Source organism: Chroicocephalus ridibundus, chromosome 2 (genome assembly GCF_963924245.1).
Source record: "Chroicocephalus ridibundus chromosome 2, bChrRid1.1, whole genome shotgun sequence".
Lineage (NCBI taxonomy): Eukaryota > Metazoa > Chordata > Aves > Charadriiformes > Laridae > Chroicocephalus > Chroicocephalus ridibundus.
Genome location: NC_086285.1, coordinates 4384979 through 4673336, shown reverse-complemented (window position 1 = coordinate 4673336; position 288358 = coordinate 4384979). Strand labels below are relative to the sequence as shown.

Sequence of the window (288358 nt, the reverse complement as noted above, 5' to 3'; positions counted from 1 at the left end):
AAGTGAGTGTCAGAAAGTTTGAGGGAGTGTTTGGGTTTACCTTTTTTTTTTTTTTTCCTAAATTGAAAAGGCAAAGGTGAAAGACTTTCAGGTAAAATTGCCTGTATTTGCTGTCATTAACTTGACCTTAGGAGAGCTATCAGTATTGTATAAGCACTGTATTGTGTAGGAACAGAAACAATAAGAAGCAGCTTGTGTTCAACATAAGCTATAAATTTAGTTCAAATGGAGCAAATCTCCCAATGCTTTGTCATATTTCTCTTGTCCTGTGATCTCTTCTGCCATTTGTTTTCTGCAATGACATGGGGACAAGAGGCAAAGTCTAACTAAATATGCAACACACCATCGCAGTGCTCTGTGTCTTTTTAGTCTTCCAGAAAAATGATGCTAAGAAGTCTCAGCCACTATAGCTGAGCTTCTGAATAAGGGAAGGCTTGTGTAGGCTGCGTCTCGTAGGAGAGGAAACATCCTTTGCTTTTCAAGATGCACACATCTTCTGTACCTTGGTACCTTCTTCTGAAACTGGGAGAAAGGCTGCCTCTGTGTGGCATAACTGAGTTAGCAAACCTCAGTATTGAGAGTAGGCCAGACTAGCTGGTGTTTGGATTTTAGGCTTTGTCATTCCCATGTAGGAAGACTTAATTCCAAATATATCTTGGACACAGAACGTTGGGCAGAAAGATTACCTTCTCTTTAACTTAAGTGGGACTTTTTCAGGGTCTGGAGAAAAGACCCATTACATTTCTGAACGGAGATGCAAACAAGGTACAAGGACCTTGGGTCACTTATCAGTTCTGAAACCAACATCCAACTTCTCTTGTTTGTATGAGGAGATATCCCAGAGTTAAAAACTGAGCTTCTGGACATTGGTGTGAACTTTCCAGTCATGGTGTAGGTGAAAGAGCTGGCCTACATCATGCTTTGAAGTACTCAGAGTGGCTGGGAAATGAACAGTCAGTGTGACAGACAGGGTGTCTGAAACAATAATTTCCAGTTCCTTATGGTAGGAACATCTTATCTACCTACTTACCTTGCTGAAATCATGAAAATGAATAGAGACAAGATAACATTATTAAACTAAAGACAATCTAAGAAAATGTTTTCTTTCTCCTTTGGAAAAAAAATGTGACACAGTGCAGTTTGTGTGTTACAATATCTGTCTTCCTAATCTCTCTTTTTCCCAAAAAGGTAATTGAAACTAAATTGACACGGATATGATAATGAACATGTACTGGAAAGACATTCTTAGTCCTTGGTGCGGGAGTTCTGTGTTTGCTCTTTTCCCTGAACATGACTTAGATTCATCCCTTAGCAACCTTTTAGGCATCTAACGGATGTGAGGGAAACAAAAGATAGGTCCTGAATTCATTGATGGGATCCCTTTACAGCAGTGCTGAGAAAATGTTCAGCTGATGGAACAAACACTGCACAAAACAGAGTTCTCCTTTTCAGAGCCTGTGACTTTATCATAGGAAACATTCTGTTCTTGACCCGCTTTTCTTCCAATTGGAGGGACAAGTGAGTGAATAGATACCCTTTTTGGTGTGAAGTTCTGAGGCAGCTCTGCGGCTGACTGGTAATTCTGGGGATTTTATTAAACAGAACAGTAAAAATTACTAGTGACTCCCATCATGACTGCCATGTCAATTAATGTATCTTAATATAAGTGACCGGTTTCTCTTCAGGCAGTCAGAGACCATGAGTGATGCTGCTTTCTTCTTCTCTGTATTAGCAAATCCAAACCTGTTGACTTCCATCTTTCTGTTATCCTTCTTTCCTTAAAGGGTGTATGCACTATATTGTTGAGAGTAATGCCTCAAGACACTACATCATCTCAGCTGCTCTAATACTTCCCTTGCTCACTCTGTTGTGCATAGTCACAATTAAACCACAGTTTTAACCCTGAGTTTACTTCACAATGTTTTCTACTCTGACATTTTTTGTACCTGAAGACTGTGTATGCACACAGGAAAGCAGTCGTTGTTCGGTTTCGACACTGCCTATCTCATTCAGGTTAGACTATTCTACTTTTTACAGTCGTAAACACACACTTCTGCATGTCTGTAGTTTCCTTTCCACATTCTTGCACAATGCTTCTCATCTGCTTCCAGAAATAGCTTCAAAATTTGGTTCAAGCTTGGTGTACAATATCTGCACATTCAATCCCTTAAATTCTATCTCTCTCTAGCCCATGATGGGGTGGAGGCAATTTTTTTTTTTTGTTTGTGTTAAGAAATAATCTATAAATGATGGTCTTGTATTTTCCCTACTATTCCATACTTTTTCCTACTGGTGAAAAAAATCCTTCCAATTTTGGAGATGTGGCATCTATACGGATAAATACCCCAAACAAAATGCAATATGACAACAGAGTGTCCATAGATTGAATCTTCTTCCAGAATAATTATAATTTCTGTCTAATTCTTAATCCCTGAAGAGGATCATAAAGCTTTTAGACTTTTTAAAAATATCTGGATACTTGTATTCTATTTTGTTAATATTACACTACTAATATTTCATTAAAAAATTAAAAATAATAAAAATCTGTCTAAATTGTGAAATACACAAAACCTGCACAAGGTAGGTGCTATTATGGCTTTCCAAAGGAAATGATATCCAGTGGGTTTTGTCAGCCTGTCTCTGGAAAATGAAACCTTACACCTCAGCCTCTGAACAGATCATACCAAAGGAAAGACCAGAGACAGGATGAACCGAATGTTTAATCAGAAAACTGAATCAGACAGCTATTTAGGAGAAATCTGGGGTCACAATAGGGTGAGAAGTTGGAAGAAAATATCTATCTGAAACATTGGTTTTGTAGATCTTGGAAATGCCACAGCCAGCCTTCACAAGCCTATTTATTTTGATCATCTCAGCTGAGAGTATTTCAACCTTTTTGCATAACCACTGTTTACGGAAAATGAAGTCATTACCTCCACTGCTTCTCCCATACAATACATGCCTTTTAACCCACTTAAACTGCATACGCATATAAACACTACTTAACCCTCTCAGGATTACTAACAGTTCTCAGTAATTATTTTTTTCTGGCCAATTTTATATCTGGAGATAGAACATTATCTACGTATGTAGAAAAATTGTTTTCAAGCACGGTATAGCACAAAAGCAGCAATGCCATCTGAATGAACACTTGCTTATGTTCATTTCCTGATTACTCTGTTTTCCTTTGTATCTGAGACTAATGAATACAGCCAGCGATTTCATGGTTGAGACAGTCATCAGTATCCACAGAGATCACTAGTGCTTGTTTTATATGCTCATCTGAGGAAATTCCATTGATGAGTATGGAAACTCAAGGATCTTTATGGAAAACAAATATTTACACCCTGAACTTAACAAAACCAATTTTGCTCCCAAAAAGGCATTGTCATGGATGGAATGATGCACGTCACTTGTAAGAGAGAAGCAACAATATATTTATTGATATAAACCAGCAACGACTGGATTATGGTCATATTTTCATATTGACCACAGTACCAGCATTGTGATTAGATGGGCACATTGCTCAAGTTAGCCCTTGGCTTTTGGATTGTTATTTGTCTCCCTGAAACCATGTGGAGCAGTATGCTGCCATCATGACTAGATGCGCCCATTATGACCACCATAGGTGGTTATCACTTAGGAAGGTTTATGGGAGATAAAGGTCAGGTTTGGGGCAGAGGGGGAGCACACCATCACAGGTATCCATAGAAATTGTCTTTCTTTTTAATAAGTAAATTTCTTTGTGTCCAAAACATGTAATAAATTAGGCCTAGAGCATATAATATATGGGAAAACATGTCTCTGTGTGTGTGTACACATTAATAAAATAGTGTGAATCTGTCCCTACCTTCCTTCCACATTATTTCTAATTTACAGGGAAAATAAAACTTATTGCTCTATGATTATATAACTTCTAGGTATCCTTCTAGTCAAACTGCCATTGCTTTTTCTAAAATCTTTAGTGTTAATTAACAGACTCATATGTAATACGTTATTTGGTGTCTGTCTTCCATGAGCAGTATTATTATTATCATCATCTTTTTCTTTCTAAAGGAAAGAACGCATTTACCTTCCATGATGAATCTGAATTGGATTCTGGATGATCTGATTCTGAATCTGAATCTGGATGAATACTTCCATTAGTAAATCTGAGGGTACAAAATTTTACACTGCTTTTAAGAGCTTCATAAAATCAGATCATAAACCTTTCCGGATTTTGTCATTAGATTTTTAAATATACTCTCTTTTACAAAGGAAAAATGGACACAAAGCAGCTGTATATACTCAGGTTCCTTCCTTGCACTAACTGTTTCTGAAGACTGTGTGCTATTTTGAATCTGAATATATGAACATTCTGGCCACAGGGAAAACGTTACTTTACTGGTTTAAATACTTATAATTTTCTTCAACACAGCAAATGTTAAACACTATCAGTTTTTTATTTTATTTCAGTCTTCAAGCTGAACTCTTGAGTATCTTCCTTCATGTTCACAATGTACCCTGGAGGGTACCCTGCAATCTCTGGATTCACTAGATGTTGCACACTTCCTGATTCAAAGTGCCATTTTGGAATTTTGCCTCAACTTTGGTAATTTCAGGCAAGTAGATTCTGAGATTACCCATCTTGTTGGGTACATGATTGCCTTTGCTCTTTGTCAGTGTGTAAGCTCTTTTTTTCCAACACTAAACAAGCTCATTAGTGATGAAAACCCTCACTCTTTTTTTCCTTCTTGATTAAGTCTCTTACTGCTTTTTTGGCTGCTATTATAATTTTCTCTTTTCTGTTCATTTTCTTTTTCCCTATCTGCTTTTTTTTGAAGGGCTTGGGAAGAAGAAGCTTTGCATCCTATGCCTCCCCAGGTAGAGCTTTTATCATCCATTCTGTTGAAAAATGATCTTTGAAGTCCAGAGGCTACTTCCTTTCATTTGCAATAAATACTCCTTATTAAAGTCCTTCTTTTTCTGTTGCTCACAGCAACATTGTCAACAAGGGTACAAATTGTACAGAACATGGAAAACAGGGAGGCTTTGCCTTTGTTCCATGCATGTATAGAGTTTGTTTCATAGGGACTTGCTGAAGCTGAGTGGAGGGCGGAAAACATTTCTTTGATGCTGTGGTACCCGTTAAAAGCAATTAACCTTACTGGCCATGGTTATATTGCTGTCTCTGAGGAATGAAAATAGATTTTTAATTTGAGAAAAATCTGAGGGAGGCAGAAGCTGAGCTTGGAGAGCCCATGGGTTTGTTTGAAGATAAAGAACCACATGAAAGGTCAAGTGAAAGCAAAAGGAAAGTAAGAGTCAAGGAGGTCTCTGAGTCCAACATCTGGACAAGCAGCATTATTTCAATTGCCTTTATAGGTGTTTTTGAATGAACACACACTGAAAAGACATCACACAATTTCAGTCATCACTAAAATATCAGTGACATCCTCGAGCACTAGGTTTTGCAGCAGAATGCTTCAGATAATTTACTCTGAGAGTGGTGAGACACTGGCAGAGGTTGCCCAGAGAAGCTGTGAATGTCTCACCCCTGGAACCTGAAAGTGTTCCAGACCAGGTTGGACAGGGCTTTGAGAAACCTGGTCTAGTGGGAGGTGTCCCTGCCCATAGCAGAGGGAACTAGATGATCTTTAAGGTCCCTTCCAACCCTAACCATGCTATGATTAGGAAAAATTTCTTCACTGAAATGGTTGTCGAGCATTGGAACAGGCAGCCCAGGGAAGTGGTTGAGTCACCATCCCTGGAGGTAATTAAAAGACCTTTAAAAGTATTTAAAAGGTGTTTAAAAGTGTAGATGTAACACTGGAGGACATGGGTTAGTGGTGGACTTGGCAGTGGTAGGTTAACAGTTGGACTTGATGCTTTTAAAGGTCTTTTCCAACCCAAACAATTCTATGAATCTATAATATGGGATATCCAAGGAGGACTCTTGGGCATGGGTTTTCTGTCCCGTTAAGAACTGATGCACCTTCACCTTTTTACCTGTGGAGACATCTTTCGCTAGTGCTGTCCAGACAATGCTCATTGCTTTGTATCATTCAGATTATGTAGCCCCTGTGCCTTTTCATTGCTTTGCCGTGGGGATCCCATGCTGTTAGAATGACCCCTTCTTTGCACTGTTCCTTTACCATAGACAACAGACATGTAGTAAGCACAGTAAGCTGACACATTCATGGAGGCAGGTCAGAGGTTCCTTCTCCCAACACATGGGAAGTAGTTTAGAGTGCATCTCATGGGTGGTTTCCCCAGAGCCTTTACAGACTACAGGCAAGAGTAAGGCAGATGTGCAGCCTCTAAGCAGCATTTAACTGAAGATAAAGCACCTGGAGTTGGCTCCTGCACAAATGTATAAACTTTTCTGCAAGTTTTGACCAGGAACTTTCAACCATGACCCCATCCACTGCTTATCTGATATAATTTATAGTGGGGATACAGCTCCCCGTGCTCTACCATCCATTTTATCACTTCCAAACTCAGTGTGCATTTTATCACTGTCAAATTCATTGTCAGACTTCTTCCCAAAGGGGGAGATCAAAAAATTCAGGTGTTTTCACATGTGATATGTTCATTGTTCTCTTTATGCACATACAGAAGAATATGCGTATGTGCTAGAGGTTATGGTATCCGATGCTGTACTCATTATTGCTGATTCTTCAGCTAAACTAATGAAATTACAGAACAGTTTTAGGTATTGGACTCATTCCTTTTGTTCCTGCAGTCAGGGTAGCCTGCTGCCTACAGAATTTTTAAGCGTTTTAAGAAATAATAGGCATAAGACTGAGTGATGATCCCATTTGTCAATTTTCGTTGTTTTTAAATTTTTATCATTCTTTCATTATACCTAAGGTTTATTAAAGTTATTGTTTATTTTCAAGGCATATTAAATGCACAGAATATGATCTTGATTTTTCTTTTAATTTCAGCTATGTGTTGTTTGCTTGGCCTAAAAAATATTGTTTCACTTATTTTTCCTTCCACGTACTCTAAATATTCATTCTGATCAGTTAGTGTAACAAAAGGATTCTCAAGCTGTCTTTAGCGTAACTAAATCCCTTAGACCTAAAAATTCCTAAAAGTGAATGCTTTTTACTGGTATTTCTTTTTGCATTACATCTTTCAAAACCTCTTCTTACATTCATCCTCCAGTTTCCAGTGTTGTGAAGTCAATGAAAAGAAAGTAGGACTAGTCCACGATCTAATGAGTAGTCGCCAATATATCAAAATGTCATTTTATTCAGCTGACCTTTTTACATCCTAAAAGGGCGACAACAGTAACAGTTACAGAATCTATCTGGTGTGAAATACGTCCATTTAAGTACAAATGACTGAAAGGCAGATGCTTTTTCAGTAAAACGATCGTGTACATGAAAATGCACTTGAATTCTTAACAACACTGAGAATAAAACCTAGCAGATTGAATCTTGATTATGTTTTGTGCAATACATAAATGCATCTTGTCAGCTTTTATTGATAACAGATGTCTGCATCTGGGTCTTGTTTTTTCTTAAGTTGTTGTAGTAACTGCATGGAACTGCTTTTAGCCTTCTCTTGGATAGTTCTCTATGTAGATCTTAATGCTCTTCCTGAACGCGAGGCAGCAGACATTCATGTGCACAGTTCCCTACTTTTCCTGTGATAATTGTTTTGTGGTGAGTCTTGTACTAAATCAGCCTAACACAGAGGTGGTTTATATTGCTCATGGAATAAGAGTTCATTCACAGTGATGACACAATCCCATCTTTCCTAAGGATGTCTTGTCATTTAAACAGCTGCAGGTAATACCAAAGCCATGATGTCATATCATGAATGGAGAAGCTATCTGATGGGAAAACAAGTAGCAACAAACCACCATGGAGAGAAGTTTCCTGATCTGTTAATTTATGTGATTGCCTGTGGAGCTTTACTGGTGAGAGAGGCTCAGCAGAGCAGGGAGGGAACAGACAGGACAGTGATTTGTCTGTTTCCACTGTGTGGTGGCTCTGAGCTGGAAACACCGTTGGATTTGATATCGCTTTGCTGCTCTGAATCAAGAGTAACAGCTACGGTTTATATTGACATTACTACCTGTCTCTAAAAGAGATGACTTACCTCATGCATGCAGTAGATTTATTTAGGCTAACAGTTGTTTCCCATGTACCTCAAAGGGGCTAATTTCCTTCATCCATGTGCATTTTGTTCTTAGGAGCCAATGTACTGCCACCAGAAATTCCCTGACAAAACAATTTTGGGGAGTTTCTCTCTCCAACATAGACTTTCCAGCAATAGAAATACTGCTCCAAGAGCAAAGAGTTGTCAGCAAAAAAGTCCTTCTCCATGTCTTTACGCCAGCAGTGCAGCAGTGTGGTGATAATTAATAAACCTCCTTCCAGCTTTGTGGGAGGCTGTGCTCCTGCTTCATGGGCTTAAGCTAGAAAAGATGTTATCAAAAATAATTTACAGAAAAACTTAGCTGACACCAACCGCACACTTTCCCCCAGTGTCTGACTTGCTATATTAACCAGCATGTTGGATAAAAGCATTTTCAAGGTTGGGTTGCCGTTGTTGCTAGGTTACCAGCCTGATGCAGAGGTTTGCATGCATAGTCACATTATTGCCTAATTGCTTTTCTCCCCCCAAAACATAAAGATCTTATAAAACATATAGTTCTGCATACAGTGCCAATGCACTTTCTTTTGATTGCAAAGGGAATTATGCCATGAAAATCAGATAGCATAATCTGCAAGGTGTCTGAGCTGTTTTCCTTCACTCTGGTAGCGACATAGGCTGCAATGGCTTGTGTCTGAAAAACATGCACACAACTGCCTTTTACAGTAGCCAGGCTGTTGGTGGAGAGTAGTCACAAAAGACAGCAGTTCTCCTATGTTTTTATCATTGGACAGGAAGACAACTCTGGGAAAGAAAACATTTTTCTCTTTGTTATTTGTCCTCCAGGGCTACATGCACATTATCAAAACTAAACAGTAGTGGGAAAGGAAAACAGGCAGTGTGGGCATTAATCCATACTATTAAATTTTTAGTATGATCCCCGGCATGGTTTTATCTATGCTGACTAGTGCTCCTCCTGACAATGACTAGGCACAATGTAAAGCCTGGTCTCAACAGACAGATTACACATATGATCCCCTAGTTCTCAGGGTAGGAAATGAGTTTAACACTGTGGGGCTGAGTTGTGTTGTTCCACTTGGCCAGAAAATATTACTTAAGGGAATATAGGCATAGTAAGAGATTCTCTGCATCACAACTGTTGACTAACTGCTATTTATGTAAGTCTCTGTCTGTTTTAAAATTTGTATTGCTTCACTCACACATATTTCCATATTCATAGAGCTTTAGTACTATAGAAAATTAACACATTCACAGTACAAAATAAATTCTTCATAATGATCCTTATACTCCAAAGATCTTCTCCTTATAATGGTGAGCCTTTGAGAACCAAGTCATGTTCAAGGTGGTTACCTCAACTTTCAGCAGAAGGAAGCTGAGGCATACTTTGGTGCAAGGCATGACGATTCGCACACCAGGTGATTATATTTCTGAAGCTTGAAGAGGCATTTGGCCTTATAATGGTTTTAGGGAACGTTATTCTGACTCAAAGAACTTTAAACTTCTCTGACTCTGAGAGACCTCTGGCTTTCCTTGGGAGTTTGCTATCAGATGTGCAAGTCAGAGACTTCAGTGACTCCTCTTTCCTTTCCACTCTAGGTACAGACTCACTCTTTATTCAGGACAGTGGCAATGAGTCAGAGAAATCAAGGAAGCCTCTCTGTAGTTATTGGACTGCTTGAAAAGATACCTCTTTTTTGCTGCCGTACATATTCATATAACATTCAGCACCTTTGAAAATAATTCATGTATGCTGCTGTTATATATGGACACTTTGTGCTACATATGTTGTGTATTACTTGGTTTATATTAGTTGCAAACCTGGTGTGAGTATTGATACCTGTATTTTTCACGCCAGCTAATATACGACCTATGGTTTAGCTACAGCTGTCACTTCAATTATAATTTACACTGAGATTTCCACTTTCTGCCCTGCAGGGAATGAAACTGTTGTCCACATACAAAATTTTTTCCATCCAAGCACACAATAAAACATGTTTTATGTCTTTGTCATGTCTGGGTATTGCTGTATATAACTGTCATGTCCTTTCTTTTAATGCTTTTAAGCAGTGTCAGCTTTTTCCCACATGCCAGACCCGCAGGACTGCATTTCCTGAGGTGAAGTAAACAGAAGATCACGGTAAAAACAAAACTTTCACATTGAAGACTAATTTGCTAATGAAATACTAAATATGGCCATTTAGACATCAAAGTCTGCAGGAGAAGTACAAAAATCATGTTGGCTAAATCAGATTTGTTCGTCCAATTTAAATGGGTCAAGTTCAGCTAAAGAGACATATTTTCAATAAATTCGATAAAGATTAAGTAATATTGGTACAGACTGAGATAGATTATTGCCTGCTGTACACTGCCATAACCACTAATCACTTGTTTTAATGCAGTTATTTATTTTTTTAAAAATGATACATTGTTCATGCATTTTGAATATTGAGTTCCGGTCTGAATTCATTAGGCCAAAGGCAAAACAGTAAAGTATGTAATGGCTGCTATATTTAAAATTAGGTATTCTCATTTTCAGCCTTCATCTCCTCTCCTGCTATTTGATGTCCTTAATAGAAACATGGTACCTGTTGTCCTTCAAGAATTTGTTGCACAGAATTAGGGAGATGCCTGGATTCTCTCAGCAGCATGCACCAATTAATAAGGCAAGATATTTTGTACAAATGTCTGACCCTGCTCTTCCAACACCGAGATGAAAATAAATAGAGAAGCAGTATCTGTAGGTATTAAGCAGCAGAGTGTTTTAAAAGTATTAATGTGCTGTCCTCTGTCGAGATTGAGTCTAGCTTTTTTTTGTCACTCAACATGATTTCTCCAGGTGCCATTGTTCAGCTATTTCACTTTCTACAGGAGAAAACTTTCAGAAACTGAAACGCTTAACAGCTAATCTCCGCAAGCAACGTTTCGTGTTCGCAGCTGCAAGCCTGCATTACAATTCGGTAATATTATCCACTTGGTGATCGAGGCCCTGGTCGATGTAAATTCAGTGAGAATCAAAAGAAGAAACTGGAAACGTTTGTTTATTTACTTATTTATTTGCATTTTAATTTTGCCCTGCCACAGCTTCTAAGTAAAATAATTTACAAAACAGGCACTTTCCATAGAAAGTGTACCTCTCGGTTAAGAAACTTGTTTCTTCAATATCACATTGTGATGAATAAAACATAAGACACAGAGTTAAATGTACATTAACTGACATTCATGGCAATGAGGAAGTCTAGAGATAGCTATTCAAGTGTGAACATTCTATTCTTCAAAAAAGTGCAAAAGAAAGAGTATTTTCCTCTTGAAAAGTATTATTTTTTAATGTGAAACTATGTTTGCTGTGTTTGTGGAAAAGGTAAAAGACTGAAGATGTGGTTTTCTCCTGCCATTTCAGACACTCTTCCTGCAGGTGCTTCCGCATTTATCTTCAGTCTTTCATTTCTTTCCTCTTACAAGCTGAGAGGGAAAACAAAGCAACGAATGGTTGCCCAGACCTTGTTGAAGTTAGTTAACCCTGCATCAGGTGACACCGGGAGAAAGCATTAGTGTTGCAGCTGGGAATGAGAGAAAGAAAGGAGTGAGTCTGCACGATGGCTGCAGGTGCTGGGATAGGGCTATGCTTCATGTTCCTCCTTCAGAGGGAACGTCTCCATCTGCTGCTCTGTAAGTCCTTCATTCTATCTATGTGGAAGCCCTGTCTTCACTGCAGTAGCTCCCACAGAAGACAAAGACGCTCCTTCCCTATGTCAGAACAGTCCAGGCTGAAAATAAATATATACAATAAAATGGAAAACATAAAAAAAACAAGGTTCTAAGCCTTCATGATTTTATGAGATCAGTCTCACTTTCAGAATTTTTTTGACAGATGACATGGGGAGAGTTTTCCACTGACAAGCCACCTTGCAGAAAAGGTGTAGAACACTAAGAAAACTCCAGCCCTTGTGATAATGACCCTTCTGGAGAGGGGGAACTGAGGAGCCCACCTGACTATCTCTGATAGTCTGAAGTATCTCTGTTTCCACTGCACTTGCATTTTTGAAGCAACTCCATATTTGCTTGATCCTTCCTCGTCTCAGAGGTTAGAGCACAGTGAAGTCACGTCAGTGCCTTTTGCTTATACCCTACTTTCTTTCTGACTGAGCCGCCTCTGTGCTCGGCTGGTCTGGGTCAGGATGTGACTCACAGAAACTAAGTCCACCCTGTGCAACTTCAACCCCTTCTCTGGTGAAAAAAAAGAAAGAATCAAAATAAAGCCATAACTTTTTGTCTGCTGTTTCACATAGTCTTGCTTCTTTGTGCCTTCTATGACTGCAGGCCTGTGCCCCTGCCCTAGCCTTTACCTTTGCCTTTACCTCCTCTCATCTCATCCTGGGGTGACCCAGGACTTGCCCTTCCAGCTGCTCAGGCACTTAGCGCCTGGCCAAAGTTTTCCCCTAATTCTCTCAGGATCTGAGGGAAGTATACTGGGGGATTTTGTGGTAGATTGTGCTGCCTTTGTAAGGTGGTTCCCCTTCCTGTTGCTGGAATAAGGTGGGGTCCCCGTAGGAGCTCATTTTATGTGAAAACCTCAGCTTCTGCAGCTCCGCTGTGGGGTGCACAAAGCCCTTCCCATTCCCCCGTGAGTCCTCAGCCAGTTTCTGTCCCACCACATTGCCTATCCCACACAGTGAACTACTCCTCAATGAACATTAAACTGCTTTTACTGGTAACAAAATCCTTCTCAGATGTAGCTTGTTATCCTGGCAGTGATCAGCTCGTATGTCTGTCGCAGAGGGACAAAAGTTGCATGGGCCAGATGCAGGGTGTTTGATAGAAGCTTTTCCCTCTGTTTCTCCAGTGTTTTTCAGGATGTAGGCATTGATGTGCTTTCTCAAGAGGGGACATAGCTGGAGAGACATGCGTTATCTTGGGGAGAAAGTTGTGTCATCTCTTGTCTTTGAAGTATTAGCAAGGAGCCTCTCACAAGGAAAACATAATAGACTTTCATTCTGCCTTACATGCAGCTTGCCACTGCCTCTGGTTACCAGTCTGATAGTAGAAAGCTTTTTCATTTCTTTGAGAAACCGTTTTGGTATTTTTTTGCTTGATCCTGCTGAGAGCAGTTTCATTATCAGCCCAAAGGTACTTCAAAGGCAGAAATGCAGCCGTAAGAGTCAAAACTGTCTCTGAACATGCACTTTACATTTGACATTAGCATTTTTAAGTTCCAGAGTGACTCAATTTGATTTATTTTTTTTATTATTATTTTATTTTAATTTATTATTGTCTTTCAGAAATCAGATTTTTAAAATAATCTTTTTCTTCTTCCCTTTTCTTCCTTTAGCTCATTGAAACAGTGGATCAATGTTATAGCCAGTACATTAGAAATGCCATTCTTCCAGATTAGCTTTGGTGGAGTATAGATTATTCCTGCAGCAACAGTGACAAGGTGTTTTGGGCAAGCCTGTAAATATGTGAGATACAACAAGAGAGAAAGAATGAGGCAGAACTTGGCGGGTAGAGAGCAAAGTGGGCAGTAATGTTAATTCTTTGGCAGTGGCCATTTCTGTTCCCCAAAGAATTTTCCAGTTTCTTCCCTCGTCTCTAAAGTGAGGATGGAAGACAAAGTTTCATTTCGCTGCCCTCCTCTTGAGCTGGCAGCCTCAGCCACCAAAAAGCAGCATATGCAGACGAAAATCTGGTGCCAGTGTCTGCAACACTTGCTCTTTTCAGGGGCTTCTCTCTATCAAGAATCATCTTAGATGTTTGTTATTGATCACTATCTGCAAAGTCCAAACTCCATTGCCACACAGTTCTCAGTATAAGAGTTCACATTTTTTGGCCAGGGTCTAAATTACCCTCTTTGCACTGTTTATTCCACTTCTCTTCCTCTCCGCAACTCACTTCTTTAAATCTTTCCTATTATCTTTTCATCTGACCTCATGGTCATTTTTGACTGTTCTCCTTCCAGACTACTCTTGTTCAGGTCTTGTCAGCTTCTCCTCTTCCTCACCAGTATATTTTTCTTCCAATTTCCAAATTGACAGTCTCTAACTCTCCCTGTTATAGGAGGATGACAGAGCCAGTGCTAAGCTTAACCAGTGAGCTTTTTGTTTTGTCAGTATGCAATGACAAGGTTAACCTTTTCCCAAAGGCAATTCAGTTTCTCAGAACACCAGTGGGCTGTTGAATCGATATATGCAGTTAGATATTTTCAGTTTTAAAGTGTGGCTCCCAACAGAGTTGTGCTAACAGGGTCAGTACACTTCAAGTGCCTTGAATTCACAAGGGGAAGGAAGGGTGCATAGTCTGAAAACTGAGCATGCATTAGAAATATGCTGGTTTTACTATTTATTTTTTTTTAGAAGCTTTGTACTACTGTCTAGGACTGTTATTAATTAGTAATTTAAAAAAAAAGCTGTAAGACACAACAGAAAGAACAAGTTAAATTTTAAAAATGCTGCAAGGTGTTATTATTGGATTCAGTGTGCTGTACAACTGGATTGAACAATGAACCATAAAAGCCATTACAGCACATTGGCAAGTTTCAAATGGAGCTGATGAAAAATAAAAGTACTGGAAGAAAATTTGCAGTGTAATTTTACAGGACATGAGTTCTGGCTGTTTGCAAGGTTGTCCTCAAGGCTTTCTAACAAGTTAAGAAGTGAATTCCATGAAGGAGACAAGCCTTTTATAGATCCGCATGTTTAAACAGTGCCTGGTGACCAGAGAACTTGAAATGCAGATTCATGGGAGAATCATCGTCCTGCTTCTAAGAACCTAGTTTCTTTGGCTCACTGTCTCCTATGTATACATTTATGCATATATAGTATCTTGGAAAAAAAATAGACTTTTCTTTGACTGGTTACTTTGCTAGGAAGAATAGATCCGGGCAGGTGTAGTAATGCTTGGGCCTGCTCTATTGCCATGTGGAAGCTGATATTCCTTATCCACCAAGAACACACACTGTTGAAGGCTGTGGACTAGTATACGAATCAAACTACTTCCCTAGCAAAGCCGAGAGAAGAACCACAGCTTATAACTGTGTTGGCTCCCAGCTTCTTGCCTGCCCCTTGAATTCTTGTTGGCAGGTCAGTATAAGATGAAAAGTCCTTGACTGCTTAACAACAACTAAAATATTAGTGTGTTATCAACATTATTCTCATCCTAAATCCAAAACACAGCACTATACCATATGACAGTAAGAAAATTAACTCTATCTGAGCTGAAACAAGCACAGTATCCACCCCTTATTCCATACCATTTATGTCATGCTCAGGTCCCCCACTATCCTCATCAATATATCCTCATTAACCACCACCCTCCTGCCCATCCTTTGATAAAACACACAGATGTCATTCTCCTATTCTATGGACCATCCCTGTAAAATGTCTGTAAAATGTCCACAAATGTCTACAAAAAGTCCACTGAGTTCATTCAGTCCATGAATTTGGGCTCCATCTGATATGGCGGTCACTCAGGACAGAAAAGGTGTGTGTTGCACGGAGTTACTGGGCACCAAAGCCAGCTCAGGTCTGCACTTGCACTGCTTCTTGTAAGGCTTCTCCTCTGTTGTTTCAGGTGGTTCCTGCTGTAGTAATTCCTATAACATGCAACTCAAATCATAGAGTCATGATTCTATGATTCTATGGTTGCTGCGGATAGATAAAGCCTTTGGTATTAGGAATTTGGTGACCATATGCTGTGGAAACACTGTGTATTACCCCACTATTCAAAGATGATCTTTCAGAAACTACCTGTGGGAGACTATTGATGGAGAAAATGTCTTTGAAAGAGCATGATTGCTTTAGCTTATACTTTCTGGTGCTGAATGAGGATGAGATCAGCACCACGTATCCACAAGTTGTATGAATAGCCTAGATACCATGAAGAACTCCTAGGCAGGGGTGCATATGAGGGAATGAAGCACACAACACTTCTCTTACTCTAAAAACAAAAAGGAGGCAACTTGCTATATGGACATGGTTATCCTAAGGATTTTTGCACAAGGTCAACAGCTGGAATAACAATAGCACATGCAGAGTGCAAAGAAAGCAAACTACAGCAGGAATCAGCAAGCCATATGTGTCCAGAGAGGCCTTTATTTCTTTATTCTTTAATTAATATTTAATTATTTCTTTATTCTTATAGTTCTTATTTACCAAAAACTGAATATAGTTCTTATTTACAAATAACTGAAGCATTTTGTTGTAAAAACGTTTGCAACGTCTGTTCATTTCCCTTCAAAATAGCAGATACCCTTGTTCTGCTGACTCTCGGTTCCATAAAGAGTAGACCTCCTGTACATTCAAGCTTCAATACATGAACCACCCCTCAAAAAGCCTAAGATTAAATCATTAGCCAACTTCTGAGGCAGAGATTCAAAGGTTACTCCTGGTATTCAAGGGTTTTAAGGCCTGAGGGGGGGCATTAACAGCTTCTAGTCTGTCCCCTTGTATAAAGTGGGTCACATCATTTTACCCAGCGCTAGCAAATTTTATAAGTCTTTGAAAAATGAAACTCAGATTTCAAAATTACAAGGCAAAAATGCTTGCAAAAGCATCTATGATATTTCTTCCCCTTACTTTAAGAAAATGAAAGTCTGCAAATGGACTGAATATAGCAGAGGGGTTCTTGAGGATGAGGAAACTGACAGGTTTGGAAATGGAGCCTTTAGCTTTGAAACACAAGAGAGAGAATTTGTTGTGTCACAGACTCCTGGTGTAATGACACACCAGCCAGTCTCAGATGCAGGTGGAAAGTACTTTTGCAAAGGGCACTGCTGTTACAGTAGTCACCATACTTTTCGATCTCTTTTCTTCTTTCTTTCTCAGTAATGCACAGGAAATGGATGAAGTAAGAGGTGCATTTTACATAAAATAAAATAGTTGGCGTCATTATCTGAGAGGATATGGATTCTCCTCTTGAAATGCATGCCTTGGTGTGAAGTGCAGGCAGAGGTGGCACCTTGAAAGTCACCAAATAATGGTAATGTTCTATTAACCCTTGGTTGGGTCAAGGTGGAAAAGTCAGAAGGATTAAGAAGGAAGAGGAGGGAGACAGGGAGGGAAGAAGGGAGGAAAAGATGTTTGTATTGCTAGTAACAACATAATTCAGCGGTGTGTTTATGGTCTAGGCACAAGCACACGGCTTTTGTAGGTAAAGAAGGTGACAGTGAGTTCATTAGGTAAAGCATCTTATTCCTGGACTGGTGGCACCTTTTATTGTAGCCCACTGCAGGAAGATGCAGGGCTGGGCTAGCTGAGGAGGAGCATTATGGAAATTGTGTTTGCCTGAGGTACCTGCTGTGCTGTGCTCATCAAGCTGTGCTCGTCAAGAAAAGGCAGGATTCATCGACACTCTCTGCTGTGCTCAGCAGTGAAGCTGTCACAAAGTCATTCTGGCTGCACGCTGACCTCCCCTTCTCCCTCACCCCTTCCAGCCCTGTTTCTCCATAAAGTACAAAAAGAGAAGACCACATAGGATGTGATAGATCTCCCATTATTACACAAGCGTGACTGTGAGGCAGATTCAAACATGAAATAAACCCCATTTTACAAGCAATAGAAATAAAATTGGCTGAATGGCATTTAGGAGAGGTTGGGCACAGAGAGCTGGTACTCAGCATGGCCTAGAAAGAGAGCCAGAAATATTTTGCAGTGGCTTAGTATGACCCGTGCACTTGCCCAAATCCCTGTAGTTGGTAGGAACTAGCTTGGACGTCACATAATATCAAGATTTTAAACTAATTCTATGCAAACTTACAGCTTTTTCTTAATTTATCTCTTCTCTCTCTTTTTATCCTTCTTTACACTGCTTGTCAGATCCTCATATCCCCAGTGGTTTCAGTTCTGCAGTGATAGTGTCTCAGTGGTTTGTTCATAGAATCACAGAATCATAGAATCATTTAGGTTGGAAAAGACCCTTGGGATCATCGAGTTCAACCATCAACGCTACTCTACAAAGTTCTCCCCTACACCATATCCCCTAACACATCTAAATGACTCTTAAACACATTCAGGGATGATGACTCCACCACCTTCCTGGGCAGCCTATTACCACATCTGACCACTCTTTCTGTGAAGAATTTTCCTAATGTCCAGTCTAAACCTACCCTGTTGCAGCTTGAAGCCATTCCCTCTCGTTCTATCGCTAATTACCTGTGAGAGGAGACCATCACCAACCTCTCTACAATATCCTTTCAAGTAGCTGTAGAGAGTTCATGTTCTGGTTGAACTCCTATTCTATAGAGCATTTTCCCCAGGTTCAGCTGGATCCTGCTGTGATCCAGAGGCTGGGTCCCCATTCTCTGAAAAGTCTGAGTTTGTAAAAGGCAGACAGGTATTTTTCTACAGTAAGACAAAATTGGATGATATGGAAGCTGTGATTTCCCAGTATTATCAGTACAATCTACAGAGCAGCACAGTGAAAGTTTGATATGTTTTTTTTCTTTTGTAAGTTAGAGGTGTTGAAGATGGGACGACAGGAATTGTGCAATCCCTGATTGAAAAATAAATGCCTTTGAAATAAATAAATGAAATAATCCTGTACTCACTGAACAGCGGTACTGCGTTTGGTCTAGTTTTGATGATCTTGTGTGCATGAGAGAAACATTAAGTGAATGTGTAGAATTCTTTCAGCTTTTGCCACATGTACACGCAGATTCACCTCTCTGGGATGCTGGACTTTCAGATCATTAGCACAGGCTCGCCAGCCTAGCAGAGCTTTAGTATGGTGTATTCAGGAGGACTAATAGGATGAAATGCAGTCTTCTTCCAGTTTTTGAATGGTCTTTGTATTATGGCAAGTCAGAGCTTATGTGTTAAAACACCATGACTGGAGAGATGGCTCCCAGGGGAACATAAACTGCCAAAAAGCTGCAGTCCTGAAAGTTTGCCTGGCCTACCATGTTACGTAGGGATGCACTGCCTTGTGGTAAGCAGTGTGAGATCAGGCCACAGCCTCATACATATATGACTGAACTACTGTACAATATATACTTTAAATGTTATTAGAAAGAGTGGGAAAGTTACTTTTCTAAACAAAGGGGTACTTTTTCCCATCTGTCTCGCAGGGGTTGGTGAAGTGGTTGAGGACATATATTTAGAGCACTGGGGACACGCAAGCTGAATAGGAAGTTGTTCATCGGCTAATACAACCACAAGTTTGCTTTTTGGAAAAAAATTTACTAGAATGAGGCAATGGGTGTTCATTATTGTTACAAGGTAAGGAAAGCTACAAAGTGGATTGGGTCATACAGACAGATAGAGCCACTTCTTTGACATGACTCACCTTCCCAAGAGCTCCTCACGCTGTTAGTGCTGTGAGCATGGGCTCCACTAAGAGGAGGAAAATCAGCCCTTGCTCATGGGCCACTCTATGGAAGTAGGGAAGAGGTGGGAGAAACCTACGGGGAGCATGCAAACCCAGTGGATATTTGGGAAGTAACCTTTGTGGCACAAACTCTCACTGAAAGTACAGCAAATGGAATGGAATATAGCAAAAATATGGGATCAGATGGTAAACTATCCAACTCCTTCCCCTTCTTCTCCCTAAGTTACTGGTGCCTGGGCAGAGTGAGAGAATCTTGTGGTGACCCTCAAGTGGATCATAACCCTACAAGTCAAATTCTTCCAGCTCTCACTCTACTCTGCAGGACTTCAGCTAAAGGAGCATTTGCCCATGGTTTTGGATGATACTCTTGGTATAAACTGCTACCTGCACATGTTTTCCAAATGGCTGGAGTTACTGGAATAGAGTCTCTGTTTTCTTTATAGTGTTATTAAAATTGAGTCATTTGAGAACACAGAATCACGGTCAGTAATATGCTGTGCATCCTCTAGTGTGCAGAGCTCAATTACTGGCAGAATTAATCACCTCTGATTTGGTAATGGCTTTACTATACTGTAGTTGAGTATTCTGTCGTCAACAAAATGATACTGTACATGAGGTTTTCTCTTTGTGATCCAAAAAGCATTGGTTGTTCAAGTTTTTAAGCAGGAGTCTTACAAAGACACAGCCCTTACTTGGTATTGGTTTGGCAACTAAAGGAGCTTCTGTTGCATCTTGATCCAAGACACTTGCTCTTCTGTGATAATGAACTGAGTAAACGGCAGTTCCCAGGTCGCCTGGACAGCCATATGTGTGCAGGTGTTTTCTAATAGCATCAAGGCTTTGGTTAGGCTGCTAAGTCTGGAGGTGTTTTTCTTGCAGTTCTGTCTGAATCTTCCTAGATACAGATTTATATTAACCTAATCTTGATGCATTGAAATCGCACAATATTTTTCTTAGTCTTTTGAGAAAGTCTGTTGACCTTTATTCTCCTGAGGATTTATATAGCAGCACTAGAAATGAGGTACCACAGCAGTTATCGCAGTATGATCTGTCACCTTTCTGTTCATGGAAGTCAATGATGTTTGCAACCTGGAGTGCCTGAGCAATGATCTTGTTATCCCACCTGATGGTAAACAACTGCACCACTTCTCTGTAAAACTAGACGTGTTCATATATGTTAGCAGGGTGCCAGTGGCTCCTGCTCCCGCACCCTCTGACGTTGATAGTTTAGCATTTCTGCTGCAGTTGTGGCTGTTGCCAGCTGCTTCTGGCTGGAAAACTGCAAAATTTCAATCAGTGCATCAGTAGAAAGGGCAGGAAGAGACACCAACCAGCTTCCAGAATGCTTGCAGAATAGATCCATTTAACAACTTCCCTCCATTTGTCTCTCTTCACTTCAAAGTAGGAAAGGCTTTAGGGCTGCTTTAGCAAGTTGGTTTTTTTTTAACTCAGTTTTTCCTGCTCACTTTCTTTTATGCTATACATGTGTTACCTGCTTTAGTGTCTGCCAAGCAGCTGTAATATTCCTGCCTTCATGGCTGATTAAGGCAGTGGAAAATGCCTTGTGTTAATGTTTACTGTAGCAGGGCAGAATCCTCACAGCCTTTGCACCGTACTCACCGTGGGTTTGTCTGCCATTTACTTGAGCAAGAATAGTGCACAAATTCTCATAATGCATCCACAAATTCTCATAATGCATCCAATATAATGTGGTTCCCTCGAGGAACAACAGCCCTGTTTCTCTGATCACCTGGCAGCTTGTATGAATGATGTTCTCTTTAAATTAGGAAACCAGAAAAGATGCTGAGAACTGACATGAAGCACAGAGATGGCTATTGAACATGAATGCACGTGTTTACAGCCATACTCCATATTAAAGTGGTTTACCATGAAAGACTATGCTATAGGTCTTGAGAATGAGCTGGAAAACTTCTAAAAATCAGAGAGGAGATGTTAGTGGGCAGCTAATAGGAAGTTTTTCAAGTGGGCTGTCATCCGCATGGCATATAACTGCATAATCAGTTTTGGGATTACTGTCTGACTTACAGTATGTGCTACACCTTTACCTTTTCTTAACATGAACTAGATTTTGTCCTGAACATCAGTAAAGTGCTTCAGCAGTGCAAGTCGAGGATGTTTAGACATGGTAAATACTGTATAAAACTGACAGGCTACACAGACCCCTGCATTTTGAAAAATCTATAAGTGAGGTATGTTGCATGTACCTGCCTTGTGTTTTGGGGTACCTTGCGCAGAAGGATGTAAGGGAATTATTCTCTGAATATTTCCCAGATTTATGAGGTTATATTTGCTTTTACACCCTGAGTGAAAGAAAACAGTATTTTATCTATGACTTCTATATATAATGCTCTCTTGCTTATGGAATTACCTTGTGAGCAGAGCAGTCCCCAAATACCCTTGAAAGGAATTTGCTCAAAACAGGGCTTTTGCATACAAATAGCTATATAAAAGAATCCTGAAATCTTTCAGTTGGTTTAAAATGAAGCTCACTGCCTGGGGTATTTCATAGCTGCTTCCCTACTGGTTTTATAGGTCCACCGGAGAGCTGAGGAGCAAGAAACCAGGTTCTCAGTGTCTCCAGAAGCAGCTTTGTTCCTTGTCACAGCCAGTTTCTCACCTAGTGCAAACAGAGCTTCTTACGCCGTGTGTGTAGGAGGCAACATTAACCACCAGAGCTGACACTACTGTTCAATAAATGCCAGTGGGATAACGAGGGGTGGGGGATTCTTTGGAGGAGGTATCGATGTTTCCTAGGCAATGCTGACAAAAGCATGCTGCTTCTAATTGGCTCCACTACAAATATTTACAGCTGTGAAAAGAAGTTTGCTGATCCCACGATGGTAGCCATGGTTGCCTATCTTTTTAGATGCTGTTGTGCTAGTGAGAACCATGAATAGGTTGCAAGAATCCCTCGTTGGCTTTGTAGCAGGAACATTCGCTGACCCAAATGTAGAAGCCAATTAAGCTCTAAAGCTTCTGTCTATTTTTCTGGTAAGCCTTGCCATTTGTCCTGTTCATTAGCCAAAAAAAAACCCAAAAAACCCCATCCAACCAACCCATGATGAGGGGCTACAACAAATTCAGGGCCCATTACCATTTATATTGGTTGTGTGTATATAAATAAAATATTATGTTTCGATATAATATCAATGTATTACTCTACGAATTTGAATTCCCATGCTGGCATTGTCTGTTTGCAGGCCTGTGTACTCAATCAACCCCTTGAAGTAGAAGTGTTGGTACAACATGTTTCAATATTTGCTCTGAAGTTACCTATTGGTTTGAATGTGTACTCATTCCTGATGGGAGAAAGGGAAGAAGATGGATCCAGACTCTTCTCAGTGGTGTCCAGTGACAAGACAAGACGCAATGGGCACAAACAGAAATACTGGAAATATAGGAAGAAATTCTTAACTGTGAGGGTGGTAAGACATGGGAACAGGCTGCCCAGAGACGCTGTGGATGCCTCATCCCTGGAGGTGTTCAAGGCCAGGTCAGGTGGGGCTTTGAGCAACTTGGTCTACTGGGAGGTGTCCCTCCATAAACATGCCATAAATTCTGCATCTTCTATTTAATCATTGTTGTGTGTTTTATACAATGAGTATTTCATTTTAAATCGCAGATCTAAAGTCCCAGAGACAGAACCTGCAGGCACAGAAGGTACATTGACTACTTGGTATTACACATCAACATTTTACACAGGTAACGGCCTCTATCATCCCCATTTTTGCATGCCCTTGCGCAACAGACTGCACACTCATTTTATGAGTTGAATGGGAGTCAGAATATGCCTGGCAGATTTTGGTTTTTGGGAAGCGACAAATCCATGAAAATTTTAATCTGAATGCTTCCTGTTTGTAGTTATGCACTCTAATGGAAGAAGGCATGACAATTACTTGATCTGTTTTCAAGACTCTGAAATAATGCCACATTTTTCAATAGGTGAATATCTCCAGAGGTTGCTATTCCTTCCATGCTTAAGATTTCAGCAAAACAACATTTTGGGGGGATGAAAATCCAGACTGCAGCATTGCTTGGCAAACTTAACAGCCTTGCTTGCTAGTCAAGGACCATTAGCCTGAATGTTTGCATGAGCTTGTCAGAGGCACTGTAAGAGGGAAGACTTCACATTGACATTTAGTGCTGAATGTATTTCTTTTCAATCAGATAAAATGTGGGCTGCTGTATTGTGCTGATATTTGTTCCCCATTTTTTAGCCAGTTCTTGAAAGTGGCTCACAAATGCACAGTGAATTATTAACATCTGTTTACTTTCAATTTAGCTCAAGAAATTTCTCATGAGGTTTGTGCCTTCTTGCTTAATGTAGTGCTTCAACAGACTTTACTTCTCATAGTTACTACTGTCAGTGTTGAGTCTTCAGCTGAAACTGATGCTCCCAACAACTTGATATGTGGCATAATGTGGCTGCTCATGTGAGAGCTTTCTGTAAATATGCAATGTAGTCTCAGACAGTAAATTAAAGAATAAGCTTATGTGTTGGTTTTGTATGTCAGCAATTTGTCAGGAAAGAACTCCATAGTCACTTTATATGCATGTACTTTTGGAAATTGTGAATTAGGCTTTAACTAGTGATTAATTATCCAAAAGGTGCATGTGCAAACAAATAAAATTTTGGTGGTGACTCAGAAAACAGACAAATCAGATCATAAAGACAGGCATCTCATCGACAATTGACAAATCTCATTGACAAAATTAACAAGTTTGTGCTCCATTTGTCTCTAAATTTCTATTCAGCTATTAGCATGTCTAATAGGATTGGAAGACTTGTAGATTTTCTTACAGAACTGTGATTTTCATAGAATCATAGAGTGATTCTATGAATTTTGCTTCAACTGTGAGCAGAAGGGCATTGCATCTAGGTGCAAGAGTTCAATGCTTCCCATTGTCTCTTGGGCTGTATATTTTGTGGGTACCAAACACGGAAATGCAGACTTCAGGAACATGTGAAAAACATTGGTTTCTTTCTTATTTAATTTCTTTCATTTTTCCTAACTCTGTGCTATGTTCTAGACTGTTCCTCCACCTTGAATTTCTTCCATAGCTTTCCAAATAAAGGATATTTTTGATATATTACATGATATTTTTGACTGGAGGATCTCCAAATGAATCTCTGCTGGAAGCACTAACCCTTCCTGTGTATTGCAAATGGAAACAGAAACCAGTTTGACTCAAGGGGGGATACAATGCCTTGATACAAACTTTGTTGGTCTTAAATTGGTTGTTGTACTTCCTGGTTCTGGGAGAATGAGACATTATCTTCCTCAGGTGTATTTGGTTGCACGTGCTCTGTCTGCAGAGAAGTGAGGACTGTCCCAACCTGCCTCCTACAGGAGATCCCCTTTCTATCCCATTTTCTTTGCTCTGGCTGTGGTATTTAAATGCTATTCGGTAATTCCCCAATTTTCTTGAAATATGTGCCAACATGTTCAACAGTTCCCTGACTTGATGGCTACAAGAAGATGCATATGGCTGTACAAGCAGAATATATGAGCAAACAGTCTTCCATCACTAACTTATTTTTACTTTTTTTCTGACATTGTGACAACTGCCCTACAGTACTGGGCTGGGCTCTACAATCTGCTACATTTTTATGTTAATGACAGTGTTACAGACATACATGAAAGTTTTAGCTTTAGTAGCATTCTCTTACTTAGACTGCCTTTCCACCAGACCAAGTCATTATTCATTCACCTATTCCTCGATGTACCCCTCTGTTATGTTTTAGGGTCATTAGCTCATGTCCCAAATACGTCGACAAGCTTTACCACCTCCAATTTCCTTTGTTCCTTTTTCTTCTAATTGGTTAGCTGCATCGCTTCCTCCATAATAATTTCTTAGATCTGTTTCAGTTTTGTACCAATTTCTTGTAAATACATCTGTCTGTGTTCTGTGCATTCAGTAGTGTTTTACTGATCTCACTCTTAATTTTTAATATATGTTGTTAATCAGCACTGCTTCTTTTTGTCAGTTACCACTCCATTACAGTGGGCAGTCACTTTCCAGTTTTGAATTTTGACTCCACTCTGCTGTTTGTTTTTTTTTTTTCTTTTCTAGTCTGTAGCTGCCTTAGTGTCATACCACAGAAACATGCTCTTTGAGGTTTTTCCCATCCACGGTTACCATGTTTCTATTTTTCCCACAATAAGGTCAGGTCACTACCTGACCTGGTAGTGTCTGGCAAACCCAGATAGACTCCAAGTGAAAAGTAATGCTGTGCATTTCTACAAATCTGCAAATCTGCAATTTTCACTGTACTGAATGAGCATGATACAAGCCTGATAGATTTCTCTAATGGATTTAGTCAGAAGGCAAGACCAATTTTAGATTTCCTTTTAACACACTGTAACAATCCACTAATAAATCCAACCTGATATGCTTCAACATCCATTTTCCTTTCTCTTAAGGCACTTTCTCTAGGAAGGTGAGACATGTCCTTTGGAAAGAGGCAGCTATGGGTTTACCAAGAAACAATATATATATTTATGAGAAATCTCCCTGGGGATGTGTAGGAGCTACATTTAAGGCCATACCCTTGTCCTATGTCCTTGCCTGAGATAAGTAAGCTCGAGCCTAGCCTTACACCCTGCTGATCCTGACCTTGCCTTGCTGACCTCTTCTTGGCTTGATCTTGGCTCTGCCACATCACTACAGATTTCCCTGGTCACCTAGGTTCTTGGATGATGATTGGTTCCTGTTATTGGACCTGCTTTGCTCTCCTTGCTCAGGCGCTGAGGGACTGTGCCCTTGCTGGTGAGGGCAATGCCTTGCCTGCCTTTCTGTCACCCTGAGCTCCAGGCTCAGTTTCCTTTGTAGGGCTTCCCACTACTGTTTCTCACTGACAATGGGCTGGTGGATGAACCACTTTTCCTTTCTGCTTGGAAATCAGTTATCATTGGAGGCAGATGCCATATTGCAGAATAATTCCACATGTGCTGCTGTCATTTTATCTGGTAGGAGACTCCTTACTGTGGAACTATGGAAACAGTTCACACAGCCATGTTGCAAAGCACTGTGAGATAAAGAGAATGTCAACGGCCTGTTTCATGATATGCATGTTTCCTATACAAGTGGATAAATGTTTTTTCCTATATATTATCCTGTATCAGTGTTGCTCCCAGACCTGTTTCTAGTTCAGAAACTTCTACCATAGAAATTTTGTTTTGGTTTGGATGCTAAATAACAAGTGTTAAGGAGTAGAGACCTCCGCCGCCTTTGCCTTTGGTGACTGATAAGGGGAATGACTTTTCGTATTCTGAGTAGCAGTGTCTAGGTCATTCTGAGAAGTATTTGAGGGTAGTGACAGCACAAAGGAGGGAAATCACAGTAAGTAACTGCATCCCTAGTTTTTGAGCATTCCACTATTTTGTATAGAGTCATTTCTAAGCAGTTCAATACCGTCTTAGTAAACTGATTTGTTTGATCGTTTGTTTTCTTTATCCTGCTTGATGTAAGATCTACTCTAGAAGTATGTAGGGAACGCCACATCCTGTTTATATAGAATCATAGAATGGCTTGGGTTGGAAGGGACCTCAAAGATCATCTAGTTCCAACCTCCCTGCCATGGGCAGGGACACTAGACCAGGTTGCTCAGAGCCCCATCCAGCCTGGTCTTGAACACCTCCAGGGACAAGGCATCTACCATCTCTGGACAACCTGTTCCAGTGCCTCACCACCCTCACAGTAAAGAATTTCGTCCTAATATCTAATCTAAATCTACCCTCACCATGTTACTCCTCATCTTAACACTACACTCCCTGATAAAAAGTCCCTCCCTATCTTTCCTGTAGGCCCCTTTTAGGCACTGGAAGGAGCTATAAGGTCACCCTGGAGCCTTTTCTTCTCTAAACTAAAGAATCTCAGTTTTCTCAGCCTGTCCTCATACAGGAGATATTTCAGCCCTCTGATCATCTTTGTGGCCCTCCTCTGGACCCACTTGAGATGTGAGAATATGATCCACAAAGACTGTTTCACATACCCTTTCAGTAGATCAGATCTACAATTTGGGGCATGTCCAAATGGGGAAAAAACAGAGATATTGAAAAACTGAACATTAGCCAGCAGTAATGATGCAGAGGTATTGTCTCAAATCAGCTTGAAGTATTTAGGATGGAGATGGTTTCATCTCACAATTACAGCTGTCACATAGTGTTAAGAGTGTTCTGAGTGCTTTCTTAGGAATGACATTATTCAGTGCCGGTTAATTAATGTCGGTCTGGCACACTATCTCTGACTTCTTTGGTGTCAAGCTATGAGATCTGTGTGTAGGATTTAATTTCAACTAAAATTCCTTGTCCTACAGAGTTAATTGTAAGAGTCAAGCCTTTCTTGGCATAGTAGCTTTCTGAAGATAAAGATGACTAAGTACCCAATCTTCTAAATATTGTCATACAGTTTCTGTATTTTAAGTGCCAATGCATGTATGTTGATTTGATCTCTAAAGCTGTCTATCTCTCTTCTTTGATTACAAAAGAAGTACAGAGAATTAGCTTAAACTGGACTTTTAAGTGGCTAAAATAATGGGAGATAAACCCTGCTTTTTATGTAGCCAAACGTCTACAATAACAATGGAAGACCCATAAACTTTGATTTAGAAATATAGTGAAGATGTCTTGACTGTGGAAGGTATGGCATCATCTGCCTCTGTCCTCCTGGCTCAGGCAGGTGAATGGCCCTTTTGTTCTCCTCCAGGTCTTATTTGCTACCTGCAATATTGTCTATTCTCATTGTCATTATTGTCATTGCCACTTTTCCTGTGGTATGTTATGGAGATTTATGTCAGCATCTGTCCAAAAGACTGATACACGTGGATACTCGGCCCTTCATAAATACACAGCTTGTTTGTAGTACCAGCAACAGATGGGAGAAAGAATGCAATATAGTAGTACATATTTTCACATGTTGTGACTTGCTATGTCTGCTGTGGCTGAACTGCGATTTTGTCTTGAATTTAGATGTGCTAGAAATCTCTAAAAACTCACTGAGATAAGACCACGTGGACTGGTAATGGAATTTAATAGTGCATAGAGGAATTTAATAACCTGTGATGACAATTCCGAATGATTCCTGAGTTTGATGAAGATGACCTCATCTCACAACACCAGAGCTTCTCTGTCTTTATTTATAAGCTAGCCAGATAAATACACTTTGGTGCACACTTAGCTCTTACTAGCTTTTCAAGCAAGGTGATCTTGATATTGTAAAACCTTTTTTTCTCCTTTTTTTCATTTTTTTTTTTCTGTAAGAGAATTTGAGAGTGTGCAATTGAAATTAAAACTTGTTACAGAACTTCAGAAAGGCTGCTGAAAAGTAATACCAAGTGGAGGCATTCTACAACACAAAGAGTCCTTTGCAAGAGGGCATTGCTTCCTGCAGTGAAGTAATCCTGGAAACCAGTGAAAAGGAGCATGTTTTACAAACCACAGGAGAGAAAATGATACAACAAGAGTCAGTGTGCAAAACCAACAACATTTTTTTTCTGACTCGGCTATATAAGCAAGTCCAACAATAATATTATTTGAAAGACAGGACGCTGTATGAACAGTGCAAGAAGAGATCGGATTTTCCACCTAATGAAACTAAATTGTGTTGTTGCTGCCTGCAGCTGTATTTCTACACTCACACATGAAAAAGATAGGCTGGTAGGAGAACGCAGAACTAAGTCCTGAGCTTTTTAGAAGACAACGGGCTTTGGATCAGATCCTCAGAAACAGTAACCATGGAATATGAATGACTTCTTTAGGGTAGTAGGAACAGTGCTGTAAAAGTAGTCTTGATCCTGTCTTCAGTTCTTCCCTTTCTGTGCCCAAAAAGCACAGTGACTAGTCTTACGAGTTTGGTTGCAGAGCTCTGCACAGATGCAGTGTAATTATTTCATTTGTGAATCATTTAGTCTCATCGTTCAGACTAATAATCTTTCCAGCTATTTATAGGTTGCAGCTGCCAACGGGAAAGCTAACAAACACAGGAACAGTAGAGAAAAAACAGAGTTTCTTAAGTGTCTGTAGACTGCAACAGAACGTTTTAACAGATCTTGAGATGAAGGTAATTATTCCACTGAAGCATAGTTTCCTTGACAAACAAGAGGTTATGGGAACACCACAATAATCCCAAAATACAGTTGACACGGAGGAGTTTTTAAGTTATTGCTCTTTTGCTATTATATATTTCCTTACATTTTTGTGTGAGTTGATGGGAAAAAACAAACACAAAGACGACTTTTCCTTCTGTCTGTTTCAAGATCACTCATTGTGTTCAGTAGGAAGGCAATGGGATTTTTACAGAAGTACCAGATGAAAATAGCTTGTATGCTACATGCTCCTAAAGAAATAGGAAGACAATGGTTTTGCTCTTAGCTGTGGGAATGCAATTTCAAGACCAGGGCCTGAAAATTACAGCTTTTACCTCTAATAAACCAGAATGTTGATTTTGAACGTTACCATTTTTGTTTTCTGAAGCATAATGGTGCTGCAGTGCTGGTCTTTGTGTCAGTCTTCCTTAGCGTATCTTAGAAGCTCTGCCCTATGCACTAAATGAGCACTAGACCTTCTGTTTTTAACATTTGCTGCCGCAGTTGGGAGGGATAATCATTGCCATTATTTCTATTGTTTGTGTTCGTGCTTGAACAACTAGTAAAAGAATCAGATTCAGTCCCTTTTGTTTGTTTGACTTTCCATTCCTTTCATTGCTGTGTGACAAGGTAAGAAACAGCCAAATCAACACATACTTGTGGTTAGTAGATCAGTCAAAAAGTGTTTTAAGATCTGCAAGAAACTTCTTTTTGTTAGTGGCACAAGTGACTGACATGAGGCTTTAGATCCTTATTTGTTTGCCAGGTGAGGTGGATAAGACCGACACTGATTCAGGGACAGGGATTTCTGTGGAAAATCCTTGTGAAGGTGGTCCCAGAGAGGAGATATACCTGCAAGAATTTCACTTCTTTTGAAGTGATGCTCTACTTAAAGCAGGTTTCAGGCATCTGATGAATGGAGAGCTGTCCTCTGCTTCTCCCAAAGGATTTCTCATGGCAGTAGGCAAGCTTTATTTATTACCAGTCAATGTGGGCAGCTTCAGGTCTCTGGTGACATCACCACAGCCTTTATTTTTACCTTGAGACACTACTGCTAGGATGATGAGTCAAACCAACAGAGAGGTGAAGCATACTCATCCAAAATCCCATGAAAGGCAAAGTCCTGAAATGAGCCCTATAACCTGTCCCTTCTCACTGTTGTTGTTTGCACTTCTGCCTCTACAAGGTGCCTGTTGATGTTGGGCTGAATCAGTCAATGGCTTTCTAGGCTCTGACTAATGACTTCCTACCTGACTGCCGGGTGGAGGAAAGCCAATTACTTTGTTAACTGAAAATTCAATGCTGTGTTACAACACCTACTATGCTCTTCTTTCACTTAGAAGCTGTCTGGAAGTTGTCACAACTCTTGAGCTCAGTGTTCTGATTATGGGACTTGTAGGGTAGAATCCATTTATCCTGAATTTGGGAACTTTAAAAGGTAAATGTCAATTTTTGAGCTCACTTTAGAGTCAGGGAAGCAAATACGGGTTTTTTTGAGAGGGCACTTTCTCTTATTCCAAGACATGTCTAGAGGTAACTTCCCCCCCCCAGTGACTGTAAAAGAAGTCTGTAGTGAACAATTTATTAAAAAATAATAAATCAGCTATGCTGCTATTTTTCCTTGCTGGTCATGTCTGAATCCTGCAGGAAAGGCAAATGGAAAAACATCAGCTTGTGGATGAACAGGCTTTTGGCTTAAACATTACTTGGTAAGCAATGGAGATATACATGCCTTTCGGTCCCCCCCCATGGCCCCCTATGGCAGACCAAAGGTGGCCATAGTTTTATCTACTCCTTCTTCAGACCAAAACCCTGTCTCACCATCTTTACAGGGAATAGCATAGTAGGGGAAGGTAGTAGGTTTGACCACTTTCTTTCCTCTCCGTACAAACATGGAATAAAGTCTACAAGCTCTAATGATGCTCTCAAACTTTCTCTTCCAGTAGTGACACTTGATAGCTTGTTGCTTCATTGCTTATTCTTGGCAAGAAGCTGTTCAAGATGAAAGATAAAAACACATCAACAAAACTATAAATTTTAATTATAAATTAAATAAAATTATAAAAATAAATCAACAAAAATAAATACAAAATAATTTTTTTAAAAAATCAAGAATAGCAAACTCTATATTTATGTATAAAGGTGCTGTGGATCAATAGCTTTCACATAGTCATGTTGCTGTGCCAACTTATTGTTGAAGGTGTTGATAGATATGCTTTAAATATTATTTTTGAGTTGCTATTAATAATTGTACTCATCAGAGATAACTAACACAGGCAAGTGTTGGCAAGTCATGCAATGAGACATGGGAATGAGCATGGCACACATATGTTCCCTAAGTTATTTAGAGAGAAAAAGCTTATCTCTTTTCATGTTACACAAAGATGATGGTCTCTAAATAAATGAAGCATCTGCCGGAAAGGATTGCCCATCCAACAGGCGACTAAACACTGCCATGCTCTTAAAGCTAACCCAAAGGATATGCAAGCAAGACCAGGGAAACATATGACATCAAACTTGAAAATACAGCTATCCATAACAATTTTTTTTGAGGCTGTAGAAGCTTGTTTTTATTTTGCCAATGGACTGAGAACACTGCTACTCTTCACATCTTCACAAGGCTGAGTAGTATCCATGGCATTCTGAACCACATACAAGGTTTCTACCACATGTGTGCTGAAAGTCTGTTCCAGCTGTCTGTACCAGTGTTTATTGCTGAAGATCCAGCTTATTCATTGCTTCTATTGGACCACATCCAGACTGAGATTCACCTGATTGAAAGTAGATGTATCTATCTCAGATATGTATTTAGTGGTTTCCTAACAGTCAGTAAAGGACTGATCAACATAAACAGATTTCTAAGGTATGGTTATTTTCATCTTAGTGTGGATGTAGAAAATTGATCAACAAAATCATTCTCTAAATGTCTCACTGTAAACTCACTAGCTGCCCAGTTAGCTGCTCAATGTGCTGTGAAAGAAGAGCTAGCAGCATGCATGTTTATTGCAGAGGAGCTGGGATAAAAGGACATGTACATGTGTCCCTCAGCTGGAAAGCAAGCCAAAGACTGATTATCATCCAGCCAAAGAGAGGTAAAATAGGTTAGGGATTAATTACACTTGGGGACAAAGGTTAATGTATGAAAAATTGCAAAAAATACAATTGGAAAAAATTAGCTCCTAATTTGAGTAATCAGTCCACCCGTTCTGTGGCTGATGTTGTTTGCTGCTGTGTTGGCTCTTTAACATAATGACTCTTACAAGTCAGCAGTCTTCCTGTTGGCTTTCCAAAATTTGACTTCTGTGTTTCTGTGGGATTTTCTTGCTCACATCTTGTTCCTTCAATTTGATCCCCTTTAGAAGCAAACTGTATCCCTGCATCCACAGGTCTTGAGAAACTACAAGGAAATAAAAAAAAAAAAATAAAAAAAAAAGGGTAGATTCTGGTCTGTGTGGGGCATGCAGGAAGGTTTACAAACAGAAAGCAGGGATGGAGAACCTCAGCAGAGCAGATGTTTCCAGCCCTTAGTTTTCCCAGTGCAACTGAATAGTCACTCAGAGATTTATGTGGAGAAATAACCTAGGGAAAAAGAGCATACTTGAATATCGGTACCCTCCACCTAGTCGTCTTCAACAAACTTCTTTAATTTGTTAGTTAACTGACCAGGAGATTAAGGCTTCAGAGATGGTCCTGACAAGGGGCATGAATCATACAATAGGGATAATGCAGAATGCAAAATTTTATCATGAAGAAGGCAGTAGGTAAAGGACTGAGGTATGCAGATGATATTTACTGGTTATTAGCTTTTGATAATGATCACTGGTAAAAGATTGCTTAGGAGAACTGATTAACTCGATAGAGACTTCAGATTTTCATCTCCTGAGTAATTAATTGAAAAATTAACAGGGTTTTTTAAGGTGACAGTGACATTTAGTGTACTGATAAAGGAGGTGAAGAATGAATATTTCAACACTGCGTGTTCACTTAGCATCGCCCAGAGATACTCAATGTACTTTCAGTAATGTTGAGGCCCATGTAAAAACATGCCCTGCTTTGAGGGAATGCTGAATACTTGAAATTCACCGCAGTTTATTTACGGTTCAGAAATATTTGCAGACATCTGAAGGACATCTGAGCTTATTTGCATAAGACTAATGCACTGCAATTCTCTTCATGTTCCACCTGAAGATCTTGGAGTACTTGATAAACTGTAATGAATTAAACATCCTTTTGTTTGACATTAATGTTCTGAGTTAGGCAGAAACTTTGGATCTGATTTTACTCAGATGGAGTAAAGTGTCTTTCTTCTGTCAAAGAGAAGGCATGCTGCTTTTTGCACATTGAGGATCTGATCTTGGCGGAAGACTTACTATGCGAGGGGGCTCAACTTTTTTTACAGAAAGGTATTCTGCAAACTCAAGAGCCCTGTTGAGCTGTATGACAGGATTTTGAAAGCAGAGACTAGGGTAGTAAGAAAGTCCAGACATAAATTATTTTCCCCACCACCACAGAGGAGGCAAGAGTATGCCCGGGATGCAATCCTGAGCTAATGAACTACCTGATCTAGTGAAAGATGTCCCTAACTATGGCAGGGGAGTTGGACTCAATGATCTTTAAGGGTCCTTCATGACCCATACAATTCTGAATCTATGATTCTGTGCCTGGGATAGGACTAAGGAAGGATTTTTTTTGCCTCATCTCAGCCACCTTAATGGTTGGCAGATTCTGGTTTCAGACAATCATTAGACTTATCCTGCACTCAGTGCAGAAAGTCCCAAGTGTGTCCTCAGTCTCATATGGAAGGTGGGTCTTATGAAATCAAGGAGAAGTTTCTGGCTCATATACATACCTCTGATCTCAACTGGTGACAGTCTAACCTGCTCTGTCTCAAGGTCTTCTCTCAGTCCTTGCACTGCTGCCATGTTGCTGATGTTGGTTACAGAGCTTGTCCAGGGATCTTTCCAGAGGAGATCCAAATGTGTGAACCTGAGCTTGGATTTCTTTCTGGTTTATATTTGTACCTGAATCCTTCATCAGTGTAATTCTTCCCTATTTCAGAGGGGAGTTATGATGGTAACAAGCTTCTCTGTGAGACCTTATGTGGGTTGTTAAGATGGGAATATTTTACTCGGCTTTAGACACTTGTATTTACATTTCTTCAGTAGCTATGCCCAGATTGTTTTGGTCCATACAGAGAAATAGACATCTGCAACTGTTTACTCATCTAAAATGATTTAGTTATTTAGCAAAGCATGAAGTGGCTTGCCTTCTGTAGGTACTTTGTCTTGATTTGTTTTGATTTTATCAACGAGTGCACAGAGAGTCTGGGTAACTAAGGTTAACATCTAGTCTTTATATTTTTATAAAATTCTTCTATAAAACTCATTAAACACCAGTTTAAGTCAAGCCACTGAAGTGTTATTTAGCCCAAACTTACAATTGTTAAACATAAGCACATAAGTTTATTTGAGGTAGTAACTGAGCTGTGCCTTTCAAAGGAAACAATGCATAAGGAAACTGAAGGCTTCAGTTTCTATTGTATTTAGAAAATAAATTAAAATTGATACATATTTGAATATAGTAATTCGTAATGCATGTATGTTCGTATGACCAGGTAAGGATAACTCACTTGTCAAGAAGCAGCTATTAGTGTTGCTGTTTATTATCATGTCAGTACGACTTTAAGAGCACATTAGGGTCATGTTCACTAATGAATTGTTGTCTCATAGGTTTTTGTGTGGTTATCGATAGCGCGAAATTGTTTCTTGCACTTTCATAGGTCTCACGTGACATGGCTTTTAATACACCATTTGAAGGGCTCACTTAAGCTGCTATACTCCAAAGGGTTATTATTAGAGATTTTCTTCTCCTTTAAAGAGCAAAAAAATGGTCATAGATGCAGCCCTAAGGCCTATTTCCTGCACTACTGAATTTAACTGAATTGCTCTAGAAATTGAATTTGTCTCATTTTAGATGTCCAAAAATTGCTCATCTGTTTCTTAACTGGTCTATCAACTGGTCCAACAGGCACTAGAGAGAAACAGGTACCCTCCAGATGGTCGGTCAGAGCATTTCAAAGCTGGAATCTAAGACAGATCGGATGAGCTGCTCTCCCAAAATGCTTGTTTTACTCTTCTGATTCCTAACAGCGTGAAGTTTGTACAATCTGTCACGGATACCTAAATATCTATTTCAGGAGAGTGGTATAGCTTTCTTAACTCTGTCATCCATGTATAATGGACAGCTCATGGACAGACATGTACATGTGGAAAAAAATAAATTTAAAAGTGTCCTAATCTGTATCTGAATCCCGCCGCTGAAAAGTCAGATGAATCCTACCGTAAAAATGCCATCTTCTTTCCCGTTTTTGTAACCTAGAATGCTGAATAAAAATATGTGCAAGTTACACAAGATGTAACCTTTTCAGTTTGTTCAGGATAGATTAAATAGGTGGGGTGCACCTACCTAAATACAAGTACCACAGGTCATTTGAGATACCTTGACATATACAAGACATTTACCTGCTGCCAGTATATATGATACAGGATTTAGGGAATAGCCATAAACTTCTGCAGTGGCAGCCAGACGTCAGGCAGGTACAGTGCACAGCACCTGACCTGGCACCTAAACTTGTGTGTCACTATCCCGTCCATTGATTATGACTCATAAAACCAAGAGCAAGCTCAAGACAGTGTTATCTTTTCTTGGGCAGTTAGAACAACTATCTTTTCCATGCAGTCATAGCAGATTATAGGGTACTCATGCCAGTGTTAGACCAAAATACATATAAATATTGCTAAATATTTTTAAATTGCTGTTGATTTCTTATTTATTCTTTGACCACAGATTTATTATTTTTTTTTTTAACCAGCTAAGATTAGAATGGTGATCAGTCTGCTGGCAAAAGATATTTGGAGTGAACATTACTGTTTCTGGAACAGTTTTGGTGTATACATTCATGTTTTTATAGGGATCTTAGGAATTTTTACTCCTTTTGAACTGAAAAAGGAGCTCTTAAGAAAGTCAGGAAATGTTATTCCCTTCACACTGTTTATGGCAGTTCTTTTTCATGTGCAACTGTGAAGTAGGGTTTAAATATTCACTGTAGATGGTGTCATAGGTAGAAGGATTATTATTAATATCTACCTACCTTAGTTTGGCTAGATGAGACAGTTTCAAACATGAAACCATTGTAATTATACTACAGTCTCAGACAGAATTAGTATCATTGCAAAACATCACTTTTCCTTGACCGTACAAGAATTGTGCAGTAAGTAGGGGTGATTTAAGTTATTCATCACATCCACCCAGTAACTATATAGAATGAACTAATCAAGATCAACAGAAATGGCTTCTGGACATCACATTTTCCCCCCAAAATAGTGAGCAGGAAGGTTCCTCAGCAAAGAAGACCACCTTGTCCTCCAGCAGTGATCAACTGGTTCTAGAGTTTCCTAGAGAAAACTGGGCCCTAGAGGAGAGAAGGCTTGGGGGGGACTTATTGCTGTCTACAGCTACCTGATTGGAGACTACAGAGAAGGTGGAATCAAACTCTTCTTGGAGGGAAGTGGCAAAAGGAAAAGAAGCAATGGTTAGATGTTGAAGTATGGGAAATTCCAACAGGATATTAGGATGTCAGGTGGAGGGGTTGGGTTTTCTTTTTTTTTTTTCTTTTCCCCCTATAAGAATGATCAAACATAGGTTCCATAGATAGACTGTGGAATCTACATCTTTGGAGGTGTTCAAGACTCAGCTTGGTATGTCCCTAAATAAAGTAGTCTGACTGGTCCTTCTCTGAGCAGGGAGTTGGACTAGTTGACCTCCAGGTGTCTTTTCTGACCTAAAATATTCTGTGATTCTAAGACAATGAAATAACTTTTTGCACGTATGTTCTACTATCACAGAATCACAGAATTGTAGAGTTGGAAGGGAGCTCTGGAGATCATCTAGTCCAACCCCCCTGCGAGAGCAGGGTCACCTAGAGCAGGTGAACTGCTCTACAAAGAACTATTCAGGCATTCTTCTATATAAAGGCAAGACTAGAGAAGAATAACATGGGGAGCATTACTTTGTCTATGCCTCTGTGCTCTGGGCAGTTAAGGCTGGGATAAGCATAAAGCAAGAGGAAAACTTGGGAGACCAGTGTTTAAATTTGCATAGACTTCCATGGAAACAGGACTTCATCTGAGCATGTAAAATTGATAGTAATTCTTGGTGCCATTTTCTGGTACGTTTTCCACTGAATTTAAGGCCTATTGAGTTTTTAAGTCCATTTACTGAAGCATACCATAGATATACTTGCTTTCTCTCCTTTTTCACTTCTGATTTAAAGTAATTTAAAAGTCATTTGAAAACTGAAGGTTCTGTGTCTGACGCCCACTTTCCAAAATGTCAAGGGACTGAAATTGTAGGTTTGTTTGCAATCAAAAATCTTACTATGATTAATACATCAAACCATTGCTGGGAAAGGCTTCAATACCTTTTAAGTACTCTTCAAAGCAAAGGCACGTAGACTGCAAGAGGCTTCTCTCTCTTTGTACATTTTTGGATATGTGTTTATCTAACTTCAGTGGAAAAGGCTTTTCTCATCCAAACATGCATTATAAGCTAAATAAAAATTCCTCTGGTGAAATGTCTTTTGATAATTGTGAAAGACAATTTCGTCTTGCAAAGATATTAGCATTGTAAAAATGGTTATAAGTGTTTGATATGTGATACTACTAAAGAAGTGTTGCAATCTAAACCAACATTATGACAGGATTCTTAACCTGTTTGCAGGCAATATGGGAAATGTGCAGAACAAGGGCTTCAAAAAGACCACCCAAGTTATCACTGAGAAGAACTACACGCGATTTGGGAATGACTTTTACAAACAAGGGTATGAAGAAATGCGTCACATCCAGCAGGAAACTAAATGTCAAAATTACTGGATAAGTCACCCATTTGCTGAAGTCTGTTCTGCGGAGGCCAGGAAGAGGTATCTCCATCAAACTGCAGGGATCTGAAAGGGAGGGAGATAAACAGGTCTCTCAGATCTGTCCTTTTAGAGGAGATTGATGGAGCTGACTGAGCCTGAGAGAAGACAGAAGCTGCTGAACTTTAGCCGCCTGTTCACCCTGCAGCCCACGTGGCCCAGTCTTACCATGAATTTCAGAACAAGTGAAGCTGTCAGACCTTGATCTCTGCCTCAGTGGCTTTTGGGTCTAATCACAAATCCTAAAATGTAATTTTTTGTTTCCAGACTTTCTCATTACCTTCATGAAAGCTGGACTTACTATGGGCAATGGAAGACAAGATTGATTGGCACCTGGTGACAAAACCTAACTTATCTTCAGGGCAGGCTAGCACATCAAGTGTGTCTTCCCTTGGTCTGTTCTGATTTTTCATACCTCAGCTAACTTTCTCTATAATGCCTCTGTAGCCGTAGTAGGAATTTCTTTTTGTATTATCACTGTTACAATAAAGCAAAAAAAGTAAGCAAACACATCATACCAAGACTAAGATACTATGCTGGAAAAGGAATTGAATCCCTTGTTCACTTTTGACACCACAAAGAATGGTTGTGGATCTGGAAACAGAACTAAAAGGCTTTATTTTGGAGAGTGAAACCGAAGTTGACAGAAAGAATCTGTTTACATATAATCGTGGCACGGACCATATTTCAAATATCGGTCTCAATGGCTCAGTGCTCTGATTACTTGTGTGCTAACACAGCACAGACATGCAAGAAGATTAAAGCTCTATTTACCCTGCAAACCTAAGTCAGCCTGCTCATGCTGTTCATACAAAAACCAGACTTACATTCACTTTGCTTTATGGATATCCTCTGCATGCTATTTCAACACCACAAATGCCTTATTAGTATTAAAGCAGGAGAAAGCAATCTGTCTCCATGCAGGAAACTAACAGAACAGGCAACGCAAGAAAATAGCAGCATGGGGAAGAGCAAAAAAGCCTGGGCACACTGACCCCAGCTTACTCACTCCGTGCCACTCCAGAGAGTATTTTCTTCTTCTTAATTCACCATAGAGACAAGCAGAAAAAAAAAAAAAAAAAAACAACACTGTCCCAGGAATATAGAAGTCAAGTTGTTCTCTTCTTCTGTTTCTTCCTTTGCACACCGCTTGGAAGAGAAAAGGAGCTGGAATGTTGCCAAATGTCACTGCACAGAGGAGTCCTTGGCTGGCACAGAGCCTGCATAATGTTTCCTACAACCCGCTTTTTCTGATGGGATTCATCTTCCCTAACCTTCACCATCTAATAATTAGGCAACTAATCTAAGTCATTCATTATGTTCTCTCTGGAATCGATGCAAAGAGAGAGGTTGGATGAATCGCCCTCTGGGGGTGCTTGTCTCTGTGTGTTGACAACAGAGTCAGCCTAAAAGACTGGCTTAGAATAGACAGCTAACTTTTTGGCAGCTAAAATTAAATTAGATTAATCCTAGCATCAGCTGCACTACTGTGACTGGCAGACTGACTCAGAATAAGTCACAGCTAGCTATGGTACTTTAAATGCTCAACAGGAACCAGTATATTTCTGGCCCTGGGATCACTGTGTACATCTTTAGCTCTGCAAAGTCTGGATTAATGTATTTTCTCTCTATGTAACTGCTGGGTCAGCTAAGCAGATCCACGAGCAAATCAGGAAACAATAATGCACGGAGTATGATCATATGAACATGTAAGATAAATGTGCAGTGAGTTGGATTGAAAACTGGCTGAATTGTTGATATCACAGGGTTGTGATCAGCAGCGTGAAGCTCAGCAGGAGGCAAGTCAATAATGCTGTACCACAGGAGTTAATACTGGGACCAATACCATGTAGTATTTTTCTTAGACATAGGTGATGGGACAGAGTGCACCCTCTGCGAGTTTGGAGATGGTAAAAATTTGGGAGGAGTGGTTGACCAGATGGTTGTTCTGCCATTCAGAGGGACCCTGTTATCCTGGGAAAATGAGCGGAGAGTGATATCATGAAGGTCAACAAAGGGAAATGCTAATCATGCGCCTGGGGAGAAATAACCCAATGCACCAGTACAGGCTGGGGACTGCTGGGCTGGAAAGCAGCCTTGCAGAGAAGACCCTAGGGGTCCTAGTGGACACCAGGTTGACCATGACACAGCAGTGTCGGAAGTAGAGGAAATCCCATGTGAACTTTTTTCCATAACACATTTACTCTCAGAGTGTTCAAGCACTGGAACAGGTTGTCCAGAGAGGTTGTATATTCTCCATCCTTGGAGATATTTGAAAGCCAACTGGACACAGTCCTGGGCAACCTGCTGTAGTTGCCCTTTCTCTGAGCAGATTGGTTAGACTGGATGTTCTCCAGAAGTCCCTGACAGGTTCAACCATTCTATGTTATTCTCTGTATATCCAGTGTCCTTGCTACATGAAGAATCAACTGAACAAGAAATATTTCACACTTTGTTAAAAAATCAATGGTTTTGATGCCAATTTTATAGAGTGTAGACAAAAAGATAGTCACATGCAGTTTCCTTTGAGATACTATCTGATCATTTCTAATAGTTCAAAACTAGTGCAGAACTGGAGCATGAAGTCCTGATGCATATGTCAATAAAATTCATGATGCACATCTAGAACATAATGCAAAAGACATCACAGATAATTGTTAGAAATAACCGATATTTTGTCAGTAAAAAAAAAAAAAAAAAAAAATCCAAGAACTCATGCTAGGAGGTCTTCAGGCATATTGGAATTTTTTTTTTCCTTTCAGATCTAGAATCTGTGATCTAGAAATTCCTTTCTGAAGTCAGTCATACTTCTAGAATACAAAGTAAAAAAAATATTAAGCCTCTCTGTAATTAAAATATTCATCTCAGATACTCAGATATTTGCAGAAAGCACTTTTAAATGTGGCTTCCTTAAATATTTGCAGTCAGTAGATGGTCATTTAGGCCTCCAGGTACTCCAGCCAATACTGGACATTGCAAAGAGCTGTTGACATTAATTGTTTACATTCTCCCCAGGCTCTTTTGTACTCTACAGTGTGGATTAGGTACCTGCTCTGATCATGGTTACACTGAATCACTTCAGAAGATAAATTTCACTTTCTATTTGGTGTAGAGTGTACCCCAAGGTAGTGGGGGTGCAGATGTCTACAGTTCACTTAATTCAGTGATTAATTTAAGGCTTTAAAATCTGGCCGGAGGGAGTTTTCCCCAACACATTTTAGGTCAAGACTCAGAAACACTTCCTTTTCTTGTTCAGTGTTTAAGCATTCACTTAAAGTCACTAAAGTCTGTAGAAATGAATATATAAACCAGGTTAATGGTGAATCATTTTTTTCTAAGGATAGCTGTGGCTCTCATGTTTGAATTCCTATTTTTATACTGTAAGAATAGTTTTAATTACATATTGCTGTATTTATAATTTTAAGATAATTATATAGAAAGTAGATTAAGCTCTTATTTCCTTATCATTCCTGAGGATCTCATTTAGCAATTACTTAATATTCACCTAATGTAAAACTGTCCTGTTAAATTTATGCTGAACAGCAAAGACCTTTTCTTTCTTTTTTTTTTTTTTCAAATGTTCACAACTTTGTAAGGGAAGAATAGAATTGTCAGGTAGGTATAAAGTGCCCAGTCTTTAGCTATTTTGATTTAGCTTGGGTTTTCTTAAGAAAATGCATATGACATGCATTTATTGATGCTGAGGCTGACTATAATGACCTCAGTATCTCTCCCTACCCAGTGTGTGTGGTGTATGGGCTTCCAGCCACAGGATGGATACGCATCCACCACCGTTCAGAGACAAGGAGGTGACCAACTCTTTGCCCTTTGATGCCTTCAAAAATTCCTCTCTGAATCAATTTTTCATTAATACAAGGAGTGCAGAGAGTAAGCAACAGTTTTCCTAGTAATCACCTGAATAGGACAAACCATCTCAAACAGAATTTATGTTTGCTGAGACAGACCCCAAATATAGGAGATAATGTAGGGAATTAATCAAAACTAAGGCTGACCACCGCTTCTCCTCTGATGATACACAGATCAATATCTGATGTCTTTGCACCTTCAAATCATCCTGCAAGCTGTGACTGAAAGATGCCTTCAAGTCTCCATAGGATTGGAGGGAAATGTAGTAAAGTAGCTAAGCAATATAAATGTCCAGTCATTTATACCTAGAAGATTAGTGCCTACTATGACTAGTAAAAGAGACCAAAGCCCCTGAGTATCTTTGGGGCATCAAATGCTTAAGTGATGACCAGAATTCATTATCTTCTGTTTTGGGGGCTTTATGCCAGATGATCTATAGGCAAATAAAAGTGCACTGTGATTAATAGAGTTCTCAGATCTCATATCTTGCCCTCCTGTCTCAGGTTTCCTGGCAGTTACCACCATGTTCTACTTTAACAAGTACTTTTGTTTGTACTTTGTAACCTAAAATAGTCTGTTCTCTAAATAAGGATTACATGCTTGCTCAGAGCTGCTCATTTGTGTCTGTTACATATGGGTAAAGCAATAGAATATCTCTTTATTCGGGGAACTACAGGCCGGTCAGCCTCACCTCCATCCCTGGAAAGATGATGGAACAGCTCGTTCTGGGTGTCATCTCAAGGCACGTGGAGGAAAGGAAAGCTATCAGAAGTACTCAGCATGGATTCACCAAGGGGAAATCATGTCTGACTAACCTGATAGCCTTCTACGATGGCATGACTAGATGGATAGATGAGGGGAGGGCGGTAGATGTGGTCTACCTTGACTTAAGCAAGGCGTTTGACACGGTCTCCCACAGCATCCTCATAGGGAAGCTTAGGAAGTGTGGGTTAGATGAATGGACAGTGGGGTGGATAGAAAACTGGTTGAAAGATAGAGCTCAGAGGGTTGTGATTAGGGGCACAGAGTCTAGTTGGAGACCAGTGACGAGTGGTGTTCCCCAGGGGTCAGTACTGGGTCCAGTCCTGTTCAACATATTCATCAATGACCTGGATGAGGGGATAGAGTGCACCCTCAGCAAGTTTGCTGATGACACCAAGCTGGGTGGGGTGGCTGACACACCGGAAGGCTGTGCCGCCATACAGAGAGACCTGGACAGGTTGGAGATCTGGGCAGAGAGAAACCTTATGAAGTTCAACAAGGGCAAGTGTAGGGTGCTGCACCTGGGGAGGAACAACCCCATGCACCAGTACAGGTTGGGTGCTGACCTGCTGGAGAGCAGCTCTGTGGAAAGAGACCTGGGAGTCCTGGTAGACAACAGGATGACCATGAGTCAGCAATGTGCCCTTGTGGCCAAGAAGGCCAATGGCATCCTGGGGTGCATCAAGAGGAGCGTGGCCAGCAGGTCAAGGGAGGTCATCCTCCCCCTCTACTCTGCCTTGGTGAGGCCGCACCTGGAGTACTGTGTCCAGTTCTGGGCTCCCCGGTTCAAGAGGGACGGGGAACTGCTGGAAAGGGTGCAGTGGAGGGCTACAAAGATGATTAGGGGACTGGAACACCTCTCTTATGAGGAAAGGCTGAGGGATTTGGGTCTCTTCAGTCTGGAAAAAAGACGTCTGAGGGGTGACCTTATCAACGCTTATAAATACTTAAAGGGTGGGTGTCAGGACGATGGGGCGAGGCTCTTTTCAGTGGTGCCCGGGGACAGGACAAGAGGCAATGGGCACAAACTGGAACATAGGAAGTTCCACCTAAACATGAGGAGGAACTTCTTTACCCTGAGGGTGGCAGAGCACTGGAACAGGCTGCCCAGAGAGGTGGTGGAGTCTCCAACTCTGGAGACATTCAAAACCCACCTGGACGTGTTCCTGTGTAACCTGCTCTAGGTGACCCTGCTCTGGCAGGGGGGTTGGACTAGATGATCTCCAGAGGTCCCTTCCAACCCTATGATTCTATAATTCTATGATTCTATGATTCTATGATTTATTACCAAAGAGCATGTATAATGTTTATACAGCTATATGTACGTGGGCAAGGTCTTTGATCTCAGTGTTTCAGAATTTCATTGATGTCTACTAAACACCCTAAGATTAATGTGAAACAAGTAGATGTATACTTTTTTAAAGTCAGCTAAATGTGTCAGAGAGTTCATGTAAACATGCTTTAAAAAAAAAAAAAGGCAAATATAATCATTAGCACCAATGGGATGCACACTTCGCACCTTAATTGTGTTTTGACTCTAGCCAATCCCAGACTTGATAAACTATCCTCCCTTATTTTTAGGGTTTATTTGCTTTTGCTACAAGTCAGGTAGCTGGATAAATCTTTTAACCAGGTGATATGTATGAGTAAGATCTATGAGCATCAGGACCTATTTTCTTATTAGACTGCAGTCTGTGGTTCTGATGTATGTGTTACATGTAACTAACCTACTAAGACATAATTCACTGACAGATGCTAAAGAGGAACAACTTAATCAACCAATTAATTCAAGGCTTATCCTTTCAGAGAGGTATTCAGATTCTGGTGATCTATGACCATACCTTTAAACCTTGAATAAATACCCATGAATCAGTACAAAACAGGGCTGTCCTGTTTCTCTCATGCAGCCACAGGACTTGTTGACTCAGTTGTTTGTGCAGGCTAAGCTTCCCAAATCATGTTTTCTAGAAACAAAGAGGGTAACCCAAGCATTCAGAGCAGGAAGCACAAGCTAATTTATAATAGGATTAACTTTGCTCCACCACCCTCCTTGTGGCTTTGCTGGGTTTTTTGTGGCAAGATCTCTACTACAGCTGCTCTGTTCGATTGCAATTCTGTCCATGTCGCCTCTCTGCTGCAAGGCAGGGACTGTTTTTGTGTTTGTTTGGGTTGTTTTTTTTACCCCAGTCACCATACATAGCCACCTCCACAATAGATGAATGTCTCAGCGTTGCTGTAGAAAACAGGCGATATTCACAGGCTTCCTTCGGAGGCACGAGTATTGCCTTTCTTATTTACCATGCATGTCTCTGAACTAATGAAGTGGCTCTATATAGAAAAAAAAATAGCCTTAGGAGATACAGTGTGTTATGTTTGGATCTGTTTGCTTGACTCTACTTCCAGGCGGAGTGGATTCAGCCGAAGATTAAAACAACTAAATTTAACTAAACATTCAGGTATTCACAGGTGAGGTGTGTGTTTTAGTTCTTTCTGTGCCCAGTATATATCTAGACCTCTTTTGGTTGCCCACACCTTTCTGTTTGTTTGCAATACTATAGGTTATCTTGCCTGAACTTCACCTGTGTTTTGAAAGGACCTGGATCTTCTGTAGTTGCATTGTCACATCTGCCAGTTCTGTGTGGATATCTCACCTATCATAGGTTGCTTCAAAAGGCCTAATTGTATGGGTAACGAAACCTACACTCGTATTATAAGAGTCTAGAGAATGATTCAGCTAACCAAATGCCGCTGCAGCTTTAGGACTGTTGGTCCTCTTTAGCATCTCTCATTCTTATGGTGGTGACTGAAGGAGATTCATGTTCTGAAAAATATCTAGGTGTCTGCAACCTGTCAAGTTCATGACAGGTGCTTTTTAACCTTTGAACACCTGGTGCTGAAAGCTTTTTGGTTTTTTTCTTCTTCTTCGTTTTTGTGCAATTTTGAAAAAAAATGCACAAGAAAAATTGGAATCCCACTGTACTCCATAGAGCATTTGCTGCCAGCAGAATCTTACTGCAGGTAAAAATAAAAAAATACATTGTTTGGATAAAAAACTGTAACATGTTTGGTAAAATTCTGAACGACTGGCAAAAAATAATACTGCCTTATTTCAGACCTTTATCCATTTTGCCTATTAGATCACAAAAAATTATGAAAAGAGATCTTTTTTTTTTTTTGTTATGAACCAGAGAGACTCATTTTTTGGTTCGCCAAACCTAAATCTCCATGAAAGGTTTATTGCTTATCCCTTGCATATACCCTTAACTATTAGTAATAATATTTCTCTGCAATGGCCTCAGAAGAGAGAACTAAAAAATCTGTATGAGAAGAAAATTTATAGATGAAGACATTATTGGAGGTTTTCACCACCATATTAGTAATCTCTCATCCTAACTCTATGACTGTTATAAAGTGACCAAAAGTTTTGATGGCCTATTATTACTAACACCTGTGTTTAGTTAGAGGCACTGTAAGAAAGTTTGCTTTCATCAGATGGAAGTTCTGCCTAACTCAGCATCATGTCTGACAAAGTTTAAAAGAAACCAGGCAAATATAAACTCGGCCTTGCCTTGATGTGTTCTTTTGGCTTCTGACAATCAGCCATTTAGGGAAGTTGGTATGTCTTTTTATACCAGGAAAGCAATTATATCTCATTTTTACTCTGCAGTTCAGAGGCTAAGTGACTCTCCCATGCCTACACTCTGAAAATGCATTTTCAAAGAAAAGAATATCAGTTCCCTTTGGCTGTGTCCTGAAACTATCAGGAAGCCAAAGAATCAAAGACATTTCTATAATGTCTATTTTCTGTCTATTTTTTAGACAGGTTTCTGTCTATTTTTTAATGGAAAATAAGTTGACAGCTAAGCCTGGCAGTAGTTGGTTATCATAGAATCATAGTTATTTTAATTATACATGTATTAGCTTTACTGCTGTGGTTCAACAGACACTTTGTTCTTTCAGAATTTCTAATTAAAGTGTAGTGTGAATGAATCTTTAGTAACCTTTCCATATTATTTTTTTCTTATACTGGTTCTAGAAACTATAATCAAAATCACTGCACTGAAAAACTTATAAAGAGGACACGGGCTCATCTCCTGAAGTTACATTCTCCCAGTTCTGAGTCATAATACTGGGGTAGGATTATTATAACCTTGTATAAAAGTTAAACATTTTGGTTAGTACGATAGACTCATCTTGCGGTTAAATAATCACCAACAGAGGATAATTCCGGTCATGCTAACCTAAGTATCCAAGATAGACACTACTACAGTTCTAGATATCTTACATATCTCTTTTTATCGATTAAAAGGGTGACAAGAATGATCAGCTCCAAATTAGATATCTGCCTTTTAGGAGTTCGTGTTACAATAGCTAGATCTCACCTTTGGTAACTTAGCAACACATAATTAAAAGGGCACTTTGACCACCTAAGGTGGCTAGTGACGGAGTCACCTGAGAGTATGACTGGAGATTATAAAGGGAAAAGTTTCTTGTCAGTCACTGTGCAGAGACCACTAAGCACAAAAGGACCTTAAAAGAGATTTTTTTTTTAAGGCAAGCAAAGTGAAAAATCAAATAAAATTGAATTTAAGCAGGGAAAAAGAGGAGGGGGAGCATAAGAGGAAGGCTGGTTCAGAGGAGAACTGAGTCTGAGAAGCAGACTGAAATTTTCTTGAAGAACTGCCCGTACTGGTGAGGAATCTAAGGCAGAAAAATGGCTGTTCCTGGAGTAAATTGATGTATCTATTATGCTATTTAAATGAAAGGTAAATAGGCATGAAATTAAATGTGAAGTCCTCTGAGTGTATATCCTTAGCATATCTCCCACTGAAATTTTGGGGATGGGAGAGAGGGCCTCTTGTTCTGTGGAGAAAGAGGAGGGTGGAATTTGCACCCAGGAAAGGTATGTCATCACTGTCCTACAGCCTGGTTAGACTGAAGGGACTCTGAAAAAAGAAAAAAAAAATTCTATTTGGTCATCAGGAACCGTGATAATAGTTGGTTGCTATCCCAATTGCCTGTATTTAGTATACTGTTACCTCTTCCTTTGCTGTAATTGTCTCTTTCTTGTACATTTGAACCCCAAAAGTTCTACTAGAGAAGAAGACTGAAGCAAAAGCCTGAAAAAAACAAATTCACCTCATAGTTGTGAACAACTCAAGACAGGGCTATAAAACCTGTAGGTCCTCCCACACCCTTATCCTCAGTCTCAGGGGGATCATCCTTCATTTCCTAGTCTTTACTTTCTTACTCAGAACGACGTAAGACTTTTAGTGTGTGTTTTCTGATGTGTAACATCCAACACTGTTCCCCAGTGACTGGCCTAAAGAAGATTGTATTAGAAACATGTTTATAGAAAGTCTCTTTTGGCCAAATATAACAGATTCTCTGGAGGAGTCAGATAACACATAATCAGCTCCTCTATCATTACAGGAGATCAAGGATTGTTCCCCCAGGACAAGACAATATTCTCTACTGATTCCGTGTCCCTCTCATGGTTTCCATTTGCCAGCATTGTGGAGTTACTAATCCTTAAGAAGTCAGTCATCTGTAACCCGTTACCTAATGTCTAATTGTGTGCTAGACCCAGAATACTTCTACTATGGAAACACAGCAGATGCTTCTAAGAGAACTGCCATGAAGACCAGCTTCCAAGACTTCTATGTAAGAGCTGGTTCGTTTCAGAGTAAGCTCAGAGACAGCAACATGCAAGCCATCAGTGTATTTACTGATACCACAGCCACTTGCACAAACCCATCTTCTGACCATCCATTTGGCTTTTCCTCTTTGAGAACCATGGTCTCAGTGATAGAATGGGCCTCCTCCAGTCTTCGGCAGAACTGCTGATATGTTTGAAAATCATATACTTAAATATTTCTAAGCTTCCCAACTTGGGATGAGTGGGAGACTCCTGAGATTTGTTGGTACAGTCACTACAACAAGTAGGACCACAACAGAGAGAGCTAATTTCTTTGCAGACCAGAGAGACTGTCTTTGTCAAACGTATCCTTTGCTGTGTTTCTAGGGCAACATATCTAATAGTGACGTGAGATGCGAAGCACACACCTCCTTCTGTTCCACAAAATGTTCCATTTAAAAAGGTTTTCTGTCTTGCACCCTAAGGGCAAACTCAGAGTTGTCTAAAATAAGTTATATGTAAAAAAAAGATTCTTTTTAGTTGTGTCTTATTCATTGGGTTTTGGCCATAAAACTTAGCAAACTATCCAGATTCAGCCTAACTACAGTGTCAGACCTGCAGTTAACAAACGCTGAAGATCAGACCCAACATATCCTAGTGCTCATTGGCTTGAAAATGTGTTAACGAATAGCAAAGCAAATGCAGTGCTCTGTCGTACAGCTATAATAGTGCTCTGGGTTAACCTAAATTACCTGTTATCTGAAATTATCATGTTCATCGGGCCACATTTTCCAGCATTGCTTCAAGATATTCTACTTAATGTCAGTCATTCATTACACAGTTTTGTACTCATATGAATAATCAAATTAATTTTAAATATCCTTTTTTGTCCTAGTGGCTGTTGTCATGAAGTTTGGAGCAACCTGTTCTCTTCTAGGATACAAGTTTGTTGTAAAATAATTAACATGTCAACTTAAAAACTGCTACAGAGAGCATAACTTCTCCTAATTAAGGAATGGTGCTTTAAAACACAGTTGCCTACCTATGCTTAGAGCACTGAACCGAGACTTGAAATATCTGCTTCTAGGTTTGTTCCTGGATTATTTTGAATACGTAATTTTTCTTTCCCATTTGTAAAATGGGGGTGATAATATGGGTACCTTCATGTGCAGATCTCAAGGCCTTTTTTTTTGCAAGTATGAAGAATTCTATTTTACTTCAGAGCTATCTGTAAGATTAATTAACATAACGGCTCAAGAGAATCTTTTGATCATTGAAGGTGATAAGAGAGACCGATTTCTTTTGATTTTGAAGGCAAGAAAGCATAATCAGCCCTCCACAGACTCAGACCCTTCAAATTAAGTAACTCCCTAAGACTGGTACACCGAAGCTCATTCGCTTCACTTGGATTCTCATGAGTTTTATTGTTTGAAAAGTACTTAAACAGAATCCTGTGATGAGAGAACTTACAAACAAGTAACATTTTTGTTTTTCTATTTCTCTTTTCTTTTCTTTTGGCTAGCCAAATGAACATTTGAACTCATTTGTAAGAACAGATACAGGGAGTGACACTAAAATCTTGATATTTGCTGTTCCCAGTAATTAAATTTAACAGAGTATTCAAAGCAATCTTGCTTCTAAACACAGTAAATGCAGTGGGCCAGGTAAATGTTATGATTCCGTAAATATTGAGGGTTTCATAGTACCTATGGTAATGTAAGGAACACATGAGGAGACAGGCACTGAAGAACTCAGTCTTTACTCAGTATGTAAATAAGAGCTCATTTTTTGTCTTCCGCTCAGTTCGCCTTATGTACCCTCTCAACAGTGTTTAAAAAAAGGCAGGATTTTAATCCCAAGGTTTTCTCAGAAACAGTTGTTTACCAACAGAGCTCAGCTTCAGAAAACAGTGCAAGCAAGGAAGTTCTAGTTGGAATGATTAATGGATTGGCAAAATTATAAGCATCTGGCAAGGTCTTACAGTAGGATCTGTTTGACAAGACCAGACTAATATTTATGTTCCAAGCACTGAAGAAAGATTATCCCTTTGCTATCTTGTAAAGAGGTCTTGATCTATTTGCTTTACAGCTAATCACCAGAATGTGGACAGGACAAAATCCTAAGAAGAAAAAAAATCAGTGAAAACTACAACTGAGGCTGATAGATGGAGAGGGTTTTCTTGACAAATTCAAAGTTATTGGAGTCCTACAGCTCACACTTGGGCTAAGAGTCTGCAGGCTGGCAAGTTTCTCATCTTTGATGCTGAACATACACAAAGAACCTTTTGTGGCAGTTTCCTTATCTGGAAAATGGGTTTAATGATACTTTTCTCCTCTCTCCTCTTTCAGCTCTGATAATGAAATGGATTATGTGATAGTTAGTATTAAATCATTGGGACAGGATCAGGCCTCCTGAGAAGCAAATAATGTGTTAAGTATTTACTAAGTGACCACGTCAGAGTGTTATTTTTCCTCCTGAATGATCTTCTAATTATTATTTTTTAAAATGCACTTAATGGAAAAGGGGAACAAATGTTTCAGCCTTGGGACCTCATTTCAAGGTTACACATTGTACAAAAGTGCATTGTGAAAAACCTTTTATACCAACTGTAATTAGAGATAATTGCCAGCAGTCTAGCTGTTCATTTTCAGGAACTAGACACAGGAGGTTAGCTCTGCTTAAAATGCCCATCACATTTGTGGCTGCTTGCATATTTTTATAGCAAGAACCTCTACAGTTTTACTTAAGGATGTGAAAGGATAATTTACAGCCAGGCTGAGTACAGTGTACCTGCAAATATGCAGTGTGGATAGTCCACTTTAGCTCTGATGGTTGGAAAGCACGAGTGCTCTTGTTGCATAAAATTAGATTGTGCCTGATCAAATGAATTCGGCTATCAGTTCTACTTTATGGGATCTTAAGAAAGTAACTTTACTCTCTGTGTAACTTGAATAAAGCTACTCAATTCTTACATTATCAATTTTCACTGAATAAAAGAGTCAGACTGTACATCCTGGACAGCTTGTGAAGATAATATTCTGATTGAGGAATTTGAGTCTGATGTTGAATAAAAGATGCCCTCAACTCTCATATATCTGTACCATCTACAATAAAATATTAACTATTTTTTCTGACAGTCTCTCAGGCACTAGGTGTGGTATGAAAACAAAACTTTTAACATATCCTGAAAGTGTATATATGTAAGATATACTTTTACATATATGGATATAAATGTGTTCTGTATCTATTTGTGTAGTTATGTATATATATTTATACACATATAAGTATACCTCATATTTTTGCTTTCCCTGGCTCTTCAAATAGTTACATGTCAAATCAGTCTTTTGCAGAGGTGAAAGTAAAAGATTGCATATTAGCTTAAGTGGGATTTGTGTCACACAGCTTTTGATACCTAACATGTAGACATTCAGATCTGCACCAGTCATACCAGGCTCTTTTAACCAACAGATGGACTTTGGGGGAATAATTCATATATCCTATCATAGATTTTATGTATCCACAAACTACCTTTTGCTTTCCTTCGATTATAGAGGGACTCAGGAGTCACTAGATCAAAGGCAAACATCCGCATTGCACATGTCAACATTTAGCCAGATGAGTCCCAGCCCTGGTTATTCTAAGATGTGGGCAGTGCCAGGTCTGAGGCACAGGAGCAGACCATCTGATACACAGAATACAAATTAAGGGATGGGAAGTGTTAGCCACTTTGTAGCTGAAATACGGGACATTAAGCTTAGATGACTTGATGAACATAACACAGGAAGTTAAAGGCAGAACCAAGAGCCAACTCGACTTTTTTTCTGAATCACCCTACAGGGTCTCATTTACAAACGACACTTACTGTCAGTGTAATTAAAGTAGCAATTAATACCGAAGTAGCAACCTTAAGTAACTTGACCTAAGCAAATCGTTGAGTCATTATTCTGGTTCAATATTTTTCTTACTTTGGAGGAGGAATTACTTAGATACGATCTGTTTCCTGCTAGCTGTATTTTAAGAAAAAAATTATTTTCAGAAAATTTATTACAAATAAGTGCACAGGAAATGTACAGGAGAAGGCTTGGCATGAAAGATAAAGCTACAACCTGTGACTTACAAGGTATCAGCAACAGTAAGGGGAGATTTCCCATACCTTTATATATATCCTTTTATCTTTGCCCTTAGGAAAGATGAAAAGAAATTCATGTTATTTCTATTTCTCCTCGGTGCTTTTTAAGTTGTACAAATATTTTGCCTAATGCAGTGTTACAGTCCTTTGGGAACTGGACTGAGTCCACTGAACACATTGCTCATGATCGTTTTGCCGATACTTTTTAATCTCTGTAAAACAGCTCTTGGTCCTCAGGACAAATTCTTTAACCTATTATTGTGCAGAGCCAGAAGCCAAAAAAAGCAGTAATTAAACAGGAAATGAGTACCCTTATTTAGAATGATTTTGCCTCAGATTTTTAAGAAATAAGAGAATAAAAATTAAGCCAAAGATTCATGTCTTGAGTATTGTAAATTCTTGCTATCATGACTTCCAGAGACTCAGAGTATAACACTCCTGGAAGTTTATAAGACAGGAAGGTCCTGATTCTTACCTTTGATTAAAGACCCTTAAACAAACTGCCTCTGCTAGGAATCTCAATGACATTCATGCCATTTTAATGCTGATATCAGATATCTTCAGTCTTTGCAAGATATTGCACAGCAAGGGAAGAAATGCACCTGAATATTATAGTCCTTGCAACCAAAGGGCATAAGTAATGTTTGTGCAAAGAATCTGAAGAATCACATTCATTTAACATGACACTTCATGGTCGATACTAATTGAGCATTGTTATCTGTGTCTGTCTCCCTGCTCTTTGACCTATTCTAATCAGAGAGCAAGCAAATTGCTGCTACACTTATTTGTTATGCATCCCAGTAAGCACAGCTATTAATTTAAGCTTAGAAAGGATTATTTTTTGTCCATTAACCTCCTGTATCTCTATGTGTGAAACATCAAATCTTGAAATCCTATCCACCATTGATACATAAAGGATTTCTTAGTGAAAGCCTCTAAGACATTAATTATCTGGTTGGGTTTCTAAGTGGTAATTGTGTTGTGCTTGAAGTTCAGCTGCTAGAAGCGGTTGAAAACTGCACAGAACAGAATATGTGGCTCTAGACCAAAAAAAATCAGTTGAGCATATGCTTAAAGTCCACTTATGCGTATGCTTGAAGCTGCACACAGGTTGTGGTAGTCTGCTGAATCATGGGTAGAAAGCAATCCTGTCATCATTTAATTTCTCAGTTCAGCCAAATGAAATGTTTGCTACCTTCTTGTCACTGGAAAGAGCAATTAAAAATATGTACTATTATCTCCTCTCTTTTTAAATGAAGAAATCCCTTGTTTAACAGGTAGCTTTTCTATCAAGTTAAGTAATGCAGTTCATTAAATTTGTGGTAATTTTTACTTACATGGCCATACTACTACCTTTCAAACTAAAATATAAATTCAGGGAAGAAAAAAAGTTCATGAAATTTCTGAAAATGGCTTTCTTAAAGAATTTCAATGCAAATGTCTTTGAAAACAAGCTTGGCAGCTTTTTGAATGTATTTTAAATATTCCATAACAGTAGAAGATTTAGTCCTACATTGTAAAGAAAGGGAAGATTATATAACTATAGAAAGAGGGAGAGCTCTTCAGGTAATTCTGATTTCTATGCCCATGTTGGAGCAATTCAGCCGAGGATCAAGACCTGAACATGAACATTGCAAGCTTTAAGCAACTGCTTCAGTTTAATGCAATGCAGAATGTAATATATTGAGAAATTAAAAGTAACTTGATGTAATTTTAAGAACTGGAGGGAGGAGAGTAATTAAACAAATAATCTTCATATTTACACAGCACGAACAACACTAAAGTTGACTATATAAATGTTCACCAGATTGTACTAGTTGCCAAAGGGATTTAGAGAAGAAAGAATAAGGACCTTCATTAGCAGGAGGCTTTGCAAAATCTGATTTCTTTTCCGTTCTTCAGATTCTCTGGTGCCAAATATTATGCAACACCAGCTGTAGTCCATCTCCTCTTTCTTCCTAACTATGATTAGCAATTTTAATATCCTTGAAACATACACCTCCTGTCTAATGATGATTGAAACTGGCCAACATATCTAACGAATAGTGGGAACTGGTGGACATGCAGGAGGATTGCAGAAGCTTTCTTTCCTTAGAAAACCAATTAAAAAATGATGAAGACTTCTTTTGCATCTTGCATTTTGTAAGTTAGTGGTGTTGGGCAGGTCAAAATGGAACTAAGAGCATATTTTGTTATGGTAATTAAGAGAGAAGAGGTGTCTAATTAGGCTGATATCATATGAATCTACTTATAATCAAATGTACATGTGTAAGTCCAGAGACTTGTCAGAGTGTGTGTGTATCTGTAAGAATATTTCACCTGAGCAAGAACTGTTTTCTGAAGGCCAAATGAGGGTATTGCTGAGAAGCAAGACAGATTCTGTAAGTCTCTGCCAACTCCTTTCAGCCGTGCCAGCTTTGCAAAAACAGCTGCTGTTTTCGAAACCTGACATTTCAGAACCCCGCACAGCCTCGGTGCTGGTCAATCTTAGAGCAACTGCTGTGCCCAGCCTCCCCAGGGCAGAAACACCTGCAGAAGGTACTGTTTAATTGGCATAAAAACAGAAGTGGAGAATACAAACCTGTCAGTCTCCTCTGCTGCTCCTTCTTCCTCCTCAGCTACTTGTCACTTTGAAAAAGTTTTCTCTCAGTGCAACAACCGTGTCAACCTAAGCATGCCAGATTAATAGGGAAAGAAAGGTCTGAAGTATTATCTGATATCCACATGGTTCCCATCTTTTTAGCGGGTAAACACTCATCCTGTGATAATTGTGGAACAACACTTCTTGGTAGTGTAATGGCCTGAAGACACCTTTGGCTGGAAGTGGCTATGTGGCATGGATCAATATCATAATGCTTTTTCTTTTTTTTTTTTTTTCCCCCTTAATTTGGTATGTTATGTTGCAAGTGTGGAGCTTCACACTACTGTACTTCCATAAGGTAGCACAGAAGCTTCCAGAACAATAAATAAAAAAAGATAAAGCTTTTCTATTTGGGTTATATATTTACCTTCCCAGCTGATTTTAAGAGGAATGGAGTACAAATCCCAATTTACAGATGTCTCTGCTCTCTTCATCTGATGATAGAGGAGCAGGAAGAAAAATCACATAAAGCCAAATCACACAAAATACACAAAATACTTCTTCATCTCAGATACTTTAACATGTTTGTGCAGTGGTGATGATATCCAGATACTGTGGCTGACTTGTATTTTTAAAAGCAGAATGGGAGGTTTTATTTCTAATGTGCATGCCTGAGACATGACATTCCTTGCGGATCAAACAGCTTTTACCCTGCTCTACCTGTAGCTGTTCCAAAAGTTCTCAGTGTTCTTGATTTAGTCTTAAGAAGCTTCCAATCCAGGGCTGGGTTTTGGCATTTGCTCTCCTTCCCATTCACAACTCTCACCATCCTAGCCATGCTCCATCCTAAACTACTGTCTTCCTGCCTTGCTTCTTCAAATCCATTTGTATTTAATTTACGGGAAATAAATAATGACTTGACGAAATAGATCACCAGAGAATTGGGACCAATGTGAGCTGTGTGAGGGAACCACCAAGTGAAACTCTGGTGTTTATGTTTTCCGTAATGAAGGACCATAATGGTACTTCCTGGCCTTAAATTCAACATGTGCATTACTACAACTACACACTACAGCTACAGAAAATTGAACATCTTTCACTGTATCCTTCCATTAAAATGACTACATTATTGTTTTAAACTTCTTTGAGGGAAATATTTGTGTTCCCCTACTTAGTCCATTTCTCAGGTATGGATACAGCTTCCATTCTACAAAATAGATAATCCCAAAAGTACAGAGACTTTGGTTCACGGTACAGCCAAAGATAAAGATTTCTAGCTGTTTGAGACTCCTTTTGCTACCTGCATGTAAACAACTGTAATGATCTTGAAGAGTTGATAGCTTAATCTCTAGGGAATAGTAAAGGTGAAAGGAAAATGTCATACTCTGACAGTAATTGCATAAGTATGATTAAGCTAAACTACTGAATGGATGCCTACAAGCTTTGACTGTGGTACAGCTAAGGAAAAAAGGAAATTATTTCCTGCTTCAGAGGAGCACACAGGAAAAAACATATTCTAATTTTTGATATATCAAATGACAGAGGAATGATACCTCAGCATTTTATTTACACAAATACATTTGGTGATTTAGAATCATAGCTCAAGAAGACTATTTTCATTGTGTGTTATCCAGAGTCATCAAGGTTATGATTTAATTTGTGATAATGGAAAGAAAACAAAAATGCGGATAAAAAGAGCGCTGTGTGCATGCATGTCTGTGTGCGTAAATGCAGCAGTACGTAGTACTAAAATACAGCAGTCTGTATTAGCAGCAAACCATGATTATTTTGGAAGCCGTGGAAAGACAGCAGAGACATGACCTGTTTTTCCCTTTCTTCTTTATTCTGGAGAGAGACAGGAATAATTAGTTCAGTTTAGCAGTGTTTTCATCTGTCTTTGATTCAGCAGTGCTATCACATACTTATCCTCTTAGGTTCAAATCCACAACTAGTAGAATTTCAGTCAGCACTGTTGATTTTACTGGAATCATACCAATTTACTATATTTCAGAACTGGGCCTGCACTGATTTCTTTTCTTACTGTAGCAGTTTATGGATTCTTTTTGCCTTGGCTTTTTTTTTTTTCTTTTCAATTAAATATGATCTTTCACAGCTTATTAAACCTCATTGTTTGCAGACTGTCAATGAAACAAAGGTTAACGTGTCAGGCTTTGCTTCCTGATATAAGTGTTTAGGCTTGACTGAAGCCATGAGGGAGTGATTTTACAGACCTAAAACTTGCTTATTGGAATCTGTGAAAAAAATAATGAATTTAGGAGAATTCAACTAACACATATCAACTAAACTCCCAATGTCTGGTAAAAACCAGAACACACTCTCTACAATTGAAAGATCATAATAGTCCATAGTTGCACACTGTCTGATCAGTTTGGCATGTGCTGTAATGCTCAGAATCAAATATTCCATGCAAAAGTGTAAGAAAATCTGAAGCTGACAAATGCAGCACAATTTCAACTGTCCAAAGAAGTCTTGACCTTTTTCCTGGAACACTCTTATCTATAAATTGTCCTTATCCTTCTCAGCTCCCACTTAACCTGCAAAAGAACAGCTGGGCTGCTAAATAGTCAGGAATGTACAGAACCATTTGCTAATCTGGGTATAACCTACTCCAATGACTCTTTTAAATTTTGTTTTTACAAGAAAGAGAAATTTCCAGAGGGAAAGTTGGTAAAATGTGAAAATAAATCCAAGAAAGATCTATCACAAGGCTTGACTCAAGAAGAAAATATCAAAGGAACTTTTTTGATGGAGAGGGGATGGAGGGAAGGAGATAGTCCTGTCCTGGGATGGAATAATTCCCCTTTCCCTTTCCCTTTCCCTTTCCTAGTGCTAAGGACTGCTCTGGAGTTTAGCACTCAACAGCCCAAAGGCCGTGGAACAAAAAAAAAATATTTTCTTGGGCCAAATTCTGTGTGTAGGAGCAATGATCAAAATTAGTCAATTGTATGACAGCATATTTTTCTGGTCATTCTCAAATCTTCAGGTGACTGTGCAGGAGTATTTTTTTTTTCTTCATGCAAGCTATATCTCAAGGTATACTTCTATATATAAGCTATACCCCAAGATGAGAATTCCTGAATGCTTTTATTGACCAGGGCTTATGCTTCCGTTATGCAGACACAATCAAAGATATATTTTCATCTGTTCATTATAAGACACATAAATCATAGAATCATAGAATCATAGAATCAGAATGGTTTGAGTAGGAAGGGACCTTAAAGATTGTCTTGTTCCAACCCCCCTGCCATGCGCAGGACACCTCCCACTAGACCAGGTTGCTCAAAGCCGCATCCAGCTTGGCCTTGAACACCTCCAGGGATGGCACATCCACAACTTCTCTAGGCAAATACATTCCAGTGCCTCACCACTCTCAGAGTGAAAAATTTCTTCCTGATATCTAATCTAAATCTACCCTCTTCCAGTTTTAAGCTGTTACCCCTCGTCCTATCACTACATGGCCTTGTAAAAAGTCCCTCTCCAGCTTTCTTGTAGGCCGCCTTCAGATACATCAGGCTGCTACAACGTCTCCTCAGAGCCTTCTCTTCTTCAGGCTGAAGAATCCTAACTGCCTCAGCCTGTCTTCGCAGGAGTGGTGCTCCAGCCCTCTGGTCATCTTTGTGGCTTCCTCTGGACCCACTCCAAGAGGTCCACATCCTTCTTGTGCTGAGGACTCCAAAGCTGGACACAGTACTCCAGGTGGGGTCACACCAGCGTGGAGTAAAGGGGTAGAATCACCTCCCTCGAGCTGCTGGCCATACTTATTTTGATGCTCTTTCTGGTCAGTTTAGAGGAGTTAAGAGCTATTCCTCTCCCTTGTTGGAGGGGTTTGATTTTGCAGGTCAAGGTATATTATTGTTTGCGGTTTTAGGTTTGGCATTCCTCAGCTCAGTTCCCAGTTGGCTGGTCATGATGGTGGCCCTTTGCCACCAACTGGTGCAACCTTTGACTGTGCTGCTTAGTTTCTACCTGAATTAATGCATGAACTGGATCATGCGAGGCTGTAATGCTACTGTGGTTTTTAGATGCTTTCTGTAAGCACAGAGCCCTGCAAAGTAGTGAGTGTTTTGTGGCTGCTACATAGTGACACCATCTATTGCCTTTACAAAGATCTTTTATATCAAATTTTTTTTTCACACTGGTAGCTTATAACTGGACATGCCATGTAGCAGATGTGGGAGAAATACTTCTCTGCTTCATGACCAATGTGTCCATTGCAACCAGCACAAAGACTTGGTGAGGAAATATGAGACATAAGGAGACATCAGATAATCATTGCAAATGAAGTGTTGGATTTACTGGCTCTGTTGTCCTTCCCTTGGGTAGGATTTCCTGCATCTCTCATCAAATGCCATCGTGGATGTGATCTTCTTCCACAAGGCTTCCCTGACCATCAATGAACAAAACCAGGTAGTTGTGCAGCATGGCTCATCTTACCTACGTTACCTGTCTAGTTTGAGGATGAGAGGAATTGAAGCCTACTGCCCATTGACTGAATTGATTAGATCTCCTGAAGGAGTCCCGGGGGATTAGCTCAGGCAGAAATGCCTACTTTGCAGGTGCTTATGAATAATAAGGTAAATCCTTTCCTTTCCTTTGTGATAGATCTTTTCTCTTTTTCTTTCACGCAGGTGCCTAGAGTCAGCTTTTAGCCCAGAGCCTTCTGTTTGCTTCTTTTCTTTTCTTTCTTTCTTTCTTTCTTTCTTTCTTTCTTTCTTTCTTTCTTTCTTTCTTTCTTTCTTTCTTTCTTTCTTTCTTTCTTTCTTTCTTTCTTTCTTTCTTTCTTTCTTTCTTTCTTTCTTTCTTTCTTTCTTTCTTTCTTTCTTTCTTTCTTTCTTTCTTTCTTTCTTTCTTTCTTTTTATTAAGAAACCTGCACACAAGATCTCTGTTGCTCCAGGAATGTCTCTCTTCCCCTTTTTTTCATATCCTCACTTAGAATTGCCATTTTTTTCCCCTGGACTCATAATTATCTCCACAACAACTAACGGGGATTGTCAAACAAAAAAATGTTATTTCAGTTGAAAAATAAGCAGCAGAAGCAGATACATGACTGCAGCAGCAGAGGTACTGTCTGGTCTGTTTTTCAGAGGTTTTGAGCATCTCCTGTCCTATTTTATTCAAAAGATATTACTCCAATGTCAGCTTGAGAGCACAGCCCTTTTCTTACATATTTTTACTACTACAAATCATTAATTCAGTAGGAGTTAAAAAAAACCCTCTTGAATACCAAAATATTAACTTGAAACTTAGATCTGAACATCTTGATAAAATTAGCAAAAAGCCCAAAAGATAATCACTATCGATATGAAATTGTTTAAAAACAGTTTATTTTCTGATATAATCAAGAAGGGGTAAGTTTTAAAGCTGCTTCATAACATACATTAGGTAGAAAAGGGAAAAAAGATCGTTCTAACATTTCACCAGAATGACAATGAAGGAAAAAATAATACTTGCCATGTATAAAGGAACCAGAGTGCTCCCAATTGTCATGATATTTACTGTAAGTCTTAGAAAGGAGGGTGAAATTCATCTCACCTAAATGTAGCTATAAAAAAGCATCCAAACTACTGGTCTCAGCTCCCTCTATGGCCAGTGAAAAGAGACTGGCAGGTCCAGTGTGTTATTTTGCCTGGACACCTTCCAAGTAATATAAAATTACCCTGTAAAATAAAAGAATAAATTTAAATGAAACCCCAAATTTTTATCATTTTTTCCTAAAGCCCAGCTCTTATGTCAAATTGAATAGAGAAAAAAAACTTAGCTATAATTGGAAAGGAAAATAAAAAGTATCCACCTTTCCTGATTGTCATGGAAAGGCTTTAAAATGTGTCACAATATCTTTATAGAATCAAGAAGCAAAATAAAAGGAACTATGGTATTTATTACTTTAGAAGCATTATTATTTATTTCAATGGTGCCTTTGGGTGTCAGTGTCCCTAGAAAAGGCTATCATTTCAAGATTTTTGGGTGTGACCGCTAAGTAAGCATTCCTTCAATGGAAAACTGTGATTCTCCATTGAGGTCACGTTTTACCGTGAATTCCTGTAAGACTGTAAGATGGAGCATGAACACATTGACTGGCAGCTTTCTGGATCAAGCCATGTTGGAGCCATTATTTCCCTTCCAGACCTCAAAAGTCAATCTTTGAGACCCAGGTGGCCAAAAGGGACCACTGACCACCTGTTAAGCATTTCATATCAACATGTTTAGGCATCTGAGTCAGAAAGAAAGTACTGACTGTACTCAGACTCCAACTGCTTAACTAAAGGTGCCCCTATAATAGCAGGTGTGAGTGATCAGCTTTTTATATCACAAGGAATTGGTGGTGCAGCTGGATGAACACCTCCCGCATCTGTGGTGGCTCATGGGCCTTACCCCTGATGTCACTGGAGGAAAACTTACTTTTGACCCACACTGTCTTTCAACTGGAATTTGTCAGACTTCTCACAGGGGGATCAGAAAGTTGGCTATGGTAATTTCCTATTCAGCAGATGGCTTGGTGACCTGGCCGGAGAAAGAAGTGCTGTACTGGGTAAAGGTCATAGTGGTTGCTTATTTCGCCAGGAAAAGCCATTACCTTTCCTTGTATAGTTGTGGTCATGGTATTGGCAAATTAAACAAACTACTACTGAGATGCACCTTTCCTGGAGATTTGCCCAAGATGAAATTGCACATACAATGATCTTGTATCATCTGTGTTGTTGTAAGAGTAAAAGGCAGGCTAATAAGCTGTAAATCTTCTGGTAAAATGACTGCTTTAAGGCACAGCCAGAGGATCATGAGTGACTGTGTTTAGACACATTGCTATGTTTTTGCCACAGTGTTACAATCAACTGTGTTTACTCTTACTCCATTGGCCTGCAGGCAAAATCAGTCACGCCAGGACTGAAGAGGCCCCATTTTACTTTGAATTATCAGAAACTAGGAGTGTACACATTGTGCATAGCCACTTCTCAGCTGTTAAAGACAGAGTCATCAACGCAGATTTTTTGTGGGTCTGTGACCAGAGACCACATCTCAGACACTCCTCAGAGAATGGGATGTGCCCTTTTCTCAGCTCCCACTCTTTCCTTCCATGTTATTATCAAGACAACTTCATGAGCTTAATAGAGAGGACAAAAGACCTTTGGGAATCCATTCATCCTCCTCAAGATGCTTTATAAAGTCTGGTAGAATGAAGGCAAGGTGTAGTTAAAACACAAAACACTTAAAAACTCCAATATAGTGAAGTCAAAGAAAAAGAAGTCAAGAATGTTGAGAAACAGAAACAGGTCCAACCAACGGTGGGATTTTTCTATGCAAGAAAGGACAGATCAGATGGGCAGACTGTGTCTCCTTTGATCACAAAGGATGTGGGTTTTGTAATCTGTGCGTGTTTTAAAACAGGAAACTCGCAGAAACAAACATTTCCCAGGAGCAAAGGGGTAAATTAGATTGGACACAGACCTCATTAGAGTGGCAGATTTGGAGGTTTCAAAGCAGTGAGTCTGCCTGGTGTTGGTAACATCTCCTGGTTTTAGAGAATGGGACTGGATGAAAATTCTATGCAAATTCTTGGTACTTTTTCACCATAAGGAAATAATGAATGGAATGACGTTCTGTGCCTTTTGCGGCTGTTCATCCAGAAAAATACCCATAATCCAAGACTGTGCTTATTCCGGCACCAAGAATTTTGTGAATAATTATTCTGTATATTCACCTAGACATAAACAGTATTTCTGAGACTGTGAAACACCTGGAAATGGAAAGAATCTGCTCTTTTGCAGTCTTAAAAAAAGAAAGATTCAGTGAAGAAATACTCAGATCCAGATGCAAATTAAGGTAAGAATTTAAAATTTTCAACTAAGGACAAGATTAAATATTTATCTGACTCAGCTGTAGGAGGGAGTGCTGCTATTTCTCCTTCCCCTGCTTCTCTGCTCCTACTAATAATATCTGTGCTGGAGGGTCTCATGGAAAAAGAAGAATACTAGGCAGAACTGAAATGGAAAGCATGTGGTGGCTGTGGAGTGGAGAGGTTATTCAAAGTATGAATCTCATCTTGGATCTCTGTCGACCTGCTGCTAGGATCCATGTAAAATAACACAGAAGCCAGTTCACAGAGGGCATCCCTGAATTTATTATAGCTGCCAACAAGAGAGCTTGAGATAACATTTTTCAAGATGGATAGACACCGAAATCACATATAAATTTATCTTCTGATTTTTTCATTTCTGTTGGAGTTAGGTGTGTAGCCTGGTTTCATCATGAATTTGGAGGTACATAATTTAAGAGTGTGGTCATATTGGTTCCCTCCCTCTGTTCCCAGTCATGTATCTCCATCACACCTTTATATTAGTCTTTACTATCCTACTACTAGACGCCAAGGTAGTAACTACCCCCAGATGCCACAGTCTGAGATCTGAATATACTCAAATGTCACAAGTTTTTTTCTTTTTAAATGTGTATATATTGACTTATTTGAGCATAATGCATAATGTCTTGAAAATACCTTGAAAAATACAGTTTTCTGTCCTTTGTGTGGGGCATCAGATCTTGGCATTTTGCACAAAGTATACTTAACCCTCCTTTGCGATCAGAACTGTGCTAAAAGACAGCTGACAAAAAAACACCTATCCCAAGCAAAGCTGATCCAGATTCCCCAATACCTGTCCTTGGGACCAGATCCTCATCCCTGTTAGTGACATGGTTAAAAAATAACTTTGTTTGTCTTCAAGATCTTTTTTTGCCTGGACTAACAAAGAATGAACTTTTGCATTATGATAGCCCATACAGAATTCAGCTAAGCTTCTCCTTCACATGTCTTAAAAATGTTTTATATGGGGGTTTGCTTTATTGCCAGGGACTGAGGTAAGGTAATTGACATGTAGTTCTCTATACCCTCCTCCTCGTCTTTTTTTTAAGGATTAACATAGATGCTTTTCTTCTTCTTCTTTTTTTTTTTTTTTTTTTTTTTTTTTTTTTTTTACATTGGCAACCTTTCTTAACCACTACAGTGTTTCAAAGAAGATGGAGAGTGGCAGTATTTTGTCAGCCACCTCCCTGCTGGATACATCCCATATGGCTCCAGGACTTGTACATGTCCAATTTACCAGGTTCAGGAGTTCAGTAGGCTCCCAAATCCTCAACCCAGTGCTTGAATTTCTTTCTCTGGGAGGAGAGTTTTTTGGGGTTTTTTTGTTCCTCTCTGAAACCATCAACCTAATTATTACGAACAGCCACAGCAGAGGCAACCAATGTCTACAACATTTCAATTAACGTTCTCTTGAGAACATTTAGGGCTGCATGTATTCCCTCCACCTCTTCCACCCATTCTCCTTTTTCCCCTCCCAATCTTAAAAGAAGCCAGATGGAAGAAAAATTGTGTGCAGCAAACCATACGTTTCTTTCAGGTTACCCCAGTGCTGCATGTAAAATGGATTGACATTGCAGATAGTACAACTGAAGCTGATTTTACCTGTCTGTTTAGTCCCCGCTGAGCATCTGAACCTGTGCCTAACAGAAAGTGGCTTATGGTGAGAAGCAACTTTGTCTGTCATTGTGGCATGTTGTTCAGCCCACCTTGCATGGTCCAAATATTTGCCTGAAACCAGCAAGGGTTGTGAATGCAGTTGTCAATGAAGATTAAAGCCTTTTCTGGCATGTACTTTCTTCTCCCATCTGGCATATAGCCCTCAAAACCTGTTGCGCAGCCAAGTAAAACCATGAAGTGCAGACAGGGCTGAAATCACCCCCTTCTGTGGTATTGAGAGACCAGGGAGAAAGTAACAATTCTTGCCTGAGATGGAGGGAGATAGAGGCATAGGAGCACAGCACATTTGTTTTACACCAGAAGAATGCTCCCAGCAGTGAAGAACTGGCCTTCTTTACTTTAGGCCTCTCTGTGCCAATGACACAGATCAAAAAGGCCAAAACTAAAAAGGAATCTGGTCTGTTATCTTCTACTGATGCTATATGCAGCTGTAAGGAGAGGATGAGTAGGATCCAGCTCACAAAAAGTAGATGACAACATCACAGACATTTAACTCTGAGGTGGACATCATCAACTTCTCCCTTTACAGTCAATGGAGATGTAGGGTAGGGTTCTGATTCCTAAACAAAATTGTTTGCTGATGTCCTGCCAGCTTCACAGTTGTGCTCCAAAAGGGCACAAACCTCCAATACATCCTGCCATGTCTACCAGGCCTGTGTGCATGTCTGGTACCCTCAACACGGGAGCATCCCTAAGGCGAATGGTCACTTACATGTAGGTAAATTAATCTCTTGACTGAAGTTTGGCATGGTAAATCTTACCCACATGGCCTAATTCATTCCCATTCCTGGCTGTGTCTTTAATTGGTCCCCACATGTTTAGAACAAGATTCCTGTTTTGTCAGAGGGAAAAATAAATAATTGCTTCTTGATTAAGATGTTATTTTATTCCATTCTCAAAGGGTTCCCTAAAGGACATGGGAAAAAAGCTGAAATTTTAACAATGACAAATGTGATTGCTATGTTGGAAGAGCTGGTAATTTTATTTTTCTAGTGAAAAGGCTTTCTCATCCAAATAATGGAAAGCATTTTAAAATAGATTTTTGGTGAAAAAAAAAAAATAATCAGAGCTATAATTTTAACCAGCTTCCTTCTCCTTCCTGGAAACATTTTTTTCCAAAAAAAATGGGGGAAGAAAGGAATTACTTGTTTATTTGCCTTTCTAGGTCATCACTTCATATCACTAAATCACCCCTATCACATTGAATTATGTCCTTTTCATGAAAATGAGATATTCAATGTATTTCATAAAACAACCCTGCAAACAACATCTTAAGATACAGAAATGATGTACTTCACTGAACACCTTAGGATAATGTCACAAGAAAGTTAAATTAAACAATAATTAAAACAGCTCCTCTGTAGAGGGTGTAGGACTTATGCAGTATTTTGCTTGAGAATCACTACACACAGTGTAGTGGATTTATCTGTACTAATTTTGTTCCTATGGGTCTCATTATATGGTTAAAGTCTGTCGATCACCCTGGCTGTGCCAGAAGATGCAGATGTGATATGGAGATGCACATCAATGCACCTCAAATACACACCCAGACAAAGTTATCCCATTATGCACCTTGGCTTCCTTTGGATGGAACCTTTGGTTTGAAAAGAACAGAGAAATAAGAAGTTGTTCTTCAGGGGAAACCAATAAAAATGACAACCTGCCAGAAGGTAGAGATGACACACAAGGGAATCATGATGATGCCAATAAAAAACGTTCTGTGCATATGAAAAATTTGGCAATATAAATATTATTTACAGAGAACAGAGGTACAGAGTACTGACCATAACTAAGTACTGTGCTGTCAAATCATTGGCATTTTATAGAACAAAGGAGGTATGAAAACCACAAAAGAAGCCATTTCCTTTCAACGAAATGTTGCAGTTCATTTGTTTCAGTGTATATCTGTGGACTTTTTTCTTTCTTATTACTATTCTATCTCCTGTCAGATGTTTTGCTTCCAGGGGTAGAAAGGCAGACACAAATGTATGCAAGAGTCCCAGACTGCCAAGACCTGGGATCTATTACTGCTAAAAGATCAGCCATCAGGTCAGTCTCACCACTCAATGATTTGACAGTAGTGACTATTCAACTGCATAGAAGCAGAAAGCTGCAAGACCATTTCTAGGGCAAGGCAAGAGCTTGACCTGACAGCAGCAGTGTTAACTAAATTCAAGGTGTGCCCAGGAAGACCAAGTTCCCCTTAAGGCTGTACACAGCATCCTTTGGTGTACAGCAAGTTCTTCACTTGTGCACGTGTTTGCTAGGGGGCTTAAAAGTTCAAAGATTCCTTAGATAAAGGATATTTTCTGCATAACAACATCTTTTGCAATCCTATTCTGCAGCCACGAGTTCCAAATAAAAATTTTGTGTCCAAAATGGAGTGAATAAAACCACTTGCTTCTGGATCAGGTTTTTAACTTTCTCTGGTTGAAAACTCACATTTTTGTGAAGAAGAGAAGCTTAAGTACCAGAAAAAAAAATAGGATAAGTTTTCCTTTCAGAGGGAAATGGAGTTGATAGCCACAGTCTGAATTTTTCATGAAAGCAAAATTTATGAAGAATTAAAAATGTTACATAAATGTATGACCAAAAATTTTTTTTCTGGACCAGAGAAAACAGAGGAAGAATGGGATAGGAGGAACAGAGAAAGAATGTGAGCAGGAGCTCTTATTTTATGCTCACAATTACAAATCAAAACTCTAGAACTGTAAGGTCATAAGATCTGTCAATTGGTTATGTAAAGAGAGTCAAAAGTCTGGTGTTTGGAGAAAAAGTGGTCCTAATCTCCAAAACCCCAAAGAGATAAAGATTCCAAAAGCTTTACAATGATTTTCCTCATGATCTTTTGCTTGGACTCTCCCTTGTGCACAAAAAGAAGTTCCAATAAAGACCCACAGTACCTTGCTATAAATACTCTTTTCTTACATACCTGAAAATATATTGTTAATCTAGTCAGATGGAGATGGTGACATATGTTACTGATTAATAATATCGACCAATAGTTTCATTAGAAACTTCTTTCAAAACTAAATAACCTACAAACAAGGTTTTCTCTATGTTTCTTTTTGCATCATGTGGTCTCTCTCCTTGCAGGTATATTTCACAGGTAGACTAGTTTTAGGCACATAAAATAAAAGCTGATAAAAGTTGGTTTTGTTCAGAAGAATATTTCAGTCAATGGTTGTATGATTGAAAAAAAAAATTAAAAAAAAAAGAGTTAAAATCAGTCAAAATAGGCTTTTGTTAGTCCATCCTGAACCATCAGTTTGTTACTGCTCTGCATGATCTGCAGACAGGTCGGGTTTTGAGTCACCTAAGGGACCTGAAACAGCAGCATGATAGAAATAGAGAGGACCAGGCAGAGATAGTCAAAATCTGCATTGTTTGTTTTCATAAGACTTTTAGGGAAGACTCAGCTATCATCAGTGAAAGAAAATGTAAAATATTCCTGCAGGCAAAAGACAGACAACTTTTTTTTGTAAACTGATGTAGCTGTTTGGTGGATAATGGGACAAAACAAGCTCCTACCTCTAACAGGGTTAATGTGTTTGACAAAATGTCAAAACGAGTCTCCTCAAACATGAAGTTGTTTTCCTAATTAGTGATTTATAACATAATTATAATCCCATGTTTAGATCACAGCCAAGGTCCTTTGCTATAAATAATTCATAAGTCAATGATCAAAATTCAGATGTAGCAGGTTATAGGCAATTTAATAACACTAGGTAGTGACAGAAGGCAGAAGCCAAGCTACAGACACTGGAGGTTTAGCTGAGATGTTGAGGCTAAGAAGGTGTATGACCCAAACAGGAAGATTTAATTAGTCAAAAGTACTTTGTGAATCCCTAAACAGGCAACACTGAGTGTGAGCTTCTACTCCAGACCCAGACTTGGAAATCTTCTTCTGAGGGAAAAGGTTTAATTGAGCAATGCTCCTTTACTATCTTCCTTCTTTTCATATAGTAGCCATATGATCCCACCAACCCCACTAGCAAGGAAGGTTTTGGTTCTTTGCTGTCTTGGATGGAGAGGACTTGGATCCACCAGTCCTGGGAAGATTTCTTAATCAGTAGCCCATGGGTTATTTTAAGAGGGCTATGATGGATCTGTCTGCTTTGATTTTATTTCAGTGCTTGAATATCTGGAAAGTAAACGTCACAGATTTAGGTATCAGACCTCATCTTAAAGCACAAAAAGTTGTAGGTGGGATCTTGAGTAGTTTACTGAGAAAAGGGACATGGCTGTTCTGTGCAGTCCAGCCTGCACTCATCAAATGTCTATTGAAAACATTGGTCCTAATCAGAGCAGCAATTTGAAGTTTTACCAGAAGTTTTGGCAGTCACCATACCTGGCAAATTCATGATATTTTAAGTTTATATTGTGTATCATCCTTTCAAAAATGTTTGAGTCTTTGAAACATATAGATAATAAGAGCCTGCTGAAGCAAAGATATTTGCTCTCTAAACCTAGACTATAAAGTCTTTTCCTTGATTGTAATTACATCTGAGCATTGTTTCACACCACAGTGATAGGTTATCGGTTGGACTTGATGATCTTAAAGGTCTTTTCCAACCTAAATGAATCTATGATTGTATCAAATTCAACCCATGGTGAGCCTGTGCTCAATGATTTGTGTCTCATTAAAGCATGTCTTCCAGAGAGACATCAATTTTGATTTGAAGACATCACAAAGGAAGAATTTATGGCTTGAATTAGAGTTGCTTATTATTTTAAGTACTAAAAATATGTTTTATTTCAAATATGAAGTAATCTGACTTTAACTTCCAGCCATTCTGCCTATGCCTTTTACCATTAAATTAAAGAGTTTATCAGAAAGCCTTATTTCCTTCCAATATGGTATATTCATATTAGACCATTATTGGTCATCTCTAAGTCATCTTTATGATAACCAAAACAGACTTTTTCTGTCTTTCAGTCTGTGTTCTATACAATTAAATATAATTTTTTTGCAATAGAAATATCTCCACTGTTGTCTCTTGGTCATCACTGGAGAGCCAGTGAAAACAGTCAGTGGAAACCAGGACGTGACTTACCTCACCCTAAAATAAATATATGAAATATGCTATATGACTTGTACCTGAAAAGTGCTTATTTTTTCCCACTGACTAGAAAATGAGCCTGGTATAATGTACTCACCAGCAAATGTCTGTTTTGCAGATAAATAGTGTCAAACATTTTCTGTAAGCTTTAGTTTTTTGTTTTTTGTTTTTTTTTTTTTTTTCCAGCGGCAGTGCACAAGGGCATGCAGTTTTCCTGGATGAATTCCACAGAAAAAATATAGAGAGCAAAAAATGACACATTATCCTCCTCTTTATATATCCAATAGCTGCTTCCACTCCTTTTTCCATAGGCCGACAAAGAGGGTCACAGTGAATCTTATATTCTTTCCCTCTGAAATATTTTTCAAAATAACTGCTTGTCAAAACACATTCCCTGTTGCGTCTTTCATTCCTAATTGCCAGATGTGTAACTCTCCAAATCACTAGAAATCATTGCACTGGTCCTCTTGGATTTAAGTGCATTATTTTCTGTCATTAGATTATGTGCTGCAAAATAAACCACATATAGAAGTAATTTTTTTTTTTTCTTTCCACGAAAGCACAGATTTAATAATGGTCAGCATCCTTGTTAATGCTGGTCATTAGAGCTATCTTGTTCTATCTCTCCCTGGGACTACATTTCATCTTCCATCTAGGCCTTATCAGGATGCTGCAGTTGTCAATTAACCTCATTATCTGCAAGAAAAAATAGGCCCAGGACTGCTGGCTCATTTGATACCTTTAGTGGTGATTAAAAGAAGATTTGGCCATCTGAAAGCAATTCTATTTACCAGTGAAGGGTCTGCATTTTTTATTATAGTCCTGAGCTCCTTTCCTGATCAATCCCTTTGCGTGTGACTGAAAAGATTTCCTCTGCACTGTGTGAAATCGTATTTACATTTATCATCAGTGAGCTGGATAGGAATCTTACAGTCAGCTTCTAACCTTCCCTCTTAAAGCTCTTATATTTGTTGGCTTATGAACTAAAATGCTTTCCACATCTTTAATCTCCTTTAATAAATTTTTAAGACTGTCTGTTGACAGTTAGGGTAGGCAGTTGCAATACTTTAATAGTACTCCTTATTGTATTTAAAATAACTTCCCATTTTGCTTTAATGGGAATGACATCTTTGATTCCTTCCAGACCTCATCCTTACGTCATTGAACCACTGGACACAGCACACAAATGCTGCTACTGCCCATGAATGATGTGCTATTTAAAAAAAACCAACCAACAAACATACAAAAAAAACAAACTCAAAAAACACACCTATTTGGGGCTCGGGGTTCCCAGGCAGCACTTCTGTGCCATCATTGTTCTGCTCTTCCCTGTGTTGCCCTGCACAGGCACATGATACGCAGCTCAGGGACGCAACATGGTAGAGATAACTATTGAGCAAATCTTACATGATGAGTCATTTGTTTCTCACGGAGAGAAAGTCTGATACCGTAGAATCATAGAATGTGTTGGTATCATAGAATGGGTTGATATGTTCAAAAGCTTTCTCAAACTTCATGTTGGATCACCTTCAATGGCTTGAGTTTGGTGTTTTCTCCCCTTCCACCCCCCTGCCTTTAATCAGCTAATGTTCAGATTATGCTACTGCTTCCTCACAGTCTGAGTGTGATTTTTCTGGGGTTGCGGTGTAATTGTCCCTTGGACACCCTGACCATAGGCATTATGTTGTACAGAGTCTATTTGAGCCCAGAGGATTTGTTAACATAGACCCAGCATGAATGTAGTGATGTTGCCTTCAGGGTCACCTCTGGTCCAGGAAGAGATTATTGGCATTCCCACAGCATGGAGCCTAAGCATATACATTTTGAGGATCAAAGCTGGCTACATGCTGAACACTACAACTCTGATACAGACCCTCTTTTCTCAGCAGCTCTGCAAGTTGCCACTTCGGGCTTGATGAGATTACGAACTCCAATTTAGTGCTCTAAACCATATCTAAATCCTGCAAACCAAATGGAGCGTCTCTACATCAAGTCCCTTGATAAATACTGTCTGTTATCTGGAGAAAAAAAAAACCAACAAAACCAAACAACAAAACAACACAAACAAAAAAATCCAGGCAATCTTCCTCCCTCCTTTCCTGTCCTTTCATCCTCTTTTCTCCCTTGAAAAAAGTTGTCATCAACTAGATAAGATTAAGGAAGAACAGAATTCTGCTGAGAAAATAAGAGCAAAGCAACATAGTGCAAGGTACTGTACAAATATCTAAAAGTGAAAGTCCCAAGAGCATCACACAAATCAAAGGTGCCTTTTTTTACAGACAAGCTGCAGCAGATATCACGGATGTCTCTCTGTGTCCAGCAGATCTAACCATAATCCTCCAGCTGAAGGTGTGATTGCCATGCACATGGACCTGAGATTGCTTCAAATGAGCTGACTCAGGGGATGACACCATCATTTTCTGGTTCAGTCTTCATCTCTTCCAAAATTTCCACTTATCAAATTACTTCTTCCACTCTCTGTGCTGTCCTATTACACAGCCATGAATTTACAGCTACCAAGTCCTACTCAAAATGTGAGTATTTTTGAATGCGGTTAAATCCAGCTCTTCTTCATTGGCACCCAAAACCTTCCTGGCCTGAAGGTGGGGCTGTGTCATTGCACTCTTCCTTTCCTGCCTATTCAGTTTTTCAGTGGTTTAGCAAGTAATAATCTTGGATTACTCTAGAATGACATTTGACCCATTTTCCCTGATGGCTTGTGGTAAGTAGCACAGCTGAGATATTTGTAGGCTTGACTTTGCTATATACCACTGGAGGGAGAAAAAAAAAAAAAAACAACAGTGTTCACAGATAGGAAGATATTGAAAAAACACTGCTTTAGATTTACACTGAAGGAAACAAGAAAATTGGCAAACAGCTTGCTTTGGTTTTCTGGGCTCATTTGGGATGAGAAGTCTGCATAGGCAACACTACTTCTAGTCTCAGGCAAAGCTAATTAGGTAGCTCCCTGTAGGAATTGCTTGGTACTTAAATGCCTTTGAAATCCTCATCTGATTGTCAACAATCTCAAATCTATAAAACATTCCCCTTTCTTTCTACTTTTTCCCCCCCTCCCTCTATCTTGTCAACATTTGTACTCACCTGTGCAGGAAAAGCACTTTTATGTTTGGAAAGACTCTAAATGTAAATGTAAGAGGGCATGAGGCTGCCTAAGCATCACTGTTAACATCCATCCCTTCTATAACACTAAATTATCCAGGGGGTGATGTGCTGTTAGCAGATACTGTGCTTCTCTTCAGAGACGTGGCTTTTCAGTGACGCAAAATATGAACCCTGTACTGACTACCTGAGGGCATTGCGGGGCTCTGTAATGAACCATGTTGCAAGCATAGAGGATGATTATTATTTCACCAACACTTTGTTTGTCATTCTGGAATGCCCAGCCTGTTTAATTCCCCCATAGAGCTAATTCCAATTCATATTACAAATTTCTGCCTATGATTCCGTCGTAGATGCCATGGAGTACTTAAAATGAGAACAATCACTGGCAATTTTACTTGGAGAAAATCCTGTGCAATGTGAAATAATTGTGTTAAACCAGCCTGCTTTCCTGTCATGATTTGGGAAGCTCTTTGGAAAAAAAAAAAAAAAAAAGCAAAAAACAAAAACCCCAAAAAACTGAAAGAGATGTCCGCAAAAATTGCAGCTCTACAGCTTATAAAGTCTTTATTGCTAGTGATGAGATTTTGGGATATTTTTTTCTTGATTTCCAATCCATGTTCATTCAGAGCATTTCATTATGGTCTTAAGTATAAAAGAGCAGAATTGATAGAATGATGTGCTTTACTGCTCATAAAAAAAGAACTAGAAATGAATAAAGGGAACATTTAGTGTTCAGAGGCACTGCAGCTGGAGTGTGTTTTCCTGCTTATTGCAGAAAACCGCATAATGCTATGATGTTATTGCCTCCATGGTTCATTGAAATATTTATCAGCAAAATAGATGCTTCAAAATTATCTGTGATAGTCACAAGTATATAGAGAATCAACCTTCAATTTGGCCTCTCCATGCTGATGACAAAGTCTTAATGGAATGTGGGTTACCCTGGGCTGAAGTGCTGGTTTCTGGTCCCTAAGAAACCAGCTGCATCCAGGGGTTATGCAGTTATAAATCGTGTCTGTGATCATGTGTTTTCACGAGATGGAGAAAAAATACTCTATATTTCGTAGCTGTTTTGTTGTTATTTTCCAGGGGAGACCAGTACCATAATTGCCATTTTTTAAATGGGGAAACTGAGGAAGAGAACAAGAAATAAGACAATACAGTCACTCAGGCCACTGTCACAGCTTCAGCTCAGGTCTTTGATGCATCAACTTCAGAAAAAGAATAACCTTGGCTTGACTCGTAATGTATTATTTTTACTTAAAAAATGCAAGTAGAAATTGTTTCAGAAGATTAAATGGTACTATAGCAATTTTGTAATATGTGCGTGTGTTTGGTGAATAGCCAAGGATATCATGGGAGACATCTGAGGGATGTATTTTATCACTGGCTGTTAAATGCACTTAAAAGCAGCATGAGCAATGTGTATTATAACAGAAATTATTGACCTTAGTTGTTCTGAGTATGCCTACATATGGAAAAGGAGGCTGTAGTGATAGTCCTTCCGCATTTATACATGTAAACATTTATACTGTAGACATCTTCACTTAGTGAAACAAGCACTTCTTATATTTTTACTTTCAGTGCAGACAAACTATTTTAAGAATCTCTTCACTAAGAGGAAATGGGTTGAACCCTAGATTTTTATCTATGCCAGTATTTCTAACACTTTTCATTCACCACTTCTTGCAAGGATGGGGGTAAATTTGCTCCTGAAGGTTGTGAGACACTCAGATATGGCACTGCAGAGGGCTGCAGAAGTTTCTGAAATGATGTAAGTGAATAAGATGAACAACTGACTAAGCTTCTTCTTTGGAAAGGTCTACAGAAGAATGAGAAGATGACGGAAAGAAGCGAAAGACAATACACAGGCAGATGAAACCAGCATCTTTAAAGCAGCTGCACACATGGACAGAAGCCAGAGGAATGAAAAATAGAAAAGAGATGCAAATAGCTACAAATGGATAAATGCAAAGATCAGAACAGATTGAAGAGAGGATGCTGTAACCTCTGTACAAGGTTTTAGACTAAAATGAGTAAGAAAGGAATTAGACTGTAAGGCAGGTTTCTAGTGAAATAATGAAATGTTGATGAAAAAAAAATAAAAAGAAATTACTTGCCCTAGACATAGGTGATATTTGATTCTTTCTAATCTTGCTATTGCAGAGCAAATAAATGCTCACAACCCACCAATTTTTTAGGATGAGAATGTGTTGTATCTACCTTATGTTGTGTCAACCTGTTAGGATCAGACTGTGCTTTGATTGAGCAGAGAGCAGAAACAAAGCTGTTATTTAAAATAAGCAACATGTGAAGAATTCTATTTCAAACACAGAATATGTGTAGAGCTAAGCTAAATTCTGAGATAATATTGCTGTGACAAAAATACAAAAGAATCTATATCAAACCTAGTGAATTTATGCACTGTTTATTGTGAAATTATGTAAAACAAGTATAAATTATTAATAAAAATGGAAGTTAGACAGTTCAAAGATAAAAGAGAGTGCTAAAGAATTGGTTTTGTGAGTTTTTCCCTGAAGTGACACTCCACCATGTCTTGTTTCTGCCATGCTAGGGTATGAAGTATGAGGTCTTTTGGTCTGCATGACTTTGATTTTAGTAATTAAGCAACTCATTTTCTGTTTTGCTTTCTACAATATGTATTTCTCTGTGTAACTCTAATAATCCTTGTCCTGTTGAAAGGGAACTGAAAAATTCAAGAAACCCATAACCTCTTCAAAGAAATCATAAGAAATTCAAAAAGTAAAGTGATAAATCCCAGCATAGAATAGGAATCCAGATACAAATAAGAACAGAGGGTGGGGTTTTTTTGTTTATTTGGTTGGTTATTATTATTTACATCAGAAAATAAGATGAACAGGGGTTTTATTTTCCAAGAACTTTTGAGAATATAGGTATTTCCTGATTCCATCAGATCCTTTACCTGGCTAATCCAGTCTTCACTTTGCCCAAGACAAGGTATATTAGATTAAACTGTAAGAATCTAAAGCCTATGGTAGTGTGTTTTCTGTGTTATTTTTGCTCCAGCCTTTGTTAATTAGGGGTTTATTAAAGCTTTCAAGCTTTAACATATGCTACTAAATTTATGTCCTCATTGTTAATGTTTCCTCTGGATAATCTTTATATTTTCCTTATTTTCCAATTCCTTCTACTGTGAATTATACTCTTGGTCTCTAACATTTTTTTATGGAAATGTGTTCCACCACAGAAAGCTTGTTTTAAAAAGTATTTCCTTTTATCAGATTTGAGTGCCCCACCTTTTCATTCATCTGGCCGTCATAAACCACTAGATTTTATCCAGTTATTTAAGTCAAAGATTTATATTTGGATAAAGCATCTCCTTAAGGTGACAAATGGTCGTGTCTTGAAGACATCTAGAGTGGGATTCATCTCACCCATCTTTAGATGTTGGTAACATAGGTACCTTTTTCTGACCTAAGGTTCTTTTAAAGTTAGTGGAGAGAAATGCCACTTTCAGGATGTGATTTTTCTCATTTTTTTCACATGCCTCCCTTAGGTTGAGGTGATTCATGCACTGATTTCAAGTGACTGTATGAACTAGGTTTCTTTTGCCTAGAAAGGGAAACAAGGATTAGTGTCAGCTACAGGCATGTACATTGTTAGTACATCTAACCTGTGATTAGATGAATCCCTTAGAGATTAAGAACCTTCCCCTTTCTCTGGTACATTATTCCAGGGGTTACTTTTCCTACTTATTTAAGAAAGCATTTTTTTATTTCTGGAATGTGTCTGACTGGCATTTGCTTCCAATCACTAGCTTTACTTTTTCTTTTCTCTGCTACATTTGACAGACCCCAAGAAGCAAGTGTACTTTTCTTGCAAATATTTAATCTAATTTAATGTTTTCATATGTTCATGTTACAGGAGATGAAGACAGAAATTTTGTATGAACCTGCCTATGATTGTTTGCATAGTATTTTCATGCTGTGAGAAGGGAAGTGGATTGTCAGGGAGGTTAGTGACTCCTGTAGAAGATCAAATTTCATACCAAAGTACACTAGAGTGCAAAGAGTGCCATGAAGCATGGGAATAGCAGAAAAGATATTTGCTAGAAGTCAAAGGAAAAAGATTTTTAGCTTTGTCAGATTTGATTTAAGACAATTGGCTTTCAGGCAAAAGTAGAGGAAAACAATTTAAATAGAAAGGAAAAAAATACATGTACAGGGAAAAAGGGGAAAAGAAACCATACCTGAATGTAATTATCACATATGTTCCAGTGACAAAGCATATTCATTATTACAGAGTCTTGCTTACTAAATGATGACAAACTACTACTAGTAACAGTCACAGCTATTTCTTTGATGCAAGTGCAAGTAGGAGATATTTTGTAATGGTTAAAGTCACATCTTTGTTCACTGCCAATGACTCATATTGGAAGGTACTATTTCACATAATAAATGCTATGTAGCACCTAGGACCCAAGACAACATATTAAGAAAAACAAATATATGTAATAAAAAGAACAAGAAATTGAGGTGGTGAAGAAGTTCTGAAAGAAATATAAAGCAAACGTCATTCTCTAGACAAAAGATGATTTCCTCATTCCACATAAAGAATTACATTAGGTAAAACAACCAGCAGTCATCAGTCCCACGAGAAAACTCCATGAGTGGCATTTGCAGATGTAGCAATAAGCTCCTTCCATTAAAACCTTTTCATTATGGCATGGCTAACACAAATTCGGTACTCAGGCTAATCATACACCTTCTGCAGCCCACATTAAAGCGTTATTTGTTTCCATCTTCTCCTCTTTTGACGGAAAAGAGATTTGCTGTTCTTCTTCTATAGCTCATTTTTTTTCCAGTTGTCCTCCTTCAGCAGTGGAGAAGAATTTCCCTGCAAAGGTATTTCATGCAACACCAGATATTAGACTTAAGCAATACTGAGTGCCAGAATCAAAGGCAATGACCACAGTTGGATGATTCTCACCTCACTAGGAGGAGCGCAGCAAGGAATTTAACTGAAGACATCCTGTAGAGAAATTAGAAGAAAACCATTTGACTGCAGGGTTAGGGGAGCCATCTGTCTATGCCTAGAGACAAAGGAAGGCAGAATCATCCAAAGTAACAAAACCAGACCATAAATCAAGACAGTTCAGATGGGAAGTGTGACCTTTGAATTTAGCCACGAGTTGGTCATTAATAACTCTAGAAAGAACTCTCTAATGAGGATGTAATGCATCTTTCAGATTCTGCAAAAGACTCTCTAAAAGATGAAGGAAGGTGTGTGTCAGTTGGAGGTGGAAACGGGATAGATTGGTGACTTCTTCCTCAAATCTGCTTCACTAGTGTCTTTATTATGCTTTAATTAAGAAGTTGGATGGGTCAGCACTTAAGCCACAAGTCCTCAAGCCATCAGTCGGCAGTGCAAAAATTCTCCTGTGAACTCACTTTCAACCTTCTAGGTTTGAAGGTCAGAGTGAAAATTTTCTTGGGTGGCTTTAAGAGAAAATGTAATAAATTCTTATAGGTATCTGCACTCTTCAGATAGAATAAGAACCCCTGAAAGTAGATTACTGCTTATCGCTCACATTCTGACACATGTCCATGAAGGTTTGTGTGCTTATGGATGACTCTTTCCATACAAGTTGGCAAGCAGGAACTACAGACCACTTTCAGCTTTCAGAGGACACCTATTTCTACTAATGTTTTTGGCTTGGGCTCTTTATCTCACTACAATATCCACTATTCTAAGATAAACACTGATAAGGAATACTCCTTGCACCTCTGTTTATTTATGGTTGCATGATTGCTTTTGAAACAATCAAAAATTCTTATTAAAATACTATTCATATAGCTTTGTGTACATTAAGCTTCTTTATATTTGTAGGTGGAAATTCAGAGAGAGTTATCAATTAATCTTTCTGCAGACCACTAGCTACTGATTTCTAGATTGTGAGAGAAGGCACAGATGTATATCATAGAATCATAGAATCATAGAATCTTCATCATTGGAAAGGACCTTTGAGATCATCGAGTCCAACCATACACAAGCACACAAATAAAAAAAAAAACAACAAACCCCTACAATCTCTGCCACTAGAGCATGCCCTGAAGTGCCACATCTAGACGTTTCTTAAATACCTCTAGGGATGGTGACTCAACCACCTCCCTGGGCAGGCTGTTCCAGTGCCCGACCACTCTTTCAGTAAAGTAATTCTTCCAAATAGCTAATCTAAACCTCCCCTGCTGCAACTTCAGACTATTTCCTCTGGTCCTGTCATTATTCCCTCGGGAGAAGAGGCCAACACCCACCTCTCTCCAACCTCCTTTCAGGGAGTTGTAGAGGGCAATGAGGTCTCCCCTCAGCCTCCTCTTCTCCAAGCTAAACATGCAACATGCTCAGCTCCCTCAGCCTCTCCTTGTATGACCTGGTCTCCAGACCCCTCACCAGCCTGGTAGCTCTCCTCTGGACACGCTCCAGCACTTCAGTGTCCCTTTTCTACAGAGGGGCCCAGAACTAAACACAGCACTCGAGATGAGGCCCCACCAGTGCCGAGTACAGAGGCACCATCACTCCCCTGCTCCTGCTGGCCACGCTATTCCTGATACAAACCAGAATGCTGTTGGCCTTCTTGGCCCCCTGGGCACACTGCTGGCTCATGTTAAGCTGGCCGTCCACCAGCACCCCCAGGTCCTTTTCTACAGGGCAGCTTTCCAGCCACTCTTTCCCAAGCCTGTAGCGTTGCTTGGGATTGTTGTGACCAAAATGCAGGACCCGGCATTTGGCCTTATGAAACCTCATACAGCTGGCCTTGGCTCATCGATCCAGCCTGTCCATGTCCCTCTGTAGAGCCTTCCTACCCTCAAGCAGATCAACACTCCCACCTAGTTTGGTGTCATCTGCAAACTTACTGAGGGTGCACTCAATCCCCTCATCCAGATCATTGATAAAGATATTAAACAAAAATGTCTCCAAAACTGAGCCCTGAGGGACACCACTGGTGACCGGACGCCAAGAATATTTCACACCATTAATCCCAACTCTCTGGGCACGGCCATCCAGCCATTTTTTAACCCAGCGAAGAGTACACTTGTCTATGCCATGATTTGCCAGCTTCTCCAGGAGAATGCTGTGGGGGATGGTGTCAAAGGCCTTACCAAAGTCCAGATAGACAACGTCCACAGCCTTCCCTGCATCCAGAAAGCAGGTCACATGGTCACAGAAAGAGATCAGGTTGGTTAAGCAGGACCTCCCTTTCCTAAACCCATGATGGCTGGCCCTGATCCCTTGGCTGCCCTGCACTTGCCGTGAGAGCTCACTCAAGATGATCCTCTCCATGATCTTTCCTGGTACTGAGGTCAGGCTGACAGGCCTGTAGTTCCCCAGATCCTCCTTCCGACCCTTCTTGTAGATGGGTGTCACATTAGCCACCCTCCAGTCATCTGGTACCTCCCGTGATGACCAAGATTGTTGATAAATGATGGAGAAAGGCTTTGGTGAGCTCTCCTGCCAGCTCCCTGAGTACTCTTGGGTGAATCCCACCTGGTCCCATAGACTTCTGTGTGTCTAGGTGCAGAAGCACATCATTGACTACTTCCTCCTGGATTATGGGTGGGTTGTTCTGCTCTCCATCCTTATCTTCCAGCTCAGGAGGCTGAACACCCTGGGGAAAGCTGGTCTGACTATTGCCTTGCTACATTAATACTGTTTTTTTTCCAATTCTTTTTACAAAGAGTCCAAATCTTTGGTTGAGTAATAAAGTAACTCTTTTAGTGAGAAATGTTTCCATATTGCTGTTTTGAAACATTGTTACCTTTTTTGTTACATCTGGGTTAGAAATTAAAAAAAAAAAACCAAACCCTGACCAAATAACTGACTTCTGGTGCCACTTAAAGACGACCCTCTCATCATACTATCCCACCACTGCCCCTGCAACCTCCCCGCCCCCCAACAAACAAAACAAGCCAAGAAGCAGAGAAGAATATTTCACTGAAAATTGCAATTTTCTTATTGAAAACCTCCTGATGACACTGATGGATTGTGCATAGCTCTGAGCAAGCTCACTAAATTAGTAGGAAGGCTCATGATATCAAAGTAAAGGACATGAGTAAGTGTTCTCAGGAGTGTGACACTAACAAAATCCTTGATAGCCATGGTAATCCTTTCCCTGCCTCCACACAGAATTTCTTGTGATACAACCCTGCCTGCCTTATTTGCTCTGTGATGTGCTTGAGCAGGACATAAGCCACAGCTCAGAGGCTGTCCTCAAGAGCTTCTCAGCACTTTGTTGTTCCTTTCCATTTCTGACCAGAGCTAGCAATACCCAGTTCATGTTCTCCCCCACCTTCCTAGAAGGCAAAAAACTTAATTCATCTGTGATTATTTGTTCTTGGACGCAAATGGTCTGAGAGCCAGGCTTCCAGGAACAAAGAAAATGAAGATAAATTGGTAGATTGGCTCTCATCTCAACTGAGCAGTGGTATTATCAGCTGTTGTCTTCCATGTGAAACTTGAGTATGACCTTGGATATGACAACATCAGGTTCATAGGCTCATCATGACAAAATCCAGAGCCCCAGCGTGGGCTTAAAGTGCAGTTTGAACAACAGATTTTTTATACACTCTTGTTGTATTGAAGGTTCTCATCATCAGCTTTGTTTTCTGTAAGAAGTAACACACCTTGTTGTGCCCTTTGCTCTTTGAGACATTGCATATCTGTTCCTCCTGCCCTCTGATAAAGAAAATGGTGCTGTCAGAAGATAATATATGTTTCCTTTGGTGAGTGCCGAGTATGGAGACACAGTGTGACCATTGTTGGTGTCTCTTCCAGTTCTAGTTTTCTCCAGCTTTGGGAAGGAGATAAATTCCCAGATGTTTCACCAACAATGTGGGAAAACTTCCTCCTAGAAAGCAGTATGGAGCTAAGTGGTGGAAGGTTGACATTATCTCCTGAGATTGTTCATTTTGACATTTGTCTCCCTTCCCCTTCAGCACCATCTGATGCAGTGTGCCTTCCAACAGCAGCATACTGTGGTTACATCTGCATGACTAGACAGCTCTTACTGTCTAAAACAAAGATGCATCCATATCTGGTTCTTTTTATTTATGCTACGCATATTTGTGATCACCTCACTCCTCATGCAAAGAATTAGCAAAACCTCCCCAGTCTCATTAAGGAAGAGGATGAAGTGGGGGTGAAATTAAGGAATACTCACTATAATCATTAACTAATTTATTTAGAGAGCTTGCATTTTTTTAATTAGAAGCACCAAACAAACAAATTTTATTGTTTTCACCAAAGTGTCTGCAGAACTTCTGTTGGGACAAATTTCAAGACTGTTTTGCAGTTTAACATAAATAATGAACATTAAATCCACACGCATGGACATTTGTTTATCTGATCAAGGAACGGAATTGCTGCAAAATTCAACTAAAATTCAAAACAAGTTTTCTTAAGAAAGTTTATTGACAGAACATAGACATCTGAGTACCTTCCACTCACAGAATGCTTTAGAGATCATGATTAGAAAAATGGGTAGAGTAATGGACTACATGTAAGGAAGTTAAACACTTGAGGGACAGATGTCTGTCTGAGAAGAGGATAGCTCACCTACCAGAAATCCCACCGGTATAAGTATTGCTTGCAAGATACTTGCTCATGCTTAATAATAAGTGAGACCTTCTTTTACAGATAGTACCTCTGAAAATAATTTTCTTTTCAATAGCAATATTTCTACCTGAAAGTACTACTTTGGTTGTATATGCGATAACCATATTATATATTTGTCCAATATAACCCTTGTCACTTCAATGCAATTTAGAGTATAGACACCGTGAGCTGATTTTAATAGTCAGTGAGCAGACAGGGATGTTTCAGAAGTACCCTGACAATCACGGGAGGGGCCTATCTCTAGAAACAGAAACCATAGAGCAAGGAAAGTCCTAGAAAATGCATTCATGTAAGTGTCTAAATTGTGATAGGATGGGTCTTGGTCACATCACAATAGAGAGGTTATAAGTAGAACTGCAAGAATGATGGAGCTTTCAGTTCAGATCAGAATAGTAATTTATATAACGCATTATATAACATATATTTATAGATATATTTAAAAAATAAATGTATATAATATATATTTATCATTTCTTATCAGTCCAAAGGATCTTTCTGCCCACACAGTCTGAAAAAAAGTACAAAATTTCTTTCCAGATCGATTCAAGCATTTTATTAAACATGTCAAAATGGAGACCACACTGTCAAAACATTTCATTTATAAAGTACTGAAATGAAACCTCTCCATCCTTTTTTGTTTTTCCTTATTCATCCTTTTTTGTTTTTCCTTATTCATCAAGTACATCCTGATTACACAATAATTTACTTCCTTAAAACTGTGGGTTTTTTCTAAAATTATATTTGTGTCCTAATTTGTCCCAATTATTTGTTGTCCTGATTACGGAGTTTAGGGCTGAAAAGTTGAATATTGAGGTACACTGAGGTGAGGAAGTCAATAACATTACATATTTCTGAATGATGTAAAATGAAACCTTTGCTTTAGATATCTAAATCCCTAAAAACAGAGCTATCTAATCCCTAAATCATCACTTGGTATTTTCCGACTATTCATACTCGGGAGTAGTAAGACGTTACTACCTTGTGAATGTGTACCTCAACCTTCTGTTAGAAGTAGTTGCCCTCCAAACAGAGTTGGCAGAAATAAGTATGTCTCATCTTCCCAGATGCCAGAATAGCTGTCTGAGCTGTGAATATCACAGTCTAGTGACCACACTCAAAAAAATCAGCAACTTTGGCTAACAGATTGGGTGACACGGTGTGACAACAGAAAATGTAAGAATGCCTGCACTGAGTTAGACCAGAAATCAGCATGTAGCCTTGCAAGTCCCTAGAAAGAATATAAGTATAGTCAAGCATCTCCCAGCATCTATTGAAAAGTATCTCAGAGATTTCTGAGCCTGAAGTGGTCTTTTGGTATTTAATTGCCTTTATGGACTCTTCCTCCATGGATTTGCAAGGCTACATGCTGATTTCTGGTCTAACTTGAACCCTTGGAAGCTTCTAGCATCCACCAAGTCATACAACATTTTAGGTTAAGATTTTGTGTTATTTTGAACCCGGCCTCCATGATTTTTTTTGGCGTCTTTTCATCCTTGTATTAAGAAGGACAGTGGACATTTTTTCCTTATTCAGTTTCTCAATACCATTTTTTTATAACCCACCACCAGTTTCCCTCTCAGTAGTCTCTATTGAAATCTGAAGAATCCTAATCTAGCTGGTTCTTATAGGTAATTCGTTCCACACATTTAGTCCTTTTGCTGACCTCCTGTTGTATCTTATTCATTACTACTTTTACCTTTCTCAGAGAAGATCACACACATTCCCTTCCTTTGAATGCCTTTAATGGGGAAGTAATTTTCACTGGAAGGATGATTCACACAATGTAATTTCTTTAAACAGCTGATCATGAATCACAAGGGTTTGTCAGAGGGCATCTTTAACTTACCTGAGAAGAGGAAAGAACAAATTTTGCCCTCATGCCAAGTGGGCCTGGGGCTCCAGAAAGAGGAGGCAGGTCAGATAAGGAAAATAACTGAGTTTATTGGTAATTGTACTCTTGACTTCAAGAAAGGTGGGATACTGGAGCCTTGAATCATTCACCTAAACTTTACACTTTGTTAGTAGACCATGTGTATCTAAAACATTCCCTTGAAACTAACAGATATGACACAGGAGCTGCAGGGGATCCATGGTCTTGTGGAGCAGCAGCTTGTGCAAGAAAATATCTTCTAGGACATCTCAAAAGGCACTGGGTGCCTCTCTCTAGGCAATTGATTTCTACCTAAATGTTACCTAAACTGCAGATGTTAAAAGAGTCAAGAGAGTCCAGGGAGCTGTTTGGTTGGTCACACGCAGAGAAGGCCTTGAGGGTATTGGTGGATGAAAAACTGAATATGAGCTGACAATGCGTGCTCACAGCATAGGAAGCCAATTGCATCCTGGGTTACGTCAAAAGAAGTGTGGCCAGCAGGGTGAGGGAGATGATTCTACCCATCTATTCCACTCTTGTGAGACCTCATCCGGAGTACTGTGTTCAGCTGTGGGGCCCCCAGCACGAGAGACATGGACCTGGTTAAGCGAGTCCAGAGGAGGGCCACAAAGATGATCAGAAGGCTGGAAAACCTCCTGTATGAAAGGCTAAGAGAGTTGGAGTTGTTTAGCCTTGATAAGAGAAAGCTCCAGTGAGACCTTATAGCCACTTCCCATACCTAAAGGGGGCCTGCAGGAAAGATGGGGAGGGACTCTTTATCAGGGGGTGTAGTGATAGGGTGAGGAGTAATGGTTTTAAACTGAAAGGAGGGAGATTTAGATTAGATATTAGGAAGAAATTCTTTACTGTGAGGGTGATGAGATGATGGCACAGGTTGCCCGGAGAAGCTGTGGATGCCCCATCCCTGGAATTGTTCAAGGCCAGGTTGGATGGGACTTTGAGTAACCTAGTCTAGTGGGAGGTGACCCTGCCCATGGCAGGGTGTTGGAACCAGATGATCTTTAAGGTCCAACCCAAGCCATTCTATGATTCTATGCCGCTATGCAGGTATCTACAGTAGGGTGAGCTCAGCATGTCCTTAGTCTTCACTAACTATAATGACTAGATCTCTGTTGACTATGGTGGGAGCATACCACCTACCTCACATGTAGATACCTACATTCACCTGTCAATCTGCAAACTGACTGTCATTCTTTGTCTCTTGGATGTTATACCTTGTTATGTGGTAGCCTGTGGAGGCTGATCAAGATAAGGTATGGTTACCACCATTGTGATATGCCCTTCTTTATAGCTGGCCTGCAAGCTGTATAGCAGAGCATGCCTTCCTGTCATGCCCAGCTTCTGGTGGATGATTTCTGCATTTGCAAAAGCCTGGGATGGAAGTAGGCAAGCCTTACCTGCATGCACTGCAAACCAAGCTTAAAGTGTGCGTGTGTGTCCCACTTTTCAGAGTAGTCAACGACAGCATCTTCTGCAGCAGAACACGTGTTGAGAGAGGAGCTGATGAGGGAAGATGCAGTTCTCCAATAAAATCATTACAGAGCTGGTGGAGGCAGAGAAAGAAAGGTTGGATGCAGGAATCAAGGGGTTTGGTTCAATTAAATTCCCTTTGAGGATATCCAGGTCAACAGCCTCCTGTCTAGTCAGCTGGGAGTGAATTTACAGCACCTCAGCTTCTCAATGATGGTTGCTATGCCACTTTTTAGCATCCTGAGGTACATGTCTCTGTGGGCTAAGCTACTTTATATTTACTAAAAGGTAAGAGTAGGCACACAAACAGATACCTACTGCTTTTTAAGTCCACACTTTGAGTTACTGCCTTTTAACACACTGATGTAGACTTTTGCCTACACACCAAATATGTCCCAGTTAATCATAGCAGGTAGGGTATTTAGCACACTGCATTCTCCCCAGCTTTTGATGCAGTTCTACTAGTAGAAATGTCTAAAATCAGCACAGCTCATTTCCATAACTAGAAAGGGAACAAATGACTGTCGTCGTCTGCACAAATAGCTGTTTTCTCCCACTCTCTACCTCTACGGGATCTTGTCCTCAGGAACAAGGAGACGTCTCTTCCTGACTGTTAGAAATCTTCTGGTTTTTAGGAAGTAGGTGAGGAGTATACAGACCAGAGGGTCATATCTGGCATGAGATATTTCTCAAACTCACACCTCAGCTGCAGAACAGGAGAACTTTCCTTTCTTCTGTGTCTCTTTTTGATCCCCAGCACAGCAGATCAGAGGGTCTGCAGGTCAACAGAGTCTGGTAGGTGGGATCTCAGTGTGGGTGGGAGGCTGTAGCACTATCTGAGGGTAGTTCTTGTCCTGACAGAGGAGAACAAGCCAACTGGGTGAGTCTCAATATTTCAGGCTTGTCAAAGCTGGTAGTAAAAGAGGGATTCATCTCCTCAAACCCTAGAGATCTCCTTTGTGGGCGTTGACAAGCTGGGCTAGCATTCCCTAGCTCGTGTGTCTAATTTCCAGGCTAGTGTGTCTAATGTCAGCGGAGAGAAACACGCACAATTAGGACACAGTTCCTCCAAGCTGCTTTCAACATCTCCTTGGGCTGAGATGGATCGTGCCTTATATTCCAGTGACTGCACTGATATGATCTGACCTTCACATAAGGGGAGAGATGGTGGGCCAGCTCAGAACTAGCTGTTTGGTCAACCAAATCACACCTGAGGTGTCAAAATAAAAGAAGAGGAGAAGGGCTTTCCAACAAAATACCTTTAATCCAGGCTGAGCAAACACTCTTGCAGCCGGCTTGCTGGTGTCTTGCCCCTATGTAGGATGACAGACGGATGGTTGTCTAGGTCATTTAGCATTAACTCGCACTTTTCTCTCAGGAAGCCTTCTCCTGACCCTTCCAGTCCCTTATGTGAGCCAAAATAATGGCTATTATGCTTTACACACATGTAAATAATGAAGATGTATTTAATAGACTGCTCACGGGGATATAACACTGTTTGCCTGAAAATGGCTTAATTGTTTTCTCCTAAAGAAAATTGTCTTCTTCAGAGAACAAAGTTCTTAGATAGACTTTCCTGACTGCTTCAATAGGAAATATGATATGAATATCAGCTGAGATCATCTAAGGCAGTCCAACTGCAGCTGGGTATGAGCCACGAGATGATTCTCTTGGCCAGTTGCCCTTCTCCTGGGAAAGATAGGGAGCAGATGTTGGAGCAGCACATAATGATTGAACAGCTGGGAGCCTTCTTCCATGCTTAACAACCCAAGAGGACAATTCATAGTGGGGCTTCTTGTTTTTGAGGTAGGACTGCCATAAATACTGGAAGTTTTGAGGGGACACAGCTGGGTGTTGGCTTTGTTGTGGGGTTTGTTGGGTTCTGGTGTTGTTTTTTTTTTGTTTTGAGGGGGAGTGGAGAGGTTATTTAAGTATGCAGAGCAAACACAGATGCTTTTTTGTTGGAAGAACAAACATTTTGCTGTGGAGGTTTTTTTGTCCTGCATCTTATCCCATAGGATGCAGAAAAACAAGGCTTGCTGAGACACATCTCACTAAAAATTTAGGTGTCTACATCTGACTTAGTTAGTCTTGGCTCCCTTTATACTTTATGAAAATCTAGTCAGGTGTTTTATACTATGTAGACATATAAAGTAGGTGCAATGGATGACATCTTAACAGTGCCTCTCTCTCATTAATATCTGTATAAAGCACACAGGCTGATTAGCTCACTTGTACAATGTAAACATCTACATCTTTTGTTTGTTTTATTTTTTTCCCCTTGTATTTAGTGAGGTTACTGAAAGCTGTGAGATGTGGCTAGAGAAGGTGGCATAACTGGAGGAAAACGTGCAAAGGAAAGCTTTGAAAAGTTTGCTTGATTCTTTGCAGTGCTCCACAGTGTTGGAACAAAACCAGAGCTGAATGCATTCCCCATGTGTCTGTGCATGCTTTTCTCAAGGGAAGGCATCCACGCAGCCATGGGGCTGTTACTGTGCCAAGGGACTGGGCACAGGGTTGTCTGGTCTAGTGTTTCTGCTGTGGAGCAATGTCCCCTCAGGCTCTTGCACCTGGACTGAGAGCCATGGCTACTATAACATACAAGTAATTGGGTCAGGAGTTTTCACACTGGGCAAGTAATGGATTTAGTTATGATCAAAATTGCCTTTGTTTCTTCTTTTTTTTAAATTGGGAGCAGGGTAAAGACTAGGAGGATTTGAAATGGATTTACATTCTAAGGGAAATGGAAGATGGGACATGCAGAAAATGAAGGGGAGGTGGTAAAAGATTAGCAAAGGGCTTCCACAATGAGAAGAGCAGCAGTATTGATATTCCAGGTGTTGTGAAATTTCAGGATAATTAGAAGAACCTCATCAGCAGGCAGCTGCTCTTACAGCACAGGTGTCAGAGAATTTGAGTAAGGATGTGGGCATTCAGTATCTCAAGGTCTTGGCATAGATCTGTGGAGCCTGAGAGCAGCGTGGTTGGCAGCAGGAAAAGTAGTGTGATATCAAGTGTCTCCGTGGGATGCCCAGGCAGAGGGCTCCTCTAGGCCTGCTACAGACGTTCAGACTCCTTTAGCGATCATTTTTCAGGTCTGAAGAGCTTTCCCTTGAGTGCTAGTCTCTGCAGAAAGAAGCAGTGACTGGATGCTTTTATGCATTTGTCTTGCAGGGGACATGTGCCACCTTGCACTTTTCCAGATACAAGTCAAAGGAACCAGCTGGACAGTCCTTCCCTTCTCACCAACCACTTCAGCCCACTCCTCGGGTTTTACAGCAACAGGTACCATTCCTGCACTGCTGTAGCAGGGACTCTGTTGGTGTGTAGCTCTGAGGCAATGCAGGATAGTGCAGATGCTGCTCTTCCTGTGCAGTTTCTTCCCTCTGCTGTGGGAGGGGAGCAGGTCCTTTCCACAAGCTCAGAGGGCTCATCCTGGACACGGCCCACCTGCCCATCTGCAAATACCATCTGCAAAATGCTGCTTCTAGGTGAAATTCCTGCTCCACTTCCCCTCAGTTCCCCTCCCTACCAACTCCAGCTACTTTATCACTTTTCTTTGCAATCAACTCTTCTGCAGCTCAGGAAAAAATTGCCTCCCTTCACCCTCCCTTCCACTCCCCCCTCTCCCTTCCAGCAGCGATGCCATCCGCCCTCCCATCACAGTGATTTGCTGACCCTGTCACACAAATTAAAAAGAAATAAAATCTCTGGGACAGCAGAAACGGTGCTTAGGTGACAGGGAGAAGGAGGATTTGGGGGAGGTAGGAGGAGGAAAGAGAAAAGGGGGAAAAAAAGTATTTGATTTAAGAAACTTAATTTGAATAAGCCCCTCCTGCCGCTCCTCCTCATTGGTTTCCTTCTTTTCCTCCATATTAATGAGACTAGCCAAGGAAAAGCTATTGGTTCCATATCCCCTTTCCTCTCCTCAGGCACTTGGGGGAGGAGGTGTTTGCATTTCTCCGCAGGACCAGCTCGCTTTGCAGAGCATTGTCTGGGTACGAGAATCACACACACACACATACAGAAATACAGGGGCGAGCACACCCGAGCCTTGACTCGCAGGCAGAGCATTCGAGCCAGCCTGGATACCCTCCTCCTCCCCCGCCCCACCCTCTAATTCCCGAGCACGAATAACCCCCACTAAATTAAAAAAAAAAAAAAAAAAGGCAGGAAAAAAAAAGAGAAAAAGAAAACAAGAGGAAAAAAAAAGTTTGCAAATCTCCTGCCTCCCTCCTTGCTGTTTTTTTTTTTTTGGTTGGTTGGTTGGTTTTTTCTGTGGGTTTTTTCTTTTTTTTTTTTTTTTGATTTGGCGATGGCAAATTCCTTCACGGCCAGGATCTGGCCCATCCCCTGAGCAAAGGCAGCCTGGACATGACCAGCAGGCGAGGGAGGAGGAATTTTGATTCCCTTCGGAGGCACCGACCCCTCCTCCGCCTGCTACTAACCAGGCGGGGGGAGCCCGGCTCCGGCCGCTCACTCCCACCGCGGGCAGCCGGGGCTGGCCAGGTTCCACCGGGGAACTGCTCCGTGTCCCCCCCGCCTCTGGCTCCGACCCCACCGGCACCCGCCCCGCCCCGCCACGGCGAGGATGCAGCATCTCCAGCGCCGGGACGAATCCCTGATGCAATGGTAAGTCTTTTCCTCCGGCTTCTTTCCCCTCCTCGACCGCCATCCGGGGTGGCACCGCTCCGCCCCCCCCCGGCACGGGCTGGGGACCGAGGGCAGCGGCAGCCGGCCCGATACCGGGGATGCCAAAGCGCCGCGATTGCAGCCGGTGAGGAAAAAGGAACCGCCGGCTTGTTTTGGAGTGACATTGATTTACCGTCTCTTCCCCAGGTCCTTGGAATACTTTTTTTTTTTGGGGGGGGGGGGCGGCGGGGAGGAACTGCATGCAGGCTTTCTGCCTTCAGCCAGAACTGCAGGCTCCTGAGGATGCGTCCGTGAGGCAGATTTGATTCTTTTCGAACAAATAAATCTCCCTTTGCAAGTGGTGTCAGGTTAACATGCTCGGTATGGGAATCACGTCTGTTTTTAACACAATATGGCTGGTAAATAAAACCTGATTGTTAACAGCCCCGGTGCTGCTGTTGACATTTTCGAGCTCAAGGCTCCCTTTGCAGTTCTGCATCTTCACCTGCCGCAGAAACTCTGATTCACCCTTCCAGCAGTGCACCAGGACTTCTCTATTTTTACTGTGGGGTAGTAGTAAAAATTGCTGTTAACGTGCCTTTGACCTCTGCTTCTGTGCCTCCGTGCACTTTCCCTTATCAGTATTTGAACAGCTGGTTCTAATAATACCATCTTTATGCAAAGCACATCTTAAGTCAGAGGGAGAGCATACAGGACAGACTCTTTACCACTGTGCTGTGATTTTAACGCGTGAACAGTTCAGGTATGTATTGGAATCTGAAGAGTTTACAGCCAGGGAGAGAAAGATAATGCGGCATGCTGTTCAGGACTGGAAAATGCATGGAAAAAAAAAAAAAAAGGACATAGGTTTGTTTAGTAATATACCAGTGTCTGTGGCTAGATGATCATTCGACTTATACAGAAGCAGGTCTGGAAGAACTCCCTGGAAGTCAGTGGCTTTCCTCTGCATCTAATCTGCTGCTAAACAGAATGTGGCTTTTAGCTTGAAGAATATATTGGGGTAGCACTGGAGGTAATTCTAATAACACTAAAAAATATTAACAAAAATGTATAAGGCAGCAGAGTGACCTGATTCCTTCCTAGGGTATTATGGATTACCATCCGTCTTGTGTATGTTAATTACGGTGCAAGCGTTGGACTGATATGGCAGCATGCAATGTAACTGAAGTGTTGGTTTGGTTTTTTTTAATCTGTTGGAGTCAAAAAACAACAAACGGATTTTCATTTTTGTTATTTGGGTATACAGCCATCTCGCTTCTCTGTTCAACCTATGCAACACTGGCCAGGTACTGTGAGGAAACGTTTCCATGGCTAGCACATGCTAATCAAGGGGAATGTAGGATTACTTAAGGTTACTGTCAGTGATAACATGAAGGCAAACTCCTTCAAGTGGCGTTGGTATAGCTACAGAGAAAGAACGCTTTATACAAATGTCTGTATTTGGCTACAGCAAAACACAGTGGAGCTGTCTTGAAAGAAGTTGTTCGATAGGATGGGTAAGGCAACACTGGTCCAATTTGATGGATAATTAAGGAATGCTATTCAGTGCAATAATGGGAGTTGGATTAAAGTTGTTGTCTCTGCTTGTGTCTCAGTTACGGTTCTGGGTTATGGTCTTCTAGATTTTTTCCCTGGTTTCTATGTGCTGAGGGCAATGGTTGCTGTTTTGTTCGTTCAGGACAGCTACAATTGATCCGTTATTGTACTGGCAATCTATCTCAGACATCGCGGAGTGGAAGGTTTCTGTTGTTTTGTTTTCTCCAGTCAAAGGCATGTGTGCAATGACTGGAAGGATAACCATTGGCACTGAACAGACTCCAAGGTCACGGGGGGCTTTATGTGATAAATACGTATATTTATCTTTACACAGGGAAGTAGCTTTGTGATCACTCCTTGGCTTTAGCCTTCCATCATTTGTTGGGGTCCGTGGAAAAAAACCCAGGAGGGCTCCTTCCTCCCTGTAGATTTAAGATGTCTGCTGTTTTTGTGGTGGTGCCACAGCTGCATGTAATTCTCAAGATCTGCTGTTGTCGATGTATATGTGACGCTTATAAACATGAAGGCAGAAGCTTTTGTTGTGGGATGCTACCAGGGAGAGAAAAACAGAGATTTCTGAGATTGTGGGCTGCGCTGTTGATCACATTCAGACCTTTGTTCATCACATCTCTCTTCATTTGGCTGACTGAGCCGGCATCCTGGAGATGTTTTTTCTGGGGTTGAGTTCCATATGTGCCTACGCCTTTGATAAGTTGAGACCCATGTCCCCAAGCTGATTCATTTCAACGTAGCAGATTTTGTTTTCCTTTCCTTCCTTCTGAGCACACTTAGTACAAACAGTCTAATTCCTAAATTAGCTTAGATTATCTTTTAATGAAACCAGAGTATTTGAGTTAAGAAGCACTGAGAAAAAGTAAAGTCAGGACAGGATCATGCTGTAACTCATATCTGATGGAAAGACCTGCAGAAATATCAGGTCTTACAGTTAGTCCTGATTTAACAGTGAAGTTATTTATTTGCCACAATTCTCAGGAGAGGTAAACTGATATCAGGATACAGAAGTCAGTGGCGATACTGAATTTTATTTCACCCCATGACTTGGCCCAGAGAGTGCAACCTCAACCTTGAAGTCAGCAAAGTGTATTTTCATGTTGGCTTGTGTTCCTTTGTTTCCATTCCCTGTTCTCCTTTCACATCCAGCCATCCTATATCACCTGTGAAGGCAGTGGGGGCAGTATTCGGTACACACTGCAGGCAACAGGATTTTGGAGCGAGTTTTCCACACCAGCGCAGAAGTGGAATAACTCTACTGAAAAACATGTAAATGCTCCGGTCAGGATGTCCCTCTTTTTTTCCTATGCACAACTTTAAAGTCATCTTTGCTGATAATGTATCATCAGGGATAGCTGTAACAACTCTGTTTCAGTGTACTCCTGCTATCCAATACATAGAGCATCTCTTGATGAGATACTTTTCCCGTTCTCTCGGTGCTGAACTTGTTCTGTTCTTAAGAAATGTTTTGCATACAGAAAGGTATTTGGTAGTTTTCCACAATGCTAACAAGTACTAGAATTCCCGTGGCTGTTGAAATGCTGTTTGGATTGTAATTGAGTGAGCACAAATATATGGGAAGAAAGGCAGACTTTTCTGCAGTGTGCTTTACAGCAGGATGTCCAGTCCTCAACCCATTCCTTTGCTTGTGCTTTATTCTCTGACTACCTTTTGCTCTCTCCATTTATTGATCTGTCTTCTTAGGTGTGAACTTTTATCTCCACAAGACAAACTAGGAACTCATGTAAAACAAGCCAGATTGTTCAAGTCTTGTTTATGCAATTCACTGTAGTTCATTGATTGTATCCCCATGTGAGCTGATGGGCTGATCTGTAGAGTAGCCAGATTAATAATTTCAGGGTAGAACTTCTTAAGAGGTGCTAAATGATTTCATCTCCTGAAGAAAAAGTAGAAGCATCGTCACACAGAGCATTTGAAGCTAACATGGCTGTTGTGCTGAGGAATATTCTCTTGGAAAGATTCCTGCAGAAATACACAGATGCTGTTGCGGGGACTCTTGTTTGTTGCTCTGATTCTATGCTACTGTTGAATCCAAATTCTTTGGAGATAGTTATTCCATGAAATGAGCTGTTTTGCAATTGACATTAGAGTTTACCTGCCCTGAAGTCATCCTGACAGTCTCATTCCTGCTCATTCAGGTGTCACATTTTACTCTTGGATGCCTTAAGGTAGGACTATGCTCTGAAACTGCTCTGATCTATTTATTTTGACAGATTCTTTTAAAAAAGATTTTTAAAAGGTGTGAAAACCTCTGCTTAATACACTGCTTAAAGCAAGAGCACTCCCCTCCCCCAATAAATTAACTCAATAATTCAAATTTTTGTTTGCGTAACTCATAATTCACCCTAACACTGACAGAAAAGGGGATAAATATTTATATGGTCTATTTCTTCTTCTCTTAATAGTAGTTATGGCAATAGCAATAATTGTAATTGCTTTTATAACACATTGGGAATATTGACATATAAGAGCTCCTTACTGAACATACAACATTAAACTTCTGCCACATATGTTTGCAGGTTTGTCTGTCTACTGTTGAGGCATTTTGCAAAAAGCCTCAATCACAATGGCTTTTGCACGCCATTAGGGATGACTGGGTCACCATTGCTGAGGAGCTGCAAATGGAAGGATAATTATAGTCCGTTATCTATGATTTGTTGGGCCTGCTAAATGGAGCTGAGGGTTAGGGCAGGAAAACCCTTTTAATCTGCATGGTGGGTTAATAGCCTAGATTTTTAATTTTCACTCTTTCGTTTCTCAGAATGAGGCAAGTTTTGCTACTTTCTTTTCCTGCAAGGAACGGAATATTGTCCTATCTGATTGGGTGGGGATTCTTAAGGAAAAATGAATTATTGAAGGGAAATGTGACAGAATCAAGTTCTTCTTTTGCAGGGAGTAGATGTATCATTATGTCCATCCAATTAGGGGGTGGAGGAGGTATAATCTTCCTCCTTCTCAGGGTGAAGACTCGGCCCCAAAGCATCCCCTGGCAAAACTATCATTCATTTCATGTGCAGGAAAGCTTTCTCGATCAGAAGTGTTTGGCAGCCTGGATGACATTCATCTACTCCCACTTAAGCATCTGAAAACTAGATGGTCACAACCAAGCTAATCACTCCAATTCACTACATTATAAGTGGGGAGGGTGGTTCATATCATCCTGAAGTGGGTCAGATGAATCACCCTATGGATGTTCTTGCAGCAGCTGGCTCAGAGTTACACATCCAAAATCAGTGAGATTAATCCTTCCATGATATCTCAGAGATATCCCAGTGAAGTGTAATTCCTCTCTTACTCCCATCTTTGCTCAGAGGGAAGACTGCTAATTTTTTGCTAGCTCATAGCAATAGAAGATTGGGGTAGATATTAAGTTTTCTGAAAAGCCCAAGCCTGCTATGGTGGCCCCCACATCTTCCTCACCCACATCTTCCTTTTATTCAACCAATAACAGACTCAACCTGTCCCTTGCAGGGAGAATTCATGCCACGTGTACCGGGCAATGTCCTATCTGTCTTTCTATTAATTTATTTATTAATTATTCATTGTTTATTTTACATCTCAGAGGTTTCCTCAGTGTACCAACACTTTCTGTCTTCAGAGCATGTCCAATTACTAAGAGGGTTTACCAACTGAAGCTTGTATGTAATTTTGTGAACAGGTGGGGATACATCAACAGAGGGACACAGCTAGGATGGCTATATGATTTTCAGTGGGCATATGCAAACTTACTCTGCCTGCTCTCTGAGCCAGCGAGAAGCCGTGCGACGCTTCAAGCCTCATCTAATATACCCAACTTGTGAATAGCTCCACTGTACGTTGCAAGAAGATAGAGATGAATGCTGACCAGACCTCATTAGCTTAGGGTTGGCACCTTGTGAAATACATTTTGACCAGCTTGGAGCACTTGACATGCTTAGAATTATGTGACCTAAAAGCCATCTTTTTGCCATAAATCAATAGCTCAATGTTTTCTTATTATAATGCATCCACCCTTTATCCTTACAAAATCCCCTAGTCAGTTGACAAATGGATTTAACTAACACTTTCCTCAACTATGGCCTTTAAAAATATTTACTGTAATCCAAATAATGAAAAAAAAAATATACATGAACGTCTCAGAACACACTGATATGTAGACGGGAATTAATGTTGTGGTAGTAAGAGCTACACTTCTCCATGGCAGAAAGAAATTATATTTACTTGGAAAGGGAGTTTAAAATAGCTAAGATATCCTTAGCTTTTTTAAATAATTCCTTTTCCCGGAATGGTAAGACTTTATTAAGTCATAACATTTCTGTTTCTGCTCTTACTGTCACACTTTTGAAGTAAGTTTATAGAAGTTTTATTTCTAGCAAAAATATAAAATGGCACATTCACAGTCATAAGTAAAAAGCATTTCCTTTTAAAAAGCAACTTTTGTAATAATGATATTTTTATACGTATCTAAATTCTTAAATTTATGTAAGTAGTACCAAAAGCCAACCATGAGTTTGGCTTACATATCTAAGATTTCGGACATAAAACAGAACTTTCTCTCTTAGACTTGGCCTAGAAACAAATTATGTAAAGAAGGCAGCACAAATGCATTATATAAAGGCCCAAGTTAAAGTTAGTAAAGTTACTCATTTCCTGTGTTTTAGAGAGCTGGATCTTTGGATTTCTTCCAGGAGTTTCGTGCTCTAACTGAAGATGCAGAGGAGATGAGAGAGCATCAGAAATACCGCAGATGCTTAAACTCTTCATGACTAAGGCTGTGAATGTGTCACAGCTGTCACTGGAGCCTTGGATGCCACAATCCACATGCATTCATTCGACTTGCATAAAGTTTGACAGCTTGGATGGTGTTTTTGTGCTCATGAATGGGTTAGTTAGCTGAGATGATTATGTACAGTGGGTGAACAGCTGGAACAAACTTCATTAGAGAATGGTACTTGGTGACTGCAGAGGAGAGAGCAGTATGAAAAGCCATTATTAGCCATGTTGAAGTTGCCTTTTCACAGCGTTCAAGTCTCTGGACACTGCTCTATATTCTCTAGCTTTTTGTTCTCTGACTTGCTCTTCGTACCACAGCTGGATGTAGTAATGATGGCCATGGAAAAGAGCCTTCAGAGACTACCAAAGTCTGAATGTTATTCAGAAGAGGAGAAGAAATGAATGCCACAGCCTTTTTAGTTCCCCCAGCAAGTGTACTCCTGACAGATTTTCACCTCTGGTATTCAACTCGTTCCTTTTTCTCTGTGTGGAAGACTTGCAGGTCTATTTTGCTAAGATAGTTTCTATCATGCTGGCCAGAAATGGGATTCAGCTCGCAGATTAAGACATCTAAAGATAGCTGTGTGTTTTGAACTGTCTACCTGTATCTAAGTACATGAGAACCTGTTATAGTAAAAGGAGGTCTGGGACATGGTTCAGTCACCTAAACATAAGTATTAAGTGCCATCTGAGATCCTCTGGAGTATCTAACATCCATTAGGGATCTGTAGGTATGATGTTTATCTACACCACATCTTGTAGCCTTTGTTAGAGGGCAGGTAAAATACCTTGGGGTAATGGTGACACGAAACACCAGCATATAGGCTACTGATTCCAGCTGCAGGCCACTGCCTAGTCAATGTAGATAAATATAGGTATCTACTACAGACTGAGCTCTGTAACTCATTAGGCTGAAAAATCTTCAATAAACGCCACTGAGATGGTTTAATCTGCAGTCTGAATCCTGTCCTGGGTTTCTGATACCTCCTGATGGTTTAGAATGAGACTCATCAAATCTTGGCCTCGGTGCTCTTACCACACATGCAGAGTTCAGTTGATATTCATATACTGTCACACAGGGCTTGGAAGTACTCTTTCGTATTGCCATCTTGGGATATCACAGTTAAGATTCTGTGCCACAAAAGAATGACTACATTTCAGGTATATCTACTTAGCTCCAAATTGTTCCTGGAATTATTTTCCCTGAGACAATCTTGAGACTGCATTTGCCTTTCTACAGATTCAACTACCGCAGGCAGCTCCTGGTCATCCTGTGATTGAATAATCCAGAAGGTGCTTTCCTGCCTGTATAATTTATGACTTATTCCCAGCCTATGCTTCATCTTTTAGTGTGTTGCCTTTTACAGCTCACTAGTCCATGCTGGCTCTGTCCTGTTACCTCCCTTCATCTGTGCATCATCACTGTCCTGATATCAAGCAGAGAAAAAGGTCAATCCACAGCAGCTGTACTGGGGTCATACCTATGGTCTTGTTTTATTTTTCCTATGACAGCTTGACTGAATATTCTCACTTTATCCTGACACTTCTGGCTATCCAAGACACAGCTCTTCCGTTGCCCAGCTTTCTCTCCCCTGTTACTTCTAGATCCTTTGCATATTCATGATTCACCACCTTCAGCCTGGAGTTTTTCATTGTGACTTCTTTTTCCAGCTTCCTTGAAATGTCGGTGCCCTGAATTTTTTGCATCTTTCATGGAAAAAGACCTTTCTGTCCAAGTTCCCAATCTCCTTAGTGCTGTTGACTTTTCTACCTGTTTGCTACCCGGTTGTTTTAGTTTCTCTGAACTCTCCTGTCTGAAATGAAGGCAGGAGGCAGCTGAGGCAGCTACACGCCTACTTTGGTGAAGGTTTGTATTGCTTTTCTTTGCTTTCTTTTTTCTGGCGTGTTCTCTGTCTCCAGAACACATGGAGCTGGGTCCAAAGTGATTAAAGCAAAACCTGACCTCTTTAAAGCAAAATATTTTAAAGCACCAGGCTTTAATATTATTCTGGTAGACTCAGCTTCCTCAGGCTCTTCTAGGCAGTTCTGTGTGCATCTGTTTGGAAAACCTCTCATATGTGTCCCTGAAAGAAAAAGGTTTTTTTAACTTTTCAAGATCCATTTTATCTGTAGCTTCCTGATCTGTCACAATAAGCCTTACATCTTCCTAGCAGAAACAGTAAAGGATCCTCCAAACTAAGAACCTCCCTTTTGACTTTATTGTCTTGATTTTTATTTCTTTCTTCTGATAGACTATTAAACTGACCTCTTGTCTTCCTTCCTACTCTCCCTGCTGAGTAACAAGGGCATCGTTTAGCTTCTCTACTCTTCCCAAAGAGCTTCTGAGACAAACCTCAATAAGAAGATAATGCATATTTTGCAGCAGTTCCATGTACACCACTACTGCATTATGCACTACGATGGATGTGACCCATTGTCAAATCTATGCACAGCCACAAAAAACTTTAGTGTGTGACATGCCATTAAGAGCATGGGTGTGAAGGTAACAATGTGATAGCTCAACCACACAACTTAGATGAGATAGATAATTTGTAACACACAGCTATTTTCTTAAAAGGTGAAAAGGAAGCTCACCTGAACATTAACATGCCATTCATTTCTTCACTGACTGGAGGAACTCTCACCTGATATTCTGCTTAATGAACCGATAGACAGTTCCATACTGCATGTCATATAGTGAAATGTCAAAATTTAAAAATCCTCTCTTTAAATCAGAGATTTTCTGATTTTTCAGACAATCATATATAATTTTACATAATTTCCCTTTTGCTTCTCTTATGAGTACTTTCTTTAAATATACAACATTTTTGTGTTTGCAGATTTCTGGGTGACAGTAAATGGCTGTTTATTATATGCTGCCTTTGTAGGCAGTGGAGTCCAGCTGTAAATCCTTTTGATTCCAAAGTAGGTTTCTAAAATAATTAATGTGAATTGGACATCCTTTTTACCTCCATTAACTATGTGGGGACACTGGGCAGCGAGTACTGTGGAAGAGCCAGGTAAGCCAGACAAGCTGATCTAAAAAAATTAAATGAGATCTACCCATTTCTTCTAAATTGTCCAGATTGAAAAGAATATGCAGGCGTGTCTGACTGCATGTCCAAGCTACTCCATACCACTCTCTTGAGTAGCATGTTCAAACTTGCATTTTTTAAATCAGCTTTGAGAGCTTTAACCCAAAATGTTACAGCTTGTGATTCATGGGCTGGTTCCAACCTGCAAATTTTTTCTACGCTTTCTCCTGCGTCCTTGTGATTTCTAAATTGCACCCTAGTGTGCTACTCCTGTGTGACTCTGAAAAATCACCAGTTGTTGTGCCTCAGTATATATATTTAGCCTGCAACAGGTAAAACATCAGACCAGAGATCATAACCTGTACTACAGAAAACACTGTGCATTTGTATCAGGAATGACAAAGAAGACGACAGACTTGAAGATGGCTGAGCCTATCTTGCTGTTTCACATCTCTGCAACTGCCCTCGAGATATAGTAATCTCCATCTTTCCTCAAAATGCATCTTGAGACTTAGCTTCCTTGGCTGGTGGAGCAACGTAGATCAGAATGCTGTCCCGTCATTCTCCTGTCCTCGTTTTCGACACTTCTAGACATTATATTAACCTTTGTGGCATTTTATTTCTCCTCTAAGATCAAGAAAGTTAAGAAAAATGACTGATGTAAAGGAACATGAGGAAAGAACAAAATCTAACATGCTTTAAATCGAGCAGGTAGTAGTGACGTCATCTGAAGCTGACCTTAGCCTTCAACAAAGAGCTAGTCTCTAAAAAGATATAAACTCCTCCATACTCAGCAAAACGAACCATACTGATTTTCTAGGCCATTTAATAATCAAATCAGCAAAAGAGAAAACTAATGCACATTCCTCCAAGTACTTCCTGCTCCCCTATGTGCCACGCTTGTCCAGTACCCTTTTTGCTATCTGCCCTCTTTGTTCAATTGGGATTCAAGCTCTTCTTACCAATACCATGACTTCATCCAACATTAAGATGAGATCCATGGCTGTCAGCTCTGTATTTTCATGCCTGGCTTTACAAAATGTTCTATATGATTCCACACCTTATTCTTTATCGTCTATATCAGCAGATTGTTGTCTTTTATTACTGATAAATAATAATATAAAGCAGGAGAAATATTTGTGACTTATACTTTGCTCCACCTGTTGTTCAGCATTTTTCCCTCTTAGTTTCCTATGAGCAATTTTTTTGCAATGAACTAAGGTAAGAAACCACTGTTAGTGTCAGCGTTGTTGAAATATTTGTCCAAAAGATTCTTCCTGCTTGTTGCATCCTGACCTTATTACAATATCATTGAATCAACAAGGGATGACCTTGATTTCTTAATATGTCTCTCAGCAAATATTCTCCCAATGTTCTTTGAATTCTTTTAAAATAAATCACTTGAATCATTCTATATATTGAAACTTGTTGCTCGTTTAGGGATTTCTTCAACGTGTTGCTCCAATAGCAAAGAAGCTCCATTGCAAAAACACAACACCCTGCATAAGGCACCTAGAGAACTTACAGTTTAAATAGATTTCTACAATATATCTGCATCTGAGATACACCTAAGGAGCATAAGAATATAAGATTCAGTTCATTTTTCCCTGAAGCAGTAATTTAAAATAAATCAGAAGACTTGTGCCTCAAAATGGCCTTTTTTCCCATTGTCCATTAAGGGAGTCTGGGTTGATTTCTTATCTATAAATATCCACAAAGTATATGCCTGAAGTTACTGGAGGGAAATCCACTTCAATTTGCATAAAGATATATAGAAAATTTGAAGAAAAGCTAACAGTTGAGTAAAATTTTTCCATGGTTTCATATACTGCTGCTGTCACAATACTCTTTTAACTCTCCTCATGGATTTACAAAAATAGGGTTAATAGATTTAAAGTAAAAATAAAAAAATAAAAAAAATATATATTTATTTCATATATTTATAGAATTTAAAAGTGAATGCTTACTCTTCTCTCAAAGGATTTCTTAAAGGTATCACTGTCATTATCTTAATTTAGTACTTAATGTAGAATGATCTGTGGAAAACTCATAACCTCAGAGCTCTTATGTGCTCAGAGAAGCATTGTCTCATTGCCAAACATTTAACAATTTCTTATGTTTTGCAATTCACCTTTTCATTTTATCATATGTAATGACAGAAATTTCTGTTCTTTTTCTGAGATAAATCTTCCTTGATGTGGAAGAAGCTGCTTTCAGTAAGATCTGTTCAGCAATGGTGCATTTGCTTGACTCAGCACTGGCATGAATACCAATTAGACTGGAAATGGTTAGGAAAACTGATAATCATTTACTCTGCTGTCATGGGGGAAAAACAAGAAGAATCTGCAGTAACCTGGGGGAATCTGATTTCCAAATAAGTTATTGTCTATGCAACATTGATAAATAAGATATTTAACAAATGAAGGCCAATACCACGATTGGAAACAATGCTCAGGGAAAATCATGGCCCAGAGACTGTTCTCATAGGCAGTTTGGATGAGACCATTTTAATCTGTGGTAAAGCAGTTTAGCAAACGTGATGACTTGTTACTTGACCTCAAGATAAGGAAAGGGTCCTAGACTTGATGTATTTAGCAACGCAGTTGTAAAATTAAAGTCCATTTATCTTCCTTGCCCCCGCTGTGAAACAACCATTGGCTACTCAGTTAGCTTCCTTACGCTCCTTCATATTCACAAACAAGTGGCTGACAATACATTTCTGATATGAAGGTGGGTCATGAATTTAACATAAAAGCAAAGGCTCCTGGCTGGCTGGACAGATAGATTTTTACCTTGGTAGAGGATTGCTCAGTGGTTATTGAATTGTTGCCATTGACAGATGGATTCAATGTGGTCCAGCTGTTTACTTGGACAGAACAGCTTTGCTTTTAGACCTTTTAAGCATTTTTGGTCTAGAGGCCACACAAAGGAGAGTTACAGAGAGCCAGATTATGCTTTTACACAAGGGGAAGGGAAATATAAGACTAGAGACTGCAAGAAGCTAGGGACACACCAGAAATAAACTTGTCTATAGGGAGATGTTCTGGTTCTTGGATAAACATAACAATACATAAGCTCTTCTGGCACTGCCAAGGAATCTTAGGAAGTGTGATCTGGCATGGACACATGTCAGTGGTAATGAGAAAGCATTTGCAAAGCTCAAGTGCTCTGAAATGGTTTTATATTAGTGGAGTCTTTCCACATATTCGATTTGACTCATTGTCTGTAAGTCTTTCCTGAGACCTCAGTGATTAAAACAAATAATCCTGTTCCTTAGTTGACACCCATTATAAGCGATGTCGCTTTTCAATGAATTTATGATTTGCTACTTAGTCTGCAGTAGAACTGGTGACAGGGGATATGTGCATGTATGTTCCTGTTTGAATGTGTTTCAGCAGAATACATTGTTTATCAAGCCCTTTGGGATACAAAGGACTCTACCACTGTGAACAGCATTGGCTGTGCCAATGCTGAGAAGTTAAATACCACCAGAGAACATCCTGGACCTCTGGAATTTGGTCACTAAACTAATATTAAATTATTACTAAATTAATGTAAATTATTTGCATTGCATGTTGAATGGGTTTGCATACAGATTTACTGAGATTCTTATTTACAATGCCTGGACGTAGTTCAGAGATTGTCAAAGTTGATACATCATTCCCAATAGGTAGTTTGCAGAAGGCCACTCTGCTTGAAGGGGCTAAAGAGATTAATGCAAAAAAAGCATACATCTAAATTATTGCGGGGGAGTGCAGGGGGAGAAGGGAAGGTGAAGTATGTCTGAAAACACCACCACGAGTGAACAGACAGAAAAATTTCTGTCCTGTGCCTCCCACACTCCCTAGCTACAGATCTATTCTAGGTCTTCTGGCAGTGCTGTTAGACTGTAGAGGGGAGTATCCTAAGGCAAAATCCTTTGGCTTAGTCATGAATCTATGCTTGGATATCTCATGTTGTGGCAAGTTTGGACTATGGCTTTTCTGGAGCATCAGAGTTCAATCTCCACATGAAGTAAGAATTCAGCTGAGACAGAGCAGGATAGGTCTCCCTTGGTGGGCAAACCTGATTTCCCAGAGTTGGAAAGTGTGTGGAAGAGAGAGTTGGCTGCACATCAGAGAGTCTGTATACTCGCAGATTCCTAGGAAGTCGTTTCCTTAGTGACAATAACAACAAGAACAATTTTAAAATATTTTCTTTACATCTCTTTTTAGTGTTTTAGATAAGTTCAGAAGTCAAAGAGTACAACTGGTACTTCCCAGCAGAAAGGGGCTTTTTGGTGTTTTTTCTTTTCTCTTCTCTTTCGTAGCTCACACTGACACATACGAATTCTTGTTTATAATACGGATCTGTATATCTTAATACTCTTGGCATTTTTAAATCCACAGACACCGTGGGAGCTGAAAGAACAGATCTTGCAGGATTTTTAATGTGTCTTGTAAATGGTAGCAAGTTGGGAGGTTATCTCTGTAACGTGAGTGCTGTGGGCCATGTAGTGTAGACACACCTTAAAGCATACCTAGCTCCAATGAGAAGGTACTCACCAACTCACAAATCTAGGCTTATAACAGGAAGGAGTAGGAAACTGAAATAGAAAAAACCAGCAGAAAATAGTGTTTAAGAAACAAATCTTGACATAAGCCAGCAGCCTCCATATTTGCCACTCTACACAGTAGATTTTGAAGACAAGTTATGCAGCCTGATTTGGGCGAAAAAAGAAATTAGCTGCAGAATGGGACTGCTCTAGCAACAAGACTAATTTTTTTTGGTTTAGGGTTTCCTGAGGAAACCCTGTAGAATGAATACCCACTCTGCTTTCTGACAATTAAAGACCCTGGGCACAACCAGAGGAGTTTAACTTTTCTTTTTCCAGGAAAACAATACTGACAGAAACTGGCACAAAAATGTATAGATTGGAAGCAGGGAGAACTTTCAGAGGTCACAAGGTGGTAGTGAAACAGAGGTATAACAAGGAAAAAAGTGAAAAGTGAAAGGACTTATGAGCTATGACAGAAGGAATTCCTAAGAAGTGAAACCATAAAGATGGTACTAAAGAGCAAACTCTATTAGTATGCCTGAATTAAGAGTGCAGTTAATATAGGCTTCCTCTTTAACTAAACAGGAGAGACAGGCATCTGCAAAGAGTGACTGAAGTCAAAATATGATTCATGCAATGGAGGTGTCCGGCTCTTTTTATTAACAGTAGAAAGGGTTTAAAATATCTCTGCTTGTAATTTAAATTTTAATAATTAACTGGGGAGAACTCAAGCCCTGGTGACCACGAGCAGTACAGTCAGTTCACTAACACCACATGATACTTTCTTTGTTCAGGACATCACATAATTATAAATAAAATTCAATGTCATGAGGAACTTTATTTTTCCTTACACAGTCAGGGAAGCAGGGCTTAAAATATTGTGTGTGTATGTGCATTTCCAAATGTGTTTCCAATTTCTGTTCAATTCTGACACAGTAAGTCATGAATAAATTATGAATTGTTACAAAGTAAATCAGAAATCATCATATGGAGTGTCTAAAGTAGCAAAATGGATTTAAAATAGTAATTAAAATATACATCCACTTAAAGTCTTTCTTAAATATCTTCTCCAGTTATCAAAAAGTATTTACAAACTATGTGTCCCAAACCAGTTATCATTGACCTTTCTTTTGGGAGATAAATCTAAAAATGAAAATGACAAACGGAAGTAGGATTTATGACTAAAATATGGATTGCACATTTGCTATATTAACACTTCAATTTGAACCATTAATTTAAATGAAAATCCCTGATAAATGAGCAGCAAGGTTAATTAAACTCAAAGTCCGGCTTTGGACTACTTGTGCTTATATCTACGTTTCTCACCAGTGGTTTGGAGCCAAATTTCGATCTCTAGTGAACTCTTCCTTGCTCTTATGCAACTACTTTTTTCAGTAACTCACCACTGTTAAGTGGTTCCAGCCTAGACTTGAATCTTTATTGGTTCCAGCCTAGACTTGAATCTTTATCCTTTCATCAAAACCCTGATCAGGGTTGACTCAGCTCTGAAATGCATGGGTGATAAAATCTAAGATCACAAACTGTGCACTGCATGTGTATGTTACATTAAACCACTCAGTAGCATCTAAGAAAATGGAAGTGATTTTTCTTAGCTTCAGCCTTCCAGGCTCTTTCGTGGGTGAATGTATTAGAGCAGAATACTAAATCAGGAATTAAAAGATTTACTAGGTTAAATCAAAGAAATCCCACATGGGATGCAAAATGATATGTTGGTTATGTATCAAGGAAGGGGGATGAAAAAAGAACCACAATAAGAGTTTAACAAATTAAACTGACAATGCACCATTTAATGTGCATGATAAGAATACATCGATTAAATGGCAAATGAAATAACAGGAGAATTTGCTGCATATTTTCTTACTGAAAAATATTTCTCATACGAAATTAGAATACATGCATTACTAAGACACATTTTCACCTGCTCTGTCAAGAGTGGTGGAATTAAACTACCAGTTGGTAGTTAAAATTATGAGTGTCAAGAGTGAGGAACAGTACATACAAGAAAAAGAAAAAAAAAAATCAAACAACCAAACAAAGCAGTTGTGTCATTTTAAGACCTTGGCTTTTTGAGTTCTGTAGTCTTAAGTCTATGCAACTACTGTGAAGTCCTTTAGCTGTCTGAAGACACCTCCACCTCCAGCCAACTCCACCATCTTGTCCCCACCTCTTGAATCTGCCAGCTGAGCTGCTTGCAAGAGCGCTCCCTAACCTGATTGTATCACATTGACCTTGGTTAGCAAAGCCTTATTATTTAAGCTAACCCAATTTATTTGGAGTCAATTGGGTTAGGAAATGCTCGTAGGATCAGCTCAGTGGGCAGATCAGAGGCAGCACAGCATGGATTAGCGTCTCTAAGCTGACTGGGAGTAATGTTCTTTTCAGCATGGTTACAGCTGGAGAGAGAGACGCCCACAGCCTAATGCAGGTGTCAAGAGCTGGCAGTTGTTCGAAGCAATCCTATTGGATTTATACATAACAGTGGGCATCTCTTTTCTACAGAGAGTCAGCAGAAGGAAAGAATTCACATATTTTCATGAAGAAACCTCAACTACCTTCCAGCTAATGCAAACAAGTTCTATTAACTTGGAAAATAGTTGAAAAGGAAAATATTGTGAAAGAGTAATACAGAGAATTTTGTGTTATGCCCTACATTGGTGATCAGTTGAGATGCAGCTGGTCCTCAGAGCTAAATCAATCCTATGTATATCTGCAATACTAAAACTAACTAGATATGAAGTACTGAATGCCCTCATTTCTCACACAAGTCACTCAGAGCAGAAATTGCTACTTATGCCTTCAGAAACGTGTGCCTTTCATTCACTTTATGGATTAATTGATATGCAAAATAGGAGTGGTAACCCTCATGCAAATATGCATTGTATTTCTTTGCAGGTAAAATTATTGAGATTGCCTTCTGGATGTTTTTACATATCTGAGCAAACTGGAGCATTTGGTTTGCTTTGGAAAACAGATTAAAAAGGCAGAGGAAAAAAAACACGTTAATTTCCATTTTAGAGACATGTTGATCTGTTTTAAAAGACAAGGAGTATGCTGGCCTTTTGGATTGGAGCTGTATGACTGACACTGCATAACATAATACTGTACTTAGGGTTTATTCACCTACTTATTTATGACCTCTAAGTCCTAATGTCCTGGGTTGGGTTGGGGTTTTTTGGGTTTTCTTGTTTTGGGGGTTTTTTGGTGTGTGTTTTTTTTGGTTTTTTTTTTTCAGAGTTGTTTTAATGTAATTCTGCATTATTTTGATTTAAAATTATGATTATTTTCATTACTGGCTTGCAGATAACATGGAATATCACCACTCCTTTGCAGAACATGAGCCAGAATTATTTCTGTAAAACCTGTAACTATTGCCCATCAAAGAAGATTTTGTGATCAGAACCGAGCAATGCCGGATGAAATTAAACAATCCAAAGGACATATAAATCCATGTCACAAAATTGTGTTTTCATCTATGTGGGAGACATGCACACACCCAAAATGGGCAAAATATTATTGGAAAAATTATTTTCTGCCTCACATGGTGTTTTCATTTTGTAGCTCTTCGTGAATAAAGCAGTCCTCGATAAAATATCCAATGCTTTAAGCATGTCTAATGGCAGCCAAGCTGTGCCCTGGAGAGTTCACTGCACTGTGACTGTGTGCCATCCTATTCAGGCTCCATCACAAAATTTATTCTGCTTGTCCAAAGCAGCCTCACTCTGTTCTGACTTCAGGTTATTAGACATTTTGTTTTATTTGCCGAGAGAGGATCGTTCTCTTCCTTTCCCTTATGTGTCCCTACCCTGGTCTCCCCAGTGAGTTACGCATTTCAGAACAACTTACAAACTCATCCAATGCTTCATTTATTCCAGCTGGAAACAAACTCTGGGGACAGAAGTGAACTCTGGGAGGTGATGAAAGAAATACCATAAAATGTGAATTCACCTATTCTACTGCATGTAGAGGAGATATATATTTTTTTTTCTGGTTTTTTTTTTTGGTTGTTTGTTTATTTGTTTTTTTTTGCCTGGTGCCTCAAACAAAATGCTGGTCTTTGCTGCAGAATACACTCCCAGGGGAGAGCAACAAAAGACCCTGAGATGTCAGTTCACCAGACAGGGCAGATCCAGAAGATAAATGTAAAGGTAACTCAGGAGTTATTACAAGTGTTACCATTGACTAGTTCTTAAGATTGCTTTCATGTTTAAAAACAAGGATGTCTTGGAGGTTATCAGGCTATTATCCAATGCACATATGAACCATTAAACTTTGTCCTGTGTTTTGCTAGCTGACTCTCACATACCACTGCTGGTCTCTCCTTTACTTTGTTCTCCTTGTCCGCCTTTAATTCTCTACCTAGTCCAGGATGAGGAAACCCAAGAAGGCTACTTGCATGTAGGTCCCATGTAGTCCCAACCATCTGCAGGCAAGAGGGTCATTAATAATGCAGCCTGCAGAAACAAGGGCTTTAGGACATCTTTATTTCTCTTAATAAATTGCATCCTTTGGAGGCTGCTGAAGTGGATCTCCCAGTGCTGCAGATCAATAAAGCTTTCTCAGGCTGCTTTTCTTTTTAAAACATTTTTGTGAAACGCTGACTAGGATCGGCAGATACTGTGTTTCTGTGAGAAACTAACCTATGAAGCCTACGGCAATGTTATTTTAGCTATTTTCAGATATTAAAATAAATCCTCTCCACAGAACATACAAGTAAATAGGGAATAGGGGAATAATGGAGAAATGCTGTATTTTACACTACAGTGAAACTGGGAAAACTTTGGCCAGAATTTTTTGACCTAATGAGTTTCCCAATGATCAAAGTTTCATCCCCAAAGTGCTTGAAGGGCACATGATGATCATCACCATGATAGAACCATGCCAGCACTTTAAGGCCACAGACTTTAGTTAGTTTGTTTTTTCAGCAAGTAGCCTACATAATCTTTGCTTTGTATGACTGCTCCACCTGTTTCTCAAGCCACAGTTTCTTCCGTGTCATTTCTTCTGAGCTTAAATAACATATTAAACTCCAGGTGGGTGCAAATGAAGACCTGAACAGAGTTTAGACTTGATCAAATGTGAGGAAATTAAAGGAAGGAAGCTTGATCAACAAGAAAAAAGACTTCTGTTACTGAACACTTCACATTATTTGACCTTAATTTACTGCCCAATATAAGATGCTACTGATCAGCTCAATGTAGCTTAGGCAACATTTTTTTGTTTGGGCTGAAATTTTTTATGCTGTGTGCCTGTCTCAAATTTTCTTTTCCTTTCCCTGACTCTTCCTCTCCTTCCTGATAGAAAATACAGAAAAATAGTGTGTAATTCACCTGATGCTTTGAGATACATAATTTAGGATGATCTAACTTGTGTCTCTACTGGCTATGCTAGCTATGTCTCAGTGACCAGATAAGGAATCAGTGGAAATTAGCTCTGTTTTAGAGGTATATGTTTTAATGAAATTACCCTCACCCGCATCCCTGAAAGATCACCCGTACACAAGAGGCATTTTCACTGTGTCTTTGAAACATGAGTCAACCTATTTAAAACTGAGCAGTGGGCATTTTGGAGATGAGGGGTATTTCAGCCTGATTGAATTTACATCCTTATATCCTACGGTTTACTGGTATGCAAGAAAATAAAATGTCAAAGCTATTCAATGGAAAAACATTTCAGTTGTCTTCTGGACCACATGGAATATTCCAGTTCCGCTTAATTTCTAAAGGAAAATGTGAATCATACCAAGTTCAGTTACATCTGATCTTATGACCATTCTGACAATTTGTAAACTTAATCAACACACACAGCGTAACATCCATAATCAGGGTTTTCAGCTTTCACTGCAACAGCTGCATTCAATATAGTACATTAATCCACTTTTTAATAATGCCATTGACTCCTCTTCATGCAGCTTCCATATATCAGAAAAATTCTGATGTAGTAAATTTGAATTCCACACAAATAAAACTAGTTCTATAATGGATCCAACCATTCTCTTCTAGTTGTGTTTTGGTGGGGTTTTTTTGGTTTTGGATTGTTTTTTGACACCCTTTTGAATTAATACAAGAGAATATGTCATATCTTGTCCAACAAATTTTGCATGTATGTGCATGCGTATGTTTATATTAAACTGGTTTGGTCCTGAGTTGTTCAAACCTTCATAGGTATTCCACAAGGGCCATATTCTGCCACCTTATAGGGCAGCTATAGGTTCACCCATAGGGCATCATAGGGCCAGTTTATCTTCTCCAATTGTCACATGGAAATCCATGAGCAGATCATAAAGATGAATATAGAAATCTTGGGCTTTAATCACAGGTTGAGAAGGTGATTACACAGTAGTGAATTGCTTCCATTCATTTATATTTACCTTTTTTCTGGAAGGACAGTTGTAGTGTTGGTTTATTCAGAACAATAGTGAAGCAGTGGTGTGTGAATCAAGATGAATATTTCCATTATCTAGATTTTAGTTTTTTAAAAAGTCATGCCCATAAGAATCTTCAGTGCTATAAGCCATGGATATTCACACCTTTGTAAGGCCCTGGGCACTCTGAAATGTGACCTCAACTAAGACGTTGTAAGTGCTCTGAACCATGGCTTGGGAAATCAGTTTTACAGCACAGAATAATTTTGCAATGCTACCTAAGATATTAGGATTTCCAGCTTTTTAAAGAGACAAACTATCTAGAGACAAGCTAAGGCAAAGGGATGAAAAGGTTGGGATTACCTGCAACTTTCTCCTCTTTGTGTCATCTGAAGTGTCCTTGCTTCGTGAGACAGAGTGCAAAGGCCTTTGTACTTTGTGAAGATAAAAGAAGAATCCCACAACATTTTCTCTAGACTCAGTTTCATTTCCTGCTGTGCTAGGCCAAAGGAAAGACTTGAACTGCCCTTTGTGTGAGTAGAAGCTTTACTTCTGAGACCTGAATGCCTCCTGTCTGTCCATGTGTCTAAGCTACAATCGCACTCCTCACCTGCTAGCGGGAAAAGCTCAGCTGCCTTCACTGCCTCTGGATTAGTGGGAGCAGGAAAGGCCAAGAACACATTGTAGTTTTGTCATTGCAGTTTTCTCTTGAGACTCAAGTTCACTGGATGGAAATCAGCTCTGAGTCAAAGGCCATGTGATTGTGAATATATACCTATTAGCACCGAAAAAATCAGTGTGTCAGAGAAAGTTGTTTACAAAATATTGAAATTATACAGAGTCTCTTTAAAATTGTGACTTTTTTTGACTATCCTCCTCTTTCTGGAAGGCACTTCCAGCACCTCTGTCTGATGATGGTTTGAAGCTTTCTTCTAATTCCCAGCTTAACATCTTCTTGTCCCAAACCTGATTTTACTTTCAATTGCTTTTCTTTTCACCTTTGTTTATACTTCTACTATGCTCAGGACTGTCCCTACTCAACACAGATTCTTCTGAGCTAATCAAATTGGTTTTCTTCGTTATTAGCTCTCTGTTTACCAAGATGATGGCCCAGAGCAAGGTAAACCCATGTGCTGCTGAGGTGAATTGTTCATCTTCTGTTCACTATGGAGGAAGCTGAGGGAAACTAGCTTGGACATAGATGTTTCACTTTTAGACAGCTACATTTATGTGACATGAATTCCATCCCTGGTGTTGCAAGAACACATGCTGTGGAAAGTCCTAATACTGTCCAAAAGTAATGAGTTCATTAACCACAAGATGGGATACAGCTGGGTGAACTTAGGCTGTTCTAGGTGCAATAGAAAAGGAGGACAATAAGAAAAGTGTGTGGAAAAAAAAGGGAATTATGCCACTTGTTAGTGCTTATGGAGTGACTTAACCTTATCTTTCAGCGTAGGAATGAAACTGTTCAAAAAAAAATAAAGAAATATGTTTTCATCTCTCTAAGGACAGAAGAGATAGGGTTGTAGTCCCAGGACTGTTCTATGACACGTTTCCCTGAGAAATGAACAATACACACTTGAGGAATAACAAAAGTAGGGGAATCATTTTCCTAACCAGCAAGGAAATAGAAACATATTATATCTCTTCTTCTTTTCATCAAGATGGTCTGAACTTTGGCCCATGAAAGCTTTCTATGTTGTTGTTTAGAAGTGTGGGGGAGGCCAATGGATATTCATCTGGGACATCTCCATAGATTGCCGAGTCAAAGTGCTCAATGAAGTACAAGTTGTTATACTCAGAATAGGTCTGCCATTTGCATTGGAAAATAAGAATGAATTCTACATATACGGCAAAGAAAGATCATTTTGTCATTCTCTCTGAACACCTTGGCAATTTTTCCATACTTCCAAGCATCCTTCTGTCAATGCCAAGTTTATATCAGACTGTTTTCTGCACACCAATGTCACTTATTTATTCTTTTGGCATCAGACAATTGCTCATTGTATTTACCACCTTCCAATGCAACAGATAACTCCCTTTCCTTGCTTCTTTTATTACTTTAATTCTGCTTTCAGATGGGAAGGGTACGCTTGTTTCCCAGAGAGAATATGAGGTTGGTGTGCTGTTGCTGGAGTTCCGAGACTGTGTCTTGCCCATGGGTCCATCACCAGCTGCAGGGCCACTGCTCTGGAGTCAGCCTGTCCTAAATAGTGGAATGTCTTGTAAAAGATACCCCTGTTATTTCCTCACAGCTGAGAGCATGCAGCACCTTGCACAGAGGCTAACTTGGGTCTGGGCAGCAATGATAGCTATGTAATGAAAACTATATCTCAAGATAATCTATTCTGCACATCAACACAGCTAATTAAGGGTGCTAAGAGTGGCATCACATTCCAGTAAATATATTATTTCTAGTTAAAGAGTTGGTTTGAACGTACTGTACAAGTACTGCACTTGGGGCGATCTTCAGACACAATGGGAATAAAGGGCTCTGGTCCAGAGCTGCATTTTTCTGCTCTTCCTCTTTCTTCTGGCTGCGATAGATGTTTGCTCAACACTGATGTTGTTTAGCAGACATATATCCAGCCAGATGGGTTCAAAGCAGAGACTGATGTCAATGTTGATGGATAGGTAACAGAGTCTTTATGACCTCCTATGTAAACAGCAGTTACAGCAATAGCCAGGGAAGGAAATGCAGAACACCAGGCAAGGAAAGAAAATTAATCAAGTAGCTCTTGTAAAACTTTCTTATGCCAGATAGAGAACACTTTTTATGTGTTGTGGAGTAATGATTTTGAAGGACATTGCCAAGCAGCACTTAAAGCTCTGCTGGAATGGAGCAACACATAGTTATCTTTATGATCCCATATTAGTTGCATATTAGCTATGAAGTACCGCATAGATCACAGATGCTTCAAAATGGTAATTGACCTGCCTGTGAAGATAAAAACTTCTTATATCATTCTTTACTTTGCCTTCTAATGCGTCTTAAATGCATGGTAGTTTATAAATATTTCCCTGCAACTGAATATCTGTGGTCTTTAGTTAAAGAAGTCACGTCATTTCACCAGGTCTCTGGGGAAGTCAGCAACATAAGGGCACAATAAACATGTTAAATAATACAAGAGGGAAAATAATGTCAATCAAGGCAAGAATTGCTGGATGAATTTTATGGGTGATGTTAAATGGGAAATCTGCCCAGAAAAGCAAACCTGTGTACAAGGAGTTATAAATTATATTCCATAGTTTCTGCTTTCATAAGTCTATAGCTGCCGTAGTTGCAAAGATAGGCTAGAAAGTCGTGACCTGTAGATGAATGATCCACTCATGTCCATCTGAATTTTCAGTGAGCCTGAAGAAACAGTTCCAACAAACAGGCTTCCAAAGTCATTATAATGTCAAAATACTTAGATACCCAGAACAATCCTTTAGATGTCAGTGACCTTCATTTTTATCACACCTATATGGGTGAAGCAGCATAATATGAAGGTGAAGAGTTGTTATATCATGAAAATTTTTTAGTACTTATAAAAGCCAGGCATTTTAACTGGAGTTTGTTTAAAAAATCAGGTGTTGGTTAGTTTTATACATGATGTCCCAGAAGGACATAAAATTTCAAAGCTTAAGAAAGGCTGGCCTTTGTGATCCCATATATGAATGGTTGGGATATACTAGATCTGGATTTTCAAAACGTTTTTGATAATGTCCTTACTGAAGAAAGATTCTACCTTGAAGGAAAGCAGGCATCAGCTGAGGTCAGGAGAGCTGAGTGAGTCGAGACATGACTGATTTATGTTGATTTAACACGTTTTCACACATCTGCTGGCCGATGGTAACATCTTATGTGAGCTCTTTGCCTACAGTGAATGCAAGGCAATGGAACTGAGCTTGCTGACAATGAAAGAGAACCAAAACTAAATTATACTGGCTTGAATTTAACGTGAACCAAGAAGGACATATATAATTACTGCATATCAGCTGAGACATAACAAATTCGTAAACTGTAAAAATTGTACTGTGTCTGAGTCCTAAAAAAAGGCAAAACAAAGCAGCAGGATATACTATTCTTTCCCCAAATTAATAGTGAGTGCCACAAGGAGCTATGCTAGCCTAATCTGATGTAAGGTCTGAAAATTAACAATATGTTAGCAAAATTTGCAGATGATCAAGAAATGAATCAGATCTTCAGGAAGTGTAAATAGGAGTATCTTTCTTGAATTGACTGAGCGACATTTTAAAATCTGTTCTAGAATAGTTTTGAGAGGGTTTTTTGAAACGTTAGGAAAATTCTATAAAGCTAGAGGACTAGGAAATACAAGAGCTGTCAGGTTATACAGAAATGATAAGGAGCGTACTTTGTAAGGACAAATTATAATACTCTTGCATCTTCAGGGAATTTCAATTTAATTGAAAACACTCAAAGGAAAAGGAAAAAAAAAAAAAAAACTCCACCAAAATTATAATCAGAGACAGCTGAAGTAAAACATGCATGGAAGTTATTAGGCATAGCTATTAGGACTAAAGATAGTGCTGCAGGTAAGAAAAGGCCATAACACAGACAGAAGTCAGTGCTCTGTTTTGCTTACCATTAGTGCTTTGCTGTCTTAAACTTTGGGATGGAATTTTCTTTGTTTGCCCTTGTTAGCCTGAGTAAGCAGAGCGGGAAAAAATAGACTCAAAGCAGTAACTCACTTTGTCCGAAATTAGGCACCTAGCATTAGGGTATAGAAATTTCTCCCTGAGGATATTTACCTCTTCTCCACTGACTGAAAAGAGAGCCTGGGTAGACAGGGCTGAACTATAAAGGTCTAATGTTTGAATGTGACTAATGCTGTTTAATGTTTTCATTAATGACCAGGATGATGGGGTGGAGTGCACCTTCAGAAAGATTATACAAATTTGGGAGGAGTGGTTGACAGACCAAATGTTTGGTCATGCTGCTATTCAGAGGAAACTGGACAGGATGAAGAAATAGGCAGAGAGGAACCTCATCAAGTGCAAAAAAGAGAAATGCAAAGTCCTGCATCCAGAGAGAAACAACCCTATGCACCAGGCTGGGGATCAGCTGGATGGAAAGCAGTTTTGCAGAGAAGGACCTAAGGCTCGTGGTGGACATGAAGTTGATCCTGAGCCATCAATGTGCCCTTGTGGCAAAGAAGGCCAAAAGCATCATCAGCTGCATGAGGAAAAGCAGCGCTAACATGTCAAGGGAGGCGATGTTTCTCTCAGCCCTGGTGAGACACATCTGGAGTGCTGAGTCCAGCGCTGAGCTGCTGACTACAAGAGAGACATGGACACACTGCAGTGTGTCCTGTGAAAAGCCACAAAGATGATTAAGGAAAGACTGAGAGAGCTGAGGCTGTTTAGCCTAGAGAAGAAAAAATTCAGGGGGATCTTATCAATGTGTAGAAATATCTGATGGGAGGGTGTAAAGGAGCTGGAGTCAGGCTCTTCTCAATGACAACCAGAAACAGGACAAGATGCAACAAGCACAAGTAGAAATATAGCAAATTCAACTTAAAGATAAGAAAACACTTTTGTTTTGTTAAAATGGTTAAATACTGGAAGATGTTGCCATGGAACTTGTGAAGTCTCAGTACTTGGAGACACTCAGAAACTGATTGGAAATGGGTCTTAAATAACCTAAGTTACCTGCTCTAGGTGACCCCGCTTAGAGCAGGGCAGTTGGACTAGACAGCCTCCGGAAGTCCCTGCCAAGTCCCAGTTCTGTGAATCCCCCTTACTGGTTATTATTTCTTCTTGCAAAGCCGCATTGCTCTGATTTCTTTCCTACACAAGGCCCCGTGGAAGTCAATGAAACTGGTAATCCTAATTCACGTAGAAACATTCAAACACCACCATTTGCATATGGAAGTGACAGCAATTTACCATTTCCTGGTTTTGTAATCACACCTTTGTCTTTCTTTTTTAAAAAGGGAGTTCTAGTGAAATTCATAGGTGTTTTCTGCATGCTATGCAAGAAAAAAAAATAAAAATCAAATAGACTATTCCTCAGATAGAAAAAAGACTATTATTGAGTATTGCTGACAGACTTGGTTATTCTATAACACTGAAATGCCTTAGCCAGGCAGCAAGTTGAGTACATTTCTTCCAACTATTTCCATGCAAAATTACTGTTAACATTGTACCAGCTCCTTTTCCAAATTTTGTTTCCTGAAGTCAGAAGCAACGGTTTTCCTGAACAGTGAAAACACTGGATATTAGAAGAGACTACCTGATTTAATCTGCCATTAATAAACGTTTTGCAGCACTTGACCCCCACATCAGTTCACATGTTAGAACGATGGCTGGATGTCCTACAGACCTCATCCTTTCTTGTGGACAATCCTGTGACAAAATCCAGGTTTCTGCTTACCAACTCTTTCAGGCAAAGTTGTGCCATTTCTGCCAGAGGCCCTCATGACATTCACACGTAGCTGAAAAGGGCTGACTTGTCCCTTCTAGAAGTAAATCCTTTCTGAAAATCCACCTCTTAGACCTCCTGATGTAATTACCCTTCAAATCCTGTTTTGTTGATTCAAATCCTGTTAAGCACGCAAGGGGAAAAAAGTGAATAAATGTCTTCTTGGTTCTTAAAAGGAAGATAGAGCCAGAGTCTCAGCTTCTGTGATCCATGCAGATACTTGAATTTCGGTGAATTTACTAAGATTAATGCAAGTAAATGAATATAATGCAAAATATTTAAACTCCAGGAAATAAGTGGTATATTAAAGATAGCAGAAAGGCCATCATGTTCTTTTTGTTTGCCTTAATAGGATTGGTCTTTACAGACCACCTGCTGTGGGAAACTTTAGAGCTGTTGCTGTCTGGCATTCAGTTAAAATTTCTTCTAGTTTTTCTGTTACTTTAAATATTTCAGCATCAACTTATCAACACCCTAAACAATCTAATTCCTTCTCAGGCCTTTGTTGTAGGTCAAACTTTGCTATTTTGTGTTTCATACTGCTGATCTATATACTTCAGAGGAGTCTGGAGGAGGGGTAATTCTGTCCAAATTTAGATATCTACAATGTAGATGTCAACGTATGAGCTAGCTGTTAAGAACTCTTTTACACTTATGGAAGAGAAGTACAAAGTTTAAAGTAGACAGTTAAAATAGGTCAGACAAATTGCTTTCTTCATATGTCTACTTCTCTCTGTTGACAGTATAAAAAGAGACTTGACAATGAGCTCATATGTGAGTATGTGTCTTCTAGCTTTCTAAAATTAGGCGACATGTCCTAGGTCACTGAAGGGTTGTTCCCCCAACTCTGCTTATTTCTTGCCAGCAAGTGTCTCGGTTGACACGAAGAAGGTTCATCATGTCCTCTAATATAAATTATGAAGCTGATGTACTATGTTTTGGAAGTTTTAGGAGGGAAATAACAAAATGCACTGGATTTCACATCTTGTATTGAGAGCCTAAAGAAGATAGATAGGGAGTCAGTTAAATATTTATCTGTTCATATATAAGCCAAAGATGTCCATCTAGCAAAATTTGTGCTATAAACAGCTGCGAAGTTCCCTTCCCTGGGGAGAATTTGGAAGTGCCAAGGGGGTAGTCTGTCAGCCATACTGACTGGTGGTGGCTGGAGTATTCTCCTCACCACCTTCTTTCTTTTGCACCCCGTCAGTCTCCATCCATGTTTATTCTGCATAGAGAAATATTCTTCATGTCACTAGGAAGTACTGGGATAACTGTGCATGGAGTGGGTGTCTTTGCTGCAACATAGAGTATTCAGTCTGCAAAAGCTCAATTAATCCTGCATGTTGTCAGAAGCTTTCAGACTTCCGCACTTGGGTAGTAGCTTGGTCACAGTGCAGGAGAAGGATATGGTGGGCAGCCCTGACTAGACACTGAATTAAGATTAATTAAGTAATTTGATCACCACTGGTCTAAACCACTGTGGGTCAGCTTTGGAATTTATTATTTTCCTTTCAAACCACTGGCACATGTCCCACAGGACCATATCAAGGAGCCTAGAGGATCAAGTTCTTTCTTTCTTTTGGGTAAGATCTCAATAATTGCTGAAAACTGCCTTATAAAGTCACTAAAATTCCTCTTTTCATTCATCACACATAGGTACGCTATGTCTGAGATGCTGTATAACAGTTCTGCCCATTACTTGATATAGTGACGTTTGGTTATTTTAAGGAGTGATTCTTTTATGCCTCCCTTGGAGTAGGCACATCCCACTTGGAAAGGACTCACTATCTGTTTTTGTTGGTTACTGAGATCATATTGTGCACTTGGCACTTATGGGCTTCTCACGGTGCAATTCTTCTCACCAGACTTTAGGCTTCTGTAACATAGTCCACATATGATCTAAGCACTCCAGATTCCCCTCTTAAGCAAAAGAAACGGGCACTTGCAGCAGAACGTGTTTTGCCGATTCTTTTCCAACCTGTTCCATCCATTCGTAGATGATGAATTACTTTCTTAAGTCATTAGCTGACCCAAACAAGTCTTTTTTTTTTTTTTTTTTTCCTGTCCTTTTTCTTCCTGTATTTCCACCATGCTTGAAATAACACCCTGAAGCCCATTCCATTTTAGGAACAATAAACTGATTTTCAGATTCTCAGACAATTCAACAGCCCTTCTTTTTCACCAGAGATAATTGAAGATTTTTTTTGTATATTGGGGAATATGCATAACTGAATGGTGCAACCCCCATGCTATTGGCTATTCTAACTTCACTAATTTTAATTACAGTAGAAGATGCAGATAAAATAAAATACGAAGCACCAGTATCTATTATTTACTAATGAAATTACAGCATTTTGTTATCAGTGACATCAGAAGATGATACGACAATTCAAGATTTTCTTCCACATCCCACATTCATATATTTATTTATTTTCAAAATACTGAATGGAAATGGAAATGTTTTATTGTCTGTATTTTTAAAAGGTTCATTTTTCTAGTAAAACATAGCTGATAGTACCTGTTTGTGAGATAACTACTTATTGGTAATGGGTGGGCTCTGCATCTGTGTGTACCATACCTGCCAGCAGCTGCTAAAAAATACATACAGGTTCTGCTGCAGGTCCAGGGGATAAGTTCATGGAACTGGTAGTTGTTATCACCTAACGAACACTGGAGTCTTTGTAGACAGTATGAAGGCCTCATCCCAGTTTCTGATGCAAGTTTCCATAACTACCTTGAGGGTAAAAATGAAGTCAATTCTTTTACTTTCTCTTCAAAATGTGAAAGGCAGGCAATGAAAGGGTTTGCAGATGTTCCTGTCATCTCTTTAGAAGTTCCTTCAAAACTAAGATAAAACAGAAAACATCTACTCTCCGCTTATCAGACCTAGTGAATGCCAGGTTAAAGTAAAAATAGGTCTTCAAATATTGGACTGTATTCTAAATTTTACCACTTTTCCATGGGGTATCTGTCTACCTGTTTACTCAGGCACCTCCTACTTTTCCATTGTATTTAAATCGTATTTCTGCTCTATATTCAAATCTACATTACAGTGGCAAAATCCAAAGATAGAATTCAATCTCCACACCACTCTCTGGCCTTTCTGGACTGGCCTGCACTCAGGAGTGCAAATGATCAAGAAATAATTTCAAATCCAATGCCTGCTAATGCGCCTGTCTTGTTTTCTCTTGCTTCTGTTAATGGAGTGACTTTCCTTTTCCAGCTCATCACTGCTGAATGTCACCACGGATGTTTGCTGTCCTCCTCAGCTGAGATCTTATCAGTCCCTCATTATTTGATAAACCATCAGAAATATAGTTAAGTAATTAAATTCAGTACCAGAGTAGAGGAAGAGTGACTGATTGAGTGAAGATGGAAGAAAGCAGATCAGTTTAGAGGGAATTTTATGAATCATTGTTCTCCATTTAGTCAGGGTCTGGATAGAGAAGACAAAAATTTAGAGCGCGCTTAATTTTCTTTTTTATTTTTTAATTGGAAGGCTCTCTCCTTTCTAAATGCTGATATCTTGGCAGTATGTTGCAGTCAGTACAAAAAGGAAGTGTCCCCTGATCACAAAAGTTCTTTTACATTTGCCTTTGTCATTCCTTTATTTGCTTTCTGTCTTTGGTCTGTTTTCTTTTCTGTCCTTTCTCCTTTGTTATGTTTCCTCAAATTCCCTCTGATATTTTAAATGTTTTTCCAATATACCCTTGCTTTATTCTTTCTCTAATTGTTTGTGTGTCTTATATCCCTGATTTGTTATCATCTATGGTCCCTTTCTTTTCTTCTCTCGAACATTTACTTATCTGTTTAAACATTTCTGTAGTTGTGAAGATGTATGTCAGTTGTGTTTATGCCCACAGAGGTGACAGGTGGTGGCATGTAGGAAACCTACGTCAGACAAGAAGATTTTAAAAGGGGCCTTGGCGTTCAAAGACTTCATCTACACTTGGGAACACCACAGATGAGAGACAGTTCCCTGGCTCTGAGACAAACTGGTGTGGCACAGCTCATGCCCATGAGGCTAAACTCTCATATCTTCCTAAGCAAAGAGGTTGCACCTAAACTACTGGAGACACCACCAAAGGACTTCTGACTGATCTTATTTTGGAAGAATTAGGGCCTTAGAGCAGAGATACACTGGAGGTGTGTGGTGTATTAACCTTGGTCGGATGCCCGCTAAGTGATAGAGCAGCCCACCAAGCTGCTCTGTCACTCTCCTCATCAGCTGGACAGGGGAGAGAAAATATGGCAAAAAGGTCGGGGGTCAAGATAAGGGCAGGGAGATCACTCAGCAATTACCGTCACAGGCAAAACAGATTTGACTTGGATAAATTAATTTAATTTATTACCAATAAAATCAGTGTAGAATGATAAGAAATAAAAACAAATCTTAAAACCTCTTCTGCCCACCCTACCCTTCTTCCCACACTCAACTTCACTCCCTAATTCTCTTCCTCCTTCCGCCAAGCAGCTCAGAGGGATGGGGAATGGGGGTTGTAGTCAGTTCATCACATGTTGTCTGTGCGGGTCCTTCCTCTTCATTCTCTTCCCCTGCTCCAGCGTGGTGTCCCTCCCATGGGAGATAGTCCTGCATGAACTTCTCTAATGTGAGTCCTTCCCATGGGGTGCAGTCCTTCAGGAACCCACAGGTTCACAAGCCCTGCCAGAAAACCTGCTCCAGTGTGGGCTCCTCTCTCCACAGGTCCACAAGGCTGCAAGGACCATCTTCAGCGTGGGCTTCCCACAGGGTCACAGCCTCCTTCAGGTGTCCACCTGCTCTGGCATTGGGTCCTCCATGGTCTGCAAGTGGATATCTGCTCCACCATTAACCTCCATGGGCTGCAGGGGGACAACCTGCCTCACCAAGGTCTTCACCACGGCCTGTAGGGGAATCTCTGCTCTGTCTCCTGGAGCACTTCCTCCCCCTCCTTCTTCACTGACCCTGGTGTCAGAGTGGCTTCTCTCACATCTTCTGACTCCTCTCTTCCGGCTGCTGTGCAACAGATTTTTCCCTTCTTAACTATGTTATCCCAGAGGCGCTACCACTGTCCCTGCTGAGCTTGGCCTTGGCCAGCAGGTCTCTTGTGGAGCCAGCTGGCACTGGCTGTATCAGACATAGGGGAAGCTTCTAGCACCTTCTCACAGAAGCCACCCCTGTAGCCGTCACTCTACCAAAACCTTACCATGCAAACTCAGGGATTCATCTCAGATGAGGGACAACCGGGGAAAGAAAACTAACGAATATGAAAGTATATCTCCATGCTAGAACCTGACTGTAGGTAGGGCGTCAAACGTGACTTCTGGGTCACAAAGATATCAAGATTTGAGGCAGGATTGCTGTTTTAAATAGTAATGAAGACTGGATCCAGCCAGAGACTAAGACACATAGGTCCTCTTGAATGAAAAACTTTTTGAAGAATCATCATGATTTGGAGCAGGTGGGAATTTTTAAATATTGGGTTATGGCAGGCGGTGCTAGGATGGAGATAACATCAGGTATGCAATTCTGTTGATATCCTTACCACCTGTCTAGCTCCTTGGCAGAGACTAATGGATGTCACAGGTTAACATGACATCGTCCATATAAGTCAATCCTGTCTTATGTCATGGATGAATCTTTAGCCTGACAGTACAATTCATTCCTTTGCACGTCTGTTGCTGAGTTCTCAAAAAACTATCAGATTATTAACAACTCTGGTCACAGATTTTGTTATCTGGACAAGTGATCTCTGGGAATAAATCATCATGTCATACAGTCTCCTAAAAAAACCCAGACAGTTGTTCTTTTGAGACGCTACTGAAAATCATGAAGGTCAAATTGTGAAGCAGACAGCTAGGTCCCTTTTCTGTTTCAAAATAATCCATCCTGCCTTTTCCTTTGGGTACAGTTTAGGTCTTTGCAGCTACAGAACCTATTTCAGCAGTTTTTGTGATACAAGTTACTTATCATACAGACATGTCCTTTGGCTTTAAATTAATTATCCAAGACTATCTATAGTAACTGCAAACCAGACAAGTATGGTTGATCTCTAATATGTACAACTCACAGTTCGTGTTGCGTTTTCTGTGTCCATTTCGTTTTAATTTGTGTTTTCCATATTTATAATAATTTTCCTTTTTCACTGCAGAGATCTCAGCCTTGACGTGAAGACCTTAACCAAAAGATCTGCAGAGACTGTGTCCTTCATCCCTAATAATAGTGCTAACAAGCAAAACTTAACTAACGTTCAAAATTAAGAGGGAAAATGGCCATCAATTGGAAGATCTTCTTCACTCTGACATTGCTTCCCATGGTAAGAAAAGACATTTTTATTTTCATTGTACTGGTATAAATTCTTGTTCTCAAGGCCAGCACTTGCTAAGAGTAAAGGATCCATTGCTGACACTGATTCTGGCTTTTTATTTGTGGCTTAAAGTTATGGTAAGACTTTTCCAATCTCTTTTGTGGATGCAATAGAACTGTGATCACTTCTCTTCCTCGAGAAGGGCAAGTCAGTTCCTTGAGGGGATTTTTTCACTCTTTGTATCTGAGATTAAAAATAAAATAAAATAAAGTAATAGCTAAAAAAAATACTGGGGCTCCTGTTTTAAATCTGTTGGTTTAAGATTACTCTTTCCAGGCAGAGGGGATAAAATTAGTGATTCCCATCATCCCTGTGAAACCTAAGCCTCAAGATACTTCAGCCAGTGCTTTTGTGTGCCTCCATTTTAAGATGGCCAATTTTAAGAACCCATACAAGTGGACCTCTAAAGATATAGGCACTCAAACTCTTTCATCCTTTTTCTGAAGATCTTGGACTCTTTATGAAGATTACAGGGATTTTTTTACAACATAAGTCTTTACTTACTAAGTAACACGCTATCCCATGAATCACTCAGTCTTAACATGTGTCTGGGGATTGTGACCCGTTATACCCCTACGCATTGTGGCTGTATCCAGCCTCACATAACAGCCATAAAACCACTGAATAAAGCATGTTTTTTCACTTTGTAACTATGGGGAACAGTACATAACCCCCATATAAACTCATGTTGCATTCAACTCTGTTTTTTGCCAGACCGTTGATCATAAGTGTGCTTTTCACCGCTTCTCAAGAAGCATTGCACAAAAGGATACTGTGACAAATAACACTAGTCTTTAAATCCTCTTATTCTTATTAACAGCCTTCTATAACTCCCATGCAAATGCCTTACAATTGCTTAATATACAGATATTCTCATGTTGCTGCACTTTAATGCCAGGTATTTTAAAGCATTCTTGACATATGTTTTGCTTTTATTTTTAAATGAGAACATTTTAATTTGTGACCAGAGTATCTTTTAATAGTTTTTACAGAGTCTCTTTCTTATATATTGATTGTGTGACCTGTCATTTGCAATGTGTAGTGGTCAGCATACAGAGCTCATCTTTATTTTTGGCACACAAAAATACATACTTTCCTCTTAGGTCTTATTTAGAGACCACCTCTGTTAGCTGCATGTCTGAAATGTAGCATTATTCAGGTACATTCTGTAGAATAGAATAGGAACTGGAACTTCTGTTTCTCCAAATAATATAGTCCCTTCCCATACAAATATCTGGTCTTTGAATTTCCTTCTAGTGTATGGCTCTTCTGACTGTTGCTTAGCTTTTCTTGTCAGGTAGAAAGTATTACTTATTAACAAAGAGGGAAAAACCCTCAACATTTAACCTGTTTTAAATGCTTAAATTTGTGTGAGATTCCTGCCTTCTTGACTATAAAAGGAGATTACCTCGAATTCAGATGCTATGGTTTTGGATATTCATTAGATTATACAAACACACCTTGTTGCTTCTGGTTTGAGACCCAGAAAGGACAACTGTCATGTCTCAGTCTTTTAGGAGCTCTCATCAGACAGCTCAGCCTAGGACAGCCTCAATGTTTCCTCATCTATGAGTGTTGGTGAGATGCATCCTACACTGGGTGAAACTGGAAAGAAAATTGGTAGAGCTGCTGAATTCCTGGCCATACTCACGCATATTTTTCATCAACAAAATTAATTAAACGGTCATATGAATGGAAAGGCAAAAGACATTTTTTTAAATGATCAAGATTTTTGGTGTTCAGCTTGAGAGAGCCAAAAGGTGTCTTCTTATTTAGAGGTGAACAATTTTTAATTAAGGGAGATAAATGTGACTGAACATATCTCTTGAGCTTTCAGATGGATGACCTTCCTGGCAAATGTAGAAGGACAACAAGTTTCCAATTTCTAGCATTTCAGGACATAGCTGTGATCGCTCAGCTGGATAATTAGTGATCAGCTCCAACTTTTGGAAAGAACAGCTCTCTAATGAAATACCGTGAAGCAAACTAGAGCTAATAAGAACAAATATGCTTTTATATATGCTGTTTCTGCAATGTTTATGAGGTTGTTTATGAGTGTGAGGTTTTATTATAGTCTCTTGCAGGAGCCCAGATACTAAAATTAACAATTTTACACACATGGACTTGTGTATATGCACACACACTTCTTCCGTCAGTGAAGAGACTTATCCCTTTGACAGAGATTGTACCATAATTTGTGTAGCATATTCATTTTTATTACCTCTCTAAAGTTTCTTTTGAGAGACTGGGGTGCAAGAATGGTATAATGTTATTTATAGTTCTTCCCTTGCTGGGACTTTTTTGTAATGCTTATGCTAACACATTTTGTCTCCATTGGGACACACGCTTTCTCTTCAAACCACCTCTAACATGCTGTGCTGATATCCTCAAATTGGTACTTTTCTGGCATGCAGATTTTCAGATTTTCTACCAAGGGAGTGGATGTGACTTTTAAAAAATTTAGAGTAAATTTAAATGTCATCCCAGCCTCCAAGAAGCACCTGAAAAAAAAATCTTCTTCTACTTGGCTTTCCTCTAAACACAAGTAGTGATGTTCAAAAAATCTCTAATTGTTCTCAAGGAGAGCTCTTGTTCTCAGCAGTTGGGTTTGATCCCCATTTTGTGGCACACATCTCCACCCCTCGCAGTCAGTGGGGCTGAGTTGGCTCCTGAACCTGTACATCTGCTTGGATGTGCAGTTTTTTGCTTCAACAATAGACAGACCCATTTTACCCACAGAAAACCAAAGCACCCTGACTAATGCCTGCATTCATAAACAGGTTAAGACAAAGAGAGGACAAAGTGTATTAATGGAAAATTCAAGGGGCCTCACATATAAGTATAGACTCACACCAGACATCAAGAAAATAATATGCTAGTAAATAATTAGAAATGGGCATGTGAAGCCAATTCTAATTGTCAGAGACTAGTGTGGTTAGATTTTTCTTGTGTTTAAACACGCTGTTCTGTATTTGCCTATCACAACTGTATTCCACCTTCTTAATCACTTGAGACTGAAAGCAGGATCTAGATGCATGATATCTGATACATCTTTTACAGGAATTCTTGAACTTTACTTTTTTTCCCCATTTAAAATGCTTTCCTATCTTTAAATGTCTATGTAGCTATTTTAGCTCATTTTAATCCATTTTTTTTTTTTTAGGTAGCCCGCTTCTTTTCAGTTATTCTCATTCTTTTCTTTGTTTTCTCTGAACATCTCCTCTTTTAATTTGAACATCAGTTTTCTTCATCCTACCTATTTTTTTTTCTTCTGAATTCACTTTCACTGCCATTTTGATTGATTTCTCATTCCATTCATCTATGAAAGCAGTGGGCTTGGCTTTTTATTGGAAATATTAAGAAAAGTCATCATAAAATTATTGAGGAGATAGGATCCTAAACCATCGTTCCTTTGTCTGGTTCCAAATGTACTTGAGAAACAATAAAATTCATGACTCACAAAGTTGGCTTAGTATATGAACTGAATTTTAAATGTAACTGCAATGCAGGTGTTCTAACTGTCTGTAATAATTCAATCAGATGTATTTCTTCAGCTAATACTTGGAATTTCTTGTGGGTGCATTTTTTAATATTGCTAAGCTCAAATGTTTCAAATGATAAGATATTCTTTATAGTGTTTCATTAGCTGGCAAACATACGTTCATTGACTTCCTTAAAAAAAAAAAAAAAAGAGAGAGATGAAAGGGAAAGGTGTAAGTGATGCCTCATGTATACCAACATTGCAGCATGATCACTGTATGAGGCTCAGAGGGGCAAATACAGATTTGGATGCACAGACAGCATCTCACAGATCAGAGAATGAAACCTCAATCTGGTTATGTTCAAGCAATTCACTAAGAGGGGAAGAGAGAAACTAGATGTGTTCGTTCAGACCCTGTTTACTGAAGGGGGTAATATTTCTCAATCTTTTAAGGGTGTCTATAGTCTACAGAGCAGAGAGCTCTCTCTATCCTCCGTTATTCATCTGTAGCTGTCACTTCCAGTGCCAGGCTACGTTCCAATAAGATCAGTTACATTTCAGTCCCTGTCATTTTTTAGAGATGAGAGACAATGTATGCAAACACACTACCCTAGGAGGTTTTTTCCAACCCTGCTATGTTTGTTAGAGCATCCATTTTCTGCTGCAGCCCAAATGTGAGGTTCCTCAGGCACAAACATAGATGGTTGTGTTGGTCCCTGCTTCTTAAGTAACCTATTTTTTCCATGCAGGACTTAATGAGACAGCTTTTAATGAGTTTATCTGCCTCAAGATTTGTAACATCTCATAACCTTTTACAGAAGTCAAATTCTCTGTAGGACTGCAACCATCTCTAACATAATGCACAGTTACATGGGACTTCCCTGTTACTTATGTAATGCAAATACAAACATGTACAAATATAGCTATGGAACTGCTGGGAATGTTCTCCAGAGGAGAAAAAACTCAGCTAGCCAAGACGTTACTGCTTCTATAGTTTTTCTTTTTTAATACAAGGAGATAGTGCTGGGGCAATCAACAGAATGTAGCAACTTCTTAAAAACCTATGACTTGCTTAAAAAAGGAAAGAAAAAATCTCAGGATGTGTAATATTGGTTAAGGTATATCACAAAAAGCATCTGAGAAAATCAGTGTTGCAAAACAATCAGTGACAATGTCCTTGATACCAACCAACTTCAAGAACCTGTCAGAGGCACAAAAATTAGGATCCTAGGTTCCAGATGGTCCTTAGTCTGGCAGCTAGGTGGGTTAGGTACTTACAGAGTGTGACAGAGTGATGTATGTCTCAAGGTATATCTCCACCTGAGATATCTATAAGTGCCTGGGTTTTTCTGAGAAAGCCTAGCATGTTGACACTTCTGTCTAAGATGCTGAAGCTGGTGGGAGACCTTGATGTTGTGTTGGTGCTCCGTCTAGTACACTGGGACTTGTAATTTCACACTGGGCACCTCAGGCATCAGTTATGGCTACTGCAGAAGCTGAAGAAAGACACACTTGGTCAAAATGTTTTTAAGCTTATTAAGCTTATTTGCACAAAACATGAATGACAACCAAAAAAAGAAAGTCTAGAAATATGCATTTTCTACCAACAGGTTCACAATACTATGCACAAACACAGATACCTACATGCAACTTTCATTATTTAGGCAGGCAAGATACCTGTCTTAGAAATGCATGGCAGCAGGTTAAAAAGCAGAAAATGGTTGCCCTACATTAATGTGTTCACCTTTTTGCCCTCTGGTAGTAGTAATAATTTCTGTTACAGACAAATAATATGATGACAACACTGATTTAAGGACATTAATAGGATTCTTTTCCCTGCTGGTTTTGTATTCATGAGTTTGGAGGAATGTTGGATGAGCAGTCAAATAACAAATTGAGAAATAAAAGAAGATCTCTTAGAAAAGGAGCCTGTAAAAAAACCAAACCTACCAGAATCAGTAATTTTTCATATTGCTCAGCTATTAATATCCAGCACCTGGAGGGATATTATTCAAGTCTCTAGGAAGTGTGCTGCTCTTCCTTGGGTTTGCCGAGTCAGCAGCCTAAGAAGATTTACTGTGAATTCAGGTTGAAGAGATAGCTGTGATGCAGAACCAAAGCTACGTTAAAAGGAAGGGGGAAATGGAAGCAAAAGAGCAGGAGCAGAGGAAAAGAATATAAAAAAGCTACATTTGTATAACTACACTGTTAGGAATTTGGTATTCTGTATGCCCTCCTGTCCCTCTCACCACGGATCGTAATAAATATTTTCTTCCCAATCTCTAAAATAAACTCCACTGCTTCTCAGAGTGAATGTATGTCCTACGGCAAGAACCGGAGCGTTCTTGAGGATCAAGTAGTTTTGCTGTAAGCCTGCCTAGGGGAGCACACAGGATCAGTGCTTGCCCCAGGGTTACACACCACAAAGTCTTCCAGCTGAACTGTCCAGAGGTTGTCTATGTAACAGCCATAGGGTTAGGAAGTAGACGCAAGGCGATGTACAGTGCTCAAGGCTGTTTCCAGGGCTTCTTTTTCAAAGCAATAGAGACATGGCTATTTAATTGAAATCTATGAGGCCCATTAAAAACACTACCAACCATAAAGCCTAAATGTTGCTGTCATTGCAGCCCCCAAGGGCACAGAACCCAACTCAACAAAACCCTCTTTGTTTCTCTGGGCAAGGGGTGAATAACTCACACCAGGATAGCTTGTGCTCATGTTCCTGAAAAGAAAATTGGGTTTCTCTCAGATTTTTATTTTTTTTTTCCTATGTGGAAATCGCTTGGAAGTGAGGATTTTGGAGATATTCGTCCCCTTCAATACAAAAATATGGCAATCTCTGTGATAAATTTATTCCATGCTATACAATGCTAGTTGTGCCTAAAAATGTAGAAACATCACCTTCCTAATGAAAGTGACCTGCCTCTGTACTTTCTGTGCGTGTTAGAGCTGAGTTGTGTACCTAACCGATGTCAGGAAATGCACTTAGACCAATATTGAGCCACCTCAATGCTGGTTGTCTAGATTAAGATATTGAACTATACTAATATATACTATTGATGCTTCTATAGTCAGTGACAAGGGACAGACACATCTAGCTATTGGTATAACCCATCCTAAACTCCCGTAGTGCTCTCCTTACTTCAGGGTCATCAAAAATCAGTTTAGACTAGACTTCGGTTTCTTTATTTTTTAGAAACCTCGTCTTTATTGAGCAGTATGTTCCATTTTATGAATGCCACATGGATGATGAATAGATGACAGTAAGTCACTGTTACCAATTGATTGTCTTGCATTGTCAACATTTTGGAACTCATCTTCTGGTGTCCCTCAGGGCTCAGTTTTGGGGCCAGTTTTGTTTAATATCTTTATCGATGATCCAGATGAGGGGATTGAGTGCAGCCCCAGTAAGTTTGCAGATGACACCAAACTAGGTGGGAGTGTTGATCTGCTTGAGGGTAGGAAGGCTCTACAGCGGGACCTGGACAGCCTCGATCGATGGGCCAAGGCCAACTGTATGAGGTTTCATAAGGCCAAATGCCGGGTCCTGCATTTCAGTCACAACAATCCCAAGAAATGCTACAGGCTTGGGAAAGAGTGGCTGGAAAGCTGCCCAGCAGAAAAGGACCTGGGGGTGCTCGTGGATGGCCACCTTAACATGAGCCAGCAGTGTGCCCAGGGGGCCAAGAAGGCCAACAGCATTCTGGCTTGTATCAGGAATGGCATGGCCAGCAGGAGCAGGGGAGTGATGGTGCCTCTGTACTTGGCACTGGTGAGGCCTCACCTCGAGTACTGTGCTCAGTTCTGGGCCCCTCTGTAGAAAAGGGACACTGAAGTGCTGGAGCGTGTCCAGAGGAGAGCTACCAGGCTGGTGAGGGGTCTGGAGACCAGGTCATATGAGGAGAGGCTGAGGGAGCTGGGCATGTTTAGCTTGGAGAAGAGGAGGCTGAGGGGAGACCTCATTGCTCTCTACAACTCCCTGAAAGGAGGTTGGAGAGAGGTGGGTGTTGGCCTCTTCTCCCGAGGGAATAATGACAGGACCAGAGGAAATAGTCTGAAGTTGCAGCAGGGGAGGTTTAGATTAGCTATTAGGAAGAATTACTTTACTGAAAGAGTGGTCGGGCACTGGAACAGCCTGCCCAGGGAGGTGGTTGAGTCACCATCCCTAGAGGTATTTAAGAAACGTCTAGATGTGGCACTTCAGGGCATACTCTAGTGGCAGAGAATGCAGGTTGTTTGGTTGGACTCGATGATCTTAAGGGTCCTTTCCAACCATGAAGATTCTGTGATTCTATGATTCATAGTGGGGGGGTTGTGAGGTTAGGAAAAATGCTGTTCACTACCTTTCCTGGAATACATTTTTAAAATTGAGTATTGAATGTGTGTTTTTGTATGGGTGACAGCAGATGTCAATGGATCATTGTGTCTGTAGTAAAGAAAAATAAAAAAAAGCATATCATTAAATACTTCAGGATCTTTTTAAAAATGAAAGAAGATCTATTTTAAGGAGAAGAGGAAAAATATTTTCCCCACATAATAACAAATAACATTTTAACATTTTAAAAATATTTTGTAGTACTTTGATAGAATTATTCTTTCAGGTAAAGTTTGATGAATTTAATCTCAATTTCGACCACTTTTCCCCCTTCTTTTTGGACAAAATAAAATTTCTAAATAAATATCTTCTTGAAACAAGACACTTAACAATTCCTTCTCCTTTTTAAAAAGGGAAAAATGACAGCTCTTTTTTTTTTTTTCCCCCGCTATCAATACAGTTTAGACTGTAACCTTAATCAATATGTTGTTTCCTGAGGGAAAATAGTCTCAATGAACACCTTTCCGCCAGATTTCATTTGTGCCAGTTGGTGGGTTTAATGGTTTCCTAACCTTTGTACAGGCCCAGTGGCTGGGCTCACTGTTCCAATATACTTTATATAAATGGACATTTACGCTGAAAAGTTCTGTTGAGGATTGCAAAATGACAAAGTTTTTTTACTGTTCCTGGCCTGCCCGATAACACATTTATGCAATATCCTTTTCTGTCAAACATTCCTCAGTAGGCTTCTTTTGGAGTGTAAAATTCCTATTAATTCTCTAAGAGCTTTAGGTGGAAAAAGAAAACTCTTTGGCTTGTGTACTCTTTTCAAATGCTTTCGGTACCGGAACCTCACTCTGACTCAGCATCTGTGGCCAAAGTGTGTTATTCAGGGGTTATTTAGCCTAAATACAGGCTGGTGATTTGGTTGTTTGAAGAATCATAAAACAGTTTGTCGATAATTTGAGCTACTGGTATTTGCAGATTTGGGAAGGGAAAGTACAGTACATCTGAGTACGCTACATATTTTGATGCAAAACTATTTTGGACCTTTATTTCAGCTTTCTTGTTTTCTAAGAGCTTGCCAGATAACTGATAATGCAAAAAGTGTATTGGATAAGATTAGAGAAATGCTGAGGCTCAAGGGTATAAATTTGTGTTTACTTCCTCACAAATATTAAAATGTTCTTTTTTCTTGCTGCCCTCTGGCTGAGCTGTTTTTAGTTATTATATCTCTGTTAGCCAGTTATATGATAATTTCCTCCATTACTTAAAAAACATAACAAAATACATGACATTTTTGCATTACAATAGAAACTAAATTCTCATGCAATTACAGGCTAAGCTAGTACCTCTTCCAGCAATGCAGATGTGGGAAAACCTAAACCTTTTTTGACCATCCTGTGTTGTCTATAAGTATTAAATCTCACTGTCTGTTTTGAGTCTAACAGCTTTGACATCAAGATTGATGTAGTTATTATTCCTTCTGTAACAGCCCTTGCACAGTCCATTGACAGAGCAGTTGTGGGAGAGTCAGGAACTTCGTACAGGCAGGTGACATCAGTGAGAACAGGCTGTAAAATGCTGAAGGGTCTTTGATACCCTAAGAAAAGCAGACTAATGTGATCACATCTACACATACGTATTTATTTTTCCATTCCTCCAGGTCATCTACCTCCCCCCAAATCCTGAATGCTATGGTGATTTCAACTAAATTTGACAGAAAGACCACATTCTCAGACAAATTAAGTTTCTAATGAATGTTTAGGCAAAGATGAGATTTTGTTAATTCCCTACACAAAAATGATCTTTCCGCATGAGCTCAAACCTCGTTAGACAGCAGAGCATCCAAACAGGAGCTCATCTAGGAGACACTAATCCATGTGACTAGGGACTTGGGTCTTTTCAGTCTGGAAAAAAGACGACTGAGGGGGGATCTTATCGATGCTTATAAATACTTCAAGGGTGGGTGTCAGGAATAGGGTCAGTTCATTTTCAGTGGTGTCCAGTGACAAGACAAGAGGTAACAGGCACAAACACAGGAAGTTCCATCTCAACATGAGGAGGAACTTCTTTACTCTGAGGGTGACAGAGCTCTGGCACAGGCTGCCCGGAGAGGTGGTGGAGTCTCCGTCTGTGGAGACATTGAAAACCCGCCTGGTTGCCTGCCTGTGCAACCTGCTCTAAGTGACCCTGCTCTGGCAGGGGGGTTGGACAAGATGGACTCCAGAGGTTCCTTCCAACCCCTACCATTCTGTGATTCTGTGATGTGGTCAATGGCTAAAGCTTTGTGCTACTGCTCACAAAATTCATCAGCTTTTTTTTTTTTTTTTTCTAAGAAAAACCAACAACCTAACAGCTAATTCGGGTTTCTGGCAATTCAGGATCACTAGTAATTAAGCATGACAGCTTGAAGATCAAATGTTCTTATTGCTCCAGATTAGTGCTTGATTTGAGCCGTGCTGCAGCTTCTTGTTCCTCAGTTCCCTCTGTGTGACACAAGCCCAGCTGCACTGCCCTGGCTTTAAAAGGTGTGGCAAAGATAAAACCACTTAATGCTCAGGTATGTTCAACTGTTAGAGTGATGCTGCCAAAGACAAATATATGAATTATCATAGAATCATAGAATCTTCATGGTTGGAAAGGACCTTTGGGATCATCGAGTCCAACCATACACACACAAAGAAACCCCAAACCCCAAACCCCTACAATCTCTGCCACTAGAGCATGCCCTGAAGTGCCACATCTAGACGTTTCTTAAACACCTCTAGGGATGGTGACTCAACCACCTCCCTGGGCAGGCTGTTCCAGTGCCTGACCACACTTTCAGTAAAGTAATTCTTCCTAATAGCTAATCTAAACCTCCCCTGCTGCAACTTCAGACCATTTCCTCTGGTTCTGTCATTATTCACCTGGGAGAAGAGGCCAACACCCACCTCTCTCCAACCTCCTTTCAGGGAGTTGTAGAGGGCAATGAGGTCTCCCCTCAGCCTCCTCTTCTCCAAGCTAAACATGCCCAGCTCCCTCAGCCTCTCCTCATATGACCTGGTCTCCAGACCCCTCACCAGCCTGGTAGCTCTCCTCTGGACACGCTCCAGCACCTCAATGTCCCTCTTGTACAGAGGGGCCCAGAACTGAACACAGTACTTGAGGTGAGGCCTCACCAGTGCCAAGTACAGAGGCACCATCACTCCCCTGCTCCTGCTGGCCACGCCATTCCTGATACAAGCCAGAATGCTGTTGGCCTTCTTGGCCCCCTGGGCACACTGCTGGCTCACGTTAAGGTGGCCATCCACGAGCACCCCCAGGACCTTTTCTGCCGGGCAGCTTTCCAGCCACTCTTTCCCAAGCCGGTAGCGTTGCTTGGGATTGTTGTGACTGAAATGCAGGACCCAGCACTTGATCTTATTAAACCTTATGAGAAGTTTTGTTAATCTCAGTGCTGCACTATGGAGAAGCACATAATAGTGAGCTGCTTGGAGATCTGCGCAGGGTTAAGGAGCTCTGTTAGATACCTGGCTTTCAGACATTCTGAGATCTGTATCTTTAACCAACCTGAAAAAAAAAATATTGTTGGGATCCATATTCTGTGTATTTTGGAGCTTAAACCATAAACAAAATTATCAGTTGCATGTGATCGAAACATGCCATTACTTCATCAGTTCCTTGTACTGAACTGATGATCAAGAATCCCCTTTCTTCTGACTTTTTCTCACATTTCTTTGTATATAACTTATTCTCAACCATAAAATCCATGTACATGTGCTGATAGTACATGGCATGGAGGCACAGATAGGGATGACCAGGAGTGCCTCCCGATTTTCTAACACTAGTCTGAAGTCCCACGTAAATCTTCATCTGGTGAATGCCTTCGTGTTTGCATTGACATACTTACTGCTTCTCCACCTCACAGGAGCTTATTTGTTCTATTTATCCAACTGTTTACTATCTGCTTTTTAAGCTTTTAGGGATTTTTCTGGGAATTAAAGGAGTAGATGGGGACCAGAAATGATAAGGTTTATTTTGCTTTGTTTTTCACACTGTAACCTATTAGTTACAACATTAATTCTGCAGATATTCAAGTACAGGACGCAAAGATGGAAATTCAGCTTCTTTTCCCTTTTGTGTCCATAGATTTTTCCTATATCTCTGTTAATGAAATCCAAAATAACACCTAGTGGTTGACAATTATATTTGAGGGGCAGGTCATCTTGTACTGAGGTCAGCTTCCACTGCCTGACCCTGCTTATAAAGAGAGGCTTTGGGATGCTGAGCAATGCGAAGTGCCAATATTCCAGCTGTGTTCATGGCTTTGGGAGAAAAATAAACACCAAACAGCTGCAGAAGCTAGCAGAAGCCATTGTGAGATAACACCATCAAAATCATGAGAGAATAAAATCCTGAGTTTAATGTAATGTAACCAAAAATATAAGGAAAGTGACAGAGATGTGTATGAATAACATTAGTCTAGAGAAAATTCTGTTTTCAGTGCTGTTTTCTTGTATTTTGGGGCAGTGGTTTTTATTCATTGTATTTTTTTCATAACTGAAAATGTGAAATATTAATACCTGTTAGCAAAGTTGTAGCGTAGAAATTCTGAACACAGTAATCTTGAGGATTAAGCAAATGACAGTTAACATATCTTGGAGTCACCCAGCATAACCCACGAGGGACAATATAAAACAGGTTCCACCAATTTTGCTTTCAAGGCTCTGTTTACCTTAAGTATGACAGCAATTTGCTCTCCTGGCAGATGAACCTTTTCTCTTTCTCTCTCTTCAGTATGTATTAGACAGATAGTATTTATATCTGTTAGTGTTTTATTCTGATAGCAGGAAAACCAAAGCAGTCCAAAATACCTGCCTCCATTTCTGACCCTCCCTTTCTCCATGGCAAATGAAACTTTCTTTCTATTAACTTCTCTCTGAACCAAATTAAATAGTACTGCAATTTAATGTTATCATTTCAATGGCTTCAGAGGTATACCTCTTTTTGTTGTATAAGTCATACTACAATTCAGAAATAAGTGGAGCTATGAAAATTTAGACTGTTTACCTTAGAGGAAATGCTTTGCACATCTTTATTCCATCGCACATATACAGCTATAGGGTAGACAATAAGGGCCTGAGGTCCCTAATAAGGAAAAACAGTATAAATGGTAGAACTGAGTTTTCTTTCTGTAACTGGAAATATATTGGCAGAAGAGAAATTAACTTCTTGTAAAGAAAGGATATGAGTAGAGAGCTAAAAATTAAGCTGTTAAGGTTAATAACTGAGAAATTCTGGCCACTTCAGGTACTGGGCAGCCATTTATGAGGGGAAATTCATCTGAACCTGAGCAGCAACCTTTTCTGAGTCTTTTGGCTTACTAAGAAAAATTGAGGCAAAGACACAGACAGGAACTCCGTGCAAGGCCTCTTTTCTGAGGTTGTGTTGCATGTATTGTGTGGCTCTCAGCAGCCACCACTGTTGATTATAGAGGCAAAACTTGGCTTGTATTGCTGGGGTGCATACTAAGTCAAGACACATGAAGACATGTGGGAATCTAGGATGGCTAAAGGTGAACCAGGTATCAGCGAGGTTATGATGTGGCCATCGTCACAGATGAAAAAGGATTCAGTGTTTTCAAGCCCAAATGCATAACACTAGGCTCTCTTAGTCAACATACAAGGACCCTATTAAATATGGCATGCATAAATACCCCAACAGAACCCTTACCTCTTTCTCCAGGATGCCAATTTATTGATGCTTCCACCCATTTAGCAAATTAAATTTGGGAAGGGAGGCTTGAACTTATCAGCCAGCACTTACTATCTTTAGTGTAGAGCAGTAACCATGTAGGCTTGGGCTTTAAAGCCTTTTTTTTTTTTCTTTTTTTTGTGACACTGAAAAATTGTCTCTTGTTTAAATATGCAAAGGATTCTGAGCCCTAAATGTCTGCGCATTGCAGTCAGCTGCAAACAGCACAGCTGAAACATCTGTTACCCTTGGAGAGAGCCCCCGTGCCACTGAGTTGTGCATCAAGAATGCCCTTGTACCTGCCAGACAAGGTGACTGGCTTAACACTTTAGATGCCTGATGCATTTTGTTGTGGCTGAGAAGAACAGGAGATGTACCGTGAGGGTAGTAAAATGCATCCTGAATCTGTCCTTATTCAGGATAGATATCCCTTAGCTGAGCAAATTTCTGTATAGTAGCAAAGCAGAAAATGCTGGAGGAGAATCTGGGTCATGACAGGACTCTAAAAGTGAGACCTGTGGCTTATCTGTCAGGGTCTGAAATGCATCCAAGTACTGCAGGTTTATTTGGAATGAAGTCACTCTTTAAGGGGGAGATCCGTTCTTAGAAGACGACCATCTCTATCACTGCATGTTGCCCCTCCTTAAATCAAATCACACCCTGCAGTGTTATAAGAGTAAAATAGGAATTTGAGATGGGGTATGCAATCTGGCACTGTGTCTTGTTGTTTTGTTTTGTTTTCTAGTAATTTTACAATGTTATTTTGTAACACAATGTATTTTTGAACTTCTTGAAGCCTGCTTGACGTTCAGCTCATGAAATATACTGTAGTCACTGATAGGATTTTCTAACACCTCATGAGCAGTACAGATGTGATAAATTCATTGCTGCATGCATTTTACCCTGTTAATGGAGCAGTTAGCAGACCAGGTTCTGGGTCCCACCTATCTCCTACCTCTGCGATTGTCTCATGGACAGTATCTCTGCAGTTTATCTATCCTCACACCAAGCGAAGCAAAACATCCATAAAAGGAGTCACACAGGGAAAGGGATCATGCTTTTTGCCAGAGATGGTAGCATTCTTACATCATGGTTCATAAGAATTTTGAGTTATGGTTTATAATGGCAGAGTATTCTTGATAAAGCAACTGGTGAATAATAATATTAGCACATAAAAGGTTAGGGAAGAAAAAAAAAAAAAAGAGGAAACTTCAGGAAGGAGAAAGAGGGAGCTGTATGTCTAACACACCTGCAGCTAGAACTGGTCTCAAATACATTGTTCTATCCCAGCCCCAATCTTTTATACAGTGCATTACCCTTCCAAAACACCGTCTCTACTTTTGGGGTTCCTATCCCACAGCAATGGGGAAAAAAAAACATTAAAAAACAGGAGTGTTCAGGGTCAGTTTCTAACAGGGGAGATTTACTGGGGTGTCAGAAGGCTATAGCTCGCCCACTGTTAGTAGGTAGCATTGCTGAATATTCTGCCCAGTGCGTGATATGGAGTGAAGATTTCATCACATTCCTATCTCTGTTCTCCTTTCATAGAGCTGCTGCTCTCTGCTCCTCAGAAAGCAGATTTACATTGGTGGGCCTGTATTTTTTATAGTGTGTAAAAAGAAAATCCCACTACGTGTCACACCTCATCTAAGGTGTTCTAGAGTCCAACTCTTGTGATTAAAGAATTGGGTGCAATTGTGTTTCTGTATGTCTTAAGATCCTGTGAAAATGTCAATTATTGCTGTCTGTTTATTGTGTTTTTATTGTGGCTAAATATTGTGGCTAATTATTGTCCCTGCTGATAGTGAGTCTGGGCATGTCCTTCTCTTTTATGGTATATATGAAAGCAATATGGCTTTATTGTTCCTTTGAAATACCAGGAACGGGAAATGAAGGTCCAAAAAATGTACTCCATCACCTGTTCACTGCATGTTCTTGAGTGGGACACATTTGAAATGCATTCAGATCAGAAGGCGTGATGCTAGTTCAGAGCTGTATGTTCTCAGGGTCTGAAAATATAGGTTATAGGGTGAAAGACAAAGGTCAAAGCTCCAATAGTAAGTTATTATTTGTCAACATACATTAGTTGAGGAGTTGATTCCTTCACTTTAATGAGCTAAATACTATACAACAGGTAATGTGGTTTCACCCAGATTCACATTCAGTGATGTCTAGGGCATCTTTAAACAGGTATAATGTTTAAGTTTACAAATGCCCAAGACAGAAATGTTGCATGTGGCTAAATTACAATGAATCACAAACGTACCAAGTACCGTCTGCTGCATCAGTGAGGAGAACTGTGTTGGTGGAACTGGTCACCCCTTTGGCAATGATTTGTCTAGTCAGAACTTAGCTATTCACTGTCATGCTATAACTGGATGTCGACAGAGATTATGTTTTCTGAGGATTACATTTAAATGTTACTGTTAGAGAGCTCTTGCCAAATATTTAAATACTGGTAGTCAGCCATGATTAAATCATGCCCAATGACAAAGTAACAATTCTGCTGCCCTATACAATCTTGGGTGCTTAGGGTGGCAAAGCAACGCACAGATAACCATTTCCAAGATGCAGAGTGGGAATGGGATTAATTAGGGCAATATCTACAGCTCTACAAGTGACCTCGGGCTCTCATTTTTTTACTAGCAAGAAACAAATTTGACCCTGCAAATCTCTCTCCATAGCATGTTTTTCACCCAGGTAACTTAGGCCATAAATATTGACCAACACTGAGCATCTATACCATTAAATGGCTGTGAGAGGAGTGTCTACTGATGCTTCTCAGCAGCACGGCATTGATTTAATCCTAAATATAGAGATAAGGTATCCATCATTAGGTAGACAATCGTAAAAGGAAGCCTATTTTATTAGATCACCTAATAAAAGTAGCTTTAGTATCATTCTCTGTGGTATAAACCCAGACTGGAGGATTACAGTGGTTAATAACTTTATACAGGCAAAATATGGAATTTTCTATCATGTGGAAAATTCAGTAGTTTCAATATCTTTTGTCATCCTGCAGAGATATGTTCATATATCTGGACTTCCCTCTTTCCCCCTCGGAGCAGATTGCATAGATTGCATAGATTGAAGTACCTTTTAAAATTTTTATTCCAAAATAGTGAAATATTGCACACTGACATCTTTAAGCAGAGCAGAAACTTTCCTTACCTCTGAACTCAATTACCCGAATGACACCTTAGTTCCTCAATTGATCAGTGCAAAATTTTATATCATATTTTGGGCTTGTATGCTGTGAATGTGAATGTGGCCAACACATTGGAAAGCAGAGCTACATCATACACCTTCACAGTCATAAGTTGAGATATCGGAGGAACAAGGAGCTCATGCACCGTGTCTTTGGCATCAATCTTCTCACAGCTACTTTCCCCCCAGGCAATGTCCATAGCCCAGGGACAATCAAGTCTGGTCATAAACACCTCTTAAGATGAATCTGTTTTTTCTCTGAAAAATGGTAATTTGGTGGTGGTGGCGGCATTTTTTTTTTCTGTGTATGGCCTCACTGATCATTATTAGGAAGTTTTCCTACGTTGCCTCTCTTCCTTTCTAATCCCCTCAGGTCCATGCTGGTTCTTCTCACTGTGTTGGGGGTCTGACACACCATTCAGTCTGCTCTCTCCTTTCCTTCATGAATATGTACTCTATTCCCCTCCTTGAGTTTTTATAGTGAAATAATGGCGAAACTCTCCAGAGATGGGAAGGAGAAAGAAGGGTTTCTTGAGAAAGCTACTCTAGGCATCGTCTTTTGTGCAAAGATTTGATTCCTTGAGGGATTTCAGTAGGGTTTTTCGGTTGTGGGGTGGTGCGTGTTTTTTTCCCTTCCACTTTGGCACAACATCTAAACCAATGTCTCTTAGCACTGAAAGGAGAAGGAGCGAAATTGAGAATGAGCTTGAGTATTTCCCATTACCACTGTTGTAATGAGCTCTTTGCCTCTGTTCGTCAGTATTCTCCCCAGTCCCAAAGCCGCTTTGGGGAATATTAGAGTGAGAGCTGTAACATGACGCACTTGCTGGGGAGGAGAGAAAGGGAGGAATGTGCGTGATAGTTGAGGGCAAATAGCTTTCATTTAATTAGTAGATTAATTAAAGCTTTCTCCCTTGGGTAGGGGATGTGTGTGTGTGTGTAGAAAGTGTTTCTGCAGCCTCTTGTAGCTGTTCATCATGCATTTCTGTTCCAAGTGTGACTCAGATGGGGTTTCTATTGAACTTGCTGGGAGCCTGCACAAAACAAATTTCCTGTCTAAGATCTTTTCTCTTCAGGGTTTTGTTTAAATGTAATGAAGTATACATGGGCAAATAATAACGAGTAATAACAAGAAGTTGCTTTGCAAATGAATGTGGCATCCGGCAGCACGACAAGTGCAGAACTCCTAAAAGCTTCTGTGTTTTCCAAAGTCCCTGCAGTGAGAGAAGTCTTACATGACCACAGATTCCCTCAGCCTTCACTCAGTGAAACCCATCGAGAGTTTTTTTCAGTGTGATAAACGATTCAAAGATACTTCATAGCCTTGACTCCACACACTTTAGATAGGTCCTGAGAAAGCAGATTAAAGCCAACAGTGTGCTCGGCTGTCTTAACAGAAGCTTAACCATTAGATGCAGGAAAGTGATTACTTTCTAGAATAGATTACTTCTGGAATATTACATCCAGTTTTAGGCTCCTGAACATACTAAAGACATCAATCAGCTGGAGCAAGTTGAGAGGAGGGACACCAAGATGGCTTGTGAGAAGAGGATGAAGAAAATGCATTTATTTAGCTGGTGGATGGAGAGAGGCTTTTGGGGCAACCTAGTAGCAGCCTTACAATCTGCTACAAGTTCCTACAAGCAGATCGTCAAGAAGAAAGAGCCAGGTTCGTGCACATGGCAGGAGATCAGTGAACTATGGGCATAAGTTGAAACAAGGAAGGTTCATACTGGGTATAAAGAGGGGCCTCTTTACCCCAAGGATGAACATTGGGGTAAGTTGTGCAGAGAGGTTGTACAGTCTCCATTTTTTGAGGTTTCTAAAACCCAGATGGAAAAAGCCCCAAGAAACCTGGCCTGACCCTGCTTTAGGTGAACTGGAGACTTCTATATGTCCCTTCCAACCTGAATTATCCTGTGATTCCATGATTCTGTCTGAAAGACATGTCATAGTTGCCATGGTTTTGCAGACACTAGAGACGAGGATGTCTGGATGAAAGCAAAGCTGTATGAAGGACTGAAGCTCTAAATACAAAATCTGTAGACAGGTTAAGACAGCTTTAGGCTATCTTTTATATCCTATTGGGCTTGGGTTGCTTTGCCACCTGATACGGCCTTGCAGGGCTACTTTAAACAGGGAACTACATTACCTCCGCTGCCTGAAGAGTGAAAAAGAGGTGTGTCTTTCCCAAAAATCCTCTGGAGGTCATGGGAGGGGGCAACAAGCCTTTTCATCTGTTGCTATTTCTCTCAGAAAAGGCAACTGGAGGTACGAGGCAACTCTAAGAACAATGGTCAGGTACCTTCTTAAGAATCAGCTGGAAGCAACACAACCTTTTATTCAGAGTTTAAGTGGGAACTTTCAGGCTTCAAAGTAGACCCATCGTTTTCCAAGACAAGGGACTGACGTAACAGAGAAAATCTGGGAGATGGACAAGCACAATCATTGTCATCGACAAGCTTATCCCATTGGATCAACAGTTCCCCAGATCAGATGAACAGTGTGTCCCAGAGTGGTCAGAAATTAAAGAATTCCTCTTTCATTTCCTTCATTGTAGATGTTTGACTGAATCTTAACGCCATATCCCTGAATTCTGTAAATATAAAGGCTCATTTCTCAGCCAGACACAATGTGTTAAGAAAGGTAGATGCTACCCTCCAACTTTCCAACCAGTCTTTTCTACTAATTAATCAATGTGCTGAATCCATATAAAATACATTCACATGAGGTTCTGACCCACAGAGCCCATTGAGAAAATACTCATTATTTATCCTCCTTTGCCAATCACAAATTCCACCACTTTACATATGCATTACTTGTCTGCAACCCTTGTTCAATGAATTTCTGCTTGCTGAGACAGTCATTTAGGGAGGTTTGGCTAAAGCTTGGATCTATACTAAGTTGCTGTATTGCAAACGGCTTTGCCATGTTCAAGGACTGCCATGCCACAGCCTGTGTCAAGAACTGGACAGTGTCCTTGGAAGCAATTTATGGTGAACTCTGCAAGCTCTGCACCATTGATGTTCTGCAGTGAGCCCACACAGTCCACTTTTGCCCCAACTAAAAGCTCTCAGAGGGCTGAGAATCTTCCCATGAGGTTTCAGTCAGATTTGTAAGGGGGGCGACCCTGATTTGGACACTTAAATCCCATTGCACATGAATACTTTTGAAAATTAGTGGGAATTGCAATGTTGGCAGGAGATGGTCAGCTTTTCAGGCCTAAGATGACCTCTGAGGAATGGAGGAAGACATCTAGCATGTGTTATTGGGAGCTGTACTTCTTGGAGTTTTATCTTTGGAAAAGAAAGTCTCGGGAACAATGGGAGAAAGCCATTTTGTGTAGTATAATCAGTATCAGAAAGGGCTATTGAACCTTTAGTTTCCCCTCAAGAACGTTATGTCTAGAAAGATTTTTAAACTCTTTTCCAATCAGTGGTTGCATCCTGCCAGTACAAGGGTTCAAAAAACAGTGCTTGGTATTGCCTGCTATCAGAGATAGGATAAAGGTGTGCTTTGGTTTAACTCAAGATGTCAGTTCCTGGGAAGTCATCAGCTATATTAAGAGTGCCTCACCATGCTCAAAGCGAGACTTTTCAACTGATCTCCAAAATAAAAAAAGCCAGTAAAGGCAAACTCAAGAATAAGTTCGCCCCATGTTGCATAACACATCTTTTGTACAGAGTTACCACTTCAGAAGGCATCCACTGAGTGAAGGGAAAGGTTGATTATGCTGCTGCTATTTTCTAACCTGCAGTGAGACTTGCATCCCTCTAGGAGCCATCAGTGTTAGAAGGTAACCATATCTTAAAATCATGTAAGCCAGTTTGAAAGGGATCAATGCCTTATTTGTCAGTGTGACTTATTTGTGGGGGCTTTTTACGGCACATTTTGCTTAAAGCATGGTGTCAAAGCTATGCTGCAGATTGTACAATTGTGGCTTGGTTTGAAGAAGTTTCTAATCACTTTACCCTTTCACTTAGTCTAAAGTGTTTTGAAATTACAGTAGTTTGGGTGCCATTTATACAGGCAGACAAAAACGCAATCAAGTAACAATGTAAGGCCTTCCGGGAGACAACAATTTGTCCAACTGCCAAGCCAGTGTTGTGGGTACCAGTAATGATGTAAATCAGTTCTGAAAAAATCCAGATAATCAGAGCTCCTTCCCAAACACCTCTATTTTTAACACAATTTTTTGCAAGTCTTGGCCCTGGTTTGACCAGTTGAATCATTGCTTGATAAGAACAGGGATTAAATCTAGTAATGTTGTTTCCATGACAAAGTGAGCTTCTTTCAGCAATGCTTACATAATAATGTCTCTTTTTTTAAGCTAACTTTTTAAAACTGGAAGTCATAATAAAATTAGCAAAAAGTGTTATTCAGTATGAAGTGAGTGATCTGACATACCTAGTGGATTAAACTCCTTTCTGACATTACTTTAGAGACAACATTTAGACAAAAGATGAATCAGACTCTGTTTCATTTCTACATTGATGTAAAACACGTCCATGAGGAATTTAATGCAGGATTTTTTTGCTGTTGTTTCTTTGCTTTTTTATTCTGTATTTCTTTACCTCTCTCCTTATTGTCATGGTGCCTGATATGACATATCCTGAAAGGAGTGGAAATATTCTCATTCACTTTGCAAATCAGAATCAGGACTTTACAGGCATAATACAGAAATGCAGAAAAGGAAGGAACAGCTAATGGTACTGAATTGCTATCTTCTGTCAGGTCTTCGTAGAAATGAAAATACCAAATGAATCACACAGTTCACTATTGTATCTTTACTATGATTTCAAAGCATATTTTCTGATCCTGGAGTTTCTTAAGAATACTGGTGATTTTTCTCACTTCTGTAGACTTAACTTGTGTAGTGAAATAATGTTTTAAAGCAATTGTGAATATTCTTACAATGAGTAAAATGAGCAGAACAGTATTTTTTGAATGACTGTATGTAGTGAAAGGCAGTCCAGGTTTCTTGGCTAGACCATGCTACAAAAATTTCCAAATCCTTCCACCACCCAACCACCTCTCTTATACACAAGTCTTTATCAATGACTGTGAACATGGCACAAGGATAATGTCCCATTCATAGATAATGTTCTGACTTTCCTCTGAGAAGTACTATATCCACTTGATATAACTGAGGAAATGATTCAAGTGAAAAAAACATAAATGTCTTTTGCTATTAGAGATACCCTATAGTGTCCAAAATATCCTATCAAAGGGCAAACATAAAGGCTTACACAGCCAGCAGCAACTGCAGGTCAAGTGAGATACCCTAAGGCACATCAAATGGTCTAGACACCTGTGCTTAGGCTTCTGACCTGCTTACTTGGGGTGTAGCTGTATGTTAGTGTCACGTACACAGTGTGTAAGTCAGGGCAGCTACCTAAGCATGATGTTCCGTTTGAGTTCATATCCCTTCTTCCTTAGTACAAGTAGTTAGGAAGCATCTTCTTAATGAGGTCCAGTCCTGCTCTCTCAGCTGCCTGCTCACAGCCTTGCTTTGTGCTTTGTTGCCTTTCCAGTATAGAAATCTTGGGGCAAAGAAGAAGGTGTCCTTGAAGTCACCTTCACCTGCCTTTCTGCCAGTGCTTGATATACTTGAACAAAAACAAGAAGAAAGACAGCTTATTTAAATTTCCATCTGGAATAACCCGTTGTCCTGGTGTGACACCCAGCAACAAGTATTTATTTCCCTAAGCAGGGAAGTGTATGGTACCCTTCTGATCTGCACAGTTCCTCCCATGTGGTTCCTTCACTGGAGCATCCGTACATTTGAGCAATGCCTTGCTTAAACACATGACTAAAATATGCTAATTGCTAGGGCAGGTCTAGAAACATCACAAATGCATTTACCTGGTTCTCTGCTCGGGTTTATGTACTAACAATGGCTTTCTTAGTAGAACAGTTCACAATAAAGCAACACCTTGAGAGTATGTATGAGAGAATATATGTAGGTTGTAACATAATAACACGATTGTTATTAACATTACAGTAATGTCAAGGGAACATCAAAGAGTTAAGTACTCCACGTTACACACAGCACATGCCAGCTGATCTCTGTGGTGGCCACCTTAATAAAAATAAATGAAGAAAAATGAAATCTTTCAATTTGTTGCACATCTATAGAGTGGTAGGCAGCTGCTTTTGTCTTTTTGTGTTCTCTCAGAATTAAACAGACATTGATTGTATTTACTGTCTTTGTATCTATACAAATACATGTCTTTTCAAAATTAGGGTGAGTCAAACTCCTTCAGTCCATTGGGAGTAATAATTTATTTTTTTTTCAAACACTTAATTTCATGCACTATCCTCTTGGTTTCTTGATTTTTCTAGTCTGTGTCAGAATATTCTTTAACTGCACATATGACTGATATCTTCTGAGAAACTGAAACCAGACTGTCTCTACTGAACTCAGGAAATTGCAAATGTCCTTGAGGCAAAAGAAAAGAAATCAGGGGGCCATGAAGTTCCAGCTTACACTTCCATGTGAATTATGCTCTGCCATTCAGCTGTTGAAGACTGACTCAACAGATTAAAGGCTCTACCAGTACATAGTTAATGAAGAAACATGAAACGTGGATCCTTTCAGGAAAACTTGATAACACTAATGCATCCCTGCATTCAACAGAGAAACCCTCTGTTATAAATTTAAATTTGGTTTTATTTTCTCAGATACAGCATTGCTAATTAGCAGAGATGACAGGCAGCTTCTCTTGTCTCCTCTGGCACTGAGGTTACTGTTTCCTCCCTTTCTTTGCTTTCTGTCTCAGTTTCTGTGTTCCCCAACAGTATTTTTTTTTAAATCTGTTGATGAAGAGTGCAACAAAATGGCATAATGATGGCTATGGGAAGTCACATCAAAGTATCCTGTCAATAGTGAAAGCTTAAGGAAGGCTACAGGGAGCGATGAAGCACATCACTCTAGCGCTATGTCTGTGAGCTGCAGTCTACATTTCAAATACCTCCTGAGCCAGACTTACTCAGATACAATTGACTAAATTTAGTCAGTTTAGTCAGATACATCTGACTAGATATGCCTGCCTGCAAGGAAAACAATAAAATCTGAGCTTTTAACCTTAAGCTGTCTTTATAATCAATCAAGTCCTGGCTTTGATTTACATCTATTAAAGATGACTCCAAAAATAGGAAGGATAAATCACACTCTTTTGTCCCTTGACTATAGATTGAATCTAAACCTTCTTCTCAAAGGTCTAGGGTTACCTCAGAGGACATAAAAAGTTGGGCATGGTGGGTTTCTTAGTGTTTATTATCCTTTGATGGACTTTACATATATACATATACACACATAGATACGTTTTGGACTCCTATAACATTTAACATCCTCAATATCAAGATGAAAAGGGTTCTGCAGGTTAACATTTCCTTTCACTTATTTGTATCCTGTGTGCATAGACAACATGTATTGTTTTATTATTATAATGATTATTATTATTAATCATTCTATGACAACTTTTCTAATCTGTATATACCAAAATGTATGGAAAAAGCCACTTTCATGTACTGAGACAACCCCTGGACACTGCTTACAGACCTAGGCAACTGCGGAAAGCAAACCAGTACTGGCAGCAGAAGCCTAATTTACTCACTATTTCTGTTTTATCTTTATAAAAGATATTCTAGGAACTTGAATGTCAGCCAATGCAATTTTCCCAGTATTTGGTGAGGTTTAGGGGATGATGTAGCAAAAGCCCTTATGTTCTTGGGAGATCCCAGAGATCTGTGACAATATATATTTTCCAGGCCCTTGGGAGCCCTTAGAAGAGAACAATGTTTGTTTTGAAGACAAACAAATTTAATATAGTTATGCCTGGTATATTCCATGGGGAAAATAAGTGAAATTTATTACTGGAATCTTGGAGGTGAAACTGTGTAGCACTATCAGTTCCTACAAATGGTGAGTAACTCTTTCCAGTAAAGGTGCATTCGGAAACCCTCTCTGGCTTTGAAATAGGGGTGGTGGCTTCTAACTCTTACAAGTTCAAAAGTATGCAAATGGCTCTGTGTTTCCTAGTACACACAAAAGCACCACCAAACTAGGATTACTCATGCCTTGGGATTTACTGTGAGTATTGAGTGTGTGATGGCAGTTGGATACACTAGTGACACAAACTTTTCACTCCATTCCCTCTAATGGGATGCGAGGGAAGTAAAGTTGACCTGTGCAGCTGAGGCTCCAAAAATAAACTGAAGCACACTGAATTCAGGTATTGCTTTCCCTGTTTGCTTGTTCTTACTTAACAGTAAAGGGAAAACAGACCACTTGGCAGGTACATTCTACTTCTTCTGTAGTTCTCCATCATCAAGAGTGAAGGAAATGGGATGGGAAATATGAAAGAGCAAAATTACTCGCAGAGAACTGGGGTGACCTATCCTATCTTCAACCAGTGCCCTGATTTTCAGGGTGCTTTCCACACAGCGTGATTTGAACCTTAGCACTGCCCCTATAAAATGATCTAATGAAACCTGAGATTGTTATTTCCCCTGAATTGATATCCCCTGGCCACTTTCTACAACAGGAATGAAATCTTGTATTGATTTCTGGGAAAGGGTCCCATTCTTATTTTGTTGCTACTTCAGGATTGCCTAAATTCTGCAGGCTACAATGTTCCTGTTATAGACTTATTTATCTTTTTTTTCATTATTATTTTATTTTTATTTTTCCTTGTAGTGGGCTGCCTTAGAACCTTAAAGATAGGGGGAAAAAAAGAAAAAAGAAAAAAAAAAGATTTGGATCAAGTCAGTTTAATTGGCATTGCGTTCTTCTTTGGCAAGAAAGGAGCCTTGTATTCACTGGGAATAAAGGAAGAATGACATTAAGGAATGGACAGGGTGGAAGACTAAGAGTAAGAGCTTTTAATGTAGTTTTGAGTCCTGAGTGAGGTTAATGGATTGTGCAAGACTCATAAGAAACTGGTGGAAGATCAAACTGAACCTCAATTGATTTCTGATTCCTCTTTCAATTAGTTCTTTATTTAGAGGTACCTTTGCTTCAGCCTTGTATGAGGAAGGAATACAATGAAATAAAGCAAGCACATTAGAAATTACATTTTGACAGGGAGAACAACATAGAAATCCCAAACAATTTATAAGAGTTATAATTCTATAGTTTAACCTTAAGCCTGCTGGAAGAAAAAAAAAAAAAAAGGAAAAAAAAGAGTAAAAAAAAGAGTTTGTTGCAGTTTTCTCTCATCTTCTAAGGATGTTTTTATTTCTTTTTCTTTTTGAAGTGGGACCTCAAAACTTACTGATATTTCCTGATAGAATCACTGGCTATTTTAAGTTTGTAATTGTTCCTTCTCCACACTTTTTCCCCACATTTCAGGTTACAGCAACCCATTCTAACTGTATCATTAAAAAGGAGCAAGAGACTTGTCTGGAGAAGATACGGAGGGCAGCTGCCCTAAACCCTCTCAATGACTCTTCACCAGGTAAGTTTCAGCTTGGTGTAGATCATGTCCATTGAACTGATGGTTTCTAAACCTTTCCTATTGTGTCTGCAGGGGTTTTCAGCAATGTAAATGCAAACATCTTACGGTAAGAAGTGCGGTCACTGCAGCTGAATGAGCTTAGAGAAACATTATAAGGACAGAAAAATCAATCAATGGGGATGTACCAGAACAACCGCTGCTTATTATCAGAGGTCATAAATTTGCTTCTGTAGTTTAGGTGAAGCAGTGACACATATCTACAAAATTAAGCCAAAAAAAAAAAAAAAAAAAAAAAAGGAAAAGAAAGAAGAAACAGTGTGACTGGAAAGGCCTGGATAGTGTTTATGTCTTCTGCTGGTGCAGGTGGCAATAGCTATTGACATAAGCCTAAGTGCATCACTGCTCTGCTCTAAAACAGCTCATTCCCCCTTATCAGCTCAGTAACAAATTGTGCCTCTTTCTCACATGATCTGAAGACTTTTGCAGGGATTAACATTGTGATGACCGTAATCTTGATAAAGAATACTTGTGCTATTGCTGAGATAAGAAACTGAGGTAGCAACCAAAGAAAAAATTAATAGTTTAATATCCTGTCTCATTTCCCACTGACTGCAGCAGGAGCTGCCTATGGCCAGCACCAATGACAGAAAGGCAAAGAATGACAAAGAAACTAATTGGAAATCAGGGTCTATTTTGAGCCCTTTCCAAACTGCTTCTACTGTGACGAGAATTGGTAAAACTGCAGAGAAAAGCAGGTAAAACACATTGTGTGTGTGATAAAAGATGGGAGATTTTAACTAGTTTGTTCTTTATCACTCAAATCCAGAATAACCCTGGTAGTTGGGGGACTATTTAGATCGAACTCCTCACCCCTGCCTGTTCCAAATTCAAAGAGCACGGCTTAGAGATAGAGGAGGTTCAGAGCCATTGGAAAGGCTTTTGCATCTCAATGTGATTAAAATGTATCAACCGCTCGGGCAGGAAGAGACGGAATCCTTTCAAGCACTAACTCAGCAGCAGAACCCAGCTGCTCTTTATTCTGTTCCCCCATTTTTTTTTTTTATTGAATCACTGTAAAGATTTTCCCAGGCTCACTGTGCATCTTTTAGTTGTTCACCACATCCTGTGGCAACAAGTTACACAGTTTACGTGATTTTGGGTAAAAAAGTCACATCCCTTCAAAGACATGTATTTTCCAGTGAAGAATTCTGGCATATTTCTTTTTTGAAAGCCATTTCATTTTCTGGATCCTGTTTGTTTCCCTTTCTCTCTACATTTTTTAAATTACTGTAGACATATTTTACATACATTTCATTTCATCTCTGTGACTATTGCGCTCCACTCTGTCCCCATTAAATCCTGACCTTCCAGACTCACCTTTCATTACATGATACTTATTTCAAGCTATATCCTGCCACCTTCATTCCCAACAAAGCCTTGTATTCATATTTAAAGGATGGGACATCAACAGAGCTCCACCACCTTCTTACTGTTTGCTCAGTGTCATTGAGATACTAATTATTCTGTTTTGAAAGACACCTTATCGCTGCATGCTAACAAGAGGTCTACAAACATGGGGTACGACACACATGGTGAATTCACACTCTGTAGTAATTGGGAAGATACCACAAGTATCTGTTTTCTCCAAAAGCACTTTTGCCCCTGGCCTATTACTGGAATGGAACACGACTCACCATAGCTGAACCTGGCTTTCAGGTTAACTTATCAAGCGCTGGAGAAGTTTCATTATTAAACTGCCTGAAGAAGTAGTAACTGCCCATAAATTAAGCAGTCAGATTTGCAGGGTGTTGATTCCTCCCAATTTTCACCTGCTACAGATAACCTATTTTTCACCTTGGAGAAGTGAAAATTGTCCAACATTTGGTTTTTGTTATTATTCTGTGGCAGTAAGACTTACTAATGATGGCAGGTAGTGGAGAAATAAGTTATTAACTTGTTTCCTTTCAAAGAAAGAGAAACATAGGAAATAACTCCCTTGCTTGTCAGAAACAGCTGAAAGAAGGAAAAAAATCCCTCCTGACTGATGAGTAAACATCTGTTTATTCAACAGCAAGGAGATGCATAAAACTACCTCTTCCCCCTTTTGACTACTTCTGTATGCAAATTTCCATAGAATAATTCAATATCTAAATTTTCTGAGGATTTATTTCTCCTCAGAGGGACTGCAGGGTATAAAATGGGATTGTGAAGTTTTAGAATTTGTAGAGGCTCAGGCACATGTTCAAGTTCCTGTAGGTTAAAAAAAAAATCTTCCAAATCAGCTGAACTACAGTAACCTCTATAAGCAAGGTAGCTCCACATTTTCTTGCAGGTGACACAAAGTCAAATGATCTCATATAAAAGTTGAATCTGGGATGAGAACAGACTTTGTGATCTGTATTTCTACAGTATCTAGAACAACAATGTTACAGAATATGAATCCTACTCCAGGGTGCCAACATGGTGCAAATAATAATAATGGTAATAGATTCTTTGCTCCTGTTTAGAGACCTTGTCTTCTGCATTGATATTTCTGCTGCCTAGAAGTACTGTATGCAAAACCATGCACTTTGAAGTAAAAAGAGAAAGAAAATCTTATGGGTCCCTACTTTTTGCAGTAATTCAACTCTTCTGCCTTTGCTTTGCCCCCTTGCTGTGTTCAGCATCTGTGAAACAGACATAAGCTAAATGGTTCCCCAGAGCTCCGCTGGGTGAGGTCCAACACGAGCACAATGTTGATGCCGCAACTGCAACCACAGGGCTTGAAAAGCAAGGCTGGCACTATATTATGGAAAGCCTCCAGGCCTGACTTAGTGCTCTGATGTTTTCCCCTTTCCCTCCCCCTCTACCTCTCATGCCCAGATGTTATGTTCATTACTGTTTTATTCCTCACAGCACTCTTTTCCCTCTTTCTGCTGCTGTGTAATGCCTATAGTGCTTCAGAGACAATGGTTGCCTTGAGATTTTCTGTTTGTTCTTTTCCATGGGTTTTTGTTATGGCATCCTCCTCTAAAATACTTTAAATTCTTCATGAGCCTTTATATAAGAGGAAACAAGGAACATGTGCTGACCCTGTGTGCCCATCCCCATTCAACGATCACCTACAGCCTGAATGAAAAAGAGAATTTGAAGAAAATTAAACCTCAGCAGGACCTAGAATCTGACTGCTTTGCTCTGGAGATGGAATTAAAGTGATAAAGTGAAATAATGAAAGCCAAAAGCAAAAAAGAAAAGCAGAAGGGGAATGATAACTTCATACTCAACTTCTCTGGGCAGTGGAGCAAGGATATTTCTGACATCAGTGTTTCAAATGTCCCTTGTTTGAGATTTTGTCTCTGTTCTAGTGTAGAGCTGCCTCAGTTCCTGTTGTACCCTCTTCTAGCAGTCAGCAGTCCTCAAGGGACTTTCTGCTGATAAGAATTGATAAAGCTCACTTCTGTATGCACCCTTTTTAATTTTTATTTTTTTTCCCATTCAGACTCTGTTGATCTGTTCCCAACCCCGAGGCTAGGAAAGAACAGCACAGGAGTTACTCAGATGCTGAATGACAGTTTCCTGGGTCATGTACACTTAGAATGGGATTCATCTAATTAAATGTTGATGCCTGCAAGTGCATCTATGCTACAAATGAGCGAGTCACCTTGCTTATTTTGTAGCTCTGAATTTCTAATAAGTAGAGTCTGAGACATTTAATCCTCAAAGTAGATAGATGATCCTTTCTTTACAGAAATATATGGAAGTAAAACTGACCATCTCAGCTATATATATTTACACCGTAGATGTCTACATTTTATCAGACAAATCCTACCTGCACCTGGCTCTGTTATACTGACTAGGTCATGCTAGATGTCTGGATTACCCAAAAAAATCTGGACCATCATTTTTACTATGGGATGTTTTGATATGTAGGTATCTTCTTCCTACCATCTATGTACTTAACGGGAGTAGACCTACTTGTGTGAGCAAGTTTCGCAATCAATGCTTCCTTGAGTGGTGACCTCAAAATACAGTCAGGTGTTCAGCAGCCTGCACATTCACACTTGCCACATATAGGTGCTGACAAAGAGAATATCCCAGCTGTCTTCTGCTTCCAGATAGGCTTGTATGTCACCTAGTTGTAACTCTAAGGGCCTTACACACTTGTCTGGCTTGATCTGGGGTCTACCGACCTTTTGCATCTGATACTGTCCATGGAGGCATTAAACCACAGCCAGAAAATACGCAACTCAGAGCAATCCCATGATGGAAAGACCCCTGCTAATGAAATGCAGAACATTTCTCTCTCTGTAGACTGCATGATAGACTTTTACCAGCCTGTTACCTGGCTTGCTTTCTACTGTTGGAATTTGATTTTCCAGATTTGTCCCTGAATGTGTCTCTCTCTCAAATTGTGGGTGAGTTCAGAATTGGGCCTCTGATTTAATGTTTATAGTGCCTAAAATGCACTGGTCTGGAACAAGTTGGGGTATGATAATAGTGAACACAGCACAAGAATTTGAACAGAAACAGAAGTGATGAGGACTCATTGGTGATTATGTGATTCATGACTCACTGTCAAATTAATCTTCAATTTGTAGTCCTAGTTAGCTAGTCCCATTCCTCCTGTTCTTCCTCTGAAAAACATGGAAGGGCAGTAGCATTCCCAGGCAAGTCAAGCAATTCAAATGAAATAAGTGTTTGCAGGAATGCGATGCCTACAATGCTTTTAGTTAAGAGGTAGAAGTTAGAGACAATGTGATACCAGGGTTAGGATCCATGCTCATTTCAGACATGTATACTGTAGAGGGCTCTATCTGAACAAGACACCTGTGCAACCCTCGGTACCCAAGTGATGATCAAGCTTTACTTGTTCTCAGGCAAATGCGAGAAAAAGAGGTTCACTAATCTCTGTTTTCCAAGCATTAACTCATTCTGTAGCTCTTTGCTGAGTGTCTCTGAGTTTGTCAACATGTTTTTTAGAAGTCTGTTCATCAGATACAATGGATGGATTCATGTCACCTAAATATGGTTGTAGAGAAAAGAGAGACCTCTATTAATGCTAGTTATTTGACTGTGTTTATAATGAATAGATCAAAATTAGTACTTAGAAGTCACTTACAAGTACTTATAGGACTTAAACTTGCCTTATTTTAGATATCCATCTTATGTTGAGAAGATTGTGTGACAAGTGCCAATTTCTCTCTATTGCCTATAAAACCATCATTATGGAGGCCTGAAGTTAGGTGGTATGAGTTCTGTCGATAATAACGTAGCAGTACCAGAATGAACAAAACCTTCACAATCCAGGCATAAACCAAGCTGCAGATTCTGCAAATAATCTTGTTCTCAAATGGAGCAGCAGCAGCTGAAAGAGATGTTGGAAGCCTACTGTGAATTCAGTCACATTAGTGAACCTGAAAGAATGGAAGTGCATTGTCATTGAAAAGGTTCAGGATCAGCTCGACAGGGGAAAGAAAGAGAGCTGTGTCACGGACAAACTGCTTTGGAATGACCTACAAAAAACATTTTTGCCAATGATGGCTGTATATGGGATGCATCTCCAATGAGTGAACTGCTGGTATGTTCCTATTTCTAGGAAAAGCCTCTAAATATTTCTTCCTCGTCCCTCAGTAATATACAGCCAAGCTATACTCATATATATATGTTCTGCCTGGGAAGACAAATAGTATAATAACAATTATTTTACTGGTGAAGCATTCCTGGTAACAGGAATTAAAAACGCATCCACATTGTACCCTAGATGTAATATGAAGATGCACATATTAATACTAGTTGAGCAGGGATATTTATTTCATATTGTAACTCTCAGATGAGACATTGGTCCTGGGAGTAGAAATAGTTTGCTGCAGGGCAGTGCTGTGCTTGTGCAATTGTATGACATTTGCTTCCAGACCTAGCTGGGTTGCCAATAGACTGGGGATCTCTGTACCATTCTTCATTAGGAATCACAAGGTCTTTGGTAATACTATATGTCTCAATGTCAAGAAATTTTTTCCTTAATATACTATCCCTTTCTTTCCAGTGCCATGTGCCACCCACAGTATAGTGTTAAGCCATGGCAAATTGGTGGAGCGTGTAGGGCCATAGGTGCATCATGCAGTACCAGAGCAGTATTCTACCGTGGATTTTCTACAACATATATGATAGACATGAATGCTTTAGTCTCTGTCCTAAGAATATTTACCCCAAATCCTACCAGTTCTTATTTACTGTTTTGCCTCCAGGGATGTGATTTTCTCTCTTGATTTTACTAACACCTCAATTGTCTAGTCTAAACTAGCTCTAAGTAGCCACTGAAAAGCTGTGGGTCCTTCCTTACAGCTATTCCTTTCAAACTGTTGTAGGTTCTTGACATTTGTGGGATAAATTGTTCTCTAGAATGGCCTTTTTCTCTCTACTGACTCAAGAGGGAAGCTGGAGAGCAAGTTAAGCTAGATGGGCTCTCTAAGATAGTTAAAACTTAGGTAAGGTGATCATCAGCCTAGGAATGATCAGTTAAGATGACTCAGAGAAAAGATGCAAAAATTGCTGTAATGGAACAGAAATTTCTATTATCTCCTTGGGCTGCATGAACGCGTTCTGCCAACACATTCAGGAGTGCTTTGGTGGTTTAAATGAGGACTGCCTCCTTTGCAAGTCCTGCTAATAAATCTAAGTTTAGTCATCGTCTCAGCATTTGCTGGACTTCCATTCAGATGGGAAATGAAGGGAAGGAAAAGTACTGGAATTTAACACCTACAGCTCTGAAAACACCATTAACTTCAAAGCATGTGTATGAGCTATTATTCCCATCCTATAGTATATTCATTGTAATAATTCCTACCTGGTTCTCTCAAAGCTATTACTTCTGTAACCTCCAGAACTGCCAGGAGGTCCTTTTTTAATAACTAAGGAACATAAGTTAAAAAAAAAAAAAAAAAAAAGTGTAATGTAGTTTTCCCAGGCAACTGGGTAAAATACGGACTCAGATAAGATTAGTTTCTGGGAGCAGGACTGAAAAAAAGTATTTTTCTGCAAGAAGTCTAGTCATTGAAAAATGCAGGTTAAGGTTACATTTTTAAATAATGTAGGCTGAAATATAATAACATTAACAAACTTTGAAAACAAAAATTTATTCATATTCCACAACAGAACGTTGTTTCAGAAGTATTGTTAATTAAATTTAATAACGGTTAAAAATTAAAAAAAAATAATGTTAAAATTAAAAATAAAAAGCTAAAAATAAAATTTCCTATTTTATTGGTGAGGCTAGATGAGTCTCTGAGCAACCTGATCTAGTTAAATATGTCCCGGCTTACTGCAGGGGGGTTAGACTAGATGCCCTTTAAAGATCCCTTCCAACCCAACACATTCTATGATTCTATGGTATGGTTCTATGATTCTATCTTCCTGGCTAACTCTCTGTATTTTATGTCAGTCAAAAAGGAAAGAAAAAACGTTATTTAATTGAACAGAATGGGATCTTTTTTTTTTCTTTTTTTTTTTTTTTTTTTGTTTAACCATTGAAACAAAATATCAATTATTTACACAGTTCCCCTTGTGAGTTCCTTGTTTCTATGGTGACAGCTAGTTCATTAAACCACACTACCTCTCTTTTTTTGTCCGGAGTTAAATAGTATCAAGACGCTCAATCTTACCTTCTGCTGTGCAGCCTACACTATGTGCGATGAGAAGCTGATCTAGCGTTAAATAGGGACAGTTTCTTTATAGTATATGCAGAACCTATTGGTAAGTGAGGGTTTGCATATACTTATTTGTGGTTATAATTTTGACCTTTTTTTTTAACTTTTTTTTTTTTTTAATGACCATTTTCAAATGCAAAGTGTAGTAGATGCATTCACAATGGATTTAATCTGGGGGGCGGGGGAATTGTTTTCATTCATATTGTCCCAAGCTGCAATTGTGACCATTACATGCAATTCTAAGCATGTTCACTGAAAAAATGAACAATGAATAGCAGTAAAACTTACACAATGAAATGAGTGATGGTCTTTCCTGTGCCACTGTGATCTGTCAGTATCTTCAGCTTCACGGACAACTGGATGCTGTGGTGATTTACAATTATTTAGCTTTCTAATGTCTGTAGCACTGCAGCAGGAAAAAAAATTGAAAAAGACTATTAACATCTCTTCTGAATTACAACTGAGTGACTGTCTATAATGTTAGTATAATTTTCCTCAGATTTTTGCAGTTCCTTTTAAACTGTGTTCTGGTGCTGTATCCCATCAGGTAGCTGCTGCAGTCTTCACAATCTTCTGCAGAAGTGGATACATTTCAGTGCTGAATTAAACTGTTTCCTTGAATGCAAACTGTGTTTTCATGAACGTCCTAAAAACATATTTCTGTAAAAATGAGTGAGTCGGGTGTCAGACAACTGGCTATTCTTTTAAAAGATAATTCTGTGCAAATGTTCTTTTGTTCCTATTTCCAAGGCATATTCTGTGGCTGTCTGCTTTATTTTCTGATAAAGGTGTCTTTATTGCATCTTTAGATTGTTAGTCTTGCTGAGAAAAACACAGCAGTAAGAAAGTGAATTCGATTCTTGCTGGAATCAGTTGGCTGGTTTCTAGGATCTTTAATTCTAGTGGTGGAACATGGATTAAGAGAACTGACTGGCTTTTTGAATTTCTCTGCACTGGCAGTGATGAAATTTGAGGGAAATCCTAAATGAGGTTTGAATGCAAATTGCATTCTAGTGTCCATTAAGTTTCTGAAGCAAGAGAATTAGGGAATTACTTTGAACATTTTTGGAATCAGATTCAGGTGCACATGAACAGCAAGTGTCTCTAGATTCCTCTTGGGGTATCAAGACATCCTGACGTGGGGCCTACAGAAGGCTTGTGTCTATCTGGACTAGCAACTTGATCCCGTGAAACATCTCAGATTGCACTAAAAACTTTGTGAAAATAAATTAAATATTTACAGTGGAAACACCTGATGTAGGTACCTAAAAACACCAAAACAAATATTCAGTCTAAGTTCATCACCTAGGCCCAGTCAATAATCAATGATGAAAAACAGAAGACTTCTGAGTGCAGATCATTACCCACAGACATCTTTTGTTACTGGAATAACCTTCATTGACTTTGTGGATTATAGTGGAAGCTGAGACACCGGGGAAAGAGTTTTATCATATAGAGAGAGATATCCGGTGCCATTTGAGATGCCTTGAGTACCTGAGACAGCTACACAGGGCTGGAGGATGTGGCATAGACTTATAGGAGTTAACAATATTGGAGTAGAAGCAGGAGGTCAGGTGACCCTAGTGATATGCACTGAGGCAGCTGAAGCCCACCTCAGTTTCCATACAGACATATATATTTAGGTTTCTTAGTCTGAACCTAAAGGACTTACTCGATCGGGGTGGTGAAACACTGGCACAGGTTGCCCAGACAAGTGGTTGATGCCCCATACCTGGAAACATTCATGGTCAGGTTGGACTGGGCTCTGAGCAACCTGATCTAGTTGAAGGTGTCTCTGCTCATTGCAGGGGGGTTAAACCAGATGGTCTTTAAAGGTCCCTTCCAACCCAACCCATTCTATGATTCTATGAATCGTGATGGAAAGAGATAGGCAGAGAACCAGTCATGTTTCCTATTAGAGACCTCTAAAATATAACAGAAGGTTTGTTTGATGAAGAAAGTTAATCAACCTGTGGAAAAATGCCTATCTTTTTGCAGTGGTTGTAGAGACAGAGAAAAGAAAAATACTAACGTTAAGTATGCTGAGCGCTGACTAACGGAGACATGTTTGGTTGTTTTTAACAGAGGAACTACAGGATTACTGTACACACACATCCACAGAGTTTGGTTGCATCAGTTGAATTACTCAAAGGAAAGGAAAGGACAAGACAGTAATAATTTATGATCTCTGTTTCAGCTTATAAAAGCCTAGAAGGATGTAAAAGATACTGGTATATATGCAAATAGTTAATAAAGACAAAATATAAATGTTGACCCTTTGTGTAATTCCTCAGGTTTGGGCTTCAGTTGCTAATGAATTCATAAAGTATGGCCAATGACTGTAATAGGATCTACCAATACAGACTGAAAGTACGATTCTTGGCTGTGTTAAGGATATGTTTTATCACCCTGGTAGAATGGATTTGTAATATGCCTGCCGATTCCCATTCTACCGTACAATAGCTCCCCATATGTAATGATGTTTCTTCTTGCTGGTAATGATAATCAGGATCCTTGTTCCTTCTTCTGGCTCTGTGTTGGGAAAAAGCACAAAAGGGAATAGAGACAATAGAACACACACAATGTGTGACATTGTTTTTTCATCAAATGACAGGGCTGTGAACTTGCGTAACGCACAAAGTTTTTCCAACAGAAATGTGAGGTGGGAACAGTGTCCCAGCCTGGGATCAGCTGCAGAGAAGCATGACCAGACTCCCCCTTTTACTTACTTATTGAGATTGTGGTCACCCAGTCTGTCATTTACATGAGATAACAACAACAGTTATAAAGTATCATGCAGTGTCCTTCAATTTCTGCCTTGTTTCTACTCAATCCTTCATTCAGTCTCTCATTAAAGGTAGATTTAACAGGCTTGGAAGTGGCACAGGCCAGGAAGTCAACTGGTTGGACCTTATCTTCTGAGATATAATAGGACTTTTTGTGAGCTTGCTTTGAAGGTGGCATTGTTTGAACTTCCTTGGTTGTTCTTCTGTACCTTGATATGAAGATGAGAGCAATATCAGGTTGGGGGGGGGGGGGGGGGAAGGAGGGGAGGGGAAGGGAGGGGATGGGATGTGTGTTGCATAGAGACAGCACAGAGTTTTTCTCATGGAACCTGAGATTTCTATGCCACAGATATTTTTATCTCAGCTATTGTCCTGAAGCTGCCTTCACAGTCGATGGACAAAAGTTGGCTTTTTGAGGGAATGACTCATCAGACCTTTTGTAAATGTCTGCTTTTAAATGGAGATGTTGTTCTCTAGAATTAGCTATTTCTATATATTGCTACAAACATTTTGAAGACTATTCAAATGTAGATGTTGGCAGATGGTCAGTTGAATCCCACTCTGGCAAGTACATTTGTCAGTTACTGCTTGCTTTGTTAATGGGAATGATTGCCTGTACTTAGACCACTAGTGTCAGAACAGTAAATGCGATGGGAACAAGAAAAGGGTTAGAATCATCTCCAATGGCTTTCTGTTAATAACTTCAATTGGAAGATTTTCTGTAAACTCATAAGGATCACTTCCTTTTCACTAGAGTATTAGCTTCTGGAGGAATATTCTGACATACCACATTTTATATATGTAGAGTCACTCCTTTTGGTATCTCTGTGCATTGTAGGATCATTTGGAAAGCTCTAGTCATGGATCAAGTGTTGTTAGACCAAAGACTCAAGAGTCTTAAGAGTCTTCTTATTCTGTTCTTTAGTGTGAAATGTCTTTTTCTTATGAGACTTCACCAAGACTTGACACCCTCTCATAGGTGGCCAATGACTAAAATTGCCCAACTGCACAATTTCATTGCTTGTTTCAGCTTATTCTGAGCTACATCCACTACTTACGCCAGGAACTTCATTACAGGAAACTGCCTACTCAATAATATATGCAATTGAATAAGTGTAATAATTTGGACTCCTGACAGATTGTGCATATTGATTTTTCCTCAGCAAAATAAAACTGAAGAACAGTAAGTTAAATCATCCTCAGACAGACGAGCAAGTTACAATACTATAACAAGTTATTAACTGCTAGATCTGCTAAGTGGTAGAAAAATATCTGTATGTACTCCTCTCACCATGGCAAAAATGAGATAATTCAGTTTTACTTACCTTCAAAGACAAAAGTGCGAAGTAACTTACATACATAATAACACCTCAAATATTGACTCCCTGAGACCTTACTAAGCCCTATTTTTTTCTTCATATTTCTACATCATTAGATACTTAAGCTATGCCTTTTCTTTTATTGGAAATTACAACAGATCAGATCTTTACCTCCTCTGCAGGATGCTGAAGAGATTTAGAAAGTGGAGACAACACTGCAGTATCTGCTGAACTTCATGGCTTCTTCCATCGTTGGAAAAGAAGGCAGCAGCAACTGTGTGTCCAATAGTCACTGTATTTTTTTTAGTTTCTGGGCAAGGGAGGGTGAGAGTGGGGAAAGGGAGACCATAGAATCATAGAATCATAGAATGTGTTGGGTTGGAAGGGACCTTTAAAGGCCATCTAGTCCAACCCCCCTGCAGTAAGCAGGGACATCTTTAACTAGATCAGATTGCTCAGAGCCTCATCAAGCCTGGCCTTGAATGTCTCCAGGGATGGGGCCTCCACCATCTCTCTGGGCAACCTGTTGTAGCGTTTCACCACCCTCGTTGTAAAGAACTTCTTCCTAATGTCTAATCTAAGCCTACCCTGCTCCAGTTTAAAACCATTACCCCTCATCCTATCACTACATGCCTTTGCAAACAGCCCCTCCCCAGCTTTCTTGTAGCCCCCCTTCAGGTATTGGAAGGCCGAAGATCCTTAGCTTTCCCTGTGAGCTGCTAGCCAGCACTGCTGACTCAGAATGTGCATGGTAATTTGCTCCTGTCAAAAGGGACGGAAAGAAGTATTTCCTTCCTTAAATTCTGCCAATGAAACAGAAGGAACAATAAAGGAAAAAGGGAAAGATCTCTCAATTTCATGCAGTTTTATGGCTTTTTGTAAAAGAAATCATAGAATGGTTTGGGTTGGAAGTGACCTTAAAGTTCATCTTGTTCCAAACCCCCTGTCATGGGCAGGAACACCTCCCACGAGACCAGGTTGCTCAAAGCCCTATTCAACCTGGCCTTGATCACCTCTAGGGATGGGGCATCCACAATTTCCCTGAGCAACCTGTTCCCATAAAGAATTTCTTCCTAATACATAATCTAAATCTCCCTTCTTTCAGTTTAAAACCATTACCCATTGTCCTACCACTAAAATCCCTGATAAAGAGTCCCTTCCCATCTTCCTGTAGGCCCCTTTATGTACTGGAAGGGGCTACAAGGTCTCCCCAGAGCCTTGTCTTCTCCATCTTGAACAACCCCAACTCCCTCAGACTGTCTTCATAGGAGAGGTGCTCCAGCCTTCTCACGTGTTTTGTTTTGGGGGGTCATAAAGCTTAGAGCTTTAAAGCTTCATTCTAGAGAAAAGAATTTTACGTGCCATACTAAAAAAAAAAAAAAAAAAGAACTTGGCCTGTGCTGTTATGCTTCTCAGCTTGAGATTTCATTTTCTAATATGAGTACCACCACAGAAATAAGTAATTCTGTGGTGGAGCAATACTTAAGCAATAGCACGCTGAAGTCTAAATGTGAAATTAATCTCACATTTGCTGGCTGAAAATAGAATGTTCTCTTAAAGTGGACATGCAAGATCCTCCATTACCAAAACGGAAAAAAAACATATATTTAAAAAAAAAAAAAAAAAAGAGAGAGAAAAATCTTTTTATTTGACCAGCCTATATTTGATATATATTTTAAGATAATTTGTTAATTTCAGATATTTCAGAGGTAGGATTGTATGTCTTCTGTCCTATTGATATGTGATCTGCTCTTTTCTCTTTCTGTATCTACAAGAACATTGAATGTTAGAGTCCAATTCTAAGCCAGCTTTTGATTTTGTTTCCTTTTTTTTTTTTTCAGATATATGCATTATTCCTTCAAGGTAGTTGAAAAGGAATACAATTTAGAAATCTTACCATCCAGACTTCAGTTTGATCTCAGTTAAAATAAATATTCTCTCTTCCTCTTTTAATTTCTCAATTTTGCTTCTGGATGCCATGAAGACTCATGATTTTGACAGTTCGATGAATACATAGTGTTTTATAAATGATTTACAGATGAATCAAAGTAATTACTTGCCTCTTGCACTATACTGTAAACATGTAGTTAAGAGTCAATTTTGCTTTTAACATGGGTAGTTTTGAGCCTCAAGCCATATGGAAATATCCAAATAGACTCACCTCCCAGCTAATAATATACTTATAGCTGCCACCAGAGTGTTTTCTGAAAAGATCCCTTACAAACCATACTTTTAGGATTTTGATAATTCTTAAACTAAATACACCTTTTGCCAAAAGAATTGCAGCAAATGCCCAGCCGGCGGCGGGAGCGTTCTGCTGTCAGCACCACGAACAGCTCTCGCGCTTCTCCTGCTGGAATTGTGCGGCTGCCAACCCGCAGCCCCAGCGCCCACCGAATTCAACGGGTATTTTCAACACGTGCTTCAGAAAAGAGAATTTCATTTAGGGAAAAATGGCTTTCTTGGGGAATTATTACATCACTAGATGTTAGACATCTATTATCATCATCATCATCATCATCATTATTATTGGCTGGTCTCCCAAGGCTCCTTCTACAATTGATAGATACTGAGATTTGCATTCAATTTGGATATTAAAGCACCTAAATTAAGGTGTCTTAATATGCAAGCTGAGTCCCACTCACGGTGTATGCATAATCTCAAAGAGTTTATCTGACTACTTCACTTCCCAGTCCAGGATTTCCTCTTTCTCCATATTTCACATATACTGCTTTATTGTCAGGGTTTTTTTCCCTTTTATTTTCCTTTTTTTTTTTTTTTCCCCCTTAAACCAAGTGCAAACCCTACCCAACTAACTTTGTCATGTAAGGCACATGTCTGAAGTTAGGTGGTGCAGTTTTCACCCTTCAAGAGCAGATAGCTGAGTCTTGTGGACAAGCACCTGGAGATGCTCTTCTTATTGATAATTTTCCTTGCCTTTCTGATTACCCTAAAAGCCATTTCAGACTGCCTGAATGCCTGCCTTTCCTCAGCATCTTGCACTTCTGATAATCAAGCTATACATTTCATGCTCACACAGTCGATGGAATCGATTGGTTTGTTTCCTTTACAGAAAAACAAATCAAAGGAAGCACAGTGAAACAACACAACTAGAAATCACAACCAAAACAAAAGGCAAGGTTAGAATAATCCATAATTGAGTGACTAACCAGGACCTGTGTGAAAAAAAAAACCAAACTGGAAATAGAAGTCAATGCACTATGAAATGCCTGAGAAGAGAAAAACAATTATTAAAGTGTGTAACAAGAGTATGCCCAAACTGTGTAATAAGAGTAGAGCCAAACTGAAATAATAACCACGAACAATTAATTAAAATGTGCTGAAGGACTGTTGTATACATTTTGAGAACATGCCTCATCTTCGTTCCCAAGACATGAAGGTACTGGAATCTACTCCAGGTTTTTGGTCATAGAGCCAAATGACTAATACAATTTTACCCCTTCTCTGCTAACCTGCAAACTACTTAAAACAGAACCCATTGTTACCATAATTGAATAAGCTAGAAGAAAATTAAATACAGTACTCCAAATCAGTAGAACTATTTCATAATCGTCTTCATACAGGATATACCAGAATCTTGGATTTGTTTCCTATTATTCTTCTGGGTTAAGAACTGATAAAAAAAAGTTCAAAAGATATGATTACAACAGCTGATCATTCCTGATCACTTGAATAAGATTTCTCGTTTGGGTCACAAATGGAGCAATTTTTGTGTGCTTTCTAATTTTTCTTCTACATGTACCCTAAACAGTCTATTGACAGAGTAATCTACCTGAGGATATATGTAAATATACACCTATACTCTATACCGGTAAAAATACATACCTATACCTATAAATAACTTCTACATCTAAATGGGTTTTGCAGTAGGGTTTGGTTTTATATCTGCTAAGTACAATATCTTTTCACTCTCAGAATATCATGAAGAAATTTATTACCATATTTATATATGACACTGACACTTTCACAGTCCCTGCAAATCAAAAAATATCAAATGAATGAAACATAAAGAAGTTTCTGGACCTTTAGTCTATAAATTAAGCATGCATAATTGTGCCCTGTAATGAACTTTTCTCATCCATTGTCCAGCTAATAAGAATGTCACAGACAATGAGAACTCCCAAGCTTCCTTTTAGATATTTCAGTTATGGTTTATTTTGTCTGAGTGCGGGGAATAATCTCGATGACCTCCACAGGTCCCTTTAGGCTTATTTTCTGTGTTTCCATAATTATTCCACATTCCAATAAATACGAACAGTAAAAAAATATTGATTATATGTATGGAAACATTCATACTTATTTATTACTTTAGATGGCAGTGTAATTACCTGCCCACACATATTTGTGAGCAACACCACAGAACATTTTCTCTTCCTACTAGGTCTTTAACCTTTTCTAGTGAGAAAGGAGGGAGAAGGAATCATATACTTAATTAATTTTCATATTTCTTTTTTTAACCCATCTCTAAATTCTCTAAACCAATTAGTCTCTGACCTATAGCAGCTTTATACATGGAGAAACTCATTGATTTAGTTGGAATTAACTCCCCATTTACAGGAATAAACAAAAGGAAAATGAGGATCGGCAGACACTTTTTTCCCAAATACGGTTAAAACCCACATTCTTCCCAAAATACCACTTTCTGCAATCACTACTGTAATGGATTTTATGGAGCTGGTGACTAAACCAACAGTGTTGGAGGTTTAATACATATCTCTATATGTTACTGATGTTACTGGTCCTCTAGTCCTCTACCATAAATTATCAAGTAGAGATGGCAGCCTCAACACTCTCTAATGACTACTTCCCATTTCTTCCTGTACACTTCCAGCCTTTAGACAAAGAAAGACAGATCCACCAGACTTGTTCTGATCTAAAGGCAAACAAAGGGTAATTACCTCATCTCTAGCAGTTCAGTTTTTGCATTACCACTACTGTAATTTTTGGCCTTCCTGTGTCCACTTCCTATGGTTTTCTGGGCATTTTCACCTAACATGTTTGAAGTATCTAAATGTTGGAAATACTTCTGACGTCTTCCTATGTCTAATTATGATGTTTATGGGATTGGGGTCTTTGTACTGTACTATAGGGTGTTGGGAGATTTTGTATTTTTTATTTTACACAATATAGAGTTGTGGGCATTGTGTACACATTTACTTTTTCTGGATTAAATTTATATGGCTTCTGCTTGCTGATGATAGTGCTAGTCCAGGTGTGATAGCACTGGTGGTTCCTTCCCAGTTTACATTCCATCTCATTTCTTCCCTTTCTCTCTGCGCAAAAAAATCTTTCCACGGGGGGAAAAAAAAGAAAAAGAAAAAAAAAAAAAAAGAGGTAAGCATCCACTGTTCATTACCAAGGGAATGATCCTGGTAGTCTCCATGTTTAACCAACATCTCCTTTGTGCTTCTTCAGCATGCTCTCAACCTCTCTTTTCATTTAATGATACCCTCACATTGCTTTCTCACTGACTTCAGACTGTATCCTGCCCAGATCAAGGCGTATACTTTATATGCAGGAAGGCATCTAGTAGCTGGGAATTTACTGTAAAGTAATAGAATTTCCTTTAGTTTCTTTCATACTGACCAAAATTTCCCAGGTGTATGCAAATCCTTGTGAGGCTGTATTGCATTTAATTTTGGTGTTATTTACAATACTCTGAATACATTGCGGGCAGTCAGAGAAGTTCAATATGAAGCAGGAGACAGGCTTTGTTAAACTCTGACATTGTTATTGAATCGCACCTTCGCTTCAAGATTTCTTTTTCAGTTACTCCAAAAGCTTCAAGAAAATACAGTCTCTGTCTTCCTGTTCAGGAGTATGAAATGCAATGTGTTAACATGCCTTTTAACAGAGGATGAACTGGCTTTTTATAATGTATTTATTTCCTTTGTTTCCTCCACTAGATCATAAGGTCCCATGGGCTCTAATAAAGAATTGCTTGACTCACCAGTTAAACAATATCCAAGAGAGATTATGGAATTTGCACACTGGAAGAAATTAAGTTATTTAATTCAGTCATTTCTCATTCTCAGATTTGAAGGAATAAACAAGGAATAAAAGCCTCTCAAGAGTATCCACATTGGCGTCACTGTGGTTACATCAGGAAAGAATTTGGCCCAAGATTTGTTATAAGTTGTCTTCTACTACAGACATGCCTTTTTCACTGAGATAACTCTATTTATAAACAGAAAAGCAAGGAAGTGGGGAGCACAGGAGTCTGAATATGAAGGGTCAGCTTGCTTCTGAACTTGATTACAGCTCTGGCTATGGAGAGTGTTTAGCTTTCAGTGTCAGCATTTATTTTATTTTTTTCATAGAATCACCAAGTTGCCTGGGTTGGAAGGGACCTTTCAGATCATTGAGTCCAACCATCAACCTAACACTGACAAAAACCATCATTAAAGCATATCAGCTAAGCACTACATCTACACATCTTTTAAATACCTCCAGGGATGATGATTCTACCACTTTCCTGGGCAGCCTGTTCCAATGCTCAATAACCCTTTCAGTGTAAAAATTTTTCTTAATATCAAATCTAAACCTCCCCTGGTGCAACTTGAGGCCACTTCCTCTTGTCCCATCACCTGTTACTTGGGAGAAAAGACTGATTCCCACCTCTCTACAAGCTCCTTTCAGGTAACTGTAGAGAGCAATAAGGTCTCCCCTCAGCCTCCTTTTCTCCCACATAAATAACCCCAGTTCCCTCAGCTCGTCCTTGTAAGACTTGTTCACCAGACCCCTCACTAGCTTTGTTGCCTTTTGTTTTGCTTCGTTTTCCAGCAGTAAAAAGAGCAGAAAACCTTCTTACCCCTGGAGTTACCATGAAACCTAAATAATGAAAATTTGTAAATTCCTTTTGGGAACTTAATATATGTGTAACAGAAGTTAACATAAGTTCTGAAATTACCAGTCATATGGACTTGAGGTCAGTTGCTATTTTCAATGTCAAAGTTGTTTAACATCTATCTGTTTTGTTTGATCTATTTATCCTTTAATAAATAAGTCAAAATTCCTGACAAATGTTATTGACTAGGCAACTGTTGACATCAGGCTTTGCCTGAATAAGTCCAATTGAAAATCTGATTTTACTACATTGGGATTTTTTTTAGATTGAAATATATAACCCCATACCCAGAGATTGTTTCAAGGATTGTGTCTAATTTTAGTCCCACTTCCGTGTTTTTGTGAGATTAGTTAAAAACTAACAAATCAAAGGAATATGTCATCATTTTTTTCTTTTGTGATAGAACAGATTGGAAGCCCTGAATTTTTTACTGGTAAACCTCAATGCTCATCTTCTTCTATGCAACTAAATCCTCTCTCTATTCTCAAAGGAACGCAGACTCCAAAACACCAAAAAGACACACTGAAAAAAAAATCTACATTCTCTGTATCTATGGCAACTATTTATCCTAGTGATCTTTACAGATGACTTTTTCACAGGCCCATGAAACTCATAACAGGCCAAATATCACTACCCTCTATGGGTGGCAAAATTGGCAATGAACCGTTCAGTTATATAGCTTGGAAAGATTCCTTACCTACAGCCCTAGTTGAAAGCCAGGGTTCACTGTGAAGTACATCGTACTTGTGGGGAAAAAAATATATCATATATAATATCTTATATAGTGTATATATAAATATAAAATATGTATTTATTTCTATCCAGTTCCTGTATTGCCACAACAAATTGCAGGCTCAGTTAATATTGTTAACTGAAACTCTTCAAAAAGGTAAGACACAGCTGATAGTACTTCACCCACCTGCCCTTAGTCAATCACTTTTTATGGGTAGGTTGTGCCTGTGAAGGGGAGGATCCATAAGGGTAGGATCTGACAGAGGAAGGCAAAGCTTTGTGGAAGAGAAACACGTTTCTGCTTCTAACTGCATTGCTTTCTTCTCAAAATCTGTCTTAAGTCTGCAAATTTCATCCAGTGTTTTTACTATGCTCTTCCCAGAAATGACTCTGAGCCCAGTCATTTAAGGATTACAATTTGTTAGCACTGTGATGGATGAAAAGCCTGTTAGGCACTGGTGGAATAGTGTACCTTTTCCCCTCTCTCTCAGCTTGGAGAATTAATGGAACATAGAGTTGATAAAGAAAAGTGCGTGATCTCTTCTTCTCCTAAGAAGGGAGGGAAGTGAGTCAGAACAGCATGGTGGTGGGGTAGAATGATGACAGTTGTTTCAACTGCCACCAGCAATAAAAGAAGTGAAGGGTACCAGCTGCTGCCAGGCAAGGCTGCCTCTAGCAGTACCCCATGATCTCACATAACCCATGTCCTGAGTGATGCCAGATTATCTGCAGCTGGTGAGTTTGGCACTGGCTCAGGTTCTGGCAGCTTGTAAGTGTCATTCTGTACTCCATCAGTGTTGGAATAAAATCTCCCAATTTTTTTGAGTAATTTCACAGAGTCTCTCTGCCTCCAGAGCAGCAAAGTGGTGACTTTCTCATAGATGAATAATCATTCTTTTTTATTATATTTAAAGAAAGTTTTAAAAAACAAAACAAAACAAAACCAACCACCTCTCAGTTTCCCAGATTATTGGCTTTTTAATTTACTGTATAATTAGACAAAAAAATGTTCCAAAGATTTTGCCAAACTGAAGTTTCCCTTTAAAACTCTCCAAAGTTCACCAAAGGCCAATTGGTTGGCAGGACTTAAAGGATTCTGGAGGTTTTCTTGGATGAGGTTTTCTTGGCAGGTAACAACACAAGAACAGCAATAAGGGTGAGCTTAGAATAAATATCTTGTGATTGTAAAGAATTAAACAGCTTTAAAAGAAGAAAAAAGGTTTATACCTCTCTAATTATAGATAATAGCTCCTGTTATTTGAAGGCTGATCTTTGCCATGTATAAAATATTCAAGGAAAAAATTAATAATTTGGTTTTAACCTTTTTTTTTTGAGGTGTATTTCACATGAGACGTAGACAAAACCTTTCACCTTCTTAAGGAAAGTAGTTCTAATGGTTGAATTTTTGCACAAATGAGAAGATCTTCATTCTCTTTTCACCTCTGAGACAGACCATGGTCAAACAGTGGTGTGTGTGTATTTGTCTCTACTTTTTTCCCCCACCAAAATAGTAGGAATAAGGATAGATATGTTCTAATTTATAATTTGTGTGGCTCAGTCCTTGGGTGGCCGGAAGGTGAACCAAGGTGCTTGAGTGATACAGAACTTCCAAACCAGCTGAAATGCCCTCTGATTTTGCCTTTCTGGTAAAAAAAGATGAGCTCTCAGTTCTAAAATATACAATTTATGTTTGGCAAATGCAAAGCGTATGCACTTAATCTTTTGAGAGCTAAAGCCTGCTATCTTCAGCTCATTTTTTTTTCTATTGTTGTGCTATAAAACCCACTGTTCCAATCAAAAAAACCCCACTGTTTCTGTTTCTTTGATTTTTAGTTTTTAATATAATCTAGGATTAACTTTTTACATAAGTGAAATATCTCAAATCATTTTTTCCGATGTTCTCTTCCATAGAGCTGAGATTGTTAATAGTTCTTTGAAAACAGTGCTGTACTTAGTACATCTTAGATCTCTGAAAATGTCATCCCAAAAAGCAACTCACTTTACTGATAATGACGTACAGTAGCAAATGCTATCATAGTTTATATAATTATCATTACATAAACAATGGATTCTAAATAGTCATAATGAAGCATTGCATAATTTTATAGCAGGGGTGGCAGTTGTTTAGAGAAAGGCAGTGGAAAATAACAAGGTGGGCCAGCTGCTGGGAAGTTTGACCACAGTTTATTTTTCTTCACGTACAGCCCTAGCCGAGTCGCTTGGACTATACAAGTGGAATTCCTCTGTTCTAATTCCAGCTCATTTAAGCCTAAAATTAGGCTTTCTGTTGGTGCCTTTTCTAATCAGTGGAAGAAAATGCGCATCTCCAGAGGATAATTTATCTTCAAAACCCTCTAGCAGTTCCCTCCGGAGGTGTCTGTTTTTCTTCATGCACTGTAAAAGAAATGTAGAAGAACTTAGCTTACATTTACATGTATAATATTTATATTGTTAAGGTGAATGAGTACCACGTTAGACAATACAAAGTGCATCCCAGTGCAGCAGTAGCAAAAATTGGCTAGAGGAAAAAAAAAAATAGTGTAATAACTGGTGTGGATGACATGTAATGAAATAAATAGAGGAGCAGAACTGGGAAGGATCCTTTGTTTCTGCTCAGCTTCCCCTTGTACTTGGTCTCTCATGCCTTCTTTGTATATAAGACATTTTAAGGAATGAATAACTTTTCTTTTTCCACATGCATGATCAAGTATTCTCTTTTCCAAGAATGTCCATTCCACAGAATGTCTTTTTTTTTTTTTTTTTTTTTTTTTTTTTGCCTTTTATAAGGTGCTCTGGAATTTCCGTTGATTTTTCTTTTCTGCTCTCTTATGGTCCTGACTTTCAAAAGAGACTTTGACAGTATTATAAATTTGCTGCCTAACTCAAAACACCTACAAACCCGCCATTTCTTATTTATTTTGTATTTACCTAGATTTATGGAAGAACAGAAAGCACCTATCTCATTCCTCCTCTCTCTGAAAGGCTTTATATGTAGTATGCCCTTTAAAAGTGATTGTGCATTGCATAATTCAGTCTAATATGCTGGCTTGTAACATTACATTTCCTCTGATATTACTCTCCTGAAAGCAATATGACCTTGAAGTTGATATTTTAAACTAATAAATGAGGAGAAGGACTGATAATCAAACTGAAAGCTGTAAGCCAAAAGGATGGATTTTCACCTCAAGCCTCTATTTCCATACCTGAAAAATACAGAAGTCTAATATTTATGTATTTACATTTTTTCCTGATTTCCCAAGGAAACAAATTTAATGCGAATTCTTGTCTATTCCCTTTTGTCTGTGTATGAATCCATAAATCCCTTTGTCCATTGTCCTGTCGTTCCTTTTTTTACTCCCCCCCTTCACCTAATAATTTTGAGTTCTCTGAATAAAGTCAGCAACCTCTGACAAAGGTACATTAGTCTCAAAGCTGCAAATTGCTATATGTTTTGTGAAAATGGTGTGCCGAGTACAAGAAAGATGTCAAAATAATTATTTTTATGAAGAGAGGGACAGACAGGACTTACCCACTTTATAAGGGGGGTGAATTGGTGAGCAGTGAATTAGTACACATGGTCTTTCCATCCAAAAAACACATCTCTGCTTTTGCACTTTCTCTTGCCAAAAAGTTAGCAGAGTTGAGAAGGAGACATTTTGCACTAGGGACAGGATAAGGACATGGGAGTTTGTTGTGGATACTGTTGAGAGGCTTTAAACATAAAGAGTGTAAATGAGGGTATTGCAGTAGAGGCACCATGAGAAAATAGGACACAAATCTATAGAAAAAGAACAGCTGGTACATAGTCCTGGTGACATAGTGATTCTGTGTTGGTGGAAGATAACAGGCTCTGTTTTCAGTGGACTTAAATTGAGGTCCGTTCCTTGAACTTGGTGAATTTCAGCTATGGGGCTGCCTAAAGTCTGGTTCTATATCTAGCCACTATAAAATCTCAGTGTCTCAAGACAGCCCTAGACAGAGGAGAAAAAGAAAATAAGGGACTGTAAGCAATTTCAGAAGAGCTCTTTATCACTGTTATTCTGCCAGCATGGCTTGCTTTGTTTTTTTTAAATTTTGTTTGGTTTCTTTCTCTTGGTTCTTGTCCAGAAATTTGAGGTAAGAAGGAAGCCTTTCAGCTGCCAGGAGTAGCAGGTTAGAGAGAAAATGTTTTGGTCTGAGAGGATTAATTTGAAGTAAAAGAATGGGAACAAGGCTTATGTGAACCTCCACAGAGGGAGGATGACTAGAATGGTTTTAGTGTCAGATATAATTTTAAAATTGCATCAGAAGATTCTGCAATGGTAAACACCCATGGTTTCTTCGTTGTCATAAAATTTGGCCTTTCTCTGAAAGAGCAGTTCTTTTTCAGTAGATGCCAAGTCAGATCCATCCTTAGGTATAGGAGGCACGCCCTCAGCTTCAACAACATTGAATTTAAACTTAGGTGTCATGGGCTTCATATGAAATTCATATAAAATCCATATTGTGGATTCAGGTGAAATCAGGACTCTTTTTTTAGAAGTACATTTCACAAGAACAGTACAAGGTGGATCCTGCCACGGGGAGTTTACAGGCTAAATACTTTTTTAAGCAGCTTGAGACAGAGATGTAAGGATTGATCATGTGGCTTTTCATAAGCAGCCACTGTGGTTTGCTGGTCGTTTGAATTGCTCAGGAGCTGCACAGCTATGCTGGCACCATTCATAGTAACACGTCCAAGCCCTCAGCTGGAATCCTTTGCTCAGGATCAGAAAGTGTCTAAGGGATGCTACATAGCCACTGGTCAGACCTCCACCCAGAGGGCAGACTTGGTTCATGTCTGCTTCAAAAGACCACATAGACCCTACAGAGAAAACAAGCTTCAGCCATTGAATAACCAGCTCTCTAGGCTAAGATAGTTATTGGCCTGAGTGTAGTCAGTGGAGAGATGGAAGCACACTTACAGTGTGATTCACCACCACAGCCACCTTAAAATGGGATTATCACTAACTGGAATGTCTCTCTCCATGAGCTATAGAGAAAACTTTGCTTAGCCGAATAAGGGTAAAAGATTAATCTGAAGTTAAAGCAATCCTGACTAATCCTATAGGTGAATGACTGTTTTGTGTTTCCTCAAAAGTCAGTGACAAGGGATGGAGGCTCCCAAAGGATCATCCATCCCGTCAGAGAGGAGGTGACTAGCTGAATAAGATGAAGCATTCTTATGTCCATGCTATGAAAAGGACATAAGTAGTTACCCAAGATGAAATGCCAAACTTTACACCACTTATGTTAACTGAGATTAATCCCACAAAGTTTACCAAACATGAATTTCAGTCTATAGGTTGCAGTGCAGACATGGGAAAGGAAGGCAGAGTTTGTGCTTTCCGCAAGGTGCCTTGTTTTCAAGACCATCGATTAGCAAGACAACCACTTTTCACTCTTATCCTTTAAATCTACCTGTTGTTATGAATGATTTCTAATATGCTAAGAAGTAGGAAAATCTGCCCACTTGAAGCTGCACCTTGCTGCTTGCATTGTCTGAGCTACCTCTTCCAAAGCTAGCTTGGGTATCCTTACATCACGCGGCAGAGGAGACATACCATCAGCTCCAGAGGAGAACCCTGCCGTGCAGTTTCACACTCAAGTCACATTGATTTCCGTGGGCAGATTTCACACAGCAGGAGTTGCTGGCTGTACCATGGCTTACAAATGCAAGGGGATTGTGCACTCTGGTCTTTATGACATTTAATTATTTTTTTTTTTAATTCTTTTCTTTGCTCTTATAAATTGTTTGTTTCATGTATGCTTTTCCAGGCTGGATCTTACAACATTCTCACTGATTATGAATTCTTTCTAATCTCCTTCACTCACCTATTTCAGTAACTATCTACTTATCTATCCCTATTTTCCAATGTCAGCATATCAGTGCTTTCTAGCACAATGAACTTATAATGTCTTTTAAAATGGGGTTGTTTTTTTTTTTTTTGCTCTGCAGCGTGTTGCCACAAAAAAAAAGGCACCTGGTATAACTGAATTTGAAACACAGTACTAGGAAATATTTATTGTGTGTCTACACTTTCTTTTCTGCAGTATGAAGATTTTCTTGCATTTCTCTAGGTTGGTTTGCAGTATTTATTGCTATCCCAGTGTTTAGAAGACAACTGATGTTGAAGTAGTAAGAAGAAATAAGAAAGCTTTCCCTATTCCTATCAAACTCATTCAATTTAAGCAAGCAAGGCTAGAAGGTGGTTCTCAGAATATCTCATTAGCTACTTTGATTGTCTCTAACACCTCTTGTAAGCAAATGTCAAATGTCTCATAAAGAATATTTACATATTCTTTACTTTCATACAGAGTACCGTACATTAGTGAACTATAAACCTATTACTATACGTCTTCATATTTACGTGGTAAATACAGTTCCTATTGAGTGGACAGACACTAGCTATCAAAGACATTAAAACTAAAAGTGCTCAATGATCTTGATTCCCATCTTTATTACTCTGATTTTATCGCAAAACTTTTCAAGCCCCAGCCTTTAAGCCTTACGGAGATGTTCTAGTGAATCACAATATTCAGACAATGAGATCCCCACCTGGCAAAGGAAACAACCTGGGGTAGGAGTGGAAGAAAGAGAGAGGAGAGGGGAATGTAAAGAATTCCTTTTTTCCAACTCCTGTGATGAATTAACTAGCATTTTTTTTTTGCTGTAATATTGTATTCTGGTGGGTGTGGGTCTGACAAAACCGAGGGTTTTTTAGCTAATAGGATCAGGATTTTATACAGTTATTAAATTACAAGATGTGATCTGATGCTGTATCCTTTAATTTGAAAGAATATCAACTGCTTATCACACACCATCATTATAATATTGTAACAGTGTTGTTTGAGACTGACCTAATTCTTCAAACACTGTATCACTCAGAACTGCCCTATCCAGCACTCATGATAGTAAATGGCTTATATTTTGTGAGAAAACAGAGCTTGATTCCCTGCCACTGAAACTGATGGAAAAAATACACCAAATCCAGCCCTGTGAGAATACATTCTCCGGTGGTGGAAATCTGCTGCTATCACCAAAGCTGATAGAACCCACGCTGTTTTTACAAGTTGGTTACCCAAAGCTCATTATATTGTACTTGTGCCAGCCTGAAAGTATGACACTTTGAAGTATTATCCGCTTTTAGTGAAGATCTTATTTTTCCTGGTACATAGTCAAAGAGGGAGATTTTCAATGGAAAATCACTTAGAAAATTGTGGAACTTGCAGCTTTCAACAACTGATAAGATTATGCGTTTGATCTCAAAATCTAATGCAAATAAGTAGTGCAGATATTTAGATTTAGTTTTTCATTCTTTTCCTGCTGAGGTAGAAGACGATCCCTATTTGAGATTCCTTCACTAAGTAATATTTTTAGACATTAGTAAGAAATTTGAGACATTACTCTGAGTTTTTCTGTACATTGGATAGGTCACCTAGGTTTATGAGCTAGTAAGATGGTGGTTTACAGAATTCCAGGAGGACTCATGCATAGGTAGCTGCTTCTTGAAAGTCAATCATAGTTTGCTATATCTCTGACACAGTGATCAGAAAGAAACGGGAGCTGGGCTCTTTTATCGGATTTACAATAGCACATGGGACCTGAATTTTTTTGATACCCTAAGAGAAGACACCTCCCATCCACAATCCCATCACCTCTTCTTTCTGCATGCTTGTAACAGGAGGTTGGTTCTTTACCACTCAGATCTTTAATTCAAAGCTTGTTGCCTGAAGCCTAATCTCTGAACGGTTGTTAAAGGCCTAATTCTGTCTTTATCTTATGCAAGAGATAACTAGAGGTCAAAATCATCATTTTGAAATAGTGAGTCTATATTCTCTAGAGCAAAGATAGTGAATAATATTAGAACAGTTCTTTACTAAGGATAGACATTTCTACTCCCAATATTTTTTTTAAGAAACTGAACAACATGAAAGTGGTGAGCTTCCCTCACATATCCGCAAAACCAGCTGTAGGATGAAATGGAATCTGTTTTTCAGTTTCCAGTCATCTCCTGAGGTCAAATTCCAAAATGTGCCAGTACCCAAACTTTGACAAGGATTACCGCCAACCAAAATTGATAGAATTTAAAGCAAAGATGCCTAAAATTTAGCTCAGCAATACTGAAAGATATCTAAATGATACTAAAAGATAGCTACAAGGTGGTAGATCTCATGCTTAAGGGAAAATTTGTTTCTGGTGTGTATTGGAGTGATTTAACTGGGACTAAGAAATGTCATCTGTCGGGGTAGAGTCTGGATATTATTGTGCCATACAACTACGTATTTTATGATATTCCTATGAGTGAATATTACTTAATTCCAGGGAAAGCTTATTAGAAAATGATACTATTAATTTTAAACAAGAACATTTTCATGTATTGAAGAAAGAACCAACTATAAAGCGCAATAACAGTGTGAAGAAAGGAATGAATTCCCATCACTAATGTATTTTATCGCTCCTTCTCTTCTATAGGCTGCCCAGGAATGTGGGACAATATTACATGCTGGAAACCTGCAAGTGTGGGCGAAATCGTCTTTGTCAAGTGTCCTGCACTGTTCAGATTTATCATCTCTGAAGATGGTAAAGTATTTTTCCTTTGTTCTTTGTCTCTGTCTGGTAAAGCTGCATGGCCAGCAAGAGTGTAAAACCCCGCTTAGATACCCAGTGTAAAGGGAAATCAGTAACTCTATGGAGGTGTGGAGTTGGGCTTCAGTTTAAAAAAACACTGTAGAAAACCAGGATGTTTGCATGTAGATACAAGTGTATGTGCAGGAGTGGAAGTGTATGTGTGAAAAAAACCCTATGCAACATGAAAATACCACCAACTCTAATTGCTAAAGGGGATTTTCTGCCCTTGATTCTCCACTGAAATCAATGAGACTTAAAACTGTTTGGGTCTTGGATAAGTAATCATCACAATTCAAACATATTTTAGAAAATAACTAAAAGTAAGAGCTGGGTTCTACTTATGCCTAAGGAGAACATAGGCATGAGGTGACCAATGTGAAGAGCTCCCATGTTGGGAGTCCAGGGAAGAGTCAATGGGAATTAAAGATTCCTGGAGAGATGCAGAAGCTCCATCATGCCTTTTTGTGGTCTGTAGAAATGAGACTTCACCATCCTTCTGCCCCTTGCACCTGGTACTAGCAACCAAGCAAGCAAATGAAAGATCAGAAATCTGGGCTGTTTCTGCTTCCAGCATGCGCTGCTGCCTAACACAGTTGTCCCCTGTCTTGAAAAAAGTACTGCAGATACTCAGTTAGGTTGGTGCATTTTCTCTTTTCTCTCTTTCTGCTACCACTTTAGGTTTGGATCTAAAGTCCCATGCATTCACTGTGCTTGGTAACGAAACTCTATTTGACCCCAACTTTACTCTGTATATAATCCAGCCACTGCTCTCAATCAAGTTTCTATTTAAAGCAGAACTTACCTTAGGAGTGTTAATACTAACTATTTTGACCTAGTTACTAATATTATGTAGTGCTTTTTAATGGGAAAGGTCTCTGTGCAGGCTACTGTTTACATGATACCAAAAAACCTTTGTCGTTTCTCAACTTTTTTTAACTTTTGAAATGCATGAAAATTTGCCAGGTAAAAAGAAGAGTTTGTGGGCAGCAGGAAATAACTAATAACTTTTTCACAGCAGATACATGGATTGATTAAATGTTCTCTTGAAATTCCTTTGGGGTTTTTTTTCCATGATTCCATGAAATCATCTTCCCAGCTGAATGACTGCAAGAGGCTAAGTCCTCTCTCAATGTTAACTAACAGCAAGCCTTTCCTGATAATTAACCCAGTTTTGTCCACCTTCTCGTAGCACCGATCAAGGCCACTACAGATCACTTAATTAGCACTGTCCATTGAGGAACAAGCTCATAATTTTCCCCTGGGATCCTTTTTCCCAAAGATTATTTTACTAATTAATTATTCATTTACAATCTTGAGTCCAAAATCCACTTTCTCTGCATTGCCGCATACAGAGCATAATTTGTAGGAGACAGTAAGTGTTTCATACACAGCTCCAGGAACGCTGAAATCTTCACCTTTGAATACATCCATTTGAACTCATCCAGACACTGAAGCGTTTGTGAAATGGAAGGAATTTAAGGGTGATCATTACCTCATCTAAACTTATCCATAAGAAAGTCGAGCATTTTCTCTATACTAGTCCTCCAGACTCCATCTGCAGACAGTGGAGAGAAAGAGACCCACAGGAGGCAATTTATGTTAGTCTGCGACATGAGGTGAATCATACCTCAGAGATAATTCTCTTTATCCAGCAAGTACTAAGGGCAATTCACTTAAACTAGGCACCTAATTTTTTGAACGGGGAAAGATAAGTCCCTCTTTAAATTGTCAGGTATGAAAACATAATTACTACTGTAATTCTATGTGCTTTAATTATAGCCAGTATAATTAAACATAATCTTTACTGCTGTAATATTGGTTTGGTATTGACTCAGTGAGTACAACGATACTTACTGAGCCATCCACATTTAGTGATAAGAGAAAAAACAACTCGTCAGCATCCAATAGGGTATGTATCTAGCATGGGTAAGGAATTATTATTTCCTCTCTCAGTTTTGGTGTTGTTTTTTGGTGTGGTTTGTTTATTTCCTTTTTTTTTTGGGGGGGGGGAGTTGCGGGGGGGGGGGGAGTAGCATGTTGTTTTGTTGTGGGGTTGGTTGGTTTTTTTTCAATTCTCCATGACTTTGTAACTAATTTTTTTTGACTACTTGTCAATCAGCCTGATTGTCAAACCAGTTCTGGTCATCTTTTGGGCAGGGTACATACTCAATCAAAAGTTTTCACTATCTAGTTATAAGTGATGTTTGCAGCCTGCAGGCAAAATATTTTTTTTGTTATTTATTGTGCATCAGCAGATGGCTGATACATTGTTATCTTCTGATATAACTGCAGGAAGCCTGCTGCTCATACAGTGCCTGTCTGAATTTCCATTAGGACCCCTCCTTGTTAGTGGCTTGTAATCTGTTTCACCTACATACCATCCAGCTACAGTGTGCTAATACATAGTAACATAAAGTACCACTTTCCTCTCTCTCCCTGCCTGTTTTCAATGCAATGTTCAGGGATATCACTAGTTTGATACTCTGGAGAGTGGTGCCACGTACATCTACAGCCCAGGAAATCTGCCAACCTGCCCACACACCTTTGCCATGGACATTTTAACTGTTCTTTATTTTGAGGGATTTCTCTGATGCTTCTATTTAAATCCCACACAAATACGGTGCCTTTTCACTTTTACCGATGAAATTTCTTTTCCATGGTGTTATAATTTCTGAAGTAATTAAGGCTAGAAGGACTCTTGAGAAATCATCTAGCCCATCTCCCTCCTCAAAGACAAGGTTAGCTCAACACAATCTATACCAATCTATACCAGCACTTAACTAACCTGGAATCTATTAAGAGGACAGTTTTCTTTAAAAAAAAAAAAAAAAGAAGAAGAAAAATATGTTTTAGAAAAAAAATAATATATATATAAAAAAATTAAAAAGCTCTACTATAACTAGAGCTATGTAAAATAAAGGACTGAAATAATATTTTTAAATTATTTGCCTAGGATTTCCAGACCTGTTCACATATTGTACTTCACATTTGACCTATAGCGGGGTGATAGTATGGCCCTAGGGGAGGAGTAGTCAGTCCAGTGTAAACATATGTCCTGCTTTTTTTATCTCCTTACAGGATCACTAACAAAAGTGACAGCTGTTACCTCTTGTAGAGCTGGGTTTGAGGGGTTTTTGGACATCTGTTCAGTAGGAATGAAACCAAGATTCATAATTCATTAGATAGACAAATAAACATTTAATCTGGAGTAGTTTGAAATCTCTACAGATCCAGTTGGATTTGCACTGGTGACCCCAAGGTGGAAATATCTACATCCATAATCACTCTTCTGGGTGAATCAACATGAATTTTCAATATCATTCCTGCTAATTTTAATTAGGCAAGTGTATTTGTTTCAATGAAGGCTTAATGAAAAAAGTCACATGTTATGATGGTTCCTCAAAGAAAGGGTTATTAGATAACTAAAATGTTTCTAAGACACGACTAATCTCATTTTCTAGATTGTTATAGGATCCTCTGGCTGCTGTTATGATTCCAGAATATGTAACTAGGCTAGGCACTGGCCCTACTATTTATCAACAGCATGTTCATTCTTAATACAGTAAAATTTTTATATGACTATAAGACATTTTTACAAATAGCAGCAATAACTTTAAATTATACTTTTAAAAAGTTTGTCCTATGAAGCACTGAGCACCTGTAGGTACAACTGCTTGTATAACAACAGGCAAACCATATGATGGGGAAGTGTTAATCTTGAAGAGGGGTAGGAATTACCTCACTTGGCTTTGGATATCTAAAAGTTACATGTCTAAGTCTGAACTGACCACATTTATTTCTGGTTCAGTAAATGGAAAGCAATGGGTACTTGTAGAAGATGTTTCCTCTGACATATCTCAAGTGCTTATCTTGAGATGAATGAAGTCTCTGGAGGGGGCTGTTTGTTTTCTGAATTTCAGAAAGGAATTTGGCTTGGATGTCTAATTTACAGATGCAGTAAAATGATAAAAAAAAACCAAAAACAAACCAGAGACTACAAAATAAAAATTAACCAACTAAACTTTCATCTGAAGAGATACTTTGTTGAAAAGGTATCTATGGATGTAGCTAAAAATACCAGCTGTTGCTGTTTTTAATTTGAAACTATACTCTGCTCTAACCTTTACTGCAATTGAACTGAGGAGTAACATTTGAACTGCCATCACCCCTCTGCTCCTCCAAAATCACCAGAATTTTTCATTTCCTTTCAGATGCAGACTGTGAACAAAAAGATAATTCTCAAAGTCTCTCCACATGAAAAAAAAATGTGTTAGCTCCTGAGTCTTTTCTAATCTAGCAGGTTAAGGATTTACAGTGGGTTTCCCACTAGAGGGCTCCTAAATATTAATTTATTTTCTTTTTCTTCAACATTCATTCCTTTGGTTTATATCCATCAATTCACAGTTTTATTTTCACCAGGAGCTATAACTTCCATGCTGTCACTGTTGTACGTTATGCTTTCTCCAGTGCATTCCCTGTACCAACTCCAAAGACAACCACTCAAGAGTGGAGAATGCTTAAAGCATTCTAAGGTACCTTTGCAAAGGAAGAAAAAAAAAAAAAGTGTTTCAAGCTGTGATGTTGCATTTCAGTATGTCATAGCGAGACCTAGAGATGGCCCCAGCACAGTGATCTGCACTTCGATCTGGAAAATTTTCTGTTTTGTTCTTTTTCCCTTTTTTTCCAGACAGAGGTGATACAGTCTGGCAGTGGAAATCTACAGAAGCCAAGTCTGTGGGTTTTGGTTTTTTTTTCCTTTGCCCTGCACAGCTGAAATACTCTGGAACATATGAAGCCACATTATTCAAATGGACCATTGAAAGAAACCCAATAGCCAGATCAGAAACGAGCATATTTTTGGATCTTTGATTTGCAGTAAAAACAATACAGTTGATAATAGGCATTTTCTGAGCATTGCCATATGCTCCACATTGAGGAAAAAGCTTTCATTCACAAATCCAAATAACAAATATGATTAGCTCTTGCTGAATCTTCCAGCAATTCAGAATGTTTATCTAGTGCTCAGTCTAGGACACTACCTGCTACACCCAAAAGAACATTACTGCAAAGCATGGTTTACCATGTAAGACAGAGAAAATGCACATAATTTTTACCAAAGACATAAAATTCATCCTATGTTGATACCAGGATTAAGGGGTCCTAATTAAAATACAGTAGAATAAAGAATGTATCCAGGTATTATAGAGTTTAAGAGGGAATTACATCCCTCATGTTCACATTTTTGAATCAAAGTGTTTGGCTTGCTGCTGCTCTGGAATTTATGACTTCAGTGTTCAGCCAACAAGGTTTATTGTCCCTGAAAACAAGAAATTGAAAATAGCCTGCTACTGATCCCATTAAAAACACAGGGAGACACTCAAATATTTTGTCATAAGAACACCAAGCCTGATATATTCTGCACTAGAGATATCATGGGTGGACAATGGGAATTATGAATGCATGGTTAGTTGGGTTTGGGAAGCCATTTGTGGGTTTTTTCTCCTGTCTGAGTTTACATATTATCCCTAATCAAACAGAATAAGATGACAAGATAAGAGTCAATGAGAAGTGATACTACATGTTCATATGTGGAAAGCCCTTTTGCATCATTTCTGGGGAAACAGCCCTGGTAAAGCCTTTAAGTGCTGACTATGTGAAAATGGTATATAACTCCCAAACTGGATGAAAAGAAAATAAGAGTCATTGTCTTCGCAAGGCGAAAGCTGTTGAGGATATTTGCAAGTTACAGTTTCTATTTGTTTGGTTTATGTATTGTTATGTTTTGATATAGCAAAAAGAACAGACGACTGTTAAAGATCAGGGGCCTTCTAAACAACAAAATGTGTCTGGAAGATTGTGTGCTTATTTTCTACTGAAGTAGAAGGTGCAGGATTTCCTGGCTACTAAAGTCTATTTCTTGGAAATTAAGATCAGCATTTCATCAGTCTGAAATTGGAAATTGCATTTGCCTGTCAAATAGGCAAGGCAAATGATCAATGCAAAAGTCTAGATTTCTATTCAATTATATCTCACCCCTGGTGGGTTTTTCAACATCCTGCAGGAAAACCAAAGGAAGACAAACACCAGAATCAAAAAGTAGACTCTGAAAAACAGACATGACCCTTCCCATAGCATTTCCATCATGGGAATAATAATAATCCATCAGATCTTAATTAGTCTTTGAAGCAAGCAGGACTCAGTGCATACCTTAGTTTCATCCTTCACTTTATATAAGATCCTACGTAGCATTCAGAAGCAAGTTCAATGTAAGGGTATCTGGGTTTTTTTAAATATATATACCAGCTAAAAGTTTTGGACAGCTTTCAAATCTGTCTGCACATTGCATGTGTGATACTGTTGCTTAGCATTCCGCAAGTCTCAGAAAGAATTGTGATGTAAAGAAGGGGTACAAGGTACCTATCAAGGGTCAATGTTAAAAATAATAAGTCTTACCAATAACCAAGATAATAGTGCTTTGTAGATTAACAAGTCCTTTCCTGTTGGTTTTCATCCCTAGGCTTTCCACAGGCAGTAAATCCATGGGATTACTTAAGCTTTTCCAAAGTGAGGGGGACAAACTATAATTAAGCATGCCTCCTCGGTCACAGGATCACAAAGTCTATCTTCAATGCAGAGGGAAATGGGAGGAAAATATTGCCATCAAAGAATAGTAACTGTATCTACATTTCCAATCAAGTAGTTAAGGCCTCATAGATGCTTTTTACAGGAAAAGGACATTTTATGGCCTTTCCTACCAAAGATTCTACCAATAAGATTCTGTGCCTCTAATACTGATATATACAATATGACCGAGAGCATTTCAGCTAAAGATCAAGTCCTTGGTCCTTTGCAAATTGACATCCTGCAATGGCCAGGGGAAAGCTATAATGCAGCTCAAGACCTTTGACAATAGGACCTGAAAGCTAATTTGTGATTGGAAAATAAAATCATGTTCCTTTGGGAAGCACACAAGGGTGGAACATGCCGAGTAGTTTGGAGAACACTTAGACAGCAAAAGGTAATATATTGAAGTACCACTGTAGATGCAACATGGGCAGATATTTCAACCTTTACTAGCAGTCTTTGCTCTATTCTTTTTTCTTCTTTTGTCTCAAATAACTGAGAAAGGAGTTCCAGTTGATTGCAAGATTTTAGTTGTAGTGGTCACACATTCATTCTTGCCTTTAAGCAAGTGATTTGTTATGCTTTCTTCTCTGGGACCTATTTCATAACTGATAATCTCCATTGAACAACGTTTCTTTTTTCTCTGAAATATAACCCGTGCCCTCTTTGGAGCTAGGAGACCCTGCAATAGTATTTGCATTGATCCTGTACTCTGATGGATGCTCCTGTGACAGACAGTCTCATAGGAAGGATACACATAATGTTTAGATGATGGCTCGCAGTTGCTATGGTGACCTCAGTCCACTGCTAGTTTCATAGCTTTTGATAAAAAAAAAAAGGAAGAGAAGAAGAAAGTCATAATCTCCCTTACATGTTATTGATCATATCTGTACATCAGTCCTGCTTCAGCCAGCCCTATATACTACAGCCTTTATGTTCTTCATGTGGGTCGTCATTGGTATTTTCCTGTGATCTCCAGGCATGATCCACTGGGTCTTCTGGTCTATGTCATGAAACCATGTGCCCTGAAATTAGTATGGGATATAGGAAGAAAGGACTTGTATATCAGTTCCATCATTGCTTTTACCGCAATGTTTTGCACAAACTACTGGGTAACATAGAATTTGCAGCAGTTAGTTCATCTCATCTTATGGTAGATGTATAAAAAAATCACCCTCTGGAAGTGCCAGTCTCTCTGCCCTTTATGAGAGAAGACTTAAAAAACAGATGAACTTATCTTCAGGTGGGTAAATTTGATGGGATGTATTTGCCCCACCAGAGCAGTTCCTCGGATGCCCTTAGGTACCAGTTCTTATCCAAACATCCATGTGTAAACCAGGGCTTCCTAAACTTACTCTTAATTTTCCTCTGCCTCAGTTTTCTGGTTTTCTGAATACAATGAACAATACCTCGAAATTTTGTACTGTCTTTCTATAAGCACTATGTTCACAAATCCCTTTGGGCAAATGTCGATAGCACAGTAAATACAAAGTGACTAATGACTTTCAATCTGTAGTTTAAAGTATTTTCTATAGTGCATGAAGCTGGAGAGACCAAAATCTCTGGAAAGAGTGGAGGGAAGCACTTAGTATAGGAAAGGTGTGGGAACCCGTAAGGCCACGTACTCTGTAACTTTGCCTAGCTTCCACGTTCCACAGATTCTTCTGAGATTTTAAAGACCTAGTAGCTGATTCTGGATCACTTCCCCCGCAAAAAAAAGGAGTGAAAGAACCAGGATGGTTGGATAGTGTGCATGTGGGATCGGGTGTGCCAAGGTACAGGAAAAGGCAGAGGGCATTATAGAATCATAGAGTTGCCCAGGTTGGAAGGGACCTTTCAGATCATCTAGTCCAACCATCAACCTAGAAGCAAGTGGGCAGGGTGTGCAAGGGGTAGCTGTGTAGGGAGCTTAGAAAGCTCCAGAAAAAACTGCTAAGTAGGCTGCTGTTCCTGACTGTGGCTTTGCCAGCCGGCTGAACAGATTGCTGGTGCCTGAGAGCAGCATGCAGCGATGGGGAAGGGAGCGAAAAGGCACAGTGTGGTGGATGCTGCCGAGTCGGGCGTGAGAGCTCACTGATTTATTTCATATTTATACATTAAATGTTAGGCTTCTAATCAGTGCTATATAAAACAGGAAAAAAAATGGATTCCTGCCTAAACCAGCTCATTATCCACATAGCTGGACAGCGAGGTAACAAGTGACTGTAGGAAATGTTTTCCATAACCTTTCTCTGCCCCAGTCTCTGAACAGAATCAACACGCAGTAAAACCAGTGAGAGCTTTGCACATTGATCTTAATGCTATTGAAATCCAACCTTTTTAGAGGATGACCTATGTGAACCAGTCCTCCAGCCCATAATATTGAGATGGGAACAACAGCGATAAGGGAAAAATGTGGGCAAGCCATTTCAGGACAGAATAGTTTTGGAAGCATTTCATTCACCCTCCTGCCACTAATAAGGGAAAAATGCTGCAAAAAAAGGGTTAAACACAAGTTGTGCTCAGATAAACAAATCTATGGGAGATAAAGCAGTTGCCATGCCAGCTGATACCGCAAGCAGCCAGCACACATTTGGCACTTAGGAGAGGATCTAAAAGGCTGCACTGAGCTCCGAGGCTCATCGTACCCAGGCTGTTTCTTGGCTTTAGCTTTGCCAGTCCTGTTCACTTTAAATCAGAAGCAACAATTGCTTGCATCAAATTTCTCTTCTGTTGGAGGATAGTGAGGAAGTAGTTATGTTTTCTGGGATTCAGCACATGAAAACCAAGGAAGAAAGTCTGACAAATGTGCAAATAAGGGGTATGAAATATCTGTGTCTCTGCCACTAACTCCATGGGTAGCCATTGGCAAGTCCTTTGATTATTTTTTTTTCTTCTCTTTCACTTCTTCATGCAGAAATTAGAAACGAGTAATATATTCTATGTTAGGTTTCTCTGTTTAGTCTTTGGAAATGACAATTCAGCATTCTGATGGGTTTTCTCTAGGGTCTCTAAGCAGATAACATCTAATTAATGATGACAGTTAAAGCACTAATGGAAGATTCGCTTTACTTGCCAAAGAGTAACACTTACCTGTTCATTCTGGTCAAATAGTGAGTAACGCTGTCTGCCAGTATACTGGGTAACCCTTCTTTTGTGAAGGATAACGTTAGCTTCCTCTGGAGTTTATTGGCTAATGTAAGCAATCATTGATTTTTAAAACAGTGTTCTAAGACACTGTTTAGTAGTTGCTGTTGGGTCCATCTCTCTGTAGTTTGGGCTCACATTTAAATACACTTGAAAGGACATTTTAGAGTTTTTGGTACTGGTCTCTTCTCACATGTAATTAGTGATAGAACAAGAGGGAATAGGTTCAAACTGCAGCAGGGTAGGTTTAGGCTGGACATTAGGAAAAAAATCTTCACAGAAAGAGTGGTTAGTCACTGGAATAGGCTGCCCAGGGAGGTGGTGGAGTCACCATCCCTGAATGTGTTTAAGACTCGTTTAGATGTGGTGTTGGGGGATGTGGTGTAAGGGAGAACTTTGTAGAGTGGAGTTGATGGTTGGACTCGATGATCCCAAGGGTCTTTTCCAACCTAAATGAATCTATGATTCTATGATTTTGATTCTACATGTGAGGAGCACAGGTGTCAATGTAAGTCATGAATAGAATCCTTGAATTAAAATCCTGAAAAATGGGTTTCCAGTCAAAATGCAGATGAAAAGCATATTTTAAGTATTCTTCATTTCTGGGAAAGTAATGTATTTTGTCTAGTCATCTTGATGGGCTTTCTCTGCTTCATCAGTGAAGTCTAATGCACCAGCTTCTTGCTGTTTATGTCCTAAGAGTAAAGCAATGAGAAAACTTGTGTGAAAGCCCATGCGGCAGGGTGCCCTAAAATTTTGCCCATTGTATCACTGACACCAGAGAAAATTTGCTGAGGTCTCTCTAGAGTCAGAAAGGCACTCAGGTGAACAAAAAAAAAAACCCAAAACACAGAAAAATACAGTCTCAGGGTGATGATCTGAAAAATGAGAAGGACTACCATATGTCTGGACTTCCTACGACCCCAGCTCAAACACAAGCTCAGGCCTCATCCCTGTATATGTAGACATGTTAAAGGTTAAGCACAGAAATAGTCCAAATAAACACCATCGCCCTCTCATACATGTGATCAAACATAGCCATTGGCACAGTTATCTATCATGTAAATATGCATATTCTGGAGCAGAATACATAAACATATGGTGTCAGAGAGAAGGCCAGTGGCAGCATGCAGGAATTTAAAGCCAGATGGTGGCTGTATGTTGTATGCTTATATGTATGTATATGCATACACCCACAAATATACTTGTGTATGTTATCCCGACACTCATTAGACGAATTTTGACATTTAGTTGTAATTCAGGGCATAATGCTCAGTGTAAATCTAATTGATTTTCCAATAGCTTAACTTATTAGTGAAAATTAGGTTGTTGGATCAAGCCTAAAAGCCTGTATAGTAAAAGGTTGTACCAAAACTTTCTTCAGTACATTAGCAAGGACTCAGATGTCGAAAAATGTTAACAAAAGGCAAGTTTGCTCCTACAGCAATCAGAAAATTAACATTATTGAAAATGTGAACCCTTTCACAATGTCCAAACAGACTTAAAATTCAATAATAATTTGGATATATATAAAAAAATATAAAAAGCCTCTTCATTTCATCAAACTACAAAAATATGACGTTTTAACTGCTATTACAGATGACATGAAATTCAAAATGAACTAAAATCTAATATTTTAACATCAGTGTGACTAACTACCACCCATATTTGAAGTGAAATAATGCTAATTTTTATTTTCTTCTTTTTAGATAAAAGGAAAAAAATAGCTAAATGTAAAACATTTAAATTTCAAAAAAGATATTTTCTGAACCATCAGCATAATATGTCAGGATCCCAGAAACCTCAGGTTTCAATCTACTTAATATTGGCCTGATCTTCCTTCAAGAAGAATTCTGGAAAGTTTTTAATATCACATTTCAGGATTTAAGCCACACTGTACAACTAGTAAAATAAAACTGGATTTTTATGAGTCAGAAAGTTTTTTGGAGTTTTTTTGCAGCTTCTTCTTACCCTGCTTCTGTGGGTCAGGCTATTGAGTGATGTGCCTTCATGTAAGGAATCAATTCCATTACAAGGTACTGATCTGAGTGTCAGCAGGCTACGAAAGACACTATGAAAGACAGTGATGGAGGAACAGTGTCTTGCTGTTTGATCCTCTGCCTAATAAAACCACGGATAAAAATTCCCACAGGGTATCCTAAAGTTCATATTCTGAATTCAGATTTTAGCAACACAGGCATCTATATCTGAGCTATATCACTGTTTAATAAACCTGGGTTTTGGTAGGCTTAGGAGAGAAACCTATTATCCTGCAGAGGCATCCCTGTTATTCTGCCAAGAATCTGGAGCACAGCCATAGCGCTTCTGCAGCATCTGGTAATTTAGTCTGATGCAGCAGGTTGATGGAAAATGTTTGCTTGGAACATTGGTCGACTTCTTTTCAGAATTAGTTCACCTACCCCATATTCGCAGACATCCAAGAATTCTCATATGTGAAATTTTGAATGCAGCTGGAGTTGGGCAGAGAAGCCAGGAGACCAAGGGTCTTCTCATCATGGTTTTCAAAATTAAACCTCCAGAGCAACTGGTGGGTGGAATGTGTAGGTTTGATGTCGAATACATCCATTCAAAGACACAGTACAGCCTACCTGATGTTTCAGCTTAGTTTTTTAGGCTCCCACCATCATCTTCATACCAAATGCCCTGGTTTTTATCTTAGAAGATAAAAAGCACATCTGATTTATTTTAGAGGAAATAAATCAATGAATTTTAAATTATTATATGATGAAGAATTTGGAAAAAATATAAAATATAAAATGCTTTTTATGTTGTGCTGAAAAGACTCTCTCTACTATTTTTTTTTTCCTTAGATGCTGTCTTTCTGCTTTCCCATAGGATCAAAACCAATCTTTGTTTGGATTTTAGTATTAATCAAAACCCTCTCATACCTGAAATCAGTGAACAGCTTTTCCAATCCCTAGTTAAGGTTTGACGATATGTTCAGGGTTAAAGAAGAACAACCTGTAGCCCTGTGGTTACCCCAGGGCATGCAGAACTAAGCTAATCTAAACATTTAACCCCGCTCGGAAACATTTTTTGTTCCCTAGTCGGTGGGCCACCGGCAGAGCTATTTGTGGACAGCTTTGTCAGGCTCCTCGATATCTCTCTCTGCACGACGCAGCAGCACCACTCGGTGGCTTAGGGGCAGCTTCTTTTTATGCATTCCCCAACACGGAACTTGAGCTAAAATCCACTGAGGATTCGGGAAAAGACTGACTTCAGGGCAATTCAGGTTAAGTACTTAGTAGGGCGGGTGAAGGACTGGTTTGAGATAATCCCAACATTTTCTTTTGGAAGGACAAAAGGAAAGAAAATGAAAACTTTTAATGAAAACCTGCTTTTTTATGATTTCTCAGTGTAACATTTGTATTTTTAATATACAAATCAGCATGGATTTCAGCAGAATATTCTGGAAATGTGTGGGTCTTTCTTATTTCAGATACTTTCCTTCCCCCCAAAAAAAAGTAAAAAGGAAAAAGAAACAACACACAAATAAGATCCCTCGTCTCTTTTTCTTCTGCTTCTTAGAGTTTGATGAAACTCCATGATAACCAGAGATTTAACAATATAATGCAATCGCCGTCTTCTGAAAACCACTTTTCAGCCATAATAATACAGTCTCATCTTGAAAAAAAGGATCTAAACAAAATTTTCTTGCAGTTCATCTCTGGGCAATGCTGCATCCACTCCTCTTATGGGAATCAAACTATTATCAAGATCAAATTAATTATTTTTATTCTTCTAATTTCAGGTTGGGAAGTAGATAATATGGGGCAAACCCATGCAGGTAAGAGCCAGTTTTGCTGACTGCCTCCTATGTACCTCTGTTCTCAAAAACTGCATGTAGACCATATGATAATATCAGATTATTGGAAAGTTGTTTGTGTATCAGCTATGATAATTAATATGCGTAGTTCATTGTAACACGGTGATAAAAAGTGAAAGTAAAAATCTGGTAAGTTTTAGAAATTAATGTGATCTAACCTAAACACACAAAATTTCACTATCTTACTTGAAATCAATTAATTATCACCTTTTGTCACTGATGAATGGAAATAATTTTTCGTTAATTCTGTGAAAACAGACTACTTCAATATTTATGGTTTATAAATGCAAATTTCTAAAGATGTAACATTTGACTTCAGTATTTTTCAATAAAATTGGTCCTAGTTTGATTGTATGTGGTTTTAGCTATGTGCTTCTTGCTTGCAGTAGCAATTTTTTAATTTTATACCTTCAGCTGTGATTTAAACTCACAAGTAAAACTGTGTTTACTTCCTGAAAAGACAAAGTCAATTATTTATTGCCTTTGGGCCTGATCCAAACAAATAAAAATCAATTGGATCTTATTTACTAATTTCCGCAGAGACCAGTTTGGGTCCTAATAGAAAACACAATCAAAACTATTTCTTACCAAATTTCCACTTTTATAGGTGATTATGACCTGCTGGAAAGCACAGCCCAGTCTCCCCTAGGTAAGAAACAGAACCATGGAATGTTTCTCTTTTTATTTTAACCCTGTTAAAAAGGAAGCTCCAAGCTTTTTCTCCTGCCATTTAGGTGTTATTTTCAAATGGGTTCTAATTATGGTGACACATTTTCTGGTGCATTACTTTTAGCAGTATTATGAAAATTTATTCCTCCACTATTGAGCCTTGCAATCTAGCAAGTATGTTTTTGTAAATTATATCTACCTGCTTAACAGTAATTACTAAATGGTGTTAAGGAAAGTCAACACCATGATTAAGTGGTTATTTTCCATAGAAAACTAGGGATGAATGTGCAAGAATAATTTACCAATATTTGCCAAGTAATGCAATGTTCTTAAATGAATGCTGTGATTAAATAGATATATTCTGCTGCATGGATGGCAAACAGATTCTTTAAAAATAAGGTCACTGCTAGTGTTATGAGCTGCTTGACTAAATTGCTCTTAGAATGCGAAGCCGCACAACCTTAATAAAAAAAAATAATAATAAAAAAAAACAGCCTTGGAAATTTCCATCAATTTTGGTCAAGGTACAGCTCAAACTCCAAAAACTGTAATAGTTCAATAAATGGAAACTGTTCTATTGTACTGGAGAGGAGTAAATGCAGCCAGCAGCCCAGCTCGATTTTTTCAACCAGGTCACTGAGCTTTGGCAAGAGGAATGGTGGTTAAAAAGAGCACCACAGGGGCCATCCCACCTCAGGCAGCCTCAGTAACAAAGTGAGTGTCAAGAGACACTTTCCTCTTCTACCCCCAGCTCTTCTTTCACAATACAGTTTTAAGCCTTTTGGCTGTGTCAGTGAAAACCGTTTAGGAGCTAGTCCTTGTATGAGATTAGCCAAACAATGAGAGTAAAAAGAGATAAAAAGAGAATGAGGTTTTCTCTGAGCTAGTTTTGAGCCTCCTTGCAAACATTTGTATTAAAGTAAGGTTACAAACTGGCACTGGAACAAATAGTAGGCAGAGGAATGTGAGAAGCTCTGAAACAGGTTTGAAATTGTCAGCTGAAGACACACTGGACATCTGGTGATGTAAATGAACATACTGCTATGAAGACAGAGACAGGGAAGAGATTCCCACTCCTTCTTTCTTTTGTTTTCCTACAAAAGCTTCTCACAAAGTCACTGTCAGATAAGAGTTTAAGCTTGAAGATAAATCAGTGGGATACATGTTATCTGACTACAGAAGAATAATCCAGCTGCCTCACCATAGACATGTAATGTCTGTTTTACATATCCTACTGTATCCTGCCTGGCTTCCAATGACTACTCCAAAAAATCATGTTAGCTTTGTGTTTTCTTGCCAGTCCCATGGAGATGCCTCAATTATAGATTATCCCAAATAGGTCCTACCTATATTTAAAGATTGGACTTAACCTTTAGCCATCTGAAGTGTAGATGTCTACATCAAAGCTGTATTCCCTAGATGCCTTTCAGAGTCTATGGAGAGAAAAGGACATTTAGCTGACCCCTGTTTTAGGTGCCTACTTGGGAATGAGATCTTTGGTGGCCTGGAAGCACTGACTATACTGGTTAAATCTTTTTTGCTTTCTGGTGACCAGATGTAGTAGTAGACATCCATAGGCATCAAGTGTAGAACTAGGTCATTAAAGATGTCATTAAACTTTTAAGATGCCAATAAAGTCTTCTCTGGACAGCCAGATAAAAAGTACCCCCAGTGGTACTATGGGGTTTTCTTTGGTCATGTATCAAGGGGAGGGAGGGTATATCCTGCTGTTTGTTTCAGCAATGGCATATTCTCAACTGTACTTGACATAGGGGACATCAGCAGAAATTGCACTGAAGATGGCTGGTCTGAACCTTTTCCTCACTATTATGATGCCTGTGGCTTTGATGAAAATGAAACAGAGTCCGATAACCAGGTGGGAATTAATCTCATAATTAAAAACAAATGAAGGGGGAGAGCAGCAGGTTGCTTTTGTCCAGCCTCTGGTCATGGTCTGATTTGATAGTGATTGGAATGAAACAATCAGATATTTATGGGCATAAAAATGTGAGAAGCAAGATTTAGAGTCATAGAATCATAGAATAGACTGGGTTGTAAGGGACTTTTAAAGTCATCCAACTCAAACCCCCCTACCATAGGCAGGAACACCTCCCACTAGACCAGGTTACTCAAAGCCCCATCCAGCCTGGTCTTGAACATTTCCATAGAAGGGGCACCCACAACTTCTCTGGGAAACCTGTTCCAGTGTCTCACCACCCTCACAGTAAAGAATTTCTTCCTAATACCTAATATAAAGTTCCCCTCTTTCCGTTTAAAACTGTTACCCCTCATCCTATGACTATACTCCCTCATAAAGGGTCCCTCCCCATCTCTCCTATTTAAATCCTTCCCAGCCCTATACTGAATATTTCCAGAGTATGACTTTACTATTGGTACATCTTGTAACTTCTAGAAGCCCCCAGTTCTTCCTCTATTGACTAAAGAAACCCTTAGCCAACTACTTTTTTTTCTACAGATACATGCACAGTGGTCAAAGAAATATAGACAGCCTTTACTAGCTCACCGATAAATAAGCTTCACAGCATGCAGAATCGAGGGTGCACCAGACATAGAGCAATGCTCTGACATACAGTGAGATCTCAGGGGAACAAAGAGAGGAAAACAACCAGGACGTTTAAAAATCAAATCCTTCATGTGGTTCCCCCTGCATGTTGACAGGGTAAAGAAGATGTGACCGTAGATGGAACATTTAACTGTGTGTTGTTTGCCTCCCAAGGATTACTACTATCTCTCTGTGAAGGCTCTGTACACAGTTGGATACAGCACTTCCCTTGTTTCCCTTACCACGGCCATGGTTATCCTGTGTCGTTTCAGGTGAGTCAGGACATGAGCAGTGAGCTGTTCTGTCACTTGAAGAAAGAAGGTGGAGCTAATCAGCCCAAAACAATGTTTAAGCTTTTATCTTACCACACGTACAATAAGAGAGAGACAGCCCTTTAATAGACTTGTTCCCCCAGCTTCGACACACTCCAGTAGCCACATTTCAGGAGACTGAAGCTGCATTGAACTGAGTCTATTTTATGCTACTCTGCATGCTTTTACAGGAAAATCCCTAAATCCTCCTCTTACTCAGGTTTATGGTCGGTATTATCCGCACTCTTGACTTTCAGATGTTGCTATTCTTATTGCCAAGGTGCTAGGAGCTCTGGCCGTGTGTGCAGACAGGCCTAGTATGCTGTTTCCATGAAAGAAAAGTCTTTTTTTTTTTTTTCTTTTTTTTTTCCTATTTCCTCTTTTCCTCTCCCTTGCTCTTTCCTCTCCAGGAAGCTTCACTGCACTCGAAATTTTATCCACATGAACCTCTTTGTTTCATTCATCCTACGTGCAATATCTGTATTCATTAAAGATGGGGTTCTTTACGCTGAACAGGATGGCAACCACTGTTTTATCTCAACGGTAAGTGAAACCAAAGCCAAAGCCTTTTCCTTTATTTTATTCATCATGAGATAACAAAAAATAGTGAGGCAGACAGCAGTCTGTTGGGTATTACAGGCTGAAAAGCTATTGGGAGAGAAGGTAATTGGTGGTAATTTACCTCCAGCAAAACCGTGGATGGTATTGTCTCATGATCATTGTCCAGTGGTCTGTCCCTTAGGACAAACCTAGAAGTTTTGGTTTATGACTCTACTCGGATTGCTTCTCCCTTTCACAGGTCTGCATAGTGATAAGTAGGATGAGAGCAGACACAAGCCATTTCCTTCATCTGAAGGTCTGTTTTTTCTCCAGACCCTTATTTGCTCTGGATGTCAGACAGTGTCATGTGTAAGGAGACTGACCAAAGAGACATAGAAAATACCCCTGTCAGTCACACTCTCAAAAAATTATTAGTATTAGCCATGTGTTTGTCTCTGCAGTGTGAGGTTTCATGGAAAGCAGTCTCTTCCACAGATGCGTTTATCTGCATATTACATGTAAATCCCGATTCCTCTTGCATTTAAGGTTAATATTTGATTTGATAAATCAGCTCAGTGGGTGTAATTATGATGGAATTACAGTGAGTTCCCAAACTGAGATCTCTTTTATCCAACGAGTTAAGACCTTATTCCCTATGGGTCCCTTCCACAAGGGAAGTGCAGCTGTATAGTTTCTTAGTCAGGTTTTTTCTTTGTCATTGGAACTAGTTTTTGCTTTTAATTCTTCTCCATTATAAAGTTGAAGCCATGTTAGATCTTAGCTTGTTCGCACCACTCTTCTAATAGTGGCATCTGCCTCTTTGTTTTGAAACACCTGAAGCATAAAATACATTAAAATCAGCCATCTGATGACCAGATCTTCAGCCCTGGTAGAGCGTCCATGTAGAAACTCAAAATCTGATGTTTTAAACATATTGGTTGTAGATTTGTCCCAGAGAATGGAGTGAAAGTGTGAACCAGTCAAAATTATTAGTGTCCCATTGCCCCAGGCAGGGTATTCCAGTTTATACACTGTTTCTGCTCTTATTTGTTGTAAAGCTGTGCTTTTCTAGGACTAATGTTGTCTCCCTGGGATGCAACACTGGAAAGACAAGCGTGTCCTACTCTCACAGAGTCAAGATAGAGCTTGGTTTCCACCTAAGGCTTTTATCATAGAATCACAGAATCATTTAAGTCAGAAAGGACCATTAAGATCATTGAGTGTAACCATTAACCTAGCACTGCCAAGTCCACATTCCAAGTTCCTAAGCACCACATCTTCACATCTTTTAAATACCTCCAGGGATGGTGACTCAACCACTTCCCTGGGCAGCCTGTTCCAATGCCTGATAACCCTTATGGTGAAGAAATTTTTCTTAATATCCAATCTAAATGTCCCCTGGAAAAGAGAGCGACGCCCACCTCACTACAGCCTCCTTTCGCGTAGTTGTAGAGAGCGATAAGGTCTCCCTCAGCCTCCTTTTCTCCAGGCTAAACAACCACCGTTCCTTTTTTTTTCTCTTTTTTTTCTTTTGTCCACCAGTTTCCCTCCCAGTAAACTAATGAAACCTGCAGTCGTTTTTCACAGTAAATCACTCTGCTTTCTTTACAATTATGCTTACTTTCATTTTCTGTCCCTGAGTGACAGCACCTGCAAACAGCAAGGAAGTACTATGCTCAACTGGACACAGGAGGGTGCATCCTTTCTGATCCCGCTCTCAGGGCTTTCCACAATCGTCCTGCCATTTCACATACTTCCTTAGGTTTTTCAATACACAACTGGATTCTTTTCTTCTCTGCACTTAATCCTTGCAAGGGGGCTTAAATCTAGCAATTAGCGTCCATTGACAATGTGAACTCCCACTAATGCAAGATGTTCTCAAGCTGTCTGCAGACTCTCGTCGACCACCTCCCACTGGTAAAATTGGCTATCTGCCCTTTCAAGCTTCTCTCTCTAAGTGGCACCTCACATTCTTCTCATGCTTTTAAAACTTTACTATTAAAAGTGTATAATACCAGTCCCAGCTGTTTTCCTTTCCAATAAAAGATTTGGAGAGGTTGAAGGTATTTTCTCTATCTGTTAGGTGGAAACAACATGGAAATAACTTTGTTTTTCTTGATTCTCTGCAGGTGGAATGCAAAGCAGTGATGGTGTTTTTTCACTACTGTGTCATGTCCAACTACTTCTGGCTTTTCATTGAGGGATTGTACCTTTTCACTTTATTGGTAGAAACCTTTTTCCCAGAGAGGAGATATTTCTACTGGTACACTATTATTGGCTGGGGTACGTGACAATTCTTGTCTAAAATGTGTCTCAGTGTGAAAGACAGCTCCATGAACCATCTCATATTTCCACATACAGTTTCAAAGTATAATTTTAGTCTTTGTATAGAAGTACCACTGTGGACCAAACTGTGTTTTGCTTTTTTGTCTGAATAGACTTGAACTGAAATCTGGAGGACACCACATCTCTTGCAGAGATGTAGTCCACAACCAAGAATTGCATTCTACAAGATATGATCTTAATGACAAGTTCTTCAGTATAATCAAATCTGCAATGTTAAGTCTAGTCCATTTTCTAAGACTTCTTTTCTGCCTTTCTTCCAGATAATAGCTAAATTGAAAATTTATCCAAAGGGTATTCACATATGCTCATCCTATCTGGATGGGAAATGAAAGCTTGCAATGGGAAGAAATAAGATTTGTTTCAGAAAGGCCAGTTGCACAATGATAACCAGTGTAATTATTTTTTGTCCTGGCCTTCTGGATATAAATTGATTCCAGCAACATGTTAATTCAAACGGTTATTTCCTGGTGTTTTTGTGCAGAGGTCAGATGACGAATGCCGAAGAAAACATTCAATTTAAATGTACCTTGAGAAGGTTAAACTCAATTTTTATACTTAAACAAACATACTTCTGCAATAATCTGGAAATAATCCAATATCCTTATGTGTGAAGTCTACATACAAACCACATACCTTAAACTATTCTCCTCTGAAAAAAGGATCCTCATGTAATCTGAACCTTCAAGTAATCCACATCTGGTTTTGTTTTTTCCCTCCTTAGGCAGCTGTATATACACAAAAATTCTCATCTCCTGGCAAAGACTTAATACAATAGAAGCAAAGGTATAGAGAAGAAAGAACAAGTGATCAGAAATATCCTATGCATACAAAGGTTATTGGAAAAGGATGGCTATTGGATAAGGCTATTGGAAAAGAAACTGTTGGAAAAGGATATTCAAAATTCCCCTTGTACTATCCATAGATGTATAGTCACATTTTAGCTGAACTATAAGTCTGTTTTCAAAGAAAACTTGAGGGTTATGTACCTGAAAATCTGACAACTATAATAAGCAACAATGTGTTAATCTTTGCAATCTGAACATAAATCAGAGGTTGGGTTCCTTTAATTAAGTTTGCACAAATTTCACATCTCTAGGTTCCTTTGAACATGAGAATATTGCAACACAGCATATTAACTGAATGGTTTTTTTTTTAAATAAATTGGTCTCTGTAGTGAAAGAACTACCCAGATGGACTCGTTCTATAATGCAACCCCAAAATATTTGGTCTTGAGTTGAATACTATAAATGAGATCTTATAGATCTTATAGATCTATATAGAGCTTATAGATATCACTTCATAGTCAAAGTGGCATCAGTAATATCCATTAATAACACTAAGAGAATCCCCAAATGTGGAATTATTTTTTTTTTTAATTTTTTTAAAAATACAATATTTTCTCAGTTTGTGTATATTGCAACTCAAATAGCAGATCCCCTGACCTGGTAAGAACAACCGGCATGTTGCAAGAACAGAAGCTCTTCCAGACTGAACGCAAGTCATGTAGGACAAAAGCAGCCCTCAGCTCAGAGCTGAGGGGGAGGGAGTTGCACTGAAGCAGCAATAAGCAAGAGCTCAGCATTTTGCAGCATCTGGATGTTTATCTGTTTCTTAAAATGTGCTGAGTGCATCAGTGTCCTCATTTGATTAATGAGAACTACATATGGCTGTGTCGATCCAAACAATTTTTTCCTCTTAAATATGCAATATGCTGGCAAATTCTCCAGATAGACTGCTGTCTTCCTGAGAACTCTCCTAATGCCTGCTCCTTACTCAGGGCAGAAACATAGTCAGGAAGAATAGCTCTTCTCAGCCTTTGAAGCTTGTCTGTTTTTTAATGTTACTCAGAAGCTGAAAAGAAGGTGATGAAGATACACATATTTTTTGACGTAAAGAAAAATAATGTGCATATATGCATATTCATGTAGCAGATGGTTCAAAACTCCAAGCTGATAGGAAATTTGCTTTTTTAACTATATTTTTATGATACATTTAGTCTAATTCTGCCTTCCGGCCCATGTTTCAGAGTTGGAACACTATTCATACCATCAAAATTTATATAGTACAAATCAGTGCAAACAAGATATCGCGTCAGACCCATGATTGATATTTAAAGATTATTTTTATTATTGTGCATCTGTTAAGTTCACAAAGATCTCAATGTTTTCTAAGTTTTCTCATGTGAGAAAAGCAGACTTCAATTTAAATTAAATATGCATGATTTCTTCTCCCCAAAGCCTGTCATTTTATTTCTTTTTATCATTTTCCTTTCAAATATTTCTGTATGTGCTTTTTTAAAGAAGGAGGGATTAATCAGTCATCCAGGTCTAACAGGGATAATTTCATTTCTGATAACAGGAATATAAGATTTGACAGAGACTCTCTTAAGTGGATTCAGTCGAATGACTAATTAATATGACATCAACACAGCCTTGCAAAATGTATGAAACATAATTGTTCCTGTCAATTTATGACAGTCTCATTCACTGTTGCAAGCTGGGGTTATCAAGGTCCTTATTTTGTTTGCTTTTTAGCACTTTATCTTTCCAGTGGTGCCTGAATAGATGTAGGCAGTTTCCTAGTCAAAGATTTTATCTGCCATAAAATATAGATTGAACTTACCCAGAGTTGTCTTTTATTGTATAAAAAAAAAATACACTGAAAAACCACACGTTTAGTATTTTCAGAAAGGAAAGTAAATCTAAGTTTCTCAGTGGATTCTTACCGTTTTGATTTAATTTGTCTTTTACATGCATTTTTTAAAGCGTAAAGGAAAGTCTGAAACAGAAATTTAATTCTTGCTCCCAATATTATCTTTTGGGGGTCTGGGGTATTTTTTCAGGGAAAAAAAAGTGAAACATTCCTGTGAGTATTGGAAAACTGTCCTCTACTGATTTCTTTTGCTTGAATAAGGCAAAATCATCTATTTAGAGAATAACAGAGAAAATGCAATATGTGCAAATCATTTACAACAAACTACATATGAATACAAAGAATACAATAATGCCATTACAGCTCAACAGATGCTGCTCTCCAATTATTGCATAATTACAGTAGCTCTAGACATGAAAGCTGACATCACTGCTTTTATTTTGTACAGACTATGTTTTAAAGTTCAGGCAACAAGATGCAGTAGAACAACTTCGAGCAATAAAGACCTGAAATGACATTATTCTTTCCTGTTATCAGTTTTGCACCTGCAATCCCACCAAGACTAACCTGTCCTCTGACTGAGATAGATGTTTCTAGAGCTCTGAATTAATGTAATGAATTGCATTATTTCACGCATGAGTGCTACTAGAAAATAAAACTTCAGTCGAGAGGTTGTAAAAAGTGCTCATTGTTGAGTAGTAAATGTGTCTAGACCGCTAACGATATCACCATCTTATCTTCCACAGGTACCCCAACAATTTGTGTCACTGTCTGGGCAGTGCTGAGACTTCACTTTGATGATACTGGGTAGGTATCACTGTGTGGGAAACCATTTCATGTGCATTCAGCACAATGGCAAGGATGAAACAGGAATACAGTGATCAGAGGACATGACTAATTTCTCCTTTAATTTCTGACTGATTTGTGTATGCAAGTAGTTTAGGTACAGTGTTCAATTTAGAGTGCTTTCCTGTTCAGCTGCGTAAATAGCCATAATTCAATGTTTATGTCCCTATTGCACTGGTAAATTGATGAAAGAAGGTATAGGTATCTAACCTGTAAACCTGCAGCTGCCCAGTGGCCTTCCAGTCCCTTCTCAGTTGAATTAGTGGAGTCCACAAGATGGTTTATCAAATCTTAAAAAAGCTGCCAGGTGAAACACATTTGTAATTGTCTCCTCCTCTCCAACGGATTATGAAGATAAACGTGTTGAGTTCATCTATAGAAATTATTGCAGATATCTTTTATGTGATGAGTGAAATCTGCAGAAGGAGTTGCTGAGTTTTGATTTACAAAGGCAATTAGGAATTTAGTTTCCCCTTGGAGAGTTTTTTTCCAGAAATCTAGTGGGGTAGATGAGTAGAGGTGAGACAGAAATCCACATCCTGTCTTTGTGAAAAAAAAATGAGGAAAAAGAATAATTTCAGAAAGAATTCAAGAAGGTAGATTCCACCCAAATGGTCTCTTCCTGTAGGGAAAAAAAAAAAAAACAAAAACAAAAACAAAACCTGCAAAGATCCTGTATTGTTTTCTAAAGACCCAGAAGGAAAGGCTGCTCCCAGAGATGCCCTGCACATCTCGCTAGTCAGTAGATTGGTCTACTAGAGCAGTGGACATAGCTGGTAAAAATAGACATGAATGTATGCCTTGAAAATACAAACTTAGCAATGTTTTTTTTGTGACAGTTATGTTTGAAATTGGTGAAGTGTTAGAAAAAATGCTGGGAATGAAGAAGATTGAAGTTAGCCTAGGTGATTATTGCAGGTCCCTTCCAACTGATATTATTCTATTCTATTCTATTCTATTCTATTCTATTCTATTCTATTCTATTCTATTCTATTCTAAAATTTGGGAAATCCTGCAGTGGTCCTTTGAAAACCTTGATCTGAGTGAAAGGCTTCATTATGCACCCAAGTCCCATTTCTAACAGACTTAGGCTTATGTTTTAATTTTGCCTTATACTACAGATACCTGGATCCAAAATTTGCACAAGACACTATTCTGTTGGGTTTTCGTCATCCTTGTTCTTTCATGCTCTTTTTGGAAAGTACCTGAAGCCCTTCCTCCACTGGGTATACCAGTGTTTTGACCCAATGTTCTATTTTGACATTAAGACAAATTAAATCATTTATTTCCATGCAAAACAAGCCAGAACCCCCTGTTGTGTCATTATTATGATTACAACACTGGTCGTAAATGCATTAATCTCTCTTAGGAGTCCAAACAGTCCTTGCATTTTGCAGGTAGGGGCAATGAGACATTTACAAGAAGCTAAAGGAAAAAGAAGGAATAAAAAAGAAGAAAAAAAAAAAGAAAAACAAAACCAAAGCCCCTTTTCCTTTCTTTTAGTTTGAGAAACTATTTAGCATGCAACACATTTAGACAGATTCTAGCTGAGTGTCTCAGTGGTTACTTTTTAAAAATCAACTAGCATTGTTCTGGGGGTGGGGGAGAAGCCAGCATGAGCCTGAAAACATTGCAGAAATTACTGAACTGGGAAACCACTGTCACAACGGCGTGGACTAAAATATAGACTCTGAGTCTGAGTCTCCACCTGCTTGCTCCTTATAAACCTGGCAGAGCTCCCTTGACTTCAGCTCCTGATTCACATCACTGTAAGTGACATGTTTGTGGAGATAAATGCAACTGTCTGTTTGTCCAGAGCTGTGCTACTGAATTAAATGGAATTATTCCAGATGTACACCGGAGACGTAACAGAGACTGGACTCTGGCGTTTTCAAATGGAAATCACATCCCTCCCCCATCGCACTGGCTCCCTTCCCTTCATCCATCCTGAAAAAGAGTCCTGTGTGTCTGACCTCCACTGTAGCAATGCATTTGAAAGAAATTAGGGAGCTTGTTTATGTAGTACAGCTTGTTGGCAGATATTACAGACTGTTTTGTTGTGCATTTGGGCTTTTTTCCCTTCTGGTCACGTTCATCTGAAGAGAAAATTGTGTTTCTTCCACCACATCCATCCCATAGATGTCACAGGGACTGGACAAAAAAAGTCCTTGAAAAAACCTTTGTGTAAGCTTGATCTGATTCATTGTTGACATCTACAAAGTAGACATTTACAACTGAGCTTGCTGGGGACAACCTGTAAAAAGAGAGGAATAGGTCTAAGAAGAATAAGCATTTTAAAGGGATGATGTATCACCCCAGAGTACACATTTAAAATACATCAGCGCAGGAAAAAAAATAATCAACAATCTCCAAGTGTCTATTTGTTCCAACCAGAGTCTAGGATAATTAGCTGGGCTGTAGATGTCTTCAGTAGAGATGATTGGAACTAGAGCAGGTAGATTTCATCTCCTGTAATTTCTCACTTCCACACAGACAAATTGCCATACATCAGTGCCTGCTTGTACAGACAGATTTGTATTAGAATTTGCTCAGGTTCTTATGGCATGGGTCAACTCACCAAAGACTTTCAGGGTAGACTTAATGTGCTTCTTCGAGAGGCTGAGCTCTGCAAATAGTGGGTAATTTTCAGAATAATTCATTTATTAATGTATACAAAGAAATAAAGAGATAATTGGTGACTTTAGGTGCTTTTGTTTTGTGGCATGCAATTGTTGATAACTGAAGAAAGCCTGGTTTCCAGACTGTGGGTGAGAATGAGTTCCCTCTGAATATTTGTCCCCTTTCAAATATTTTAATTTAGGCATCCAAGGTGAGGTAACTCAGAAATGTTACTTTGCATTTGAAAACCTCAGCCATCAGTCCCACAGATTTTGGGGGATTTTAAGTTTCTAGGCTTTGTAGATAGGAGCAAAAATATGTCTTTTTGTGCAAATTTGACATCCCAGTTCTAATTTTCTCTCTTCTCACTAGCTCTACCACACATACCCTTATTGTTGGTTTTATGGGAATCCAGTAAAACATTGCATATCTAAGTTCAACTGAAATTTCTAAACCAGAAATTGGGATTTCTGGTCCCAGCTGCTTGGGATTTCTCTCAAATGCACTTTGATGATAGCATTTTAGCTTTGTCTCCTCACACTTACACATGTATATACTTTTGTTTAAAGATTTTCACTTTTCCCCCAGACACTGCCATTTAAATGACACAGAAGCTGTATTAAGCTCTCATAAGATCAGCAGTAGTTTATTCCTGTATGCTCTTCCAAACTGTTTCTTGGCATCTGACAAATGCACTATGACAAGTGCTGCTGGGATTTTTGGCTGCGGTCTGAGAAGGAGGGGAAACCCTTCTTCTCAGAACTGCAGGTACAAAGTAGACATTTTTCTGTGATTTTATGTTTCCCAGAGGGAAGCATGAGGGGAAGAAAGCAGACACAAACAGAAGACATTTTTTAACCGACAATCAAATTCTTAATGTCTTAAAATAACGTAGTGGGGGTGGTGTGGCAGGGGAAATAGGATTTTTTTCATTATTATTGTTTTTCTAGCTTTAAAATATATGTTAAAGTTTAAACCCGGTATGTATACGGGTCCTGTAATTAGCTTTCTGTACAAATGAATGTCCAAACGCATCTATATGGAATAAACTTCAGCAGAATTCTTCATTGTATCTAGAGGAAGATTTTAAATGCTGAGGTAGAAATGCCATTTTAATTATGATGACTAACTCCCAACAGCTTAAAAAAGAAGATGACCCCATCTGTGTCCAGTACTTGAACCTTCTTAGATGAATCCTTGGTAGTACTTGCAACCCAATGACTGGAAAATCATTCCTATATGTGAACACAACCAGTCTCTAATACATCCTCGTGTACTAGATATGTGTACGAATACTCATGTCAGGATCAGGAACCAACATTCATATCTGTTTACCTTGGAAAATTTAAGAGACATCAAACTTTGGAATAACTATCTCGTACCCTTCAAGGTATCCCTGTTTGTTTTTTTTTTTCCCTTTTACTGAGATGTTAGCTTAAAGGGACAGTTTCACAGTTGTATTGTCTGTAGACATAGAAACACATGTACAGGCATTTTCCAAAATGGCTAAACTTTTTAGTAAGAGGTACCACTAAAATTGCCACAAAATAACTTATTTTCCTTTCAGATAAGTTGAGTAAATGCTGTAAAAGCTACAACAGGGACAGACTGAAGAACCAGTGCCTTTGAGCCCAAATAAAATAATTTAGCTACAAGACCAATCTCCCACTCTCTGCTCCCTTAAAAAATGTTGTAAGTTTAACTTCCTTGTTATATCTTTCTCTTTCCTTCTCTTTTCCCACCCCATTCTTTTATTAACGACTTCAGCTGCTGGGACATGAATGACAACACTGCCTTGTGGTGGGTGATCAAGGGTCCTGTGGTTGGATCAATCATGGTAAGTGACACTTGGAGGAGGCACTTCCTCAACATTTCTGAGGGCACATAACTGATGCAAATAGCTTCAAATGGTTTTGCAAACTATGGTGTATCAGCTGTGCTGGACTACCACACAGGTTGTCTGAATGTCCAGTGCTTGCCATCCACAATGCTAATTACATTGTTTTAAAGAAGGTTTAGTACAAGTTAAATGATGACGCACTGCCTACAAGCAAAGACGATATAGAAAAGGAGTTATTCAGCTGCTTAAACATACCTACCAAATGTCATATGTAAGACCCTAGAGCATATGGAGCATTAGCCTGGGGCTGGCAGATATGACATAGGACGTATGAGAATCCTGTGTCATGGGAATCCTAACCATTTGGGGTAGCAGTTGAGGGCCAAGTGGGACAACCCCAGGAATGTAAAACAGTACTAGATGCCAGTGACTAGGAACTGGGCTGTGTCTGTTGAAGGAATTAATTTCAACGGTACATTTATTTATCTAATATTATCTTTATAATAGTATTGTGGACATAATGCAAGATGCTCAATTGTCAACAAAGTATCTGAACTCTAGTTCATGAAGGACTTGGATTTGACTCAAATGACGTTAGATACCTGTATATGGATGACTGACAGGTTATAGAGTACTCTGCTTGGGCTCCAACTGCTGCCCCAAAAGAATAAGGGAACTTTGAAATGGTATTGGGCTCCCCTAGTTAGGAAATTAAATTGAGCACCTAGACAATATGGTTAGTGGCACCTGAAAAACCGTCTTACCACATGTAGGTGTCTAATTCTGGTCATGCTAACATGCTCTCCATACTTCAGTGACAGCACCGGCCAGGTCTTTGTTGACTGTTGTGGGAATTTAGACATCCAGCTCACAGGTAGCTGTCTACTGGTAGGTGTTTTCTTCAGGTTTCATGCTTCTTTTAAGTATTTGGTCAGCTCTCTGAAGTACAGTAACCTTCAGACACATTAAAGGTAATTCAGCTAATAACACTGAAAGATATTGAGATGGAGAGGGTCCAACAATCTGTGGGTTTCTTTTATACCAATATATGTGAATTTCCATGCTTTACAGACATATTCTTGAAGGATCACATTCTGGCTTTGGGGAATCAGTTATATCTGGCTCCTATTGAAGACATTAAAGATTCAAGCAACTAGCAAGAGATGACTGGGCTTCTCCATTCTTTTATAGTCCTCAGATCAGATGGAAAAACCTTTTGAAAGAGATTCTCATATCTAGTTGAAGTTCTTAGTGTCCCTACAGGAGTAAAATGTTGCATATGGGATCAACTTAAATTTCCCACTGTTTTCTTCTGGTGTTAAGATGCTATGGAGTTAGTGATAGCCAAATCTGAAGCCAAAGCATCAAAATAAATTGATTTTATTAATCTCCAAATTTTTAAAACTGTATTTGTAATTACATGATTCCATGGAAGAGAAGATGCCCAGGAAGACATAAAACTAGAAGTCATGATGATGAACATTAACACCCTCCCTCCCCTACCCCCCCCCACACACTCCTTCCCCCAAAAAAACATTAGAAGTCATCTCATCTTGGGCTGGGTTCAACCAAGCAGAGGGAAAGTGACACAACTTGGGATTTTCAGGAAAGTGGAGACATTAAATTGTGCCTGATGGATGCTGCTAAACTATGAAGTGCCTTAGTTCAAAGAATGGGTGTTGAAGATGCTTTTAGTGTTGAGATCTTTGCTGTATGGTTTTAATGTGCAGGAATCTTTGTTTTTATTCTTTGCACCAATTGATACTGAAAAATTTTGAAACGTTTTCACTTATGTTATCTAGTGCTTGGGACTGAAGAAATTCTGCCTTTAGCTGTTGAGAGGCGGATATTTTTGCCTGGCAAACGGACAATAAGACCCTTGTAAACTTATCCCATTCCTCCTCACCCTATAGAACTTCTAGACTGCAGCTGGGAGAAGAATAAGGCAATGGAGCCAGCAAGTCACTGGGAAAGTCTCATTCTCATACTTGAAAAAATATATCGCCATTATTTTTTTTCTTTCTTTTTCCCCTAGATAAACTTTGTGCTTTTTATTGGCATAATTGTGATACTTGTGCAGAAACTCCAGTCACCTGATATCGGGGGCAATGAGTCCAGCATTTACTTGTAAGTACAAATAAAGCAGTAATCAATTTAGATTTCTAATATACACATAGGAAAAAAGACAAAGTCAAAAAGACACCTCAGCTGAATTAATTTGATTTTCAAAAAGAGTTACAGAATATACTAAATTGCTTTGGTTGATTTTTACTTTCTTTTAAAAGCCACTGAAGTACATTTTAATGCCAGCTTTCACTTTTTTTTTAAAAGGCCTAAAAAATACACAGTAATACAAGATTTGGAAAAAAAAACCCAAACAAAACCAAAAAACTTCCTTACAGGTCAGTTTTCTGGAAATTAACATACTGACCAGGCATAAATATTATTATACTCATGGGACAGTCTGCTGTGCTTCATACATTCCAGGGACTTGGTCCAAAGTTCATTGAAAGCAATGAGATTTGGTGAAAAGATTTCATTAACTTTGGACTGAATTCTGACAATCTCCTAAAGTTCCTTATGTTCATGTTTCTTGTAACCTTGAATGCATTCCACTTAAGCCAAACACCACCCTGCCACCCCAAGAATTGCTTAAAAATGCACAAATCTTAAATTTTTCCTTTAGAAGTTTTAAAGCTTTTTTTGTGATTTACATTTTTTTAAAGCCAATATCCTTTTTGACAGTTTCCAACTCATTCGAGGGCAGAGATTGGTCATTTAAGATGGTTGTCATTCTCGTTTTGAGTGCATGCCGTCAGTCTCCATTTAAAAATTATATCGTCATTTTGAATAACTAGGATATGTGGCAGCACATTTGGTGTTTTCTTGGCTTCTCAGCCTAAACATCACACACATTCGTTTTGCAATTTTTTCTGAGCTCTAGTGATTTCTAGCACTCATAAACACAGGTAAGACTATTTGATTTAGTGCTGTATCCCTGGTGAAAGAAGGCAAGTCATGAAAACATTAAATAAAAATAACAGCTGTCAGGATAAAGCAGGAGATCCTCATTTTCTAGTACTTTTTAAAAAAATTATCCAGTGATCAGTTTCACCCTAATTTACCACACTCATAGCATATTGATGGCATCCATCTAAATGACAGTTTTCAGGGAAAAATACATCCTCCAGCTGCTTAATTTTCTTCCCTTCTTTCCTATTGTCTTGTTTAGATTTACATGAAAAGGTAATATTTTATGCATCACTTTTTCATGTCTGTAGTCAGACATCCACTTACTGAAAGTGCTGCCCTTGAAGCTTGCTCCAAACCGGATTTCCACAGACAAAAACGATGCTTTAAATTCAATCTACAGGTGGATATATCTCAGAGTTAAAACTCAGGAGAAAGTGTAGTGAATATGTTAACTGTCTGCATGGTTTACCTAGGGCTTGCATGAAGACTTCCCATGTATGTGCTGCTGGGAAGTCATCCACTAAATCTTAGATTGTAATTTGCACCCAAGATGTGCAGAGCTAGTTCTGACTACAACCTGCTAAGTGCATGTTTGGTGTCTGCTGCACATTTCTCACATATGAAGCAAAGCATGCCATAGACTCCAGTGATTTAATGGGATTATAAAACATCCTTGTCATTTTTGATCAATATGGTGACTGGGTTTTACTGATATTTTTCCTATGTGTATAGTTAGCCACCAAAACCAAGAGAAAACATCATATTTTCTGTTTCATTCGCTGCCATTCTTTTTCATATTTTTTTGCAACTTTATTAATGGGTGTGTATAAATTGATATTGCATTTATGTATGTGTTATGAAGTGGAGTGTTGTTTATCCAAACAGATCCGACAACAGAAAAGTCACACAGAAATAATAAAAAACAATGAAACGAATAAGTCTATGCAGGTATACACCAGGCATATTCAATATTTGTGCACACATATCTTGTAAAAAGAGAGGTGTTATAATGAAGAAATAAGACAGCTCATAGTATGGTTATGTCACCATATTGAAATCTCTGTGGCATTTAGACTGTCGTCCATATTAAGCATTTTCTATGTCCTATTTTGCTCTTTAAAACTATTAAACATCATCCCATCAGACTAAATTCTCCATCCAGATCTTTATTCCACAACATATTTAAGGTCTTTGCCTTTAGTACATGAGACAAATGAGTTGTGGTTGAGGAAGGGTGTTCAGCCTGTTTCTGAAGGTAATATCACATGATATCTGTAGCAGTGATTGAGATTTACTCTGCTATCAATATTCTACTCCTTGCAATAACCCTTTAGCCAGGACTTCCATCTTCAAAAAAGAAAATAAAAGACCCCACAAAAATTTGGTTATTGTTTTTGAGTAGAATTTATTTTGTTCTTATATGTTCAGGACCTTTTAACTATTATTTTTGTCAGGAAAGTCTACCTCCAGTTCTATTTTATAGACACTGTGGTCATGGTTCTGCAAATCACTTAAGCCTCTGTTTGGCTTTAAAAGCCTTGGGGATGTGCTTAAATTCAAAGATTAATTATATATTGTTACAACTGTGCACTCATTATTAAAAATTCCCACTTCTGAAGTTAGCTGCGAGCTATGACAGGAACACAACAGAAGAGTGCACTACTGGGGAACTAATGCTTAATTAATATAGTGTAGCCACTTGAGACTGTAAAACTTGCTTTAAAAAATCAAGCAATAATTTGTATAATTTACAGCACAATAATGAGTGCTTTACTCCCACAAAAAAATCAGACTTTCTCTCTAAATAATCAGATGATCATTATATGCAATAGCCTTTCCGTTTAGGCTGGCAAAACCTTGGAAACACGTAGCTAATCCCTAACAGTTTTCCACAGCAGTTAAATGCTTTAGTGATAGTAAACTTCCATCTTATCAACTTGTATGTTCAGTCATTCATTGCCAGTCTCATGCCTAATTGATCTTTCTTCACACATTTGGTTTCCCCCTCAAAGCTGCCTGCATGCTGCCGTTTCAGACTGAATGGCTCAGACCACGTCAGATTCTCAGAAAGCAATAACCCCGTCCTTTTACTGGTGTTGTAGATAGAAACTCCTCCTTATGGCTGAAATGACAGGGGGCTAGATTCATCAAAATTATCTAAACAGCTGAGGTAGGAATTAGAAAGGAAATAGAAGCTGTCCCTTTTAATATTAATTTCAATTTTATGATTATTTTTGGTTTTTTTTCTTAACTTTATGATTCTTTTATTTTTTTCTTTAGGCAGAGTTCATACTTCCTCCCAGTAGTTATCATAATTATTTACTTTTTAGTGTTAGGAGTGAACTGCCAAAGGCATAAAAAAAGACACAACTTGGTTTCTTGAGCCATGTTTGGTTTCAGTTAACCTTGTGTTAACCTGAATCATTCCACCAAATTAAACAACCAAAGCAAGTCCAGTAATGCAAAAGCAATAGATTTTCAACTGAGTGAGATCCTCAGGTGCTGGGGAAGCATAAAGTAACATTGGTTATATTCCTAGTGTAATTAAGACACCTATCTGCATAGTTCAGACAGGTTTCTTGCCCCATCTGCTGAATGAATTGCATAAACAATTGTAATGTGCCATGGTCATGGACACAACATACTTAATCCTATAGTGCAACATCTTGGTTTTGTACCTGTATATTCCATCCAGCTAGATTTTACTTAACGTGCTTCCAAACAGAAAGCACTGCCTGATTTTTGTCAATCTCCAATTGCACATTTTGTAAATATTTTGTAGTAGTAGATTATTTAGGGACTGTCACACCACATGCTGCAGGCCAAGCAGCACCACATCAGAAGTCCACGAATCCAATGTGCACTCACAGTTCTGGGGACTGAAAATGCATATTCACAACTCTATTATGGTTGGTCCAGCACATGGTGTGTCACATCAGGCCCACGTTATTCGCGTGTATTTTCCTATATCAGCCCTTTGTCTGGAATTTTAGGAAACAGATAATAAATTGATCTGGGAAGGCTTCATTGTTTTTTCCATGAGAAATGCAGCCAGTAGTGTGCAACATGGTATATCAGCATCTACTCTGAGGTTTTGGTCAAATTGTAGAAAGAGCACATTCACACCCCCACAAAAAAACATATTCCTGTAGAAATGCCTACACAAAGCTTAAATCCACGCTATTATTTTCATGAGCATTGTTGCATTGCTGAAAGAGTCGTTATAGACAGAGGATCATCTAACAGTATCACTACCATAAACCACTCCGGTAATTAAGTAGGTACGCATGGTGCAGATGCATGCTGGAATAACCCTTAAGTTTAAAAAAGGCCCACACATTTCCATCAAGTTCTTTGCTTATTCATTAATTTTCAAGGATCAAACACATTTAACTGGAAAAAGCTTCTTTTTTTTTTTTTTTTTAATTATTTCCACTTTAGCATGAATAGTATAATTTGGGAGGGGGAAGCTTGTTTCTGCTTTTGCTTTAACAGATTCTTCATAAATTTTGTATCACATGTTGAAAACTCAATGAAAAGAAAATAAACCCCACATATATCTAGCTAATTCAGGTCTACGTCATTCCTCCAATCAGCATCTTGCTGGAAAGAAAGGAGAAACATGGCATATATCATAGGTAGGTATGATTTTACATTGGTGCAACCTAGAGGGTTAGGGCAGGAGAAGCAATGTTGTTACACAAACGTTTTGGTAAACAACACTCCTCTACAGTTCACCTGAAAAGTCACCGGACACTCAATGATTCATTCTGCTACTGCTTTGTCTTGCTGCAAGTGCTCAGACTGCCAGCATTAATAATTATTGACAGGGTCTTCATGCCAGAAGTCTCATTTTTGACAAGAAAATGGCAGATGTTTGATGAATGGTATATTCTTTAGCATGGCACTTTAATTTCTTAACCCCAGGTACTACCAGTTGAGTGCTGGAATGCCCGCTAGACCAGCAATTAAAAGGAATGTGTGTCCCTGGGTTAATGCTTTTCTATCACAAGAAAGTACAATGGAAAACACAGACGATGATCATTTGATCGTCAGTGCATGATCATCAAGGACCTAGTTCTCATTTCTAAGAAATGCTAGGAGAGTAGATGTTCGTTACTTTGATTGACACTAATTCTTGATGGATTTATTTTACACTCTAGAGAAAATGTTCTTATTCACAACTACTATACTTTTAATTTACATTTCCCAAGACAAATTATTAATTTGGGTGTTGGTTTCAGGGTTATTTGGTTTCTGTTTTGCTTTTTTGGGTGGGTTTTTTTGGGGGAGGAGTGGGGAGTAATTTGTCCCAAATCTTTTAAGGTAGGGTTTGGAAAAAAACTGAGTGTATTTTTTAGAAATGTAAGTTCATGTAGGCTACGTACCATAAATAGCATAACTGAAAACACCATTCTGTATTGATTAGCTATCTATAGATTTGCTGTGGTCTCCACTACTGTAAAATCAAACAGCAGTGAATATTTAGTGAGTGTATAAAGTTCCTATGAGCTGTTATTCCTGTTGAACAGTGTAGAGTATGATTCACAAGGGGGGTTACTCAAAATTAGTACAGGCACCTCACTGGTGTCTGTAGCAGGTAGAGGAACATGAACATACATATTTGGTTGTCAAATCTAGCTTCCTAACCTAAATGCTGTCCTTTCATCCGTATGCATCTTTTGCATTCTTACAGTGATGATGAATTCAGACCTAAAGCTATGTCTACCTTGAAAGTAGTTTTGTTATTTCATGGGCCACTTGCCAGAGTAATATTCCAGAATACTAAATCGATATTTTTAAAGGAAATTCCATCAATTTGCAATGATACACAAGCACTTTACTAGAGCTTTGACAGGGTCTGATTTTGAAATCATTGATCACAAAACTTGTTTCTTGTGGTTACAAGATCATCTGTGATGAACGCAATGTTAAAAAGTGCTCTGCTTTAGTTGTTTTGAAATCCTTAGAAGGTGGTTAGCATTCACGTCCATTGTGCCTCGGCCTGCACAGGTGATGTCTGTACGATGGAGGCTGACTCCTGCTATTTTCTGTTTTGAAGTAGTAATGAAAAATAGGATGACTTCGTCTTTAAACATTATTTGTGCACATTGCTGTAAGGTATTTTTATGGGCAATTTTATGGTTTCAATAGGTATACAGACAGAGGAAAGTATACAGCGCTGATTTCTGTGGCTGATGAACTAACTGACTTTTTTTTTAAATCTGCCTGTTTCATGCTTAAAAATTCTCTAATCGTAACTTAAAATTTCTGCTTGACTCCATGCTCTGTGGCAGCCTTAGAGAATGAAGTTCCTTGTCCACAGACTGTGTCCTAAAAGAGCTAAGCACAGATTTTTTTTTCCCCCTATATGTTACGAGAGAAGCCACGAGCTGGAAAGGAGCATGTTCACATTGAAAGAGAGGCCACTGATAGATGGCCCTTCTCTAGAAAGATCAAGGAGGTGTGCAGGTTAGTGAGGGAAAGAACAATGCCATGTTATATTTAACAGTGTGCTTCTTCTAATAGAAATGTTTCTTCCATTTGTTTTAAGAAGAAACAGTAATGCTCTCTCAAGAAGGGGTTGGAGGCCTATCAGGAGTCGGATTATCCCTAACAGCCCTGTTTCTGAGGTGGTTTAGGCACAAAAGAAGGCTAAATAGTGTCTTATGACTTCCCAGTGAAATGTTAGTAGCATATATCTGGATATTTCAGACCTAAATGCCTTTCAAAGCCAGTACCTAAAACACTGTGACTTGATTGCCATAACTGGTATTGAACAGCACGCAAAACATCTGAAGCCTCAAGCCAGCATGATTTATATATAAGTGTTTGCATCTGTGCTTCTTTGCCTGTCTAAACATAGGTCTTTGCCTACACATGTACTATCTGAAATGCTATATATATCTAAAATTTTTCCACAGTTGTTTTTTAAAAGACCATAAATACTTTAGCAATGTGCACAATAAAAAGCTGCTTACTTTAGTGTGAAACTGCCTATATTTAACCAAATTCTCTGTAATTTATAACTTTTGCCACACGTTCAAGTTTACTGATCGGCAAAATTAAGGTGGCCTTCCTAAAGAAAACGGGGTGAAGACCTCAAATGTGTTTCTAAAGTCACTGTGCTTCATCAAAGTGAATAACCTAATTTTGGTCTGTATTGATAAACTTCAGTTGTCATGGAGATCAGCAGGATAGAGAACAGCCTGTGCCTAAGGCCATGCATCTTTATGAATTACCCATGGATTTGGGTGCAGTGTTGTATCCTTTATCAGGGTAGCTTACTTACTGGGAAAAATAGTGGTTTTGGAGATTCAGATCATTTTTGAGAAACTCCAAACTGGGAGCTAACTTTGAAGCATCCATGTTAGACCATTCTGGCTCTTTTCCCTTTCTGTCATGCATTGGTCATAGCTAAGTTTGTTGTTTTGAATGCATTGTTAGGCTGAAAGGGCTAGATCTGGAATTTGGTTTGCCCGCAAATCAATTTGCACCTTTGTTTCTTTGAATCAGTTACTTAGTGTAAAGATAAAAGTGGAGTTGAAGCAACTGGTCATGCAGCAGTTGTTGCGAGACTGCAGACAATGGGGAATAATTCTGACATCTCTGATCTTGAATGTGCTTTCAACTTACATCGAAGCTTGATGCACACCAGCATCCATGGTCTTCCATTTACTTTTTGCTACCATTCACATTTTTGTCTCTACCATATGAGAACAAAAGGAGTTTAATTTCCCCTCAGTGTCTCTGCTTCTCCTTGCCATTGATTTCTTGTGTCTCACTTCAGCAACTAACGCTTCACAGCCAGTGGTTTTAGTTTTATGTCTGAAGAATTATTAAGATGTACTCCAAGCAAGTATATAGTCCTTAGAGCCTCAGGTATGAAAGTGGCAAGAAAAGTGGTGCTGTTGCAGTGCAGAGGGTTTTTTTGATCTGGAAGAGTGAACTTCTCATAAGGCACTTGTAACTAATACTGTCCAAAAAGGGAACTGTGTGGTACAAACTGGGGAATTGGTTAATTGCCCAGGAACAAATTCTTCCTGCCTTGGGGAGTGCAAGTACACACTTAAAGGCCACCAGGTTAAAATAGCTTAATATTGAATTAAATCTCAATTAAAGTGGTTTAAACAAATGTATACTACCACAAGACTGGACCAATCCAAAGTTGTGCATATGGTTCACGTCATAGTACCTCATTTGCTGTGCACCTGTGTCATTACTGAGAGATTTCCAAACTGTATATATTTCTTATATATTTCCAAACTCTTATTTATTTTCAGTGAAAACACTGGAGTTGTTCAGCTGATTAAATGTCTGCAAGCCCAGGCCTTTTCAGCAAAGGCAGCATTCTCTTTTTTCATTAAGGAGGGTTATAGGGATGGGTTGAAACTTGGATCGTCTGCAGGGATATCGTATAACATGTGAGGCAGGTGAGGCAAAACAATATAGCTGAAGCTTCAGAACTGCAAATTATATTAATTCAGTGTAGCTGTACTGATGCTGAGCTCTGCCAGCTGAAAGGACTAAGACCTGTCTATAATGCTTGAAAATCCACTTCTTGTAGCAAACTCTGACAATAAATACCCTGTGGGTTTTGCTCATTTGTTTATTTTAAGGACAATGAGCTAATCACATTCTTAGATATTTTGTGTCTGGATTTGGACATTTTCTTCATTTCAATACTCTTCATTTCAAACAGTAAACCTATATTCAAAACCATTTAAGAATCTCATTTGGGATGGTACATTTTTCTCACTAAACATGGTATTGTCTTCTACACTACAGTTATGTTACTGCACCTCCATCAGAATTATTCCATAATGCATGGCATTAGTCTGTACTCTGGAGTCACTGAAAATAATCTAGCTTGTTAAAACAGGATCTCCAGAGTTAATAGAGAGAAAGAATCAGGACATGTAACCTTGAAGCTACAGTTTATTTAAAGACTGTTTTTCATAGAAGTATTCTGCTCTCTACTACCAGCTTTCTTCTCCAGAGCGCTGCTGAATATTAAGCTTTATCTCTTCATTCTTTGATCTCTGATTGGCTTTCTCCATCCTTGTATGTCCACCCTATAGGAGTTAGCAAAGACAAGAATGAACTGTGTAAAGATGATTTTTGGCTCTCTTTGGACATTCTGATTTATCTTCAAGCCTCAGTTCTGCACAGAAGTCAGAATTATTGGATAAAAAGTTCCAGTTCACATTCATATTTGTTAAATATTCATTTTCAGCCTCAGCTGTAGTCTGCAAGCAGTAATCTGGCTTCAGCCTCTGGACAGGTCATAGTGGTTTCCTCACAGACATACTGTTTCTGTGTCAAATTGTTGTTGTAAATACCATGCTGGCTTTCAGTTACAGTAAATTAAGTCTAACTCTAGTGCAATTAAAGATACACTCATGTAAAGTGTATAGAGGACATTGAATGTTCTCTGTAATGCGGGAATTTTGAAATCTGTAGAAGATCCTTGCGATGTTTCCTACATACGTCCTAGTTTTTAGCTTGAAGTTCATTGACTTTGCAAGTATATAGACACAAAAAATGCAAATCTCCTTTATGTTCCCCCAAATCACTGAAAAGACAAGCAATTCACTCAGTTGTGTAAGACACACCTACTCAAAACAGTGAAGAGAAAAAAAGGTGAATTGTCCCGTATTAAACCAATGCAAGAGCCCTAAAAGGTAGAGACCAAAAAGTCCGATGAATGAAAACTACTACTGCACATTAAAGTCAACTGATTTTAACGCGTTTTGGATACGGACTGTAAAGGAGACTTTACACTTTCTCTTTTTTTTCCAACTTGTTTTCAGATTATTCCCAGGTGTCAGAAGATGATCCTGGAATACCTCAGAACTCTTACAGAGGTCTGAGGAAAGGTCTATCACTTTGGTGGTGTTAGCAGTAAAAAATAGAGCTATGTGTAACAAGACCAAGACTTTGGCAAAGGTGACTAGAGCAAGACTTTTGGACTTGTTTTCAATTGAAGAGTAGAGAAACAAAGTTGCCTCTTTTATTAAAAGCACCATAAAGGTTGTACTTGTAGCAACTTGTAGCATGGGATTTAATCCACCTCATTTAATGAAATAATCATGCCGGGCTCCTTCCACAGTCAGTAGAGATCTACCCAGTCAGCCCAGAGAACACAATCCTTGGTGCAACTTATTTCATTCGAAACAAGACGTTTAAAATGGGTCGCATAAATCTAACTTTATGGTCTGTTTCTCACCACTGACTGCTAAGCTAGCATGGGAGGACAAGGTAAAAGGCATATAGTTATATTGTTAACTTCAAAAATTAGATAAGGTGGAACTAAGTAACAACTTTGCTGAGAAATACCCATGCCTTTTTTGCGCCTGGATGAGAGGTGTGTATGAGTCTATTTGCACACAGTAGATCAGGGCCCATAGCCACTGCAGCGGGATGGAATTTTGTAGTTTGTTTTCTGCTCACAGAATGAGTTCAGTTTTCCAAACTGTTTATATCTGATCTGTAAGTCCAGGAGTTTTGTAAACGTAGTTGGTGTTTTGGCCGGGAAACAAGTCTAGCTTTGGGAAATCCTTAGCTACTGAGTAGCAAGGTTAAGAAGCCCTCCAACATAAAACAATATCAGCTGTAGGTAAGTAGGCATGTAGCATAAATAATAGATGCTATGGCTCCATTTTTCAATTTTTTTTTCTCTCTCTCCCATACAATCTTTCTATTTTCACTTTGGTTAACTTTTTACTGCATTTTCAGTACTTTATTTCATTGATTGGTTTCAGCATTCCTTTTCCTACTACTTTTATGGTTGACAATCCTATTTGTAGTGAGCTTACGTAGAATTATTTGAGCAGGGTGTACAATGATTCTTAATGAGGCACAGTTTTAATTTGTATGAATCAAATTCTGTCTTTATTGTGTGTCCCAAAGGATTGCCCTTCAGCATATTCAGAGACAACCCACAAACTCTGTCATTCCCTGTGTGCTATTAGTGACCTAAACCTAGAACCCTGATCTTTTTCATTATGGGTCTCCCTGGCCTTGGTAATAGAGTGTTATTTCATTCCCCTGAATCAGCATGCTCATTTTACTTCTCTTAAGCAACTCTGAGAAGCCTACAAAGTCTTTAGAATTGAATTGCAACTGCTTTTGCCTCAAATTTGTGTACTCTCTCATTTGCATTAACTTGCCAGATGTCGAGGTGTTCAGTCTGACAAGATGGTATTCAGCCACATCATACATCACTCATTTAATCCTGGGAATGTTTAACTTTTTTTTCCCCTTCCACCCTAGCACCCTCCCTCTTCCTCCCAGATGCAGCTGCAGTCCATGCACAGGACAATTGCGGTGAGACTCAGCTTGTTTGCCTTTAGCTGTCTAAAGTCTCGTTTTTAATCTAAGCAGTCTAGTCATCGTCTATGGTCAAACTGAGAGACCAGGGCACCTCCATAAGACAATGCATCCCGTATGTCTTAGATGCCTCTGTTGCTTAGGTCAGCTTAGCCTCTGGAAGTGCCCGTTTCTTTCCATGACTGAGTGAGTTAAAGGTGACAGTTCAGTTTAAATTTGTCTTAGGTCCATATAGTTAGATGTGACCAATTCCATTCTGTGTGTGCCTACAGAGATCTGAGGATCCTGCCCTAATTCATGGAGCGTTTTGGTATCCATAACCTCATTTATATTAATTTTCTTTTATTTGGCTATTTTTTCCTCCTTCCCATTTCTTTCTAGTTCCTGCCTCCTCAGTCTCTTCTTTCTTTCTTCCTTTCCTTCCACCTATGTTTCTAATTTAACAATAACTAACTAACTAACTATATACATATAAATAAATTTTAAATTGAAGAAAAAGGGGGGAGGGCAAAAAAGGAATGAAAACTTCTATCAATTCTGTACTCTTAAGGTTTTGGGTCATTTTACAATACTAACATCAGAGAAATGATTCTACTTAAATTAGACAGGATGGCAGAAAAAAGGATAACAGCACTAAAATATTAATATTTTTGTAAGAGTTTTCCATCACAAGCCTATGTGATGGAAGATGTCCCTTCATTGTTTGGGGAGTAGTAGTTAATTCTTAGATACTATTTTCAAAACGAAGTCTGTCCTTTTTGAGAATTCTAGCATATATCAAGTGTTGTCATGTCAGTTCTACTCACTAGAAAAACCTATAATGAAAAGCAATCCCTGCCAAATAAAAGCAACATAAGCTTTAAGTTGTTTTGTGTGTTTGTTTTGTTTTTTTATATATACATAAAGCATAAGCTTTTTTATGCAGCGTAAGCATAAGCTAAGTTTAAAGGAAACATGGGTGGGGATTTTTTTTGTCAAGATTACCACGGCAAAATTAAGCATGTCATTTAAGAACACAACCCACTACAAGGCCCCATGACTAGGAGTTTTCAAAGCGGTTATTGATTTTTAGATGTTTCATTTTCAGGTTATGTACCTTAAAATGCCTTCATAAACACTGCTTTTCAAGACTTGCTGAGACGCCCTCTGGTGGTAAAAATTTGTCTGATAAAATGTGTTTCAGATCAGGTGATCAAAAAATGAGTGAGACACTCAAAATCCATAGTCACTTCTGAAAGTCTCAGCCATAGTAAAAAGGACTTGTCTCTAAAACTTCCCTCCTTGTTTTTGATCAGTCTTAGCTGACAGTTAATGCACAACTCAGCCATGTGAAGAACAGAGGCAGTGCAAAATTTTATCACAGAAGTCATATTGTAAAAAGAACAGTTTTTTTCATATTTACTTCCTTAGCATCATCCAAGAAATTAGATTAATTTTGGAAGTTGAAACATGATTACTATTTCTATTTTCTGGATGTGCGCATGCCACAATACTGTGTTCTTTCTGGCTCTTACGCTATAATCTTTAATAACAACACAGAAGTCAGGTTTTGATTACCCAAAAGGAAACAAAACAAAACAAAAAAAGAACCCTGTAGTAAATGGAATTGGCTTAAAGGAGTTAACAGTAGAAATAAAATTAATCTGTTTTCAATTTATTTTATTTCACTGTTCAGTTTATAAACTACATCTTCCCTCTATGGCTAGGTTAACACAAGGCATAGACCATGCATATTAGCAGAGCAACCAAACCTGAGTTTGGTTTGTTTGAATAAAGTTAGATGTTTGCCTTGTAGGCAATTGCTTATTATCCTTTATGTCACTATATTATCTTTTATAGTCAACGGAGATTTAGTCAGAGTAGTCAGTGGTGTTTGGTGTACCATTCATCCCGTCCTAAAGTGGACATCTAAAATAGGTCACATATAGCCTGACCAATAAGTGCCTATTTCTCTCTTGTTTACTTTTTCTTTCTGACAATTCTCAAGGAACCAAATATGCCCAATTTACTTAGACATCTGTACTGTAAATATCTCACTTTCTCTGAGGTGAACCCCACCAAAACAACCATGTGTTGAAAACAAAACCAGACAAAAAATCTCCCCTCAAGTCAACAAGAAATTATTGTTTTCAATTCTCGTGTTTTTCAGCCTACCATAACAGATACAAAGGCTTTGTCCCTCAGATCCCCCAAAATGTCTTCCCACATTGTTTCAGATTATCCTTCTTGACAGCCAATTTGAATTAACCTCTCTCTAGCTAGTTGTAAATGTAAACATCCCATTCTCCGTAGCAGCTCTTTCTGGAATACAACATGTAGAGATTATGGTCCTGGTCCATAGTACATGTGTCTACTGTTTTTATGACCACACCTGTCTTTTAGAGTATGTGACAAAAAATAAGGAGTACTTCTGAATTACCAGTGAGATGTGCAGTTTCCATACTGAACTCCCCTCCCCATGCATCGAGGAAGCTGGGCGAAAAAGTGCTTTGGTGTCCTTTCTAGTACTCTTCACTAAAAAGACGGGATCTACACTACCTTGGGTACTTAGACATGAAAATGAAGAACATCTGATCCAATTTCATCTTAGATTAATCTCCATCCTACAAATTCATGTTACTATCTAATTGTTCTCCACAAGCGTGCAGTCAACTTTCATTTAATAAATTGTTCTGTTACCCTCTGTACAATACCAGACTGCAAAGGTCATGTGTACTTTGGATGCGTAACGCTGCCCGCCTGCCTCCAGGTTGTTCAATCCTTGGTTTGTCTGTGAATCAACACATCACCATTGCCAGCAACAGCCAGTGCATTTTAATTATTTTTTTGTTCATTTTTGCTTCAGTCAAGCAGATGGTTTGTGCTGTATTTTCATTCTGTCATGTCCGCTTTCCATCTTTGTGACGTGTCTCATGAAATGTGTTGAAAGTGACCTACCTTGGCCTGTTCACAATATGCTGAAAAAAATGCTAATCTTGTCATATTTAGCAGCTGCGTTCAGAAATGCTACTGTAAGCCTAAGAGGGCTAACCAGCACTCTTGCAAGATGTCAGAACTATCAACCATTACCCTGTAAGTGTACGCAATCCTGTGACGTTACTGTGTTTGTATGACGCATGTTGCAAGTAAATGAATGGATATTAGCAGAGGGGTAATAACCAGAGAGCAGGCATTCATTTAGTTCTTGTTGCATGTAGAATTTTTTGTTGTTCTGTGTTTTTGCCAATGCACCCCAATCAAGGATTTTAAGGTTATTTTTGTAAAAAAAATTGTAATTATGGATGATGCTATTTATCGTTTTGGGTAGTGTCTGTATAGAAACTATTAATAGTTACTTTTTATTATACAGCAAAGAGGTGAGCACTGGTCACACTGAGAGTAAATGTTTCACCTGTTTGATAGAACAACGGGGGCAGGGCAAGACTGAGTGAATAAGACTCTCACCCTGTGTAAAACGTCTTATGTCCATTGAACTGAGTGAAGTTGGTGTTAGTATATATCCGTGAGTGAGGAAAGGCTATGGTTAACCTAGTATCGAAATATTATGTGTCTAGTCAGAAGTCATTGTCAAAGATTTGCCTAACGAGAGTGAGGCATCTAGAAAAGTGAATAATGCCATTTAGTCTATAGACATGTGAATTAATCACTTTCTCACAGTGGAACTCTATGTTATCTGTACAAGAAGACCACAGGATCCATTTAGATGAGGCGTACCTTTCAGAAATCTATTATACATTATCTTTGCTGATGAACTTTGCCCTGAATTTTACAGAAGTCTTATGAGTGCAAATCAACACTCTCAGAGATGACCTGTGGCAGGTCATCCATTTTTCTGAAGAATACTTAGTAGTTACATTTGACAGTATTAAGGATAAAAGGTTGTTTTGTAACTTACAGCTGCATATTTTCTTATGCTTGTTAGCTAGAAAAAAATATTTAAAACATGAAAATGAATTTTCTCTGTGATTTCACATCTCCTCAGAGTATTTAAGAAATAGACCAATGAAGATGCTCAAAAGGTTCAGTCAGAGACTGGCATTGTGCAAAAGCAGATAAAAGAAATAGAGAACAGAAAAACAGTCAGCAAGTCCGTACTTAGACTGAGAGAAGCTTGAAGTCTAAGAACAGTTAGGTAAAACTAGGACCTACATTTGGGAGAAGATAGTTTGAAATACGACATTTACTACTTAATCTAAAACTGGATGCAGCATAGACTTCATGTCAGGCCTTTGCAGAGAAACAAATTTCACATTAAGTGCAGTGCTTCAGAAGGATGTCAGACTGACAACCCTCTAAGGTGAAATCCTCTACCTAGTCAACGGCAAGAAGAGTTCAGCCTAAACAGGAGCCTAAAAAAGCTCTGTACACTTCCAATAAACATAATTAAACCTTACTTTTTGTAAAATATTAAATTCTCAGTAAAATTCCACTGCTTTTCAGGGCCTCAGTCTGACGATGTCATTTATTCATGGGAAAATTAAAATGCTGTAATCAATTCTTGTATTTAGGTATTCAGGTCTTCGAAAGTGATCCTAGACTTTTGCAAAAGACATATATCTGTCAGGGAGATTACTGAGGTTCCTGAAAGTCGGATGTTAACTATGTTTAGCATCCTTTTGATAAAACAAATACTTTGGTTTATTAAACATGAGCTATGTTAAGCGTTTCATTACTAATGACAACCTGTATACTCATGGTTTGCTCTTTACCCTTCTATTTGAAATATTGTCATGATTATTTTTTCTACATATTCATGACTGAGTTGTGGCCAAAGAGGTGGGATTCCTCTAATCTGAAATTTACAAGGCAACAGTGCAGTAATTTGTATGATAAACTCAGTCCATATTCCCTTTGTACTCAATGGTGAGACTTAGGGTGTGATAAGGCCTTCCTTAGGGATAGATGATGCATCCTTGAGCGTAAATGCCTGTTCCTCTTTATTGACAATAAGAGGAATGCAGGTGTGGAATTAATTTAACTAAAAATAGATGTCATCATTGCAGTTATCTCATAACCTTAAGCTGTTCACTATATGCATCAACAGATGCATTCAGTACATACCTATGGGGTTTACAACAGGAGTCACCTCCTCTTTAAAAGGCATCTGTAGCAGGCAAGAACTGTGCCTTAAAAGTGCATTTTTCTCTGCATTGGCTTTAGAGATGTTCTGTTAGTTATTTCATTATAAATATCTACAGTATGTATGTCCAAACCTTCGTGAGATGAGCGTTGTTATACATGACTACCACAGACCTACCACTGTAAAAGTTTATATTTCATCAAATTAATTTCACTTAAGACTCAGCCTTTAAACAGAACAATTGTCTTAGTTTGCAGAAGCAGGCCTAAATAGCAAAACAACAACTACATAGTCTTCCTTCAAAGGCTATCGTTGAAGATCTTTTTCTTCTTTTGACAGTCTGCGATATTTTGCCTCAAAAAAGTCGGGTGGTGAGAACCTCTAAGACCAAGGCAGCAAACTCGTTGCCGAAGGAAAAGTTATTCCACATTTTGTCCTTACCTTAATAGCACACAGTGTTGTCTGTCAAATCTTGTGTAAGTTACAATGGTTTTCTTGAGCTACACGACTTTGCAATTAGTCCAACAAAAGTGCTACAGTCCCAGCAGAAATGACACAAGACGCATCTTCAGTGAATGGAGATATCTGGAATTGATGGGGGATTAAGCTCTAAGCTACGGTTTTCACCACTGCCTCAGAGACAGAAAAGAGATTGGCAACCACAAATTTCTTTATACAATTTATTCTGGAGCTTCAGGTCACTTGCTGTAGAAGACTTCTGTTTTCTGATGGTTTCCTTGATTCATTCCACATAGCATCATCCAGCTGAGCAGTTTAGCAGTCCTTGCAGTTGTATCTGCAGGTTCTGAGTCTAGAGACATATCTTGGTTACATCCCATTCACAGAAACTGGAAGGACCTATTCAGACCATTTAGAACCCATTGGGCCTTATTCCCTATTGCACAGTTGCTCAAAATATATATATTTTTTTCATCTGATATGCAGTTACTGTGTTTGTTTAGATCACAGCATTAATATTTCCGCTAGAAACCTGTTTTGAAATGAGGAATAGGAACACACTGTAAGACTCAGTAGAAATCACTGGAAATTCTACTCAACAATGCAATGTGATGTATATTTTCATTTCCAATTAATGCCCAGTTATGTCCTTTGTAATATCAATATACATTTCAGCAGTGTCCTTAGTAAGTGTGGATACGCAATTGAAAAATACAGACATGGTTCCTTCAGAGACTGGTCAAAGTTGAACAACTTTTCTACTTTCTATTCCTTTTGCTATAAAGATGTCTTTCCATAGTTCAATTGAGAAGTAAGGAAAAACAGAGGACACCATTGTCTGCGTCTTCGTACTAACATTTTATAGAAAGGCCACATTCATAGCCATGCTATTGGAGAAAATCTTATGTTTAAACTGTTTCTAAAGAAAATAGATGAAAAATAGAATGTCAGCCTCAACAAAAATTGAAATACAGCTCGCTTTTTTTTTTAAAAAAAAGTAACCTTAAGACATTCCTCTACCTGTTGGAATGTAAAGATCCTTTTTCTAGACCCTTTGGAGACGTTATCTCTTCTAAACAGCCAGTTTAGGCCCAACTGAGTGATTATTGTCCTCAAAACTTCTGGATCCGTTCCTCGGGTTTTCTGCTTGTCTGAAAGAGTGTGGACAGAAAAGAGGATGAATATCTTTGGCTGTTACACTCCTGAGATTTTTGCTGCATTCTTTAACATCTTCATTTCACCTTTGCACATAAACTTACATGTCTCACAGGTACTGCTTTAAGTCTTCTTTCTTCCTAATGCTCTTGAAAAAATGCAATTCATCATCATCCACACAGCCATTAGTATCTCTCAAGTTTTTCTTATTAAAAATCTTTTCCTCTTTATAGATCTTAATCATGTATAAATTTCAGTATGTTACTTCTTACATTTCATGTACTTTCTTACTGACTTTTATGACAATGTTGAAGACATTATCTCAGATAAGTTGGTGATGACATTATATTTCAAGATCCTACAAACTAATTGTATGATTAATCAGATATTAATGCCAGAAAACGGAAAATAGGAAAAGTCTTCCTCTGCATGTCCAAAATTAATCTATTACTGCAGTGAGAAAAAACATATTAATACAACATAATAGATAATTCTATTCTGACTTTTAAATCAAAATAACATTTATCCTTTTTTTTTTTTGTCACCATTAGTTCTGAATATAAAGGGTAACAGATTTGGAGACATGATACTACCTTCATTTGATTTTTTTTTAATTCCATGGGTAGTTTAAGATGCTTATGTTCTTTACTTCCTTTTTTGTTTATGGAGATAATATTATTTGACAACTTTCTCCACAATGTTTCTGTTCCTTTTCATTAGTCTGATTACATATCCATAGAGAAAAAGACCTAGAAAGGACCTTTCAAGGTCTTTTAGTCAATGACACTGGGTCACTCCTGTAATAGCTTACTTTTCCTAGAGATCACCAAAGTTGGAAACTCTGTGTGCTCTTCATCAACCTGCTCCAAGAGCGCTCCTCTCTTGTTAAAAAACTTTTGGTCAATGTCTAACTTTATAATTCACAAGAACTATGTTCTCTGGTTTGTGGGATTTTTCACCAAAACTTGAGATTTGGTGTGCATTGGACTAAAGAATCGTGTGTATTTAATACAGTCTCAAGGCAAGGGTTGTGATGTATTTATCACCATTAGTGCACAAAGTATGACTGGGGGATACCAGCAAGGAACTGATGTTCCGTTTCCAGTTTACTATTAGATATAACAGCATATGTTCACAGAGTTCTTGGAGATGTAGTAAGTCTTCACTTTCAGTAAGATAAACATATCTTTTTGTGGATATTGTTGAGCATGTATTAGCAAATTCAAACATCTCTGCAATATGCCATATAGATATAAGCAAAGTGAACATTTGAATTTGAGAATTAATGCAGCTCTTCCAAAAATCTTTATGGCCTTTTAGCTTCCTTTGTCCTCCATCTACATCCCTAACTTACTTGAAAGAAATTAATCATACTTTTTCCCCTTTGAAAATGTCCTGGATGTTACTGTAAGACACTTTGTTTATAATAAAGCACTTGCTTATTTTCAGATCAACATTTGCTTTCTTTTGGGTCTTTTTTGCTGATCAATCAGCAAATGACACTGACCAAAACTGATGCATAAGGCTGGACCCCTGCTTTCGGGTAATTTCATCCATACTCATTTAAGTGCTTACAAGTACACACATTCATTTCCGGTCCTTTTGTTTATACTTACTGAGTTATTTTGGATGCAATGGAAATTAGTTACACAATGGAATTACACTTAGGTTTCCAATAGTGTAAATGAGACCAAAATCAAGACCTTGAGGAAGAGTAATAGATATAAGAACATACAAGGGGGTTTAAGCTTTATTTGTATTGCTGTTTGGGTTTTTTCTGCTAGGCAGAAATAAATTGAAACACACACACACACCCAAAAATTATTTCAAACACTCCTCTGGGATTAAGTAATTGGGTGAGAGGTTTATTATTGTGTTATGGTAGCAGTCTGAATCCCTTAGCAAGATTACCCTCCTCATGTTTGGCACAGTAGAAAAAATCCCTGCTTATAATAATGCAAATTAAAATAACAGTACAGAGAATTAAGCATTACTAATGTGCTATTATTGTAGCAGTGTGAAGAAGTGGGAGCAAACTACAGTACATGTGAAATCACTGTTTGGGAGCAAATGGGAATGTTGTATATTTGTTTGTATAATTATAAAGTGTATGTATTTCCCAAAGGCAGGCAACAAAATATTTTCTGCGTTTTCTTCTTTAATTAAAGCACAAGTTGTTTATTACAAGGCTGCATTAAAGCTCTTTCACTCTATTATAACAGGAGACTGGCTCGCTCTACGCTACTGCTTATCCCCTTGTTTGGAATTCACTACACGGTGTTTGCTTTTTCTCCTGAAAATGTCAGTAAGCGGGAGAGACTAGTGTTTGAATTGGGACTGGGATCTTTCCAGGTGATTATACAGTGAATTCTGCTTTTGTTAAAAAGAAATCTCTATTCATTATAACCACTTTGCATGCACAGTTCTCAGACTGTGTGTTAATTCATTTATGTATATGTTTTGTATACTAGGATTTTGGTTTTGTTTGTTTGTTTTAATTCCAGCTATTTTCTAGCATTTACTGAAAGACTTGAATTACATGACTTTTTTTCTCTTCCATTTGCCTAGGGTTTTGTTGTTGCTGTTCTCTATTGTTTCTTGAATGGGGAGGTAAGACTTTTAATATTTAACCTCCCCCACCCACCATGCCCATCCCATTTCCTTGTAGGAGTAACTGCTATTCTAATCCTTCACTGTAACTCATCATCTCCCATACTCGCTAATACCTTAGGATGAATCTCACAATGTCTCAGCAAAAGAAAGAGGATGTGTGATGTCTTTATTAAACTATAACATTGGCCTTGCCAGAGATGATGGCTCAGATTAATTCTCCCTAACAGGGGTAGCGACTTTATTGGGCTCTTTGTTTATGTCATCCCAGGTGCAGAACTTTGCACTTGCCTTTGTTGCACTTCATGCAGTATTTGCTAGCCCACTCTTACAGCCTGTTCAGTTCTGTCTGTAAGGTGGTTCTCCCTCCTGACATGTTCACCTCACCACCCAGATTGGTGTCATCAGCAAACTTTGTGAGGGTACTTTCAATCCCATCATCCAGATCATTTATGAAAATGTTGAACAGTGTGGGGCCCGGTATCAATACCTGGAGGACCCCACTAGTGATAGGCATCCAGCCTGAGTAAAAAACATTGTTCACTAACCCTCTGAGTGTGGCCTCAGTTAGGCAATTTCCTACGCATCTTGAAGACCACCTACCCAATCTATACCTTTCCAGTTTGCCTAAGAGGCAGATGTAGGAAACAGTGTGAAATGCTTTGCTGAAATCCATTTAAACAATATCCACTGCTCTCCCCATGTCGACCGATAATGTTATTTTGTTGTAGAGGATGGCTTGATTTGCCTTTGGTAAATCCTTGATGGCTTTTCCCAGTCACCTGCTTCATTTGGTTTCTGATAGTTTCTAGGAGGTCTCATTCCATTATTTTCCCAAGGACTGAAGACTAGTGGCCCTACGGTTTCCTGGGTACTGAACAGAATAGAATAGAATAGAATAGAATAGAATAGAATAGAATAGAATAGAACAGAACAGAACAGAACAGAACAGAACAGAATAATAAAATCTACCCATCTTGTAGATGGGTATGACATTTGCCCTCTTCTAGTCATCAAGGATATCCCCTCGTCTCCACAAATAGTATAGACAGTGGCCTTGAAAAAATGTCAGACACTTCTCTGGTGGCTTGGGGTGGTTTCCATCTGGTCCCATAGATTTATGTGGGTTGAGCCCCTGCAAGAGGCTGTAGACCAGACCTTCCTCCATTACTGAGGAGTTGGCACATATGTTGTAACTACTCGATCCTTTGACCTGGGGTCCAGCTGTAAAGACTAAAGCAAAGAAGGTATTAAGAACCTCTACCTTGTCAGCATTATTAGTGATCAGTTTCCCTGTTTAGCGGGGAAAGTGCTGTTTAGCAATTGGCCTGTGTCTTCCCTATGCTTCTGCTTACTACTCAAATACCTGAAGAACCCTTTCTCCTTGTTCCTGATTTTTTTTGCCATTTTCAGTTCTACCTCGTCCTTAGCCTTCCTGACTGCATCTCTGAATGCCCTAGCAATTCTTGCAGTCCTTGATGGGTATTTGGCTGCCTTTCCTTATCCAGTATGCTGCTTTTTTTTTTTTTTTTCTTTTAAGCAAAAGCTCATTGTTAAGACAGCTGGTCTCTTGTTCTGCCTTCTTCCTTTCGCTTTCTAGGGGATGGACTGTTCTTGTGCTTCAGGAGGCTGTTCCTGGGCATTCTTCCCAGAAGAACTCACAAGCTTTTTTGCTTTTTTGCTTTTTTGCTCTCCGTGGATGTTTCCCACAGAATCTACATTTCATCCATTCTCTCCTCCTCTGATATACATCTGTTGTGCAGTCCAAAAGGAGAAGACTTCTCCAAAAATCACCTTCTTTTCTTCTTTTCAAGGAGGCTCAGACCATTTATTTCTATCATCTTTAACGCAGTAGCTGTTCTATGCTTGTTCACATACAGCATGCAATAGCTGGTCTAGTACAAAAGGTCTCTAACTCCTTGATTCAAGTGATTCCTTCTCAGATAACCATAACAATCTCTTAAAGTTCATGAAACAATCTTATAGGTCACCTTTGCTTAAGAGCTTATAGGGAAACTTTAAAGGATTATTCATAGCTCAGTCCCATGTAGTTTGTGATACAGATCCAGAAGGTGAATTCTGGATCATGCCTTGCTGGAATTAGTGGCTACATTCGTATTTCACCAGCTGGCATTACTGGACTTCCACCTCTCCCACCTACAACTGTTGTTTCATCTATTATCTTCCATGAGTGCTAAAAGAATAACCAGAAGGTCGTGTCTAAAACTAATCTGGAGATACACACCTTCCAAGGTAACGTGCAGGGTGTGTCAGACTTCCTGTACCCCCTTGGAGAGAGGGAAGGGGTGGTTATTACCCAAATTAACACAAACAGATTAATTAAAGCCATTTTACCCTCTCAAGGCACTAAAGAATGTCTTATGCCTCAGGTAAACTACTTAGGGTAAGAAAGGGTTCACCTTTGGTATATTACATTGTTACAGATGCGAACACTATTTTCTTACAGATGTAATATACCTCCATACTCTACCTAATCTATATCTATCCTTATTTTAACCAAAAATAGTGGTTACTATTGGAGAACGGAAAAGTATATTGGGAAAATATCTCTACAGATTTCCTTGTTGTTATGCTATTTCATTCAGAAATAAGCTACAGGCTGCTGTCGGGAATGAGTAATAGACCAAGTAAATGTTTGTCTGAGCTAGTATGATCTTTCTTATTTTAAATCCTTACTGTCTTATGTACACACATGTGCATACAACTAGCAAGATTGCTAAGAAATCAGTGATGAATGAAAAGTAGAAAAGCTATAGAATTATTTGCTTATTTTCTAATTGGACTTCTGACCATGGATTGTTTTACCGTTGCTGATTTACTGTGGTTATCCATGAAAAAATCTCAAGGGAATGGAGGGTGTCATACATATATATTAATCCAAGAGCTGTCATCTGCTTTGAGATCATCTGAAAGAAAGAGGCAAAATTTTCAGTAGACATGCATCCATTAATGGCAGGTAAGAGACAAGCTGCTGTTGTGGACAGGCTATTTCATTACGGTCTGGTAGCTTTTAGTGGCAGTTTTCTTCGTCTCATTGTTACGTATTTGGTACTGCCCAATGATGAAAATGGGTTATGTTTCCAAGAAGCTAACTAAAGAACCGTGTTGGAGTTAATGTTGAACAGGTCTTCTATGCGCCTCTGGGCTGATCATAAATTATCTGAAGTCAGAGACACAGAACCCTGGCTGTTGCTCCCACTACATGCCTGGACCTCTTTCAGACATGAAGAAGTCACTTCAGATTGTGTTTATGTGAGGAGTTTGATCATATTCTTTAAAAAATTTCTGTCAAATTGTGGGGTCTTTTTCTAAACTTGATAATTTGTCAGCATGTCCTCGAGCGGCTAAGTACATAAAAAATGACCTTTTGAAGTTTCTCCCTAAAGGTGCAATCAGAAATAAAGAGAAAATGGAGGAGCTGGAAAGTCAACCGGTATTTTGCTGTGGATTTCAAACATCGTCATCCTTCTCTAGCGAGCAGCGGAGTGAACGGGGGGACACAACTCTCCATTCTGAGCAAGAGCAGCTCTCAGATTCGGATGTCCAGCATAAATGCGGAGAACCTAGCGACATGAGCAGCTAAGGAAAACAAATCAATCAACAACCAAACCAAAAACCATCCCATTAAAAAGAAAAATAAATCATAATTTTGGTGGTGGTGTAGGTCCCTTTCCCTTTCCCTTTCCCTTTCCCTTTCCCTTTCCCTTTCCCTTTCCCTTTCCCTTTCCCTTTCCCTTTCCCTTTCCCTTTCCCTTTCCCTTTCCCTTTCCCTTTCCTTTCCTTTCCTTTCCTTTCCTTTCCTTTCCTTTCCTTTCCTTTCCTTTCCTTTCCTTTCAATTTGTAGAGATGAAAAAGCAAAGGAAATGTGTATATATGTCTTTTTAACAATCACTGTAAATACCCAAATGTACTCAAGGCCATTAATGGAAAACTGTTTAAAAAATAAGCAACAGGCCAAGCCAACACACACAATGATTTACATTTCAGAGCATCTGCAAGTAATCTGTTGTCAGTCAAAAGTAATAAGTGATTGCTGTGCAGTTGTGATCTTTGGTTGCCAAACTGATACTAATCTGTGAATGGACATGTTCATTGTTATTTTTCAAATTGGTTTTCATTTTGGTTTGTATTTGCCTTTTTTTTTTTTTCCTAGTCAAACATCTTAGCCTGTCCCTGTCTTTTGGCATGTGAATTTCTGCAGTGTTTCTCTTTTGAGTCTTGAGATGGATCTAATATGCTTGGGTTAATCAAACCAGCCGGTTCAGGAAGAACTCCATAAAACTAAGTTCATGGCTGAATTTAGTCAGATGTACCCAGTGGACTTACAGAAACTGCTGTGCCAACGTGAAGCTGCATAACTACCATCAGTCAGTGGGGGGACTCCAGGCAAAAGAGACAGGATTGGCTGTTTTTTTCTGTACACAGGGACACTTCTGGGAATGCTTTATGTTCTAGCTAAGCTGTGAATTTTCTAAAAGGGACATACAGTTGAGATATATCTATATTTTTGGCATTGACTCATTGATTGGTAGACTGATTGATTGGATTCTTTGAATAATAAAAATAACTGTCCCCTCCCTCCCACCTTAAGAGCAAAAGTCAATTCCAGGATGGCCTTTCCCTCCAGACAACCTTGAACCCTCTGCATCCATGTCCAAACATGGCATGGTTCTGGGTAGTGCTGTTACACAGAGTGTGGTGCCTTTGCAACCCGGCTGACTTCTGTGTGTTGACTCTTCCCTGCCAGAGCAAGAGCCACAAGAGGGATCTGGCATGATCATCTGGGAAGGTAAAAGTCATCTGCATTTGGTGAGCAACTAAACTGAACAATAGAATGGTACAGAAGGAAAAGATAAAGACTTTGGATGACTCCCCACACCTGGCAGTTTTATCTCTCTTTGGATATTCTGTTTGTTTAACCACCAATGGTCTTACTCCTTTTCTTTGAGAAGAACAAAATGTTCTTTCAACCTTTGCCTTGTAGTTGAAGTCACGACTGGTACATATCTACTTCAATTAAATGTTGATAATGTCAATTCTTGAAAGTCTTTATACAATGCATAAAGGCTATGAGGACCATCCTAGCTCTCGCTTCATTTTGGATTTATGAACTTATATATATATATATAAAAAAAATATATATATATATGTGTGTGTGTATGTGTATGCATATATTAAAAAATGAAAATGACGTTTTAAATGTGAAATTTTGAACTTAAACTAATAGTAACCAGGAAATTCAAAATTCAGGTTTGTTCCCTGGTGTTAGTTGACATGATCATGAACTAAAAAACCATAAAATTAAAGACTCAGAATTTTAGTGTCAGCAGAGTGTGAGCTTTTAATTTCTCTGGTTTTTGTTAGTTTAGGTAAAAAAAAAAAGTTTTAATGTCATTTTAAGCATAGGTTTTTTAAAAATAATGCTATTTTCCTTATTTTTAAAAGGAGAAAAAAAGGTCTCAGAAAGTTGTGTCAGAGATATTAATTATGATACTTAACACTTATATAGTGCTTTATGGGACATAATCTGCTCTCAGTTGTAGCACTGTAAATGAATGTAAAAATAATTTGAAGCAGACAGAAATGTTGAGGTTGACTTCATATTTGCAGAGGACCATGCTCTTATGAAAAGCTTATACCCCTTTCAGGTGAAATCTACTCTCGCACTGAGGACCAGCAAAAAGTTTTAAATTACTTTCACTGTACTCCAGTATTTTAAGTGCAAGTCAAAGCATCCAGACACCTTTTTTTTTTTTCAAGTCTTCGGCACTGATTTGCTGCTCTGAGAGCAGAATTAGTCCCCCTATACCAGACTCTCTGCAAAAGTCACTGAAGTATTTTTAACTGATAGATTGGAGCTTCCTTTCTCATTAGATGCTGCTAAAGCTATTTTATAAAGTTTCCTGAGAAGCCATGTACTTCACAGTCCAGAAAGACATGGGAGATGGGGAAAGCCAGATCTATCAGGTAAATGCAGATTTAGACATTTTTTAAATAAGACTATCTAATGTTAGCTGAACAGAAAACTTTTAGGTTTGTATTTTCACAAGGTATTACATTGACAATACTGTAAGTATATTATTTAAAAAAAATCGAACAGTATATTTTGCATGAATGGCTGGTAGCCAATTTTCAAGCACTAATAAATCAGAACTTCTGAGAAAAAGGCGTTGAATAACTGCTTCTAGTTGGAGAATTTTTGCCATGTTTCAGTCCAGACCAAGAAAGTGTTTAGATATTTTTTTAATTCTTTTCTTTTTTGGTGTTGTTTTTGAGGTTACTTTTGAATTCTGTTGTTTTCCTGGCTGTCCTACAGTGCTCTGCAATGTGAGTTGGTGGATCTCAGTCCAGTGCCTCGTGGGCAAGTGTCCACATCACCAAAACCACCCTCCAGTCGTGCATACCGGAGCCCAGGTCCTCAGCTAAATTAAAATCAGTACAGAAAACTGTTGTTGTCGTTAGAACAAAGCCATTTCACTTTGGCTTGGGATTTGGCCTCAGCACATTACTATTACTATTATTTTTCGGCAATCTCAGCAAGAGAGGCCAAGGACTGAAAACTTGGACTTGCCCCTTAAATTCCTAGAGCCAATGCTCAACAGCAAGACAAGTTGGAGGGCAGTGGAGGGGAAATTTCTGCAGTTGCAGTCCCTGTGTTTCTTGTTCAGTGGATAAATTGAAGTTTTTGGTACCTTTCACCAGCACTGAATTTCCTAGAGGAGATGGTATGTCTTGAAATATTTAATATATGATATATTATACAGGCAACCCCCTTCTATTATGATTCTTTTATTGGCGGTGTTGAGGCACTTCCAAATGTGGCTTTCCTAAGTCTCTCAAACTTCCTCAGTGTTACTGGAAAGATCATACTTCAGGTGTATATAGTTATCTAAATCAGACTCTGATGCCATCGCACAAATTAACTCTCAAAAAATCTTTATGTTGAATGTAAACTGAAGATGCTGGACATTCATGGCCACCATTCACAGTGGCTGTCATTTCTATTTGTTTCAGGATGGAAGAAACCAACAGGTGGTTTGCTTCTAAGTGTGTGTAAATATCAATTGAGTGTAACAGTGCTTTGTTTGATTTTTCACTGTGAAATATATTTTGGAGCTAGAAAGGCTATGTTATTAAAACCAATACATAATTAAAAGAAAAACAAGCGTGCAGTGCTCTTTGAGCCATTTTTTCTACCATGTCCATTATGTATTTCTTGTCAAATTTTCTTACTTTGCTTTTGTAAATGTACAAAAAGTTTCTGCATTGCAGCTTTTGTGACTATTTACTGTATCTAAGCACTGTTTGATTATTGACTTTTTGTTGTGGAGTGCTGGTACTACAGGACAATTAACATCCCAAAATGAAAATGACAACCTCTATTTCAAAAGACAAGGCTTGTTTCATTGCTGCATGGTGACCTCACCTTCTTTTACCTTCATCTACATGTAGTATATTTGGAACTCAGAGCCCAGGTAATGAAACTTAAATATCTAGTTGTGGGAGGTTTTATTTATAGAGGAAAAACACCCAAGTTCCTCTGCTGCATTTAAGTATTTGTATTTGAAAAGCAGATGTTAAAATAAGGTGGTGGGAGAAGGGAGAGGGTTGAAAGCAGGTGAGTCCAGAGTGAAATGCAAAAAAGGTGCAGTTTGGAAGTTAAATTCAGACACTTTAATTGATGTCTAGCTCCCCATTTTCACCATCTGTCCATCATTGCAACTAAAGAACTGTGTCTTGCAACTACAAGGCTAAATAACGACTAGAAGTGGGCAGGAACTAACTGTATTAATAACTTGAGATTCCTTTTGCAAAGATGACTCTGCCTATACTCTCTCCATCACCAATGGCATGGGTGAGAGACCTTCCAGAACGGAATGCAAAGCAGTTCAGAGAATCTTAAAATCAACAGTCCAGGTTGGAAGGGACCTTGAAAAACCATCTGGTCCAACATTTTATGAGAAAGGGAGCCAAGATGAGATTATGTAGTACCCTGCTTAACTGCATCTTGAAAACCTCCGGTGATATGGACTTTAGCATGTCCCTGGGGAGGTTGTTCTAGTGAATGATTGTTCTCACTGTAAAAAATCTCTTTCTTGTATTGAGATGAAACCTCTCCTCGTGCAACTTGTACCTGTTCCCCCTGTCTTTTCCATGTGGGTCCTTGTGAAGAAACAGCCTCCATCCTCTTTGTAACCACCCTTTAAGTACTCGAATACAGTGATGAGGTTCCCCCTGAGTCTTCTCTTTTCTAGGTAGAAAAGACCTAACTCCTTCAGTCTTTCCTTATTGAGTGGGTTGTCTATCCCTTTGATCCATCTTCATGGCCTTCCTTTTGACCCTCTCCAGTCTGGACACATCTTTCTTGAATTGTTGGTACCAGAACTGGACACAATACAGTGTTTGTTAGACTCCTGCTCAAATCCTGACCTGGGTGAATCTGATTCTTTTCAGCAGTGATAGAAGGATTAGGTGCCATGACTTGCCTTGTCCATGTCATTTCGTAAAATTGTGGCTTGTCATAATATTGTCATATCAATGATGGATGAAATTCTGCTTCTGCATAGCATGATAGCTTCTGTGCTTGCATATGAAGGGCTATGCAGGACTTCTGATTAGTTCAAAGATTCTTTTTCTTTTTTCTTTTCTTTTCTTTTCTTTTCTTTTCTTTTCTTTTCTTTTCTTTTCTTTTCTTTTCTTTTCTTTTCTTTTCTTTTCTTTTCTTTTCTTTTCTTTTCTTTTCTTTTCTTTTCTTTTCTTCTTTTCTTTTCTTTTCTTTTCTTTTCTTTTCTTTTCTTTTCTTTTCTTTTCTTTTCTTTTCTTTTCTTTTCTTTTCTTTTCTTTTCTTTTCTTTTCTTTTCTTTTCTTTTCTTTTCTTTTCTTTTCTTTTCTTTTCTTTTCTTTTCTTTTCTTTTCTTTTCTTTTCTTTTCTTTTCTTTTTCCATAAACCCCATGGAGCAAAGAAATCAATAACTAAAAATACACAAAGACAAAATGTTCAAGAATAAAAAATATTTAGCAGAGTTAGAGCTGTTGGTTTCTGATCCTCAGGTTCCAGAGCAGCATAGTGCCATAAGGATGCTTAATCTGAAGGAAACTCTGTAATTCTGTAATTAGCATTATTTTCACAGCATATTACTCCCACTCCTAAACTGATCAATTCCCCTTTTAAAATTCAGTAGGCTTTTACTTTTTTGCACTTTCACTTCCCACTGGAAAGTTATTGTAAAACATCACTCTTCTGGCAGTTAGAAACCTTTTTTCTGAATTCGAAATTAAAAGAACTGCTGGCTTGCTTATGTTCCTTGTCATACTAATCTTGCCTCCAGTTCCTTTCTCCCTTCCTGTAATACGAACAGCTTTATTTCAGATAAAGTCTACAGTTTATCTTTGGTCATGCAGTTGAAAGATAAGGCTAAAAATAATCATGCTATTCAGCTGCATTTGTTTCAGCTTTAATCTTGGTTTGGGCTGCAAAACCAATACAAGGAAGCACAAACAGATATATGCAAATCCATATTAAACAGCAGGGAAATTAACTGGAAGCAGTGTATTAAGCACCTCAGAAAAAAAAAAAAAAAAAAAAAAAAGGTAACAATAAAAACTAAGAGAAAGATTTCCAGTTCTTGAAAACGTATAAATGAGATTTTGTTTTTGAGGAGCTTTCATTCAGTCAGATCTAAAGGCAGAAATGATCCCAGATTTCTCCTTTTCTGTTTTCAGTTACAATGTTACAAGAGAAACTGCGTTGCTGCCGTTTCCAATCAAAGGGATAGGATACTCAGTCAGTCACCATACTGCAGGAAATCAACATTAAAAGTAGCAAAAATATACTGATTGTATCAGCTTGTGAGATTTCATTGCTCACCTGTCTGACACTGCTACTAAATCCTTACTAAATCTGGCCTGTGAACCATGCAGGTGCCTAACCACATTATCTTTCCAGCCCAGCCCTGCCAGAAATTAGATATACAAATTTCAGAGAGTATGGCAAAAAAAAAATGTCAGGAGTGACTTTAGTAAACAGTGGCAACAAAAGAAATGCAAACCCCAATCATTTAATTGGCTTTATTTACCTTGTTATTTGAAACTGTTTTTCAATAGTGCTTCAGAAACGTTTTTTTTATGGCACAGTTTTTCAACCTGTGGTCTGTGGAGGTGTGAGAGACTATTTCTGAAGTATCCATGGAAGATGATTAAGGAGAATAAGTTCATTCATTGTGTATAGTAATATATGCTTGTTAGGCTCCTGAAGGGCTTTTGTCTTACCTGTAATTATGTGAAGGCTCCTATAGATCAAAATAAGGTTGAAAACTACCGCTGCAAACGGCTGAGGATGACTTACTGCAAGCTATTTTCACAGGACAATCTAGATGAGTGGGTGGTTTTTCAACTTTCTGCCCGTAGCATCATCCAGTCTTTGATGAGCCTCTCGATGTCTCCCATCCAACATCTACTTCAAAAAATAATGATAGAGAGGAGATGGTGAGGAAAGCATGACCACTGTTAGCCAGCTATAATCACAAGGAGTATCTGCATCCAAGTATTACAGGAGAGTCAGGAAGAAAGAGTAATGTAACCAGGTTTGTTTGTAGCCTTTTGACAGTGAGTGAGTGGTTTGAGAAGATACATGTAGAATAGATGTTGCATCCTGGATGAAGCTACTGTACTTACCCCTCTGTGTCCTCAACATCAACAGAAACATGCAAGCTGTGATTTTACAATTGCCATGAAGTCCTGTGAAGCCTTTTTACATGTCAAAGTACAGGATCCAAATGACAAAGGTAATCCTCATAGTTTCCACATTCAGTGGATGTACCTAGAAAGTTCAACAAATTAAGCTTTTCCTCCTTGGTTTGGTTATGTATTTCATGATGTTAAGACTTTTTTTTTTTTTTTTTGGTTCTGAGATTTTCTCATGTAGGCAAGGCTTCCAGAGAAATGTAGGATGCTTAAAATCATCTGCTACATGACACTGGAGAACAATAAATATGACCTCAGCAGAGCTGTTATAGCTTGGAAGGTCTAAAGGGAAGCGAGACAAGGTAGCAAGAACAGATAGAGCAGGATATATGGGACACCACATGGGATCCTGCTTTGTCTCCATCTGCCAGACAAGGTTATTGTCTCCTATAGTTCCTATGTCATATCTGTGAGCTCTGTGTGGATATCTAGGAAACTAAGATAAACTCACTGGGTTGGATTCAGCTCCCAAGTCGGAAATCTAGACTTAAATATCTATTTCAAGGCAGTGTCTGTTGGACTCCTGGGTCTACAGCTGTAGAAATGTACATAATACAAGGATGCAACCAAATATCTGGATTTACCTGATTGTCTTTCTTAAAGAATCAAATATCAAGGGCTATATTAAATACATGTCCCTTTTGACAGCTGGCATTTTCAGCATTAGGCATTCTTGCTCATAGGCAAAGTCCTGGAAAAGATCCTGTGTCAGTAAGCAGGTGGCTAAGGAGATATCCACATCACTTAACTTTAGACATCAATAGAGATGATGTCTTTCATTGATCTAGTTTCTCCATTTTTCCTCTGTAGTCACAAGAGAGAAATGAGCAATTTTAGAGTACAGGCATCAAACGTATTTTTGATGTCTAGTCAAGGGTAAGATGATTCATACTTTGCAAGTATCTGTTTCTTTCCACCAGGAAGTCTAGCTGACCAGATCAGAGACAGATGTTGACACTGTGGAAGTCTACTCGTAGATGACTTTTCCCCTGGCAACTTTGCCCAGTCGCTATTGTTCTGCTTCATACATGCTGAGAAATAAAGGTCTTGAAAAGCTTGGGGGTGGCTTCTTTTGGGTATTACCAATCAGATTTGGGGGAGGTGCATGCCTGATAAAGGCTTAGTAGCTCTCACTGAGAGCAATTTTCAGGAAGTCTTGTTTTCTCTGTCAGATTGTGTCCATATGTCCAGTGTTTCTGTGTCCAGAAACAAACCGTGGTATATAGTGCATCTGCAGTGAAAAGAAGTAAGGATTTTATCCTCTGCTTTTAGCAGTCAGGCATATGCAACCAGTTCAGAATTGCATTAGGAAGGTAGGGAGATGCAGTCGTAGTTAAGGATGCTCTGATGTTAAGCTCCGTGCATATCTTTACTAAAGAGCTAAATTCAGCTAAATACACTTTGTACTTTGTGTATGAAAACACACCAGCAGAGCTTGAACAATGTTTTGAACCTTGTGGTCTTTCACCTTCTTATGATTCAAATTGCAATTTCCCATCGTCTTTCTTTTGGGGAATTCATCTATGTAAAGAATTACTGTGTGATATGACACTGTGTGATATGACACTCTTCAGTGTCTGAAATGACTTAGGCTTCTGGATATGCCTTTTCCGATGGACTTTGTGCTTGCAAAGAAGTCTCAAGAGGCCTTTGTGTACCGGTATAATCTGTAAAAACAAATATTTAGTGTGTTTGTTCTCTTTCCTTTCTTTTTGTCAATTTAGTGGCAATGCAACATGCTATAGCTCTGAGAAGTACCAAGTTGTTGGATGGAAAGCTGTATTTTGGCTTTTCACTGTGTCAAGGTACAAACTTATTGGCCTGTTCGGTCTAATACTGACCTTTTTTGGTCAAATTTGGTTTAATTGGTTTTGGGATCTGGGGTTATTCAGCTTTGTTATGAGGTGGAAACACAGATATCAATTGCTGCTTTCTAAACTTTTTTGTGTTTTGAGAAATTGTTTTTAACATGTATACTGCTGTAGATGACACAATAAATGTATTATTATTTTGTATAAGTCTGTTCTGATATAAAATTGCACCAAAGAGAAATTTTTGTCTGTGAAGTTACAGGGTACTGTATTTCTTCCTAAAGCAGCAGGATGGAGTTTTTTAGGCTAAAAGGGTTAGCTTACTCATGTGAAGGAGTCCTGCAAGTCTGCTGGGCAAAGTTAGTCCTGGACTAGCCAGGTGTGAAGTCTTTGCCATCACTGAACTATGCACAGTCTTCCTTCACCATCAATCAGTGGACTTACATGAGGAAGATGTTTAGCACATCGCATCAGTAGTAGAATCATAGAATCATAGAATCATTTAGGTTGGAAAGACCGTTAAGATCATTGAGTCTACTTGATAACCAGACGTTGCCAAGTCCATCTCTAAACCACGTCCTTCAGCACCATGTCAACACCTCTTTTAAATACCTCCAGGGATGGTGCCTCAACCACTTCCCCAGGCAGCCTGTTCCAATGCTTAATAACCCTTTCATTGAATATTTTTTTCCTAATATTCAATCTAAAACTCCCCTGGTGCAACTTGAGGCTGTTTCCTCTTGTCCTATTGCCTGTTACTTGGGAGAAGAGACCAACACTCACGTGGCTACAGCTTCCTTTCAGGTAATTGTAGAGGGTGATAAGGTCTCCCTTCAACCTCCTGTTCTCCAGGCTAAACAACCCCAGTTCCCTTAGCCCCTCCTAATAAGACTTGTGCTCTAGACCATTCACCAGCTTTGTTGCCCTTCTCTGGACATGCTCCAGTACCTCAATGTCTTTCTTGTAGTCAGGGGCCCAAAACTCAACACAGCACTCAAGGTGCAGCCTTACCAGTGCTGAGTACGGTGGGACAATCACTTCCTTAGTCCTACTGGCCGCTCTATTCCTGATACAGGCCAGGATGCTGTTGGACTTCTTGGTCAACATGATGGGAAAGTGGACATACATATATTGAAACTGAGGTTAGAAATGCGTCAGGGAGCAGCCAGGGCTAATCCCGAGGGATGAGGGCTGGGAGACACAGGGCATCGCATGAGCAGCAGGACTAGTCACATCCCAGTGAAGATGCAAGGAAAGCCTGTAGATGGAGACCAGGTTCAACCAAGAGTCTAGATCATCAGGCAAGTTCATGGTGGTGAGGTAGGTCCAAGACAGGTCCAGGGACAGGGAAGGACCTCAGCCTACGGGTCAATCCCAGATCAGTGGGATGATCCCCTGCTTGGTGGGGCAGGATTGTTGTTAAGATGGGGATCAGCATCCTACAGCATTGCTGAGGCAGGGCCTGGGCTGAAAGGGTGTCTTGGGCCCATGGGCAAGTTGGGAGTTGAGGAGGACAGTGCAGATATATGAATTTTCATTTTTTGCTATATTTCAAACTATTGTAAATACCCTATTGTAATCCATTTACACGGATTTACTAGGTGACCTGAGGCAGCCTCAGCCCTTTCTTTGAGTGCTAGATCATGCGGCACAGGATGTGTCTCCCCTTTCCACCATGTGCAGAAGGGTAGCATCAGTCACTACCTTACTACAAAGGGAGATTAACAAATGTGGAACAGGGAATCTGGAAAAGGCCTTTTTTCTAAAGGTTACATCTAGTCTAAGAGATTTATTTTAGGGTCCTTTTATAGTTAAGAGGCAGAGAAAGAAAAGGCACCTCCAAAAGTTTTTCAGACCACTCTAAAAGTCCTATGATAAGTATCCACAATTTTGAAGAAACAGTACCACACTACAACACATTTGCTCCAAGAACACGACATTGGTAAAACTTCATTTACTAGGTCTCTAAACACACCAAGGAGATAACTGCCTCGAATCCTGCTATATTTACTGAAACTGAAAAATTCTCACTCAGATACTCAAAAATTTATTTTTTTTAGTTTGATTTTTTAAAATTTCTCCCTATCTCAAGTTCAAATTTATTTTAAATCACTTTTTAACCCTACGTTATCAAGACTTATAGGTTCAGTCTGTGACTTTACCAAAGGACTATTTCTGACAACTTCTATCTAGTGAGACAAAGGCATCAAACTGTATCTGGCAGTTTCTGTGGTGTATTCCAGTCATTAAGCAACAAGTAACCACTGAATTTCCAAAAAAGCTGGAACCATTTCTGCATTTGAGGATCTAGTCACTTGCCCATTAGTTGGTCTTGACTTCTCTAGTGTCAGATTTTAATCTTGGGTGTGGATTCAATAAACTTTGCCCACTCACCTAATTTGACTTGAGATTGAGTTTGATGGAGAGGAGTCATTTTTGCACAACAGTTTAGCAGATGCCAAAAAAGTCATAACTGGCTTGTGAGGCAATCACACAGATAGCCTGAATACAAAGAAATCAACCTATGACCCTCCTTTAATATGCTTTAGATACAGGGTGAAGTTTATCTCATGGAGTAGGACTGAAGGAATAAGAAGGCATGTACACATAGACTAGGTGCCCAAGCTTTCATTACACATAACAGACACCAAGAGCAGGGACTGGATGCTTAAATCACTAGCAAGAAGCTAGTGTGATTTCAGGAGCTGTGTGGTGTCCTACCTGGCCTCCATCTGCTTTTCCAGAAAAGTTTAAATGTCCAAAAGTCTGGATCATATCTCCAGGACAGAGCAGATGTCTTGGATGCCCCAAGCCACCTCAAATAGCATTTGATAGCTATGATTATGTAGCAGAAACCACCTCCAGACCAATAGCCAGTGATGTCTAGACAGCTATACCATTGGCCAAATGTAGATGCTTTCTTTAAGGAGAGTTGAGTGTCTCACAGATTTCACTAACTGTATTGCTAATACTTCCACTGGCTTATATAGGCTGCAATATAGAGATACCTAAATTTTGCTGCCATAACCTAACCTGTGAGCTGAACACCACCTTTACTTTACAGAAAGAGTATTGCATTGGGTATTTCTTATCACAGCATTTAATTTTTCCTGAAGATCATTCTCTGTCATGCAATACATTTATTTAAGTTGATTAACTTTTTCTTCCCTTAGTTTGAGACGCACTGCAATCCTTCATGGTGTTCAAGCCTGTTTTTCTCCCAATAGCTTCTACTATCCCACTGCATTGCTCTGAAAATCCAGCTCTAGGTGGATAAGGTAATCTTGGGCAAGCTCAGAATTGGAAAAGCAGATAAAGTTGCCTGCTGGAAGAATTTCTTTAAATCTGGAGTCCACACAATCAAGCTGTCTGAAAAAATATGCTGACACTGTAAGAGTTAAAAATCTGCTCTTGACGAGAAATTTCAGCTACCTTAACAACCTGTCTTTGCTACAACACCAAGAAAAACAACTGAAACAGTTGTTCTTAACCTTTTCTGGTTGTAATGTAGTTTGAAAGGGATTTAAAAATAATACTTGAAGAGTTAAACTGTGTAAAAGATGCCAGGGAATTAGAAGAAGATAAAGCAGCTTTTCCTAGCTGATATAACTTAATGATATATTGCAGCTGTCCTTTGGTAATCATGCAAATCTCGTTGAGAGAGGGCATACATCAGGTTCATACTGGCTGTGAGTAGGGGGCAATGTTTCGGTGCATTGCCTGGCTTTTTGGACTGCACACACCCAGACAGGCCACCTGCGTGCCCAGCACACACCACGCACCACGAGATGGCAGTGCCTCCACGCAGACCACACCGCACTTCTAGACACCTTTTTTTTGCAAACCCTTTGCTGCCTTCGCGGGCCTGCAATGAAGCAATATAACCCTGAAGCATTCCCTACTCCTACACACACGATCAAGTCCTCGGATGTGCCATCAAGAAGGGCTCAGCAGCCTTTTCACAACCCAAACACAACCTTTATCTAAGAAACTTTTGCACTCCCCAGGATTATTAACCTCATCACCAGGTTGTTCCAAATGTGCTCTTTATACAAATTATGTAAATAGTAGCTTTGTCTATATGCAGAATACCTTCATATACAGCTCGATTCCAGTTTATGGCTCACACATCCTAGTCCAAAATGTTTGAAAAATAAAAGGCTTGGAAATATTAATAGCAATAATAATTTGGAGGGATACAGGGACGTTTTGGACAAAGGACTAGCCAAGCTGATGGCTGGTGTATTGCTGAGGTTGCTGGAGAACCTTTGAGGCACTGGGTTAGATCTCTGTGAGGTGAGTTGTAAGGGTTACTGGAAAGAGTTTGAGGCAAAAAGGGATATCTGGGGAGTTAATGCAAGATTAATGTACATGGTGATGGTATACAGGTACAAATTAGGTTGCGGGGTTCTGCCAGGAACAGTGGGGTTGTGAGAGCTGTTGAATTGTCTGAGGAGACTGAACACTGGATGACAGATGGAAAGATCCTTCATGGTGTACTGGAACCTATCACCTTTCCTAGCTATCATTTTCCCTTTTTCTGGATCCTTAGTCCAGTATAGAAACTTCCCAGTAATAAAGGCAGAAGATATGTATTGATATAAATGGTCTTTAAGTCAAATGCAGGCCATCCTGGGAGCTCAGCTGGGAAGAGGGAACTGCTGTGTGACACAAGATGGCTCATACATCCACTGAATAAACATGAAGGTAAGTGGGAGAGAAAATAAAGGGGAGGTTGTACTGGGAGAGTAGGGGTCCATTGACATAAAGCCTTGGGCCAGTGTTTTTTGGAAGAACAAAAGTCTGCCAAAAGCAGAAGGATAATTCATTCCAACTTTGTTCCTCCTCAAAGACAGATGAAGAGATAAGGATCAGTTTCTTCATATAGACAACTTAGTAATGTTTAACATAACTATTTCCTCAATAAAACATTCAGAAGTAATTCAGATACCTGAAATAATGGTCTTTAAAAAATGGATAGAAGCAGGGTTCCACAGACCTGTGACTTAGTGATGGTGTCTTGGAAGGGGAGTGGGGCATTCACTCAGGCTGCAAGATCATGTAATGTAAATTTTTTTATTGGGTGAAGAGGACAAAATTGTATATATCCATTGGCTTCAAAACTGTATCTGTAGTAAACATAATTATAAGACTGTCCTTTTTTTATAAAGTCTCAAATGAAACATCCAAATGGACATAATATAATTAAAAATTACTCACTCAAAACAGCTGTAATTATCACTTACATTTTATAGATGTACATCATACAAATGTGTTCACATCACTATGCTAGGCAATAACACAGGAGCAAGGATTACTTTTACAAGGAAAACTGATAAGGAGGTCTAAATAGACAAAATAACGTGTTATAGAGAGCATCTGATTCACTGGGACAGATGGGGTAAATGCCTGACTAATAAATGACTGATCTGAATCGTACATAGAGAAATTTGGGCAATTCATCTCTGCTCTAACAATGGAATGAGAGATGAAGCACCTAAAACCAACTAAGAGATTTCCACAAAGTCAAATGTCCCCTGGCCTAAATAATTAACCAAAAGTACAGCAAAATGAGGGACTGGAGCACTACTTTTTAGATCTAAAGTGAAATTGCACTTCACAGAAAGTCACCACATACTTGAATGGCCATGGTCTCTAGCAGTGTTTTTAAGTTTGGATGCAGGTTCTCCTGGGAACCATCCCATCTTGAAAGGAACACCTTGTGTGCCCTTTCTTTATTTTTGGAGAGTCTGAGGTAGTGTCCAACTCAGTTCTGAAGAAAGAGAAAGGCCACCTGAAGAAGTGATGCAAGCACGTTTGTTCACTCTGTTATACTAGACCATATTTTGCTTTACTAGACCACACTTCTGTGTTGATAATTCTGAACCCAGAAATGTCACTGAGTAGAATGACAATGAGCTGAGAAATTATGGATGGGATTGAGATAATCACAGCTATCACACCAGATTAGTCCTCAAAGGAAGGCCCCCCAAAAAGCACAAAAGCAGTTTAATTCTGTATATCATTGATGAATACAGCCAACCTTAAAGGTTATGATGACAGAAGGTCAGTTCCAGCTACACAAGGACCAGCATCTGGGCACTAAGAGTAAGACTGTAAGTCATTCTGAGCTCAAGGTAGCCCATCTGGCATGCTGCATTGGCTTTGCTCTGTGTTCTTCCTTCATATACTCATAATCTCTCTAATGTTCAGCTACTCCATGTTTTCCCATGGACAAGAAAGGGCTTGGGGTCCTCTGGACTAATTCAGTCTCCCTGTTCACCAGGCATGGAAGAAAAAAACCCAAACAGATAATGGAACTCATTCTCTTTTTGTGTCACTCTTGCGACACCTTGAAATTCCTTTCAAAGGAGGTTGCTTAGCAAGTTTCTGTGTGTGATTTCCATTAAGTTGGCTCAAGTTGTCTCAAAACAACTAGCAAAACATTAATCATTATGGAACATTTTGCCACCCCATAACTGTTTCAAATTAAGATTAGGAATAGTGCTCTTGAAAACTGGAGATTTTGGGAAACACTAACAAAGACATGACAAACATACTGGGCCTGGGAGGAATTGATATAGGTTTTGGGTTTTGCTTCTAACCTGTTGTTTCACACTAGCACAAGGTACGGCTTTTCACAACAAAACAAGTGGATTTTATACACTTGAGAGAGAGAACCAGGGTTGTGACAGTGATCTGTACCAGGTAAGAAAAGCAGCTCACACTCAGGACAAGAAATTCATGGAAGGCTCTTGACACTATGGAAAGCCATAAAGAACCCAAGTTGGCCATCTCTTCAGTAGTGTGTTACAATGTCACAGCAACTTGTCCTGCTAGAAAAGCTCAGATAGAAGTTATACCATTCTGGTACACAGAGGTTTTCCTTTTTGGACTAATTTTTTCAAGCAGTGATAATTGAGTGACATAGTTGACTGGACTATTTTCTCTGGACAAAGTCCTGCGTTTGTGTGTGAAGTTCAGGTATTCTTGATACTGCCATTTGCACAGTTGTTTCTTCAGTTCACTTTGAACCTATAGGAAAGGAATTTAAAAACAAAGAATCAGAAAATTAAGACTTAGTGGACATTGAAGGTAAAATATGCCAAAATGTATACCTGATTACTTAGCCTAGATGGATGAACAAAGGCACCCAAATCAATCAGAATTAAGACTTAATGCATTTTTAGAAGAATTTTAACTGTGTCCCTATTCACTTTTGAAAATAAACAGACTTAATTTGCAATATTCAGAGGATGATAGCACAGTTTTTGACTGCAGTTTCTTTGTTTATTCTTGTAGGTCTGCTTCATAAATATTTCTACCTTTTCGTATAATTTCTATTTTTCCTCAGACTGAAACTTCTGTGCCTCCTTGCTGTGACCTGCTATGTACAATAAGGGTCCTTCTCCAGCCTTTCACTTTATCCAGATAGAAAGCCCTCTTAAAGATCCCTTACTGACTCTAAAAGATACTGAATCAACTTGAATACACATTAGATTTGAGAGAGGCCTTGAGGATCCTCAAAAGCATAAGCAAAACTCATGTTTTTACCATCTGACACAAAAGTAACAGGCAGGTTGAACAACCCTGTAGGTCCACTCTCTGCTATTGACACTTCTGGGACCTGGGTGAAGGGACAGGGGGAAAGCAGATTCTATTGCCCTACATAAAGCAGCTCACACTCCAAGCTGTATCAGAGGGAGTGCAAGCAGGTGCAGGAAGAACCCAGTCCTTGCCTCCATTCATGTGAGCAGTCTGTTCCTGTGCTCACTCTGCCCTGTTACCTCTGTTCATGTCCAGCTTCATCACCACCTGGTTCTCCTGCAAGGGGGTGGCTCTCCTGAAAGTCTACAAAGTGATTTGCAAATGCCATCCCAAACTTAGAAGATTTGTCAAATGCTTCTAACCACATAGCTGCTATCTTCTGCAGCTGTCATTAGTACTGAAAATCACAGAATCACAGAATGGTTCAGGTTGGAAGGGACCTTAAAGATCACCTAGTTCCAACGCCTCTGCCATGGGCAGGGACAACTCCCGCTAGACCAGGCTGCTCAAAGCTTCTTCCAGCCTGGCCTTGAACACCTCCAGGGATGGGGCATTGACAGCTTCCCTGGGCAACCTGTTCCAGTGCCTCACCACCCTTACAGTAAAGAATTTCTTCCTGATATCTAATCTAAATCTACCCTCTTTCAATTTGAGGCCATTACCCCGTGTCGTATCATTCCACTCCCTGATAAAGAGTCCCTCCCCATCCTTCCTGTAGCCCCCTTTAGGTACTGGAAGGCTGCTATAAGGTCTTCTTGGAGCCTTCTTTTCTCCAGGCTGAACAACCCCAACTGTCTCAGCCTGTCCCCATAGCATAGGTGCTCCAGCCCTCTGATCATCTTCGTGGCCCTCTGCTGGTCCCATTCCAACAGGTCCATGTCCTTCTTGTGGTGAGGATTCCAGAGCTGGATGCAGTACTGCAGGTGGGATCTCACCAGAGCAGAGTAGAGGGGCAGAATCACCTCCCTCGATCCGCTGGCCACACTTCTTTTAATGCAGCCTAGGATGCGGTTGGCTTTCTGGGCTTCAAGTTCGCACTGCCTGCTCAAGTTGAGCTTCTCGTCCACCAAAAAATCTATGACTGCGTTATAGTTGTACCATTATTAGCACAAACCCACTCCAAATTAAATGCACAAATAAACTCAGTCAGACTATTAATTCTTACAGGGGATGTATGTATAGATAAATGTGATTTAAGTACTCTGAACTTAGGAATTCATCTAGTAATTCTGTTATCTAATCCTCTACCAGGTATGGACTCTACTGTGATGTACCTAGAGGAGGGTGGGACACGCAGAAATACATCTCAGACATCAAGGCTCCATGCAAGTCACTGGCAATATTTATCATTGAGGTGGCCCCTATTCTGCCTTTGTTCTCTCTGTTAACCACACAGACATGCCAGCCCCTGTGTGCAACTTCAAGTATGGATAACACATGCCGTCTGGAGCTTTCAAGGCTCTAGTAAATAAAAGGGGGCTTCTGTCACCAATCCAGTACTCCAGTACTACCCCAGCAAGCTCAAGGCCTTTCACCTCTCCATGTACCTTATTCCAAACACCAGGAGATATCAGTTTCATCCCATCCCATACAGATACCACCCTGCTTCGCAGCAGCACAGTCTATCACATTGTTGCAGATATTTAAAACTGAAGAAACACAGACACAGAAAATATTAATTATTGTTTATGGTTGCAGGGAACCGTAACAGATGCAGGAAGGATCCACTGCCAAGTTGTAATGAGTGGCCAATCTGCTCCAAAAGCGGTTATCCCTAAGCAACATGGATGCAAGTCAACCCATACCACTTAATCTTGGAGCCAGAGATCACTCTCTGCCTGTCCCTTTTTTAACACCTAGTAGTTTTTTGTGTTGGGAAATACAATATGGAAACTATTTAAAGACTGTTGGCAAGAAGTCTAGGCAGACAGAAGGCAGGTGGGAAGTAGAACATTCTGTATTTACAATTAGTCCTGAAGGCACTCTCTCGAACAACACTAGAATGGCCATTATAAATTGTTTTCCTAAGTAAAAAATATATTCTAGGCATCATTCATCCTTGGGTAGGATTAATTTCACCTATATTTAGCCATGTCTATGAGAAGTGTCCACTCTAAGCTAGTGGGGAGACTGAGGCACCATTAGTGGGTCCTTGTCCTCATCTAACCTACACACTTTTCTGAGGATGAGATGTGTTTTTACATTTCCTCCTGGCTTTTGTTTCATTCTACTCTTTGGGGCAAGGTGCAAGCAAATTGTTTTTTTTAAAATGATAGGCTCTCTAAAATGTACTACAGGGAATTTATCCAAATTCTAAAAATGTTACAAAACCAGGTAAGAAAGTTGTTGAATAAAACTACTGAAAATGCATAGGCTGCCCGGGAAAGGGAAAGGGAAAGGGAAAGGGAAAGGGAAAGGGAAAGGGAAAGGGAAAGGGAAAGGGAAAGGGAAAGGGAAAGGGAAAGGGAAAGGGAAGAAACTCACTAGGAGAATATAAACCTAAAGTAAGGAGTGTTACAAGCTTTCCATTGAGACATCACCATGATAGCAATCAGACATAAAGCAGAAAAACAGTCCCCTGACAAGAAAGTCACCAACCATTTGTAAAGGGTCATTGCTTCAAAGCTTATACTGTGTCCTTCTGTCAGAACTGTAGGAATAGAAATAAAGTCAACAAAGGTACGAAGGAAAAAAAAAAAAAGATATGCATATTTCACACTTCCAGGAGCAGATCAAAGCATGGATCTATTCTGCAAAAAGGAAAAAAATAAAAACAACAACAACAACAACAACAAACAAAAACAAGAAAGACCTATGAGTTTAAAAAGTTCTGATAATCTTATGTACTTGCTACTCACCTCTGCATTTGAGAAGCAATATAGAAGAGCAACAATAAAACCCTAGGATGGGGAGGGTAGAGAGAAGAAAGTCAACCATCACGATTTAAAGCATAAAATCAAAGATAGACATCAAGTTCCACTCAAAATTTGAATAGTAAGACAGCAAAAATACATATTTTTTCCATTGGAATTTAGGTGATGTGGCGCTATTTAAAGGGTTTTCATAACAGAACTAAATTCCCCAATGGACCAGCAACACTATATGTATATTATTTCCCTTGTATGGAAACACTAAGGACTAACTTACTGTTTACTGTCTCCTACAAATAAGTTCTTCCTCAGACAAAGTAGTAGGGACCTCTGTGTTGTTCTAGTCTATATTTACAGTAGTGAATAAACTGGGTGAGGACCTGTTCTTGTTTTACGCCTTGACTGCTAAACTATCTTCTTTCACTCACAAGATATTGGTTATTGGGTTCGTATTTACCCAGAACTACAGTCAGGCATTGTTTAGAGGGGTGTTGTCAGCCATAAGCCCAGCCATTTCACAGACAGTGTTAACACAGGCAAACACTGGACAGTGCTAAACTACGTCTATATTAGTAAACCAAATAAGACACAGCACGGAATACTGGCCTTTGCTTCTCTGTATTGTTAAAATGTCAACCTGGTCCATGCTTTGGCCTGGGCAAGTAAAGATTTTCCCAAAAAGATTCTGGCCATGGTTGAAAGGTAAACATGGAAGAGGGATCGTGTTTAACACATATCAACATGGACAAGCTGTTGTGGGGTAACAGGGGAAAGGGGAAGGAAAGGACCTCAGCTCTTTATTACAAAATGTACCAGGCCTCTCAAATCCAAGATATTGTTCTGAACAGTGGTATAGCAAAATAAATGAAACAAAGAAGTATTAACATGATGGATTCACTACTGCTAAAGGGTAAGGGCAGAACGGGTTGCTATATAGTACCCTTATTTTTTCATTTCTCTTATCATCACCTTTATTATATGTGGAATTATTTTCAATCAGTTCACCTTAATCCATGGACTAGTCTTCACGGCACTCTGTCATTGTTATTCAATAAAGGTAGATATTGTATTTTTTTGTGATTATTAACACGGAGTCTGGGTCAGAATGCAAAAGTAGTGTGAGATTTCAAGTAATAAGATAAGGGAATAAACAACAGAAAGAGCTTGCAAAGGAGCAAGGTGGAATATGTGTATGGAATTTAGGCACATTATTAACACCAGCTCTAATAACCAATGTAAATTTAAAATTTAAAAATCCTGAGACCAAACCTCTTAGGATTGATCAACATTTTGTCTGGCTTACCTGAAAAGAACCCAAGCCCAGCTCAATATAAAGGCGAGCTTCCAGACCAGTGCTTTCTGGGAAAAATGCAAATACAATGTAGTGCACTCCAAAGAGGGGGATCAAGAGTAACGTGGATTTAGCAAGTCTCCTGACAAACCAAGAATTAAAGAAAAATGCACTGTTAGAAATATGAAATTAGTGATAGCAATTATATGTTGGAACAAATTTTAATACAGAGAACAGCTCCGTAATGGAGGCAACCACATCCAACGAAGATATGGAACAATTACTTTCTGCCACTCCCAACATCAACACCTGGTGAACAAAGATGAACAAATCAGCGTGAAAGTTTTCTGGACTGACCTTTAAGGGTTCTTTTCCCTGCTATACATGCAAAATCGGGGGCACTAAACTAAGTACTCTGACCTACTCTCTTGAGACTACTCTCAATCACATGGAGGTAACCCCTATATAAGTGTCTCTATTTCCAAAACTGTCAATGGAGATCTAATCATCACCTTCCACAGGACTTGATTCAGTTGCTTAAACAGCGGTGTGAGAGTCACTGGTGATGTCCTAGGGTATTCTGCCTCCAGAAGGGTACAGGTTTATGCTGGGTCCTGTGCCATAACTAACAGCCATATTTATATATCTTAGGATGAGCTAAATATCTTGCCAGAGTCCTCTAACTGCATTGATGAGATTCCCATTGATTGTGAAGGGGATCATAAGCAGGAAGAACTAGGTTCAGTTAACAGAACATCAGCATCATGTTGCTGCTAAGAATTTAAAGGAAATTATCTGCATTTTTCTCTATGTGTCCATCTGTGAGGAAAGGACTGGAAGCAAGATGGATGCATTACTTGACATGTAGTGTTTACCCTTTCAGGCTGGGTCCTTTTGGAGTTATAATACTTTATATTTCACTTTTCTCATTGTCCCCAACATATCCACCCCACCCTCCTCACCCTAAAGAAAAAGAGAGATGTGATATTTGGGATGAAAAGGAAAGTTTACCTTGTTATTTCTTCTGGGCATTTCTCTTTCTATTAGTAAGGAGTAGAACATTTTGTGCTCCTGCCCACAAAGCATTTCTTATAACAGCTAGAACAGGTCAATATCAAGAGACTCAGAAATACTTACACAAAGTGGTTTGAATGGCTACCTCCTCCCTCTTGAGATTTCAATTTATGCACTAGAATTCTGATCACATTAATAAATATAATAAAGTTAATCTGAAAAGACAAAACAAACTCCATAAATTTACCAGAAATCAGGACACATCTTCAGTTGATACAAATTAACCAAAAAACCCCAGTCACAGGAATTGCACTGCTATAAACCAATGCAGATCTATTCTCAGATCAAAATCAATAGCATTATAAATAGTATTCATTTTTCCCACTGATATATAGTCATACATGAAGATATGCTGCAAGTTATGTTGAATTAATATAGACCTATGTATCTCAATATCATTTTATGTCTGATATTAACTCCTTGTACTTGTCAGCACCTAGTAGATCTTACATGGTCTAAATAGTACCCCCTGTTCTCTTCATTGTTAATGACAGGGATTATAAAAGATACAGACCTAAATGACATACCAGTTCCTCCCTAAATTTACATGGAATAAATGTGTGCATGAGGGAGATTTTTTTTTGTCTTAAGTTTACATCATGAGAACTCATTTTAAAATTATACTATATAAAATGTTCTATATGTATTTCTTTTATTAAACCAGCTTCATATTATCTAAGAATCTTGCCAGTATGGATTGCCTTTCTTCAGAAAATGACTTACAGAGACACAGACACAACTGTGGTATGTGGAATGGAGGTGTCAAGAAAATTCCATTGTGTCCTAACATGACTCTAGAAAATATAGGATTTACCCTTTATGTTGTGATTTAGGGTGGTTTTAGGGGAAAAAAAAAAAAAAAAAAAAAAGCAACAAAACAAACAATGACAAAACCACTTATTATACAATAATTTTCAGCTATTTGAAATTCAATACCACAGACTGTGGTGCTGCTTTTCTCCCAGCTTACTGAAAGGAGACACTACCTTAGCTTTTACATTTCGAAAGATACTCAAGGCAAAATGAAAAAAAAAAGACATACTAATACAGTTAGCAGAATGGGACCTTTGATGATCCATAACACCACTCCATTTTCATCATCATCCCAACATCTGAAACAGCAAACAAAACCAGTCACGTTATCTGTATCATGTGAACTTCCCACAACACATGAAAGTATTTCCATCACAGAAAAAGAAACTGATGGACACTAAGTTTTAAATCACTGTTTTAAGGTCCCTGCCAGAACTCATACCCTGATAACTCTCTAAAAGTCTCTGTGCAACCCGATCTAAAGGAAATTTATTCAGTAAGAGGCTGAAGAACAAAAGCAAAGTCAAGAAAAGCACATCTGTATTTTCAGGCTTCTTTCCTGCTTTTCTGTTGAAAAAGTGACTGTTTTACAGAGTACGGGTGAGAGATTAAATAAATGTGCATCCATAATTGTAATGACTTTGCAGTCATGAGGAAATAGGCAAAAAATCTAGAGCCCTAGTAAAGGTACTTTGAAAAGAGAGTGCAAAATGGGCTTCTGGTCCCTTTTTTGGGGCTGTTCATGTGTTTAACATCAACTACAGTCCAGTTTAACTCTCTCCAGTCAAGTGCTGCACTAGCTAGGTTACATCGTGCTCCCCCTTCCTGTGTTTTCCCTTCCAGTTTTGTGATACAGGATATTTGGCTGCATAACAATGCCTACAGATGGTGGTTTATCCCAGTGCCTCTGAGAGTAAGGTGTACCTTTGCAACGTGAGCAATGGGAGTTCAGACCAGCTGTGTCTGAAGGACTTGGGCTTCCATTCATTAGGCTATTAGGTAAACGAGTAGTGGTTTTGATACTGTAATTTTTTTATATAGTCAATATTAGAAGAGCAACCAAACGAATGAAGGATCTGCAATGGGATTCATCTGACTCTGTAGATGTCTTCGTGCCTCTATTCAACTACATTTCCTTTGCAGTCAAAGGAGATAAATATAGCGGGACACAATCTCATTTTAAAGTGGACACCTAAAATACATCAGAGAAGTAAACTGAGCAGGTAGGCACTTTGGTGGAAGGGCACCCGAAGTTCAGACACTTTTCAGCCCCTCTTTAAGCCTGTGAAAACTTGTAAAAGGTCTTGTTCCTGCTCTCCACCTTTCTCTGAACTCTGTAACTTGTGCCGGATTCTTCTGCTACAGATCCAATATATAAACCCAGCAATTCTTTGGAAGAGGAGCAGTGGGAAAGGAGGAAAAATGAAATCTTCCTTGGACCTCTCCTGGCTACAAAAAAGAAGCACATGATGTGGAAAGGCAGACCATTTCCACTTCTGAAGCATTAGAGTGGAGAATTTCTGCAGGTGTTCTCCAGTAATATGAAAAAAAAAAAAAGAAAAATGGAATGTTTCAAATGCAGTGGACTATAGAACTGCTTCTACAACATTAATCTGAGTCCCGAGGAGGTAGGTGTAAAATAATATCTTTTCCAACTGATCATCCATGTAAAATGACCTGAAAGCCTTCAGGGCAGCTTTTGGTAAACAATCATCTGCTTTATACCTGTCTCATATAAAAATAAAATAAAATAAAATAAAATAAAATAAAATAAAATAAAATAAAATAAAATAAAATAAAATAAAATAAAATAAAATAAAATAAAATAAAATAAAATAAAATAAAATAAAATAAAATAAAGAATCAAAGAACTGAATGCAATTGAGTGAAGAAGATACTTACCAGGGCATAATATGTTTACCTGGGAAGTACTTATTGAAGAGATTAGGTTTAGTAATTTATGGCTGATTTTATACAGAAGCAGTGATTTTCTTGAAATATAATTATTTCAAGGACCAGGCATTAGGAAACTAAATGAAATGTCAATATTTACTATGATATTTCCAGGCTTTATTACTCCATATATACACATCTAAATCAGAAGACTTAAAACTTTCTCACTTATTTGCATATGAAGCATAAAGATTAGAGACACACTTTGGAATAAGTTTTTTGCTTTTCTGGCTTTTATAATTATTTTTTCCCCACCAGAAAATCAAAATGCAATACAAAATATGTTGTCTTTGGCTTCCTTATCCAACCTCTTACCCAGTGTTTTGTCGATGGATTCTTGTGAGGACCCAAGCAAGCATCACAGCAGTGGGTGCTCCTGGACAAATCAACATGGGACAAAATGAAATTGTTTTGAATACTGTGCCCATGGAAACTTTATTCAAAGAGGGTTCACATTGCAGCAGATTGGATATACATTAAAGGTCAAACAATGGGTCAGACAATTTTAAGTAACTTCATGAAAGAATTTGCAGTTCAAAGGAAAAAGAAAAAATAGGCAGGAGAATGAAATGAAAATAGAAGAGAATAGGGGATGCAGTGAAACAGTGTTTTCAAAAATAGCAGCTAGGAATTACTTGAAGGTTTGGGTATGAATGACAAGCACTTATGAAGCTGGAACACTTATTTAGCTAGAGCCCTTTTATCTTGTGAACTTCGGCCAGCCTACAACTCTGTGCACTATCTGGAAGACTTCACAGTTTTGTCCTGAAGAACCTTTACTAATCACTCTGGACCCATCAGTTGATGAAAATTCCATGAAAATTTAGCTAAATCCAGGAACTGTTGATTTCTAGCCTCACTTTATCACTGTTTATCCTTCTACATTTATGACTGAATAGTTTTTTCTTTTTTTTTTTTTTTTCCTTTCCAAACAGGCCTATAAACTAGCAATTGCTTTTGGTGTCCTTTTGTGGAATTGAATTTCCAAAGAGTAAGTGACTTTCAAAGCTGCCACAAAAAGGACTCTAATCTGAAGCAGGTGACATTTTCTATAGTAGTATTGGTAGTATCTTCCTAAGTATCATTTGACATCCATAGGAAAGGCCCGGAAGTTGTCCTTCCTAATTTTAGACCTTTGTTCAAGGCCTTTAAGTTGGGAACATAATCAGTTCAAGTTGTGTTTTTAATTAATGAAGAGAAATATTTACATCCATATCACCTAAGATCTGAGTTGCCCCTGAGATGTCTCTCACCTTCCATTGATTATAGAAGGAGATAAGGGTTACTACATTGTTAATTACGGGGTTTCCTTTGTTATCTCAAGTTAGCTGTGATTAATCAAGGTCTAAGCATTTAGTTTCAGGCAATCATAATTGGAATAGCTCCAAATCAACATCCTCTTTATAGAACTCAGACTTCTAAAACTTAGTTACAATTAAAAAAAAAAAAAAGAAAAAAGCCTGAGAATCTGAAGATGAAGGATAAATTACTATTTACTTCAGAATAATTTATATTTCACTCCTATGCCAAAAATGGCAATAAAACCACTCAATGGGGGTGCCCCTATTTTAGAATATCCAAGGTGAGGTGCAAGAACAAGGTGAGGTCACAATAAACAATTCCCTGCAGTGAAAGAAATTTTATGCATTATGTGCACATAGTCTGACAATCAGAGATAATTTTAATTGCTGTACATACTCAAAAGATTCCTTAAAGCCAGTAGGTCTCTGAAAAAAAATAATTAAAAAAAGATAATTTTATAATTCCTAGGCCTGAACTCACATGATTTAAGATTAATCTAATTCTGCTTACTAAAAGCAAAATGTCAACCTCAAGTTAGTCACTCAAACTTCTTTAGTCAGTGGAGGAAGGCAACATGTTTCCAGGGTGTTATCCAGCTACATTACTCATCTTCTTGAGGGCTGGATTAATTGCCATCATGGCATGCATACCTTACTCTACTGACCACAGGAGAAACCTGGAGAGATAGTTTAGATTAGATAGCTAACTTTTAAATCACTGTAGTTGCATGAAATTAGTTCCAATCATATATACAAGTGCAGCAGTCTTCCAAGTAGATATATCACAGTGCTTCTAGTAATCCATCCTGTCCTCTCCTTCAAAGCTCTGAATGGTTAAATATCTAACAAAATAAGAAGACAGACAGAATAATGGTATGGTTTTGATGTAGTAGCACTGTACAAATGGGCAGCTTTCACCAGTAACATGGTACGTTCGAAAAGCACTTTTTATCTCCAAATATATATTTTATCTAGTTCTAAAAGCAAATGGAAATACTAAACAGCACAAAGAGGAGAAGAGTACTAACCCCAGCCAGTAACTATGAACCACCATACATACTGCTTGTCTGAAACAAAGGTCAGCAAAAGCAGTGTTTGCAGGTATATCCCTTCTATAAGAAGCCAGAAGAAATTGGCTAAAATACTGAACTGGAAAAATGCCACAGCAGCCTTACAAGAAACCTGGAAATGCAGAAGAAGAAAAAAAAAATAGTTAGGTCTACTCTCCATTGTGTCTGGTTTCTCTACAAGCATAAGCAAAATTAAGACTCAAGAATGAGGAATTCAATACAAAATTTCAAGAGGTTTGGGATTCCATAATTTCTGTTAACTTTACTTCAGTTTTTTGAAAGGGAAACATTGGCCCTCTGTTACAGATTAAAATCTTTACTGACAGAAATTGACACAGCTTCATTAGAGTTGACAGACCTGTACCTTACGTACCAAAGCTGAATGTAGCCCATAGCACTTAGTCTTTAGGTTTGCAGTACTGTTTGTTTTAAGATTTCGATTCTAGCAAACTAAAGAGAAATGGGATTAAGACATCTCTGTGTATTTTTCAGGTCAAGAATTAAGTGTTAAATCAAGATTAAGAGAGGGGAAGTATAGTACCGTTGACATTAGGCAGTGGTCCATAGTTTCATCTGCAAACAAAACAGCATCTTTGGTGAAAACAGCAATTGCTCTCAGGATAAAGGAGACAAACAGGTGCATATGGATGTAATTCCGTGTACAGTGGAATTTTCTGACATGGAAAGAGAAAATAAAAATTGTTCCTCAAGAGAAATTTCAAGTGGGAATACAGGGTGACTACAGACACCTTCCAAAGCAAATAAATGATCTGTCACTAAGAGGCAGCTAGACACAAGGGGGCAGAACAGTTAATGTCTGTTTAAGCTAATAAAAATGTTAGTACAATTTTCCTTGAATCACTACACATATAAAGGAGAAGTCAGAAGCAGAGAGTAACTGGGACTTATGCCTGGGGACATATGCCTTTTAATTATTCTAAATATATTATTCTAAATAGCATGGGGTTTTTTTGTTGTTGTTGAACAAGCTTGCAAATTGTCCCTTCAGCCCCTTTCTGGCCAAAGAAGTAGCTGCCTTACCCTAGACTGCATTTCCCTAGATGACCCTGTCCACAGGTTGACCTTGAACTGAAGGAATCTCCTTCAAGGTTTGAACATATCAGACTCTTGGTCCTGGGACCCTCTATATGTGATACAACCTCTGAGACTGCCAATCTACTCTGGTTAGGAAGGTGCTTCTGTTCTCTTCACTCTTATCTGCAGAGTAGCTTAAGGCTTTTGTCCAAGTACATTGGAACTAACCAAAACCAGAATCCATTTCTTTAATATTGATCATCATCAAACATGATATTTAGATATCTTTAAATCTCTTTCTATAGCTCCCAATTATGTAATCGATGGTCTTGAAAGAGAGGGAATGGACAGCGTAGAATGACTACAGGTTCAGGGCATAAGACACTCAGTTTCTGCAGAGCATGTCCTGCTATGCACTGGAGAAATAGTTGTTTTATATTAATAGGGAGAACAGGTTGGAGCATTTCCACTGTACGGTGAGGTTAAAGAGACTACGAGAAACTGCCTAGCCAGCTTTGTTTTTTAACATCTGCATTGAAATGCCACAACGTGAATAGAAAAAGACATGTTCCAATCAACATTGTAATATCTGAGAAGAGTTCAAAAATAGTAATAAAGAAAATCCCACAAAACAAAAAAAACAGAGGGTTTGGGAGGAATTAGGATGAGGTTATCTTGACACATCCTGAAAACAGACCAATTATTTTTTTTTTTACCTGAAGGCAGCAAAGACAATTAGAGCTGTAATGAGTGAAGTCACTGATGCTGCATAGCCAGCAGTGTAGACACGCCAAAATGCAGAATAATATGATTTCTGTGAGAAAAAGAGAACACAGACTAATGCTGGTGGTTATGCAGCATGCATTCTGGTGTGCTTATTTCACTAAGATACATTTGCCCTTACCAGTCAGTCCCATCACCTATGTGCTGCTTTGCGTGCTTGAGATCTGATCCAGGTTTTTTCCCCCATTGCTAACACACCTTCTTTTCCTTTGAATCCTGCATAACCTGTAGATTCCACAGCCCACAGGCTCATATGAAATAGTGACCCCTTTGAGCAGGTTCAACAGGAAAATGTTACTTTTGTTAAGTAACTATGTTTTCCCTGTAGGTACATGAAGACTAGGCCACACAAGCTTGTTGATGGGTGATTTGGGAATCCTTCACTTTATTGGGCCAGATTCTGCTCTGTTTAGCTCAAAAGACATTTCCCCCTGTTTTGATAAAGTGTTAATTTTCAAAACCAGCTATAGTTAAAAGAGAAATAAAATTTGTGTTTTGCAGGTGGGAAAACTGAAATACCATGAAACTGCCACATCACACTGTGAAGGTAGGAAAGTTAAAGCCAAGAAAATAACCCCACAGTCTTTCATTCTTTGGACAAATAGTTCATTCTCTAGTTGCATACTGTAACATAGTAAATTCTTTATAGCTCATTTGTTTATTTGTTTTGCATTGAAATACCCTATATCCCAAGAAAAATGAGGCATGTTTACGCTGCTTTAGCTATACAAATTTTAGTCTGATTCATTACAAGATCACATAATTATTCAAAATCCCAAGAAACTAAATTCTCTGAATCCAGGCAAATTTCCTCCTTGCAAATGCAATGGACACTTTGTTCTCTAATTGATCCAAACTCTGTTTATCCAAAAGGCAGCAATTCTAGGTTGAGACAACCGATTAGCAATTTTAAGCAGATCCATAAATAAATCATGCAACCCTGACAACCTAGGAATCATTCTGGCATTTCTGAAACACTTCTAATCTTTTATACAGGTGAAAATAAGAAAATAGGTCCTTCAATTGAATAAGGTAGTATTTCCATGCATTTTATCTAATTTTGTAGGGCAGCTGAAAAAACACTATGTGCAGAAGACATCAGAAGTCCTCACTGCAGATAGTAAATACAAAACAAGTGGTTCTCTTAGAATATAAGTGGAATTCTTCTTACTTAATTCCCTCTGTTTACAATGCAGTAGAGCTTACTGATTTTATCTTACTTTTGTAGATCTTGTGGGTTTGAATGGAATAACAAACAAAACACAGCCACAGCATAGACATGAGCTCTGTCCTGAAATCTTCCATAAGGTTAAAACGTAAATATAGTCCCTTGCTAGGGACTAGGTCAGCTACAAACTATGCCTGGCTTAGCACAAGCCAGGAACTGTTTGGAGAAAGCCACCCTGGAGAGTAAGAGACATCAGCTCTGTGAGCGAGAGCCATGCCATGGCAGCTGGCCCCAGGGCTGGAGAACTGTGCTCCAGAATACATGCCAACTTATGAGTCTTACATCCTTCTAAACCATTTGCATAGTTTCCAGCATCTTTCCAGAAGTTTTTTAAGCATTTATCTTTCTAGCTTCCCCAAAGTGTAAAGAATTACAAATATTCTTAGTTTACAGTTAGGAAATTGAGCTCCAGCAATCTATACAGCGTGTCACGGCTGCTCTTGAGTTTCTAAGTTTATGCAGCCAAATGGATGAAGCCAATTGTGTCTATACTTCCTAAAGATTCAGATACTTCTGTGCTTGAGCTTGCATGCCTGGACAACATAATGGTTTACTCCAGATAACACCCAGAGTGTTAGTGATGACAACCCTCTTCATCTTTCTGTGCCTTGCTATGGTCTGCGATAAATGATATTTTTCCATGTCAAGTCATAGCTGCACACTCACAACGAGCTATGTGCATTAGTCTTTTCTTTCACAGGTTGGAGGGAGTCAATTGCTTCTATCAAAATGCCACAGTAGGAGGAGGAGGCAGTGATGTACCCCATCTTACATTAGTGCAAGATGTATGAACCTTGTCCGATACAGACTGGAGATGAGGGGATGGAGACACCCCTGTTCACTTTTGCTGGTACCACCCCATCTAGAAAAAGGTCAATTCTCAAAGGCAGAGGCAGCGAGCAGGTCTCTGTTAATCAACAACGTTCAGCCATGAGGCAAAGTTCACCACTGAGGCACTAGCACTACCAATGCAGTGTGAGGCATTCCTATCCCAGGGTCAGGTATGACAATGAGGAACACAGAAATTTAAATCATATGAAAATGTGCATGAAAAAGAAATGTTGCTGGAACCTAATTGAGCAGCAATGATGCTCTTCAGATAGGAAAAATAAAGGTCCATTTCCTACTCCACTGAACGCCTATGATAAATTATGAAAATACTCAATGGCATTCAGGAGTTCACTCCTAGAGACCTGTGTTCACCACCATGCTATGAAGTTATGGAATCCTTTTCTCTGACTTAAAGAAAATCTGCAGAAAAAAGAAACAGGAGGGATCCAAGGAATTTTGCCCTGAAAAATTCCCCACAAACAGGTTGGTAGGGCTTCCCTGGGAGACGGGGGCATGATGTGGATTCAAATCACCTCTGTCAGAGAATCAAAGTCTTTGTTAGGCAGGACAAGTGAACTAATCGTAAGACTACTTATTAACACCAAGAGTAGACAACTGCACTGAGAGAAAAGTGCTACCTGGTGCTCCCTTGCTTTACATTAAGTCTAATTTGTTAAACAGACTCTAAATATACCTGAAAGGTTTGAGTTTAGCACTAGAGACAGGTAATTACTGGGTTCTGACAAGGCTCAGATGTGTAGAAGCATCCAACTACTCAGCACAAACAGAAGAGGGTGCTCTGGAGATGTCCACAAGCAGGAAATAAAAAACTCACCTGGTCCTCAGGCCCTTTACTGGAACCTTCATCAAATCCACAGGCAATGGTGTATGGTGGGAATGGTTCTGACCAATATGCCTCCTGTGTACAGTTTCTTTGAAGGAAGCCTTTAATGGTAAAACACATCAGAGAATGAATTATAGGGAGGGTGGTGTTCTTTAAGTTTTGTCAAACAAGAACAAATTTTTATTCCTACTTTGATTCTTAAGTTAGGCATGCACAGGTCTAGTCATGTTCAGCAAGATTAGCAATGGAGTTATAATATTCTATATATCTACCATTTGAAAAGTTAAGACTTTGTGTCACAACTCATTTCAAGATTCAGTGGAACTTCTACGTTTCATATAGGGAATTAATTCTGCAAATTCAATCTTTACACAGAAGAAATAAGATTATCAGTCTATCCTGCATTTACAACATAATTTGTGCTTGTGGACAAAGCCCTGAGCCACCTGATCTAACTTAGAAGTTGGATACAGTTTTTGAACTTGGTCCTGCTCTGACTGAAGGATTGGAATAGATGACCTCAAGAGATCCTTTCTAACGTTAATTATTCTGTGGCTTTATAAATCAGTGATTCTATGAGATGCTTATACTCCTTTATAACGTCAACAATGTAGTGCAATTACCCATGTTTTTTAGACCACCAAAGAGACTAAACAATTCAGAAGAGCATAACACAAAACAAAAGAGTTTGACCATAATCGAAGATGTGTATCTGGTTAACTACTCTGAGTTGACTGACATGAGATGGAATGTGAATCAGGAAAATATGCAAGTTACTGAATCTTATTAGAATTTATTTTTAAAATATGTAGGGATAAAAAGAATAGGAAAAAAGCCTTGCCATGGATGTTGGTGATTTCTTCAAAAAATCTTGGACAGGAAACTTTAACCACTTCCCCAAAAGTGGCTCTGGGCCAGCAGGTTAGACCATCCCAATCTCTGTCACATCCTGAAAAGAAAAGTGCCTCTAAATACAGAAACACACAGAGAACATCACACAGCTGATCTTCCAAAATGAGATTCTCTGTGGCTTTCCCACAAATTCACATGGATGAAGAAGAGACACAAGAGCACAAGCAAATGAAGGATTGTATTTTTTTCCCATTCTCCTTGAATGCATTGTCACTCAAATATGCATTTGTCATTCCAGCTGGATGTTCCCTCACCTTATCTCATGAGAGAATGTACCTGAAATTCAAGCAGACACAGTCTGAAAGTCATATCAGCTGGAGCTCTTTCTATTGTCCCAACAAAAGTAACTAAAAACAAAATATTGAATAATTATTAGCACTTGGGATTTCTCATTACTGGTTTAAGAGTCTAACTGAAAAGCATCAGACTTAAAAATTCATCCTTAGTCTCTTGATTCCATGCTTAAAGTCTACCAATTTCATATGACTTAAAGGACATAATGTAAGGGCTGAAGTCCTGCTATTTGGCAATCAATGGGATTTTTACAATGGACTGAAACAGGAATTAGGTTCATCCCAAACTACAAGAACATCTCCCAGTATCATATAAAATAAACATAGAATCATAGAATTATAGAATCTTCATGGTTGGAAAGGACCTTCGAGATCAACGAGTCCAACCATACACACACGAAACAAACAAACAAACAAACAAAAAACCTACAATCTTTGCCACTAGACCATGCCCTGAAGTGACACATCTAGACATTTCTTAAACACCTCTAGGGATGGTGACTCAACCACCTCCCTGGGCAGGTTGTTCCTGTGCCTGACCACTCTTTCAGTAAAGTAATTCTTCCTAATAGCTAATCTAAACCTCCCCTGCTGCAGCTTCAGACCATTTCCTCTGGTTCCGTCATTATTTACTTGGGAGAACAGGCCAACACCCACCTCTCTACAGCCTCCTTTCAGGGAGTTGTAGAGGGCAATGAGGTCTCCCCTCAGCCTCCTCTTCTCCAAACTAAACATGCCCAGCTCCCTCAGCCTCTCCTCAGATGCCCTGGTCTCCAGACCCCTCACCAGCCTGGTAGCTCTCCTCTGGACACACTCCAGCACCTCAACGTCCCTCTTGTACAGAGGGGCCCAGAACTGAACACAGCACTCGAGGTGAGGCCTCACCAGTGCCAAGTACAGAGGCACCATCACTTCCCTGCTCCTGCTGGCCACTCCATTCCTGATACAAGCCAGAATGCTGTTGGCCTTCTTGACCCCCTGGGCACACTGCTGGCTCACGTTAAGCTGGCCGTCCACCAGCACCCCCAGGTCCTTTTCTGCCGGGCAGCTTTCCAGCCACTCTTTCCCAAGCCTGTAGCGTTGCTTGGGATTGTTGTGACTGAAATGCAGGACCCGGCATTTGGCCTTATGAAACCTCATACAGACGGCCTTGGCCCATCGATCCAGCCTGTCCAGGTCGCTTTGTAGAGCCTTCCTACCCTCAAGCAGATCAACTCTCCCACCTAGTTTGGTGTCATCTGCAAACTTATTGAGGGTGCACTCAATATCATCTGGAATAGGTCTGAGTGGTTGGCATTCATGAGGTTCCCTAAACCAGAGGTTGCTAGCTGATGACACAGGGCATGCTATGAGCTATGAGTCAAATAAAAAGGGTTTCCAGAAGTTAGAGTTAATCACGTCTTTGTCACAGATGCATCGCACTGAAACTCAAGCTGTGGTCACGCAGTGTCTGTTGGCAAGTAGGTGTGGGTGCAGCACAGAGAAATTATCAGCATGTAAAGGTGCCTGAACCAATAAAAAAAGCACCATGCTGTAACCGAAACTAATCTCTAGGTAGTCGTAAGGTGGATATAAAGCAGTGCATGAGTTTCATTTGGGAGGTGTTATTTTCTTTCACTGATTCTTTTCTGTTTCCTCTGTGACTAATGACGAGGCAAATCTAAAATTGTCAAGAGCTGAAATGTGGAAGCAATATTACTTGCCTGTAGCTGAGCAAAGTTACTCACAGGCTTCCAAAAGGATAGTCCTGAGAATCTCCCACAGCATTACCCTCACATCACCCTTGGGAGAATGAAATTCCTTGTATCCCCAATTTGGCAGATGGGAAAAAGGAAGCCCTGATTCATTATCTCTAATTTTAATTTTCTAAAATCTGTTAGCTAATCTTAGCTATGTTCCCTCTGTAATCAGCAGAAAGAGATAGGGACTTCCAGTGCATGATTCATTCCATATATTGGTGGCTCCTTTCCAAGGACGGGATGAATCACTCACTGCCAGAACCTAGGTTTCTCTGATGATTGTAGCCTAAACTAGGCTGCAAATTTTCAAATTAATAAATTCAGGTAATAGGAGTCCCACTTAGATATGCAGTGGCCCACACACTCAGACACAGGGACTTAAAGGGTCCCTCTTAGAGGGACTATGGTACCTTTGAGGAGCTCAGTCTGAAAACCTACTGTATTCAGCGTTATGGGGTTAAAAATGAGAATCATTTGACTTTATATAGGAGTGGAATCTGTATGTTTTAAGTCTTAGATCTGGCTTCATTTCCAGTGACTTCTACAATTTCTATCAAAGATACAGCTGAGCACAGAGGCAGAAAGAGCATTTTACACACCAAGGTTTTCAAGAGACTAGTGATTGTCCAAGTCGCCTGAGACTCCATAAAGAGAACTGCAGTAGGAATTGTATCAAGTAATGTTGACATCATAGATATTTAAGTCTTTTTCAGTAATCCAGGTTTTTTTTTTTTTTTTCTTTTTAGACAATGGAGAAAAACAAGCATTTTTAGAGCTCGATTCAGTTGACATATTTTACATATTTACTTCAAGATGAGAAGAATTGCACCCTGGACTCTACTGATGATACTCATTAAACACTGCTCTGAACAAGAAGAATAATGTGGAACTACTTTAGATTAAAAAAACAGCAACACAGACTAATTCCAGTAGAGATCACCTGTGACTATTGAGAGTAACTGTGTGCAAATTGTGATCCTTCAGTTTGTCTTGTTCAGCTTCTGAAAACTAAAATACAAGCTAGGGACTTTCACCAATCTTACTCTAGTTTTAAAACCCCCTATATAAGATATTGGGGATGAATTGTTTTTCCATATCTAATGTTTCATTTTTAAATATATTGAGAAAGGCTGTAAATATCAGAACAGATTTTCATTAAAGTTTTTCAATCCTTAGGGAATAAAAGGTGGAAAAGAGAGCTTTGAGAAGATCAGAGTTGACAAGGTTGAAGACTTTTAAATAGTTTAACAGAATTTGGGGGGATTTTTATTTCTTTGAGTAGCCTTTGCTACAAAGAGGATTTCAAAATCATGTAATTATTTTTCTGGTAAAGAGAAAAATACTTGGAATGTCATACTGTAGTGCATGTAATAAATCATTATCAAAACCACCTGAGCTTTGCCAGATCCTTTTTGGGTGTGTTACTGGAAGTGCAAAATGTGTCCAGGATGTATTCTGGACTTGATTAAAGAGGGGGGGAAATACTATTAAAATAGAGTAGGAAAGTACAAAAAGGATATCAGACATTATAATGATTGGAAAGGCTGCAGAAAAATAAATAAGTAGATAAAGGAAATATCATGGGGGGTTCGTCCTTAAATTTCCATAGGCTGCTAAAGGCAGAATTCCAGGTGGTTACAATAATTCTATTCATATTAAGTGCATGAGGCATCTTTGTCTCATAAATCCTCTGTAGAAAATGAACATGTAACTGAAAAATCTCACTGGGGTGGATTCATACTCTTTTAAGCAAAGCTGGCCAGAAAAAATATAACTAAACTTTTGAAAGAGTTTGAACATTTTGAAGTTTCACTTTGAATCAATTATCATTTCTCCATAATGCCCAAACCCCGGCAAAGAGAACCCCCTACACAGCGTTTTAAAAATATTTCACAGGCTCTCTGAAATGGTCATTTTAATTTTCAACATTTATATTTGAACATGTAATAGATTTCAAAACACCACTAGAATAAATCTTTTCAGATGAATAAAGAAACAAAGAACCTCCAGAAACATAGAAATAGAATATTTTTTTTCTTTCACTTTTTGCAAAGAACATTTTCACCAGATTGGAATGATTCCCAACACGATATAATTCCAGCACGTTTTTGAGTCTTCTGTGGAAGGTTTTTTTGAGTTTTGGATGTAAGAACACACCAAATACTTTAAAAATGTAACACATTCCAAGTAGGGTTTTCCTGCCCTAACTGAGCATCCAAACTTGTTAGGGTCTGACGTAATCATCTTAATCTCATTCTGTAGTTGGTAAAGAGAACTACTGCTCCAGAGGAAGATTCATCTCATTCTAAAGTAAATATATAAACCAGAGACAATGAACCATGTTCTAGGGACACCCATCTTTCTCTTACTTTAAGGGAATCTAAGAACACCAGTCCTGACTTAAACATGGACCTTTTAAAGATGTCCAAAATGATGTGAGCTCCCAGGCTGCAGAAGATGCACTTCAAACTATTAAGAGACAAAATAAAATAGGAAACAAATCTTGACCAGGAAACAAATGTTATCTTGGCATTGTGCCTCTGAAATGATATACACAAGGGATATTCATATAAGAGCTGGACAATCAGGACCGTTACCTTTAATATCAGGTGAAACAGATTCATTCTTTTCTAAGCAGAGGGCCTCCTCTTTGACCACCTGCTGGAATATCTTGCATTCTGGATGGATTCCCGCAACCTTAGTGAAAAAAGGACAAAACAAACCAAGTTCTGTGATTACTAGAAGAAGAGCCAGGTTTCCTTCCTGTTTGTAGCTCCTGGCTGATACTTTGAGTGTGAAAACTCTATCTGAAACTTTTTCTGCAAATTGGACAAATAATCCAACCCCTCTGCCATAGGCAGGGACACTTCCCTCTAGACCAGGTTGCTCAAAGCCCCATCCAGCCTGGTCTTGAACACCTCCAGAGATGGGGCAGCCACAGATTCACTGGGCAACCTGTGCCAGTGTCTCCCCACCCTCACAGTAAAGAATTTCTTCCTAATATCTAATCTAAATCTTCCCTCTTTCAGTTTAAATCTGTTACCCCTCATGCTATCACTCCACTCCCTGATCAGGAGTCCCTCTCCAGCTTTCCTGTACACCCCCTTTAGGTAGTGGAAGGGGCTCTAAGGTCTCCCTGGAGCTTTCTCTTCGCTAGGTTGAACAACCCTAACTCTCTCAGCCTGTCTTCAAAGGAGAGGTGCTCCAGCTCTCTGGTCATCTTCATGGCCCTTCTTATTTTGAATCTTGGAGTTCCCAAGAATCAAGTTTTCTTTATTGGAGAAAATAGCCCTAAGTGTGACTATAAAGTCTTGATTACTCTTCAGGAAGGTGTGCCTACTCTGCTTTGATGCTGATACTATTAGAATGGGCTCCTGGTCTTCTTTGAAACCCTGAGATTATAGTGATCTCCACTGAGAGACCACAGTCAAAGATCTTCCCTTCTCAATGCAGTTGGTATAATTAAAAAAAAAAAAAATAGAAGTAGTATATAGGAGCAGAAGTTTTGTGTCCATTGGGGCTTAAAGAAGAATTACGGAAGTCCAAGAATTTAGAGAAAATAGAAAAATTATAGTCTTGGCCGTAGTCTAATCTAAGTGACTACAAAATTTTATCAACGTATTATCTGAGGATGCTACACACTCCTTAGGCAGAGGCTGTGTTTCCATTTTACCAGATGAAGAAATGAGAAAAAATGAATTACTTGTTTGGGGAGTTTAAAGAGGGATATTTATCTCACAGATTAAGATACCTACATTTAAACAACTAAATGGATTTCTAGACATGAGCTGTTGAATAGAGTCTAGATTAATCTTCTTAAGTACAGATACTTTGTGTCATTTAGGTGCTGTTATGTATTTTACTTGGCCTTCATCTTCCACTCCAGAAAGTTTTATGGCACCTGTAGTCCTGTATCATATCTACTGTGATTGTGAAGATGTTTCTGATACTCTAGAATGTCCCAAAATAATTGCCTCTGGAAAAGCAATTAAATACTGAGAAAGAATCTACAATGTCAGTGTCTACACGTGATCTTTTTATCTGAGCTTCTTTTGCAGTCCATGAAAATTTAAAGGATGTCTCACTCAGCCAGGAATGTTTAGTGCTGTTTTGGATGCTACAGGGTATCCCAGCTCTCTTGTATAGATTCTGCATTGATTTTGCCAGCCACATGTAGAAGTCTCAAATGCATTATTTGATGTCTCAAATATTTCTACACAACCATGTTTAGGTAACTGAATTAAACCTAGAGTCATTAGGGTCAATAGAGTCTAGAAGCCAACTGAACTGTATTCAAACAAGTAAACACCGCACCAAAGCCTCTTTTGGGATATGGATCTTCAAGACACAGGGAGTCTTACGTGGAATAGAGCAGACGGTTTTCTCCCTTGCAAGCTATGCTATTCAAGGCAAAAAAAGGGGCTCAGGGGGTAGTGATTTTAATTGGAATGATGGATTGAAGGCTTTTCTGAGACATTTCTGTGGAGGACTGTAGGCCATTCTAAACCTCTAATGACTTTGAAAACACGGTATGGATGAAAACATCACTGCTATCTTGCCGTTTCAGTCTCAGGGAGTTGATTTATTGGCCTTCAGAATGTTTTAAGTGAGCAGTGCAACCAGGACTTCTTTTAGCCTCCACAGAAACTTAACTGGAAGTCATGTAGACTATTACATCTTAGCAATAATATCTGCCTAGGGGGAAAAAAATAGAACACGACTGTATCTTTAAAAACTTTTAAAAATTCTGCCTACATTTGGGTTTTAAAGTAGCATAGACAGTCTGCTTTTAATTATGAGACCCTGGAGATGGTTCATACGTCCTAATATTAGAACAGAAAGAGGATTAAGGACACTGTTTGAAAAGAAAATTAAGACATGGCTTTTTTCATGCATTATATTCCTCCAGTGAGTAATTTGAAATACATTTTATATATCAGCATGAGTGACTTTTAAAATAGTACTTCTTGCTGTTCAACTATAGTAACAAAATTCTGAAATGAAATTTTTCAGGTATTAATAGGATCCCTGCTCATCACTTTATATTTTAACATACATTTCACTTACATTAGGCCTATGTAACAAAAAACTGATTTGAGTAATAGTAACAAAATGATTGCTACATAAATCTCTCACTGTTGGGTTTATAAAGATGGATTCAGCTGGACAGGAAAGAAGCAATTTCTCTACTTTCTGGAATTTCTGGACTCTGTTACTGCTGAGAAACTTTGTATTTAGAATATTCTTAGGTTTGATGTTTAAAAGTCATGACAATTTACCATCTATACTGAGTTCTCTGTTAAAAGACTTGAAAGCAACAGCTAGTCATAACCAAAAATGAAATCAACTATGAAAGGAGATTCAAAATGTCTTTGAGAAACAAACACTTGGGAGAGATGGGTTGACTTAAAAAATGAGGCTGGTGTTGTCAACTTACAATCATGTAGCCTTACTGGAAGTAATCCCACTGTTACCAAAAAAAAAAAAAAAAAGAAAAGGAAAAAAAAAGAAAAAAAAAGAAAAAATGACATGTATACAAGAAATTGTGAACAGTGATGATGCTTCAATTTCAATTTGTTGGTTTTTCTTTTTCTCAGGCTTTAAGGAAAAGAAAGACAATTAAAGAAAAGCCTTCTGGGCAGAATATTAGTTGTGATTTGTTGGCTATGGCTTACTTATTTTTTGTTATTAATCTCACAATGCCTTGAGAGAAAAGTGCATGTTGTTACTCTAATCTGCCTACAGTTGTTAGGTGATGGGGCTTTCTATAAAAGAGAGGCTCTGCATTTGTTACAGGGACATAGTATTGCAATTTGAGAGGCATCTGCTGTAATGACTGAGCTCTCATAGGAAGAGAGTAGCTCCTGTTCACCTTAGAAAAGGAAAATTTAGGAACCAAAACAAAGCAGATATTTCTGAGCAGGTATGTCCAACCTGGCAGAGTCTTCCCTGCCACAGTAATAAGTGTAAGAGGCTGATTTAAAATGCTATTACTTGAATCAACATTTCCTAGTAGCTAGGCAGTAACCTGGCATGAACCTTACTGAAAACCACAGTGGAGTGCCTTCACCCTAAGGCTTACACAATAAACTCAGAGGTTTCTTGCAGTGTTGTAGACAGGACTCAAGGAACGGAGCTGTGCATTGCTGAGCAGCATAACACGAAGACCTTTTGCTGGCTTGAACATCAGTGACCAGCCAAAATTCACAGGGGCATTTTAAATCTAAGTCCTAACCACTGAAACAATCTTGCCTGGAACAAAGCAATCACATAATGATCAATAAAAAGTTACTTATGAGAGGTAGGAGCATGCTAAAAGCCTGAGACAGTTTAATTGTTTTGTATTTCCTCTGTCACATGATAGTTTATTTATTTGCCCAAACCTGAACAGAAAAAAAAAAAATAGCCAACGGCATTTTGGGCTATGCTTTGCTCATGTTGGACAACTTCAGACTTAGCAAGCACTGGTAAGAGAGATTTTCTTGTGACATCCTCATGCCATACTTAGTGCAACTTAGTTAAAAGCAATCTTCCCTGAGAGCCTATCCAAAGATGGTGCCCCTAGGCTGTTGTGGTGGTAGAAAAACTGTAATTTAGATGTCACATAAGAGACACATCTTCACTCATTAAGAAGTCCATTAGCACACTTGGGGAAAAGTAGGAACATTTTTTATGCTCTCTGAAAACAAGGGAAGTGCTTCAAAGCTGGACATCAAATATATTAGTCAAAGTTTGAACAAGTGATTCAACGGGATCAAAGAGCCAGAAGTAAATTGGTAACACTTAGTCTTTTTGAAAATTAATAAAAAAATTGAAGAAGTGGCTGAATTCACTGATAAGATGGGAAGGTTTCAAGAACTTGAAGGGTCTTTCCAGTCATCTGATTCAGTTTCCAATGCCGTGCAATCCTAAAACCTCTCAAATAGGTTTTGCGTCAAGTGCATAAATCATTTACTAAGAATATTAATCACTGTTCTTTTTGCTTCTATCTCTATAGGTTGCATTCGTGTCTCAGATCTCATCTCAGATCTGCTCTGAAATCATCTCTGTACTCCCTGTTCTCCCTGTCTGTGCTTCCCCTGTTCAATTTTTCTGATATAACTCTGATGCCTGAATATTTAACTCTCCCTCGCACAAAACTGGAGTTCTCTGCCATTCACGTCACACACAGACTCCCATCTTGGAGGATTAAAACTCACCTGGTATTTTAGGATACAGAATGGCACAGCACACATTCAAAACTCCTGCATCCCCTGCCTGTTTTTAACTGTGTAATGAAGCATTCAGTTAATCCTGAAAGTTGGCCAGTGATGACAAAGACACAGTGCAGAGAACCAGGATATGCTCTGAAATGCATGCATTTTTTTCAACTGAAATTTTGATGAACTGGAAAGGCGTATGGGATGGAAGGAGACTCATGGAAAATGTTGAACCCGGGTCAAATAACTGAAGAAGACAAAGAAAACCTCAGCCTCTTTCATAAACTACTCATTCTGATGCATATAACTCAACAAAATGTTCCATAAGGCCTATCTCCTTCCATCTGCTTAACTTCTTTCTCAAAAAGCCAAGTGTGAATTAGAAAGCTTTGAGACTGGGAAGCACAGGTCACTGAAGTCAGGGCCAATTTTCACATGTTCTTTGGAGGAAACTGGAACCAACTGCGAGCTTCATAACCTCTTGTCCATTTTAGTACAGCTACATTCATAATCACCACAGTAAGGTTCTACCTATCCACTGTGCCCCATAAGTAATTCTGGGATATTTATAATGTAGTATATGTAGTATTATGTTCTGTCAGAAAACTACAAGAAACTACAAAAAACAACCAAAGATTTCTTATGCAGCAAAATAGTCCACTGCTCAAATGCGATTGTGGATAGAGATGAGCATCCACTTTGTTTCTACTATACCCAAACCATGTTTACCGCTCTTGATTTTGATTGACAAGCATGAGGTCACCACAGCAGTGACATGACTCCAGTCACCAGCAACTTATTTGGCTATCATAGGAAGTCCTGCCCTCAACTTGCACGCTCTGACACAGTCTTGATCCCAGAAGCTTTCAACCCCAAAGGTAAAGACCTATTTGCAATCTGTCTCTTCAGCCAGTTAAACAGATTATTTCAGGAGTCTTTTTCACTGAAAATGACTACCTAGAGGACATTTTCAGTGTTTGTTTTCTCTTTCTAACTCGATTACCTATGGAACAAAAGAAGCTGAGACACTGACTGCCTTACAGCCATTTAGAGGACTATCTTGTCAAGATTGTTTTTAAGACATTGGAGTAATGTTTGAATGCTTCTCTGTGTATTGGATTGTATTTATCTGGCTGTATTTAACTGCATAGCCTTATACAGAACATTACTTGCTATACATACATATCCATGTATATCAATATATCTATTTGCTCATAAGTATTCTGTATGTGACAATACAGCCATACTAATTTATTGTGTTTATAAGCCCCATGTAATTAGTATTACCTTGAGAAAAATGAAAATTAATTTATTAGATCTATGCTAAATTTGGTAGCACATTTAATTACCATGAACACTGAAAGAATAACAGAACACTATTAACCAAGGATCCTCATTTTCTGCTATTGCAAGTATTCCTCCAAATTAAAGAGAAATTTCTCCCTTTCTGCATGTGTAGCATGTTTGCTTAAAGGTGAGGTTCATGTCACCTAACCCAAGAACTGAAACCTACATGTCAAAGTCCATCAGCAAGTTCACTCAACTGAAGCCATAGCCATCGTTCTTGCGAGTGTTTCCACCTCTTCCCAGTAGTATTGAAGGCGGCAAAATGAGTAGCTTTAGACAAAATTCCCAATTTTAGATAGATAATTCTAGATGATTAATCTAAACTCCCCACCAAGCCTCCCTTAATGATCAATGAAGACAGACAAGCAGTTCCAGGGAAGGATTCCTCCTACCTCTCTCAGACACCTATTTGAGCACAGAGTGTCTCACTGTACAGGAGCCTGTCTCCCTCCATTAACTGCCTCCAAGACAAAAAAATGCCTAAACAGACTGATCCTTCTACATCTCCAGTTTCCTGTGGAGGTGAATTTAAGGTCTGCAGGGACCGGGTCCCTAGAAGAAGCATGTATGTCCCTCCAACACAAATTAACCAATGGTAGCTGTATCAGAAATTTAGGCACCCAGCTCTGTTTTATTGGGAGCTCAGCATCTTGCCACGGATTTGGATCCATATGCCTGTTACCACAAGAAACGCTGTGTTAAAAAGAATGTATGGCTCAACAATAACCCATCTATGTTTCCATTCTCATTCCCTTCATTGGATCTGACTGAACCCCTTTCCCAGAAATGTGAAAAGCTGTTATACGTTTACAGAAGAAAGCAGTTTAGCTCAGCAGGAAGGACAGTGAATGCGGAATCATTTCTGTTCCCCGTACTCTGTTTCCTGAGACTCTGAACTCTTTAAGACAGGAAAAGTAATTTTTATGCATTTCAGCACCCACTGTTCTCTGTTCATTGTCACTTACAAGCAAAAGGTAATTTTTAATGTCAAGGACTCTATTCTGCAAGGCACAAAATATATCTTGCAACATACAGCTCCCTGTGGAGCTTGTAGGAGATAAAAGTACCCAGTTTCACAGAAGTTTTCAGGATTACCCTTCTGGTTTATTTTCGTATCTGAATAATGAATTATTTGCAGATTCCACACTAGAATTATTTCCCTGCTCTGACATGATCCTTTGAAATATAAAAGAACTATTTGCTCAATACATCCTACGGGGCTCTGGCCTTGCCTGACAGTCTAACTTCGGGTGTAAAGCTTCCCACGAGACCCAGTTTGTGACACAAAAACCACTGATATTTAGAGCACTGACTCTTACCAGACATGTAGTGGGAGTTCATATATGATCAATACTTTGAGGCCAAAACCTACGTAGAGCATAGAGTTTGTAGAATTTCTTTTATTATGGGCATAGTCTGCTGCAATATGCTAGAACACTAAAATAACATGTGGCAGCCCACAGATGGGCATGATGCATCACTTCAGGGTAGCTCCACTCTGCTGACAGCTGCAAGAATAACTTGTGCCTCTATTATGTGTAAAAAATCTAGTCCAGATGCCAAAGTCACTCTACCTATAGCAGTGTAACACTTTAGGCTGACTAGTTTTCCCTGAAAGAAGGATATTACACATGATAATAACTATACATGACAAGGTTTATGTAGCAAGGACCTATATCCTATCACTTTTACATACAGCTGGTGTAAATACAGAGGAAAAAAACAAGTTCCAGAGGATGTGACATGCGGGTGTGAAAAATTTACATCCCATCTTTCATCTTTTAAAGCTGGAGCATCCAGAGCAGTCTGTGACCATCTAGGTTCCTGCTATCATCACTGGAAGAAAACAGGCCCTAGAGGAATGCTCACCCCATCTGTCATTCTCAGGACAAGATGAGATGCCTCCTGGGGAGGTGACTGTTTCCTCCTTGACTGCAACGGGAGCCTGAATCTCAGCCTCCACTGAACATTTAACTGTGAAATGGCTTAATTAATTAATGAGTCCCTGGGAATCACACCCAGAGGAAGGTTTCCAAACACTTCTCTGGGGCTGAAGATTGAGGGGAAAGAGGATATATGACTGTACTTGTACTTACACTAGCTTTTGCTAACCAGTCCAGGCTGTGCCAGCAGTTGAGTGTGGGGCTTAGGCAGAGACATACGTGCTTGAATCTTGTCTCTGTGCTCATACATCTTCCCTGATGTCTAATGTTACAATCTCACCTGCTGCCTCCAGTGCATAGCAGACATAAGGCAGTTCATGCTTCTGCTTGGTGATATTGTAAGCAGATGCCTTCAGCAGTAAAAACATCAGTGCCCTCTCAAAGAGGTAAATGTCCCAAATCCATCAGGAGAACTATTCCTTTTTAGTTATCCTCCTTCTTCGGCAAAGTTGCCTTTCTCAGGACAACTGGGACAGCAAGCTGTTCCTTTCTGTCTCTCTGAAGCCATGCTACAGCTATTCTGATTTAGGGATGTTTCTCTATCCTTTGGAAACTGCAATTCTAATGAATGGAAATGAAAAGACATTTATTAATAGCATCTTTGGGCTGGAAAATTTTAAAGAAAAGAGCTGGGTCAAACCTCCAACTCAGAAATATTTTTTTCTTTCCTCCCCTCCTACATCCCCATCCCCTTTTTTTAAACTTGTCCTTATGTTTCTTTCTTCCTACCTGTTCCCTGTTCCGAGAAAAGTTACCCTCCTTCTGCAGACAGCCCCCCCTCCACCCCCCCGGATCCTGCGGGGCAGCTGCAGAGCCATCCAGCTGTGGCCAGCAGTGTCAGGAGCCAGATGTGTGGTGCCCCACCTCTTCCCCCAACCCCCTCCCCCGCCTCAACCCCAGAGAGGACCATCCCCGGGCACTCACCAGCGGGAGCAGCAGCCAGCACAAACTTAGCATCCTCCGCAGCAGCCGCCGGGTCCTCCCCGCTCCCTCTGCCTGTTGTGAAGCTGCCAAAAGCCGAGGTTCTCCCCGCCCCTACCTGCCCAAGACCCGCCCCGAAGAGCCTTGTACCTCCCTCCCCGGCCACCCGGGACCATCCTGGGGGAGCCCGGCACCTTCTCACCCCGCAGGACCAGGTGTGATGCGGAGGGAAGGAGATTCTACAGCATCCTCGTGGGATTTTGGACCTACGTCTACGAACCCCTCCTCTGGTCACCCAACTGCAAAACTCCAGGAAGCTGGAGCACTGACTGGTCTTTTAGGGTGTATTTGGAAGCAGATGTTCTCTGTGCAAGAAGACGTGCTGTCTCCTTCTGCAAACGGACTTGAGCTTGCTGTTGGTGGCAGCAGTTTTTCAAAGGATCTGGGTTTTCAGTGGGTCTGGCAGTCTGGTATTCCCTGGGAACTCTTCGAGATGGAGTTTCTGGGTTTTGGCATCCCACTCCTCTCAGATGGAAAAATTTGAGCAGTGATTTCCCCCACAAGCTGCATAAGGTCTTTGTGGCCCTTGTGTTGCAAAGAAGCCTTGGATGTAGCTTTATTTCTTGGTGCAATAGGTAAAAGCTAAAGCCCTCTTTTGCCCACAACTTAGAATTTGTGGGGGAAAAGATAGGCAACAACAACAAAAAAAAAAAAAAACCACAATTTTTTAAAGGTTGGGGTTCATAGGACCTAGGCACCAGTTCTGGGTTTTGCCACAGTAAATATTGCACCAAGCTATTTTCAGGGCCTGGGAGAGCAGGAATTGTGGCCATGAAAAAAGCATTTTTTCTTGATAAGATTGTAAGGGTTATTTCATATCCTGTTTGTCTTTCATTATTTCCCAATGGTGTTGAACACAAGAGTTCTCTTTAGTCAGACAAGATCCAGGGCTCAACTAAGTTACCCCAAAATAGGCATCTAATGCCTTTTGAGGAAATACATGGTTTTGCAGCTATCTTTGTAATTGTACTTATCTCCTCTAAGTCCTATATCATGTTTGAGAGCTCCACCTAGATATTTCAGATATACAAGGGCACCTTGAGTGGTATTCCTTACTTACATTCAAGAAACTGAGTCGTGTCAGTGGTATCTACTAATTTCTCTCTTTGCACCCTGATATGCCTTACCAAATCCCTCTGTTGTAAGGGGAATTTAGACAACTGGTTCATGTGTGGAAAGCTGCATTAAAATGAGGAAATGTGTGTGGTTTGTATCAGGATGTCTTAGACCTTAGTCTTTTAGACCACCTCAGTCTTTCAAATCAAAGAAATTTGCGTCTAAAATCAAATAGTACCCCTAGGCTTATGCTAGAGAGACAGTCAGTTCTATAACCTGTGAAGAATAAACAGTGGGATGAAGACATAGATTTGTGGGATAACATTTGTAATCTAATTCTCATTTACCTCCCCTTTTCTAGATGGTTGTCCTTCCTTGTTGCATAATAGCGTCTGGTCACTTACTTGCATAGATAAGCCTCAAATGTTACTCCAAAAATCAAGTCTGTTATAAAATAAAGAGATTAAAATATAAAAAAAAGTCATTTGCAGTTTGATTTTGACTGGTTTTCCCCATCTATAATGTAGGAGTTAAAGCTGTGGCCAACTCTCACTAGTCAGTAAGCTGGTTCCCATCACATCAGAATAATTTTTAGGATCCCACTACAAGGCAGGCATCACATGGTATCAAGCACTTCCTAATTCTAATGCAAAAGAAAATGCAAAGCAGAAGCCTATCAAATGCCCCCAGAATAGGAAAAGATTATAATTCCTGCTGAACAGTATTCAACTAACTTGAATATGCAAGGTCATAGAATAATAGAATAATTCCAATCAGAAGGGACCTATGGACATCTGGCCCCAACCATCTCCTCCCCTCAAAATAGGTCAAATTTCAAAGGCAGACCATGTCACTCAGGGATTTGGTTGCTGTGTTTCAAAAAAAATAAATGTTCTCAAGAGTCACACTACAACCACAAAGATGCAATTAAATTAATATCAGCATGAAATTCCAGTCCACAATATTTCAACTGGATTCCATTAGTTAAGGCCTCTCACGTAATTTCAATTAAGTCTTTTAGGCCATCATAACACATGAAGTATGAAGCAAAACCAAATGATAACCCTTTTATTTTTTTTTTTGGTATTTTTTTTTTTTGTGTAGTTTCATGACATGGGTGTTCACAGGCAGTCCTTATATATTTTCTCTCCTCTATCTGCTTTTCCTATCTGATCTGCAGCTGATCTGAAAACCAGGCCACTTTCCAATCCTTGAACTTTAAATTAATTAGCTGGAAACTCTTCTTGTAGGAGTTTTTGTCCATGTTAATAAAGAACAAATCCTGCTACTGTTGGGTTTTTGTTAATGTTATAAACCTCACTTACGTTTAAGTCTTTGAATTCCTTAGTCTACTTATATCCTTTAATTACTTTAAACAGATCCTTTTGTAGGCTAAAACACTATTTAGGCTAAACCCTAATTTTTGTTTATCATATTCATTTACTTTATTTATTCTACTCTGTTATTTCTCTGTATGTACTCAAAGACGAACTAATAATGAAATAATATTCTGAATCAATTGATGCCAATTAATGAAAATGATTTGACATTTACTGAGCTGCTCAGAACCTTTGTAGAAGTTGAAGAATGTTTTTTTGATACCATATACTACCTGAATAAGGCTTTTCCATAACAAAAATGCAACTGAATTTCCTCTGTGTGCATATACAAGCACCTCCTTAGACAACAGAAGTATAGTGCACCTGCACCACATTGCAATACAAGCCATCAGCCAGGGAATAAAGGTAAATCTATTGGCATTTCTATATATTCTTTTGATAAATCCCACTAAAGATGCAAGACAAAAAGCCCTGGGAGCATCGGAAGAAGGCTGTGGTTTCTCAAAGCTCATAATCCAGTGGTAAGAGAGAAAATGGCATTAGAGAGACATATTGCAACTATAATTAAGGCCAAACTCCACTGTATTTAAAAAATCGAGGCTGTATAAGAAGCATGGATGCTTTATTCCTGAGGGTGATGTCTGTGCGTCTTGAGAGAGTGGGGTGAAATGAGATTCTAAAGAGAGAAGGCAGTAAATATCAGAGCTTTATAGTTTGTCCAATTCATTTTCTTTGTATACATTAACTTTGTATACAAAAGTAGATACACTATCTACTTTTTTCTTTGGTAAAATTGCCATCTGCTGTGTCCTGGGGCTCTGACTCCATATGTACCCGTACTGTGTTACTGTTACCTAGCCTGACTCCAGGGACACCACAGAAATACAGGCAGAGCGGCAGTCCAGTTCCATCATGCAGTCGTGGACACCGGGCTCATGTGGATTCTGTCCCACATGTTTTAATCTGTAAACTTAATTTCACCCAAGAATCTTTTCAGTATTTCTACTTTAAAAAAAAAAAAAAAAAAAAAAAAAAAAAATCTGACAGTGATCCCTGCTTTATTTCTATTGTATTTTATTTATTGAATAAGAAAGTAATTTTTTCAGGGGTTTTTTTTTTTTTCAATTTACTTTTCCCAGTGACACACAATGCAATCTTCATTCCTATTAATAGTCTCTAAAGAGTTGACAAACCAGCTGTTTCTGTCCTCAGAAATAGTTTTATGCATTATATTATTCATTTGTTTTCTTGCTTTCCTCTGGCCGTTTCAACTCAAGATTCATTCCCATTTGTTTTTCAAGATGAATAGAACAACACTGATTTTTATTCACTCAAATGTGGGTTTAAGACTAAATTTGTTTCCCTCATAAGGGCCAAGAAAAGATCCATGTTTTTCCTAGGTATAGGTTGAGCCTACAAAACAGAAGATAGGTAAACATGAGGAACTTATTTTTAAAAGCATAGAAGTTCAGTTATTAGTGTATAATTTTCTCTTCTTTTTTTAAAGTTTAATAAAGAGAAAGGCATCTTTTATCCAGACATTTGATTATGCCAATTTATCCACTGGCTGTAGAGGGGGCTCAGACCACCAGCTCATCTCACACCCCTATAGTAGTACTTGTCTCATCTAATTTCAGACATGAAGAGTGTAAATGTGAACTGATTATTCCAGCTTATTTTCACAGTCACAGACACCACTGAATGCAATTTGCCTGACTTAATTTAGATGTCTACCGAGGACAAGATAATCAATTCCTGAGGGATTCCACCAACTCTAAAAGCAGTATAGGGTGATCGCTCGGATAGAGATGTTTACTTTAGGAGTGAAATTCCACACGCTAGTATGGATACCTAGTGTAGGCATCTATATGGATGTGTAAGCTAGAAAAGTGAGCTCCCGCTGTGGTTAATAGCCAGTCTAAATTAATTAGTTAGGCCTCCTTTACAGTTATGGGAGTGACATAGAAAGTTTCTGCTAGAAACTCATTTGTACTATATTGTGGTGGGAGGCACTGATTCCTAAGCCATTCTGTCTCTTTTAAGTGACTTCAAAGGGACATGAGAGGTGGAGTTTGTTAAAGACAATGAGAAATTTAGATACCAAAATGTAGGCGTCTACACACAGATTGGATGTTTAAGCTTCCATTGGGATCAATAATCATCTAAAATGGCACCTTCATTTAGTCCATTGAATGGGTTTTGGACTCCGTTGACTATATTGAGATCCCATATAATTTTATACACTTCAAGGCTCAATTATGTTGCCCAATAATAGGTGACCATTGCCAATTGAGGTGCCTTAGTATTTTTAATATTCCCAGGAGACTGGCAGATATGAAACATGGGCACTGGAGGCATGGCAGGTTGAGGCTACCTGGATAAATTCCTTTCTGTGGGCAAATGAATCAAGCCCTGAAATCAAATCAAATAAAATCTGGCCAGATATCTGATTTAAGTTGACTTTTAACATTCAGCTTCACTAAGATGAATCCCATGCTATGTATTTCTCAAAGATGATTTGAAATGCAACAAAGCCTGGCTGAACTCCTTTTCCTAAACCTGTTTTTCATGCCATCACAAACTGTTTCTCCTTAGGATGCTAAGCTTTCTGCAGAGTTGCATCACCTGTTATACTGCACTTCATCAATTATTTCACTTTCTTTATTTAAAGCAGCCCTTTCAATCTCACCTAAAAATAAATACATATACTCTTTTGCCAAGGGGACATTATCATTAGATTTTTGTTTCTTGCTTGTTGTAATTCTGCATATTACAAGGAGCCACATAACTAAATTTTGTACTATCCACAGTTGAACTCCCAGTAAGAAAGGGACTATGTCCGTGACTTTACGAGCAAACTGCTAGTCCCTTCATATATACTAAAGCACTGAGAACATATAAAAAGTCTCAAAGTTCGTTTTCTTCTTCACCTTCCTAGGTGTGGTAAATTATTCGCTTATAACAGAAGATAGTTTCTGTAGTAATTTTAAAGATGCATGGATGTTATTACAACCAGTACCAGCTGAATAAGTATTGTTGATGTCATTCATTTCTGTTCTTTCAACAGAAGATATTACTGCATACTTCTAATGACCCCAGAGATAGCACAATGCATTAAGGCTATTTGAAAGACACTTTGGAAAGGTAGATGATAAGGAGAGCAGACCTGTCACAAAAGCTGTATGAGGAAATCTGTGGGATCTACAGAATTTTTACAGCAGTGGCAAGCCAGAGTGTTCTGCTGTCAAAAATTATGGTAGAAGAATTCTTGCTCTGCCTTTCTGTGTAACTCTTCACATTAAACATAAGTAAATGTGGTCAGCTCTGTTATGATTATACACCAAGACACAAACTTTTCTCTTAACAATGAATAGAAGACTGTCCACCACTGGTTTTCTACACAACAACACAGTTCTTCATGTGTTCAGTTCTTACTGTCATTCAACATAATCTTCTCAGCATCTCTTCCTAGTGTCTCAGCTTTGTGGAAATACCACATCGCACTCCGTTCAACGCAAAGCCCAAACCAATGGGAAGAGCTTTCTGAGAGTTGGATCAAGTCCAAAGCTTACATCTACCCAAGTAAATCAAAATGTGCAAGGGCTCATTCTGTGTTTGCAAAAGCAAGTAGTGGAGATGGTTCCTGTCCATATGGCCAGCTTTTCTTTCCCTCAGAGACAGCTCAACCTCACCCCTACCATCTATTGGAAACAGTCTCTGGACTGTGCTATCACCTGCGTTCTGCCGAGGCATGTTCTAAAAGAGTTCTAGGCCAGACCATCCAGATAATATGCTAACAATTAAACAATATAAACGCCACAAACACTCCAATGCTTCTGTCTATCCCTGACCCTTCTTATATTCTTGTACTCATGCCATGAAGATAGCCCCCCTCTGAAGACACATGTATGTTTTCAGGAGATGATAAGGGTGCAAATATATTCACAGAAATTTTGAATGGCTAGCAGGAGCATCACTTCTTGGAGGAACAGTGTAAAGATGGTGATACATGGGTGTGATGCAAATACCTTATGTATGGGTTTGATGAGTTGGCCGGTTTCTTGAAAGTCATAGGACGGCATAAAGAAAAGCCAATTAGGAGGATGATTAGCTAAGAAATTATTACCTTTTGATCAGCTAAGAATTACACGCAGAACAAGATTTCAGTATGTAAACACATTGATTATTTTTTTTAATGAACGGTTATTAGAAAAATAATGCAAAATATCTAAATAGTGATAAATACAAAGACTTAAGTCTGATATACATTCATCCACCATTCTTATGTCATGAATTCACCCCTGACCCTAGAAACTATGAGGTTCTTCCCACCCTCTTTAAGTTTTTATGTTGTTGATATGTCCAGCTGAGCTTCTCATGTCATAGCTCTATTTGTAATGAAAGAAGAAAAGCAGACGTGCTTTGGTGCCTTTTTTTTCTGATTTTTTTCTTATATTTTTATTTTACCATTAGACCAATTGGATCCTCTATGCCATTGGCTATACTGATTAAGTGAATCCAACATGTAAATCCTTTATGTCATCTACTCCCTGGAGACTCATTATTCTGAGTGCTGGCATTTTGGAAAAGGAGAACTAAAGAAAAATGAAATCATAACAGGAAACAAAAGCTTTCCCGTAAGCAAAACTTTCTGTGCTCAAGGCCAAGCACTGCAAGCTATGCGTAGGGGGAAATTAGTTGACTCAATTTCTGGGAGTACAAAATACTGTAGCTAAAGATTTCTGAGTCACAGCCCTCAGATGGGACAGAATAAAGTCTTACAGGGATGAAACTTTCTTGTAGGTCTTCGAGCTACAGTTGTAGTCATTAGCGCATTGATATTTGCCCTAAAAAGTAACTACCTCAGGAAAACAGGACCATCAATGCCTAGGATTAAACAGAGAATTTTTTAGGTATCTATACAAAACATATCAACAACAGTTTACTCCCTTTAAAACACATATTTGGGCTATGGAAGGAGAACTATAGAATGCCTCCATTGACATTAATCATGGATTAAAGCCTTGTATTAGTTTCCTCTAAAGGGACTCAGTCCCCAGGAATGCCAGTTAGGTTTCTGTTCTGAACTTCGTTGTGGAAGGGCATCTCTCTCCTTTTCTACTGACTACAGTGTACTTAGGGAGACTCTCCCTTTGTGTGACATACCTAAAGTCTGACAAAGGGGATGCTGCAAATTATGTTCCCTAAATGCTACCCTGAGGAGCACGTGTAAGTAACTGCACAATCTAAGCTGACACACATCTCAGAAACAGCTATCCTTTCAGACTGTTAGGAGCTGAAGTGTTTCACAAATAATATCTGACAGGCTAATAATAAGAAAGGATCAAATATAAAATATATTTAAAAACCCAAAGTCAACTTTGACTATGAAAACTACCACAGGGAGACTTTTTTCTCTTTTCTTCTTTATTCCCACTTCCCTCCCTACCTTTCTTTCTCTTTCCTTTTCTAGTATAAAAGATTTCCCCTCCAGAAGAGATTAAATACTTTTTTAAAAAAATAATATCTTATGGTTATCAAAGGGTTTTCAAATAACTGCTTTTAGATTTGATGAAAACCATATTTGAAATAACATATCTAGAGAAAAATCACAATCCAAACCAACAATCAATGAACAGGTCCATCTGTTAGTTGCAGAATATCTCTTCATGAAAGATCAATAGAAATAAAGTGGAATACCTTTTTATTTTTATTTTTTTTTTAGAGCTAGACTTTTATTTTGTGTTAACACAAGTGTGGTGGCAACAGATAATTGTCACCTTACCCTCTGATACAGAAGTGCAGGAGGAAAAAATCCATGAACCTCCCCCAGGAATAGACCAATGAAACAAAGAAGAGTTTTCATCCTGCAAAATTTGTGAACTTGCAACAGTTTAATTGATCTGCAACAGTTCAACTAATCTGCAGGGAAACTGTAATAAAATAGATTTGTCACTACTGTGGCATTCACAAGGAAATTAAAAAGAAATGTTGATTTGATTCAAAGTGAGAATATTGTTTAAACTTTTGGCAAATCAGTAAGCAAAAAGAACATCTGGGGTCAAAATTAAGGCTGTAGTCATTGCTTAAGTGACATTCTTTTTTGAGCAAACAACATTTCAGGAGACTAGATTGTATATTTTATTGCTGTATCTGCTACATATTTTTTGTCATTAAATATTTTTTTGTAGTAACTCTACAATATGACATATTAAGGGTAAGTGGATGCAATTTTGAGTGTTAGTTGAAAAATCTGTATTTTAAGAAAACAGTAGCAATGGAAGCAGAATGCCACATGAGCTAATTTTGCAACTCAAGTGACGTTATTTGAATCCTGGCTAGCAAATGAACCATTGCTTGATTTATTAATTCTAGATGAAGCTAACTACATTGTTTTTATCGTAAGTATGTAGGGAAGATGCTCTTTTTCTAGTTACGTTGAGCTTGTCCATTGTTACTCTTATTTTTGTAGGGGCCATTATAAATAACAAAAATAAAAATGGGTGAGAAAAGACATCAAAACTATTTTCTTTCTATTAAAAAATTAATGTAATTCAACCTGCACAATATTGAGTGTATTGCACAATTATATTCAGAGAATTAAGCTATTTTCTACAGCATTAGTTGAATAATGTGAGAAAATTCTTATTGTAAATACCCATGAAAAATAGCTGCATGAAAACCTAGTCTGTATTAGGATTGATCTATACCCAGGAACTCACGAATAGAAACTACATAACATCTAACTCAGCATTATAATTGATTTACACCCAAGAAAGCAGGAATAAGCAGTGTAAGTGTGCCATAAAGCACAGAAAGGGGACAAACTTACCATTTGGGATTGGGAGGTTTTACCTTTTCAGAGCTCCTATTGTATGAACTCGCTTATTCGTCCAAAATTTCCTTTCTTTTGAAGACAATTGTGATTGCCTTCCTCTGCTTTCTCCAACAGTATTTCAAAATGAGTAAAAAAACTCCAGACTTATGGTAGTCAGGCCCGAGAACATAAAACCATAAAGTTCCCATTAAACAGGGATAATTCCATTTATATTTATAATAGCTAGTTTGCTGTGCTGAACATGGTGAACAGTTCATCATTTAGATGTATTTACTGAAGCCCTTTTCCTGTTACTTATTTTTTTATAAACAAGTTTTAATTGTCCCAGATTAATAGTTTGAAAAAGTGGTGAATAATGGTTGCATACTGACAAACTAACTTTGACTTGAAGCTTCAGGCACTTGGTACCTTTACATCCACGATTACACTAACAGTTTCTGGTCTTAGTTTCCTCATGCAGAAGTTACAGTGATTATTTCAATACTTGAGTTTTTTGGGTTTTGTTTTTTTTTTTTTTTTCCTGTCTTTACTATTTAATATTCACCTGAAGAGATCATGAGCGTAAATGTTTCCCTACTTTTTTCTTCCTCTCCGAGTGAAAATAGTTGTGAAAAAATGAAAGTAGAAAACAAGTCCATCACAAAATCCTTTCCATAGCTTTGGTGAAAGAATTCTTTAATGTCACTCTAATCTGTAAGGAGAGTCAAGGTTTACA

General features: G+C 39.0%; 2 protein-coding genes across 12 annotated transcripts; one reads left to right on the top strand and one right to left on the bottom strand.

Annotated features, from left to right (window-relative positions):
• The first annotated feature begins 90187 nt into the window (after positions 1-90187).
• ADCYAP1R1 (ADCYAP receptor type I) lies at positions 90188-237408 on the top strand. Of its 11 annotated transcripts, none has more exons than XM_063324307.1 (18): positions 90188-90871; positions 123732-123896; positions 150045-150150; positions 178032-178139; positions 191710-191745; positions 192392-192433; positions 194226-194329; positions 195191-195288; positions 195738-195870; positions 197997-198150; positions 201612-201672; positions 206098-206167; positions 208206-208297; positions 219419-219472; positions 222467-222547; positions 228392-228521; positions 228738-228779; positions 232174-237408. In XM_063324307.1, the coding sequence occupies exons 2-18, from the start codon at positions 123849-123851 to the stop codon at positions 232381-232383; spliced, it is 1569 nt and encodes a 522-aa protein (XP_063180377.1). In that variant the 5' UTR covers positions 90188-90871; positions 123732-123848; the 3' UTR covers positions 232384-237408. The 11 variants fall into 11 exon arrangements, with proteins under 11 accessions (XP_063180377.1, XP_063180378.1, XP_063180372.1 ...); XM_063324308.1 differs by having other exon boundaries at positions 222464-222547; positions 232187-237408; XM_063324302.1 differs by having other exon boundaries at positions 222464-222547.
• A 9226-nt stretch (positions 237409-246634) lies between these two features.
• LOC134512354 (vasoactive intestinal polypeptide receptor 1-like) lies at positions 246635-284304 on the bottom strand. Its single transcript, XM_063327794.1, has 14 exons — positions 284241-284304; positions 278353-278435; positions 269537-269636; positions 264837-264944; positions 263987-264096; positions 261026-261123; positions 259816-259948; positions 259233-259386; positions 257219-257279; positions 255180-255249; positions 254201-254292; positions 253076-253205; positions 251761-251802; positions 246635-248389 (listed from the first exon to the last, which is right to left on the bottom strand). The coding sequence occupies exons 1-14, from the start codon at positions 284302-284304 to the stop codon at positions 248201-248203; spliced, it is 1434 nt and encodes a 477-aa protein (XP_063183864.1). The 3' UTR covers positions 246635-248200.
• Between the last annotated feature and the right edge of the window lie 4054 nt (positions 284305-288358).

What these genes read in the sequence shown, in the direction of transcription:
- ADCYAP1R1 (XM_063324302.1), top strand. Translation starts at nt 123,849, where the DNA reads ATGGCCATCAATTGGAAGATCTTCTTCACTCTGACATTGCTTCCCATG. An exon ending in TCTCAATGACTCTTCACCAG is followed by an intron (nt 150,151 to 178,031) that starts GTAAGTTTCAGC and finishes TCTCTTCTATAG; the next exon opens with GCTGCCCAGGAATGTGGGAC. An exon ending in ACCACTGTTTTATCTCAACG is followed by an intron (nt 195,871 to 197,996) that starts GTAAGTGAAACC and finishes GATTCTCTGCAG; the next exon opens with GTGGAATGCAAAGCAGTGAT.
- LOC134512354 (XM_063327794.1), bottom strand. Translation starts at nt 284,304, where the DNA reads ATGTGGTATTTCCACAAAGCTGAGACACTAGGAAGAGATGCTGAGAAG. An exon ending in GTAAAGGGCCTGAGGACCAG is followed by an intron (nt 261,124 to 263,986) that starts GTGAGTTTTTTA and finishes TTTTTCTCACAG; the next exon opens with AAATCATATTATTCTGCATT. An exon ending in TGGGCTTGGGTTCTTTTCAG is followed by an intron (nt 251,803 to 253,075) that starts GTAAGCCAGACA and finishes TCCCCATCCTAG; the next exon opens with GGTTTTATTGTTGCTCTTCT.